The 288,358-nt window shown below is 39.9% G+C and overlaps 1 protein-coding gene across 4 annotated transcripts; it reads right to left on the bottom strand.

Moving 5' to 3' along the window:
* Nucleotides 1–101,974: 101,974 nt before the first annotated feature.
* SMOC2 (SPARC related modular calcium binding 2) lies at nt 101,975–252,584 on the bottom strand. Of its 4 annotated transcripts, none has more exons than XM_076334030.1 (13): nt 251,992–252,584; nt 205,392–205,563; nt 190,442–190,548; nt 189,222–189,321; nt 181,629–181,676; nt 177,162–177,212; nt 176,286–176,360; nt 149,099–149,285; nt 141,941–142,023; nt 110,174–110,276; nt 108,977–109,251; nt 106,413–106,456; nt 101,975–103,614 (listed from the first exon to the last, which is right to left on the bottom strand). In XM_076334030.1, the coding sequence occupies exons 1-13, from the start codon at nt 252,064–252,066 to the stop codon at nt 103,591–103,593; spliced, it is 1,344 nt and encodes a 447-aa protein (XP_076190145.1). In that variant the 5' UTR covers nt 252,067–252,584; the 3' UTR covers nt 101,975–103,590. The 4 variants fall into 4 exon arrangements, with proteins under 4 accessions (XP_076190145.1, XP_076190146.1, XP_076190147.1 ...); XM_076334031.1 differs by having other exon boundaries at nt 106,413–106,453; XM_076334032.1 differs by having other exon boundaries at nt 109,004–109,251.
* Nucleotides 252,585–288,358: the final 35,774 nt, after the last annotated feature.

Below are 288,358 nucleotides of genomic sequence, written 5' to 3'. Positions count from 1 at the left end.
TTAATTCCTATACCACCCTCTTTCAAATAGCTTAAGGTTTAATGCAAAAAACCTGTTCGTCAGCTTATGTTTCCAGCTGTAGTTATTTCTAGCCAGGGTGTGTAGGAAGTCTTATGCCTCCCTTTGCAGGTTGTAAAGTTGTGGGTTTGGCCTCCATGAAATATTCTTAGTGTCATTTCTGCTTTGCCTCGAACTGCCCTCAGCCAGTCCCCTATGCGTTTATCTTGGAAAACACAAAGCTGCGTTTCACACCTCTGAACATCTACAATTACTTCTCTGAAGTCGTAAGTGTGAAGATCATCACCCTGAACTATTTAATATGCTTGCTACTGGAGCTTCTGTTTATGAATCCTTTTTTTTATTGGACCCTTTGTACTTTTTTTCTTGACTTTTCCTCCAGCCTAACTTTGTAGGAGCTGCCTGTGTGGTAGATGCCTTCACAATGTGCAAGGAGGGGGGCTTCTGCCCAATCCTTTACACTGGAATGAAAACAAGTGAAAACATTGAATGAAAATGTCATTGAGATGTATTCAATGAGCAAACTAGTGATTCCAGTAGTCTTGCACCATCACCTGTTTTCAGTTCCCAAGTTCCCCCACTTCAAATTTCAGTCAGACCTCTGTGAGGTTTTGTCTGCTTTCTGCTGCTGTAAACTGGACTTCAAACTAGTGTTCAAATAACCCTGTGAAATTTTGAATTAGTTTTCATGGGTCAAGTTTGTTAGTGAACTTGAGGAAATGAGACAAACTGTCCCCATCAAGTACCAAATTCCCTTTGGAAGCCTAGAGCTTGAAATGGCACAAATGAAAATGCTGTCAGGACAATTTTGCCTTAGCTGCTGAATCTTGACTGCCTTCAGACAATACTAAAGTACCAAGTTCCAAAATAATCTCTCATAAACCATCAGTTAGCCTAAGCTTTGCTTAAAATTCAGCCCCCACATGCACTGAAAAGGCTGAAGGATTTTGAATACATTAGAGCAAATTTCTGCGTTTTAGGCTGAAATCTTCCCCATCCTTCATGTGTCACATTTCATGACTGCTAGAGCTGTTGGTAAGATTGCATTGGTTCAGGATGGTCCCACTTGCAGAGGGAGCAAAACTTCTACCTGTGCTTCCACATAGCCATGGACTGCTGCTCAGCTTGTGTATGTGCAGGCCCCCAGAGAGCCAGGGTGGCTATTCCTGCTGCCAGCCAGGCATCAGTGTGCGGAGATGGCCTCTCTGAGGAGGTGGGAAGCATTAGTTGCCAGCACTACCTCATAGTCCTCTGGCAGGAAGTATACCTAACCCAGGGTCCAGCACCCCCCACCCCAGCTCAGTCCTTCCACTCTCCCTCCCATGGCAGGAGCAGATCAGCTCCAAAAAGACTCCATCATTTCAATCTGGACAGCATACTGCAGCCTTGCCTGCCATGCCTTGCCTTTACGCTCACATTGCTAAACAAATTTTTAAAGCAAGAAAGGGTCAGAATAGTCATCTTTCTTGCTTTCTGATACAACACAGATCATGTCACTTCACAGAACGATTTCTGGATTCAAAATATGTTTATAATTTCTCATATCTGTGAGTCTAGAGATGCAGATGCGCTAAAGGGAAATACCTGCTAAATGTTTTTTGTCAGGAGACAATTAATCCCTTCCACCTACATTTGACCTCAGTAAGTTCCTATTAATATCTTCTTGCTTCCAAACACCCAAAACTCAGTCTGCACTAATGAGGAAGCAGATTAGAAACACTATTTGGCACCTGCATCATGATCAGTCTGTAGCAGAGGTATGTATGTCAGTGTGAAGGTACTGCTCAAAATGCAGTGTAGTTCAGCATACAGTAGAAATGGAAAAGAAGAAAAAGCAATTTTGGATATTTCCTGCAGAAGGAATCCCCTACTATTCGATGCAGTAGAATAGATAACTTTCACTTGGGATAAACACACTCCGATATAAAAGAGTTTACATAACATTTACTCTGAATATTGCAGGGAGAAGCAGGTGGATGAAAGAAAATGTGGGAAACTAGAAAAAGTAGGGGATCTGATGCCTACTGCAAACATGACCACTTCAGCTTTGTGGAAAAGGACCTGGGGGTCCTGGTGGACACCAAGTTGAACATGAGCCAGCAAAGAAAGCTAATGGTATCCTGGGCTGCATCAGGAGGGGTGTTAGCAGGTAGAGGGAGGTGATCCTTCCTTCTACTCAGCAATGGTGAGGCCACATCTGGAGTAGTGGGTTCAGTTCTGGGACCAGTACAAAAGAGACATGGACATACTGGAGAAAGTCCAGCAAAGGGTCACTAAGATGGTAAAGTAGCTGCAGCATCTCTCATATGAGGAAAGGCTGGGAGAGTTGGGACTGTTTAGCCTGGAGAAAAGAAGGCTCAGAGACCTCTCATCAATGAATATAAATATCCTAGAAGAGTGTGAAGATAGAGCCAGACTATTTCCAGTGACGCTCAGTGACAGGACCAGAGGCAATGGGCACAAACTGAAACACAGGAGGCTCCATCTGAACATCAGGAAACACTTTTTTTACCATGAGGGTGACTGAGCACTGGAACAGGTTACCCATAGAGGTTGTGGAGTCTCCATCCTTGGAGTTATTAAAAAATCATCTGGACATGGTCTTGGACAACCAGCTCTAGGTGACCCTGCTTGAGCAGGAGGGTTGTGCCAGATGACCTCCACAGGTCCCTTCCAACTTCAACCATTCTGTGATTCTGTAATTGCTGTCGACAATTAAAGTAAGTTACAGTAAGTTAATACTGTACTCAGAAAGTGTTTTGGCTAAGATGTGACTTCAAGCTCAGGCATTACATTGACATGAAATATCTTTGATTTACTTACTGTATGGAGGGTGATCAAAATAAAAATTGTCCCTCTGGTGATGGAAGAGCAGCCTTTTCTGTCTTTTCTTCATTGTTCATATTACTCTGTACTGTGCCATCAAAACCAGATTTTGCATCTGTTGCTGGAAGTTGACTTGAACATAAATGACATTCCAATAGATCTATCAAAGGAAACAGGCATTGTTATTTCTCTGAAATCTGTTCAATTCTTTCTTTCTGTCCATGCATAACCATAAATCTATTTGGTGTATTGACAGCCAAATGTTTTCTGACCTGTGCCAAATATAGTCAAATAAGTTTTAACTCCTTTGATGCACTACTTTACCAAAACTGAAGCCAGATGTTTCACAGGTGACCTGACAGAATACCATTACTTCCCAATTACCATAAATAAAAGGCAAAGCTGTCACAAAGAGTGTGCAAAGATATATCATTCCAACATTCCTGAAGATTTAACCCTTCCTGACCAGCCACAAATTGAACATCTGAAAGATGTTCCTGGGTTCAGTAATTAGACATAAGGATCTTGACATTATCACTTCTCACTTTTCTCAATATTTAGATGCTTTGAAATGAGGTATTTGGGGGGATTCCAGTCTTTTCAGAAGCTACAGCTGTCTTAGACAGACGGGCAGACAGATCTTCAGCAGCACTTCAGAGCTATGCAGAAGGTACAATTCTGCCTCCTATTAGGCTCAATAAGATAAATAGGTAGACTAGTATGGCCCTTGATACATTAACAATGATCCAGCAGTCTTTTCTAGTACAGCTTTTTCCTGAGTCAGTGTGTTAGTGAATATAACAAAAAATCAAAGGGTTTGCTCTTTGTATTTCTCTCTGTGACATAAGCTAGGATCTACAAGTATTTTTCAAAAAGATGGTTTTAGCTTCAGGCATGGGTCTATTTATTTAATTGCACTGTGTTCGCGGCATACACATTGCTGGTAGTGTAGGTGGTCTCAATGATGGTGGGATAATACATAAAATTAAGCCTAACTACTATAAATGTTTATATATTTTGCAAAAAGCAACTCTTACCCTAGGACAGGGGACAAAACAAATATTTTCCAGAGTTCACTGAATTCATGGATTCATTCTGACTTTCATGGGCTTTTAACTAGACCCAGTGTACCCAAAATGTTGAAGGAACATCACACCCTAAAAGAACCCTTTGGAGTGGTTACACTGAGCCAAATAGATGCAGCGACAGATTCTTTGAAGGATGAGTTCTGTATAAATATTCACAGAATGAAGGCATGGGTAGTAAAATAATGCAATTATGTATCACTGGCAATTCAGTCTAAGCAGTAAACAAACAGGTTGAGAAGGTTTCCAAACAGTATCTGCAGTTAGTGTTTGAGATCCAGATGATACTATTTGCTGACTAGTGTAGCACCAGCTGGTGGAAAGTCATCTACTGACTCAGTTGATGGCAGCTAGAATACCATCTGCAATGGATTTTTCAGCTTAGATTCCCAAGGAAAACAGGTTCATAATTGCTACTTTAGATCCATATGCCCAACATACAGTTCCACCAAGGAAAAGAAAAAAACCCTTCCTTACTCTGAAGGTATTGACGTTCCCAAGGCCAACAACGTGCCCTCCATGTCTATACTTTTCCCACTGGGCACCAGCAGAACTGCATCTATCCTGAGGGCAGAAAGTTAAATAGCACCTATCCCATGACTGTCAAACAAAATTCACATCTACAGTCCTGTTTGTGTACCCTGCTCAAGGGTGTATATGAGAGATGAGGTTAGGCATACCTACGTTCACATCAGACACACCTAAAGGGAGGCAATGTCCTCTTATACACTAGCTGTAAGAATGGCCACCTAAGGTGTTGGTGTCTCAAATCTCCTTTTGTGGAGGAGGAAATTTAAACGACACATCTCCCAGCAACGTAATCCAACCTAGGGTACTGGCTATCTCCTCTGGAATTTGTTCTATTTTGCATATATGTGTCTTTTGGCACGAGGACTTGAACTTCCCTGGCAGACACATCAGATGAGTTTTCTAACACTGAGTTACCACATTGGTAACTTGCTCTTGATCTGGCTGAGTGAATATTTACACATTGTACAGAAAAGTGGAACAGTTTCAGCCAGCTGGATGAGGGTAAGCCATGCCACATACAGCAGTGCCCAACAATTGAGAAGGTAAAAGGTCTGGTTTCAAACCAGAGGAAGGAACAGGACCTTTGCCTTCCCAAGCCCAAACAAGGGCTCTGGGTAGATGGTGATACTGGGGAGAAAGGAGTGATACCACCATTACCTCTTCTGACCAGGAACGGTTTGTCCAGCCTTTCATTTTTGCATTAGGAGAAAGAGCACAGTGGTGAACTCTGAGCAAATGCGGGCATTTAACCTTCGTAGGGAGGGGAAGGGAGGTCTTCAGACTCACATCTGTCCTCAGCTTTTCTTACCATTTTAGGCAGATCCCCACTTACTGTGCTTCCTTTTGGCATTTATTTTTCTGGAGCAGTTTCTGTCCCACCTGCAATTTTTAGGATACCTGGGTGACTAAATGCATTGCCGTGGCCAATAGTGTCAGATATCTAGGAGTTAGGCATATGTTTTGTGACTTCAGCCCCATATTTCACTGTAGTCATCCTTTTTTAATGCTTACTCTGACTGTTGGACAGATCTGTACTTTCATGAATTAATATACCCATTTCCTACACTAAGCTTTTAATAAGTGGCTAAGAATAACTGGGGTTTTAGCAAGACGATACAATAAAGCTACACCATGGAAAAGGTCTGACCCCCATAATCCTCCTTCTGAACTGTAACTTGAGCAGGCACAAAGTGGCGTGCCACTCTGCTCCCCACAAACACATGAGTGTGAATGCAGACGCAACTGTCTTTGAAAAAGCACCTCTGTGGCTCTGAAATGCCAATATCCACTGCCCTCATACTGCATGAAAAATGGCTATTTAGAGCAAATCATTTAGCCACAGGAAAAGGATTCTGCCTGCCTCTGCCTCCATTGAGACCCATTAGGCACAGAAGACAATTCACACTTAGCCAGAAATAATCTGTGACTGGGTTTATCAGTTATCGCTCATGAAATAGGAGACTCCTGTATGGCTTGTTAGCAGTGAAGCAACAAGAATAGTCCAGGTTTATTTGCAACTGTCTGGATATAAAACAAAATAGATGTAACGACAACAACAACCACCACCACCACCACCACCACCACCACCACCTTCCTTTTCAGCCCAAATGCTGTATTAGCTTCACAGACCTCTGTGGCTTTTCAGTCACCAGAGGGGGACAAAGAACCATAGTGCTGAAGACTTGGTTACGTTTTAATTTGCTTAAATCCACAAAACTTTCATTTCACTGTCTTGTCAAATTCTGGCTCACATTCCTGCTCCAAAGCAGTCTATTTCTCTCATCTTTTCCCATTTGGTATATCCTTCTTTTAGCTGCTGTTGCTTACAGAGGTGTATACTAGATTTCAGGGTTGCATAAAGCCAACAAAATTAAATCCTCATGAAGGAATAAGAACTTGAGGTTTCCCCATAGTGTTCCCACTAACACCACACAACATTCCTGTTGATTTTGTCTTTCTAGATGGAAATATTCCTATCCAGCTGGTCATACAACTCACACATGGCTTCCTGCTACAGTCACTGACATTTCATGAAAACTTCAGGTATTGCCAAACAAAGATTTACCTAAGTTTACTGAACACTTTCAGTACAGTTTTGCTTTACCTGACCTTTCTTTTACATTATCTGAATTATTAATCTGGTCTTCTTTCCTTATTTGGCATTTCTGTGCAAAAGAAATTATGTCTAAAACATATCGACCAGTTGGGACCATTGGGCTGTATACTAGCACCATGAGGCAAAGAGTGCATGATGCTCCATTAGTATCTCCTTGTGGAGTTTCAAGGAGTATAAACTGTTATCAGAAAACTCTATTGATCCCGAAGATTATGCAAGAAAAACATTATTCTTCTCATGCAGAAAAATATGAAGTATACATATAAATTTATGGCTTGCAATTGTATAGTCCCTGGGAGCACAGCTTTGATGGAAACTTAGAGCTGCATCCTTCAGCAGCGTGCTCTAATTCCCCACCAGTCAAGGAAAATAAAAACCACTGCATGGCGTGGTGCTTAGCAGTTAAAATTAGCTGCTGCTGCTGCTTCTTCTTCTTCTTCTCTTATCCTGTCCCCCTCCCCCCCTCAATAAACAGGGTTCAGCTTCCCTCTCATTCTCATGCCCTCTTCTTCCAGGTAATGAAGCATATAGACAGGACATATGCTGAGCTTCTAGAAGACACAGGAGATGGCTCTCTCCAACCAAGTTTTGCTTTCCTTCGTGAGCCGAAAAGAACAATAGCAACAACCTGAAATTTCTCCTAGGAAAGGCTAGGGAAGGTGTTTATCCCGTAAAATAAAAGCCTTGTTTCACAAACTTCTTTTCTGTAGATTAAAACTTGTGACTATCTTGTTTGGTATCATGCTCACATCACATGAGGAGAAAGCCTGTCAGGTGTTCTTTTTCTCTGAGTATGTACTTATCAGAAGGAAGGACAGTATCATAATCATGCCACATGCTATCTTCAGACATATATCACCCCTGCTGCATAGTCTGGTATTTAGCATAATGCATCATGAATCATTTGCTATCTCTTTTATTTGTATGTCATTACCTAAAGTACATGTATTAAATTCTCAGTGTTTTTCAGACTCTCAAAGATGCAATTTCATGCCTGACAACTCCATAAAATATATTAGATATTTTCATTTCTTTTAAATTTAAACCAGAAACCTGGCTTCAGTGGATGTTTCAATTGGTTTTTTAAATCTCTTCAAGCTTGTGACATTTGTAACTGCTCAGATGTTAACCCAAACCATTCACCCATTCACCTTGGTAACAGCATACTTTTGGTTTTTATGTACTGGCTGGACATCAAAGACATGTTTTTATTGCAGAGATTTTACTAGCCAAGTCTGGATTCGTAACAGACCCCATTCAGCAACAGCTGAATTGTATAGACAGTTCTTCTTTGGGATAAAAACAGGTGAACTATGATCAATCAAGTCCCAAATTGAAATCTTCCCTCCATCTTTGCCCCCCAGCACCTCCCTACTCAGATTTTGGCTGGGTTGGGATATGTTCTGGAAATAAACACTTTATTTGGTGTGCTGCTTTACTATAGGAAGCCTTAGTCTTCCTGCAGGAAGGCTGACACATACACACATGCACACACTTAACAGTATCTTTCCAGTGAAGACACTCAGGAGCTCCATAGCTACCTTATCCAAAAGGAACCTAGCTAGTGATGGATGCCTTGAACAATTCTTTTTTTTTATGAGAAAAACAGATGTCTTTAGCACCTTGTGTTATATTGTCTTCCCAACCCTGTTCTTACAGAGCTTCTGGAGGTTCATCTATGTAGCTGTGACTTGTCCTACATTTATCCAAACCACCACCTCCTCCTTCATTCCTTCCAGAAAACACCAGCTGGCAAAATAATGCCTTCTCCCTCAGTTTGGTCAAGCCCTCTTTCCCTGCAATCCACACTCACAAGGTCTCTACACACACATGTGTTTCAGTATTTGTGCTACTCATACTACCTTCATAGGACTGAATATATTACCTAGTCTACCTAGCTACTTCCACAAACACTTGTTTTAATACAATTAAGAGCTCTAGATGACCAGACAGACATGAGGCAGGGACTCAGAAACCCTTTTGGCAAAAAATACCTAAACTACATGTTAAGAAACATAAGCAGTGTTCACTGTCATTTTCATATAAGTCATTCATATGCCATTCATATAAGTACCCACTTCTATTGAACAAGTCAGGGTACCAGCTGTTTCAGCAGATGTTATCAACCAGTTTTTATGGTGAAGATTATTTCCACCTTATTTCCAAGAGAAAGAAAAGAACACAGGATGCTGATCAATGACAGTTTAATAGTAATGATATCTTACATTTATATAATGTCTGCCATCCCAGAGCAACTTACAAACGGTATTCATGAAAGAGTTACTCTGCCCATCCTTGAAATGCCTCCATCTCTCAGCTGGAGGTTGGGATCCAAGCAAACAGTTGGCAAAGAGCAGAATGGAGAGCAGCAGGGGAAGGAGAATTTTGGCTGAAAATTCATAGACTTGGGAAACAGTCTCTCTTATGGCAAAAAAAACCCCAACACTGTGGAATCATTAAACTCCCCATAGAACAGAGGACTTTTGTCTTATCAAAAAAACTTTGGTCATACAAAAAGCTTCTTGGGACTTAATTATCTACCACTGAAACATGGAAGACCAAATTCTGCCAGGTTGTGAGAATATGTTGCCAAGGAATATCCATAAACCAAACATAGGCCATGCCTTCCAGGATAAAGTACAAATGAACATTTACTTGAGAAGGTTGGTCTGTTTATGGATCTGCTTTTACTTGCATGTATTGTCAGTGCAGCACACACAATTGTGTACCACACTTCCTTCTACTATGACTATACCAAATTACAAGGTATGCCAACATGCTGCAGTGCCTGCTCTGAAGTCTATGATGGAAGCTGTCATAGAAATACCTCCTCTAGCATTTGGGTCTATCATTTGAAAGACAAAAAGAGAGCTATACTCCCCTGCTACGACAGCTATATTTCATCATTGTTTTGGTGTCTCAAGTCAGCTCTGGGTTATTTGCAGCACAGCAGTGATTTACCAAAGGATTGGGGGAATTTGTTTTGTCACCTTCACTTTTCCCACCAGCAGATTGAAGACAAACAAGTACATGTTTGGTTCACTCAGAGTTATGGGAGGTGCAGACTTATAGTGTGGACATCCAATTTCTTCAGGAGTCAGGCAAACCATTTAGAAGGTGTGCTCTATAACTCCCTTCTCAGTTTCCCACCTCTCAGATGAGTACCTTAACCACTGTTGTACATAATGTTTTCTGAAAGGTTAAAACACACTAATCTGAAGATAAAGCATAGTACACAACCATCTCAATTGCATTATAGTTTAATGAATTTTTACAATAGTGCCAAATAGACACTAGCAAGTGTCCAAATCCAAAGCATTAAACCCCAAGAGGCCTTTAATTTTGTTTCAAACCTGACTTTTTCCCTTCCTTCACCTATTAGTAATTTTCCCAATGCAGAATTTTCCCACTAGCCGTCAGGCTCTGGGAAAGCATTTGAGAAAGAGAAGTGATAAGGGAAGAATGATTTGAGAATAAAATGTCTGCAGCAGAGAGAGAAAAGTAGCTGGTTTAGTGCTTCAGTATGTAAACTAGCTTGGGCTTTGAAGCAAACTCATTAGGGCAGGTTGACAGTCCAAATGACAAGTGAGGGAACTCCTCACAGGAACATTTCTCATGGTTAGAAACAGGGCAGCAGGTTAACCCGTTACTGAAGGATTAACTGTTCATCAGTTATGTGCTGACATGTCTGAAAAACATTTGGCCCCTTTGTCTATGATTCACTTTAATTCTGCCAGCCCTTTGTAACCCTGAAACGCCTAAGGTTTCTGTCCTCTCAGAGCTCTCCTGACATGACAGATGGTTTGAGAAATACTGTGGCACTAAATTGCATTATGGAATTTACTGTGGGCTTTAGTAGAACACCAGCCTGCAAAGTAAACTTTCTCTCAGTTTGTAAAATAGCTCATTTTCACCTGTTATACTCAAATATGCTTGGAGAGATTGATTCTGAAAAAGAGATGCCAGAGTCATCATGAACTAATGCACTTGGTGAGGAATTCAGCCATTTGTACGCTGAATTCTGATACTGAAAAAAGAAAGAATAGATAATTCTCTCTGATCTAAAGTGGTATGAAAATTTAGTGATTAGAGATCCCATTCTTCCTCAGCCATGCCATGAAGATAAAGGCAGATAGGAAAGGGACACTGTGTAGACCGTTTTGGCCAGTTCTGAGTAGCTAATACTAGAGACCATTTTCTCTTCTTGCTCTTTCCTTCTCTAGTTTAATTTATCAGCATACTTGCTTTTTGCTTCTTGTTTTTTGGTGTGGTGGGTTTTTTTGGTTTTTTTGTTTGGGAGAGGTTGTAGACTTCTTTTTAGGTGACGTATGAGATAAAATATAAGAAATATGAATCAAATAATGAACTTTACCAAAAGTTAGTTCCAATAAAGATTACAAAACAGGCAGTATTGTGAAAGCCACAAGCCACCAGTTCTTATTTATGACGAGCTGGAACCTTCATAGATCTGTGTGCTGAAACAGAGCCTGGAGGAGATCAGACCAGAACTCAGACTTATCAAGAAATTTCTCCATTACACTGGCCTTTTTGATCAGGCATCTAGAGTCCCTTTCCCCTATGTCCTGAAAAATTTTCTTGCATTTTGCAGTGTTTAGAAATCCCTGCTATATGACCAGTACTGAGATAGACTGTAAATCTGACCAGCAAGGTGGCCAGTCACCTTGCTCAGAACTGACCACTTTTTATCTAGTTTTGACTGACACTCTTGCAGAAGCTCTCCACCCTGGATATTGTTATCAGACAAATAAAAGTTGTAGTGCAAGACAGGTAGCTGAGACACATCCTGCTGCTGCTTTATGACTGTGAACAAGGTTGCCTGGTAAGTTTACAGTTGCTGGGTATGGGCTGTTGCAGCCAGAGTGTAAATTCAGTTAGTTTTGGGATGTTGTTTCACTGGAAAACTGATTTTCTGCTCTAAGGTTGTAGTGAAAAGAACAGAGGGATTATGTGTTGAAGAAGATGTTCTGTGAGTTATGCAAACATGCAGGGCTGCTGCTATCTAACAGGGTGGCCACTTCAGCAGAGATAACAAACTTTATCTGAACTCAAGCACACTTCCTGATAAAGTGGGCTGTACAGCTGCTAGGTGATGTTTACAACAGATAGATTTAATAAGAAAAAGGAAAGACTTTTTTTTTGTTATTCCTATTTGGGCTGGAAAGCTAAGAATGACTTCAAGCCAAAAGACTCCCAGCTTCTCGGGATATTTAACTCAAACCGTGAATGTGCGCTAGTATTCTCCTCTCATATTCTCTTCAGATTCCCAGTATACTAATTCATCAATTCAGTTAAAATACATGCATGTTCTGATTTCAGTCTTATACCTGCTAGAACATTGACCAGTTTGGTGTTTTTTTAAGGGCAAAATTCAGATTATTTTCCAGAATGCTTAAGCTCATTGCACTATCTAAGACTCTTCTTATAAGGAACCTGAGATACATTTGTTTTAAAATATTTCCTCCTAGAGTTACTGCCTTTCCAAGTGTATTCACTAAAGAAATGGTAATCAAATGTGGTAATCAACACGTTAAAAGATGTTGTACTCATGCATCAGGAACACCTGCTCTTGTTATACCTACCCTTAGCAAAGGCTCCCTTGCTTTCTTGATGACAGGGAGAGGTATTGTAAACTATGCCTATATGAATTTAATGTTAGGACTCAGATTTACAGCTATATCCATCCCCAAAGCTCCTTCATTCAATCTGTATAATGGCAATGACATCCTCCACGGTGATAGAATGCAAGCGGAAGCAGGAAGTTATCTATTGCTCCTGGACAACTTCCAGGTACTAAACAACACCAAATCTGGTCACTGAAAGGGAAGATCTCTTCATTGGTTGCTACAGATTTCAAGTAAACCCCTGGATAGGAAATAGAATATTTATTTCTCTTAAATCTTCATTATCAATAGACTCTTTATTCTTCTTAAAACACTAGCAAATGCAAAACAATGTCATTCTCTTAATGGAGATGACTTTCAATAGGCTAGAGTAGTACAGACTTGAAGAGAGTACTACAAAACTATTTCAGAAACAACGAAGGATATGGAGCCATGGTTGTATGAAAAAAACTGAAACTATGGGGAAGATGATGATAATAAGTACTCATATAAGCAAAATACATATAGGGTTTGTGTTTCATCTTCCAAAAGAATGAGGGAACATTCACCATGATTAGGAGGCAGAAAATACAAAGTTCATGAAAGGGAAATTATTCTCCCTCACTAAGTATATGATCAGACTTCCCAATTCTTTGCAGCTGGAAGCTGAAAGCAAAAGACTAAGATTCAAAATCAGGTTAAATGGGTAAACAGGAACCCTCAGTGATACAATTACTCAGGCTCGCAAGTAATTCCAAAAAAGACAAAAGTCTTTTTTTTTTCTTTTTTTTTTTTTTTTTTCCCCCAGTGCCCAAGCAGCTCTTTAACTATTTGCATTAAGGTAAATTCCTCATGATTTGCATTATGGTACCTCCACCTACTGAGCCTTTTTTATACTTCTGCTTTAGGCAGATGGGACTTGCTGCCAGCAGAAACTGTTCCACCTTTGCTGTGAACTTGAAGGTCCTGGTAGGACTTGGGCTTCCTTTCTTCTTCCTGCTTGGCCATCTTCAAGGGATAAACAACTCATACTCTTTCCTGCTAAGAAATGGTCTTTTCTTTCTACCCCCTCATGTCCACTAGCAGGTGGACCTCCAAGTGAGTAAAAAGGCTGAGGGAGTTGTTTACACACTAGTGCTGTACCTATTATTCTTCCTTCCAGAAAGAGTTCTCCAGTGAGCAGCATATGGTTCTGCTAATGAGTTTTTATTCAATAAGAATTTGAAGCCTCTGGCATTTTTAAGGGGTGGAAATTCCACTGTATTCCTGCAGTACTGAGGCCAGCTATAGACGGAATTTAAAAACTTACATGGTTAGTGCTAAAAAGGAGTTTTTGAGGTGACACTGAACTACCTTTTTTACGTGCAAAATACATAGCTCTTCCAGTTTCATTTATTTTTATAGGTTGTTTTTTGTATTCCTCCTACACACTCTATGCCTTTGAAAAACCTAATGCCACATCTTTTTCTGTCCAGGTCCCAAATTATTCCAGGTATTTCCCATTTCTTCACAGAATATCAGTTTTCTGTATTACACTTGCTCTTCCCCCTCACAAACTCTACACTACACTGGCCATGTGAAGTTGCATAGAATTATCTAGTCTTTTCCCACCCCCACCCCACCTTGGACATGTCCAAAACTTTTTGTTTTCTTCATGACTGGCCCTGAACATGACTGTATACCAGGGAGTTCAATTTTACTTTATATTTCTGGGGCTTTCCAAAAGGTACTTTAAAATACAGTTTGCATCTCAACTCTAGAAATATACATCTACATCTTAGATTTCCTATAAATCAGCTATACATACTTAGGCCAATGTTTATGCTAAGCATTCTCTTTCTGTAGTGTGCTGGTAGGAAGAAAATAAACATAGAGAAGCTATCTTAAAGTGATCTGCAGTAATTTATCAAAGTAGACTTTTCTTGAAGACCTTAGTCATGAAAATTACAAACAGCTTCCGTGTACTAAACAACACCAAATGCTAGCCCTGAAGCTCTAAGGAATCATGGAAACAGTTCTTCAGTGCATTTCCCAGTATTGATCCCTATGAATTTTCATGCTCCCAATTTTGCATAATTCTCAGGTTGAAATGAACTCAGAGCATGCAATATGAAACTTAGCCAAGCATTCTGCTTCCCATAATTCCAGCTCAAAACCATACATCTGCCTGACTTCTCCCAAAGCACTTTTCACAAAAGGCATGTGAGCATTGACCAACCCCGTGCTGGATTCCAAATTTGTAATATGGTTTTGGTTTCTTTGTAAACATCTTACATAGCTTTGGTTTTCTATATTAAAATGTTTTATGCAATCTTCAGCAGAGTCTAAATGGGGAAAAAGCAAAATGAACTCCAGTGTCAATAAGTCCATGGCTACCTTCCTAGTCTTTGGACCCTGAAGTCTCACTGGCTCCACAGCTCAATTCAGATATTAAGGAATAGTTTTTGAGAAATCTGCAGCTGACCTTCCAGGTTTTGCAGCAGACATTGCACATCTCTTCCAGAACAAATGATCTTCTAACACCATCCACATAATTACCTGTCTCACAAGTAGTTCTGCATGGTCCTGTCACTGCAGCACTGAGCCTGCAGCTGCCCAAGTATTCATGCAGAAAACATCCAGAGGAAGGGTACCTTCCTAGTGGACTGTGGGTTAAGGACCTCTTGAAAGAAATCCTGATACTCAGACCATATGGATGTAGAAAGAGCAGAATCACTCTTTAGTTCAGAGATTTATAACTGAAAAGGTCATTAGAGAGGCTATTCCTTTCCTACAGTTTTAGCTAAGCTGCTTAAGAGCTTGCAGCTGTACCTACAAGCATCCTAAAGAGTTGAGAGCTTCCTAGACTACTTTGGCTGTATCTGCTCTTTGCAACGCTTAGAAAAAAGCCATTAATGACGACAATTTTCTTGGACGCATAACAGGAGCATTCAGACTATCAGTTAAGGGGCTCTTCTCAGCCATATTTACCAACACGCCTAAATTTCTGAGAGCAAATCAAAGAGGTTTGCTTGACCTCCTAGTCATTTAAACTGACTTATTTCACTTTGCAATGAAAAGAATGAGGAATAAAGTCTCAGATAAAATTACAACTTGACCTGAGAGGCTGTTTAAGAAGCTACCATATCTCAGCTATTAGATATAGCCTTCCATGAAATGGTAGTGCTGTGCTATGATATATTAGCAGGATCATCAAAGTGAGCTTCAGATCAGGGTTTACATATATGTATTTGTGTGGATACCTTTGCTACTTTCATTTCTGGAAAAGGTGAGTGTAAATACAGAACAGCATGAAACCCATGAACAATTGCAGCTTAAGAATTTTGTGTTGGAATATCCAAGGCTTAACTACAGCTTTAAGAAAATGACTACTAGTGTTTGAAGGGGGAGGAAGAGAGCTAGAGCATGCTGATACAGGAGGACCCTGGAGAACCTGTGATGCCACAGGTGGCATGGTGGAACACAGTCCTCACCCCCTCACTGGACACTTGTGAAGCCTTGAATGCGTTTAGGAGCTGCTGCCTCTCAAGAAGGATGATTTTAGCAATCCTCAACCTATGGGTTGGCTCACAGGTTTTGTTAGAAGGCCACTATCTAATTCTTGTCCTATGCTGTCTTCCTGTGTAAGTGCTGACACATTTTTCAGCTGAGCTTTGCTGCAATTCTCCCTTCTGCAGAATGTACGTTAAACTCTTCAGTGGAAAAGGGATGTTGTGAAGTCTGACTGAAATTTGTCCCAATGTTTTGCTATTGATAAGTGGTGTCACAGGAGTGTGAAGTGGAGCTAGATATGACTCTTACTCACCTCTTCAGAGCTGGAGAGGTGTTTGGGGCTTGATGTCTCTAGCTATCTATTCACTCTTCAGTATTTATTCAAGACAGAGTTAATGACTCAAGGTTTTAAAACAAACTTTAGAAGAGGAAGTTGGAATAAGACAAATAAGCGAATGTATTTAAAATTCCCAGAGTGAAGGTATTAAGGAGAAAAAACTGCTGAGAAGGAAGTCTTTCTCCCAGCTGTGCTTTCTCATGTCAGGTGAATTCACACTCTGGTTTGACTTTAAATGATCGTAAAACATCTTTAACATAAACAATATATTTAACAAAGATAGAAGTGGCCTCATTAGAAGTCCAGTAGTTTCTCACACCTCATCTGCTTTCAGGGAATGACTGGTAACTCTTCGCAGTGGATGTGCTGCAGACACATTCCAACTCTCTGATGTCAGCAGCAGCCGCACCGAGAGCTTCATTGTTGTGCGGCATGGCTAATTTGCCAGAGCCTGTCAGATAAGGAAATAAACTTATTTCAGCAATTATGACTTATTCCCATCTAAAGAAAATCCTCTTGGGCTCTGATGTAAGGATTCTGTGAAAATTTTGTTTCATGATTCCCTTTCCAAAAGTTAGCCTGACTTTTCTTCAGATTTTTTGTGGCACTGACAGTATCCTATGTAACTGAGGAGAATTTAGCCTAGAAGATTTAGCTTTTTTTATCAATTTTCCTCTAAGAAAGTACTACTTCAGCGGCTTGTGCAAAATTGCACACCAAGCTATGTTCTGTTCTCAGGCCAACTTTGCACACACATTGATCCTAAACTTTTTCAGACTTTTCACTATTCAGTTATGTAGCCATAGTACTTTCATATGTAAAAGTACAGTAAATTTTAATGCTTCCTGTCAGACTCCCTGAGATCCAGATTATTCTTCAAAGTGTTTTTGCCGAAGACCTCCCTGCCTGCTGATTGTTCTGAGCTTCCTCCAGACACCATCCTCTCTTCCACTGAAGTCAGAATTAGGCTTCTTGTGACCTTCCTTCAAGTTGTACCTAAATAAGCATCAGTTGACATGGCCCAAACTGATGTTTGACTCCCTGACAACCATTTCCCTCTTTCTGCTGTGTTAGACTTGTGAATATTCATCTATCCTCTGCCTTTGTCTACTGCTCCCTGCTACTTCTATGTTAGCTCCTACTCAAAACCTCTTAGTCTTGAGGGACCAGACTCACCAGAGTCCTTATCTGAAGTTCAAAAACGTTATTTAAGAGTCGAGGTACATTTTGAATTTTGCAGGTGGACTATAGGAACTCCACTACTAGTCCTGACTACCATATCCTTTTTTTTCTTTGCCTCTGCACTGCCACAAATTTAATATTTTCTTGACCCAGAGTCAAGGGACTCAGTAGCAAATCTGAGATTTAGACCCAACTCCTGTATGAACCAAAGCAAATCCCAAAGTTATGTGATGTATGTGTGACCATACCTGTAACCTCTCACTGTTTAATGGAGCTTGGTATTCCTAAATTCATGAGCATAAATAAAAGGTTACTTAAAAAAAGTAATACAAATATTTCCATTTAACCAAATCATCAAACATAACCACTCTTATGTCCATCTTAGTTTCTCTGAGCAGAGAAAGTCTTTACAGGTGAGTTTGGTCAGTGTGAAGCGCGGTGGCTAGCAATCCAGTAATACAGCAGCAATAACTAAAACTGATGTATCTCTTTAAGCATCAAGCACCTCCACCCCACGAACTGGCCCAAGTTAAGACCTTCTCTTGTAAGATGTTAAGATTATTGCACAAAGGGAGAACTTTAGGTTTCTGCTTAGAGAGGTAGGTTGTGCAGACACCCTGATGTGTTTAATCAAGACTCTAAGCAATTTCCAGAGCACTGGGAAAAGCAGCATATTTTGAAGTAAATGATGCTAGAATTTGGGCAGACGTTTTGTAATTAAGACTGCTCATACATGCATAACTGTGAATGTGAACGTCATAAGAGAAAATTAAATTTAAAATGTGCAGGTAGCCAATAAATCTTACTGTGGCTTAATTTTTATGAGAATGCTGCCTTAGGCAAAGCATATGTAGCCTAGAAGGAAGAAGAGTGACATTTTATAAAATATTCTGCCACTTTGCTCTCTCTTCTTAATTATTCAACACTAAAGTACCTACTTTTCCCTGTGATTTTACAACACTGTTGTACCACTTAAAAAAAAAAAACACAAAACAAACCCAAAAACCAACCAAACCAAAAACCAGCAGAATCCTTTCCAGAGTGCTTGCTGCTTCTGACAGGCACCATCCACTGTGATCATCCACTTGAAACTGACAGCGCCAGAGGACTGAGTTTTCATTCTCTGCAGTTGCAGGTAACCTTGTAATTTGAGTTCACCCAATTATTTTGCAGGAATTTTAATTCTGCAGCTTAAAGAGAATTCCAGTTTTTATGAGCTATTTGAATATTACTGCTGGAAAGCTTCTCTGTTGTATTCTGAATTCACCAATATATATAAAGGAGTTTTGTTTGCTACTCAGCTCCTCTGAAACCTTTAGAGGTGTGTCAGCAAACCTGTGCCTTTCATACAAGCTGAGCTGCTGGAAGCCTCATATGTAAGGCTTGTCCTAGTAGATGCTGTGAAGGTTTCCTGTGCTGCACAAATGTCAATTATGGATTTTAACACAAAAGAGGGGTGTTTTGTTCTATTGTATCAGTAAGTATCAGGTGCAAAATATGGCAAAGGCCATCTATTTTACCTAAAAGATGAGCTGGGTGTGGAATTTTGTTTAAAGGAGACTTAACAGTAATTCTGGGACCTGCCATAGTGTGACGTACATGCTTTCATATCCAGAAAGAGGTGACTGCCAGAAAGGCCAGTATCAATGGGGCAGGTGATATACACCAAACAGAACATATAGGAAACAATGCCATGTGAATGTTAAATATGTATGATCCAGCAGGAAGCTATGCCTTCTTGAAGCCCCAGTCATGAAGCCTCAAAAATTTAGCCAGAAATATTGGCATTCCTTTACTTCCTTCTTGACAAAATCAACATAATCACAGATGGTCATTATTCTTTTGCAGAAAAAAAATAAGTTATCTTTGGGAGGAGGCAAAGAGGAAAGAAGTGTCATATCCCTGTGGTGCATTGTGGCAAGTGGTACCAAATGGTGAAAGTTTTCCTTTTTCTGGGGGCTGTGTTAATTAGAGTTAGTAGGAAAAAAGAAGACATTGATTCTCTTTCCAAATACAGTAGTTTTAGGAGGACAAAATCAGCTTTAAAAGATTATATTTAGCTCTTTTGTCTTTTTTTTTTTTCATTTTTGCCATTAAATGCATTAAGAATATATATTTTTTAAATATTTTTACTCTTTCATTTTTTTCTTTATCTCCTTCAAATTCTACTGATTCAGCACTTTCAGTTCTCTTAAATTGACATTGCATCAAAACATGGAGTTCTCATATTTTCTTTCAGTATTTTTTTATTGACCATAAACTGGAGATGTTTCAAAGAATTAGAATGAAAGGAGAAAAAAAAACACACAACTGAAAATAAGTGTAGCTCAGTTCTTTCGGTTATACTTGGTATTTAACAAGCTAAGTTAAAAAGGTGAGAGAACAAACAAAACTCTCAGAACCCGAGATAAAATGTAATTGAGACAGGATCAACTTTCAACGTTTCAGTCAGTTCTAATCCCAGTACAATCGATCCAAGATAAAAACAACCCGAACTCACAGACTTCAACCTGCAGACCATACACGCCCAAGCCATACTTTTCTCAAGGGCCCCAGTTCTTCAGCAGGTATGTTCCAGCAGGTTAAACCCTTAGCTGATCCATTGCTAGCCTTCCAGTAAACATGTTGTGCAAGCAAAAAGATCCAAGAGTAGTTTGATATTGAAGTCAACGTACAGTTTGTCTCAGGCCATAGTATATCTCATTTTATTTTAAAAAGAGAATACAGAGAGGAAAAGCAATGAGTCTGCTGGAGCTGATTCTAGCCCATTTGAACTCAAATTAACAGAAAAGCCTATGTGTGATGAATACTTTTTTTGCTGTGATTGCTTCCCTATGCCTGTTCGTGTGGACAGTCTCAGGGCAGAGGAAAGGGTTAATCTCAGACAATTTATTGTTAGCGAGGTTCTGGCAAAAAATGGGGTGCTTGTACGAGGAACATCCCAAGGTACCCTCTGCCTTGGGACTCGAAATCCTCCTGCCTCACTCACGTTGAGGAGTTGGAAGTGTCAGAAAGAGAAGGAAAGAGGCCCTGGGGTTGGGAATGTATCTGAGGAGTGGCTCCCCTCCCTGAGGAGTGGCTGACCTGAATTTGAAAGATGCTGAGCCCTAGGCTTTTTGAGTCTGAAAATTAGTTTCTTATACCTGTAACCCAAATAAGACCAACCTACCACTGCAGGAGCTGACTTGCCTCTTTCTTTTACTACTGGATTTCTGCTTGGCAAAAGATCTCACCTGCAAGTACTGGAGAGACCATAGAGAGTGGTTGGGATGCTGTAATGCCCAAATCCACTGAGTACAAGAAAGCCCAAATTTACCCTGCTGCAGGGCTCAGCCAGGACAGTCCCTCACTATCTGAGGTTGAACAAACACTTGAAAAGCAGCCCAGCTTCACACAGCAAGATCCTTAGGACACAACGATCAGTGACAACTTCAAGCTGGCATTTTATTTCAGCTGTCACTTCTTTCCTGCTTTCTGTCACTCCATTCCCTACTGGCCAGACTTAAAAATAAACTTTTTTGGCTCTGGAAAAATTAATGACATTCCTGTGGAAAGCAGGTTGGTTGAAAGAAGCACTATCAAGTCCAAGAAATAAACAGGAAAGTATTATTAAGAGAAAAATAATCTTTAAGAGAAACAGATTTAATGATTAACAGCTCTACTTTACCACAGGCAGAATTCCTGCGGTGATATATGGAAACCCGCTGGGACTCTCAATTTTTACTAGATAATCCATCCTGAACGTTAAAATACTGCCTTATCCCCTGCACATCACCTTTTGAACTATTCAGGCATTTTACTAATTGACCTCAAGAATAACTCTGGCCCACATTGTCTGAGGTATATGACTGCCTGGCTCCCAATAATAAAATAAAAATTTGGGTTTGTTGGTTGGTTGGGTTTTTTTTAAGTTTTTGTTTTAAGTTTGTCTTGGAGGCCTTACTTTGGGGAAAAAAAAAAGAAAAAAACCTTGAGATATTGTGCATTGTACTGTGCATTTGCTTGGTCACATAATTAGCACTTATTCACAGTGTGTTCAGTGCACAGGAATCAAAGGAAAAACTAGATATTTTAAATAGCATTAATTGTTATTGATTACAGAAGGTCTTTTATAGTCAAGGAAAAAACATATTTGCTCCCAAACCCATCTTTTAGAATTAAGACTCTTACAATGGGCAGACTCAAACAGCTGTAGCCATGAAAGAACTTTACTCCTCGGTATTTCTTGGCATAGCTCTGTAAGTTTTCCTTAACAGAAGTGAAAAGTGATGAAGCTTCACTTTTAAGTAACTTGAATCAGCACCAAATTAGTCACAGGTGACAGGCTGTGAAATGGTTGTCAATACCTATAAAAGCATTTATTATACCTCCTATTAAAAGAGTAACATCAAGTTCCTGGAATCTGTCAGGGAGAGACAAAATATACCATTCCCTCTCCTCCTAGAAGAGTGTGAATAAAATACTGACAGTTAATTTTATTAGTTAAAGCCAAAGAGTAAAATTAAGGCAGATACGCTCTCCTGTGTATAGCTCTACAGGTGAAGTTATTTACACTCCTAGCACAACCATGGGCCCAACTTGAGCCAGCCACTCTACAGACACAGTAGAAGAGAGTCCCTGCCTCAATGAATTTGAGGAAGAAAAGACAGGAATAGAAAGAATGAAGGATAATCCCAATAATCCTTACTTTTTTCGTTCATAATTCAGGTAGAGAAGAAGTCAGCACTACTGCTCAAATATGCATCCAGTTTTCAGAAATCTCAACCATAACAAAACTAACAGAACTACCACCAAACTTCTTTACTTCTTTACTTACTTCTTTACTTCTTTTTCACTCTTCAAAATACATCTTCCAGGAGGTATGCAAATAAATCGGAACTACATGATGACACCACATCACATGGAACACAGCTGAGGGTTTGTGTGCACCAGAATGGGTCATGGCTGAACAGGACTGGTCAGGCAGTGGGACAGATGCCACGCAGGGTTGGTCAGGACTACTAAGCCACACAACACCATTTTTCTGCAACCTATTATTTCCATCTGTTTTTTATCTTGCAGATGGTAAACAAAACATAATATGAAAAATGTAGGCTGGATGGTGCTATTGCTAAACCTTTGTCACATTTAGACTCCCAGAATTCACATCTTCGCCTGTAGCATTTTGAATGGCTGCCTTCTAAACTCACGTCAAACCACTTCTTGCGACCCTGCTTCCTGTTTGCTTTTTTCTTCTGAACTCCCTGGAGGAATAGACTGCCACTACACAGAAAAACAAAGCAGTAAGCATGACAATTCCAAAGCTGTCATGTACACAGTAGAACAAATGCATGCGGTCAGGATGTGACCTGAAGAGATTTCATAAAGGTGCCAACTGATACTTTTCTCCGATGGTTAGAGCGTGGTAAGTTGCACTGATATCTGACTGTTGGCTGACGTGAAAAATCAAGGATGTTCCTAATGGCCAAGTGTGAGCAAAATTAACAGCTCTCTGTGCAAGTACTCTTTGTAAGTACTACCAAAAAACCCCAAAGAACTCAAGGAATGAATCAATGAGTGATTTGGGCTGACCCTTACTCTTCAAGACTGATCTAGAACTGAGACATTTAGCCTGGAAGCCTGATACTAAGAGAAAAGAGAGGAGAAGAGGATGCTATTTGATTTGCCTCTAATCATACACGGCAAAGGTCAGAGATACAGAGGAGCTTGGTGCTTGTGTAGGAGAGCTCTTACCTGCATGCGTGCCTACAGGGACAAGAAAAGCCTGTCAGACCCAACTGCAGTTAATTTTATCCTGCTTGGGAAAAGATTTGGGAGTGTGGGAAAAGGCAGGGAGGCTACAAAGGGAAGGCATTTTCTCAATTTAATGATGAGTCGTGTCCTTCACCACAATCCCTGCATAGCACCAAGCTGTTTACTGCAGAGCACGTTGATCCTCTGGAGGAACATAACCATTTCACAGGCCGTATTTTAAAATGTTTCTATTAGATGCTGACAGCTCCTGAGCCTTGGCTGTTATTTTGTGGCTTACAGATTTATGTGCATGTGACTGCATGCCTGCATGCCCACCCACCCATCGATGCTTCAACCGAGTTGCTAACCTGTCAAAGAGAAAGCCATCTGATTGCTAATCCTCGTCAACATTTTCCTCTCATTTCTGCTGTGTACTTCTTGTCTATTTCGGGGCGCTGCCTCCTCCTCAGAAGGTGATACAAGCTGTGATCACTGCTGATTTCTTCACAATACAGCAGCCCTCACAGCATCCCCCATCTTTGTTTTTTTGTCCATTCATTCTTCCTCTTCACTGAAAAGAAACGCATTGCAAACTTATGCTGGGCAGCTTCACTTTCTAATTCAAACCAAGTGTTCACATTTTGAGTGTCCCATGTATGGGGTTGCATTTCAATTGCTTGTACAAGGCACTGCAGAGGCAGTAGCCTCACCCTATGGAGCTGTGGCCTTCTCCAGCTTCATCTGTGCTGGCTGAGCAGGCTATGGCCCAAGGCTCCCCCAGCAGTTGCTCACTACCCCTGCCGTGGATTTCTGCTCCCTGTGATCTACCTCGCAAGCTGTTTGCGTGAGTGCTCTCTGGTATGCCTAAGTCCAAAAAAGTCGGCACAACTGTCAGTTTACATCATCTCCTGTTGGCTACAACAGGTTAGGGGATGCTGATGTGACAATATCACTGGAATTTGGGTGGTGGTTTTCAAGGCAGAAGGATGAGTAAAGAAAGGTAGATGAATTAATCAGCTGACATAGTCCTGAGACAGTCCTTGTGCTCTTCAGGAGTAAGAAAGCTCTGTGGTTTAATAGTAATTTTTATTGTTCATTTAAACTGACCTTTCAATGTTTCCTGGACAAAGCTACATTTACACTTGTGTGTAATACCTGCGTGTTCAGTATGGAAAGCCTTCAGCATGCAACTGCAGATGTATGGTTTCTAACAAAACTCCATCAAGCCTCCAACTTTGTTAAACGACATATTTGTACTCTGCCCCCAGCAGCCACATGATATGATATGATATCCTCTTTTCCTTGCTGTGACTCTGTATGCCAGGTAAACCCAAACTGGTGTATCACAGCTTGATCCATAGTCCTGCTTCTAATCCCAGAGCACAAAAGAGGCTATGGGTCAGGGGTTACAGTGTCTAATGTGATAGAGCTGAGGCTAATGTGGAATGTTTCTGCAGAGCATGAGTTTTGATAAGTCTACTTGCCGATCCTAAGGTGTTAGTCTGAGTTTTCACCATGCATGGGAGAAAAATATCAGTGGATTTCTGGGTTGGTGCTTCATTAGCCATCAAAATTTTAGATGTATTAATGTAACGACACCCTGACAGAAGGACATACTGTAAGAGGGAGAGAAAAAAAGTCTTAGAAATCTTAGAAAAAAAAATTAAAGATGCAGTTTCCCATTTCAACTAGATACAGACAAATCCTGTGTCTTACTGACAGTTGTTAGGGAGGAAAATCTTCCTATCTGAAGGGAGTCTCAGTAGAAGCTCATGGAACGAATTGAGGCTAACTACCAAGGCATGAAAATACAGATTTACGTCAATGACAAGGGAGTGTCTTTGATTGTCTACGCCAGTGACCCCTGATTGAATGATTCTTTTAAAGTGTTAAGTGAAAGAGAAACCCTAGTAGGCATACACTGTGACCTGGCCAAAATACAGATCATGTGACAAACTATTGGCTATCTTTTGAAAAGAAAAATTGGACTATGAACAAATTGTTTCTTCCAAACAGGGAACTGAGCTACTAAGTCAAAACAAATGTTCTCAGAGAAACAGGGCGAAATGACTTCATAATCCAAGTCATGAAATTCTGATCCAGACTTGAATCTTCAATTGGCTAGAGCATTCAGATCAGTGATTTTTGTTATGGAGGTGCTAACACATACAAGAGCTCTGTCAACTTGTGCCTTAAAATATTGATATTGAATATGTGATAAGGACTTGATGTATCACCTTTTGACAGAGCTTAAATATTTCATTTGATTTGGCATGTCAGATTCCAAAAAACTGAGGCATGAAGTTCCTTATATGATCCATTTTCCGATCATCATAAGCTTACATTTTACCGTGAGCTATTTCCTTTTTTTCAGGTTGGGACTAGTGACTGGGCATATTGTGATTGAAAAAAGCCAAAGTATTATTCCGCATTACTAAATCTGTTGAACTCTTTAATGTAAACTGACCAACTACATCTCAAAAAGAAAAGACTTTTTGCCTTTCAGTTAGAAGTTCAAAGTATGTAGAGGGATTTTAAATGCCTATACACCCTGTCAAATGCTAAATCAAATGGAATAACCTTATGTATACATACTTTGCAATCCTCAACAGCTTTCTGATCTCTTTCAGGATAAAGCCATAAAGCAAACAAAAGTTGCTTTCTCATCAGAGACACTTTCTAGTTTGAAGAGTTTCAACTCTGAATTCTTTTAAACACCTGTCTCCTTCCCCCTGTAGTTATTTTTACCTTGAAGGTAAAAATCTGCTCGTTGAAATTTTCTGAGCAAACACCAAAATACTAGAGGACTGCATACTATAGTAGAATCTTATAGGATTAGGAAATTGGACAGAAATATAAAATATGTTTGTGTTCCTTTCTATATTCTTTAATTTATATATGCAGAAAAGAGTTAATTAATATATATATTTGTAATCTATTTATTTATATTCTGTATGCAGCACTTCTATATAAAGAAAATACCCACATTTGCCTTCTGGCTCATGAAGAGCTATCATTAGAGCTTACTCCATAAAGCCAACTCATTCCCCAGTTATCTCAACCTAACATTTATTTATATCCTTGATCTACTTCTTGTACCATGTTATAAACTAAATGTCTTTGGGGACTGGTTTTCTGTTTCACTTGTGTTTAGCTCAGGTACAGTGTGGCTTTCACCACACGTGAGGACAGAGTCACTACTAGCAGTCAGTATCAGTAATCACAATTTTGTTAACCGCAATGGAAGGAACAGCTCCTGCAGATGTGTCCATGCATGGGCTAAGGGCGGGTCACTGGTACCCCTGTGTGCTCTAGGAGTACTGCCCTGTGGAGACCTCTGACTATAATAATAAAATCTAAAAAAAATAAAAACTTCTTAAATGAAGTGAAATGTTTTGGTTACTGTACACTGTACTCTTGGGCATCCTTCCCTCAGGCACTGCTGCTTTCTTGCCCTGCTACTGCAGAGGGGCAATGCAGGGACCCCTCTTCCTGCTCAGCAGCAGTCACCTGAGGGTTCATGTGCTTATCCCTATTTTGGTGGCCCTACTACCTCCCTATGTGCTTTGATCATTGTATGGGGTTTCGGGACTTCAGCGTGCACGGAAATCTGCTGTTAGGAGACATTGGTACCTGTACTGGCATGGTCTGCAGGGCTGCAAGTCTGCAGCAGGACTGGGGAAAGAACAGAACATCTCCAGACCGCCGCTTCTTACCTCAGCCACAAGACCACCCTAACACTGTACAATGTATATATTAGCTTAAGCAGTCTGTATTTACTTAAGTGTTATTCATAATATGTTTTCCTGTCCCCAGTGTTTTCTTTGCAGATTTTAATGTTTCAAGACTGTGAATATAAAGAGTGTATAAATATGACACTCAGCCCTGACTACAGAATTATGACCAGTAATTTTATAATATCCTACATCAAATTTTGATTTAATTTGGAGTTAACATGGTGTATCTCACCAACTTTTGGCTGTACAATTGATGAAAGCTGGAGTCTTTCCCACTCTGTGGGAGGTTTTGCTCTTTTGAAGGTCATTTCCACTCATATATCACCTGTGTTAAAATGCAAATGGCTTAAACATAATTCAAGCAGGGAATGTTCTGTGATAGAAAAAGAAAAGCTGTTTCAATGAGCATGAAGCAGCAATTCTGTAAAACTGAAATGAAAGATTTCAACAGCTATGTCTTGTTACAGTATGTCAGCATCATGCAATACCACTACTGTTGACATGTGTTCTTAAATAATAAAGAAATAATATTGGCTTGAAAAATCCACCAGATTCTGAATTAATAACAAAATAAAGAAATTCAGAGACAAATTTTCTGATTTTGAAAAAGGTCCTTTGGGATTTTCAATGATGTTAATTGAATTTCATGAAAAAGATGTTCAAAAAAATAGATTTTTCTCAGGGGAAAAAAAAATCTTAATAATATTTTACTGTCTCATGTATACGTTACTCCAAAAGAAAAATTAAACAGTAAGCAACTGAAAATGCCATCTGCAATACAATCACAATTTGTCACTCTCAGCTTCGTTCATCTTGTAATTATCAAATATCTTTACCCGGGGCAGCCTTAACCCTGTTCATGTCTATTAATTTGATGTACTCTGGCAATGCAAACACTGTTCTTTTTAATTTTTTTAAATTAAATTTGGTGCAGAATCAAAAATCTGCTTTTGCTCAAATGCTGAAAATGTAATTTTTTTTTTCCAAAATGTTCAAAGGGACATTTTTTTTAATGAGTTTGTTCTGTGTTTTTATAGGTCTTTTTTGCTTTAGTCGGCATTGTTGAACTGGTTTATGAACATTTTCATAAAAACTTATTCATAGATTTATTTGATTTACCAGAAAACAAATTATTGATTTTTTTTAATATATCATATGAAATAAATATATCATTAGCTATTTAACAGTCTTTTGGTCACGTAATATATAAGTGAAGGGGAACATTCTTATGAAAAATGAGAGTTTTGAGGAATAATGTCAATATTCTGTATCTTTGGAAAGGGCCCTCTTAGCCCTTTCCACTTCTGCAAAACATAAAACAAAGAAACAAAAAAAGCCCATGGTCTGTAATCCTAATATTTCATACAAAGGTTACCTGTGATATTTCCACCATGTGGGAATGAAAATTCTTTTCTATATGGAATACCTCTGTTTAACTAGAGAAAAGTAAACATACATGAGAAAAGGTGACAGAATTATAAAAGATGGCACAATTTATAAATTTCTACATATAAACATAGCAGAGAAATTAAATCATCCACAGAATTATATTTAATGTGTTAAATGTGAAGACAAATTACATTTGAAAATGTAAGAGAGAGAGGTGTTAAATCTCATTTTGCTGTAATTGCAGTTATCAGGTTGCCATTTAAAGGACAGTGCAGCCTGTAGCAGAAGGATAAGAGGCCAGTGCTTAGCTTCTAGGAGTCATTTTGCATTCATTAAATAAATTGGAAAGACTAAACTGATTTGCATTACATATATAATATTCATAAAATGCACGTCTGTGAAATTCTATTTCTGGCCTCGTAATGATGCATGGGCACACAAGCAAGCAGTCATCAAAGTCATTGTCCGCTGTCTAATCCCATGTAAGAGAATGGTGGAATGGGACCAAGGCACTGCTGTTACGAGTAGCAGGGATGCTGTTCCAGTCATGAGAGCCAAAGGAGGGACACAGGGGAAGTTTTAAGGGAGAAGTGTGTGTGTGGGGAAGTTACTGTTACTGTTATTATTAAGATGAGTTTGATTTTGGGGGATAAGAAAGCAAGACTTCTGGCATACATTTCTCTTTTTGGGCCTGAAACAGAAGCAGTAAACTTCAAACTAGGCAGCACACTAAATCGAAACTGAGCTGTCATTAGCCGTTGGAGGTATCTCAGCCAGGCTTTATTTGTGGGTGGTTTTTATACAAGCAGAATAAAGGAGACATGGAAACATAAACTTCTCTCACAAAGTAGAACACCACCTATCGCAGATGTATCTCATTAGTTACAGGTACTGATAGCTGAAATTAATCAACTAGGATTAAAAATTTGAAATCAATCTTTTACCTAAACCTCAAATCAAATGAGAATGGTGGTCACATTAGAGTAAATCCACTGACTTCAGTGGAACTATGCTGATTAACACAAGTTGACTTCTTGACCCAGGGTTCTTTTTTCTCCCTTTTTTGTTTTTTTTTTTTTTGAGGCATGAAAAAATATGGGCTACATTTCATGTGCATTTCTCTTTGTAAGGGCTATTGAAATGCCTATTCTACAGATTTCAGTAACTTGTAGCAAATTTTTAACTAAGAATCCCTAAAATCATACAGGAAAATTTTCCATTCTCCTGAACCCCACATTGTCATTTATGTCCATCTGACACAAATACAATATCACAAATAGCCACTAAATCAAAATGCTATCTACTTTGTATGTTTATGCTTGCATATGTACAAAGATCACTTAGATGAAGAACAAGTTTCCTTAAAAAAAACCACAAAAAAGTGTGAGTGAAAACATGGCCGTTTCTAAGCAAGTTTGGAGTCATAAAATGTGTGAAATATCCGTGAATGGATGTCTAGTGTTAAACCATCAGCGGCCCCTTTGGGTACAGAGGGCTGCTAACAGCAAAACGCTATGGTTACGGTGAAGGCTTCTTCTGCCTGCCTGCTTAGAGGCACCAGAGATACTGCAGAGCTTTGGCAAGAGAAGCAAGCAAATCAGCAGTGGGGTGGATTCAAGTAGATGTCCCAGCACAGGGGAGAAAACTCAGTCTCGGCCACTTACACTTTTAGGCTGACAGGATAGGATTAACTAGCTGAATTTGAAATATCTAGCCTAAGCTAGTCAACTAGGCTCTCCCTATGACAGGAGACACAAAGAGGCATTTTGTCAGGACTCACCCATGTAAACATAAGAAAGGCTAGATCACCATTGGCAGGTGCCCACGACTCCCTTTCACCTTAGGATTGCAGGGAAGTGTCTTTGACTAGAAGCTTGTGTCTTTGGTCGATGAAAGTTGGGTGAGTTGAGTCCCATCATCCTTCATGTTTGTTATGTATACCCTATTATGTGTCATAAAGACGTGAGAATACTATCGCTGTCTGGAAAGATGCTGAATATTACCTGAAGGATGGCAAACAGTTGGTTAGTGTATTTTCAAAATAAAAAGATAAGTTGCTAATCTGTGTTAAGGTTTTTTTCTTTTCTGAAAATCTGGAGAGTGTTACTCCCAAAATTTACTGCATACTGTTCAGTTCTGCAGAAGGACTCTCTTAAATCAAATACAATGACATTTTAATGGTATGGAATTTTTTTTTAGGGTCTTTTTTCATTTGAGAAGCCCTTCCCATATTGAGTATCTTAGGAAAATGAAGAGGACCAAATTCTACCGTACTTGAAATGATGCAGGCAAAATTCTCATTGAATTCAGCCAGGGCTGAGGACAAGCTGTGAGATCTGGATGAAAGTAACGGTCATTCAAGCAGCTGTTACTGATGAAAGTATTTGCCAACAGTTTCCCAGTGGTTTGGTCTATTTGGTTTTGTATACTGCAAATTGTAACCATCGCAATGAGAAACTTGCTGAGCAAAGAAAAGCAGTGGGATGTCAGCCACCTCACAGGCAGGTACATACAGACTACTGCAGGACTGTTTGCTAGCCATCCAAATGGCACTTATTTCAATGCGAGTAACAGTATTTCAGAAAGATGATCCTAATTTTTCCTTGCAGATTCTTTTGACTCCCCTAGAGATATGGTGATCATTCCTTTTCCCTTGAAATGCCTCTATTCATTAATTTTTATGACTGTTTCCATTCTCAGAGATAAGAAAATTGAAGAGCCATAAACTGTAAGTGTATGAATACCCAAGTGGACTTTTTCAAGCTGAAATATACTGCCCTGTTTACGAAATGAAAGGAACTTGCAGCCTTTCAAACAATTACCAGAGGCCGGCCATTTTCATTAAGCTAAATTCCCAGTCAGAAGATGCAAAGCGTACAAACATACTAAAAAAAAAATCAAAGTGTTCAACTATCCCAAGAGACTAAGCCACTCTTCAGGCTTAAATTTTCATCTAGACTCTTCTGTGAAAGGAGATGCAGATATGGAAGTCACTTCATGTGAGAATTCAGGAACTGGTGTCAGAGCTGAAAAATGCTCAGTTATATTATCAGTTATTAATGGATTTCAGTGAGATTTATAAGAGAAAGTAAGTTAAGAATTTTCTATGTAATACAGCTTTTTAATGTATCCAAGTACAAGATTTCTTCGTGCCTTTAATTATGTGGCATTAGTTACATTATTTAGATTCCATATAGATTAGAAAAAAATTACAGTGTTTTTGTCCTTTTTTTTTTTTTTTTAGTTTAAAGAGTTGAATGGTCTGTGTATAAGGAATTAGAGCTAACAAATCATGACATCTTTTCCAAAAGCAATGTGACAGTTCAATGCTTTTAAAAATAGTGTCATTCTCTTGACATGAATGTTTCTGGTGCTGTAATATCATTCTTTTTCATGTACCGAAGCTCTGAGAACTTTGGCACTTTCAGATCCCCAGAGTTCAATATATTATCTTTTTTTTCTTTTTTTTGTTTCATGTAGTGTGAGTTCACACACTTACTGAGTTTAGCTTTGGGTTTCTGGGCTCATGCAAACCCAAAAACTCAAAGCAATACTCAACCATAATCGTGAGTTTTCCATGGTTTGGAACAAAACAGGAAACTTTCTGTGGAGCTCGGAGAGAGGATTAACTTGACAGTCAGTCTATACTTTGGAAATTCAGCCTGAGTTCATTTCAAGGGTCGCCAAAACTTGGAAAGTCTTTTTGACAAATCTGGGACAAATTGAGGATTATGAAGACAACTCAAAACATACCTGTCTCAAAAAAGGCAAGTAATGCCTCCTGTGTTTCCTTTGTCCCCCAAAAAGCCTCTGACAAACCAGTTGCTACAGAAAGAAGGCAATTTCACATGGCTGTGAACTTTATTAAAAAATTTACACAATTCATTCAGATCAGAAAGGCTAAATTATTCCTACGCTCTTTACAGTTTAACTGTTGCATCTGTCCCACATTCAGCTGAAATACTTCTAATTTAAGCTTACTTACATTAAAGGAAATTCAGGCCTATAATTCAATGTCAATCAAATTGTATAAAATCTGTCTCTCTTAAACAAACGGGTCTTTATTTTTTTCATGTCTGAAGGCACCTACCTACATTTGACCCCATTCAAGTAATTTTACGTTTAAGTTCAGATCTCAAAAAAATTAACCTAAGTTAAAAAAAAACTCAAAAAAGAAATGCCCAGTCTTTCATTATTTACATACTTAATGTTGTTTGATTCAGAAACCACAATATAAATATTTTCTTTTAAAAAAATCTGTAAGTATCAAGATATATATATAAATATTCTACAAAACGATCAGTGTGTTCTCACCAAAAACAGATGCCTTGAAAATATTTGGCTTGTTTTTAAGAAAAACATTTAAATCATTTTTTGAGGTCTAGCCATCCATACATTCAAAGATCAAGTGCTTTCAGAAGAAATACTTCTAAAATATATATTTATACATATTTCATGTGTATATGAAATAGAAAGTCTTTACTTAATATTCAGAAAATCCACTGTGGTGCAGGTGTATAGGACTTTCCAAAAAAGACTTGGGAACGAGACGAATTTACCCAAATGGCCCCTTTTACAGCAAAGTTTATTCTGCTGTTCTCAGCGCCCCAGCAGCACCGCAAATGCCTTCAAGTTCCCAGCTCCTTCCAAGAAACAAAATACCTCCAAACCCGTGGGTCTGGATGTGCCCACAGCCTCAGTGCACTCGCACCGCTGGAGGAGCACGATCCGAGGAGACCACTGGCGGCGCACCCTTTTGACGTGGAGGATGATGCTCGGGCTGCTCACCCGGGCTCACCGCTGCCCCGGGTTGCTGGGCAGGGGGGTCAGCCCGAATTGCAGCTGGTCCTTCCACATCTGGGGGAGAAGCTGGGCTTGTTATACCACTTGGCCAATATAGCAGGTGCCAGAAAGAAAAAAAAATGCCTACAAGTAAGCCTTCTGTTTGGTAATTGTTTATCTGGGTCAGCTGCTCGCTGAGGAGTACAGACTTGAACTTGGCACCTGTCCTCAGAGCAGCATGAGTCTGTCCCATGCAGCTTTGCTTTTTACTGGGATAAAACATAGTTCCAGTATTCCAGTAATATAAGCATATGAGTTGTTTTCTTCCTCTGGCTTAGTTTTCCTTAGTTTCGTAAGTTTTTCATACTTTGGGAGCACTTACTGATCTACACTGGAATGCGGTCTTTTCTTTTTATTATTTAGTACGTTTATTTTCGAGGTAGCCATTTCAGGTCTCTTGTCACTAAGCTACAGCACAACTAACACGGCCTTATCCAGCAACACTCACTGACTGAGTTAGGAGATAAGGGCAAAAATCACAACTAAGTAATTGTAAACAGATGAAGTGGGATCCATCCCTCCTTAATTAGACAGCCTAAAATTTAGGTATCTGGTCTAAACTAGTCCGTCTAAACTCCTTCTCTCATCAGAGAAGAGACTTAGCCTTCTCCAAAGAACAGTTTATTTCACCATAAGTTGGGCAGCTAAACTATGTGGTCATTATAAGGTGCATATGTCTCCCCTTCATTTTTATAGGAAGCCTAAATAACTAACTGAAACTAGATGCCCCTTTTAGGTGAAATGAAGCTCACCGTTGGTATCTGCATCTAACATGAACCTGGCACACTCAAAGTTATTTCACTGAAGGGTTTCTTAATAGCTCTGAAAGGAACAAATACTCTCAGCTGGCTAACAGCAAGCAGCCCCCACTACACAGAGATTTTCAGCATAGTTTTAGTTACGCATCTCCTCAGCTGTTGTGAAATATATGACTATACAACAGAGCAATTATGAAATGGCTTTCATGCACAAATACAAATGTGTAAAGAAGAGATATTAAAAGCAAAGACAAATGAATACATGATGAAGTAATTACAAACAGATCACGCTATAGTGCTGTTTGGAAGGAGTGTTTTTCACTTCATTCTATTGATGTACTGTGGCCCGCAAAGCACTTAAACATGGAAGAAGCTTTCTAACACATACGAAGTTGCAGAAAAGAAACAAATAATTAAAAAAAATTCTTCCACTGCTGTTTCAACTGTGTACAGTGTTCTTTTTCCGTACTTCTCCTAACTTAAATCAAATTACAAAACATAAACAATACATTTTACATAAAAACCTAATGTATATGCAGAATTATTTTTACTCCGGAAGGCAATGTGCCAGTACTTTCAGTGTAAGATTCAGAAGGTTTTTCTTCTAGTTTTGTTGGCAAAAGTAGTATTAGGCATGTACTAGGATTTAACCACATGAAGTTGAAATACTCTTTGGCCCAACTGCACTGAAGTCAATAGAGATTATACTTTGGGCTACTTTATTCTCAAAGTCCTTTCATATTCCAGAGGATAGTTTGCTGCTCAGATCTCCTCTTCCAGAAATCGTAATCATGTTTTGCTATTTCTCTCTCCAACATGATACTAAGTCCTGGATTCCCTTTTCTTAGCATTCAAGGATATGTGAGGCAGGACCCTCTGCAAGCAGCTTTGTCTATGGCTGATTTTTGCCCACTGTGTTTTATAAGACATTGATTTATAAACATTACACAATAATGTACATTTAATTCCAGCTTTTGGGTAGAAGTCAAATGTGAGAGTTTCTGGTCAGAAAACAGGCAGGATGGTTTCCTGGCAACTTAATGCCATTTGACTTTATAGTTAAAGTTCATAATATGTAAAAAGACTCTTCAGCAATCTTAATTACATTCTTAGCAAGGAAAGAAAACAATCTCAAATACTTGGGTTAAATCCTGGAAATGGACAGTTCTAGCGATATGCTATATAATCTCCCAAAAGTGGGTGAACTGTCAAACAGAACAGTGTAAGGAATATTATCATTTATTTGGCCGTGGTCCTTTACCAGAATTTGTGATGTGTTACATGAAGAGCCCAAACCGCACAGCACACACAGTCATTTGTAGAAAACTTTCCATTTCTTCCTGCTCTGAGACTAACATTGCACTGAATTCTCATGGATTTCAGGAGGAAGTGACAGCTGACCACGGGTTTGGCTCAGGGATCAATTCTGTTTTTACATCAGGGGCCATTCTTTTCTAGAGAGCAAGTAAACATTTTCACAGGCATGAATGGAACTGGATGCAAGAATAGCTAGGCCATCACTCAAAACTAAATTACCTTTTAAATGAGATGTGGAAAAAAGAGAATACTATTTTCTTCATTGCTAATATTATAGCGCATTATTGTAGAACTGAAAGGATATATTGCACTAGAGAAAGAGCATCCTGCAGAGAACTTACAATCTAAGTGACAAGAAAGACTAAAGGCAGAAAAACTGTGATTACCTCCCAGTGTCAGCTGCAACGGGACAAGGAATGACGGTCTGTCAAGAATAAACCATTTTATATCATGTGTGACTCAGGTGAAGTTACCACCTCATTCTCTTCAAAAAAATTTGAAAAGGTCTTCTTCCTTCTTGACCCCAACCTTCTCCACCCACCCCCCAAAAGAGAGCTTACTATAATCAGAAACTTGAAATGAAAAAGCAATACCATGAGGGTTTACAGATCTTTAAGGGTTTTGTTAATACCAATCTAGTTAAAACAACAGTTGTCTGAAAATTATGCAGATAGGTGTCTATACTGAAAGGTAAGATGGATAACATTATAAGCAATTAGCTGAATTGTTTTTAAAGTGTTAACTCAATATTTGTATCAGCATTTTGTACTATGTAGATATGCTTGCTTTAGACTTTCCTGACTCTTTTGGCAAGTCTGGTAATTAGGAATCTTCTATGTAAAATCAGTAGCAGTTCTGACATTCCTAATGGCTTGATATTTACTTTTCCAGACTCAGACATGGTCAGAAGATGTACTTCAGTGTGTCCTATTAAATGTTGACCACTCATTTAGCAAATGACAGCAAAGGCAGCTATCAAACATGAATTTTTTATTTCTTTTCTTACAGAAAGTCCAAATACAGCAACCTTTATCTAGAAAATTTTGCATATAAATAGAGGTAATTTTGGCCTTGCATTTCCAATAAGAAGAAAAGAGAACTTTATCCGATACTTGTAAAGTGTGGTATAAAAACATAAAGAATTTGCAAAACGTAATCATCCTATCTTCTTTTTAACCTAAATTCATATTGGAGAAAAAGTATTTCATGGTTGTGTATAAGTGTATATGCTTCAGTCTTAAAAGCTTTTAAACCGGTAGAATAGCTTAATAGCTTGTAAATCCACTTGCTGATTTCAGTCAATTTTGTCAGAACAGTTTGTAGACTACCCAGAGACTAATGCAGTCCTACAGGTTTTATGAAAATGGGTGCCTTCATAAATATTTAAGGAATCATTAATAGAGCCAAGAGAGAGACAGAAGATAGAAAACAAGAATTAAGTAATGATAGTAATCCCCAAGATGGTATATAGGTGTTGAATGGCTTGAATACCATGACAATTACTGGGGTTCATTTGACCTGTCATGTATAGGTTGAAAGCCAAGATGTGGCTTTAATTAGTCACTTCTTTGATGCCGGGATTCTGACTTTACTGATGCCTGTCCCTCAGCATCATACCTTGAGTCTATTGCTTCTTTTTCAAGCCATGTGAGGCTGCTTAAACAGGCATTCTTATTCTCAGCAAAATGGAGAGAAGTCAGTCCAGACCTAACAGCTTTGTAGGCTGTGTTTTGTAGCTGTGAGTATGCTCACTTTATGCTAAGCATAAGGAAATTTTGCCTAACCTGTACTTTCCTTGAAGATATTCCATCTTCTGTGAGCATGGAAGGAGACTGCGTAAAGCTGTAGTGTCACCTGGAAAATTCTCAATAACTGAGGTCAAATTTGCAAGCTTTACAGCTGCTAGGAACCATCAGATTCAAGACATGTCCTTAAAACACTGGGGAAAATGTCCTCTTCTTATACTACAAAGTTTACACAGTTTCCCTCCCCCCTTGTTTGTGTGATTCATACTCAGTTGCTGCCCTTACCAGCTGCCTTTATGGGTGGCATATTCATGAATTGTGTGGGAAACGATCCCACGCAAGCAGAGGATAGACAAGATGACTTAGTACTTTTAGGTTTTTTTCTTCTAGCTGTGCTAGCTGACGTCATTTGTGGTATGACTCTTTGGATTCCAGACTCTATATACAAGAGATAAATGAGTGTACAAAATGTTTAGTGGACAAAACACAAAAACTAACAGCAACCAAAGTCTGCCTCCTTTGGCTCTCTTTGTAGTCCATGAAGAGTGAGAAAGGCTCCTTTGGGGGTTATTTGAAGTAGACAGGTGTCCTCTGGAAGTGCCACTGCCCTCAGGAAGTGAATCTAGGCAAGGTTCCCAAGGCTAACATTAGGCTTCATGAATACCTTCCCCTAATTGTTGTTTTCAGTTCTTTTGATACACAGGAATATTTTAGTCCAAAGAAAACCAGGGCATCTGGCCCTCAAAAAATTGCTGGTTGAAGGACTCTGAGTGGGTGCAGCCTGTATGGCCTGAAGTTAGAGAGTGGCTCTCTGGCAGACGAATGCTGTATATACCATGGAACTTCTGAGAGTAACGTGCAGGAAATATATTCATCATAAACATCTGAAAAAGATGTTGGGTTTTTTTTAATCAGCATTTAAAAAGTTAGCTATTTTCATTCTTTAAAAGAAATAAGAACTGAAACATGCTAATGCAGAGACTGACTTGTTAAATACAGCTTCTGGAGGAGCAGGTGTAAAGGGTCATAATTCAGAAATTTTGAGGCCCGTTGTGACAATGAAAGCCAGTTGCTGGGAATAAGGAGCTTCTACACAAGACTGTGAGAGAGAGGGAACTACAGTCATCCCCAGTCTCATAGGCCGCTTACTGTTTCAGATCAGGAGCATCATATACTGTACAGGCTGGCCAAGCTGCAGCCAGAGAGCATCATCAGTTATAACTTCCTACAAAAGCCAATTGAGTTCAACCAATTGTTTCCTCCAGCTGATGCATGCAGACAAATAGCAACATAATATTTAAGTGCCATTAGCATAAAATGAGACTCTTGGCAGTTCTGAATGAAATTTTTCATCTTTAACTTACTCTTTCACAACCCTGTGTAAGGTAGGTCTGTCCGTTGCTTCAGCAAGCGTGAAACCAGAGACACACAGAGGCACATAGCCTGGTGTTTCTCTCATGCACGCACATGTAAACTGAGCATCACAATATTAAAGCCAATGAAGTAATACATATATAAAATTCCTCTCTCCTGTAGCGGGAGGTTAATTAAGCCTTGCATAAATGCTCCAATTTCAATGTATGTGTGAAACGTGCAAGCTACTTCATAGAGCTGCATCTGCATAGGTAGTTATCTGAGCATATTTACCGTGTGCAGCTTTGTGTTATCTGGGTTGGAAAGCTCAGGAGTATAAGCTGTATTAAACAATAACCATTCTTTCTTCCTTCCATTTGGGAGAGAAGTATTGGTGAAATAGGATGACTCCTAGGAACTTAGCACATCTGAGCTTTTCAGGGCTGGAAATAACAAAAGTAAAAGTCCTCCATACAATAAAAAATAAAATATTATTTTGGAAGAAAAGTGACTAGGTTTTTTTGGGCCGTGTTGGATGAAAGTGTGCTCCTCTTTTTACTTTTATCTAAATCAATCTCTAACACAAATCAGAGCAAGAGGAAGCATGAAAATGTATTTTATTATCTGTATGTATTTTGTCCTGCATTTTGAATGTATTTCTCTGTACTGTGGCTTGCTTGAACAAGTACTTTTCATTGTAAACACTTTCGATTGTTTATACAGACTAAATGTCAGCCAGTGCTAAATGCATTTGCAACACGAAATATACCAAATCAAAATAATGGCAGATGTATCTCAGGCAATATTAAAGGACTTTAAACTGCAGCTGTATCCAAAACAAAAAATCTACATCAAAGATAGAAACACATGGTTAATCTGTCACATCTGTTTAGTTAAGTGATGGCCTTAATTACTTTTAGTCACCCATGACTCTCATGAACAGACTTTACTTTAAATTTAGATTCAGACATTTTTCCATTTCTCTAATTAGGATTTATTCATGTGTAAACAAGCTCAGCATTGGCTTACCCACACACATTTACATTTTTTGACTGTGTGGCCTTGCAGAGAAAATCCTGCATGTTTCATGCATATTCATATAGTTGGCCTCTTTGTCCCACACGTAAACTGCAGCAATAGCTTGTTGACCAGTGATTTTTTTTTTTTTTCCGTAAAAAGGCTTCGAAAGGAATATCCATAACCGAAACCTTGATTTGCAGAACCATCTTTCTGGTAACCAGAGAGCTGTTCTTTCTCACGCATCCCTTCTTCCGAGTATCCGGGATGGAAATATGTCTGGGTTATTTTTTCCCTCCTCCTCTTTTCCACATCATACTGGTAGTGGATGTAGCATGGAGAGATTTCAGCAGGCAAACAAAACTTCTAAATACAATTTCCCATGTGACTGTGGCTGGCCGCTGACATAATAATCAGCATGAACTTCATTAAGGGTTACACGTTTGTGGATATGGTCTTTTATTCAGCCATCTCTGGAATGATTTCTCTTAAGCACAGAATAATGCAGGCTGAGCACATTCCTTCAGGTTTAACCCTTAAATGAACTAGACTAGACACAGAATGATTATTTGGAGGAGTTAATGCTACTGAGAGTCCCTCAAGATAACCTATTCCAGGGCATGAAAAAGAGATTTAAGCATGTTGCCAGAGTTTCTCCCCTTATAGTGTTATCTCAGTGCCCTTTGTTAAGAGGAGGAAAAGGTTTTTCATGAACATCCATGCTTTCTGAGTGTCCCAGAAATGTGATTTAGCAAGTGTTCATGACCACCATTACCAATGCACAGAGGAAAGAATTAAAAAATTTAAGTGGTTGTTCTACAAACTCTCGGCTGTGTCAAGGGCTCTGCAATATTCCATCACAACTGCAAGAGCAGACAGAAGCTCATCCATTCAGGCTGAGGCTACACCTCGTATGACACTCACAGTTATAAGCAAATGTTGTAAGCAAATAAGTTCAGAGTGCTTTATAGCATTTTTCTCATATAGTTTTCTAAAACTCAGATCTTAACCTCTTTATATTTGCTGTAGCATTATCTACATTTATGTGCACATTTTACTATAATGGAGTATACAATATCTCTGTTGTGTAAACTATACCATTACATGCTGTTTTAAGTAAACTAAAAAGTCATAATTAGAATAATTTTCCTGATAAAAAGCTTAAATTTTGTTATTTAAAAAATAATCCTTATTTGGAAAAAACTGCTTTATCCCATGCTAAATAATATCTCCTCCCTTCTGCCTTTGAAATATAATCTTCTCTATGGGCTACCTGTAATTGTAGTTTAGCCACGTGGTATCTGGTTGCTACAGCCAAGCATTATTTGAACACAATTAGAACTGCTCAAAACGAATGCTATCGACAATAACTGCATTATATGCATGTCAAATTGATACAATCAGGTTGAGACAGTTTTCTATATAAACCACAGTTATTTATACCTGGAGTCCCTCCACTGTCACTGGACTTACACAGTATTTACAAAGTTGAAACTGCAATTTAGATTCAGCTACTATCCTATTTTTGAACTATTGCTAGCAAATAATCCTTTCCACACCATTACCGGCTGTTGATGTAGCTCTTAAATTTGACTTAGGTCTTTCAGTCTGTACTAAGCATTTTCAAATCCAGATGTATGCATCCAGCTTGAGCAGACTGTGAATGTTGTTGCTCTCTGAAACTCCAGTGACAGAAGGCAGCCTTAGTTTAGAGATCAGAAAGAATCCAGGTTATAAGAAACTTACACATCCATTTAACATATGGGGGGCATTTTATCCGAGTACAGTCTCTTTAAAGTTTGCTTAAGGAATGGAAATGAAGTGACAATTTACATCTTACTAGCTCTGCTCAAAGTATTACCAAAAGACTTTTTGTAAGAGAAAGGGAGAAGCAAGGACAGCGGTTGTGGTTGTGGTTATCTTAGCATCAGGATCTGTGATGGGAGCACTTAGCGTGGTTAAGTTTTGCAAGATGGCAAAAGCAGTTGAGGAGGGCTTCTAAAAACATAAAATTCAAAAGGTGTTAGAAAGATTTAAAATGGGAGAAGAGAAAGCACTTAATGGGCTGAGAGTCAGTAGAAGAAACATGAGCAGGATCCTACTCAAACATTTCATTTTTTGGCAAGGAAGGGGGCAGAAGCCTTTCGACAGAAGATTTTAAAGTCACTTATAAATTAGCTTAGCCCATATCAAACTATTGTGGCTTGCAAATTAGCATCTTTATATTTGTACTCCACCAGAGTCTTTCTTAAGCCACGTAGAAAAGACCACTCACAAACAGCGAATGCTCAGAATGGACGTTGGACCACAGAAGGAACAGAAGCAAATGCCCTGGTTTTGGCTGTGGGGAAAAGTAAGCCTACATATTGCCAGAAAATCACTTAACAATTATGTGAATAAATTTAAAAAAAAAAAAGCCATTTAGATATATGTCTCCAGACACAGCTAATACTGGCCTCCTATTTCAAAACAAAAGAAAACTCCCTTTCTCCACCCAATGGCTATGACCAAACTCATCTTCTATATTTAAGTGCAAAGATGCCCAGTTTTTGCTAGCAGCTTCCATGTATCCACCCCTGCTATCCAATTGTGACTATATTTTTGGATGAAGATTGTGCCAACACCCACTTTTGAGTGAAGAGGTCAGAGCTATACTTGCTGGGGAATGATTAACAAGCTGCTTTATTTTTCAGTTTCTTCTGCAGATTTACATGCATTTACACAAGACATTTTTACTTATTAGCTCTCAGATGGCTGTTCCTTTCCATGTGTCCTAATAGAGGTATGCGATGATACTTTTAAATTTACTGTGATTTTTCTGTGCATATAACTCTTTTCTCCAGGTTTCTTCTTTCTCTGATGTGACTTTTATACTATGGGGGTTTTATTTGTTTGTTTGTTTTAGGTCAGACGTCCGGCTCCTCCAAATGTGGCTCTGAGCATCTGGCCTTGCTTTTCTACCATTTTTCTCCTGATCAAATCACCATGTGTATAGACCTGAGTGTAGTCTATACAATCAAAAATGTGTTTCATTTTCTGGTGAATCACTGTGGCTGCCAAACACAACCCAAATGCCAGTCTGAGGAACAGTGTCTCCTAACGGGAACAGAGAATGTGCAGAAAAGTTTCCTTAAGGCACCTGCCAGAAACCTGCTGATGCAGCACGCGTAGAAAAATATTTGGCAACAGTCATTTCTTGGGTATTGAGAAATGTTGCCTTTAGAGGTATTTGCTTAATTTCTTTGGTCTGTCCATAAAAAATGTCTCAGTCTTTTCTTTCTACCATGACCAGTTAGTGTACCTACTCAGCTGATTCTTCTGGTCATTTTAATGACTCTTGGACTAAGTTTGCTCATTTATTTTGCCTCTGCTTAAAAACAAAATAATCTTATACAAGGCAGGAGTCACGGACTTCTAGTAACAATTGGGCTAGTAAACACTTTGCTGAAAGCTTCCTTAGTAACTCAAACACACCCTGGCATTTTTAGTTTGGTTTTTTCCCTTCCCCTTTCAGTGAGTGTACCTTTAGATAAAATCATCAGATCAACACATTTTTAGCTCATTAATGGATACTTTCTGCTTAATAACTAACAGTGAAGAGAAAACCAAATGCAAGATGCCACGGAATGCTTCTTTAGGCGAGAACTGGCTATCCTGAATAGGCATGACTTATTAACATAGGTACAGGTTGAGCAGGGGAATGTCTCAGCCCTCATGGCACTACCTGCTCACCTGGCTGGTTAAACACGCTGATAGCATCTGCCAGGCTATATATGTCAGGCAAATAACTTACCTGCTGCAACTTCCAGACAGTAGCTAACAACTAACCTGGGCCAACATCTCCTCTCCCACCTATCCTATCTCAACTCCTTGGCCTTAATGGAACGTAACAAGGGTGGCTGACAGCAGAATGTGTTGATCTGAGTGAAATGTAGGTAGGAACAGCAGCCAAATGATTGCATAATTGGTCATCTCAGTTAATATCTCTCTGCAGATAAATTTAGTTTCACACTGAGATAGAATCTGCTTCTTTGGTCCATGGCAGGATATGGCTGGGATGTGTTTCTAAACTGATGTGACATATTCTGCCATTTAAGGTCACAGATTAGCACAAAGAAAAACACTGAGGAAGGTTCAGAGCAGAATTATCCATCGATCTGAATAAGAATGGCATTCGCAATTACTCATGCTGGGACAAAAGTCACAAGAACCATTAAACCTCACGCTTCAGGACATAATTAAGCAACAGCTGGAGTCAGGAATAATTTTCCTCTATGACAGAGCATTGCACAATTTTGTGTATTAGGGTGGTTTATGTCTACATTTGAGTTGGCTGGCACCAGCTCAGCTGAAGACAGAAGGTCAAATTAGATGGTCCTCTGGTTTGTTCCGTAGCAGTTGTTATGTTTGTACACTGATACAGTCACTGTAACAATCCCAAGCTGTCTCAGGCGTCATGTAGGCGTTAATGGCTGCTTCTTCATTCTCTGTTTTCCATCTGCTTTGGATAACCTGGAAATTAATACCAGTTGAGTCTGTGGTTAAATCTTGTACCAACAAGTGGCAAAATGAGGATATGGAAGTGCAAGAGACCATGCAACAAATAAACATCTTCCACATCAGCCTGTTTACCAGTACTCACTAATTAGCAAACACCCTCTATTAGGAAGACCCTTCTGTAAAAAAAAAAAAAAAAAAAAAAGAAAAAAAGGTTCAATGGCTTTAGCATCACTTCAGTGCCTCATTATGAATAGTTGTATCTCTATGGTTAGCCCTCAGGTGAAGTGCTAGCAGGATTTTCATGAACCACAAAATGGAAATGATGGAAATGACAATTCAGATAAGAATGAGTGAATAACTTAAATATAACAGTTACGGAGGTTCAGTCCTGCACTCTGCTTTTCTCAAAAGAAAACCTTGATGACAATGATTGTTCAGCTAATTCAGTACGTAACTTTGAGTGAGTTAGAAATGCAAATTCAGTGCTAGATAATTTGATTCATACTGATAATGCAAGGAAATCAGGAAAAAGGGTATTCAAACTCCCCCAGATATTTCCAGTCTTGCAAGTGTGCGTGGTTTTAGGATTTATATTGCCACTCTCATTAAGACAAGGGAGGTACAGCCTGTTGAGAACACTACCGGAGTAGGGAAATTTTCAAATTCTGTCCCACCTCAGGCTCATCTATTGAACACTTCTTTTAGCTTAAGCCTGACTTCTCTGTCTAGTCTGTGCGGTAGCAACCAGACTCACTCATTGCCCACTGTAAGCACGAAAAGCCTGAATGAAGTCAGAGGAAAGCTCTGTAATCATCTAGTATAACGGCTGCCTAGACAGTCTTCCGATTTGAAGCTGATAGTTTTAGTCTCTACAGTTGCTTAATCAAGTGTTGCTTGGCTTTCATTCTGCTTTTTAAGGGTAAAATTCAATTCTGTGTAGATTATAGGATATTTCTAATAATTAAAAAATACCTCCAGAACTATTTATTCCTTATATGGAATATTTAAATAGGGGACATCTTTGATTGCTATTTCTGAAGAGGTGAATTTTAGTCTCTAGAAAATGGCCGCAGTTATGCAGAATGTACATCCTGTTATCATAGTAACAGATGTGAAAGAAATCTTACATTATAGAAAGTTATTTACTGAGAAGTTTCTGAGTGACTTGAAGCAATCTTCCTGTGATAGAAGACCAGAACAAACTGAAGCAACATAAATTTAAAGACATTTATGAAGTCTTCTTGTATTTGACTTTCTCTTTTCAGTGGTTGCAGTGAACAGAAATAGAAGCAAAGAAATTCAAGGAAATTGCAAATAACATAGATGGTTAAGTCATAAATTAAGTCACTTTACATTTATATAAGGCACTTTGATCAGAGTATTTCCAGGAAAGCTGTTCTGAAAGTCTGGAAATTAAGACTTTATTTATATGCTATTCTTCACATTTCCAGGTTTATCTTTTTCAGAACTGAATAGTTGATTGCTGGAGGAAAAGCATTAAGAATTTAATTTTAGTTACTTTTAAAATACCCTATAGAGGACATGTAATATGAATTATAAAATTATTTATGCTGTGAACTACAATTTCCAAGCAAGTAATCTGCAAAAGAAGATTGACCAAACATAATAATGTTTAAATGAAAATATTCTCCCCATTTCTTTCTGTGTTTCAGATATAGAGAAAAGGAAAATTAAGAGGAAGAAAACTCAATAGTAAATTTTCTTTTCTTCTCCACACTCCCTCTTCTTTTTTTTACCATTGTGAGTATTCATGTCATCTGTTCTACATTAGATGCACACCTCTTAGTATGTTCTCTAACCAGTTCTTGCGAGAGATAAAGGGAGACTGAAAGGAATTGAGAAACATAAAGGCACTGGGAGGGGCATGAAGTGAAAGATGGACACATCGTAAATCAGAAACGATAAGAGGTTTTGGAGCTGTGGAAGCACAGGCTTAATACATGAGGAGTGCATTCTAACTGAAGTCTTGCTGTTTAATATCCGCACTATCTTCTCCAAAAAGTGGCATGTAGAAAGAACTAAAGGCAAGCTTGTACCCCATTGATTTATTTTATTTTTGCTTCTACTTTGTCATTTACCACGCTGCATAAGCCTCCATACTTTCCATAGTTCTTGATTTTCTCCAAGAATATTGTATTGCCTCCATGTATTTTCTAATTATAAGCTTCTAGTTATAAGGCTAAGTGGCATGTCCTTAAACTGAGTTCTGATGAATAACTAACTGCATTAAGTGATATCAGCTGTTTTTATTTAATCTACCTATCACAGACTTACTTCAGTGTTGAAAGGAGGCTTAAGCAGCTTGTATACAAAAAGCCAGGAGTTTTCAAGAAGGAAGATTAAAAAATTTGTACTGACATATGTTCTCAGGCTTTTTAGAAAACTTCAGAGAAAACAATTTCCTGAAATATTCTGAAATCCAAGTCAGAGAGAGTTATACTAATGCTTGAGTGCCAGTTTCTCAAACTGACCAAGCCCAGCTTATTCCATCCATACTTATTAACTTTAACCACTTGTATCATATTATTGGTTCTAGTTGGAACACTTCGTAATTAACTCAAATAAGCACATACCTTTATAAAATCAGAGATACGTTATACATGCAAATAACTATTCAGGTTTAACTCTTAAGATAAGTAAAATGAAAAAAGTAAACCAGGAGTAACAGAAAATAAATTGTTTAGGTTTTTTTAATCAGTTATCATTATTTTCAATATTATTAATTCTATTGTGTAAAATGGAATAATTATGCCATTTGTACTGAAAATGTAACTTTATTGAGTCCAACACTGAAATAAGTGTCTTGAAAATACTTTGTAACCATGAAGAAGCAGCCCTATAGATATAGAGATGGCATCCTTTTTCTTCCTCCTTTTGCCCTTGCTCAGCAACATATTCCCCATAAGGCTGGCTCTTACCTAAACCTGTACCGAAGCTCAGCTTTGTAACTCTTCCACTCTTAGTCTGGAACTCTTGACCATGGTAACCCACACCAATCACATGCACTGGGAAAGTTCATCTGGCTTTAACACCAGCAAATCTTTCCTTCAAGAGGTGAGATTAGTGCTGTACTGTGGCCAAACAACCGTCTTGAAGGAATTTAGTGAAGAAATTTGAAATATGAATTCCAATGCATCCAAGGCTGTACACATCTACCTTTCTTCTTTTCCTAGGTCGGTCCTTCTTACCTTGCCTCTCCCGTCTTACCTTGCTCTATGGTTTGACTTCTCCTTAGCCCTGTGACCTGTATTTTGCATGTCAGAGAAGGCATCTCATTGCTAAAATCAGATAGCTCTTCTCTTTTGTGCCTTCAAGCCTTCTTGGACTGGTTTGAGTAGACCACTTATGACTGAGAGCTAGAGTATAAACCAGCTGAGATGGTATTCTTCTGCTTCCTGCATACCAACCCCTTCTTGAATTGATCCTTATGATAAAAAAAAATCCCAAACCGAACAAAATAGTCATACAAACATATGGAGCACATGATATTGCTAACATAGAGCAGATTCAGAACTAACCCGATACACATAAACAAGATGTCTTTTGGAACATGCTAAGGAAATAGAAAACTGCTATATGGAAATTATTTATTCATGTGACATTGAACAATAGCCTGTTTGGAGTGGCTAATGGATGTGAGAGTTTGTTAGGGCTCATTCAGACTACAGAAAATCGATCAATAAAAAAATGTAGAGCCTTCACAACAGACGTGATTGAGCTTCCTGTGTCAGGAAGTCAGAGACATGCTTCAGGAGACTTATGCTTGTCCTTGCTTGAACTAACACATGTAAACCACACTAAGAAAATAGCTTAAAATTAATTAATTCTGACTCTGACTGTATGTGCTTCTTTACCAAAAATATAGTGCATATATTGCATATATATGCATAATTTGCATATATGCATATATGCAAAAATATACTTTACTGTATGTAAAGACAGTTCAATGAACTCTAGCCTGTATTTCACAGCTTGCTGTATCTCTGTGGTCATGTCCATGCTGAGCATTTTCCTTAACTGTTTTGTCATTGAAACAGCACTTCTACAGCTGCCATGCTGATAGCCACAGTGGAGACATTGGTATATAAAAGGCAACTGGACTTTCATCATCTCGTCATCTCATCCTACTCAGAACAAGGCTGAATGACATGGCGGGATGGAGGGACAAAGTTCACTGTTTTCATGTCTTTGCCAGTATCCCCACCATTGCTTCTGCAGGGAGTGTTGTATTTCTAAATTGAATAGAGAACTAAAAGCAGGCAAGGATGCTCAGGTATAAGGGCCCTATCATTTGCTGGACCTCTGAACTGGCTGTACATAAACCATTCCTGAACTGGGAGACATATAGCCTCATTACTATGGCATTGTTACCATAAGCCATCCTGCAATCAGGCACTTACACAGCACTGGGGCTGGAGCTTACGTGCGCCCCCATATTTCTAGACTTTGTAGAAGGTTTAGCATACAAATCCAAATTTTGTGGCAGAGTAGCCTGCTTTGGTCTTAATCAGATTCTTGACTCTGAATGCATTTGTTCAAAGAAACTGAGACCTGGACTCATATCTTAATTTTTCTGCAAGACCCATTTCTAATCTTCACAAAAGGGACAGAATAACCCGGGGTTTTGATGGAGAAAAGTAATTATGTCCATTTATTTCTTGGCCTCGGCTCTTAGGGATAGTATGTAAAGTAAGGAGGATGAAAATTGTGCACACATCGATTCTGAGTTGCGGGACAAGAGAAAAAAAAATCAAAATTGTACTCTCTTTTACAACCAACTGGCATAAATTTCACAGTTTCCAAAAGTAATATGTTACTGATGCATAAATATATTGAGAATAGTCTGTGCTCTGTTTATTTCTGGTGGAATGATGAAAACCATTGAGTGAAGGCCAAGTATCAATCTTAGTCAGCCACACTGTGGTGAAATAATTGCAGCTTCATTGATCTAACTCAATCCATCAGTCACGTGTACTGTCCTGGTAATTAAGTATTTAACAACCTTTGTTCTTCTGCCACAAAAGGCTGTGGCAAAGCAAAATTTGAATCAGGCTGCCTTGAAACAGAATAGAAAACTTTTTTTGTGATTATTTGCAAAAATTAATTCCTTATTTTTGCAAAACTCAGTGAAGCAATTATGTATTTCTGTGTAACTGCCAAAAATGCAGCACTTCATTTTCCTCTGTTCAGCGACTCTGTTTTTTCTATGTAGGCATTTATAAGTGAGAATATCTGCATAAGGGCTTTTTGTGTCTGTTGGGTCAATGATTTTAAAAAAATGTAGAGTATGTGGGGTGGGTCAAGATGATTACTGTGACAAGGATATCTATTAGACAGCAATATAGTCTATTCAGAGAAGTGATGGAAACCCCAGCGTTTAAGACTAAAACTAAAATGGACACATGGCCAAAAATATTCAAATGGGAGCAATCCTTCCTTCCAGGTACCTGGGCTAGAAGACACAGAATTTTTTTCATCAGTGATTTTATTTTAAGGAAATATTTCATAAAACTCCATTTGAAAATATTCTTATTGAAAGAGCTACTATAACCTCAGCAGAAAAGTTTTGTTTGTTTTTTTCTTTGACTTTCCTGTCTTTATTTGCTGCCATTTCTATTAGAGAAAACCAAGAAACAAAACCAAATGAAATTGTGAAGATCTGTTTCAAATGCACTCCTATCTCCCGTAGATAGGAGTGCAAGATTTGCTTCCATGTATGAGTCCCATGTGAGCTCAAACCATTTGTTTCTTTGGGCTCCAGGTCAGTGCCTTCATTCAGACAGTTCTAACAGAGTTTGTATACAATGTGTCATCCTTAAAGCTGGTGGCTTGAAAACATGAAGGTGGCTTGATTTTTCAGTTAATGTCACACCATTTTCATAAAACCAGCAATGTCCCCCTTTTTTTTTATTTTGGTAGTCTTTTTTTCTTTTCTTTTTTTTTTTCAAAACTATGAAGTATGTGTTCAAATATCCTTCAGTACCAAAGACCTTTTTCTGTGAAGGAAAAAGAGCTGGATGGCCAAGCCAATTTAAGCAGACTGGAAAGCTGAAAAGAATTGGGAAGAAACTAGACATCAGGTTTCATGAAACAAAGGAGCCAGGAAAAGGCTACAAAAACTAAGGTAACCCTAGAAAGAGCAGGGAAGATGGAAACTGGCTCCTTACTTGAAAAGGTTACAATGATGAGACGGAGATAAACACATCCTGCATTTTAGCTCTTTCATGCTGTAAAAGAGCTGTGATGATATAAATGGCCCATTTCTGGCTATGGGAGGATCCCCTTGCCAAAGAAGCTGTGAGCCAGATGCTAAGAGTGTCTGGACGACAAGCCTGGGGAGGTTAGAGCAAGCATCATCTGGAGGGGCATGAAACCCAGGCATACGCAGCAAATCTCAGGAACGCCAGGGATGAAGCAAGCCCAGGAGGCTGCTGCAGCTCAGCCTGCCTAGGCAGGAGGTCAGGAACCAGAGATCACAGGGAGAATTTAAAGCTATTTTTGATTCCGCTGGCCTGGCCTGCAAGCTCCTTGCAGTACAGTACAGAAAGACACAAGGGGATTTGATGAAGCACAGGGGTGGAGTACTTGCAGGACTGTGTTAGCTAAACAGATTTGTCAAATCCCATTGATTCAGTAGGTTTTTCTCTGGGCTGAGGTAACAAAGCACATTTTAGTAGTGAGATCCAATTTTTCTCTTTTGTTTTTGCTAGGGTCAAACCTGTGCTAATGGTTTGAACAGCAGTGAGTCTCCTTATGCTTCATTTGCTTTGGAAATACCTAAAAGAGATAGTATGCTGTTCCATCAGTGCAGAGGAATCTTGTGTCAGTCACAAATTCACTGATGCTCTAGATATTTCCTACTGGTTGACTCCCATAATATTCAGAAAGAATCTACAGTAACATAAACCTCCTCCAGAATCCATTAAATAAATGAAGGTAAGCAACCCAGGTACTTAGCATGTTTCTTTTTTTTAGCAAAGGGTGGGTAGATAGGTCCTTCAACTCTGATGCTCAAATTCAATGAAATGCACATTTATCTCCATTTCCATTTCATGCAAAGAGAGTTAATTGCTTCATTCCTTTCTCCTGGACCACAGCCAGTGTTTGTTTCCTGGATTGCTGAGTTACAATGTTCTCTTCTGTCTAAAAGCAAGACCAAGGGCAGTAGTTCTAATATAAAGATGCTCTATTCTGTGGGAAAGAAATATGGAAAACACATTTAATTAGGACATTTCTAACTTGCTGTATCTAATATAGTATATGTGGCAATATGGCACAATGTTAGTTCTTAGTTGCTATCTCTATAAAACAGTCACTCTAAATAAATGTTTATAAATTTTTTCTACTTCACCACATCATCATAATCTGTCTACATATTTTATTTATGTATGTTCATAGGTACTTATGTACTCCCATACTTTCAGCAGCTGACCAGTATGTTATCAAATAACTACTTATTTGGGAGAGTTGAATTTATGACACTTTCCACATACCTAATTTTCAGAAAATGCTGAGCATCCAGTGTTTGAGTCTGTAAGGCAATGTAATAAATTCAACACTTAGAATTGCCAGTCACCTCTACAGATCTTAGCCATACATTACCAAAAGAAAGGGTTTTTGTTGGTGGGTTTTTTTTCTGACTGAGTGCAAATAAATAGTGTCAGCTGTAAAAACCCATTCCAGAGTGATTCCAAGGAGGAAATGGACACATTCATTTATGTTTTAAAAATATATGGATGTGAAACCCGATACTTATGAGGGATTTCTTGCAAAAGACTGAAATTTAGAAAATGATTGGAGCATCTCTTACATAGTTAGGAGAGAAGTTTTTTGGAGAGCTGGGATTTTTTTTCAGAATGAACAAATGTAGAAAGAAAAACACTGACATGCTGATTCACATATCCTGTGTATAACTGTCATCGTTTTTTTCCAGATATATTTTCTTGCTGCAGAAATAAAGATCTGGGTTTAAGCTGGCACTTAAACATAAATGCAGACAAGAATTGCACACTATCTCTTTCTCCTGTCTTTGAAACAGGACTTTAAATTGGTCTTAACCTTGTTGTGGCCTCTTTGCTGCAAGAAGTATTTTGGTAAAGTTGTGCATCTTGCTAGGAAGACACAAGACAAAGCTTTCCAGGATTTAAGTGTGAATCCAGAATTCAAGCCCATCTCTTGTGTTTGCCTCTCCGCATCACACTGGAGATTCAATCAGACCCATACATTTATGAGGACATTCAGGCTTTGGTGAGGTGGTCTATTACAGTGTTTTTCTCCTTCTGGGAGAATTTAAAACAAATTAATCCTTTTCCTTCCCTGTCAAATATACCGTATTTTAAAAAAAACTTGGAGCCAAAGTGTATCACCATTTCACATTCTGTTATTTTTTATCTGAACATGATTCATAGCACATCCAGAGTTTTCTATGCCTTAATTCTACATGCATGCTATATAACCAGCCAGCTCTGGGAAACGGCACTCCAGTGATGTTAGCTGGCTAAGTCCTAACAGCTGGTTTAAAACATCAGCTAGGTTATGGCAGCCAAAAATCCCCCAGTAAGTTCCCTTTAAGCAGTTGCTTGCTGTTGTCTGCTGCTCTTTCTGAGCTGGTAGCATGCTGAGATCCAGTAACAAAGGTACACAAAGGCATGGGTGCTGCCAGTGGCAGTGTTTCCGCACAGCCTATGTGCCATTGTACTGCCTCTGCTTCTTCACTGTGCCTCCCATGTTCACTGACCCTGAAGAAATGGCTGTATGGCCTGGTTTGGTCTAAGTGGGACACCAGTAAGTGAGCGACAGGCTTGACAGTAAGGTTGGTTTTGTATCTGCTTAGGAATATCTTTCCACCTACAGCAAGTATGTTCAATCTGTGCCTGTACCTGCTTACATGTGGATCCCATCTCGACAGAAAACTAGCCTCGAAAGCAGCAGGAGGGGTGAGGCCAAGGGAGTGGTTGACTGGGTGGAGAAAAAGGCCACAGCTGAAGAGTCTCTCTGCAATGAAAGACAGCAGGGTCATGATTTGGCCTGCTTTTATTTCACTTGTTCAGTATTTTTGCCAGGCAGGTGAGCTCCCTCAGGCCCACAGACCCCCACAGCCTTTCTGGTGTTGAGGGCTTGATCTCAGACCGAGTCATACTGCTTGTGTTCAGTCCTGGGGTTTAGCCCAAGCATTGCATAGCTACAGAGCTGGCCAAAATGCGTAAAAAGAAATAATTAGCAGTTCAATGCACCTATGAGGATGCTTCTGAGCCCTTGAACAACAGAAGCAAAAAATACCCAAGGTTTGTTCTCCATGTAGTGTATGTGTATCCTGGCAATAACTGTATTACTGTGACTGCTTTGATGGCTGAATGGGGTATTACAACAACTACAAGGTAGCCTTAAAAATCTCTGCATGACTCTGTATTGTGGTAACTATTAAAGAGTTGACAGCATCTGTAGGAACAGACAGGGGCAAAGGTTCCAGCATGCAAAGGGGAAAGTATGCAAATTTGCACTTAATTTGTATATAACTCTTTTCAGGACTATCATAGGCTTTCCACTTTGGATTTAATTTCTGATCCACACATGACATTACTCACACATTAGTGAGTTGCAGACTACAGACGGAATTTCTTCAAGCGGCAATACCAGTGCATTCAGGTAGCTTCCTCTAGACTTTGCATCTAAAGCCAACTTGTCTGCAGTTGCATGTGAATTAAATTAGAGGGACAACATTCATTTCTGTCGCTTTCCTGTCTGGCCACGGTGTTCTTGAGTTCCTCTTTTCAGTAAAATATAGTGTAACCTGAGGGTTGTTTTGGTGCTGTTCTTGCCATGCACTCGCTAGTGACATTTCAGTGTGTCCCTAGATTTAGTTCTCTACTCTGCAACGAAGCTTGTTTCCTTCAACCATTTGCAGCTACTGTTGCCCAGATAGTCTTTTCTAGTGATACCAATGCTTAAAGGACAAGTATGTACTGTGTAGGAAAAAGGGGTTCTATTAAAACGAGGAGGAAGCCACATGATGAAATTGCTCATGCAGCTATCAACAAAGAATCCTCAGAATATTCCACCACCACCTATAAAAATGCCCAGGTCAAAAAGTTAGGGAAAAAATCTAGAGATAAAGACAAATTATTCTCACAATACTCTAAAAAGTTGTGCTAACCCAAGCATCCAATACCTCATAGACACAAACAGAATAAAATCCAAATTTGGATTGGATATGGTGCTTTAACACTACCACTTTCAGAAAGCTCAAAGCAGTTTTGAACAAGATCAGTTTGTAGGAATAATTTTAAGCAGAGAAGTATGAACAATAATTGGGAATTGCTTAAGAATATTTTCACTTGTTAGTCAAGAAGCTGCAATCCCATAATCCGAAAGGAAGGCCACACTGTTTGGAAAAACAGCCTGATTGAGACTGAAAGATTAAAGCACCTGTTTAAAATATATCTAACTATTGGAAAATGAGGTAAATTGGCAGAAATTAAAGTAAACCAGAAATTAAGACTTAAAATTGATTAGGGAAACTAAATACTGTAATGACCAAGTGTAATCCTTGTGGTATTAATCCTTTTCTAGTTGTCAGTGGTAGAATTGTTAATTGTAGTATGAAAAGGGTAGAACTGTTTGGGAAATATGCTATCAGATAAAGCTTGAATAGAACATTAAAATGAGAATTTCAACATTTTTCCACATTCAGTACACAGGGAAAAAACAGAGGCTCTATTCATACTTTACACCTATCATAGAAAAATCATAGAAAAACATCTTGACATGATTTTAAGAGGTTCTCTAGTCCATTTCCTGACCCCCAAAATACCTTCCTCTTTCATGACAGCTCTTTGTCTAATGTGTTTTTACAGACCTCCAGCACTGAAAACTCTGCAGTCTCCTTTGGCAATTTGTCCTAGTGTTCTACTATTCTTGCCCATATAAAGTTATTTCCCATCTAACCTTTCCCAATATCTTTTATTTCTTGCTTCAGATTAAGCCCACTGTTTCTTGTCCAATCCACTGTGGTCACTGAGAACAGATTATTCCTTTCATCCTTGCAAAACTCTTTTACGCACTTGAACACTGTTATTATGCCCACTTCAGTATTCTTTTTGTTAGGCAAGACAAATCCAGTTATTTCATTCTCTCATCATAGGTCATGTTTTCTAGACTTTTGACCATTTTCATCACTCTGATTTGGATTACCTCCAATATTTTCACATCTTTCTTAAAATGCACTGCTCAAAACTGAACTCCAGCTGAGGCTTTAACAGTGCTAAGTGGAGCAGAAGGATTGCTTCATATGTCTTGTCTTGTTTATACATCCCACTGTGATGTTAGCCTTTCCACAACATCAGAACATTTCTGACGTGTTCAATTTTTGATTCACTCAAGCCCCCAGATGAGTTTATAAAAAATGGCCACCATCTTGGTTTTTTGGTGTGGGTTTTTTACCCCATCCTGTATCTGTGTGGTGGATTTTTTTCTTACATTTGTTACTACTGAATTTCATCCAGTCTTTTTTTCAGACCATTTCTTCAGCTTACTAAGATAATTTTTATTTCTCTTCCTACCCTTCTGGCTGCTACTCAACTGTAAATTTAATCAGCATGTTCTCTCTTCCCTCCTGAAGGTCAGTCAGTCACTAAGATATTGAGCACACCTAGATCCAGGGCACCACATGACTGGATATGTCCTGTCACTGACCGTGGACTGTAACAACTGTCTGGAACTGCTATCCATCTGATTTTGCATGCAGTTTATAGTCAACACAAGATATCCCTAGGATCCTCATGAGATGGTCAAAAAACTTAATTAAAAGGAAGATATACAACATCTTCTGTGTATTCTCTGCTCTGTTACTGTGTTAGAGAAAGAAATTAGGCATGATTTGTTCTTGGCAAATCCCTATTAGCTCTTAGTCTGATGAAATAGTTTCCACTTTGACAGAAGATACTAAACAAAAACTACTAAAACTTGACATTTCAACCAGTGAATAAAGGTTAACTTGCATCCAAGATTTTAAAAAGAGCTGGTTAAGTGTCTGTTTAAATTGCAAATATTATTTTCCAGCAAGTTTGGAAAGAGTAGGGAAGTTCCAATAGAACAGAAAAATCCTATTGTTATGCCAATATCCATAAAAGATAAATAGGATGAACCAGTCATAATCCTGGTCTTCCCAAACATTAGTCCAGCTAACAAAACAGCTGATGAAGGAGTCCATTAATAAAGATTGAGAGGTGATAAAATAGAAGTCAATTAATATGGATTTTATGGAAAATTGTATTTTCACAAAAGACTCTGTATTTTAACCATAGTAACATTTTAATTGATAAAAATGCAAGAATTCATACAATATTGCCAAACTTTTGTAAAATGCTTGACATGCTAATATGTTCCGCTTTATTAAAAGAACCAACAACAGCAAAAAAAGAAAACCATAATAGAAAACTAGTTAATTGAGTAGTAACTGAAATGTAATTGTTCACAGGAAGTCATCTCTGAGTGGGTAGGTTTCTGTTGGGGCCCAGAGAGCATGATCTGGCACAAAATTGTTTTCCATTTGTATTGCTTTTCTGGAGAAGCATGTGAAGTCATTTCTGACAAATTTTCAGGTGACAAAATTATAATGGTAGTACTGATAGGAAAGAGGGGATTGCCTATGAGCTGGGTGCAAGGAAACCATAAGAGTTTTTAAAGATACTGCATATAAAATCATGCATTTAAGAGCAAAAAATGTATCTCGGTATTATATAAATGTGTCAAATGTCTCATAAAGTTCGGACTTTGATCAGCTGGAAGCCATGGTGCTGAGCAGATTGTATTGCAAGACTATGCGTAAAGAATAGCATGTTCCATAACTGCATGAATAAGAATATATTGAGCTGAAATAAGGAGGTTTTTATTTCTGTTCAAGGAATTCCTGTATTTGGCACTCTTCTAAAAATATTGTGACTGATTCTGGTCATTACAAGGTTAGTTAAAGCATGGGGAAACATGCCTTGTTCTTAGAGTCTCAGGAATTTCTGATATTTATTTTTGCAAAGAGATAGTTAAGAAATCACTTGACTGGAGAAAACTATTTTTAAAAAATCCCTACTGTCATACAGTGGGGATTGTAAGATTATTATTCTTTGAACAACTTTATCATGTTTCAGTGATTGCAAATGGCAGAAGGAAAAATGAACATGTGTAAGTATATAAAATGTAAATATGTAAATAGTGTGTCTGCATACTAAGGGGAAACTGGCCAAACTTTTCATAAGTTTACAAAACTGGAAGAAAGTGGACAAAATGAAAAACTCTACATTTATATTCCCTAAACTTTTGTATTTTGCTATATAATGTGTAATAAGAAAGGCCTGAATTTCAGTCTCTGCAAAATGGAAATAACCTTTTATTTTCCCTATTTTTTCTCCATATTGCCTCCCCTTTTTTCAATGAGTTCTGCTACAGATTCTTACCCACTTTCTGATATTCTCTTTTACTTTTTACAGAAATTAATTAACACAGATCTTTTGGTTTGTTTCCAGTTGCTCAGATGTGCCTGTAGAGAAGGGGAAGAAAGCTGGCCAAGACACAAGCTCACTGTATGTATAATTTGTACGTCACTAATACATGTCTTGCACAATCTCACACAGGGTAAGCAATCAATCTGAAGTTGATTTTTGAGGCCCCTCAGAAATTAACTCCATACCTACCTGTGAAAAAAGAACTATAGGGATGAATAGTGATGGTATTTTTGCTCAACCTGTTAGCTCTTCCAGACAAGAATGGACAATACCACCACCTCTGGTGAAACCACAATTAGTGCAGCCCTTTTGTTTAAATACACCACAATAAGTCATGTAGAGAAGTACATTCTCTGGAAACAAAAATGAACTTGCAGGTTTTTCTAACCTTTTGCAGACATAAACATTAGTCACTTTCTGAGATTTTCCTGTAATCTGTCCTAATGATATGTGTACAGTATGTTTTCATCCTTAAGAATATGAACTAAACTTGCATAGAGGGTTTTTTAAACTGCCAGTATTGGAACAAAACCACATTGATATACTGTGAGTGTTCTCTCTTTTGAATTCTGCTTCAATGCTCTATTTGTGAGAGGCATATTTTTATGAACACTTACAACTTGCATAGGATTTCGGTTGTTCGTTGTGACTTTTTCCTTTCGATAATTTAGAAGGATATCTGTTGTCAAATTTTACAGCTTCCATCTCATCAGTTTTCTTATAAGACATGATACACCCAAAAATACTTCTCTCATTTACGGAGAGCTTTAAAACCAATAGATTAAAAACACTTGTTCTCTTAGAATTCCCAAAGGCTGCTGAGTTGGCTATAGCTCTGGGAACAGGAGATATCATTGACTGATTAATCCAAAAGACCAATGATGCATTTTCACAGCAGAGATAATCCATTTCTGTGAATCATGAAAGAGGTATTAGGTTTTGTTTTCAAAGACAGCTACAAAGGAGATGAAAGGAAAATGCAGGGTTGGGCTGACTGACAAGTTGACAGTATTTCCTATGCTGTTTGAATAGCAACTCATAGCTGTAATGTTAATCTTGGGAGATGCCTCTAGTAATATGCTCACAGTAGAGATGACAACAGAGTGCCAAATACATACCTTAAGTTAGGTGAAGCCTGCTGAAGCTAGTCCTTTATGGTGTCTATTCTTAACAGTTGATCATCCATTCAAAAACTGAAATCCATCAGCACAGAAGCCCTAGAACAGACAAGAAGATTTGATGGGAAATCTCTTCATTTTCACCACATCCAGGAGATAAAATTCACCACAAAGTAATAGAAAATGCTAAAAAATCTGGTGGTCTAGGCTTTGGTACATCTGAGCTGTTCCAAATATTTTGAATGAAAGTGAATGAGCACGCACCCAGGTCATTTAAATGTGCTTTTACATTCTGGTATGCCATGTTGGTTATTCCCAAAAGATGCTTGACTGTTTTAGCAGATGAGAGGTCACATGATATGTTTGCTGTTTGGGGAAATAGTGCATCTTTAATACATGCCTATCCTGGGAGATCTGATATACACTGTATTAGATTTTTTAAAAAAGTTATTGCTAGTAGGTTATGACTTAGGTTGAAAAGTTAAATGTTAGGAAGCCAGGAAAAAGTAGATTTACACATATCTGTGGAACTTAATTCCCTTCACTTGTGCATGTGAGGCACATAAACATATTGCCATGTAATTAAAACCAATATGTAATATGCACATCTGCAGCAATACTGCTAACTTGACCATCTGCTTTTGGTGCTTAGGGTCATACTTCCATATTATGCCATATGGATCTATCACTTGCAGCTGTTGCTGGCCTGTGGCACTCTTTAGCACTCACCATTTAATTTAGCACTTTTGGATTCTCATACTCTTGCTGCTGCTGCTGCCTTAAAGCTTTGTAAAACACAATTCTGTTACTGTGTTGTGTTCTCTGGCAGTGGTCAGAAAAAAATTAGCATTGGGAGTTTAAGCTTGGTCTCATACATAACAACAACAACCAAGTTAACAAATGCGAGTGGTAGGAGGGACACAGAGCACTTCTATCTCAGAGATGACTATCTTAACCTGGTCAGAAAGGCTCCCCCAAGTCCAGTGTCCATCAGATTCCAAACCTGACTAATGTCAGACAGCAGGTCACCCAGCTGTACAATAGGTTTATAACCAACACCCACCTCTTTAAGACCTTCCACTTTTCAAAGAAACATTTTCTTTTTTTAAGAGAACTGTTAGTTTATTCTGGGGAAACAGAAGGGTACCAAGCAGCCCTTTCCTATTTTGTTGAGCTGTCCCCAGGACAAGAGAAACAACTTACAAAAAGAACAGAGACAGAAGGTAGGTGGCAGATGCCTGCCACTGCTACTGCCATCCCCTCCTTCTTCTCTAGCTATTGCAAGCAGAACATTTTAATTTCTGCTGTTTACTTAGTTTACATGGTACTCCAGTTTGGTTTGTCCACTTCAGATTGCATATTGTTATTCATATCTCTCCCCTCCCCTCCCCTCCCCTCCCCTCCTCTCCTCTCCTCTCCTTTCCATTTCTGTTTCTACAGAAGCAGATCTCTACTATCCTCTCTCATAAACAACAATAAAATAAGACAAAGGTTTGCCTTATGAATAAAGAAAACATTTGCCTTTAGCTGTATGTCACCCTCTTTATTTCTGAAAGATTTTTTGTAAACCAGAGCAAACAATGAACAGATCTTACAAAAAGTCCTTTCACGCCTACCCAGAGGGCTAGACAGCTAGAACAAATTTGTCAGCATGGTATTGTGAAGTGCATTCCTGGAAGCTGCTGGGCCCCTAATCCTACCATTTAAAAGTACCAAACTGCAGGGCTGAAAGACTTGAATTAGTTTAAAGTTGCAAGGTTTTAAATTGCTACAAATGAAAGTCCAACAACTGAAGACAAAAAGAATCATCCAACACTCCTTCTGTTTACACCCTTCCTTCTGTTTACACCCTTCCTTCTGTTTACACCCTTCCTCATGCCTGTCTATGGTTCTTATCCACTACAATCTCCATATCTGTTAAAAAGGTTTTCTGAAAATGTCTGTGCTGAATGACTTTCTACTGTAGCAATATATTGAAAGGTATTTCTGATTTGAGCTAATTGTATACATGCACATTTTCTGGAATGAACTTAAATATTAGCTATCAAAATATTCCTGTTAAATTTTTTGTTTCCCAGATGCCTTTTTTATACAAGACAGATTTTATTTTATTTTTTACAAATGGTTACACTTTTCAATATCTTCTCTCCTCAAAAGCATAAAAGCTTAGAACTACTGGATCAAATTTAGTTTGCAAATAAAAAATGATTCTTTAGTCAAAGAAAACAGGGATGGGAGAGGTAGGGTCAGTATGAAAAGCTGAAGAGGGGGTAGAGGGGAAGGGAGGATGCAAGTTTGAGATCATCCCTGATTATTTTCCTTTCCTTGCATTTGAGTGCTTTGAGATTTTGGCTGGGAAAGAAGTGCTGAAATGCCGTGACCAAAACTGAAATTGTGGTATTTTTGGACAGAGTGGAAACAGGAAGGATTAATAACCTTACAAAACAGCCCTTTTCTCTTGAGACTTCCAGCTTAATTTTGTAGTTCCAAGTCACTATATTCTTTTCAGCTTGAAGATATACAAGACTATCAAAAGAGTATTTCATATTGCAAGATAAAGCAATGCAGTTTTGCATAAGAACAATGCAAATGTGTGTGTTCTTATGTGCCAGGGAGATGTGGCTGTTGTATGGCAAAGCTCTGAGAGGTTACACCTCAGCTCTAATTTGAGAGCAGATGCCTACAGAGAAATATTCAGGGCTTCAAAAAGATGACCAATTTTCACGCGGTCCTCAATGAACTACCACAAGAAGATGAACTCTGCAGAAATTTTGCATACTCAAGGTTGGGAGAGGTTTGGGACTTCTTTCTCTGGAGCAATACTTATTTGACCCAATTGCTTATTTTAATCCCTGGGTCATGCCCATACCATGCAGCACTCAGTGGTTGGAAGCCATCAAGAACTGTGTGAAAAAGAATGAATTTCAAGGACACACACATAAAAGTTTTCCTGAGCACATACTTTCCTAAGATATGTTGAAATCCCCAGCTGAGATTCTAGTTTTCATACACTTCTTTTACTCTTCTGGTCTCAATTTCTTGATTAGCTTTGTCCTTATAGCACTAGAGGGAATAACTCAGCTGCTGTGTTATCAGCCATTTCGCCCAGACCCCCATCTGGTTTGACACAGACTGGCTTGATATGTTTTGACACATCTAGATGAACAGAGATTTGAAGATCCTCCTTTTCCCTGGACACGCAAAACCTTTGTGGCTACATGTGTATTAAAAAGCTAAAAACAGCTAGGGCCCATTCTCTGGCCCTGAGACCAAGTAGGTTAGACTAGCCGCTCCTATACTTCCAAAAACAAGTTGGCCACATCCAGCCTGATTAGTGCTAATGGTTGCTGGCCTGTGCTTGCTCCTGACTGTGCCTAGTTATGTCCCAGGAACTGTCCTAACAATTTCACAGCACAGATGGTCAAGGTTCAGAGCTTGTACCTATCCTTGCCTATGCCTGTTTGATCTACCCTGTGTGTTCCTTCTTAAGAGCAGAAAGTACATTAGATGGAAATCAAAATGTCATCAACCCTAAATGATGGCATCTGCTACCTGGATGTAGTCATGTGATTTAAGGAACTTTGGGGCAGCCAAATAAAAATTTAAATATATTTGGAGATAATGTTAGGGGGTTTAATTGTTTGTTGCTTTGGTTTTTTAGCTATCTGGGAAGATCAGAGGAAAAAAAATTATCCCCACATATTGTTTAGTTCCTCTGGAAACAAAATGCTTTTGCTTCTGGGCATGCTTAGTGAAAGCCAAAGATACAAGCTGCAAGAAAACTGAAGCACTGCTAACAGAATAGGTGTGCTCTCCCTTCCTTATATAGAATCATAGAATCATAGAATCATTGAGGTTGGAAAAGACCTCTAAGATCATCGAGTCCAACCGTCAACCGAACACCACCATGTCCACTAAACCATGTCCCTAAATGCCTCATCTACTCGTCTTTTAAATACCTCCAGGGATGGGGACTCCACCACTTCCCTGGGCAGCCTGTTCCAATGTTTAACCACTCTTTCAGTAAAGAAATTTTTCCTTACATCCAATCTAAACCTCCCCTGGCGCAACTTGAGGCCATTTCCTCTCGTCCTATCACCTGTTACTTGGGAGAAGAGACCGACACCCACCTCGCTACAACCTCCTTTCAGGTAGTTGTAGAGAGCGATGAGGTCTCCCCTCAGCCTCCTTTTCTGCAGGCTAAACAACCCCAGTTCCCTCAGCTGCTCCTCATAAGACTTGTTCTCCAGACCCCTCACCAGCCTCGTTGCCCTTCTCTGGACACGCTCCAGCACCTCAATGTCCTTCTTGTAGTGAGGGGCCCAAAACTGAACACAGTATTCGAGGTGCGGCCTCACCAGTGCCGAGTACAGGGGCACAATCACTTCCCTACTCCTGCTGGCCACACTATTTCTGATACAGGCCAGGGTGCCATTGGCCTTCTTGGCTGCCTGGGCACACTGCCGGCTCATGTTCAGCCGGCTGTCAACCAACACCCCCAGGTCCTTCTCTGCTGGGCAGCTTTCCAGCCACTCTTCCCCAAGCCTGTAGCGCTGCATGGGGTTGTTGTGGCCCAAGTGCAGGACCCGGCACTTGGCCTTGTTGAACCTCATACAATTGGCCTGGGCCCATCGATCCAGCCTGTCCAGGTCCCTCTGCAGAGCCTTCCTACCCTCGAGCAGATCAACACTCCCGCCCAACTTGGTGTCATCTGCAAACTTACTGAGGGTGCACTCGATCCCCTCATCCAGATCATCGTTAAAGATATTAAACAAGACCGGCCCCAGTACTGAGCCCTGGGGAACACCGCTCGTGACCGGCCACCAACTGGATTGAACTCCATTCACCACAACTCTCTGGGCCCGGCCGTCCAGCCAGTTTTTGACCCAGCGCAGAGTCCACCTGTCTAAGCCGTGAGCCGCCAGCTTCTCTAGGAGAATGCTGTGGGAGACGGTGTCAAAGGCCTTGCTGAAGTCCAGGTAGACCACATCCACAGCCTTTCCCTCATCCACTAGGCGGGTGACCTGGTCATAGAAGGAGATCAGGTTGGTCAAGCAGGACCTGCCCTTCATGAATCCGTGCTGGCGAGGCCTGATCCCCTGGTTGTCCCGCTTTGCCTTGTGAGCGCCCTCAAGATGAACCGCTCCATAATCTTCCCCGGCACCGAGGTCAGGCTGACAGGCCTGTAGTTCCCCAGATCCTCCTTCTGGCCCTTCTTGTGGATGGGCGTCACATTGGCAAGCCTCCAGTCGTCCGGGACCTCCCCCGTTAACCAGGACTGCTGATAAATGATGGAAAGCGGCTTGGCGAGCACTTCTGCCAGCTCCCTCAGCACTCTCGGGTGGATCCCATCCGGCCCCATAGACTTGTGAGCATCCAGGTGGCGTAGCAGGTCATTGACTGCTTCCTCTTGGATTACGGGGGGTTCATCCTGCTCGCCGTCCCCGTCTTCCAGCTCGGGGGGCCGAGTACCCTGAGGATAACTGGTCTGCCCGTTAAAGACTGAGGCAAAGAAGGCATTGAGTACCTCAGCCTTTTCCTCATCCTCGGTGACAATGTTCCGCCCTGCATCCAATAAAGGATGGAGATTCTCCTTGGCTCTCTTCTTGTCATTAATATATTTGTAAAAACTTTTTTTGTTGTCTTTAACGACAGCGGCCAGATTGCGTTCTAGCTGGGCTTTTGCCTTTCTCATTTCTTCTCTGCACGACCTAACGAGATCCCTGTACTCTTCTTGAGTCGCCTGCCCCTTCTTCCACAAGCGGTAAACTCTCCTTTTTTTCCTGAGTCCCAGCAAGAGCTCCCCGTTCAGCCAGGCCAGTCGTCTTCCCCACCCGTTCTTCTTACGGCGTACAGGGACAGCCTGCTCCTGCGCCTTTAAGACTTCCTTCTTGAAGATCGTCCAGCCTTCCTGGACCCCTTTGCCTTTCAGGACCGTCTCCCAAGGGACTCTCTCAACCAACGTCCTGAACAGGCCAAAGTCTGCCCTCCGGAAGTCTATGGTTGCGGTTTTGCTGCCCCCCCTCCTTACTTCACCAAGAAGTGAGAATTCTATCATTTTCATGGTCGCTAAGCCCAAGACGGCCTCCGACCACCACATCTCCCACCAGTCCTTCTCTGTTTGTAAACAGCAGGTTGAGCGAGGCACCTCCCCTGGTAAGCTCCCTTACCAGCTGTGTCAGGAAGTTGTCTTCCACACACTCCAGGAACCTCCTAGACTGCTTCTTCTCTGCCGTGTTGTATTTCCAGCAGACGTCCGGGAAGTTGAAGTCCCCCACGAGAACAAGGGCTAGCGATTGAGAGACTTCTGCCAGCCGCTTATAGAACGCTTCATCCGCCCCTTCATCCTGGTTGGGTGGTCTATAACAGACTCCCAGCAGGATATCTGCCTCGTTGGCCTTCCCCCTCATCCTTACCCATAGACACTCAACTGTACCATCATCACAATCGTTGAGCTCTATACAATCAAAACACTCCCTAACATACAGGGCCACCCCCCCGCCTCTCCTTCCTCGCCTGTCCCTTCTGAAGAGTCTGTAGCCATCCATTGCAGCACTCCAGTCATGAGAGTCACCCCACCATGTTTCTGTGATGGCGACTAAGTCATATCTCTCCCGCTGCACAATGGCTTCCAGCTCCTCCTGCTTGCCGCCCATGCTGCGTGCATTGGTGTATATGCACTTGAGCTGGGCTGTCGATTTCGCCCCTGGCATTGGCACACCACCCCTCGGCTCATCTCTAGCGAGCCTGGTTTTATCCCCTTCCCCCTTCGAACCTAGTTTAAAGCCCTCTCAATGAGCCCTGCCAATTCATGAGCCATGATCCTTTTTCCCTTGTGAGACAGCTGGACTCCGTCTGTCACCAGCAGGCCCGGTGCCATGTAAACCTCCCCGTGATCAAAAAAGCCAAAATTCCTCCGATGGCACCAGCCCCTGAGCCACGCGTTGATCAGGTGTGTTTTCCTGCTCCTTTCGGTATCCTTCCCTGCCACTGTAGGGATAGAGGAGAACACTACCTGTGCTCCCGATCCTTGAGCCAGTCGCCCCAGTGCCCTGAAGTCCCTTTTGATCACTGCAGGACTTCTCTCTGCAACCTCATCACTGCCAGCCTGTATAACCAGCAGCGGGTAGTAATCAGAAGGCCGTACCAAACCAGGGAGCTTCCTAGTGATGTCTCTGACCCGGGCCCCAGGGAGGCAGCAGACTTCCCTGTGGGACGGGTCCGGTCGGCATATCGGGCCCTCTGTTCCCCTCAGAAGGGAATCACCTATGACAATTACCCTCCTTTTTTTCTGAGCAGCGGCAGTCATAATGCGTGGGGCTGACTGCCTCACCCTAGGCGACCCCCCGGATGGACCTTCGTCTACATCCTCGTTTGCCTCGCCCTCAAGTTCCAGGGTCCCATATCTGTTGTGTAAATATAGCCCCAGTTAAGGAGATTTGGGTTCATCTTTCCTTGTTCTGTGATCAAGAACAGCGATATTTTTTAACTAAGGCTTGTCATGCGCTAGCAGAGTGCCTTTATCCCAGGTTGCTGAAGCTATTCCACGTATATACAACACTGAGATGTTTTGTTTAGGTCAGGGTGACTATGAGCGACTGTGTTCTGGTTGTTAGGATAGGCTCTGCTGTTAGGAAGGCCCAGTTTGGAGTCCCTGTTCCAGTTGGATATTTGAAATTTTAAAACGGTTATTTTTACAACTGTAAGCCCTTTAAAAATGGATTACTAGTAATCCTTTAATGCAAAAAGTTTGCATTTGCATGAAATTACTTTTCTGGATTGAAACATTTCTCTTATCCCGATTTCATCTGAAGATAAAACCTGCAGTAAAAGCCCTCCTGCTTTCTGTCTTAGAGACCATTTCTCTTCACTTGCCTGGTCACACAACATCCCTGAAGCCATTGGAGCACTTGCTCATGTGAGAACCAATTTGGGTTTACTGTGGCAGGTAAGCAAGAGTTGTGCTGGGCCCAGGCTAAAGGGACCCAGGTGCCAAGTTATCCACATGGTGTGCAATTTGGCAGGTGGCCCCAACTCATTCCTTGTACCAGGATTCCTGTCTGCTACTCTACATCACTGAAGTAAACACATATGTAGCTGTCTTTAATGCAGTGCAGCAGTGGTAGACACAGGTAGTCAACAGCATGAGGCAACAGCCCTCTGCAGACCACTCCCAGTGCAGGGACCATAGTTTGGGAACCACTGAACTAGCCAATGGTTACAAAGGGCTCTGAAGAGGTAATTGCTATGTCAGTGCTAAGTATTATTATTATTTTGCTAGCTAGCAAAACCCAAAAGATAATGATATGATACACAATACATCATACTATACCGGAAGACATACCCGTCCTTGGTTTTGGTTACAGTTTTGTGGAATCAGAAATGGAGGGGAGCCATATCTCTCACTGCCCATAAAATGAGAACAGCAGAAAGAGGGTTCAGTTGTAATACACCACTGGTAAAGAAACACACAGGAAAATGTCAGGGGAAAGAATGCTTGTGAACAGTACCTGACCAAGATTTGGATCCTACTGACCCTGGCTTGTCCTCCAACAACACGGGACCTGCGGCATGCCCCACTCCCTCACATGCAGAAGCATTTGCAGAGAAAAGCCATGCTTGGGGAAACACGGAATCTCTGTCTCCTCACATGGCTGCTCCTCACCCTGGAGACAGTGACCTTCACATTTACCAGCATATAGTGGTGAAGACATTTTTGCCAATTAAGTTAATAACTGTTGGATTTCTCTTTGTTGCATATAATTTCCATTCCGGGAGGATTCCTGCACTGCTAGGCTTCATACCTCAACCCTCCCCTGAACTATGTGAAACATGAATGGCCTACAATCCTCACTTTGCAGAAAAGGAATTGCACCACAGAAACGAAGCCCAGATTTTCGAACTGGATTAGTCATCTCATTCTTTGCTGGATTCCAGTGGGTGTTAGGTGCTTACATATCTCTGAAACTTGAGTGATGGGCTGGGGATCACACAGAAATCTTCTGGGATCCCTTGGAATAGTTCACAGCTTTCCTAAATCCACGTTGAACAGTCTAAGCAGTGAAATATGTTTACTGTTCCCAGCTTCTGATCTTTGAAATTCATATTAGTAAGCTTTTATTTGCAAGCAATATGGCCAAGGAACTCACTGGTTTTGAAGGTTGACAGCAACGATTTTACTGTAATCACAGAGCTGCATGCCCCAATGCTATAAGGAATACATAAAAAAAGGTATGACCTGTGATGAAATTATTAGTGTTGGCTCTGCGGTGGATATACAGGGCAATATCAGAAATGCTGGTTAAATGTTGTTGGCATAGTGCCCCCCTCCCTTAAGCACCAACCTCTAATAATGTATCACAAGACATCAAGTCAGCATACAGATGTCTGATAATCAGTTATTTTGTGGGTTGTGTATGGCCTTGCTGAAAGTGGGTCCAATCCCACACAGGCAATACTAATCCTCACAAATACAGTCAGAATCTATTTGCAGATAAGGGCAGGAGCAGTCAATACCAGTTCAGGTTTTTATGGTTATTTAAGTACCCAACAAAGAATCTGTAATCCCAGTCCTGCAATTACCCTCACATGAATGGAATCCAGTAAGAATGCCTCATTCTTAAAGGATACTTTCCAGCAGTGCATCCTGAGTGGCTTTACAACGGGAGACACATATCTTCACCTTTTTTTACAAGCTGGGAAACCAATGTACACAGAGATGCAATAGTACAAAATGAAAAGCCAGTAGTCCAGACCGGAGTAAATCCCAGGCAACCTGAGCCTGATGTGCTCTTCTCCAGTGCATTGGGGGAGATTTGAAGAGCCATGCAGGAGTGGAGTCATGGCTGCTGCCTTCGAATCAACCATAAAACCCATTGTACTCATAATAATTTCATTGTGTACATCATATGGGCTCATTTATGTCACCAGGAACTGCTTTTCAATCAGCAGCTGTGAATGTATTTTACCTATTTTTTTCAAAATCTGCCTATGGAAGAAAACAACATTTACAGTTACAGAGACACCAAAGGTGGAGAGACCTGAGTTATGCCTTCCCTTACTCTTAGGCCCTGATTCTTCCCACATGTGAATAAGCTCATACATGAGGAGTCACAAGCACTTTATTAGGGTGTTTCATACTTCAAGCTAAGTCAGTGTATAAATGAGGAATATTATTCTTATAATTCTGCTTACAACAGCATTCAAGTATTTCTGAAGTGACTCAGAAAGTTAGGGGTACAAGATCTACTGGAATTTGGAAGCTGTACTCATCAAGGCTTTTCTGCCATTTGTGTGTAAAAAAGCCACCCATGATTGAGTACAAGCTGAAAGAGCATGAATCATCTGTTGGAATTATGTTGTTTTGGGTGAGCAGAGTAGATATGGTTTGTTTTGTCAAAGAGGTACCAAATAGTGACTTCTGAAAACCACATTCCCCTCCCCCGCCCCACCCCAATGTTATTAGGATTTCTTCCAATTGTCATTGTAATGTCTGAATGCTCAGTCTGGCTAAAAAAATCCATTTAGTCTTGGCTAGGGTTTTCAATGGGAGCTGGGTGGCTCAGACTCCAGGGAAAATCTAAGCTCTTATTAAAGTACTTAAACTGTAATCTTTTCTAGGACTTGGAAGCATTAGCTCTGACCCATTTCCCATGAAACTGGGATGAAGAGTCAGCTTTGTCTCGCACTTTTGCAGTGCCATCTAGTCATCCCAGGTCTCTTCTCTGCCCAGTACTGCAGATACAATTTTTTGGTGATGGGCATCCTTCCACATCTGGCTGCATCTGTATTAGCTACATGGGTCAACACATCCCACTCACAGCTCTCTGTTCACTCACCCCACTTCTCCTCCCGCCCTTCCCATACCACATACCCCCAGCTGGAGGTAGGTTACTGCTACATCTAATCTGTTCCTCTGAGCTGTTTCAAAAAGGAGTGACCTTTTCAAGGAAGAAGACCAGTTCTGGTTTAGGAGATCTATATAGCTGTTCTTTGCCAGTCCCTGACTGAAACAAGGCACAGGGCATTTACAGCCATGGTGTCAGCACAACTGTGAAGTAATGGACTGGAGGCAGCAATTTTTTGGCCTGCACAAAATCAGCTGCAGGTCACCTTTCCCTTGATACTTCACTAGCCTTGTTGTCTGTGTATCTCATATGTATATAGTTTACATATATGTAGTTTACATACATATATGTATGTGTATCATATATATATGATATATATGTTTGTGTATATATACACACACATATAAAAAAAAAGTATATTATTGTTTTTTCAGTACACCAGTCAGGAAAGTTAGCCACAACAGAATTGTCTTTGCTTGATGAAAGGAAACCAAAATAAATTAAAAGGGCTCAAAGTTGCCAGGCAGAATGGAAAATCTTTTCAGAAGACAACACAAGCGTAAGCCCCCAAATAAAAGGGTGTATTGCCAGGAAAAATTACCTTTGAGCCAATGTAACAATGACAACAACATGCATAAACCAGTAAGAAAACAAATATAGAGAGTGAAAGAAAGGCTCTAAAGACTCAGAAAGAATAAGGGTACAAACAGAACTGACCAGCTAACTGCTGTTTTTTAAACCTCTGAGCTGAATAATTTAAAGGTAAAACTGCTAATAAACAGTAGATGTTTTAGCATCAGTTCATTAACCTCTCTTTCCACACACTCTTACAAAAGATACAGAACTGAACCTGACTCCCTAAATAACATGAATATCATCAGCTGCAGGGAGTATCTTAGGAAGATACAGGTAAAGAACAAAGCTGTGGTCAGATTCTCTATCTTCTCTGTAGGCTGGAGGTAGCTAGTGCATGGGACTTCACAACAGAGTCACCTTGCAGTGAGCTTTGGAAGAAGGGTAGCCAATGTTCAAAGCTCACGCCTGAAGGGGTCCATTACAAAAGGAGGGAAGTTCCTACAAGTCCCACTGGGCTCATACCCAGCTGGACACTGCAGACATCTCTCTACAGGCATCTGAGCTTCAGTCCCAGTGGGCACTGAGGAACTGATCTGGTAGCAGGAAAAAAAGTGGCAATGTTGGCAAAGAAATTAAGAGCACCTCTTATCATGGTGTCCTCCCTTCTCCTCACAGACAGGCTGCAGAGAATTTGCTAAGCATCTTTATTGGCATGCTAACCTGACCAGCATGTTCAGGTCTGCAACATCCTTTATGCTCTGGAGGGTGTGTTTAAGCCTCTCCCTGCATAGACTATGAGTCTGGCCAAGATGATGCTGACCTACCCCGGTATATTCTTTTGGGTTTTTTTTTTTTTTTTTTTGGTGCTATGAAGCCTGCCCTGAGGGGCCACACAGAGGCTCAAAAGGGGTGCAGAAATACTGAGGGAATCTCCTGGAGGACAGAGAGACTCAAGGGGAAAATGTATTCCTCAGGCACCAGCCAGAGCCAGTCAGGCCCAGCAGCTGGTGTCTATCCCCATGGACCCCTGAGCTCCAGCAATGACTCTTCCAGAATTTCTGGCTTCTTCCATGCTAAATCAAATGCCAGCTCCCAAAGAAAATGAGGAAAAAGACAGCTGTTGAAACTCCCCCACAGGGGAGAATACAAGGTTTGGCATTCAACTTTAGTCTGAAGAATTGTATCCTTATCTGAAACTCTTCTGAAGGGTCTAACCCTTTTGTGTCTGTACAGATGGTCTGGAAACCTCATCATCTGTTTTTCCATGAAAGCCTCAGGGATTCTTGCTTCTCTCAGGCCTTCATATAACATGATGTTTCCTCACAAAACTGTACCCTTGCATGTGTCGAATGCCTCCAAACCTCAATAGCTACTATTGGTTTGGGGCAAAATTCTTAGGGATGAGGATAGAAAACCTCCAGTTTTCAACCTGAATTATCTCTCCACCAAATCCAAACTTCCCACAGACTTCAGCCTTTTGCTAAGCACAACTTGCCTGCATCAATGCCCAGTTCATCCAGATTATTGTTATTTTCTGTTTGCTTTTTTCCCAGGCTGGTTTAGATTCTCCCCTTCTCTTAACCATACAAACAGACTCTTTTTTCTTCGTGTTTTGGTTGGCAAGTGGTGTGGAAATCTAACACACCCAGCCGCTTCTGAGCAAGCCTCCAGGATAGGTTGTCATTGCCACTGGTATTTAACTGTCAGTGACAAGTACTATGGCGATACCTGAGGGACAGTAAATACTTAATTTGACATAAAACTTTACTCCAGGAAGGTGCGTGACATTCTGGCCCCTGTTAAATGCCTGTGCTTCTGCCCTGGTAGATGAAGGCACTGCAGAATTCTGTATTTTCCTTGGAGTCACATTTAGGAAGAATGTCTGGCTCATAGGCTGATCCAGGCTTGTTTTCCATAGTTAACTTCATGTCATTTGGAATATATTATTCAAAAGAATCACTAGTCTGAGAGAAAGAGAGCCTGAGAATGATTAAATACTTTAAATAAAAGAAGGCAAATAATGTGAGAAACTACCACTAGCTTAAATTTTACTATCCATTACATTTCATGTTGGATGATTTAATTAATGAACTTGTTTGCAGCTAGTTCCATACAGAAAACGTCATGCGTTTCATTATTTATTTGCTCATTGGTGTGGTTTCTTTGTTTTGATTTTTTGTTTTGTTTAATTTTCTTCTGTACCCCCAGCCCACTGAAGGCGAAGCATGATGTTCAAAAGACTGTTTATATTAAAAAACAACAACAAAGCAACAGACCAAAACCACAATCCTGTGCTCATCTATAGCTAACAGTTAATAGTAGATAAACAAGGTCTAATAAAATAAAAGCCTACATGGCCGCTTGCCCAAAACATAGAATAAGTCAGATTTGGAGGTTTGGAAAAGCTGGGGTGTTTATTCTCCCGAGCACACCTCTGGAGCTAATATAGTCCCTAAGGAAGGGAAGTCACAGACCATGTTTTGTAAAGAAGGTCGTCCCACAGGATTCCTGAATCAGCCAGGAAAAAGCAGAAGTGATTATCAAGCATACAAAAGAGCAGCTATATATTTCTGTTAAATGACTTTGTATTTACTCTTGTTAAAAAATATTTTCAGAAGCAGCTAAGTGATGTCTTAATTACAAATAGGTAATCTGTTAAAATAAATTAAAGGTGAAATATATGAAGACTGAAATCTCCAGGCCAATCTAATCTCTTCAGTCCATTTTTTTGCAGAATACATTATATTTTGAGAAGAAGCCTGGGAGTTGGTCTACATAAAGTCTGAATACTGATTTAACTAAATCTGTCTAGAGTTTGTATCAGAAAAGTGAATCAAATAGATATTGTGTAATAACCTATTTTTGAATAATTTCCATTAGAAATACTGTTCTGAAATAAAAGCCCCTTTATTCCACAATCATTTGGATGCTGTTGAAGTGGAGGGTTCTGGTCGCATTCCTCAGTGCCAAAAAGCACTTAAAAACCTTACTTTGTAATGTGCAAGAGATGTGAATCAAGAGAAGTGGTTTATTGCAGAAGATCCAAGACAGATTGCAAACATCATTCTTTATTTGCTTGTTAACAGTTAATTGTCTATAAAAGTATCAAAATAATGAAAAATGTGGTATATTTTAATAGCTGTGGCTACATGGAATTGATATTGAGATGCAAACTTACACTTCTCAGTCTTTAATACTAAGCCTAAACTCCTTCACTTCTGACATGAAATTATGATAAGAAAGACACAGAGATGCACATCCATAACAGGGAACAGCTTAAACTGTCTCCACCAACATAATTAAACTGATTCTGAATCTGTGCATGAGGATGGTTGCTGCTGTGTAGGAAATATGTGGTCTATTCTCACTGCTCCTGACTTGCTCTTGATACTTCCGCTGACTTGTTCTTCAACTTTGGACTTCGTATCTCAGTCTTCCTGTTTCATAAGAATATACTTAACTGTATGAAATGGTTTAAAATTGCTATAGGAAAGATATTGCATTAGGACAAGGTAGTCCATATTATAAAATCTTCTCTTAATAATAGCCTAGGCAAATGTCCTGAGAGTGCTATCATTTTTTCTTATTATTACACAGGGGTGTTGGGAGGGAGCAAAGTGTTTCTTAGCCCTGCTTATCTCAGCATTTCTGTTTCAGTGCTACCTTGAAACAAAACAAAGGTGGCTGTGAGCCCGGGGATAAACAAAGCCAGACACAGACCATGGACAGTAGGTCAAGTTGTGTCAAAGACCTGATAATAATAAATGCAGGAGAGAAGGAAGAGGATTTAACCTGGTCTAAAATACTTTACAATCTAACGCTAGGCATATATATGTTTGTCTCTGCAATGTGAACCACTGGGACCCATGATCACGTCACCTCTATCCACAGTTTCCTGTTATTGATGTATTTACGAGGTTGGTTTCTGAATGATACAAATGACCATAGAAATTAGAGAGGAAAGAAGGAAAAGGACATGCCCTGTCCTTCCCCATCAGATGATCTTTCCACTATCATTTTATGGAGGTATTGTCTTTCTGTTAATTCACTTATTTTTTCATGTATAGATGTCAAGGAATAGATTTTTGCAGACAACAACATGCTGAATTCATTGAAAAGTGATGCTGTGTAATGCAGAGCCTGTATTTAAAACTGGAAGCCCTAAGCAGTATATGAGGGAGAAAAACCTTGCGTGTAGGTTTTGGAACAAAGGTACACTCAGTCTGCCCTTGTGCCCCAAGACTTCATTTGTCTTCAAAGTCGTAAAAAATAACAGTCAAAAAGACCACTGCCATCTTTTGCAGTGGCACCAAAACTATTCAGGGAAATGCAGTGAAATAATATAATTGTAGTAAAAGATTGGAATATATTGTGCTGGAAAACTACCAGGTGAAGCCAGGAAGGGAAAATCTGAGAGGAAGAGAGAGGCATATCTTATGCCTTATTCAGTGTATCATGATAAAAAGCAATATTCAGAGACCAATATTGTTAATCTAAGATTATTAATCTCTAAGAAGAGATACCACTTATGGAAATAAGAGGGAAGTAAATGTGTTTTGGACAAACAACACTAATTTTGATTCTTGAAATCAATAGCAAAATTCTCATTGTCTTCCATGGGCTTGCATTTCATCCAAAGCACTCTTCCAAGTCTGCTAATGTGCAAAGCATTTAGGCATGTAAAGAATGCTGAATTAGCAGCCTGTCTTTTAGCATTACAAAACTTATAGTCTTGCTGAAAGTAGAAGGCAGGTAAGATGAGAGGAAATGGCAAGTAATTTGAGGGGAGGGACTAGTTAGAGGCAAATAAGAAAAGAAGGCAAAGTGGAAGAGGAATATTTAGTTATGATTTATGACAATACCATAAGTAAATATGATGACGAAAATGTGGCTGGCAATACACAAAGTCTTCACTGAGAACAGAAATGTCATGTTTGTGTTCAAGTGAGCTATTAATGAAAGTGTTAGAAGTCAGCAGCTGCAGTATCCAGTGTTCATTGTTTAAAACCAGTTTATTCATGGTGCTTCTTTCATTATGCCAGATTAGAAAAATGCCAAAGTGACATTTCTCAGATGGCCCTGGCAGAAGCAAGCTTTGCCACATAAGCAGTCATCCAGGCTCCAGATTAGAAGGTGAGGAGGGTGGTGGAAATTGTTGTGAGCCACATAAAAAATTGTGGCAATGTCTACCAGTTTTAAAAGTGGAGTGCACTTGACACATAAATTGTCATCTGCAGGCATCAAAATCTTGGCAGTCAGATCTTTTCTGAGACCTTTATCTTCATATGCTTCTTTAACAGCTTATAAATACTAGCCTGTACACGTGACCCTCTGTGGAGGGCAGGCTTGGGGATGAGGAGGAGTGAAATGAATGCACCTGAGTAATTCACAATAATCTTTGGGATCAGAGAGCTGGCTGTGATGGAGATGCCACAGTTCCCAAACTAAGGGGGAATTCTGCCTCTCACTGCCTTTCAACCATAGTCAAGTTGGCTAAAAAAGACAGACCTATTTTGTGTAAAGCCACAGTGCTGGCACAGTTTCTTTAATTCTGGATGAAATTTTCCCAGGAAATTTCACTGATGTGGGCAAGTTCCCAAAACACAAATGCCACACATTAAAATACACTCCGAAAAGTTAAGATTGGGCAAAGGAAGGGCAAATAAAGATGAGATACTCCCATTTGTCCTAAATGTATCCAAGGGTGGCTTTTGGGTTTGTTTTGTTTTGTTTGGGGGTGTGGTTTGTTTTTTGGGGTTTTTGTTTTGTTTTGGTTTTTTTTTTTGGGGGGGGGGGCACGGAACGCAATATTTTATCTGTCCAGAAAAGACCAACTACCATTCAAATGACAAGTAAAAAGACCCTAATTATAGCAGCTGTTGGGATGAACTAAGAACTTCTGTCTTTCCTGAATTTTTTCCATCGTTACTACTGATGGTTCAGCTCCTCTGATAGGAGCTCTGTAACAGATATAATGCCAGGTTACACTATGTGCAACATTATCTCAGTATGCTCAAAGGAAACAAGAATAGAAAAGATGTTAAAGCTCCAGTCCCAGCTGGTGCTGTATATACACTAGCACTCCAATGGTAGCACAATGATAGGAAAGAGAAAGAATTATTGACATAAAAAGCCCTTCGTCTATATAAACCCTTGGAGACTTCTGCAATGATGACATTTTAGATGTGGTTCTGGAGACAGTCAGCAATGCCAGTTCTGGAACCGGACCATATACCAATAGGCAGTAAATTGTAGAAGCTGGAGACTGGGAGTGGAGTCAGGTATGTTTGTCTGGGGGGGGGGGGGAAGAAAAAATCTCAGGAGCCCCCAAAAGTTAAACTCTAACAGTCTGAAAGATTAAAGAAAAAAGAAAAAGATTCATAGAATGGTAGAAAAAGAGGCTAAAAGGGAACATGATGTTTGCTCCATCCCCTCGCCCAGATGAGAATCACTCATACCTGATTCTTGTCTACAACATGTACAGTCTGCTCTTTAAGACCCTAAGCACCAGCCTCTCCTGCAATTTTTAGCACTTCACTGTCCCTACTACTGGAGAGGTTTTTGTGGTGTCAAACCTGAATCTTTCCTGCCACAGTTCAAACTCATCATTTCTGTTCCTTTCTTTGGTGGAAGACAAAAACAATGCTTTCCTCCACAGCAACATTTTAAGTGTATGAACAACATTACAGTGTCTCCACTCAGTTTTTTTTAGTGTCACTGACACTACATATACACAATTCTATCAACCTTGTAGGCAATTTACAATCTAATCACTTTCATTTAAATGAGCTATAAGTAATTTTAGGTGCCACACTGATAAGGTATGCCAGGTTTTTTTCTGATGGTTTTGCATTCACATTTTCCGTATTGAAAAATATTACAGGAATAACAAACTCCCTCTCCTTGTAGTTTGAAAGACCCAAACAAACAAAAGAGAGAAATGACTAACTGATTATTCACAAAAAAAAAAAAAAAAACAGTTCAGCTGACTCATTAAGTACTGTTGAGATGTTGAAATCCAGGGAAAAGTCTTTAAAAGCCTTTTACATCATTTAATTGTTTCAAGTGGGCTTCAGATAGTGACTTCCCAGGTCTCTCATGCGCAAGCCTGGACAGCTGTAGCCCCGTTGCCTCCAAGCCTGCCTGTGTTGCAATGGGCAGCCTGGTCGCTGCCAGGCACAGCAGATGGAGGTGTCCTTCCATGCCACTTTGACAGTTCAAGCTAGAAATGCCCAGGGTAGCAGCACAAAATTTTGAACTTTGCAGCTGAGCAGAGTCTCTGGGCCATGGGAAAACAATGCTCCCACTGTGGTAGTTAAAGCGTCTGGGTCTCATACGCTACTCTGGTACCATATGAATTACCAAAATCTCCATTTCAGGCCTTTAAGAATCTATTTTTCAAAACCTGCTTTCTCCCCCAGGGTCCATATGTACCAGCACAGCAGAGCAAGTATGTGTGTGGCTTTTTACACTATTTTGTGGTTCTGTTTCAAACATCCTCATTCCCAGGTCTTTACAGGCTGCTTTTGCCATGAATTTTCTGTTTCCTTTAGAAACAAACATTGAAAAACCCAGGATGGAAGGAACCTCAAAAGATCATCTGGTCCAACCTTTAACAACATTTCCTATTCCTCCCTTTACCATTTATCAGTATTTACCTGCCATTTTGCAAGTTGTCAAATGATTACGCAAATCCTAAAAACTCCCAAAACAAATTCTGAAGGCTTTGTGGCATTTTAAACAGGTAGTGGGAAATTTGTGGTAATATGACTATCTACCACTGTGAAAAAGGCAGTGGCAATTTCAACTTTCCTGATTGCTGCAGAAATACTGTCCAAAAAGCTTTCAAGTCCTCCAGCTCCTGGTCCCATTAACCCAGTTGGCAGTCTGTTAACACAGCAGTCAGTTGAAGAACAGCTTCTGGCAAGTTCCAGTGCCTTTGCTACAGTACAGTAATTGTGCTTACCACCTCTCAAAAATACTTGGCTTTATAAACAACTGCTTCACTAAATGCCTATAATTCCTTTATCTGAGTTTGGGCAGAAATGCATCTTTGCACATAAACTATGTCGTCTCACATGACAGGTCAGAGGCCTACATCATAAAGGAGAGGGCTTCATTTGGAAAAACTCTTTCCTACTGTACCGTGCCCTGGCCAGGGTCACCTTGCAATGAAGTGGTCAAGAGGAAGCTCCTCTGTTAATCTCCCCAGCCCCTATTCCTGTCCAAGCTTCCACCAGACCTCCTGCAGGCAATTGATAATTGCTGTTGCTGTTGCTTGATTTCCTTGGTTAGACTCTTCCAATGAAGCACACAACAGAGGTGACTGTGTCTTTACTTGACACCTAAGGAAAACCAGTGCTAGGAGATCTTCTGTGTTAATTTAGGGTTTTATGACCTGATACCCTAGTCAGGACCATATCTGAACACATCCTAAGTTCAGCCTAAAGCCCAAACATGAGCCAATAGGTGCACAAGAATTTACCTGGATTTAGTTGAACTGAGGTAACTGTCCCTACAGACTTGCTACCAAGATAAGATATTTCATAATATTTGTTATTTGTTATCTGTTTCTGATGCAGGGAAGGCCTGAGGCTGAATGGAAACCAAGTTTAAACTGGAGCAGGACAGGAGATCCACAGACTGTGAGACAATAAAACACCAAAAGGCCATTTTGGTGGCCAGTCTGACTGGGCTTACAAATTTTCAACAGCAAAATTGTATCTTGTGGAAAAGCCACCCAGGATTCATCTGAATACTACAAAAATAGAGAATATTCTACTTCCTTGGGTTGTACTGGGGCTGATCATTCTCTCTATTAAAACGTGTGTCTTATTTCTCCATGTCAGCGTCCTAAGGAGCTGTGACCTTAGTCCTCCATGTCCTTGCCCAACCCCTGGGACTCCCCCCATGCTGCCCACAGCCCAGGACCCCGTCTCAGCCCCCAGGGCCATCAGCCCCTGCCCCAGCAATGCTGCAGCAGGGCCGGTCTCCAGTTCCCCTCAGCCCTGCCCTGCCCGGACATGGGTCCTGCAGATCTGGGCCCACCCTCAGGCTCACATCCTGGCCTGGCCTCGGCCTGTCCCCGTCCTCAGGGAGGTGTCCAATGCCCCGGGCTGGCGCTGCCCTGGTGCCCCCAGCTGCCCTGCTCCTGTCTGGGGGTGGGACAGGCCCCGGCTGCCAGGCCCTGCCCCAACAGACCCCCATGGGGAGCTCCCCTGGCCCTGCAGGGCCCTGACACTGGCAGATTCAAGAGAGTAGTACTGGGCATTTTTTCCCCAGGAAGATACCCCAGGCTAGTTAAATTGCTTGTCTGTCTTCTGTTTGATTATCTAAGCATACTGTACTGTTTGTTTTTCTCCTTGGAAGGTAATTTTATGAGCATTCAGTTCAAACTCTTTTCTGCACCTTCTCTGGTTCTGAAAAGCCTTTTCAAAGCTGTCAATACCCAAGCACGCCCCTGCTTTCCTACAAACTGTATCCATACCAGAAACAGAGGTAATATTACCTCTCTGTTCGTCTTCACAGGTAAGAAACCAAAGTTATTTTTGGAAATGGCTTCACCCAGAGGCTCATATTTGCCTGTTAGACCAATGTAATAAATGCCCACGCTGAAGTTCATGTATGCTTGAGTAATGTGGTTTGAAAACCACGTATTGTTACTTAAAAAGGTACATTTTGCTGTGGGGACAAGGTCCAGACCTCCATTTTCAAGTCTCTTTTATTCTGATGATGCCTTTATTAACTTTAATAGCAATGGCCTGAGGCTCCTAGACCTGGCAAACACGACCAGCTTTTCATTTTCACAAAAATGAGCTGAGATCATTCACTGACTTTTCCATTGTTTATCAGCCCTAGTAAATATTTGTGGGTGTCCCTATTCATAAAGTATTTCATATTTGCAAAGGAGTCTTTCCAAAAAAAGAGAGGGGAAAAAAATGGGGGGAAATATCTGGAATGCCAGCAGTAGCAGCAGCCAGTGCAGTGAATGCAAGGCAACTGTAAAGTTCTCTGTGGTGGGTCCATTGCCTCTTCCTGTCCCGTTCACATTGTCTTTTCTGTATCAAGGACAACATTGCCAATTAAAACAAAGCCTTTACCTTTCAGCTCTATTTGCAAACAGGGTTGACTGAAGTTTACTTCTGGAACAGTTTAAAGTAGCCAAGAAACAGACAGACAATCCCAACTGTAGTAGATACTGTTTAAAGGCTCAGAGCTACTTTTTTTGGTCATGACCTTCCCGTCATGTAAAGGAGAGCTGAGCTGTTTCAAGAACATGCTCTTGTTTAGTATGGAGATTCCTGAATATGCCATTCATAGTATTCCAGTCTCTGATGGAGATTTGAAAGCACTGCCACTGCCTTTGCTGGGAGAGTGTCCAAAGAGTCCTTCAAGGCTGTGCTCATTTCTAGGGCCTTTTAGCTACAAAAGTGTTATGCTGTAGGTGGAAAGAGCCAAAGAAGTGTTACTCAAAGCTTTGATGTTCACGTTGGGCCAAAAATCCATAGTAAACCTGAATATTGTTATTGGGAAGTGTCATCTTGATGTATTATTTTTGACGTATCATTTGCTTTCACCATTACTGCCAGATTATGTCTCCCAGAGCATAAAGTGGTATACATCCTACAGCATCCATCCCTCGTGCTGCAGCCCTCAACCTCAGAGAAGACCAAGGTACCTGAACCACAACACCTATGTGGCAACAACTCCAAATCTCATCTTGCTGGATTTTTTTTTTTAATAGAAAGTTCATTTTTCTTTGCAAAACAGATGCTTTTGTTTCATCTGCTCCAGATCACTTTTTTTTTTTTCCAAAAATAGTTCAAACAGAACATCTTCAGCTAGTCTGCACACTTTGCAAAAACCATTATGTTTATGTTTATTTTTTTCTGGCAAGTACAGCTAAACTTTGGGTAAAATTTTCCCCATCCCCTTTTGTCTGTGAAAATTTATGTGCCATTTCTTTTAATTTTGATTTTTTTTTTTTTTTTAAGTTCTGCATTCTTACCTATAAGATGGCTCCAATGGGGGGGCCTCACAAGAGGTTATAAAACTAAATTAGTTATACCAGTCATTTTAAATCTTGGGTAGTTAAATTATTACTACCAAAATTTGTTTTAATTCATTTTAATAAAAATTAATCCCTCTTATGGAAACCAAAACCGTTAAACCAAAACCAAACAGAATGTGCTAGAAAGACCTTTCAAGAGGCAATAATAGAAACCATTATTATTTTTTGCCTCTTAATCTTCTGTTGCTCAACAAAGCCCCCACGACGTGCTGTCCAGCACTGGTCCACACTGTAAGTATTAGCACACCGCTGCTACCAGCTGCTTGGTAGTTCAAGCAGTTTAGGTTTATGCGACAGATTGAAAGGTCTTACATTCTTCCTTCTCATATTATTCAAGGTGAATTCAGTATATTTTTACTAGGTGGAAGTGCTGTTTTCAGCTTGTTTTTTCTGAACAAAAAAAAAAAAGTAGGAGATCCATGTGGAAAAAAAAAAAGTACTCAAAGGATATTGCAAGTGTCAATCCCAGTGCACTCAGAATTAATTATTATCATGTCTTGACCATGGGAACAAACCACGTCCTTCTGAGCATACATGCACAATTACATGGTTTTACATGACAACACACATGTTGCTTCTTGGAAATCTGGTTTTATCCACTGCACAGACAGCAGGGCAGAAGAGAACTTATTAAAAATATATATGTATATGTAAATGATTTTTTTTTATATAATATATAAATATTTATATTTTAAAGCACTGCTCTGGGACTCAGGAGAATTGGGTTCTCTTTCTGGCACTCCCACAAATGTCCTGTTCAGCAAGGCTATAATAATGCCAGCGTTTGAGGATGTCAGAGTAACAGGTTGCATACCAACCTCAACCACAGTATTTCCTGTTTTTCTGCAATCTGTACATGGTACTAACGCTTGGCATTTTTGCATGATTTTAGGGAAGGTGGGAAGGGGAGAGGGATATTGGGAGACAGAATTTTGGCAATAGGTGTGCAAGCTCAAATTCAGGAAGGTAAAAATGAGAAGCCCCAAGTCCCACTGTGGGTCAGAATGGGAATAAAACACATGCATCTGAGTCATCCTATCCCTTTTCTATTTATGAAACAAATCTAAGTCTCACCTCTAGCTGCATACTCTGTCTACTTGGGAATATAAATTATTGTCACAGCTTATGTTGGCTTAATATATTTTGTTTGCTCATGATGAAACGAGTCCTTTTAAAGAAGCCTAGGTAATATTGCTCTTGTTCATTATGTTCTCCTCCAATCTCTTTCCCAAGATGATAATATTTGTAATAGAACAGTTGTCATTCTGAGTTTTTCATTACTTCCCTTGAGATAGCTGTCAATGCAAACAGCCAAAATCATGTAGCAGAAACTGCATTGCTGTTCTCCAAGAGATCCCAAATTACCAGCATGTGGTTCTCATTTGGAAAGACTGAGAAGGAGCAGTGTTCTCATAATAGCTCCAAACAAAAAACATTGACTTGAAACTGAAGAGTACAGTGAGAGGTGATGTCCTCAGGAATACTTTTTTTCATTTTTAAGCCCAAAGTGGTACAAAAAGATGCATTCATTTGCCAGCCTCAGTACCTGCCAAGATACAGAGAGAGGACTCCTATATGACCTCAATTAATGGAAGAAGCACAACTGAAAATGGGAGCATTTGCATCCGTGCATCATGGTGTCAGATTGAATCCATATTCTGATTGAAAGTGAAGTGTATTTAAAGGTTGATAAATTCTAAAGCATTATTGAAGTTTAATATTTTCCAGGCTGCTGCCCCACACAGCAACATTAAAACCATACTCATCTACTTGTCTTACGTACAGCCATGAAGCCACTTACAACCTTCCCTGGTGTCTAAACATGATGATAAAATCATAATAAATTTTACCATTCCAATACAATTGCTTCTTTCTGTTTGACTTTATTGGTTATATGTAAAACATCAGCCATGATTCTGAAACCTCTACAATGCTACTGTTGAGTATAAATGTAAATTCTCTCTGCTACAGAATATCATACGTACAAGTTTTATGTGCCTAATCCTTTTCTAGAATAACAAATATACGTGGTCTGAGTCAAAAGGATTTTATTGACCAGCTTCAACATCTGAAAGATTCAGGTCCCAGACCAAACTTGTCTTTGGTTTCCTCCTAAGTTATAGGACTCAGAAAGCAGAAATGATCTGACAGTGTAAGTAGGCAGAGAAGTTTATATCACAGATAGCTTACTCTTAATAGAAAAAAATCAGTAGCTGTGAAGTCTATTAAGGAAGTTTGGCTAAATAGGAGGAAGTGTAGATCAGAAGAGAAATCATGGGAATTAGGTCTAGGACATACTACTGTCTTAAGCTTATGGCACTGGAATGTGTGAAAGAGATGGTCTTGCTGGACATGATATTATGACTTCCTAATAGCAAAAGACAGAATCATGGAGATATTTGAGGAGTAACAGGAAAGATTTATAACATGTGGCAAACAGTTCGGCTTCTTATGAAAAAAAAGGACTCCTGTCCTGAGGTAGAAGTAGAAGCAAGCCATACTATTTTTTAAAAGAGCCAAATTTTCTGCTTTAAAAAATTTGGAAACTCAAAAAAGTCTAACTTTTGTAAAGAAAGTTTGTTTTTCTGAGTAGGTGTCTCCTTCTGCATTGAAATTAATTTCAGTTTTAATAAAGTATTCTAATAAAAAAAATTTAAAAAGCTCTGCCTTGAATGACTTAATAATTTTTTTTTCCTTTCTCCATGAAATTTCCCTCAATTGACCCAAATAAGGATAAGAGAGTTTTAAAAAAAATCTAAATTTTTTCCTATATAAGAAAATTTTTTCCCATGCTGCTTATCTTCTTCCATCTTTTTATTTTAATTTGGATACTTTGTAGTTCTTTGATTATTCTGAAAAGGGAAAACTTTCAGCTTGTACAGAGATCAGAGTTTGAAGTGTCCATGTTGTTATTTTTATTAGCAATAATGTTGATTACCCAACTGATTATTCCCTTTTGGCACTAGTATAGATTATTTCCCAGGGCCATAGCTTGAGATGGGGAGTCAGAGAAAATCATATATGCTCTATGACAGCAGGCGGGAAACCTATTTTTCTTGTGTGGAGTTCCTAAAAGCAGGGACAAAAAATAGTTCCCAAAGCTTTCCTGAATGTGCTGAGGCAGGGTGCAGATTCAAGGACATCCCATGCAACTGAGATTGTTTAGTCAACCACCCGGAGTCTAACTCGCAGACATCAGACTTGTAGAGGTTTATGGGGAGTTAGGCACAGACGAGGGAAGCAAGACAGGTGGTGCAAATTAGAGCAGATCTGCAGGTACTCTGCCTACTCTGTGGTTGAATTAACTAAAACAAAGCTCTAAACACTACAGAACAACCGTGCAAAAGATAAATGACTTTGAATATGAGAAAGTCCAGAATTTCACCCTTTAGATGGATTCAGTACAGTATTTCTTGGTCATTCAGGTCATTTTGCTGTTCAGGACTGTTATAAACTATGACGAACATGCTAATAAAACAGGTTTTTATTATTGAATTTTCTCTCAGCGTGTCAATGCAATGTACAGTCATGACTTTATTATGTTTCTGACGCTCCATGAGACAGTATAAATGCAGTTATCCCGATGGCATAGAAGGATGGGCACAGAAGGCACCTTCAGACTAATAGGCAGGTATTCAGAGGAGAAATCTGGGCAGAAGGAGGAAGAACTACACATAACTAATTACAGTAATGATAAAAAAACAACCCTCCACATAGGTTCCACTGGGAGGTAGAATAGGATGGGGTGGGAGTGGCAGCAGGGATTTCTGCCAGATGTGGAAAGCAGCGAGAAGACAATGCTGGCTCACTGCAGGATGCCTGTTTTCCTCCTACCAGTTTTGAATGACTGCCAGGGAAAGAGTATACTCAAGAACATCTCTCCCTCGAGTGCCTGTGTTCCTGACAAGTATGAAGTATAGACAGGAGGGTTTGGCTATACCTTCAAAATGTGAAGCAGAACTAGTCAAAAAGCTTGAATGTAATCTTTCTGCTAGTAAAGGGGATTTTGTCCAACAATTATCATGAAAAATTGTCTAGTTACTTTGTTTTGAGGTTTCCAGCAGAAAGACAAAACACCAAATTAGGTTTCAAGGACTCCAAGAGTAAAACTTTTTTTTTCTTTTTTTTATTTTCTTGCCCAGTAAAACGTCTGAGGTATTTTTTCCCCACCTTTTACTTTAGTTTTTTCTCCAGTGTGAGTCCTCCTTTCTTTTGTTCTAATAGTTAAAACAGCAAAAGGGAAAATAATTCCATTTCCAGTCAGGAAGACTTTTTACATCACCTCCACTCCCCAAAACCTTCAGATTAGAAAATAATCCTCCATTTTATTATTTGTAATATTTCAAGCGGAGAAAAACAACTCCCTAAGACGGCAATGCTCTGACTAGAACAAGAGGAGCCAGATTGTCTGACTCTCCCTAATATGCAGAGAGCCCTCACAGGCTACAGGTGCTGTTGTGCCATTGCCTTGAAGGAGGGACTAGGAAAGCGACTGCAGCCTTTTCCCTCTTTCACACTCCTGCCACCCATGGTGCAGAGTTAAGTTAGGCATCTTCAAAGAGAAAAGGTTCAGACAGAGGGACCATAAATCTATCTGGAATTGTTCTCGTGGTGGTAGATTGTTAGCCTACTGGCACGTCACTGTGTTTGGCTTTGTTTAACACCTTGGCATTCTACAAAAAAAATAAATCAGGCCTTTAATTTAGATGCTAACTTTATGCCTTCAAGTTTCAATATTTTCATCCAAGACGTTTAAAACGTACCCATTATTTTTGCAGATCACATCATCAGATAGTACTAATAACAATACCGCCTAATTGGCTTTTCTTTTGGTTAGAGCATATTTCTCTAGTCCTAATGATTATAATAAAATATAATATGTGTCGATTGTTACACAAGAAAAGAATTAAAGAACCTTAACACTACAATGGAGTTTTGTTCCTGCTTAGGTATGAAATTACTTATTCTGACACAAGTTTGTGGAGTTGGAGTTCAATGTCATCCCAGTTAAGCTAAACCTGCCATAACTTCAGCAGAGCAGTGTTTGCAAGTGACTGGCTTTTCTCCTTTGAGAGCAAACATGGAACAATGCTTCTCTCATACTCAAAGTCTGGATTCGACTCCCTACGGATCTGGTTTCTGTGGTTGTTGTATCAAGCCTGAGTCTGACTGTAGTGAAAAATGCCAGGTTCTGTGCTACATGTGAATCATAGGTCTCAGATTAGACTGGATCTCTGTTCCTCATATAAGTATATTGTATCTCCATAACAACGTAACAATTCTTGGCAGATTAGTAATAAAAAATCCACACTGTACATGAATCCCTCTCTAAATGTGTCCTGGGAGAAGACCTGGTAGTTAAGAGCAAACACACAACAGGAAGGGATTACCATCAGTATAATACCAACGCAGCTGGCACCTTTTCTTTGAGAAAATGCTATGCTCCTCACAGCACAAATGCAAACAAGCTTCTGAGCAGTTAATTTATTGTATTTCAAAAAAATTGTCTTAGCAGATTACAAACAGAACAGCAACAGAAGAATTAGGGCAACTGTTCAACACAAGGTATGGAAAGAAAGTATGGAGATCTTGGAAAGAATAATTTTGTTCATTATACTTCTGTCCCAGCAGAAGAAAGCTAGCGTGGAATTTCTTGAAGCTTATTTTGGCTGGGAAAGAATAATTGTACTGTGTTCTCCATAGGCTGATTATGGTTTCAAATTAATTTTCATGTGTGTACTGCTCCCTAAGCAAATCTATTTACAGGAATTAAGCAAACCACATATAAAATCTATTAATTAGAATTTGTCCAGGAATGAAGGTGATATTTTCTAGCTCCACTTAATTATTGAAATGTAATAAACACAGGCAGGTGGGGAGGAAGTTAAAGTGGACAAAAGAAAGCCAGGCTTCCATTTCATGGTGTCAGACTTATTCTTTGGGCAAATTCCATGCCTACTTATTCTTTGTTTCTGCACAGAATGTATCTATTCTTTTCACTGAATTCTGCTGAGGTGCTACAGGGCTTAATTTGTTTTAAAATACATTCCAATTTTCTGATGGTATTGCAGAATGGCATGTATTAATTTTGGTTTGGAAGTGCATATAAATACATACTCTCAGCTTACATGCACTTAACTGCTGTAAGACTGAGAAAAATTTGGGAATGAGGTGGACCCACCTCTTGGCAGGCTCCAGTTACATTGTGCCAGTTAATGTCATGTCTGAATTTGGTCCACTGTATGCAGACACCTTCAGTATACTTGGCTAATTATATTACAAAATCATAAGAACAGCACCTTGTGTGTAATGCAGAACAGACCCACCCTTTCCATCTTGGGGGACACTGAGCCAAAGCCAACAAAAAAAAAAAAATTTGTTTGAGGTCTGACCAGACCCACTTAACACAGATAAACAGGTCTCGCTATGATTTACACCTGGTTCTCCCTTTCCTCTCGGTCAAGCTTGTTGCCCTTCTACTCTTAAACCTGGCAGCTTTGTGGAATAAACTGTCCTTAGTGCTCAATGATGGAATGAATCTTGGAAAAGGGAAGGAGAGACAAAAGCATGATTTACTTGTAGCAAGAAAACCTTCATTAGGGAACTCAAGCACTAAAGTAGGTTTATTCCAAGGTGTTATAAAATACTCAGCTTTGGAGCCCAAATTGACATGTCCTTGTCCAGGTGACAGATCTCATGCCATTATCGACTTGAAATTGCTACTTCTGCCTAGCCTCCTTTCTTCTCTAGCAAAGTATGTTCTCAGATAGTCCTTACTGAAGGGACAAACATAAAGTGCAGATGTTGTGATTTAAGAGAAATGACTAGTTGCTATGGAAAGGCTTCTCTCTCCACTGGAACGGGTGTGTTGCTAGAAGGGATACCAGGCATAGGATCTATTCTTAGCAGTCATGAAGGGTTGAGATTTCTTCTTCACAAATTGAATTAGATACAGAAGAGTGGTCAGGCACTCCAATTAAAACTAAAGCAAACCTAGCTCAGTAGGAGGTAAATAACGGTAAGGCTCAGCTGAATAGCTGAGTTCTGCTGCCTTCCAGTAGGTAGAAGACAATGGAGCACTTCAAGTGAAAAGTTTCTCATGTCACTGGCTCAGTACCTTTAACCAAAACTGTAGTGGCATTGGGTGAATGTTTTTTAGAACTTAGCTGAGCAGATTCCTTTCACTCTGGTTTGACAAACATCTTGTCAGCTACTAGGAAAGGTAACTGTGGCAGTGATGTTCTGGAAATGCTACTATAGTCTAAATGCTCATTGGTTTTTCAGGTCTGGGGGACGGTAGGAAAACGGTCATTTCCACTAGCCTAACAAGATGTGAGAAGACAGTGTTATCTAGAACTATTTACAGATTAATGTACCAGAAGTAAACATGGAAGCTGCTTGTGAGGTGCTGTAGCTGCAGCACAAAAATGCCGCATCCAGCCAACTCCCTGATGAGTTCATTTCATAATTAACACAGGCAGGATTAGAAGCTAGATCTCACTCCCACTGAAAGCAGTGATCATTTTCTCTATTGAGCAAGACAATTAGCACAAGATTAAGGCACTTAGTGCACAAGATGAAACTCAGTTCTCCACAGGGCCAGGTGAAAGAGCTATGTTTAAGTCCTCATTAAACCCTTATGGATTCTCATGAGATCAAAGTTGTTCATTTACCTCCTGTCAGTCCTGAAATCCTTAAGCCTCAGACAGAGAATCATTCTGACTCTCCTGGGTGTAACACAGCATAAATTTGTACATGTGAACAAAAGACTTGGCTCCATGAAAGTTAGGAAAGTTAGGTATCTCGTGCTCCTCTCATAATTTTTCACAGTATGACAGTAACAACATAATGCTGCTGAGGTGGCTAAAGCCTCTCCAAGGAAGCCCTGTGCCACGACTCCACTACTGCCATGGGAGGGGAACGGGGTATTCCATCAAACGGCTCGATATAAGGATGTCCCTTCAGGTGATGTATATAGAAAGTACACATCTAGAACACACTCATCTTTGGAGTTTTAACACTGAATAAACACATACTAGTGAGAGTTTCTCTATTTTTAAGGGTAAAAAAGAGAAACACAAAGGCTCCAAAATAACCGTGCAATAAGTTTGTAGATGTTGCATTGAACAAAGCCAGGAAGGAATGTTTTACTAACCTAACCTGATCATTGTATGTCGGATGACGGGGAAGAAAAAGGGAAGAACAGAAAAGAAATTGTTTAATTTTTCTTTTTTAGCTGAAAAGTAAGACATTGTATGTTAATATTGGTTAGGAAAAATATGTAGCCACTTGAACAGTATATGATTGCTCCTAGCCAAAGACCAATAATAAAGTTTTTCTTTAGAACAACATATTTCTTCCAGAGTTGCTACGTAATCATTACAAACACCTCTGCAATTCTGATGTTTTAAAATAATAAGATCCTAAGCAGCTTGAACACAGACTGAAAGAAGAAGTTCTGAAGAACTGCTGTGTTACTGTCCCCCTACAGCATGAATAACAGTAAGCTTGGATATAGTGCACAAGCCAGCTCTCATTTATTAGTCCTGTTTGGGAAATTATACTTAATATTAATAAATGAAACAATATTCTAAACCTCAACAGATTTCTGGTTTCATTTTAGACAATAAAAATCCTTTGTGAGCTAGTGATAGTGTATTTTATAGACACTGGGATAGCAGCGGGGGGACAGATGTTTCATCTGGAGGAAAGCTTTGACAGATGCTATTATCAGCACTCTCTGGCTAGCTGAGCTTTGATATTTTGCTATAAAATCAATCAGTGAATGCAAATTATGCTTTGGGACAAAGAATTCATATTTGTGGTGCTAGGCATCACAAGAAGAGACCCAATTTTTTTAAAGAGTACTCAATCATGCCTTTTGTAGAAATGGTTAGAAAACCTGAGCATCACAGCATGTCTTTCGTTAGCTGTTTTAAAGTGTCTAAGTTTGAAACTTTTTGTTCCTTGCTATGAATTGTTAGCCAGGTCTCCTAAGCAAATGTGATGTGTTTATGTGTATTCCTAATAAATTTTAAACTCCTCAGACAATTTCAGGACAAAGGAGTCAGGATCTTCATGATATTGTTTCCACAAGTCTCTTTAAAGTTGTATCTTATTAGACACCAGGAAATTCAATCACACATGTCAAACCATGAGAAATCAGGCCCTATCCACTGCTCATAGAAATACTCATTTTTTAATAAGCCTCCTTCCAGTACTTACCTGGTTCTATGTCTATTTATATAATTAGCTTCATGAAACTTGTTTAAACTTCTCCATCAAATGTCAGGACCTCTTTCCATTCCTGGGAAATGCATAAACAAGCACATGTAAGATGTGGGGTGAGATTCCCAACTAGACACACATGGGTGAGTCCAGATGTAGGATCTCGACTGTTTAAATCTGAAAGCCCTTCCCAGAATGTCTCACTTAGCAAGTGCTTCAGTAAATTTCTGTTTGGTTTGCCGAGTGGCAGTGATGGGTAGCTCTCAGTAGGGTCCAGGGCAACTTTGACTGCTTACGGACAGGGAGCAGGGGAACAAGCAAATCTTCTTTGGCCAGCTCTATCTCTGTCGGTCAGTGGGTCCTAGGCCTGTCTCTCTAAGTTTTCATCCCAACACGGTAACATCTCATTGTGCAAGGGCAGATAAAATGAGAAGCAAACCTGAGATTCACAATATCGGTCGAAACAAGAATGGCTAGTATTTGTTTTTCCCACTTCTAGCTTTCAGCTAACAAGAAAAAAAGTGCCATTGGGCTTTGGTAACAACCAAATGGCACAATATTGTGCAAACTTTTAATCTTTATTCACTTTAAAGAGAGGATGAAACAAACATGAAATCTAAAGTAGCATGCCTGAAACTAAACATTGGAGCCAGTATTTCCCTCTGGAAAACAAACATCAGTAAAGTTTGGCAGATCCAAGTCCTACAAGTTAATCTCACCTCTAATTAAAAGTTATGTTGAAGAGTTCATTTTAAATGAGTGGCATTAAAGGTATTTTACCTTTCTTCCTCTGTATTACACGTCTGTTTTGAAATTCACAAGCTGTGAAAGCCAAGAACAACAACATAATCCACAGTCTGACTTCCTGCCACAGGGATCTACATAGACCGTTGCTCAGTCACTACTGCTCCAGGCTCAGCATTCTGACAGAGTCAGTGGATATCTTTAGGGATACACCAACCTTGATTTAAGAAGTGAAATTCTGTCCCCACAGAAGCATATGGAAAGTCTTCCCCACATCCTGCCTATATAATTACTACCTAAACGTTTGGCTATGACAAATTTTAGCAAATATGAAGAAATACAGAGGAACCTGGTGATATTTGCTTTGCACATCTCTGTGTTTGGGATCTGCAGTGATGTTATCTGATGAAGTGATTGGTCTCTAGAGCTCTGAGTAATTCTTCATTTTGTTACATGTGACCAGAGATAGATTCAAAATTACATTCAAACACACTGTAATCTAGGCAATCAGCAGTGCTGCTACAGATACCAAAACACAAACCAGCAAATTTACCAGGCCATAGTATCAGTTGATTTGCAAACTGGGAGAAATCAGATTTTCCAATAGACCTCATGACAGAACTGATTCTTTTCCAAGGTGCAAGAATACGCATTAGCGGATGAAAACGAGTTGTAGTGGATTCATGAGTAATATTATCCATACTACCAGTATTCTCTGTCTACAGTGGTAGTCTCAAACTGTGAACTGTATCTGCTCACGGTCCATGGACTGTTTCTAAGAAATCCATGAAACATAGTCAAGAAATATTTATTGTCGGTACTTTGTATTGACTCAACAGAGAAAGCACCTCCTTTGAAAAAAATTAAAAGATTTACAAACCGAAAAAGGTTAGGAACTACTGTTTTAGGAGTCTGTTGTCCTGTTCCCTGCAATAGCAAATTAATAGGACAGTTGACCCCTGAAAGAGAAGACAAGCTGAGACAAATGGAAAAGAAATTGATGTAGATCTAACAAAGAAACTTCAAAAAAACCCACATAAAACTATTATGAAAAAATAACATTTGTCCTAAGAATGTTACAATGAAATTAAATTTCATTCACTGTTTTTCCATCAAGAATGGTACTGCCTGAATCCATATTTGAGTTACCAATCTGGTGAAGTATATAGAATTGCTTACTATAAAGTCACAAATGTATAACATGCTTTCACACCTGCTGGCGCAAGGACATTAGACTCCAATCTAGTGAATCCCATGTGTAGTGTTGGAAGTGTCAGAAGTGTCCCATGTTTGGTGGCCCTAGTGACCACAGTAGGTGGGAGTTTCTGTATGTTTGGAAATGTAGATTATAGCCTTAAATTAGGAGGACAATAGATTAGCACTGAGGGTGTCAGTCCAAAGAAAATGCATTTTCACTGCAATGCCTCTGCTTTGCTTATCTTTTTCCATGTGTTGCTTACACTCATAATTCGGTTTGAAACAATCTTTAGTGTTTTGCACAACATCTCAGGTTTCACCCCAGTTCGTGACCTGGAAAGTTACCTAGAACTTGCTGCTATACATCTTGTATTTTAGTTGTCCCCAGACCACAAGAGGAAAATATAACCAAACACAAATCTCCCATGTGATATATGTGCTTGTCAGGCAGGCAAACAAACAAAACTTGCTTCAAGTCAGCTGAGACATAAGTTAACGATCCTTCATTTTTATTTTCTGGAAATATTTTTTTCTGTCTTCTGGTGGCCAACACTCTGTCAAACCTGACCAGAACTTGTGCATAGCTTTTTGGAGGCAAGTTTGCTATTCACCACAAACTTTACCACAACTCTACACAGTCAAAAAGCTTTATGGTAAGCCTTCAGTCTCTCTACTTCTGTTGAGAATTTCAGTATGAAACTGTTTTCAGGGAAACTAACTAAATTAAAGCTGAAAACCATTATAAAACAACCCATACCAATATTTTTTTTCTTCGAATCAGTGCCCAAGGCTTTCTAGAACACATGCAACCCAGTTTGTGATGCAAACTGCAGATTTGCCATGCTCCTGGAAACAGATGTTTGTATAGCCTGGGCTGCCAACCTTCTTCTGTTACTGGAAACAGGTTCTCAGAAGATTTGTACAAGGATGGTGAAACTCACCTAGGATATAAGCACTGCATATAAATTCTGTAGCTCTATTCAGCAGGACAGATTTTATCCCCTATTAGAAACAGTGGATAAACCTAATTTGCTGATTGACCCTTAAATTTTAGATTATGCACTTGCTCCTAACTCAACTTTCTTATGGTCCCTCACTCTAAAACTTTCAATTTGCTGACTTTTCACAATACATGGATTAACATTTTTTCTTTCTGATGATGGCCTAAATCATTACATCAGTACAGATGTCTGGATTACACATTAGATACTTTGATCCTAGCTTCAGCCATGAGAAAAAATAAAATTAAACTTAAAAAAATATATCTGGTCCATAAAACTAGCATTGCCTTGTTCTTGAAATCCCTATCTTGGATTCACGTACTCCTCATTACTCAGAAAGTCAGCCAATAAGCACAGATACATTCCTTTGTATCTGGGGCCAACTATGCCCTTGTCTGAGGTCTTAGTGTGAATTAAAGTTGAACTAATGGTTGCCCTAACTTAGTGCTGGCAAGCGACCATTTCTCCTCGTTGCTCATGGAAGCCAGTCCTTGCGCACTTCTGCAATACAGAGTAGGCCCCACCTGTTTCATCTGTTTGTTCATGCCCATACTTATTAAGCCTGATGGAAAGGCTGCTCTGAGCCTGGCACCGTTTGTAGGGATGGCTCATGCTGGGGCTTGTCCAGAGTCTCGCTCAATGTCTGAGCCCATAAAGCCATGATCTGAAGCAACAGCGCTGGAGCCCTGCATTGAAATGGACCCAAGCACTACATTTAAACCTGGCACCTAATCAGATGTGTATTCAGCCCATCTAGCAGCACCCTCCTGACAGGTTTTTAAGGCAAAGAGCATAAGGAGGAACTCCACAGCGAATGGAGTATCACAGAGTAACAAACTTGCTGCACTGTAGGCTGAGGTGGAAAGGGAAATGGTAGCAGCGCTTTGCAAACAAGTTAGCTCACAGCTTGCACCCATTGCACCGTCAGCCCCTGATTCCAGGGAACTGGGCATACTTGGATTTCAGAGCACCTTAACTCACTACCTGTGAGAGCATTTGTATGTTGACTCTCACAGGAATGAGATGTGATAAAGTGATGCTTCCATTCCACTCTCAGATCTGGCTTACTGTTTAAATCCATACCGTGCTCATTGTAGTCCCAGGCTCTGGTCTTGAACACTGGCTTAATGTTCCCAGGGAACTAGAGAACAGCTGGTCTGCACAGCATTTTAGAGAAAGGTAGGGATCTTTATGTGGGAACAGAAATCTGCCTGCGTGTTAGGTTGTCTGAATAAACATAGGTTTTGTTATTAACCACAGCACTCAGTGTTTATTGGAGGCAATTCGCAAAGGATATTAGACAGAGGGCATTATCTTTATAGGCAGAAACATCTGTATGCATTTTCCTGTAGCAAATGTATCATGCTTCACTATCTGTTAAAGGTTGTTCTTAAAAAACTGAGTGGAAAGTTCACCAAAAGGCAAGCTTAAGAATAGCACAAGAAGGCATTTTACAAGTTTCCACATGTATTTTTGCCTTTGCACTTCCACCTGGATCATTTGTATTCCACTCCTTGCTATCTTCGAAACAAAGGCTGTCAGCCACATCCAATTATCTCATAGTTTTGTGATATACTACAACCACATGGGGGTTAGGTTGAAAATAGTCAACTCCTTTATATTTATGGCAGACACTCAAGCAATGGGAAACTCTTTTGTGAAATCCCGCATGACAGTACCACGTAATAGATCAGCACAGGCTGAATTTTGCCCATGGAAATGTGTGTAGAAGATGATAAACTTTAATAAACTTTGTGATACAATGAATTCCCTGGCAGAATTTAATTTTGCTTTTCCTAAAATAGATGGATTTTTTTGTTTTCATTGTTTCTTATTTAAAAAGTAGCAGTTGTTAGAATTATGATGGAAGCTAAATATAATCTAAATGCATGAAGAGAAAAATGTGAAAATACCATCAGCAAAGCATTGTCACCGATATACTGATGCTGCATGATCTGTCCTGTTAGGTCTCTCTCAACTGTGTTTTCTATTGTCCAGAAGAAGATTGGGAACACTATTCAATATAGACAGCAATTGGTACAAGTGTGGTGTTTCATGGTGTGAAAGTCTGTTTCAAGCCCACAAGAAAAAAAAACCAAGATAAAATAATAAAATAAAACATACACTAGCAGTTCCAATCAACCAAGGCTGCTAAAGTACCCACTACTGGCTTCTCCCCTGTGACAAGGCCTATATACTAACAATACAAACTAAAGCAAGACCTGTAAGGGGAAATATCTCTGAAACACTGTTTCATTTCTATTGCTCAGGCCATAATGACCAATTTCTTAAGCAAAATATGTCCATCAAAAGTGATGTTGAAAATTAGAAGGAAAAAAAAAAGGGGGGGGGCAGGATATGTGATGACTGAGTCTCTATGCTCCAATATTCATTTATGTGTTTAGCTTCTAGTTAAAAGCAATGCTCAGTGCTTCTGACTAAATAGCCGTGGCATTTGCACTATATCTTCACAGAGACGCCTGGCTCATGCTGGTGCCTTGATCCCTGTTTTTCCCTGTGAAGAGGACGCTGAGCCCTGGGAAGCTGCATGTCATAGATTTCAGGAGATAACGAACCTTTCTTTCTATTTTAAAAAGGTAAAATGGAGCAGAGGCTCCAGAGTTTAAAACAATCTTTCTTTCACACATACACCCCCCCGCGTGCACTGCAAGCAACCAGTAAATCTGTGCCAGTTGTCATTTTCTTGCATTTTATAGCTGTACTGCCTCACTTAATGTGAAAACCCTCCAGGCAGAAATTGTCCCGAGAACCACAATATGGACTGGCTACGCTGCTTACTGCCAGGACATGGGTTCTGGACAGTTAAAAGTCTCTGGGCCTTAAGCAGTGCAGCAGGCACGGGTTGTAAGACAGGTTGGCTGGGCACCCTCAGGGTCAGCCTCCTCCTCTTCACCTGGTCCCTCTCCCCCATCCTCCTCCAAGCTGTGCATGGGCATGTAGCTGACTCTCTCCCTCTCTCCCAGCTGTGCCCAGGTGAACCCCCTTCCCAGCCTCTCCTGAGAGCTGTCCCAGCCTATGTCAGTTTGCTACTTGCATTAGGACAGCATGTGATGAACTTGTTCCTTTACCTTCTCTACTGCACCACTGAAAATCTGAAGCGTGAGGCATTTCTTGTCATTAGCTATTTTCCAAGTCATTTTCTGGATGACTATTCAAGGTTAATGAAGTCAAACTTCTTGTCATCAGGTCATCACAACATTTGTTACCTTGAAAATAGTCCTAGTCTAAACCTGTGATATTTTCCCTAGGCTCCAAAGTTTTCTTGAACATATTTCTTGCAGTCTGTTTCTCTGCCTTTTTCTCTCTCATACACAGATACAAACCTTTAGATTAAAGATTAAAGATTTTGAGAAGTATTAAAACAATTAGTTTTTAGCCACCCCAAGAGTGAACATAAAGGCAACCACAAAAAAAGACAATGAGAAGCCAGCACTCTCTTGTAATCCTTTGCCGTCAATGTGTTGATTAAAGAAAATGTTAAACTCTAGGGTATCAGCCAAGCCTGTAGAAAATCTATTGGTACAACGAATGAAATAAAAAACTAAAAAAAAAAAAAAAATCCAATTACACTTTGCTTGCATCTTTACTGAATAAGAAATACAAAAGGAAGTTTATCTTTGTTGTGGTTCAGATTTCCTCATCCTGCTCAAATCTGCTCTTAATTTAGAAATATGCTGGTTTCTGCTTTCACATTTTCATTAAATGATGCTTAGACTTCCTGGATCTAAAGGAAGCCTTGGGATTGGCCATGAAAACAAATGTCTCTTGGAACAAAGCACTGGAGCCACTGGGATACAGAGGACCAAATTCAGGCATTATGCATGGACAGGGAAGCAACCCAAGGACAGGCTGGACCTTTTGTATAGGTCAGAAAGTGATGACCTATATCACATCACTAGAAAGTGATGTTGTGCCCAGGAAGAGGAAATTTGGGGTCTCCTTTTCATCTGTGTCCCTTCTGTTCTTTTTCTCTTCTGGGTCCCTCAGACTTTTCCTCCTGACTGAAGTCTTACGGGCAGTTCTGTTTCTTTCTGTCTTTACCATTTCTATCCTTGCTTTGTTTCCATTCCTCTTTCCTCTGTCATTCCTCCCCTTTTACCCTCTCCATTTTTACCTGTTATCTCTCCTTCCTTACTTGTTCTGTCTCTCTGTCTGTTCCTCTTTCACTCCCACATGTGGCTTTAGCACAGAGCCCTGGCCACCCTCCTCAGTTGCCCTGTGGTCTCTCCATGATCCTCCTTTCATTCATCTCCTCTCTCTGTTCCTCTGCTTCATTTTTTCTTCTCTCTCTCTTTTTTTAATAGTCTTTTTTTTAAACTGCATATTCTTTTTTTTCCACTTCACTGTCTCATCCTTCATATATTTTGTCTTGCAAAATATTTCTTGAAACCTGTATAAAGCAGCAACAATACAATTCAGGCTCCTGGGATAACAGCAAGAGATTGGTTAGAGAACAAGCTTCCTCCCTCAATGCTGAGCGTTCAACACAAAGAAATAAATACACTGCAGACTGGGAGAAGCACATCTCCCATCTGCAGAGCATTAAAGATCTGATGTGTGCAGACACTGCTCCATCATATGGTGCTGAGCAGAAAGAAGAATTGTTAGGTGGGAGTTAACTGAGCACATGCATCTGTTGAGGGATCACAGTATTTCTCAAATACTCCTTAGCTGAGACTCGCATTGACTCCCACTCGGTTGAAGTATGACGTTCTGTCACTCTGAGTACGGATTTGATGGATTAAAAAGCAAGAGGTTAGAGTTTGTCATTGATGATACAGGGCAGGAATTTTCAGTCAATCACAGCCCACCAGGGAAAAAAATCTGAGTAAAAAAATATCCTGTAATTCACAGTGTCTGTCGTCATGGTTTTTCTTGTGTTCTTTGTTCTGGGTCTTGGTCCCACTGGCATCCCAGCTGGGGTCTCAGAAGACTGAACCCAAGCTGTGGGTTCAGGAAGACTGCCTGGGGAGCTACATGCCAACAGAGCTAGAGCTGCTCCTCAGGTAGTGGTCAAAGTGGGGTTTGGCATGCATCAGCTTTTGAGTGAAATGACTGGTAAAAGATAGAGGTACGCCAGGATATTATTTTAGGTTTGAGGGTGTTTGCATTCCATCCCATGGCAGGCTTGTTTTGCAAGCTGGAAAAGTGCCCTATATATTTCTGCAGGTCACTAATTCACACTGCTTCAACTGTGCTGCATAGATACAAACCAGTATAAATACCCTTACCCATATTGCAGTTTTCTTCATGTTCTGTGTGCATACAGTGTTAAATCCATCAGTTCATCAGCCTCCAGTCCTGTTAGATGAAAATGTAGCATTTCTTTGCCTCATACAGGGATAGCAAGGTACTCAAAGACTGTAAAATGAGACTCAGATGAAGCATGACAAATTAATGTTCGTAAACCTGACTTCTTTCAAACAAATATGATTTTTTTAAAAAAAGTTGGGGGAAGAGCAAGAATGCTGCTACCTGTCACAATACCCAATTTTGGGATAAAATTAGTGTCAAAATGCCCCTTTTCAGTGTTGACACTTCATGCTTCTTAGATAAAGGAAAAGAAGTTTCAACATAAAAATAACCACTAAACCAAAAAATACTTTTAAAAGTGAAATTTCATGGAAACCCTCAATCACATGAAATCAGTCAGTCATGGTTTAGTGAAAACAATGTTTCTCAATGGAACTTCATTCACCACTTTTTTTTTTTCTTTTTTTTTTTTTCCTGAGTACTTAGAACAGATATAGGCATCTTCATGGATGTTCTTCAGGTACTGAGTGGGCTTTATAAATCTTTATAAACTTTTGTTTGTGGTGTAATACAAAATTGCAGCCTTCCATCTATAATCTCATAGACTGTGCTAATCTTTTATAAGTTTTTTTCTTCATAAATTACCCATTTAGCCAAGAATGGATTCCATGCCTGTGCAAAGAATAATTCTGTATTTGATAAGAAGCAAGCAATCCTATGCACTGAATTGATGTGAAGAGTAAAGAGTGTCTCTAGGGAAAGGATGCCTCAGATGACTGTATTTTATGGAAAAGATTGTTCACATGCACAGAATGGACTCTCATTTCACTATCTTCCCTTCCAAAAGGCTTTGTATTCCAGCAGTGACATTAGTCAGAGGACAAAGTATATGACGAAATAGGGAAGGTGAACGTAGGAAAGGCAAAATATTGCATATATTTCTATTGCTAACCTAGATAGAAAACAGACAGACTTCTCTCCCTGTCACCCCTTCATTGGATGTTCTAGAGAAATGTGTTCTTCTGAATGATTTCCACATGAGCTTTTGTTTAAAGAAAAAAATAACATGTATTATTTATGCTTTTTAAACAAAGGGCATATCTTCACTTACAAAACTTGAATTGAAACAATTAAATGGGACAAAGTACAGTTTGTATCAGTAATTTACTATAATTATTCTAATGTTTCAGACATCAATAAACTTAGTTGGTTGCTATTTAATGTCAAAGTAATTACTCCAAAATGACATCAATTTGCCATCCTAAAGAAAACAAAAGTAATAAAACTTTCACTTTCTGCACTAAAGACTCTTTCACACTAGTTTCTACAACCTAGTTACATAATACGTTAGTGTAAATATTTAAAAGAGACAACTAAATTCCTTGCCAGGGAAGATTTCTTAACTTCTATTAATCCATCTTTTATTACTACTGTAAAAGAAAAATATTAATTAAGTCTGTCAGATCTTGGACACACTTAAACGTCTTTAGTGATGCAGTCTATATTTTTGTTTCTCCTTCCAGCTTTCTAGGAATGCCTGCTTTCTCCATTGGCTTATGGCACTTACGAAGGACACAAGCCTGGTCCAAATGAGAAAAGTACAGTGTATTCCTTGACTTATATGCGGTGAGTATTTAGTTTAAGTCTTCTCCCTTACGTTTATATGAACTGATGGGGTTTTTTCTCTCTTATTATCTGAAATGACATTAGCAAGAAAAATTGTCATTCCGAGCAATCATCTAGGTCCCAGTTCTGCAAAATGAGTATCTGAAAGCTAGGCATTTTGTTAGACTGGGAGAAGACTGAGAATTAAGTGATTTTGGTAAAACTGGAAGTATGATGTTGGCCTATTTCTAGGGCTGGGAACAAGATGAGAAAGTTATCCAAAGTGTTGACAAAACATGGAACATTTCTCACTGTGTGGCCTGTTGACTAATGGACGTTGCAACAGGCTGGACAAATCATTGAACACATACACATTTTTAGAACTTAATAGTCTTCTACTTACAACTTTATAAAAGCTCTAAATAAATCTGTTCAGCAATAGCTGGAACTAGAACAAATATTGGTCAATGAGAAGCAGAATATAAGTTGTGCTTTCAATAAGAACAGAATTAAAATTGAAACTAAATTGTTGCACATGGAATAGGATAAAAACTAGAACTAATTAATTACTGTGCAACTAAATAAACACTGGTACTGTGTGAGCCTAAGGGTCTATCTACATGGATTCCTTTTTGGTGTCAAGGCTGTGCTTGTTTATAACTAGAAGGGCCAAGATTTATCCGAGTTTAACTATCCTGTGGATATATGGGAGATACAGGAACCCAAGGTGAATTCAGCAGGCTTTCAAGCATGTTCCAGTTAGGGATCTGGACTCTAACTGGAACTATGAGAACTCAGTACTGCTTATAGCCAAGTGGTGAAATGGCTGGAAATTGAAATGAACCATAAATGTGATGACACGGAAATACATACAAAGATGAAATACCTCATGTTTCAGACATTGTAGAGTCATTAAATGACTCTATGTTGTAGAAGTCTTTGGATACCTAATAGAACGCTTATAGCATTTATTTGTGTTTTGATAAGCGTTTAAGGCTACTCATTACATAATCAAGTGGCTAGTCCAAATTTGCCTCCCCACACAGCCTCCCACTTTAAATGGGCTGCCATTTCAAACCATGGACATGGCAAAATATTTGATTGCCTACATTTATATTGTCTCCGATGGCCACAGTGATGGAATTAGATGCTTCTTACAAAATGTTGCTATTAACCATATGTCAGGGTTTAACTCCAGCCGGCAACTAAGCACCACACAGCCGCTTGCTCACTCCCCCCATAATGGGATGGGGGAGAGAATCGGAAGGGTAAAAGTGAGAAAACTCATGGGTTGAGATAAAGACAGTTTAATAGGAAAAGCAAAAGCTGCGCACGCAAGCAAAGCAAAACAAGGAATTCATTCACTACTTCCCATCGGCAGGCAGGTGTTCAGCCATCTCCAGGAAAGCAGGGCTCCATCACGCATAACGGTTACTTGGGAAGACAAACGCCATCACTCCAAACATCCCCCCCTTCCTTCTTCTTCCCCCAGCTTTACATGCTGAGCATGATGTCATATGGTATGGGATATCTCTTTGGTCATTTGGGGTCAGCTGTCCCAGCTGTGTCCCCTCCCAGCTTCTTGTGCACCCCCAGCCTACTCGCTGGAGGGGTGGTGTGAGAAGCAGAAAAGGCCTTGGCTCTGTGTAAGCACTGCTCAGCAGTAACGAAAACATCAGTGTGTTGTCAACACTGTTTCCAGCACAAATCCAAAACACAGCCCCATACCAGCTACTATGAAGAAATTAACTCTATCCCAGCTAAAACCAGCACACCATACGTGCTCACTTAACCAGGTGCTGAGTATTCACAGGGTTTGCCTCTCTCTCCTCATTGTTTCCAGTCAGGTTGAAAGTTGCCCAGTAGCTCACACTCACACCAAGGGGAAAAAGCGTGATGTCTAGCTATGCCACATTGCACTTTGCTGAGTAGAGGCAAGAGACCAAGCTGAAGCTATACAGAGACAGTAGCAACAAAGGACCTGGCCTCAAAATCACTGTTTTGAGAAAGCAATGGTATGAATAAGGCATGAACGACCTTAGGAGAGAATTCAACAAAGGGGCAAGGGAAGAAAAGAAGATGGACACAATGTGAGGTCATGAGGTTTCTTATAAACTCAACGCAGTGCTGAAGTCACCACTGTGTGTACCTGCTTCCAAACATGGCTATCTGTGTTTCAGAAGAAAAACCACCATCATAGTTTGATAACATACTGATTTTTAATCTATAAAGAAGATTAAATTCAAAGTTTAACAGTATAAAAGAATAACAAATACTTTTTAAAACAAAAATACAAGATAACACACAGTTGCATCTTGGTTCCTCCTGCTGCCAAAGCTTAGAGTACACAATTTCTGGGGTACAATTCCACTGCATACAGTGTTTCCTATTACTTCAGCATATGTTGAAATTGAAATGAAACATTTTTATTTGCAAAAAAGCTTTTCCAGGTACAAGCTCAAGCCAGGGTGCTATTATGATTAGCTAGTCACATGTCAGATCCCACACGTTATTTAAACAAACCAGAATGAAATCACTGCTTGTTGCAACATTCCTGCCTTTTCATGTCAGCTCCTAGATGCCAGCAGTCCATCTACCACTGCATCGATCAACCCAGCTGCTTGTAACTCACAGTTGTTAAGAGCTGAACCTTTTTTACTTGGGTCCCCTGCTCTAAATTCACATCCGCAAGTTCTTATTCCCCTCAGGCACACATACGAAAAAGCACTGGGGGGGAGAAATGACAGAGAAGGTATGAAAACTTGTGAGAACTTCTTTCAGACAACAAGGAAAAAGCCTCAGGCAGGGGCGATGTGAGTAGCCCCTCCTGATGGCAACTGTTCGTAATTTCTTCAGCTTTACCTCTAGTGGACCCTGAGGCAAACCAAAGAGTTGATGGGGGCAGCCAGGTGTAGGGGAAGAAAAAGTTGAACAATCTGTTTAGCCTTCCCTGTCTCTTTATAGTTAGATTTACAATTCTGACCCATATAAACTCTGCTCCTGCTTTGCACTGACCACAGAAACATGCTTTTAAGTCCAGGCTGAACCAGACTGGAGTGACATTACCTTACTCCTTGTTGGTTTGTTGTATTAATAACCCAAGCGAAAACAAACAGGGGAAAAATCCTACCAAAACTTATAATGGAAGGCACCTCAAAAATGGATAAAAGGATACATTTTTCTACAAGTATCCCAACCGTAGAATAACTGTTTTGAATCCATTAGTGGTTGCATTCTCATTGCATGATCTTTGGAAAGCATAATAATAACAATAAAACCAAAATGAAATAAAATATTGCCACCGACGAAAAATCTGTTCAGTTAAAAACTGCAAAACCAAGTAAACAGCAATTTACACACTTCCCTCAGTCCTGCAAACCTGAAACATCCAACACTGCTTGGACAAAATTGAGAATACAGTAGACTTTTCAGCATAATTCTACTTAAATGACAGTATTGATTAAGAAAAACAAAGTATACTATTGAAACCAAAATACATAGAATCAGGTTTCTATGCTACTGTTTGCCAAAAAGCTATTTTTTAAAAAATGGTTTAAATGCAAACTTTTACATCTTCAACACGTTTTACATATTTCAGACAACAAAGGAATACACATACATTGTATGTGATAATTTTTCAAAACTAGCCATTACATTTTCACAGATTAAAAAAAAAGTCTGTTTAAATATTTCATTTCTACAAAGTGAATTTACATTTTTTAGTACAAAGTGCAAATACTACAGTTGTTTTTATTGCCTTTTGGTGAGGAAATCTCCCACGTGTCAGAGATCTGCCTTGGATCAGTAAGCTGTTCACCCTTGCTTCTTAGAAACTTGCTGAAAGAAAGAAAGTTGGAAAAAATTGCATTATTAATGATGTTTTCAAGTAATCAAGTATAAACATTTATCTCTATTTTTCAGCAGTGTCCACATGCCACTATCAAACAATTGTTCTGCACAAATATATATGGGGAATAAAAAAAATCCCTGCCCTATAGTCCTTCATGGCATCTATGAACAAGGGTATGAGCAACATCTTTACTATTTCTTATCTATGGTCTCTTTAAAGCTATACCTGTCAAACACACAGTTTTAGCAACTGCCTGGGCAAGTCCCTGGTGCAATATACCTTTCTATGTCATGTGATGTATAAGGAATGGGCTGCTGGCCAAAGTCTTATGAACAATCTATAGTTTCCTTGTAAACTCTTTGCTAGGCTGCAAAAGACCCTCTGGGTCTCACTGACAGCGTGTGTGCATGTATGTGTATATTTGTTGGACAGGGTGGAGCTGCGCAAGGGAAATATACCTGGCCGCTACCCCAGTTCTGTCAGATCCATCATGTATTTGACCTCTTTTAGAGCAACCGCAGCTGAGACTCAGTTAGCATATTAGTATATGTATCTATATCTGCTTTGTTTCAGTAAGCTTGTATGTGCGTGTACACGTACAGATGTGCCCATATGTAAAAATAAATGCAGGAATACATGCCTAAGCACACATAAACATATATATAACTGAACTGCCACAATAAACTAGTAGAAAATGAGCTCTTGAGTGCCCATCTCCTGAGTGGTGCAAATCTGATCACTCCTTCTTAGGTGGGTGGTTTCCTTTAAGCGGCTCCTACCCAGCCCAGTTGCTTTTCAATAGCTTCCTTTCAAGTGAAAACTGTTGTGATGAAAGCCACCTTCTGCATTTGCAGCCTTGTATTGTTCGAATATGAAACTGCCCACAGATGGTTTGCTGAGCCAGCCTTAATTCCAGGCTATCATTTGTCAGCAACAGCTTTTAAAATAATTGGTGCTGAGTCAGCAAAATTATTGGACAAAATTTAAAAACATAGACGCTCTAGGACACTTTTATTACAGATTCTGCAAGTCAGGATCAGATTACAAGAAAGGGGAGAGGGCTTGTCATGCTTCAAGTGTAATGCACGTGTGCCAGTAATTGCCATTATATGATTAAAATAACCCCTTTGAATGTTTTTGAGTTCCGACAGGATAATTGTTTTCAGGCTGCCTTATTTAAAGCATAAGTGATTTGTGGGGGGAACTTGAAAAGTTAAGACCACAAACATTTGTTTAAACAAACAGAAACTTATCACATCCCTCTAGCTGTGAGAATATTTTATATTCCATCAAAGGTATGTAGGAAGTCTCTGGTAGAACCCACAACCAATGTTGAGCTTGCCTTAGGAAGTGTGAACCCAGCATCAAACAAATCAGAGATAAAGTAAGTAACAAACTGACTAGCAACAATGAGAGGAAGATTTCTCTTGGCTTGTGGGGAGGTTCACCCTGGGTTCAGTTTTTAACAAATTAATCTAGCTTTCTGGTAGATGGGAAGACATTCACCACAACTATGGTTTTGGGATATTGTTAGCCAAATTCCTATTTTCCCAGCTGCAGGGTTACCTGAGCTGTTCTTATAATATGTTTGTAGGAATATTTTTAAAAACAATTCATCATTTACTGATGCTTTTGTGGAAGTTAATCATTTAATTCCTCTAGCTAATACGAAAGTGAGGCAAGAATGGTATGAAGATGATTCTTTTACTAGACCATTCAAATAACTGGCAGACTCACAAGTCCTTCTTCAGACCCATGCAAAAGTGCCGGGAAGTTGTGCCCATGTTGTCCAGAAAAGTGAATCTTTAGGATTAATAATTATAAAAATAGACACAGACAAATGAGAAGCCCTTTCTTAACCTTTTTCCTGAGCTTCCATTTGAATCCCTCCTTTTCAATTTGTACCTTTCTTTGATTTAAAAATTCTGCTTTTGTGCCTTTTGTAGCTCTGAATGCCTTGAGTAGCCAAAACGCCATGAATGACACACACCGGTGTTACTCAGAAAAACAAAATCAAGTCTTTGCAGAAAATTGATGCAAAACCAAATCATGGATTATGTTGTCAGGGCACCTGACATTTTATTTGCTACAATCATTCTGCAGACCTAACCAATTTTAGTTTTAACATACATTAGCAGACTGATGCAAATCCTAGTTCTCCAGCATCATTTTTCTCAGCCAGCAAAGCCATTTGAAAGTGACAGCTCTTTTCTCTACGCTAAGATTTTAAAAGGTGTTTTAAACCACCACACAATAATTCAGTGGGGTTTGTGAAATGCATAGGTTTTCATAGGACATGGGAAATGCATGGCTTTTTCAAAAAGAGTAATTTCAATCAAAGTTTGTGTCTATAGTATGACTCACAGGAAAATTAACGGAATTCAGTTAAAGCAAAAGGTAAATGAAGATAAAGCAGTGCCCATTTAAAAGTGTATGGGAATGCCAACATTCAGGAATGCAGAAGACTCATACGAGGGCTCAGTTACACTCATCTAATTATCACTAACCTAGATGCTAATTACACTTTACTAGGAACATCCACATGCAGGCATAATCCACTTTACATTTTTGCACATTTACTCTGCACCTGTAGTTGACTAATTCAGCTTTCATTAGATAGAACTTAAATCAAAATCTGTTAATCAGGATGCTGCTCTACATTTTCCCGGCAAGTCTCCAGAATGGCTGATGAATGTAGTTTGAAGCTGCAATGATAGCTGCTAAAACCCCAAGAAGTTCAGCTGGGCAAGACAGAAATGGAGATTTTGCTCTCCTCAGTACTCACCTGCCTGCTGGATGAAGTGCTCTCAGTGTTGGTTTTAGGGGCTGCTAAAGGACGGAAAAGAAAACATTATGAATATAGTTTGCAAGTTATATATACCATCCTGAAGAACTGAAGCCCTCATTCTGGTATTTTTTAGAGCAAGGTAACTGCACAGCTTTCAATAAATGAGATACAATATTTCAGATCTTTCATTGAAATGTCCACTTTTTTCTTTCCTCAATACAGGTGTTGCTTCTATCATGTTGTATGAAAGTTGGATGACAACATTTCTTGCCAGTTAATACGTGACATTTGCTTAGGATAGATTGCATCTAGTCAGCGTTGAGCATTTCAAACTTATTAAATCTTTAGTAGCAAATACAGCCTGTTATCCTCGGTGGGAAAGAAGCACGGACAAGCATACTGTCTGGAAAGCATTCACTTTGCTTAAACACATTGCGCAGGAACAGCTCTACCAGCCAAAGACATTGTTCACATTTAATCTATAAAACAACAAGTTTATCGCTGGTTTTTTAAGTTTCTTAGTGGAAAAGTCCAAGACAGTGCTCTAAATGAGGGAAAAAAAAAAGCTACATGGGTCTGCTGGCCCATTCAACTTCACGAGCAAACTTGGGAGGCTAGGGAGGAACTCACCCTCTCGGTTTTCCATGTCAGTTTGTTAGTCAATCAAGCTGCACTGGGGCAAAGGGGAATGAAACTGGACCTTGAAAAATACTGCAGAAACTACCATTCCCTTGAGAAAGTATATTTTGCAGCTTTCTGGCTCTTACATTGCTTCAAATGATTCTCACAAGACACCTGGGACTCACACAGAATGATACAGAGCAGCCTCCTTATCTCAGCTTTCACACCTCAGGTGACAGGGTCTCACCCATTCCTAGAAATATAATTCTAGCTTTACTAGCGTGGCGACTGATTTTTTTTGTGCAAGTGAAAGGATTATCAGAAAGGAAATTTTAATTATCAAGCAGGAGAAACAAAACAGAATGCTGATATTCCAAAAAAAGCAATTTTTATTGTCTTGTCTTTAAAAATATATATTTCTAGGAAAGCAACCAAATGATTTGGTTTAGAATTTTTTTCCAACTGGATGCCATTTGTTTTTCAATGCAAAAGTTCTGAGGTATTTTTTGCTTCCAAAAATTAATGTTCTCATTATTGACTACATTTATTTTTTAGAAGCTCTATTAAAAATCTCCAGTTATGGTGAACATAATTTTTTCTTTAGCTAAATCTGTGTGTGATCTTCATACAATTTCATGCCTCTTACAACTTTCTTTTCTGAAACAGGCAGCTTACATGAAGCAGGAGAATCCTAATCTTTGGTTTTTTCACTGAAATGGGCACAGGAAAAACTGGGGTTTGGTTTGAGTCTTGCTATAGCTTCCCTTTATGTCCTGGAGCATTGGACCCAAATTTCATCTACAATAAGACCAAGGAGTGCCAGCTGCAGCAGGACAGAAGTGTCTGGATGTTAACATATGGAGTGACTATAATGGTCTCCACTTTAAGACACTAGTCTGCCAAACAGTGAAAATGAAAAAGGTGTTATATTTCAGTTTCCACATTCATAGCACAAAGATAACAACAGTCATCCTCCTTCATATACAGTTTCTTCACCTCTCTCACCTAAGTGAAAATTGCAAGGTATTATTATTAGGTCCACAAAAACCAGAAAAAAAATCCTGCATTTGATATATTTGTTTCAAGAGATCTGTTTCTGTGAGACATAGACAAATTACTTTATTAGTACAATGTAGAGCTATTCCTTCTTTCTGCAGTATTCACTTTCTAGGCTTGAATACAACCAATTTTGTGGAAACCATTTTATTTCTGACTGCATTTCCCACTTGATTTGCTTTTCATTTCCTATGACACCTTTGTTTTACTGCCTTGGCTTCATTTTAAGGTCCCAGGCAAACAAAATAATTTGCCTGTATTTCATGTTCTACGACTTCTTACAGTATGGGGAACTACTGGTGTTGTTTACAATTTTTTAAAAAAATTCTTCTTCAGTTTTGGGAATTGTGTGATTGAACTCTGCAGGGACCATTACACACTGTAGTTAGTTGTTCCCCTTTCTACCAGTTTGGCAGCAAGGTAAGGTGGCTGTGTACCAGCAGTTGTTCCACCTGTTTGGCACATGACCACGTTCCTCACTGTATCTCTAAACCACATTTGAGAAATGAGGAGTCATTAGAAAGCTCAACAATGCACTTCCTTCCCAGCAGGAATTCAGAAAGCACCGGTGTGATACACTCATTCAGGACATAGTACTGTAATAACATTAAACTGACTTTTTGATGACTGTTAATGTTATCGTACCCTCTTAGGTTTCCTACTGTAATACATTTAATGGTCAGAATCAAGGGGAAGTTTCTGATTCTGTTGGAGCAAAGTGATGATTTGCCTACACAGAAGCAGCTTTCCTGCCATCTGCCCTAAGCAACAGCTGCATTAGCTACAGACAGGTGTATTCTTTTTTTTTGTATACTTCTGGCATATACAAATATCAGACCGTCAGCTTTGAAGAATCTAGTGAACAAGGTAGAAAAGGTTCTTACTATGGCGTTTCTTTGTTTCTGCTTTACCTTCTTCTTTTGTTACTCCCAAGCAGCCCATTAATTCTTGAACGGATAAGGACTTATCGTTGTTCACATCACAGTATTCCACAAACTTCTTCACACATTTTTTTGGTTTTGATTTCTTTCTGAGGAATCTCTTGAATGGCTTGATTTCTTTCTTGCCAATGTCACCACTGGAATTTTTATCTAGCTGTTTGAAATACCAATGGACCACTCTCTCTTCCAGAGTATGATTTGGATCAGGCTCTGAAACCCTGAAACAGAAAACAAGAGTTTAATCTTAATTCTGATACATAAACCTCAGTTTATACCTTTATTTCAGAATAGTTAAATCACTGTCAGATGCTTTGTTACATAAACCTCTCTGCTTTTGGCCACTAGCTTCTTGTAGTGAATCCCTCTTTTTTCACTTTGGCCAACTGTATCCTAAAGTTTACACTGAGGGCTGGAATCTGCTCCTAGTTAACTCTCTGAAACTGTGTTGGGGTCAGCACCATAGTCAGAAAACAGTGCTTTCCTCTTTCATTTCCTGAAACAGAGAAAAGTGAAGAGAGAAATAAAAGAGAAAAAGACAGTTTCATAGATGGCAGACACATTAAAATGCGTAATATAGCCAGCTGAAGTAGGTCAACAGTCAGCATCGCCGAATACCTAGGCTCCAATTGCAACCCATGACAGATGTTCTTAGAGAGAAAACAGCTAAACGTATTGAACTACAGTGTAAGTTATAACAATAAATGCCACCTCCTCTTCAGATGGTAAGCACCTGACTTGCAGACACCCAAAGTTTGACAGCACTTATGCATTTTTAATTCTGCCTGTGACTGTTGATAGCACTGGTTTGCTTTACAAGCAACTAGGCAAAATATGAATCAGGAAGGTACCACACATTCATCAAGTAAAGCCTGAGAGGAGAACAAAGACCGAGACACAATTGGACCAGCAGCTACAAATAAACTCTGAGCTGTGCTGCTGCTGCTGCAAATTCAGCTGTCAAGTGCACCTCTGTTCAGTGGACATGGTCCACAGTGGTAACTCTGAAGTAAACTCTCCTAGATAGGTTCTTGGAAATTTACCCTTTGTGAAGGTAGAAGAATTAGTTCTCAAAGCCCTCAACAATTCATTCACCACTGCCAGAATCCTTTTAAAGACACACAAAAAGGATCTGAAACCCACCGGCTAGAAGACAACGATGGATCAGAGACCGCATGCACCATATCCGTGGACAATGCATCCAAAACACTAGTCAGGAACTCATTCTTCTTGGCCCCAGGACAACCTAGAAAACCAGATTTTTTTCTCTTCTTGTTTCCTCTTTTTACAACATTTAAATTCCAACAATAGTTCAAACTTAGAGATAGATGTGACTCTCTGCACACCAATTCCCATAAATTGCAGACAAGTTCATAACATAATTCAAAGACAAGCATCTAAATTCAGGTACATATCTGTAACATAGAGCAGGAATAGAAAAACATCCTTTTGAACTCAAGCAAGTGGGAATCTGGTTTGCATACCATACCTTGGGTCCCTTTCTTTCAATTTTGGCCATTGTTTTTCCTTCAAGAAATTTTTTCCATGGGCGTCACATTTTGAAAAGAACAGCTTTGAAACAACAGAAGTTTGTACACGACACAGACCGTTTGAAACACAGACTAGAAGCCCACAGCACAACACTTCTTTCAGATTTCCACTTTTGCTCCTCTGAACTACCATTGGCTTTCTCAACACACATTGTCTCAGTGCATTGGTTTTCCTCTCTGTAAAATAACAGTCAGCTCCTTTCCTCTTTCACTTTTCTCTTGGACAGAGTTTAACTCCCACTATACGGCACCTAGCCCAATCGGATGCTGTTAGTTGGTACATTGGTTCATACTGTGGGATCCTATGATGATGCTAGACCATCCTCATAATTACATTTCCTGTGCCACAAAGTTCTTCTCTGAAAGAAACTGACAGAACATTTCAGACACATAATACGTCAGATAAATATATACTGAAAGATCCACTCTTAGAGCAGTGCAGCTGGAGCAGATAAATTCATCTGACAAGTGCATGGATGTTGACACATGGAGGTTTGCTTATACAGTACACCTGCTTCCTCTCCTCTTCCCTAGAGCCCTGAGCCAAACACCAGGTCTTCCCCTAGCCCTGTAATAGCTGAGTTAAACTCTAGGATAATCCACAAGCAGTGACATAGAGATGACAAGCTTGAAGCTGGAGCCCGTGGCAGGACTTTCACAGGCAATTCTCTGTGTTGGAGGCCCGCTTACCCATGGTTCTGTTCTGAAGTGAAAAAGGGAAATGCTTTGAAGTGTTGTGGAAAAGGAAGATTAGTCAATCAGTAGGGATTCGTTATTTCATTACACTTCTCAGCGACCTCTGGAGCAGGCAGTAGGATTATCTGAGCCTGAAAAGCCTCATCTTGCCCAGCAAATTATTTTTTAATACATCTTATGTTGATCCAAGGAAATGAACCTGTGTTATATTAGCCCTTAGCTGTGTTGCAGTAAGAATAGCTCAGCTATTATGTACAGCAGCAGTACCCACTACATATTATTGTCTAACACATTCATGCAGTTATGAGTTCCCTGTCTCTTATGTGTTTGCCTTCGGCACCAGGGACATTTTATTCCAGTAACTGTAAAAGGCGTATAACAGGAATTCATTGAAGCAAGTTTCACTGCACTAAAAGTACACATCTGAAACCAGATGTCACTCTCCTAGATATGTTCCTTTTCCCTTAGCCTTTAACCATTTTTTTTCCCTGTTACAACTGGGAAAAAAGAAAAAGAAAAAAAAAAACCCAACCCAACAGCTATGACTACAATCCTAAGTTTGAGTTCAGTGAGACAAGCACTTGAGCTTTCTCTGTAAGGCACAGAAATTAGAAGGGTGGCAAGAGATTAATAGGGAGGGACAGAAGACTATACCAACAGTTTCCTGGCAGCATTCAGTGCATAATTCAAAAGTATATTCTCTAGAGCAAAGAGCTTGCTGGTAAGTAAGGCTCAGACGCTGCGACCGTGTAAGTGAATTGTGCATTGTGATTTAAATGAAGCCACGTAACTTTGCAAGTCACAAAAGCACTTTTTCCCAGAGATGAGCAGGCAGAGCCCAAGCAGTTCCCATGCAGAAGGCACACCCAGCTGCGTTAGCATGGCAACCTGCCTGAATCAAGCAACTAAGTCTCTGAGCAACCTACTGAGCTCAGCACTACATCTTGCTAGCAAGGATACTTGGCCTGTGCACCAGAGCTGGTTCTCTTCAAAGGACAGGCAAAAAGAGGTCTGTCCAAGGGTCTCCATGTAGACCTATTTCAAATGATAAAAGCTTTATCCATTTCGTGCTGGGGTTGTGTTACTGTCATCACGCAGAAGCCTGAATGCTGCTCCAAACATGAGTTGTGAATTGATACGGGGCACGTGGAAAATGCAGACGATAATACCTCACCGTATAACAATGCAGCACAATATGGAGACAAGATAATTTGAGTTTTTTTCTTTCTCTGTCCTTTTTTGGATAGATAATAATGTTAACAGCCAATTTGATTTAGGAGTTCCACCTGAATTTTTCATGTTAGTTATGAGTGTATTCCTGAAACATCTGGAAGAAACAAAAATGTATGCTTTAGGTAGTTTCCACTGCCATCCAGGGAGCTGCTGAGTGTACATATGCTACAGATGTAGAGATCAAAATCATGACTTAGCTTGCTATTTATGAGATACAGCTAGGTGGGGGAAAGTATCAACTTCTAAATTCACAAGAAATCACGGGGAAAAAATTCCATAGTTTAAAGCCTGTCTCTGACAATTTTTCCTAAGATTAAGAAAGGTTTCTAAATGTGCATTGCATAAAGTTGCAATAGTAGCTGACAGCAATAGAAATCGTCTCATAGAAGAGAAATTTTGCTGTTAAAACAAACACAATTGGTTGCTGTGAAACATTCTAAACTATAACTCTACTACTTAACGTAAAATGACACCCTACAAAATCCTCACCAGTTAAATACAGAGAAAATATTCAGTTTCTCCCAATTATAATTTTTGCTGATGTGTGGGCAATCACACAGCAATTTACCTCACAGTGAAATCTCTGTTCTTTGCAGGTGTTATTAACTCAGAATAATTCTCTGGAGGCTTCACGCTGAGCTTTAATTTTCAACAAACTTGCAGATGAAATGGCAAGACTGGGGGAGCTTTAGCTTGATTGTAATGAATAATGCACTCTTAGTGGACTAAATACAGAAAGGGAAAGACTAGTCTCTTATGGGAGCCTTATGCTTCTCACTATGGCTTATGTGCTTCAGTTTCTTCTTGTGCAGCTCCTTGTCCTGTGTGGATTTGACAGCTTACATAAATAATAATTTGTTATTAAAGGGTTGAAGTTGAAACCACATGGAGTTAACCTACAGGTTCAGAGATGTAACATAGAGTTGAGTGTTTGCTTTAAGGATAGTTTTACCCAGATTAAACCTTAGACCAACAAATACATACCACAAACGACGGGAATATACAAACATCTCATTTCAGCTATAATATAAAGGTAATCAAAGAATCGTCATTATACATTGTATATCTCATAGGTACACATGTCTCTCTCTATCTACCTTTAGTAGTGAGGATGGATTTTTGGAGTTAAATCTGTGGGGCAGTTGTCTATACACCTTCTAAAATATGCACCCAAGTGCCTTGGAGCTCCCTGCTTGGTTGATAATAATCTATTACTGTCAATCTTGGAAGATTATCTTTTACAGCACATCTGAAGTCATGGCTAGAAAGGTATTTTGTTCATTTCTGTAAAAATGTGAATACAATAGGTAAGATTAATCACTTTAAAAGGGAGTTTACATTAATCTTCCTGCAAGAGAGGAGACTGTCTTGAGTCAGTCACTCAAGTAATTAAAGGCATGACAACGTTCAATTAGCAAATCTAAAGCTTCTTTTTTATTCCCTATTTGTTACTATGAATATCAGGCTTAGCAGTGCACTCAAATACAATGAGCACTGAAATATCTCTGAAGATTATAAATAAGTTTTGATCTGCCAAAAATCAGAATGATCAGAACTATTCATGTTTCTTTTGCAGCTTTGGCTTCACTGAAATATATATACAAGAGAAAAGAATTTAACAAGGTTTGTTGATGCTACTGGTTACGCTGGGAGAGCAGACAATAAAAGGAAAATATTTTTTCTTGGACTCTTATTCTATACACATATATATGTACAGTTCATGAGTTTATTTCTGTTGATCCATATAAATCACAAGTTTGTGTTTGTCTAGATATGCTGAGGGCCCTTCTCATTTTTGGAGGACTTCCTGAGCCCCATTCCAGCAAAAAAGCCCTTCAAAAGATGAGCCTGGGAACTGAAATTTGTAACTCTGCTGGAGACTAAAAATCATGGCCTCAACAGAGTCAGTGGTTTTATGGCTCATTGCAGTTTTTCCTTCACTGCACCTCCTGGTAACCTCTCACAAACAATAATTATCTACCTCTCAGTCTCTATCTAAGAGGGGTTGAGGACATTATCATCTCTCCTTGTTAACATCCCTCAGGTATTACCCTTTTTTTCTTTTCTTTTCTTTTTTCTCTCAAATATTCTTACCAATTAAAAGAATTAAGTTAAACTCAGAGCCAAATTCTCTTTTATCTGTGCTTACCCACATTTCAGAAATAATAAAGTAGAATAGAACAGATGTTTGCTGGAGGTGAGCTACAGATCCATTGCTTTGTAGCCCCAGATCTCTTATGTCTTACAGGGAAGAAGTATTATTTCTGGAGAGGGCAGGAAGCAGATTCCAGTTCTCCACATATATTTATTTTTGTTACTATTATAAAATGATCTTTCTGTTTTAATTTCAGGGGGGGGGGAAACAAAAGAATTAACAAAGGATGCTCTTTCAAGGCCCTACCCTTCAATCCCAGGCATTCATATCATACCAAAGTGCATTGAGTGGGATTTGTTGAACTTGAGCCTGCTGAAACGAGGTGTCTCACCCATAACAGTTATTTAAGCTCAGTATAAAGGAACCCATTCAGAAGGCATTCATCCCAACTACCTTGGACTTTTTTCTTAGAATAGGATAGGAACTCCCTTAAAATGTATCTCTTCTTCCCCGTTAACTACTGAGGAAGTCCAGACAGCTAACTTACTTACACTCCCAGGTGGTGTAAAACTGCTTGTGAAGAATTCTATATGTATCTGTTTTGTAAGTTCATTTAGGCTCAAACTACTCTGTTATTCTTTGGGTAAATGTGGTGGAAAGAAGGGATAATGTTCATAGCAGAAACACATATGATCCTATAAACAGTTTTCACAGGCAACTGAGTGACAAAGTTAGGCTAGGGCATTTGTTGATAGGAAAAGCAGTTCATTACATTTATTTCATTTCTTGTAATATTATTGTTAAACAAGAAAAGGAGAATCAGAACACCACAGCATAACACAAGCAATGTGAAATGACTAGCTTTTGATTACCACTTTTTAGTTTGGTTTTTCCTCCATGAGAGTTTGAAAGGGTTTTGAGAAGCAAATTTCTTGCTGCTAACAGTTCAGAGATGTCACTGTGAGAACAGGCAGGGATGAACCAGATAGAACACTAATCCTCTCAGATGCCATCCAAAACACAAAGCAGAACTTAAGAAGGTCTGTGGACCTTATTTGCCTTTTTTAAACATTCTCTTGTGGACTCTTACTTTTCTAGTTTTGGCTAGGAACAGGAAAAAGGTCTGAAAACTCAGATGATAAAGAGGCCTTGCTCCTTTGCTGCCTAAGTGGACACAAGGCAGCTGATGTTTTTATTAGGTAGTCACTGCCTACATAATATCTGCCCCAGTTTTGGAGGCCAAAGACATTTCAGTATGTTGAGAAGAATCTGAAATTCTGAGCATTTAGGTTCAGCCTGTGCCAATGCAAACTCCTAACCTTCAGAGGCTTGTCACCCTACGTTTAACATGACCTGCAATGTGGGTCCAGCTCCAGTGTAAGAAACACAACGTATCTGTCTGAAATGTTGGCGCTGTGACACAAGTCTGTCAGCCCACTGATTAGGACACAGAGAGAAGAGTTTCAGGATTAGAAAGGGGCCCAAAAAAAGTTCAGAAGAGAAAAGCAACTGGATCCTATTTTCAGAAGGTTATACTTCTGCTTTACATACCATATTTCATGACTGCCTCTCTGAGATACACAGCTGGTACTGACTGCAGTAACACTTTCAGCAATAGCTTATTAAATTGAAATATTTTGGAATCCAGTTTTGTATAGTATGGCAGGCGTCTGAATCTCCACATTATCACTCTGAGAGTCTTAACAATTAGCAACCAATATTACTTAGGGAGTCAAAATGCAGTCCTTTTTAGTAGACATTTATTACTTCCAATTCACTTGTATTTTCATCACGCTGCTATGTTTCCTCTCAGGAGATGGGTATGAAATAACCATATTTAATTACCTCTATTTAAATATCCATTAAAAAGGAAAAGCTATTACAAAAAATGTATGTTGTTGCAATTATGGAAGTGACCTCAGAAATAAGGTGCATAATTCTGGTCTCCAGCTGGAAAAATTGAACTATGGGGACTTGCTTAGTAGGGATGTTTTTTACATTAGTTAATTAATCTAAGCAGCCTGCTCCTTGGAAACATGCATGAAAAACAGTCTTTTCTACAAACTGATGTTGATTTTAACCTTTCTGGATATCTCTTACTGAGATTTTTACCATTGGAGGCATCAGCTGAAAATCACAAAAACATCCACTCTCAACTAAAGCCACAAAAAAGCTCCCTATTCAGATACTAAGAACCAATGGTCATTAAAGCAAAAAGATGAAGGCAATTCAAAGCTGAGTTAGAAACTGTCAGCCCAGCAGCACACATTTATGTGAGAGCTGTTTTCAAAAAGTCCCTGCCCACAGAGTGGTACCAGGTTTTCAAAGAGAAGAAGAGAACCCTCATGCCAGTCTGTGGTTCTTTTACACTGTCATAACACGGGATGGATGGAGATGTAAGGCCAGCACTCCTCAGAGATGCCTTTCAGTCCCTCAAATGGTATTACATACATGGTGGATTTTTTCAAATGCACCCTTGAAACACTGCACTTTTTTATTTTAAATCCAAATGTAGATCGTACAGAGCAACTCTGACCTGTGCAACTCTGCACAAATGGGGAGTCCCACAGATGCAGTGACTTGGTGTCTCTCTATCCTGGAAATGAAAGCAATTACAAAGCTAAGTCACTGCTACAATGATCTTTATCAATGATCTGGATGAGGGGATTGAGTGCACCCTCAGTAAGTTTGCAGATGACACCAAGTTGGGCGGGAGTGTTGATCTGCTCGAGGGTAGGAAGGTTCTGCAGAAGGACCTGGACAGGCTGGATCGATGGGCCCAGGCCAACTGTATGAGGTTCAGCAAGGCCAAGTGCCGGGTCCTGCACTTGGGCCACAACAACCCCATGCAGCGCTACAGGCTTGGGGAAGAGTGGCTGGAAAGCTGCCCAGCAGAGAAGGACCTGGGGGTGCTGGTTGACAGCCGGCTGAACATGAGCCAGCAGTGTGCCCAGGCGGCCAAGAAGGCCAATGGCATCCTGGCCTGTATCAGAAATAGTGTGGCCAGTAGGAGTAGGGAAGTGATTGTGCCCCTGTACTCGGCACTGGTGAGGCTGCACCTCGAATACTGTGTTCAGTTTTGGGCCCCTCACTACAAGAAGGACGTCGAGGTGCTGGAGTGTGTCCAGAGAAGGGCAACGAGGCTGGTGAGGGGTCTGGAGAACAAGTCTTATGAGGAGCGGCTGAGGGAACTGGGGTTGTTTAGCCTGGAGAAAAGGAGGCTGAGGGGAGACCTCATCGTGCTCTACAACTACCTGAAAGGAGGTTGTAGTGAGGTGGGTGTCAGTCTCTTCTCCCAAGTAACAAGCAATAGGACAAGAGGAAATGGTTTCAAGTTGCGCCAGGGGAGGTTTAGATTGGCCATGAGGAAAAATTTCTTTACTGAAAAGGTTGTCAAGCATTGGACCAGGCTGCCCAGGGCAGTGGTTGAGTCACCATCCCTGGAAGTATTTAAAAGACGTGTAGATGAGGCACTTAGGGACATGGTTTAGTGGGCATGGTGGTGTTGGGTTGACGGTTGGACTCAATGATCTTAGAGGTCTTTTCCAACCTTAATGATTCTATGATTCTATGATTCTACAAGGGCACAAAGCAGATTGTTGGATAGTGTAGGACGATATAGAAAAGGAGATGGGGAAGGGAGGAGCAGAAAGAAGGCAGAAGATCTTGCTATATTGCAAGCAGTCAGGTGAAGTATCAGAATCTTTAGCCATGCTTTATTTTGCTTATACAGACACCTACAAGTACTGAATTTTAATTAGGAGACAAATTTTCATCAATGTTATCTGATTATTTTTTGTCCCTCCCTCCCATAACTGGCAAATGAAAGACTTAGAAATTGGATTTCCAACACAGAGGGAAGCTGGGAATAAGGGGAGGCAGGCATGGCTATTTCTTGGAACATTAACTATATACTGAATTTTAACTCAGAATGAGTTTTTACAGCAGTGATTAAAAGAGGTTTATAAAATGGAAATTCTGGAAGTAACTGAAGTGAAACAAGAATCAGCAAGAACCACTAAAGCATTACTTGAACACTATGGAATGAACCAGTCCTTGGAAACCTGGCATCACAAAAATCTATCACTCTCTTTATGTAGTATTTAATTTGGGATTGGCAGTTGTGTTACCTTCCTGGACACTTTCATTAAACATAACATTAAACATGACAGATTTCCTCTGCAAATACCATTTCAAATCTCACCGGCTCATCCTTTGCTAAATAAAAAAGCTGTAAAATGACTAATACAAAAGCATAAATACAGCCTTACAATTGCTCAGCATGAAACATTTACAAGGTATGATATTATGCAAGAATGAAACGCCCTTAGTTCCTGCTGAAAGAAGTGGGCATACTATGACAGGCTGAAGGCTCAGACCTTAGTAATTAGACACTATTCATTTAATTTAAAAATGAAGGTCCACTCCTAATTCACCATTACCCAGTGCACTTCTCCAGGGTTGACAGAGAGAGATGTCTGCAGCTACAGCAGGTTTCCAAACCAACTTTCTTTGCAAAGTGACCTCTATTTGGAATGGATCTTCCAAGCCAAATATAATACTGTGTACCTCATTAAACCACACTAAACTAATGTTCAAGTAATGATGAGCTTGACTTCATCCCACAAAAAGCAGGGCAATTCAGAGTTAATCATGCCACCCTCAATTTGCAATTTACGGTAAGCACTGAGGAAATGAACACATAGCGCTTGGTAGCAAAGATCCTGCAATGACAGAAGCACAATTAAAGATGGAGATGAATGTAATTATGGTTCTAAAGTGTCTGCCAGGAAGGATGCAATGCAGCTGACTTCATGTAAAATAGTTTACAGCATGTGGTTTGATTACCAAGTGCCTTGGGTTGTTTTACAGCATGGAGATCCAATGATAGCACTCCATTATGGATTATGAGCACGGTTTCCTCACTGGACCACTACATTGTATACTAGTTTCATTGTGTACAGTATGGGCTGTTTCCCTTGTGTGCTGCACGTCCTGAAGTTGGTCGGGAACCCAGCTAGGAATATCCTGCAGCCATGCCAAGGCCTGGATTTCCTTGTATTTGTTCAGAAGCCCAACCTGTCAACTTCAGCAGAGGTTGTGGGGTTTAATGCTAATCACGTTGCCCAGAGTCAGTCACTTGGTATTAACAGGTAATATCTGGTAGGGCTGAGGAGAGAGGCTGTTGAAAAGTGAAAACCATCTCAGGCTTACTGACCATGGGACTTGAGAGGAAACAGATATCATACCCCTCCAGCAGTCAGGCTTGGTCTGCAAAAAAACATGACCCCATTTTATACACAGGCTGACGTGACATGGACTGCTGCAAGACTGAGCATGTGTACACAATTATAGGAGTGTGTGTGTCCTATTTCTGGAGCAGGCCATGAAATCTCATTTGTTGATAACACAGCAACAGCAACACATGAAGGGGGTTCTCATGCATCTTGCTGTCTGCTGTTGCGTAAATGGAGAGAGATGGAAACAAGACATTACATTATATCTTTGTGCCCTGGGCATTGCAGGGGGTAGGGGAAAATACAATCTGAATGTACAACAGTAGCATCCCAAATGCTCATACACAGCAAAACTGAGTACCTCTTGTGCATGTATAATAACCTGATTTCCAGCCATGCGTTTTGCAACAGTCAGTGCTTGCCTGTTGGTGAATGGAACCGAAATAATGACTCTGATTATAATTCATACACCCCACATTTCCATTCTAACTCTCCTGTGAATAATTCTTTGGTATAAATATGTATACTGTAATGTTGATTTAGTAAACAGTGGTTATTTTCCATCTCAAGTGAATGAATGTAAAGCACTCTTATTCAGAATTAGACGTCCATGCTCCATACTTGGAGATACCCAACACTGCAAATTCCAACAGCCACAGACATTCAGTCCTCGAACTTTATATGACTAGAGTAAACTAAGCCCTCTGCAGATGGCTATAAAAGGGTTCACATGCTAGATTGTCAAAAATCAATAGGTGGTCTACTGCTGGTTAAAATCAGAAGGCAAAAGAGAAGGTAATGAGAAAAAAGATCCTTAAACCTTTAAAAATGCCTGGGATTAGATTAAGAAATTCAATATGTGGGTGTGGATTACAAGGACAAGACAAACAGTTAAAACCCATCCATTTCTGTCAACTGATATAAGCACATTCACAGAGGGTTTTGCACCAGGGTTCAACTATGTGTGCCATCACAAAGACCAAAGCTTAAGCCAGAACAATTTATTTGTGGGAAGCAGAAGGACATGAATATATGGTAAGGGTAGCGGAAGGAGGAGATAAGCATGGAAATTAGAGAGAACCAGACAGAAAGCCAAGGGAGAGAAGAGAGGCATGGAAACCAGTGGGGAAAAAAGCTGCTTGAAGTTTCAAACGAACTCACACGGACAGCCTGTGCTCTGACACAGACACCTCCGACAGCACCGACACTGAAAGAATATTAATCTTCTTCCCCCATTCTCCTCCAAACAAAACTGTAGTTCACTGAGATAACTCTGGCGTTCACATAACTAGGCTTCTGGTGGTTTTGTTTTCTCTGCTTCTGCCAAAGCCATGTGGATAACATGGCTGAATCTCTTCGCATCTTTAGCTGCATTTGCAGAGACAGAGGGTTTTTATATCTTCCTATTGCTTCTGGCGCACTCGGTATGCGACCACGAAGTAGCTCTCTCTCTAGGCCTGGCCAGGAAACAATTCCGTCAGTGGAAAGTGTCAGGATTGGGTAATTTAGATTTTACTCTGGTGCAGAATGAGCTTTTTTTTTCCTTTTTTGTTTTTTTAAGAACAAAACACCCATCCCATCTTGGCCAAAGAGCTTGGTGATGAGGGCACGCAGCTGAGATGGGGGAGACTGAGGTTCAACTCCCTGATCCAAACCAGACAGAGCAGGGAGTTGAAACCTGGCTTGCTGTTATCCCAGCGGAGTACCCTAATCTCTGACACTAGAGAGTCAGGTTCAATTCCCTGCTCTGTCTGGTTTGGATCAGGGAGTTGAACCTAGGTCCTTTCCTCTTCAGCTGAGTGCTCTAATCATCGAGCTATTGTGTGTCCACAGAAGGGTTCCTTTTGTTGTGAGCAAACTCTTCAGAACAAAGAGAGTGTCAGAAACCACTTCTATTGCTACATTAAAACATTTTCTTCAGAAAAATAACAATAGCGTCAGACTGGACAGCATGTTCTTTAACTTAGGGGTTAATCCTGCATGGTGTAGAGAAATGCAACAAACATCTTCCAAAAAGCCTGGCAAGTAGGTCAAGAGAGTGCTCTCACTAGATCAAATGAATTCATCAGCTTAAAGAAAAGCATGGACTTCAGTGCTTTGCTGGATGAAGGCCACTGCACTTTGCACACTGAAGAGTCGAATTCTCAGTAAAGAAGTTTCTTGCCTTGCATGTTTTGGACTCAAGGCTTTCTGCCTTACCAAACAACAGAGTTGTGGGAACTGATGCTTAAGCAGCACTTTATCATTCTGCCATACTATAAGCCACTGTTTAAATTTTTTTTCAGCAGTGCATATACACAAGAGAAGCCTGTTGTTTGATATAGGAACTCGTTAAGTCTGTTGGATTTTATTTTCTAACTTTAAATCCATTCTATTTAAAATTGAGTATTTAACTTGTCTATTTTTCAAGATAAATGTTTCACTTAGGAGACATAAAGAGAGTAGACAATACAACTTCCAGTGGGATAAAGATGAATTCAGAGCACAGTGGAAAAAATAGGGGAGCTGGAGGGAATCAAACATTCAGACATCATGGGAAAGAGCAAAAAAAAAGGAAAGATCTTTCATGGGGCAACAAAAAGCATAGGGTAGTTCAGTGGTTCTATGTCAATTTGATGGTTATATTTCCATTCACAACACAGAGTACAAGCTTCATTTCAGTCGCCTTTTTTCTTTTCATGAAAAAGGTTTCATTCAATTGTCTACATTTTAAATGGAAAGGGAACTCGGGGTTCTTACACAGTACCTTCAAAAACATCACCAAACTTTATGCTTAATGACATGACTTAGTAAAGCACCTAGGATTGTCTGTAATATTAAGTGTATCTTGGGTTGTTCTGATGCCTGTGATCTGCTGCAGCAGAATCAATATGATCTATAAATTTCATGGATGTATAAAGATAGAAACATCTATCAAGAGAAGGGGAGAAGATGGGAGTTCCAAATTCAAGCTTTACAATAATTTTTTAGTGACCTTTAGTTTTTCTGTCTTCTGTTTTTTCTTCATGAAAAGGATCGCTTTTCATCTCTCAAGTATTTGAGAGATTCCACTAACGCTGCTGATGTGTTTTGAAATGGTTACCAGGAAACACTGCAAAAGAATATAACTGCCTAGCTATCAAAGCACGTTTTAAGAATAAATTGCTCTTCTTTTATGACAGGCATTTATCTGTAGTCTCTACTGAAAATATAATGAGTATAGAATGTCCTCACTTTATCTGTCCTGTGTTACAGCGTTCTGCTTTATCTGTAAACAGAGATAAATCACAAAGAAGGCAACTGGGGGGTAGAGGCGTTGGGGAATGAATCTTTTGCTGTTGAAGAAAGGAGTTCAAATTTTGGTTTGGTTCAAGCAAATTAACCCAATTAATGCCTACTTGTCTCCAAATTACAAATGTTACTAAGGGAAAGTGCTAAAGCTAAACAACTGAGAGAGAAAACAAATCTCTGAGGCGAAACTTGACTTGAGCCTATGCACAGGGTACGAATCCTTACTTTAATAGAAAATACATTTGTAAATAAATACTTCAAAAAAATAAACGTATTCCTCAGTATTAGGACTGACAACGGGCCCATTTGAGAGTGCCATCTGAGATATAAGGCATACAAGGTACCCTTCTCTTTGTGCACAGTTGAACAATTTCTGAAATTCATTGTAGGAGGGAAAACTTCAGCATGAAGACATTCACTGTACCCCACAGTGAGCATACTTTCTGTATATCAGCCATATCTTCCTGAATTAAGACAATGGCATAACATTACAGTTAGTGTAAGATCCAGTGGGTCTAATGTGGGGGTTTTTTCACCCTCCCTCCAGAAGGCCAGGTTTGATTTGGATCAAGGGGTCCAGGTTTAATAGACTCATTCAGGTAATAGTTTTATGATAAGAAATGCATGCCTCTCCTCCCACATAAACCAGAGTTTTCTGACCTGCTTCCCAGGGCGACTTTCCTTGAGCAGATTGTAAAGAATCAGGGCAGTGTGTATCTGTTCACATTCCTCCTTCCCCCCCAGCCTTCCACACGAAGCGACTATCAGGTGAAGCCTGCCCGCAAGATACCCCACAGCCAGATATGAACGAGAGCTAGCAACAACAAAGCATTCACCCGAACACTTAGCTAGGTCTCCAAGCTTAAAGCTGAAGCAGCTGAGGAATTTGACAAAACAAGGTTTCACTGTAGAATAAACCATACAGTTTTTACTCTCCCAGAAGAGTCCTGCTTTCCCAAATAACCCTAGTTTCACCAAGCCACCTGTCTATGTCAGGGAAATTAATGAACTTCAAAAGTAAAAACAACTCACGATGAACAGTGAGCCCTGTTTTTCTAAACATCGGAAATGCCAGCACCACAGCAGCGTGCCTTCTCTTTTACCGAGCCATACAGGGAGCTGTAAAGCCTGATTCCTGGACCTTACATGTCCAGCCACTGCACTGCACATTAATCTCTTCCCTTGATTCAGTTGCCAAGTTTGCAATAAGGTTGTGTGATGCATCCCTTGAACCATGAGCTTGGCTCCAAGAGAACTGTGCACCCTATTAATACAGGGGTCAAAATAAGAAGAAATTAAGAAATCCTTAAGAAATCAATTTTTTATAGGAACTTCAAATGAGTGATTTTTTGTAATCCCTATTGGATTAAACTTTTCCTATTGACAAACACATCTAGTGAACAAAATGCTACATATAAATCCTGCACATCTCATAGAATTAATGAAATGGGCTTGTAAACATGTGAGACACAGATGTTGTGGCTCTGTTTGCCTTATTTTTTTTAATCAAGAAGCAAGAACAAGGGAAAAAGAAACACAGCAGACAAAGGATGAAATCAGCGTTGTGTCAAAGAAAGTGGACAGTCAAACCAGAGAACATGATTTTAAACAGCTCATAACAGATTGGCATTTTAGTGTTTGCAAAAAAATAAACTTAGCTCAGCCTGCAATAGGAAAGCATTGGAGTTTCATGAAAAAAATAGTAAAAATTAAAGTAATTCAGGAAACAAAATCTTTTTTTTAATGAGAGACCAGTTTCCTTCGATTCAGTAGGAACCAGACTAAGTTCAGTCAGAGAAACATACTTCCTTTCAAAATCTGACATCGGGATTGTATATCTAATATTAATTATTTTTATCCATGACTTTGGTTCAAATCGATACGGCAAAGTCAATGACATCTAGAGCATGAACTCTCTGTAGGTGCTGTTTATAGAGTTTAGATAATCCCAACCTCTACAGCCCAGCTGGTGTTCTAATTATGCTGAAGTATGCTTTGCACAAGCAGACAGGAAAACTTGGATTCCACTAAACGATTAAGGAGGAAGAGAGAATATTTACCAAAAGTTCTTAATTAACTAAGTGTCCTGGCTTACCAGGGGAAAAAAACTCATACTGTATACAGAAAGTAGTCCTTTGATATATATATACAGCATAAGATGCATCAATCATATTCTTTCAGAAGCAATCTTCCTGCTTTTCTAAGAGAAAAGATGTTGAGACACAGTTGTAAGGGCTGGAAAGTTAAATTTTCTCTCATGCTTAAGTAGACTCCAATTTGTTAATAGGTCTGCATGAGAAATCTGAAAGATAAGTATGCAGAGCAGATACAAAGGGGTGAAAAATGTGGCTATTTCTAGTGCTGTACATGTTAACCTACCACTCAGTAGCTTTAAGATGCATGGAAATCATTGATAAATGGAGAGTGTGGATATGCTCAAGGAGTCACATCGTATGTGCAGTGAACCCGACAACGCCTGAGGCTGTTGAGCTCACCAACACAGCATAGAGTAACTCTTCTCCCCCGGAGGAATGTGTCACACAATAACCTCTAGGCAAACAATGCAGGCACATACATGTGCCTACAGGAAAGGTGGGCTGGCCAGAGCAGTTCGTCCCACTTCTGGTAGGGGAATAGTTCAAAACCCCTGCTAGGTCTCACTGACAGGAAAAGATACAAAGGTCTCATTCATCACATCTCACCCCCAGCCCAGACTCATGCCTGAGCAAGCTGGCCTCTGCCACATGTGGAAGGAGTTGATTGTCCCAACTCACCTCCGCACAGGGGTGTACACAGCTGGTGTCACCCCAACCTCACCTCCCGCAGTCCCTCCAGAGTCTGGCGTCTGAGCTGCCTCGCTCCAGAGCAGGAGAGCAGAAGCAGAGGAACGAACCTCCGCTCACATGTTTGGAGAGCAGAAGACATGACATCTACGCTCCAGGTCCCAGCATCACTCTCCAGAAAAAGTTAGTATTTGTGAGAGATACCCAGATTGTAACACTGACACTTCTTGAAACCTTCTAACAACCCTTGCTACTGAACCTCACTTATTTCTTCCCGTCTGTGATATAAAAAGCAATAAAAAATACTAATGAAAATATCAGAGTTCTCTACTTTATACTGAGCTCTTTGTAGGGATCGGTAGGTATACTGTCCTGGTTATCATTTGTACCACTTTAAGCCCTAACAGAACTGGTTACAGTGAGATTATTTTCAACTCAAAGCAATGAATCAGAAGCAGAATTTGAACCATAGTTTTACAGATTAAATAAAATAAAAATCTTCTTTAGAGCTGCCAAGCATACCAATAAACTATTATTTACTAAGTCAATTACAAAGCTACTTTCAAGCAGTCATCTATATAATTATCTGGATGATATCAACCGATGTTAAAGGAAGTCTTGACATAATTATGTATTTACTTATTTTTCTTATTCTTAATAAAATGACACAACAAATTTTAAAATTCTGATAGCAAAACCACTGTTTTCTTAGACTTGAATAGTACAGTCAACTTGAGTGAGGCTAAGGAAAATTGTAATTTGTTTCTCTAAAGCATGTCACAACAGTTCATTACAAACAGCAGAAATAGGATACAGCTCACAGAATGGGTTCGGTTCAATTCAATACATGAGAAAACTCTTTATTGAGCTGGCTTCCGTATATTCATAAGTAGAACCTGCTTAAAACCCCTTCATAGGAGGGTGAGTTGAGAGGCATAAGAGGATCTCTGTGTGTACACATGTGCATGTTAGTATAAACACAGATTTAAATTTAGGGCTATGTAAGCTATCATACAAAAGCTTTTAATCTGCATAAATCAGAAACATGTTATTCCTGCGTGGTGAAATTACAACAGCACATCACCCCAAACAAACACCAGTAGAAACTATACCCCAATGCACCCTCACAAACCCTGTACAAGCACATGTTATTTGGGGAAAAAAGAATCCCAAAACTCTCTTGCATAAATATTTTAGAGAGTTTTAAAACATTTTATTAAGAACATTTTTTGTATCCTTCTAGCTCTTTCTTTGATACTGTGAATTCAGCTATACAGATCTCAGAGGGAGATGAAAATTCTACCTAATAAAATACTTCTCTAAATAACCTAAAATTGACTTTCTGTATTCAAAACCTAATGGATCAAGTACCAGATATATTGAAAAATTTCCAAGGGTGGAAATATGTGCTACATATCTTAGTGGAAAACCAGGAATCTTCTCTTTTCAGTGGTTCAGAGGTCTTGTTTCATGACCATTTAAATATTACTTCTCTGAACTGAAATTAAGGGGATGGAAATCTCCAGCATACATGAAGGAGTAACTCTTTTTAGTCACTGGTGATTATTTAGATGCACACATATACACATACATACACACACAACTAACGGAGCTTTTTATGATGCCTTCCTGCTTGAAATGTTGAAAATGACAGACACATAGGAATAACGGCAAGTGAGACTGCAGAACTGAATGCCGAATGCAATTTATGTCTTAAATCCAAAATGCAGTATATTCTTTTCACCACCAGATATATAGTAGATATAATACAGCTAACTACATAGTTGAATATGCCAGTCAATAGATATGCCTAGATTTTGCTTTTCTCTTCAGAGACCCAGCTAAATTTTTCAAACTCCAAGTTTATTTTCTGTGAACAAATCTGCCCAGCTCTAGTAAGCATTTTTTGTTATAACTGTGGATGGCTACAAAACCTAGGAACGCTTTGCTTATCGGTACTTTTCCCCATTATAAAGTTCACAGCACAGAAGGGTCTGTAGTGATGAATAAGTCATAAAAAATGCTGATGACTATTCACTCTGATTCTTAAATGAATTTGATTCAATAACCTCTGCTTTGCATTTAACTGTGTTCCAAAGCTAATTTCAAGCTGGATCACTACCAGCAAATCTGGATTATGTACTCAAAGAACCCAAAATTCAGACTCGTAAGGATGGATTCTGTAACTGTCCAGTAAGGGAATAGGAGTAGTACGCTGGGACTGAAAAATCCTGACTTTCCACAGTTTCTGAGTGCCTGCATCTCCTTTAGCAATCAGAGATTACATAGCACATAGAATATCAAGGGTTATGGAACCAACCTAAACTTTTGTCCTACAAACACTTATGCCTGGGCTTAACTTTACAACCACATGTGAAGGTTCCTTTGATTTTAATGGAACTAATCACAAGAAGAATGTGGGTAAGTGTTTGCAGGATCAGGGTTCAGCAGGTCATGAATTGTATTTTAGGAGTATTTACAATGAATTGCTTGTGGATGACTTACAGAGCAAGAGGCTTTACCAGAAGACATTTCTAGATAGCAAACAAATTCAAGAACTTCACAAGCATAAAGGGCAAAATTTGTGAATAATTTGTTTCCCAAAATTATTCATGGATTTTTGCCATATGCTAACATCAGGAATCTATGAACAGTAGCACTCCTGCTGAGTTACAGAGAAGCAAATTTCTGAATCTTGTGAAGCATTCTGGATCCTTTGAAAGAATTCCCAGATGTTTGTATGGAGTAATTTCATTTCCTCCTCGAGGGCTCTCAGTTGTGGAGGCCTACAAGTTGTATTGAACCCCAGGAATAACATGATGTATTTGAAAACCATTGAGATAGTCTTGTATACGCTGTCATCTTTGTGAACAACAATATTTGTTCTACATCTCTTCACTGAGCCCAGAGAAATGCATTCTCTGCTGTCTAAATACCTGATGCAAAAAGGGACCTGGAGGAAAGCCAGCTGGCTTAAGCTCAGCCAGTGTGAAACAGAGGTGACACATGTTGGCAGACTGAAGCACTTTGAGGAATTGGCAGGAACTTTCACTGCCTCTTCAGTTGATGGCATCTGTCCACCCATTGTCCAAGTGGCTTTACAATCAGCTAGACTGCAAATTTTCCAGGCATCATCTTGTTATTCTGTGTTTGCACAATGCCCAGAACACTGGGATCCCAGACTATACAACTATAAACTATTGTGATACAAACAATTAACTATACTAAGCACGAAGACTTCCCAAGCTCATCTCTTGTCCCAGGTTCTCCATATTAATAGTAGCAGGTATGCCGTCCTCTATCTGTGGCTGCGCCAAGGTTGCAGCACTTCCTTACCAAGACATAGCATGTATAGTCAATCATGTCTTTGATCCTGCATGAGTAGGAGGGCATAACCTGGCATTACCTTTGACCCTCAGCTGGAAACTCTGCTTAATACTGATATTTTACTTCCTAAAATAAAACCAACCTCAGTGAGATCATGCAACACTGATTTTGCCTCTTACACTGGTGATGAGTTCCACTGGTCTTCTCAGGTAAGCCATGCTAGTATCTAGAAAACGTGAGCATTGAATATACTCTCTGATTGTCAGAGACGACCTTTTTCTCAAAAGTAAGTGAACAGAAAGATTAATGCAGCAGCCTAAAATCAAAGTATTTTCTTCAGAAAAATATACCTACTGATGTGAGATCAGACTATCAACAATTTTGACTACGTCTTGTTCATTTTCCTGGACAAGTGAGCTAAACTCATTGCTTGACACTTTCAGTCATTACTCATCAGCCAAAACTGATGTTATTTCTGTATTATACATTAACTTACTCAAAATGTTAGGAAGTGGGAAGTGTTGCACTGGCTTAATGTTTCACGAGCCCTAATCTCATAACTCTGCCTGGATTTCAAAAAGTCACTGATTGATACAAAACACAAAATTACTAGGGTGGTTTATTATCAGTACAGGGTATTTTCAAAGTTGCTGGGAAATGAAAATCCCACTGAACTGACTGGAAACTAAGTGCTCATTTTATTTGAAAACTGGAACACTTCTCCAGGTGACTAAATGCAAAGAATAAATGCCAAACCATTGTTGTTCCCTCTTCAAAATACAGCTGCAGATACACATTCATTCAGAAATGAAAATATTTATTTTTCCCTGTCCACAGATTAAATATGAGAGCTGTTTTTGACAGGTAATCAAGGAGAACTTGTATGCAAGTATGAAAACACAACAAAGCAAGATATCCATTTTGCAGGGAACAGCTTTACAAATCAATGGCATGTTTTTATTCAGTTTTTACTCTATCAGATGGAAAAGGAGAAGCCCCATACCATGCGTCTTAGAGGAAATAGTATCTTATTATGCGACTCCCACTCACTGTCATGATAAGGTTCAGGTGTCATTCTTCATTGTGATTACAGCCTTGGCAGACTAAAAAGTTTTTGCCTTTTCCGTCCAGTCATATGAGTTTTTCCTGCCATCTTTCAGATTGTGAGATGATAATGATTGCAGGCATTCTGGCAGAAAACACTGAGTTTATTCTACATCAATCTTCCCCTCTTCTTGTGTTGTTTTTTCTACTCCTCACCCAAGAACTGCAATCCAGTTGCCCCAAGTTATTATGAGATACCTCTCCCACGTCTTCACTGTACCAGAAATTATTTCAAGATTTTTTAAATGTATTTCTTGAAGCTTAGTAGCTTTAGGAATACAGCGTCAAAGTTCGTTCAATGAGGGCAAATATTTTAATCCTTTTTAGGTTCCAATGTGATCAAAGTTTCACACTGCTTTTGCTAGGATTTTATCCTGGGCACAGAGAGTACCTCAGTATCTATAGTCATGTAATTACAAGCAGCTGTTTTAAAAGGGTCTGAAGTATTTTCACTGCGAACTTCAGACTTCTTTTAAAAGACAGTAAGTATCCTGATATTCTTAATACTTACATAGATTTTCCGCAGAGCCCTTGCTAAAAGAAACAAAGCTGTTTAACATGCACCGTTTTGCACTTTCTTTCGGATTTCTTGATTAGGCTAATCTCTGCATCAAAACATTTCACATAAATTTACTTCCTTCTTCATCTTTTTGGTATTAGAAAAAAAGAATAAAGATAAAAGGAGAGTAAATATAATGTTCAGTAGAAAAGAAGGGCTCTCAGCTCTCAATTCTAGAGCATCTCTCTTTATCCCCAGGGAGGGCTCAATGCTACGTGCTTTTGAGCAGCTGAACGCTGACCAACAGAAATCTCTTGAATTACAGAGTATTAGTCCATGCACAGAGGCTGGGGCTTGTCGTCAGTAAGCAGGGCTGAGCAGTCTACATGGAGTGATAGCTTAAGGAGAATGAAATTTAAGATTTCACTAGACTAAACCGGTTTCAGGGAGCCATTAGTCATTCCTCTCCCCCTCCCCCTGACCCAATATCCACAGTGTAGGTAATATTCCAAATACTTATCTTAAGTGAGACAAAGGAGTATCTGAAAAAATGCCATTTTTCAAATAGATGCTTTCATGCCCTATTAGTATTGTCAGACTTACTTCCCTGTTAAAAGCAATTCAGAGTGGAACAGTGCAAGAAAAAATGTTGCTGTGTGACCCAGTCTTAGCTGAATACCATTGACCACAGCAGAGACAAAGCCAGGCTGTATCTCACTGTTTGTGGAATACCACAGCTGTTCATTTTCGTGATCTGTTCAGGTAAGGTGTCAATGACGTCATTTAACTTGAGCTATCAAAATATATTCAACTACTGATGTTAGTCATACTTGCTTCCTCTACAGTCAATGGAGACAGGCACTTCCAGAAAGAGATTCAATCTAAAACAGATACCAATGGGACACACAGACATAATTCTAGCATAATGATCTGAACTCACTGAATATTTATGTATCAAAATCTCTCTTCTACCTTTAGATATTACAAAAATGACCATTTGCTTGAATGGGTAAGAATGAATGCCTTGTGGATTTTTTCCCCCCTCTTTGGTGTGATGACTACAAGCCTATGATAGATTTTCCTACTCTGCCGAGTGTGGTTTGACTAGTAATGCACTCTGAGTTTCATCCAGGAGGGCTGTGTATTACATCTTCTTGTTACAGGCTAATCTGCCATGGCATTACAAAGTCTGTCCAAACTTTCACTGTCTTGCAAGACCACATTTGCTTTTAGGTAGGAAGTTCACTGTTTTGATCATTGTTGATGGGTGTGCTCCTTGCTATAAGCAGTTCAGAGATATCCAAGCAAAATTACACCATGTGGAGGTAGGGAACTGCTAAACATAAGCACAGATTTATAGAGCGGTTAGAAACTTTTCAGTAAAAGACCAAAAAAAATATTAAACCTCTCTAAATCAGCTCCATGAGTTAATACACATGATAATGAGATTGTTATCCATGATGCTGCTCTGTTTTTTAAAAGAAAAAGAAAAACAAATCTGTTCAACCAAAGCTTTTTCATTGCTGGATTTAGAGTACCATATGTATTAAATTATGGATTAAATGTAGATATAGATAAAAAGATATAGATAAATATAAAGATAAATATAGATAAATTAAAGGTAGGAATTAAAATATCTTTCTGAAATGTCTTTTTTCAGCTTTACTGAAGTTTTATGGCAGAACAGCTTTCACAGTTTATTACTTCTCACTGAGGGGAAAACAAATATTTTTTATGCATGTGTATTTTTATATATATATTTATGTATGTATATATACATTCACTCCAAAATAATCATTTCCCTAGTAAAGATGGAAGAAAAGGGTCCATCTTTATCAGAATCAATGGCAAAATCACCAAGTGCAGGGGGCAGCATTTGTCTACATATTTACATCATCAATGAGTAAACCAACACAGCTTCATGAGGGTCAGTAGAACTTTTCTGATGTCCACTCGGACTTAGAAAAGGCATTTCTGGGGGAAAGCATTCTCTCACTTAATCATTCTTTGGCCCAGAAGGCAAAAAACACAATCAGAAACGCATTCGGAGAGTGCTGGTGCAGAGACAGCGACTGTACAGCTGCTGGGCGACAACCTCCCAGGAAGCCAGCCAGACACAGGAGAACGTTCTCCCTTTCTGGGCATGTGTCCCCTGGGGGTGTCCCACTGCTCCCACTGAGAGCAGGACCCCATGGCACAGAGCAGCACAGCAGGCAAGGCTGCTCTACTTAACAAGGGATTTGGCTGGAAAGGGAAGACAGCAACAAGTGAGGTGAGAAACAGAATTTATGTTCTTTGGCATAGCCTCCAGCATTTTTTTTAATGCTGAGAAGCAAATGAAGTCAGTGTTTATTAGTCCTAATATAGCCCTTTAAAATAAACATTAAATTATAGGTTAATATTAAATAGAGCAATGAATGAAATGCTATTGCTGAGCCAGTAGCATCACCTTTAATTAGCCAGCTTTTCTCTTTTGCTAGCTGTGACACAGCTGTGTCTTTCACTGGCACTTGACTAGTAGCTCAAATGCTTTCACTGTAATTTTTTTAGACAAATTCACATATAACTGGAAGTTACAGCAGCTCTTAGGTTATGTGCTTGAGCATTTTTTTTGTTTCAGATATTAATATTTCTGCTTTAGGTTGGGGGGAAGATATTGTTTTGTTAAGAAATGACTACAAATTGAGGCAAAAATAAAGCAATACGAAGAACTGTGGCCAGACCATTAGTAATTAAAGACAGGATGGGGAGATGGACAGAAGAGGGTGTGCAGGAAATAAATGTAATCTGCAGAGCCTTGAAAAATAACTTGCAGGCCTTCCTTCCTCTGGAGCAAAACTGCCCGCTGGGAGACTACGATATAATCATGTAGCCAGACAATAGGGTAATAATATTGAAGCTACTGAAGCCAAAGGCCCAAGCAAACTGTTGTAGGTTAAAGAGACAGAGTCCTCTTCGGAGGTTCAGCTGCTGAAGCCATAGTAGTGGCCTCAGGACTTACGGCTGCAGACCTCCCTCTTCATACGGAGTTTTGACCAGTAGACCTACGTAGTTGTGAGAGGTACTGCCTTAGCCCAACATCCTCCCCAGGCCACCACTACTCAGTACTCAAATAAGCTTTTGTGTTACAGTGTGAGAACTCTGACTGAGCCAGTGCTTGCGGTACCAGCCTGTCTGCTGCGTGCACCCCTCTTCCCATTCACCAAGCGCGCTGGCGTTGCATTAACCTTACTGCACTGCAGACATGCAGATCTCCTCTTTGACAACCACATCTTCGCCCGGTCAGCATCCCCCACCGCCTCTGTCTCAGGCTGCCAGCACAGGATAATTGTAGTGGACATAACGTGGAAAGGACCCTTCACTGAGCTGTCACTAACCTATATGAGGCCTACGGTATTGGAAAGGCATCCAGCTGCTCAGGACAGCAGAGGGCTGCAAAGTCAGGCTTCCTACTGCAGCCCCATACATTAGAGGAGATAGCTACTGCTTTGGAAGGGGAAGCAGCCATTCCTCAGCCTCCCCCAGCACTACAGGGCTGATGAGGAGCAAGCCTGGCCCTCCAGCACCCCTCTGCACCTCGCTGTTGAGCCTCACCTCTCCTGTCCTCCCTGCAGGCCCTGCCAGGCTCCAGGCAGGCCCCCTCCTTCATCCTTGCCATGCAGCTATTCAGTTCTGCCATCGCTGCCATAAGGGTTCACACCGGCTTTGCACCAACATTTCCTGGTCATAGTTCAAACACTTAACTAGGCAGGTCTGCTCCATACAGAGCCCTTTTTCCAAGTATCTCTTGGTAAATAAATCAGTACAATACACTTAACTAGGCAGGTCTGCTCCATACAGAGCCCTTTTTCCAAGTATCTCTTGGTAAATAAATCAGTACAATACACTTAACTAGGCAGGTCTGCTCCATACAGAGCCCTTTTTCCAAGTATCTCTTGGTAAATAAATCAGGACAATAGTTACAGGCTCATTCAAAACAGCCAGCAACTTCCAATGGTTGGTTGACACCTCGGAACTTTAAGATTCAATAGCAGAAACGGATATTTTAAATATTAGCTCATGCAGCCAAAAAGCTGGTTACATCATAAAAATATAATCCTTTTAAATCACAGCTCAGTGGAGAAAGTTACATGCCAATTGACCTAACAATTCGAAGCTCATGCGAAGGCAGGCATATGTATATAATCTGCATTATGATCAGAAATACTCAATTACTTAACTGATACCTTTAAAAACAAGCAAAGTTTTAGTCATTCAAACATTTAAGAATGTGTAGTAAGGTAAGATTATTTTCTACTTGGTGCCAATACTGGACTACACAGAGAAAATGAAGAAGCAAGATGAGGTAGATCAGTGGTGGTACCTCAGCATTTTAGCTGAGAAATAGTCTGGCACCTTATGAAATCTGATGTGCTCATGGTCAAAAGCGGAGCAACTGTAAAAGTATAATGGAACATACCTCAAAAGGAAAAGCAGTTAAGCCTCTATCACTTTCTTTTTTTTAAAGATGCCTTTGAAGTAAGACTCTTTATATGATGGCTGTTTGGCTGCGGGTGTTGCATCATCATGGTTTGAGCGTTTCTGATTATTTCTCTTTAACTTTGGAAAAAGAAGATGCACTGCCAACAGCCAAAAGCAAACTGTACTTTTCCACACATAATTCGCCCATAACTTAAATCATGAGTTTTACTCCACAAAATATAAACTGTTCAGGGTCAATGCTGGATTATTCCATCAGAAACACAATAAATAAAGCCATTACAATAGGAAGAAAATTGGGCAGTTAGAATACTTTTGTTTCTCTTAAGTAACACAAATGTGAATGAAACAAATGAGTTAAACAGCTCTCATGCACAATTTTCAAGAAAAAATATTAACTGCTTGAATGCCAAGGTTAAACTAAGCTTATGAAGATCCACAGGACAAAACAATAGCTGAGAACAGAGTCACTAGTAGGCTGTGAAATCAGAAAACAACCTGTAGTTCAACACAACCATATTTAAGGAAGAGTTTTAAGGGATTTTTTTTGTTATTAAGTAAGCTGATTGACTATACAAGGGACATGCATCAAGACATTTCAATTAAGTAATATTTTAACATTCTTAGCTTGACTTAAACTGTAGACCATCACAGTACCAACACAGTGATCAGCAGAGCTTAGGCCCTGGATGGAAAGCACTGGTTTTTGGTTTTGGGTTGCGGGGAGGAGGGAGCAGTGGTCTACACTCTTGTCCAAACTGAGAATTCGAAATCTGCCTCATAGAGGCTGAGCAAAGATGCCAGTTTTTCTAATTTGGATCCTTCTTGTATCACTGAATAAACCCTAGACATTAAAAATGGAAACCTTTCGGATGCTTATTAACTCAGTGCTATCAAAACCCCAAAATACTCATCTTTTTGGATAAATGCTCTAGGATCAAAAATTGTAATGAGAAGCATCTGAAGTGAGGCTTTTCAGAGAGCTGCAGGATTGCCAGGAAGGACAAAAATAAGAGTGAAATGCTGATCTTATTTCACAAGTAGAAATCTACAGTAACTTCAATGCAATTGATGCATTCTACTGGATTCCAGCTGGGTTAATTGAGATCAGCATCTCAGGAAAAGGAAATATTCAGCAGTGAAGAGCTCTGTTATTTTGAAAAAATAGAAAAGGGAGACTTTCAGGACCTTTAGTAGATGGACTTACTGAATCTGAACATTCACCCAAGTCAGTAGATTTTGTTACTGTTACAGTTTACAAGGCACTGTCATTTCCATACTACAGTTTCCCCTCCCAAATTGTCCTTTTGTATGAGAGGAAGCATCACAACTATAGGAACTTCATAAAACATACTGTGTTAAAGAAAAGGAGAAACTTAAACAAACCAAAATGAAATGAAAACAAAATTAATGGTCTGACTTAAAGCCACAAAAACATAGAAACCCAGTAAAGTCTCAAAATCCAGCTTGACATTGTGTCCCTCTCTCAAGCTTGTGTGCCTTTTACTCATTTAGATTTCTCTTTTTTTTTTTCCCCCCTGCACAAAAGATAAGGGTACTTCTAATTAAAGAATGTTGTGTGAGCAAAATTACATTTCCCATAATACTTTTCAAATTTTTCCACTTACTTTTCAAATTTCAGGTCTTGTAATGAAAATTATATCACAGGAAAAACAGACAAATTCCCAGGTTAAGTAAGAATAGCTGAGTGGTCTGGCACTGTCTCAATATGCTATCATGTCTTGCTCTCTTACATATCCAAGTTCCTTTCTTCCAGGTTGCTTAGACCAGAGACAAGACTAGCTTTATGAACAGGTAGCTTATCCATTGTCTAAGGCACTGGTCTCCAAAGTGGGGTGCATGTACCCCAGGGGGGACACAAGACAATCAATTGGAATGCAGGAAGAAAATATTTTTGTACTATTAATAAATAAAATAAAATTTAAAATTAAAATTGTGTTTATTTCATCTTTATTTCATCATTTTTCAATTTCTATATTTGGGTATGTTTTAAAATGTACTTAATATATTAGTACAGTAGTACATCTATATAATTTATAAATAAATATACATCTATTGAGGGTACGTGCTGAAAAATATTTTACTGATTATTAAAAACTAGTAGATACACATAATGCTTGAAAATACCTTCACCCATAGACCCACCCTTAAAAAATGCAGTTCCAGGAACTGTTATTTCTTCAGCTTGGCTGAATTTGACCTATTACCACTCATGATTTTAGGAAAATACAGGGGCACCTACACCTCATTCCATCGTACTACAGGTTTAGCTTAACTAGCCTTCATGCTATACCCTTTTAAATGCTCTTGACCAGATTGTGTAGAAAACTGAATTTCTGTTTAACACACCAGTTATCCAAAAGTCTGAAATAAGACATTCGACTCTTTACAGAACATGTCGGTTCATCACAGGGCTTCCATTTTACTGTATAACACAGAGGAGAACAGAAGGTCAAAATAGGAACGTTTGAAAACTCTGACCGTGAGAAAAGTAAAAAATCCTTCTGTTTCCCCAGTATGTGACATTCTCTAGACTCCTTTTTGGGTTCATTTTCATTATCTCGGAATAACTAGTTTCTGAGAGGGATCAAAACCACAAGTAACCTCAGAAAAATGCTTTGGCTTTAAAAAAAGGCCTAGAAATCTAATGGGAAGAATTATTATTATATAACTTCCAGCCCAATCTAACAGATACAGGTGGCTTGGATCGTTCTTACAAACATTAGATTAGCCTTCAATTTCAGATGCTTTATATTAAGTTACCCTTAAGATGTGAGGATATATTCTTAGCTCAGTTTAAATCAGTGGGAATTTTGGCATAGACTCCAAGGGGCCCTTACCTTCTACAATTTTGCCTTAACAAGATATCAGTGTTTGCCAAAAACTGCATCTTGATTTATTTGCAAATTATTGCTAAAAATATTTGGCTCAACATGTAATGGGTTCAAATTTTCAGGTGGTATAAATCAGCGTAGCTTCAGAACTATGCCAATTTAATCCACCTGAGGATGTACTAGTGGCTTTTATCCTATGTAAGATCATCCATGGTAGTAAAGTAATTGTTTTCAAATCATCCTGGTTTTACATGTCAGGGAGTCACAGTGGTTTCACCCAGGGCTACTGCATTTTTGTGGGTATAAGCTGCAAATCAAGCAAACACATCCTTTCAAAAATGTATTATTCCTTGAAAGTAAGTACACAACCTACATTTTTTATGCAGTCCTGGCACCACTCGGCAATCAGATGCTGTATTTAAATTTAGACAACACAAATGCAAACATGCCTTTGCAACACTGCTTACAATAGGGAAACTTTGAGTAACAGCGGTTCATTTCTACTAAAAAGTTGATTAGTATTAGCCATTTGTGCAATTTTACATGTTACTTGTTAACAACTAGCCACACCTGTGCAAGATCCTATTTCAACCTCCTTTTTCCAAAAAACTGTCTAAAGCAAACTCAATTAATTTTTACTTCATGTAGTGTTTGTATGATAAGAGAGAAATTTGCCAGTTGAGGACTTGGGCATTTAATAGCAAAGAGAAAGCCTTAAGAGACAGAAAGAAAAATAAACACCTTAACACAACTGCAACTGTGAAGTAACCTCTTCCCCCTGTTACTTCTATAGGCATGCACTTATTCCATGCTGCTGCAGAGTAGAAGAGGGAGGTTTTTCTAGCTAACCCATAAGCATTTAAGAAATGTTAGGAAATTTTGGTATTTGCCTTATTTTAAAATAATATAAAGTATTTGGAAGTCAAAGATTAAGCAACGTAAGATATGGGAGAGCAAATCCATGTCATACATAATAATTTATGACAATTATGAGCTCACATTGCTGCAGTGGTTTGTTGGACTAAAGCTCACATAATGCAAAATACCATAAAGTAGAAAAAGAAAATCAAAAGACCATTGCCTAACCTAGTGAAAATGAATTTATCAGGTAGGATTTTACAGCATGGAAAGTGCTTATTAATTGTTTCACTGGAAAAGTATCTTGACTTTGGATAAATCTTTATTACTGTACTGTATAAAAGCACTACCAGTTTGGATAAGAAATAGATGTGTGAAAGCTTAAAACCCTTCACCTCCCCATCCTCCCTTTAAGATTCCAGCTAGCAAATGCTTCTTCAAAATTTTTAGGAAAAGGTAGGAGTGACCAGCAAGTGATATCTTTTAGTGCAAAACTTGTTTCTTCCGCTTCTGCTCTGCTATACTCTCTTCTGAGGGCAAGTTCTTTTCACTCAGAAAAAACACACATGAAATCAAGTAATTATCCAAGTCTGTAACTATGCAAGTGCTGTTTGAATAAATTGTTGAAGATGGCCAACTTTCCACTGGTTTCCATGGAGTAAGGATTGTAAAATATCTTAGAACATTTTGGGTTGGAAGGGACCTCTAAAGGTCATCTAGTCCAACCCCCTACCGTGGGCAAGGACATCTTCAACTAGATCAGGTTGCTCAGAGCCCCGGCCAACCTGACCTTGAATGTTTCCAGGGATGGGGCATCCACCACCTCTCTGGGCAACCTGTGCCAGTGTTTCACCACCCTCATTGTAAAAAATTTCTTCCTTATATCTAGTCTGAATCTTTCAGTTTAAAACCGTTACCCCCTTGTCCTATTGCTACAGGCCCTACTAAAAAGTCTGTCTCCATCTTTCTTATAAGCCCCCTTTAAGTATTGAAAGGCCGCAATAAGGTCCAAAATATTTCCCAAATTATCCCTGAAATACCTGCTAACTTCCCTGAAGTTACAACAGCAGTAACTAACTTCAGTAAGCAAGTACTGACTGACGAAATGATGGATAAACATCATCAATCTGACTGTCAACAGATGTGTATTTGCCACTACGTTTCACATATCTGAGGATTTATGTGGCACATATGGTTCTTGCTGAACTCTGTGAGCAGCTAAACAGCAAAACTGCAAGTCAGGCATGCTCCATCCCATTTTTGTGAAGGAAGAGAAATGGAGGCAATTTCGTAAGAGCTGTGAAATTCATGCTCCAAGGTGAATTTTTAGCATAAATCAGCTTTTCATCTCTTAATATACATACATGTTCAGTTTCTTAAGTGATAAGCCATAACGCAGAGTGAGTACCTCACTCATTCGACCCTGTCTCCCACTGTCTCTTTCATAAAGTAATCAAGATCTACCTAAAAAACTAACCAGATTTTCTGCCCCATTACTAGAAGGCTGTTGCCTCGCTGCTTTAATAGTTGGAAACCACTTTACAGCTCTCGGGTGAAATTCATTCAGGATAGTTCATATCTGTTTTTCTTGTGCCAAAATTGTCACAGAGGAAACCAGTTTCTCTTCCTCATGGTCTCAGAGGAATAATATCGCCTCTGGACTTCATCGTGTTTGTCTAAATGAAGCAAATGCTAGCTGCCTTCTCTTGGAAAGTGGCTGCTTTCCCTGATACATTAGTGCTAGCTAACTTCTCCTGTGTATCCATTTTCCTGAACACAGATGACCAGAATTGTACCCACGATTATAGATAAAATCCAGAAAAAAATAATAGTGCTATCTAAAATGGCATGAACGTTTCCTTGTCTGCCTTGTCTGTCCTGTTTCTGTTTGTCCCATCATACCTAGCTAGATATGGTTTTGGGTCACACTTGCCATTTTTACAGCCACAGTAATTGGACAGCTTACAATTAATCCTATGATTGACTTCTTTCTATGTAGAACACAACATATAATTGTATATGGTATAATAACATATCATTCATATTTCTTCTTTTTTTTATTATACCTTGTAATTAAATTTGTTTAATGGCAGAGATTATCAATGTGTGCTTCATGCAATATGCATTTCAACACTGATGGGTATCTTTAGTTCAGAATTATTGTCTAGATGTTTCTCTGGGTGGCCAAACTGAAATGTTTTTCATGACACAAAAAATCTGCCCACATTATTTGCTTGTTTCTCGTTCTTTACAACAGCTGACAGTGATTCATAATTCCCTCATAACGTGCAATATCACTAAACCTGCTACACCTCAAGTTATTCAAACATATTAAAAGGCCATTTCAAAAATGAAGCAAGTCTACTGACTTCTGTGTAGCTCAACTATCCAGAGATAAGATCTCTCATGTGCTTATAAAAAGTGTGAACAAATGAAAAATCTAATAAACACCAAGGTTTGTTCCTACAACAGAGAAGAATAAAATAATATTATTCTGAGGTAAACTGACAAGGGTAGTCTTGGAAAAAAGTAAGTAGATGACACATTTTTTAGACTGATTTTAAGATAGAGGCCCATTTCCCATGGATTTTGCTAGAACAAGAATTATGAATTATGGGCCAAGTTATTCTGGACATATTTGCTGACTTCTCTGGTATGACAACAGCAAGGAATAATTCCAGTAAGTAAATGTGACTGCCTTTAAACTACTGAGAAAATGAGCCTTACTTTCTCTGACAACATCCAAAGACCTATATTTACATACATTGTTCCAAAGTCAAAGACTTCAGTCAGTGGCAAATCAATATAGTGATATCGAAATGATACATTGTTTTGATATAGGGTAAGAAATTGCTTTCTAATTTATTGCAGTGAATAAACAAAGCATTGGAATGCATGAAACCAAATTTATCTATTTCACTGACCTTGAAGCTGTCGTCCTTTGTACAAATCCTTTGTTTTGGTTGGGTGAGCTCTGGCACCGTTATCACACTTAGGTTGTTCATACCTAAAGAACAAACAGGGAGAGAATAAAACCAGCCAAGGTTAATTGGATTTAGAATTAATTTATTTCCAATTTTGTAGCCCAAATTAAACTTGTACCTTCTTTTATTCAGGGAATAAGCTGGTTTTTCATTCAGAAGGGGCAATGTAAATTCATGTGCCTATTTTCCACTTACCTCAAAGAAGCCAGCACATCTTTATTCTCCTGGGGTTGACACCAAACTAAAAGATCATTATTTATTCCAAAGCCCATTCTACAGGGAAGAAAACTGAGGAAGGAGAAAACTCTGGGGAATTGCTATAAAGTAACACATAATAAAAAATAATTTTGAAAACACCAAAAAAACACCAAAGCAAAACCAAAGTCAGGCTTTCCTCCCACCTACCAAATCAGAAAGTCATAAACAATATGACAAATTCTGACATCTGACACATTATTAATGTTCGGAAACACCAGAGAAGCAATTTCAAAATCACAGCGAGGCAGGTACTGTAGTTAGTTACTACTGCAGCTCTAAAGCCATGTGCTACTGTATCCTCTCCAAAAAAAAAAGTTAGTTTACATAAGAAGGGCTAACCATGAACAGCTAGCGTTTTGAACAAGAGCGAAGGACTGATAGGGTTTCCAGAAGGAAGGGAATTATGCTGGAACAGCTTGAAATGGATTGTGAAAAAGACTGAATCTCCATCTGCTACTTGAGTATTCTGGTTCCTCTATGCTTTCTGAGTTTACTTAAAGTCACTTTTAATCCAGCTGGTAACAAGAAACTCTGTGCTATTTGTACTTCCAACAAACTTTGACTTATGCAACACCACTAGCAATATATTTTATGCAAGACTGGGAGGCATGGGGGCATCTGCTGCTGAATCTCTCCTTTTGTCTTATGTCCCACTATCGATGCATGGTGGTTTTTCACTCAGCTTGACAGAATCTCTTTCTGAGAAATTTTACTTTCTCATTCTCCTAAAGTAGCTTGAAGCTGCAGAATTTAGTGCGTAGCATTTCAGAGAAAGTTTCAATGACTTGTGTCCACCTACATGTGTGTGCACATACATACCTGTTCACGGAATCTAGGTTCTTTCATATTTTATATAACTGCTCATCTTTCTTCGAAATTCTCCTATTCTAAGTTCCCCAAAACGACATTTACTGAGCGGCATACTAAAATGTCTGATTAAAATATACTAATCCAAATTTCTGGAACAAAATATTCTTTTTAAAAGCATTAAATGGTGGCTATGTCCTGGGTCCAGGCCAGACTGCCCCTAAGAACAATACCTAAGTATTCTGATCTTAATTATCAGGCAGAATGAAAAATATCAATATTATTTTTCCTTTGAGTGCTTAATTTATTTCCACATCATCTGATGAAACTGCCCACTGGCCCATCAAATTTTGGCTGCTGCAAGAAGGTACAGTGTTGTTTCATGGACATGGGAGAGCTAGAGGCACTTTTTTTCCCTAAAGAACGGCAGGAATAGAAGCTGCTTTGATAGCATGGGTTGGATTCAGATACCTGATGGGTGACCACTTCAATCAGCCAAGAAAAGAGTGAAAGGGAAATCTGTGAGCAATACTCACTAATGCAGTATTTGGCAACCAGCCCGGTCCCCAATTAATCTGATACCTGACTCTGCATTCCCCTCGTCCTCTTCCGTTATTGTTACTGCTCTGTGCCTACACTTTCTTTTTTGGCCTCTACTCTTCTACCCTTTTGGCTTATATTTTTGTTAAATACACATGTAGTTCATCATATACAAACTAAATCTATTAAAGGCCAATAGGTGTTAAAATGCTGCAATGTGAAAAGTCTACGTTTAACTCTTTAAAGCAACTGAAGAAAGAAAATCATTAGAAATTTACCATACAGGAACAGCCATGCTAAGAACTGATAAGAAAAACACACTTGCCTCAGTTTTCATGGGGAAAGAGGAGGAAAGGGATAGCATGTCAGAATGGAGCACTGTCAGGTTAAAAATAATGTAGTCAAAAGACATCCCAAGTTACTCTTTTGAATTTTAAAGGGGAAAGAATCCCTACCAGTGAATGTATACCTAGAGTCGGCAAGGGCTTATGAAAGCTGCTTTATACCTCTGAGCAGTCTGCTGGGAAGCACTGAGATTTACTGAGGTCTACAAAGCAGTAGAGGATGGAGGCTTTCACAGGGATTCTACAGTGTGGGCAGCTTCATGAAGCAGCTGATTTATGTCCTTGTTTAAGTTTAGAGAATCTTGTGCAAGTGGATTGGGGATTACTTTGCCCATGATCCTAGTTGTTAAAAAGTCGCACGTGAGAACACAGACTTATGGCCCTGCTGAGCAAAAAGGCTGAGGGTCACGCTGTGATGTGCAAGAGGCATTGGGAGCCAGCTGGTGAGGACCACACTGACAGACTTTTGGGGGAATGGTTGTTTGTACGCTTTAAATGCATTACCTCCTCTTAGTCAAATGGATGTTTCCTCTAGGCGTTCATAAAAGCCAGCTTTATACCACAACTTCGCCTATTTCTTGTGAGTTTTACTGTCTTAAATGTCCTAGAGTGGTTCTTCGTTCACATATCTTTATTTTAACTCTAGAATGAGATTTTTTTTTCTGGAATACCTTCACTGACAAATGTTTTACCTTTTTTTCAGATGACAGGACATTAGAAGATGAATGAGTATTCATAACTTCCCTTCATTTTGGGAGTCTAGTTTAATGTGACTACTATTTATTGTGGTATTCAGAGCCTGATGATATGACAAATTTCATCCTCATGGATGTATTCAAAACAAACAACATGCAAAATGCTAAGCTGTTCTGGCAACAGCTTCCCAGATCTGTCTATCCTTTCACTGTTGTCCCCTAGTGATTCAATCCAGATTTGCAGAACGGAGATTCCAGGATGCAATGCATCCATCTTGCTAGCAGGAGTACTAATGCTATCAGTTCCTGCAGTAGAATTTTAACAGCTACTCTTCTAATTTATATTTTGCAGTGGAAAGCTGGAAGATAGCATACACCATTTTGCATGAGCCCCTGGTTCTTTAAACTAGGAAAGACTCATATGTTCACTCTTTCCAATCTGTAAGAAAGAATTACAAAAAGACAACTGCATATTTCTCATCATATTCTGATCCCCCTTTACTTCCCTCTGCTTGAGAAAAAAAGCTTAATTTTATTAATATAGAAAAAAAAATTAAAATCAAGAAATAATTAATGGGATTCCAGCCCACCTAAATCTTTCCCAGAAATGAGGTCTAGACACTTCTCTTAAACTCCAGGCAGTAATCCCACCTGCTTGTTTACCAGGACTGTAGATTCCTAAATACACCAGTCATTCTTTTTTTAGTATGAAACTCCTAAAATTGAGTACTCTACTTACCCATCTGTGCTCAGAAATGTCCTCTCCAGGGATATTACTAAATATTACTTCCTCAGAGCTCCACTGAGAACTGCCCGTAAGTCCAGCAAAGCCGAACAAATTAGAAACGGTCAAGACCACAGCAGTTGATCTTTTGAGTATCAGTCATCAGGCAGAGCACTCATTGAGCAAAAGGAAGATTTGTGTCTAAACCATATGCATGAAACGATTGAAGCCAATTTGCCAGCCTTCCAACTTTGGAGACATGCAGCACAGTGAAAGACCTCCCTGCCACCTCTTCTCCCACAGCTGAGTGAGTGTGTAGTTGCCAAACACAGGAGGCCAGCAGACCAAACAGGAAAAAAAGAAGACAGAGGCTGATTCTAGATCCATAGGTGATTCATCGAGGGGTTGGGAAGATGTAGAATTCCAGTCTGTATGACAGTAGAAGCCAAAATCACACACACTGCATGCACACTGTACATATGAGTAGGAAAGTGAGCTGCTTGATTTTCAAGGATCACCACCTCCAGTTTCATGAACGGTTTATCCCGATGTGCAGGATGTGGGAGGAAGCCTGCACAGGTGAACCTAACAAAATCCACACTTAAAAAGGAAGCATATAAAGAGTGGAAACAGGGTCAGGTGATACAGGAGGAATATACAGACACTGTCCAAGTGTGCAGGGATAGGGTTAGGAAAGCCAAAGCCCCCTGGATCTAAATCTGGTAAGGGGCATGAAGGGCAACAAGAAAGACTTCTTACACGCCTATCAGCAGCAAAAAGAAGACTGGGAAAATATGGGCCTGCTGCTGGGTGGGACAGGGGACCCAGGACATAGAGAAGGCAGAAGTACTCGATGCCTTCTTCTCCTTGGTCTTTACTTGTAAGACCAGTCTTCAGGAATCCCAGGTCCCTGAGACCAGTAATAAAGTCTAGAGCAAGGAAGACTTACCCTTGGTGGAGAAGGATCAGGTCAGGGATTGTTTGAACAAACTGGACCTGACAAATCCATGGGACCTGATGGGATGCACCCACAAGTGCTGAGGGAGCTGGCTGATGTCATTGTGAAGCTACTCTCAATTATATTTGAAAGGTCGTAGTGACTGGGGGAGGTTCCTGGGGACTGGAAGAAAGCAAATGTCACTTCTGTCTTCAAGAAGGGCAAGGAGAAGCCGAATAACAAGCCAGTCAGCAAATCCTCCTAGAAGCTATTTCAAAACATGTGAAGATCAAGGAGGTGACTGAGAGTAGTCAGCATGGATTTATGAAGAGGAAATCATGCTTGGCCAACCCTGCAGCCTTCTATGATGAGATGACTTGCTCGGTGCATAGCAGATATTGTCTATCTTAATTTTAGCAAAGCTTTTGACACTGTCTCTGACTACATTCTCATAGACAAACTGATGAAGTATGTGCTAGATAAACGAACAGTGAGGTGTGTTGAAAACTGGCTGAACTGCCAGTCTCAAAGAGCTGGGATCAGCAGTACAAATTTCAGCTGGAAGCCAGTCACCAGTGGAGTGCCCCAGAGTCCAATACTAGAGCCATTATTGTTTCACCTCTTCATTAATGACCAGGATACTGGGACAGAGAACAACTTTAGCGTGTTTGCAGATGATACAAAATTGGGAGGAGTGGCTGATACACCAAAGGGTTGTGCTGCCATTCAGAGGGACCTCAACAGGCTGGAGAAATGGGCTGGCAGGAATCTCATGAAGTTCAAAAAAAGGCAAAAGCAAAATTCCCACACCTGGGGAAGATTAACCCCCTGCACCAGCACGGGATGGGGGCCAACCAGCTGGAAAGCAACTTTGAGGCAAGGGCCTGGGATTTCTGAGGGACACTAAGCTAAGTATGAGGCAGCAATGTGCCCTTGCAGCAAGGAAGGCCAACAGCCTCCAGGGCTGCATTAGGAAGAGTATTGTCAGCAGGTCAAGGGAGGTCATCCTTCCCCTCTCATTCACACTGGTGAGACATATCTGGAGTGCTGGGTCCATCTCTGGGCTCCCCAAACAAGAGGGACATGGACATACTGGAATGGGTCTAGCAAAGGGCCATGAATATGATTAAGGGACTGGAGCATTTGACATAATAAGGAAAGGGTGAGAGAACTGGGACTGTTCAGCCTGGGGAAGAGAAGGCTCAGGGAGGATCTTATTGATGTCTATAAATATCCAAAGGGCAGGAAATAAAGAAAACAGAGTCAGACTCTGACTCTGTTTCCAGTCCAGTGACAGGAAAAGAGGCAATGGGCACAAAATGAAATACTGGAAGTTTCATTTAAATGTAAGAAAAAACTTTTGTTTTTTAACTGTGATGGTGATCAAACACTAGAACAGGCTGCCCAGAGACACTGTGGACTCTCCAATCGTGGAGATATTCTAAGGCCAACTGGACACAGTCCTGAGCAATCTACCCTAGCAGACCTTGCTTTGAGTAGAGAGGTTGGACTAGAGAATCTCCAGAGGTCCCTGCCAATCTCAACTATTCTGTGATTCTATAATAAAATGGTACTCGTAAGGACGAACTACAAAACAATCAGCAGAAGCCCCATTGCTTGATGAGCACAAGAAGATGATTTGGGCTCAAATTAGAGAATAGGAACTAAGGCTCCATAAAATGATTTGAACTTTAATTCAAAGAAGGATTAGCACTAAAAACAAGAAACAGTGAACAAACCTAGGGGTGGAGAACAGACGAAGAGCAGAAAAGGGAGCCTCTGGAATCTCTAGAGGACATCTCTAGGTCCTCACACAATATGTGTACTGATCCTACAGTTTCAGGACCAAATTTGGACTATTTTGTTTTAACAGTTTATGGATCTCAACTTACCAGAAACAGCAGATCAACAGTAACTTTAAGTCATGCTCACTTCAGCTGGTACTGTAATTGGCATGGTCTAGACTATCGTATAAACAGCTATCAGTAAATCAGCACTTGAAGAATATGTGAAAAACACTCCCCAAGAATATAATACTTTACAGCAAGTGGCTTATAATGTTTTTTTTTTCACAAACCTTATGCAAATTATAAAAAATTATTTTTGCTTAAGCTTGAAAAGATTTATGATTGCATCAAGATACCCATACTGCCTGCCAGCTTTATATGAGCTTCTATAGCATTCCTACAAGGGCCAAACCTCAATAACCAGCCTAAATAACACCCTTTGGAACCTGATACTTGCCTTGCCTACATACGCTCTATGTGGCCCACAACACTTTACCATGTATCCGGCTCAGCTGAGAAGACTGAACTCCAAGCTTCTATTAATAACACACTAAAATGATATTTCCTCTCTATGGGTTCCCAAGCAGTTGTTCCATCAAATCCAGTCATATGAAATAGCTGAGGAGGTTGCTGGAAAAATAACCGAACATTTCTGAGATTGGACGTGGTTTCTGTCATAGACCATCTTACTTGGTTCTTCTATATTCAGGCTAAGGAGTGTGAGGTTTCCTTTGGGCTTATTCATTATCTGCTCCAAGTCTTGGCTTTCCAGCACAAAATAGAAGTAAAAAAGAGGACTAGGGGAGCAAACTGCCTGTGACATTGCAGTGGAAGAGTCTGTGGCCATCCAGCCCTAACTTTTGATGTCTCTTAGAAATATTCACCTCATAGTGGAAGAAACCTACATGACATAATTCCACCAGCCATAGAAATCTACATGCTAGTACATGCACACTAAGGCATCTTCTCACTACAACTTTTGAGCACTGAACGTGTATTCCCTTACCTGGTTGATGTACCAGGGATGGGACGTCCCGTATCCACCAGAACACACCAGCAGTAGCCTGTGGAAGGATGGCACTGCACTGGTTTGTAGAGGCCGCCCTGGGCACACTCTGGAATGAACACATTGTCTTTCTGGGGCTGTTTAGCTTCCTCCAGGGCTGACTGAAGTTCTTGATCACATGATGATGCTTTTGGGAGGAAAAGAAAAAATACTGAAAAAGCTATACGGAAAGGGTCGACTAGATTTATCAAACAGTTTTTATATCTTTCTTTGACTGCATATAAGGATTGTATTTGAAGAGGCTTGCTACAGCTCAAATACCAGCTACATTGGTTTATGCTGTATACTGTTAGGAACTTCAGTTTCCTTTTCATGCAGCTGCTTCATAATACAGTCCTAATAACATCTTGACGCTCCCTTTCCTATACTAGATATAATCTAGGGATAACCAAATACTTTCTCTGCCACCTTAAAAAATCCTCACCCACTCCACAGTCCCTAAACTACTGATTCTTTTCAGAGGAAACAGTAAAAATCCAACTTTTTAGGATTCCTTATATGAATTATTCATCTAGATATTCATTTATATGTTTATATTCCGCACTTTCTTTCCAGTTTTGGAACAACCTCTTAATACAGTGAAAATTCTTCCACCTTCTTTTCTGGTGATTCTGGTATTGGCAATGTATCATTTGCTCTGGAGACCAAAGACCGACAAGAAAAAGTAATACATTTTTATCTCTGCATTAACAATATGTCCCATATTTCTTCGGGATATGAGAAAAGCTTACATGTCTACACATTCCTAGCCTTTATGTGAAACTATGAACCGGGAGCCAAAGAGCAGAAACCCCAGGGCCTGAGAATGCCAGTCAGTTCACACCAATCAGTAAGAAAACACCTCTGCTGAGGATTTTTGATCACTACTAAACTGGTATATGTGGCACTGCAGAGATAATAAATGAGACAGATTATTTACTCAAGCCATTATTTCTCCAGGAACTTTAAAGTCAGTCTCCTATCATGTGAAATTTAGATGGTCAATAAAACAGCTTCTGTATAACTCCCAAACTAATCCACTGAAAAAAAATTAAGTATTTGAAAGACAAAAATGTTAAGCACTCTACAAACACACAAATTACTGATGGGAAAATTTCAAATTACTAGAATTTCAATCAATAAAAGATTCTCTTCAGTTAAAGAAAAGTCGTTTTAATGTTACAAAAAAAAATCTGTGGGTAAGATTTGCTCTTCTTTCAAGTCAGTTAAAGACCAGTGACACACTGATTCTCTGAATCTCTAGCAGGATTTACTTCTTGATTTTTCACAGTTCAGCCCACAGAAGAACAAGTTGAATCCTGACTGGATTTTCTAGTGCATTTGTAACAAGTTTCAGCTTCAGTCTAATCTCATTTACTCTTATCCACAGGGTTCAGAAAATGCTTTGCAAATTGTAGGCAAAAACTGACAGAAAGTCGCTAGTTATGTCCAGAATGCTACTGCTCCTTGCCAGCTTCTTGCAAATGCAGATGACCAAAATCAGTAAGACTTCTGTTGCAGGGGAAAAAGTGTCAGGAAGTTAAACACCTTCATACTTTAAACGGCACACAAGTCCATCTATACAATGGCCTGGTTTCCAATACAGTGTGTTTTGTTCCAATCCATGTAAAAGGTTTAAAAAACAAGCATATCACTTGCTAACTTGATTACAAGGCACAGATGGAGTGTTTTTTTCAGTTCTTTGGTTGATATTTTTTTTTTTTTTGCCTCTTTTGTTTCATACGGTATTTGAGCAGGACAGCTAGATAAATTGATTGATTTTGCATGCTTTTGTCTTGGTCTACCACTGACATAATCAGAGATTGAATAGCTCTCAAAGCACCAGTGTTTATATAATAAACTGTACTTGGAGAATCAGTGTAGTGAGGACAGAAAGGCTCCTTAAAAAAAAGGAAATAGCTAATTATTTGCATGTTAAAACCTTCACAGAAATAGCTATGGTTTCACAAATTAGAAATCTGTCACCAACATCCTTTTAAATCTTTCCCTCAGTGAATCTGGATTATGTTGATTATCAAGTTACAAGGTACAACAACCCTGGAAAACACATCATTTAGCTTAGTTGTTCACTTTTTCTTTTTGTATATAATCAAGCAAAAAAGAGCAAACGGGGTGAAGCAGCTGCAGTGAGAGGGAGGAAATCATTACTCCTCTTTAAACTCCACTAAATTCTTTTCTCTTTCATACTGATAAACCTTGGGACCATTCCATTAGCTACTGTGACCTTCTGTCATTTTACATCCTTGTAACTAGCAACACAATCTGGCAGATGTGCAGGTATTATTATCTCTTGCAAACCCAGAGGAGCGACATATTTTCACGCTCTCAGCTTTGTTTAGAAAATATATTGGCGTATAGAAACTACATAGTCAGGTCATCCAGATAGACAAAATGTAACAGCATGGAGAGGGTGTAAAGGAGAATTCCCAATGCAGAAGCAGATACGGACTGTTTCAGCTGTGAGCATAAGCTACACCACCTAATTTCTGGGAAGCTCTAGTTTCCACTGGTTGACACAACCAGTGAAGGACTGTACTGCTGACTCAAAACCACTGGAGTCATGGGCCAGTGCAGTCACCTGCATTGTGGTGATTTAGGAGCAGATGTTACAGACCTAGATAAATGGTCTTTACTCTACTGAATGACTTGCTGAGGCAAGATTTCCTACAAGCTACTGCTCAAGCTAGAAATTTGTCTCTTTTGCACTAGGTTTGTTCTGGTCCTTTTTCTCCCTTATGTCTGGTTTTAAGTCTCAGAGGTACAGAACAGCAGTATTATGGGAGAGATGTCAAAGGAGGGTTGCAAATGTGGCTATGGCTTTAGGAGGGACAGTCAGAAGACTGGTGGAACTTAACATTGCAAGTGAGACTGGAAACAGGACAGCCAGTGACAGTAATCAAAGAAAGGTTTAAAGATAAAAAGGAATGTTCTTAATGGCAGAAGTCTATGAAAAACAGACAAAAAAGCAGGATTCATACCAAACGCCAAGGTAAAATTCCTGTAACTGGGAGGACTCTAGTGAGGAAAAGTCTGCCTTTGAAAAGCAGCATCAGCACAGGCATTCAAGACAAAAAAAATATATAAAAGAAACTATGGTATTTTCAGGAAGGACTTTCCCCTTCTTGGAACCTTTAATTTCTTACTCTTCCCCTACAGATGGGAAATTGGAACAAGAAGAGGAATTTATCATTAGTCCTAAATTAGTTGTCAGATAAAATGTAGATTATTTTTGACAAATTGGAAAAAATATAAATCAGTGTGATGGACACTACATCTGTCAGTTCTCTATGTGCCAAATGACTGAGCCTTATTACAAATCTGCTGAACCCAGTTCATTCATTTTATTCACCAAAAGTGCAGAATAGTTTATTATTTTCCTCCTTTACACAATGGCTAATGAGCTGTAGGTCAGCTATTAGGCAATCTGCTTAGTGACTGCCCAAGAGAGTCACTTCTGCAGAGTCCAATGCTTTTGTATGCTTTTGACATGACCATTTGTGCCACCATTACTACTTCCGTTTGTTTCCCCCACTAGAACACCGTTCCTACATAAAGTAAAGGAAAACTTCCCTAAAGTGCTTACCTATAATCCTGCCTGCTTTTCCCAGAACCAGAATATCAGTCCTCTGTGTAATTTCCTCTCTGAGGGAACCATTCATTCCCTTTCAAACTTTTCTTTCAATTATTTACAACAGGAGTACTGGAAAGATACAATTGTAGTCCTGTGCTGACTAAGAGCTCTTATCACAGAGCTACCATACTGCTGCAAATAATTGCCTTTGTAATGTCAGAAGAGTCATGGTCAACAAACGTTCATTTGCCAGGAGAACCAGTGATAAATGTCATTAACTTAGAAAATGCCTGACAGTTTGTCCAAACAATCTAACAACTATGACCTGGAACCATAACAGATGGATGCCAGAAGTTCATAAAGTGAACAGTACGGAAAAGGATCTATGCCATAATAAAAGTAGGATAAATACCTTAATCATTAAAATGCATCAAACTTTCTATGGAATGTGTTACTATAATAACATTCCTTCTGGGAAGAGAAAAGCACTGACACTCCAGCTTCTTTTCAGAGAATATGCTTACACTATTGTTATTTCACTCAGTTCCTTCAGTTTTGTCTTGCCGGAAAAAAGGGATGCTTTTCCAACCATCTTAGTTCAATAAAGTAGTTAGACATGGCTGAAAAATCCTTTCCACATGGTCTACCATGTTAGCCAGCCACACTGTAGCTCAGTTGGGATCCTTAATTTCAGGCTGATAAACCTTCCTGCAGTTTCCACCCAAAACTATATTTTACTCCAGGTTCATAAGCATTAATGATTTAACACACAAATTTCAATCATGTAAGGAAATACACCTTTTTGCCCAGTTTTACACCACGAGATTTTGTACCACCCAATGACCACCCACTTAGTCTGAAAAAGAAATTTTTGAATGATGAAGTAAAACTAAGAATGACTTTAAAAACATGCTTTAAATGTAATGTATGTTGCTCTTCCTATGTCATATTCCTATTCCATTTCATCCCTTTTTACTTTAAATGTTAGTTACTAAATATACTTTTCCTGTTCTGGTTCAAGATGCCTTCATAGTCCATTACAACCAACCAGCTGAAATGCTGCATCTTCTGTCAATGAGAAAGATACTCCAGCTAATGACAAACTCTGTGGATAAGTTTCATATTTTGTATAAAATCTTCAGTCAGTTCTTGTTGCCAATTATCCCTAAGGAAACAGTCTGGCTTTCAATGAATCAAGTTAATTTACATGAACAGAAAAAAAACTCAATAGTAGTAGGATATAACACCATAAATCCTTATTTATGAAAGACTCCATTTATTCATCTCTGATGGGTTACTTAAATTGTTAATTAATGTTTACTAGGGGATGTCCTAGAGGAGAAAAGAGGTGGCTTTTCTGGAAAAGTCATCCTGAACAAACTATGTAACCGTGCATTTGTCTGTAGCACATCTAAAACACCGAGCGATCTATTATGTAAGTTATGATAATCATCTTGTTAGTCTTGTAACAGGAGATGTTTTAGCCCCTTGTTTCAGAAATTCTGGCAGTTGTTGTGCTGTGTCTTATCACAGCTTCTCCCAACATGTGGAATTTCATGATTACAAATAATTTTCATTTTTTTTTGCTTAAATGTAAATCACTGTATTTATGTCTAAATTTCAGTGTGTTCTGCAGAAACAACTTGCCAAATCTGCAGAAAATTACAAAGGTGTCTGTATGCTACTTTAACATTTCCTGCCACTATACAAACATTTCCTTCCAATTTCCTTAACCCCACAATGTGTATATGATAAACAGAATCCATTCCAAGAAATTCTGGTTTTAGCTGGTTCCTTCTCCCTCCTTTTCTCATTACCATAATGGGCCATGAAAGGACAATTTAGACAGCCTGGTTTACAGAGTAAAGGGATCTTTTATTGGGGCTTGAAGCTCAATGTCCTCTATAGAAAGCAGGTAACAAGAAACCTGGGAACAAAAAATACTCTGAAAAGTGATACGCATGCTCCGGAGGAGTGCAGTATAACATTAGAGACAGTTAATATTGCAGTTCTCCCATGTTTCTGAGAGGATATACAGTCAGAATATATTCACGTCCAAATTTCAGTATACCGAGACTTAAATTGTATGACAATTTCTGCTAATCAAAATGCTAGGCAAATCATCTGTCTGACCTAGTTAATTAAGTCTAACTTAGGCACCCCTTTAGAACACTTCAAATACTGATTTGCACAAGTTTTGTGCTAGTTCATTTCAAAGTCATAACAATTAGGATGGATAAATAGTCATCCTATTGACACCCATGCAACCCTCCAACAAATTCATATCTCACAGGGATAAGAATTTGATCCATTTCCTTAGGATGAACCTTCCTTGAACCAGTGAAGTTAATAGGCCCCGAGGAAACTGATTACAATGTGTTTTTTATATTTTCCACTAGTTTTCATAGTCTTCAAGTTTCATTGAATGCATTTCCACTTACACTACACCAAATTGTATTTCCACATATGACAAAAATGTTCACTTTAGAAAGGCAGTGGGAAGTGGGATAATTTCTATTCAAGCTATGCTCTCCCTGCAGAGGAATTTACATTGACTGGATGGCAAAATGATCCATTACAGCAGTGGCCCTGTTGTTCCTAACTCCAGAAAACATGCATCTTGAAGGTAAACCAGCAGGTTCTTTACCTGTAGCTGACCAATTTAATCATCCAGAATCCATCATGTCTGTTCCTGCTATAAACACAGCTAATACAAATGACAAAAATTCCCTAAATGATTTCATTCTAGTGAAGGAGAGGTGTAGACTACATGGCTTCGTATTCTTTCAGGGTCTCCAGCTTTCGTTTAGACTTTCTCTAGCATGACAGACTCCTTCTCTGAAGAGGTAGATGAGGTGGTATAACACGGTTTAAGAAGCCAACTTCATACCCTTTATGTACACAAAGTTATTTCCTCATCCCTCATGGCCAGGGTATGGCCATCTCACACCAATCTTTCTTAAGAAGACCTGTTCTTACAAGAATTTGTCTGCCTGCCCTTTCTTGACGGTTTCAAAAAATCTCAACTCTAGCATAAGTGAAGTGCAGCTCAATGCTACAAACAAATGTAGGAATTAATTTGCTCGTGCTATTAGCTTCTTATAAAGACTATTCATTAACCTCAACCAAATGAAGAGTATTTATGTGGCACAACCTTCCCCCAGTAGAAATCCATGGAAAAATACCCACTAAATTCAATGGACAATACATCAGGCCTCAGCTGAATATATTCACATGCACGTATGTTTCCAGTTAAGCCTAATATCTGCTCATGGACCAAGTACTGATTGTAAGGAATAGGTAACATTAATAAACACTCAACCTTGGTCCCAACATCTAGATGGCAACCAAAACCTAAGACTAAATTACAGTATTAATACTCATCTGGCGCCACATGTTTTGTTTTACATTAGGTTCAGATATGCATCAGCATGAGGGTTCTCAAGGTCTGGAGAAAGCTGGCAACATTCCTACCCATATTTTTTCTTGTTTGTGAAAACTTGTGGGAATCAAATATTTCAGGCCCCTTGTGTTCATTTGCAGAATGCTCTCAATGTACAGCTGATCACTATTTTGCAGTTTTGGAGCTTGGGGAGATGATTGTGGCTAAACACAAGGCTCATGGCTTCAACACAGCCCTAAAGATTAATTTATGTACTTTACTCCACTGAACAAAGCAGGATAAATCACAGACAGATGCTCTCATTTATCTGTGTGGTTTCATATGCAAAGACACTGCAACACACAAGGAGGGTCATCTGGAGATGCACTGAGCCCATTGAAACAAAGATCCGAAACACAGAGACCACCAGCCCCCATTTAGTTTTACCTGAAAAGAACATGATCACAGCCAATCTAATCTACCTGTACACACCAGGATTTTCTCAACTTTTACCCTGGGTTTGAGTAGCCAAGTAGCACTATGTCAAATCAAGACTTCTGTAATACACAAATTCTGGTTCTACCAATAGGTGAAAGTTTGGGGGCCCATAAGACAAAGATCTCAGATGAAAATAGGATGACTTGCTCTTTAACCAAAATCCAAAACCACTTGTCTACTGGAATTTTTAAGAGAGTTTCTGGTTTAGGGAAGCTTTTGCGCATACCTCTGCAATTCTTTATTTTTCTTAGAATTTGAAATACTAGGAGTACTGTGAGAAGGACCGTAACCACAACACTGTCAAAGAAAAAGAACTGTTTTGCCGCAAAAGCCTGCTATTTTAGTATTTTGTTTGCTTGTTTGTTTGCTTGTTTGTTTAATTTTTAGCCCAACTTCTTGCTTAAAGAGATGAGAAATATTATGTAAGTATTCAAATTTCTCCTCTCACAGAATTATTCATTTATCATCCTTTTTCTCCTTCACTGAGTTCTCACACTGCCATTGTACAGATTATAAGGGGTCAAACAAGCTACCTTTCTTTAAACAAAATATAATTCTATATTTTGCCATTCTTATTTAGATTGAATAAAACAGTAGTGTGAGATCTATCCACTGACTTGATGAAAACTCACAGAGAAGCTAGTCTTCATTTACAAGTGTGACAGAATCTGGCTCTAAATGTTTAAGTATTAGCATTTACTCCTGCTGTAGATAAATGACAGAGAAACATGAAGTTAGTATACATTAGATTATAAATCTGAGTTATTTCAAAGATGCATTTGGCATTAGAGCCAAAATGTATATCCTCAACATCCTGAGTCAAACATTTATTATACCGTCTATGAAATATGAGAGAGCAGTGAACCAAGAGTAGCACATTTTTGTTAAAACTTTAACAGCAGCACGTGAAAGTGATAGCAAGCCTTTGCAAAGTGGATTGCATTAGCCAGACTTGATCCAAGGACCGTTTACACCCTACCCTCTACAACAGACCTTTGAATGCAACCTTAACACAAATCAAAAATCCTTTTAAGTCAGCTGGCCAATCACATGGTATCAGGCTTCACAAGGAGAGTGAAAAATCTTCTGGTCTTCTGAGGAGATGAGGTCCCTCATCCCCTTTTGCTCAATGAGTTGAGGACATTCACTCAACTACAAGGCTGGAGAGAGGATGGATTGTCATTTCCAGGTGCTCTTGCTTGACTTTGTTAACTTGGCTCCCCTAAAATGAGAGAGGATACTGTGCAAAAGACTGCCTTATCCTGCAAGGATACATCTGAAAGCAGTTATTTGCCAAATGGGATGAAAACTGTTTTTCCTACATAAGAGGAAACATCGGTTCCTATTATTGCTAGGTATGGCTGCCTCATCCTGCCAAAGCAGAGCAGCACCATAGCGTTCGAACTGCAAAACCAACCAAACAAAAAAGCCACCACCCAAAATTACAGCAAATGAAAATCACTGACTTTTCCCGAACACAGTGGCTAGCTGGCCAGTTTGCTATAGCAATCTAAAGGCTCATTCATTAAACAAAATTGCGCAAAGCTACCATTCTTGCTTTATGAGTATATTGACCAGCAAATGTTAGTCTTCTGCCAGTGGAAAAATCTCTCATTTTTAAAGAAATATTTGAAGTGAAAATAAAGCTGGTTCACTTTTTCCACGGAGCTGTGAAAATGAAAGTCTTTGCCAGGTGAGCTGAGGGTAAGTATTTGTTTGAATAGCTCTACTAAAAATTACAAAACAAAATGTGCAAACTGGAGTGCCTAAATTCATATTTTAGCACTTAAATAAGCCAGCCAACTTACAGGAATGTTTACCAACCCAGCGCTTCCCCTCAATGAAACAGGAGTTGTTTCTGTTCACCATTTGGGAAACTGAGATACTTACATCAGTGCCTGGATATGACTTTAGATACTAGACCTTAGGCACCCAAGTAATTTTAATTTCAGAGGTGTACAGTGGCATCTCTGGCTGCAGTTTGTGCCACGTTCCTGCCATTGATCCACACTGCTAATGCTGTTGGCACCGTGCAGTGTTTTCCAGCCTTATTGCTTAACTCCTGCCTAAGGTGGTTGCACTCCACCTACACTTTATTTTCTAAGTATCATCTCATTTCCAGCCACCTTACAGACAGAAACCTGACTACTGTTGCAGAAGCCAGCAGGAGCCAGGAGGACTTCTGGCTGTTTTATGGGAATGTGATCCAAGGTGCACACTTTAAAAATATGCGGATATATTCAAAAAATAAGAGAATATTATTTTGCATTTAGGTAGGTCTCCTTTACATGTCTCAGAGTATCTTACAAAATGGTCAATATAATATGCACCTCTGTCTAGGTCATAGCAGACTGGATGGGCATTACAGAACGGTAAGGATTTGGCCCTCTGACACTGAGCAGGAATACAGAGATTAAACAGGCTGTTGAAACAGAAATTCTCCTTTCTTTCTCAGTGTTTCAGGGAGTATTACTTTGACAGCCATAATGCAAAAGTTTAAGCTACCATCATTCCCACTGCCTCTTCTGTGAAGCAGAACGATTCCACCCCCAGGGCTTTCAGGTATGTACCCTTCAAACCTACTTGATTTAAAAAATCCCAACATTTAAAAATTGTACTAATGCTGAGAATACAGTTGCACCCTTAAAAGCTAATTAATGACAGATGAATCAAAAACTGGCCACTTTTATACTGACTTGCTCTTCTTCATCTTGTCAAAGAGAAGGCAAGAAGCAGGTGGAAAATGAGCATGCATATTATTGCTCATGTCTCTAATTACAAGAACTGTGTTGTGCAATGAAAAGTCTTTTAACAGAGCAAAAAGAAAATTCTGTAAAGTGCTATCATCTGTTGAGTCACACTGCTCCCGGAATGCACTGACTCTTTTCTTCAGTATGAGATTCGACAAATGACATGAACATGAAGCCTGGTCAAAAGGTAACTGCACTGTTTTAACCCTGCACAAATCCAAAGGCTCATCTTAGATTACAGGTCTTTCCCCCCCAGCACATTATATCCAAAACGCACTATTTATACAGCACGTAGGAAGCCAGTATTCGTAACAGGAGAGGTACAGGATTCAGATAGAAGACTGTTTACTGATTTCGGCCAAGTTTTGTGTGCAATAAAGAGGATGAGCCAAAGAAGAGTAAAAGCCAATAAGAATATTCTAATACTATTTCTGTCAGCTCCAACAACTTTTTAATACAGTTTTATGTAGCTCTTCCTTTCTTTTTTCTTTTCTCATATGGCCATGGTTAAACAGCTCAACTTGTGCTTTGGTTTCAAGAGCAAAGCCAAATCTTTGGCTTGGCTTTACCTTCAAACTTTGGAGAAAAACAAGGGCAATCTGAATTAAAAATAAAAATGCTAATTCCACCCCACTTTCATCTCTGTTTTCAAAAAGAAATAGTTCTCTGAAGTGTAGATAATGCTAAATATGGTGTGACAGGGAAACATCCCTATGCTTTTGAAGAATGGAAGACCCCCTATCATATTGAAAATCCCAGGCCACAAGTTCTGCTCCTGTAAACTGGAACCATTCCACTGTACACAGTAGGGATCACCAACAGAAAAGTCGGTCCCTAGCATATCCAGAACAATTTTAAAGGCTTCTTAGATGATGTATAGTAGCAAAGTCAAAGACTTTTTGAACCAGTAAAATTAGAGAGTTTTAAAGTGTGACTAATGATCCTTAATCCTTTACAACCCATGGTTACTTTACGTGCTCAGAAGATTACTAGTTTTAAGTGTTTAATGTACCACACAAATGACCTGTATCAATGGAATAAGCCTTGCATAAATATTTTCCAACAATCCATTGTGTGTGAGAGTAAAGAACAGGTTTTAGAAAGTGTTATTTTTCAAAGTGTTTTCTTAGCTTGTTTCCCACAAATATTTTCAACCCTTTCAGACCTGCTCCCATCCTGTCTCCCCACACACATATGCACATCTACCTCAGGCCTCATTTATTTCGAAGCTCTCTACGTCCAACAGAGAAAATCCAAAGGACTGTTTTTGGCAGAACTGTTCAAATAAAACAGATTCTAAATATTTAACTTTTCCAGATAACGAGCATCACAGGAAACAGCAATGTTGGCATTCAGTCACCTAATAAGGAAACGTTTTTATTATCGCTTATGGGAAGACAGTTCTGTTATTCTTTCTACATATTATACATCGTATGCTTTGTTTTCTTTTTAATTTGGGAAGATTAAAGGTTGTTTGATGGCTTGAAAATAACGCAAAAGGAAGCTCAGTGCATGATGCTTCCAGGAGGTTGTGAAGCTGTTGCAACCGGAGCTGTTGCTGATTAAATCTGTCTATTGTTTTAAAACATTCTGGGCCAAACTAATCAACCACTGGCATAACTAATGAAGTCCACAAGGGTCTTTAGTGGGACTTGTTTTCATCAATCAGGAGGAACAAACACAGGCTAAAGAAGAGTGGAAAAGCCTGTGCATTTACAAACCTGCTTACCTTGGGTCACACTTGTGAATAACTACAGTACAGTCCCATAGCAAGTACCATTGAATACCAGAAATTTTGCCTCATGCATGTAGGCTCATTTAGATAAAGATAACATGGAGGTGAAGACACAGGCTCTCCCTTGCACCAAAGTCATGGGCATCCTCTTTTTGCTTGTGTTCTACATATATATTTATTGCAATCAGGCAATGGCAGGTACAGGTTGCAGAAAGAAGGGGAGGAATGTTTGAAGTTGTCAGTTGCAAGGAAAGAGTGAAAATCCAATGTCATGATTTACATGACTGAAACAAAGAAACCAACAAACAAAACAAAAGGCAGGAAGTCTAGATGTAAAATTGAAACCAAGAGAAAGGTTTAGTCTGTGCTTTTTCATTTAGAGAAATGCAACTATTTCAACTGGTCAGTACAACATCTTTTTCTTCACTTCCACCTCCTATACTATATAAGTCTGTAAAGCTCCTTATTGTATTCAGTAGTCCTGTACTAGACACTAGTTCAACCATCTGTCTGCTGAAACTTTTGCTTCTGCTTGCATCGATCTGTCCAGACTGCAGCAGCCCTCCCAGAAGCGGAGCCAGGGTGAGTCCTGGAGTTCCTGGCTAGCTGCCCTGAATGTAAGCAATGAAACCATGCTGTCTCCCTGCACTAGCTGACGTCAGATGCTTTCGCATACAATACTTCCTAGGCTGCTTAAGTCTCCCCAATGACATCGTGAGGAAGAAAAATTGGCACAGAATATAGGCCAAGACTCTGAGCACTGGTCATTCAGACTAACAGTGTTGATGTTATGACACTTGCATTGAGTTTTATTTGAAAAATACAAATGAACTTCCACAAAAAACTCACAGCCTTGACTATGGAAACATTCTTACTTAGAAAAGCACTGGATTAATGCCGAAAATATTCTCCACTAGCTTTAGGATCAAACACCTAGTTGCTCCTGCAGTTTGATATCCTTCAGGATCCTGAAGTATGGATACCACAACTGGACAAGATACCCCTGAAATTGTCTCTGAAATCCTACATAGATAGGTAATGACGCCTTTCCATGCTTACTCAATCTAGGAATCAAACTCTCTCCTATCCATTGCACTGTTCAACTGGTTGCTCCTAAGAACTCTCAGCTAGGTTTTGGAGTCACCGCATTTTCAGAATACAGCCTGCAAATTCATAGCATGATCTACAGCCTTTATTCCTTGGTTATTCTCCTCATAAGGCTTCCAGTTTACGCCTTTGACTGCAATAGTCAAAAAGAGAAGGTGGAAGAATAGAGAGATGAAAAATCAGTGTTAGAAGAAAAGCCGAAACCAGCAGCATATGAGATTGAAGACTGATACCTAGGCAAAAATCGAGAAATACGCAGTGAAGAGCAGCCATTGACAGACCAGAAAGCAGACTGCAAAGAAAGGACTGGAAACAGAACAGGGAATTCTGTGTGTGCAACCAACAGTAAGAATGATTAATTATGCTAGAGATAACACAGACTATGATAAAATTGCATAAGGCTCCAATAAAAGCAGGTATGAAAAAAGGTGAATTAAGCTTAAAGATAGTATTCTGACCCACAAACTTCCTTATTCAATTATACAGGGGACAAAAAGATCAGAAGCAAGTTGTTTTTCCTCTAGCCTTGCTGTGGACAGGGGATGCTCCATATAAAAGTCACACAGGCTCATTTTGACAAGTGTATTGAAAATGTAACTGCACCCTGACATCCTTGAGGCTAGCACTATGTGACAGTTATGTGACATTATATTCTCAGACATGCATGAAGGTATTAATGAATATTCAGTGCTTCTGAATATGAATGTGCTTCAATGTGCAAAACACATCACCTCATCTGGAGAGAATGAAGTTGTACAGGTTCACTCTTTCAGCTGGCAATACAAGTGGAGTAGCTGAGCCCTTGTGCTCACAGCACATCCATTAACGTCACGAGGAATTCCAGCTATGCAATAGCAGCAGGATTAGGGTGGACTGTCCTATTATCACTGATCCAGCAGACTGATATACCACATACTAGCTACTTAAAGAAATGAGTGTGCACTGTGTTTCCAAGAGAGGCAATAACACCATCATCAGTCCTGTACCACTAATGTCCCCATTTAGAGGAAAATTAAAAGAAAACTAAAAAAACCCCTGCAGGTCTGATTCTCTTCTCTCCTCATAAGGCTTCCTCTGATTCTCTTCTCTCCTCATAAGGCTTCCAGTGACATTACACTTCTAACTGCAGTGGAGCCACTCCTATTTACACTGCTCTGAGTAAAATGAGGCTTCATGCCTGCTGAAACTAAACCACCTCCTCCTACAGTCATTTGCTATTATTATATTGGACTGTTTAGTTAAAGGGATGAACTACAGGATGTGTGACTACATTAGAAGTCACTGTTTCATACTTGGGATGTTGGTAGGGAAAGGGGGAGAAGTGACCTTTCAAACCACTGACGTTTATACTGATATTTTTGGCCTCGCTGCTTCACTGTTGTATCAACTCAAAGGAACTAAAAATCATGTCCTAAAAATGATCTTACATCACTTTTTAAACCTGATTAGAAACTGCAAGAACACTAAAATTATAAGTCACTTAAGCTAGGCGGGATGTAGCCTTTATTCAGCCAAACAGGAGAGCAATGAGAATAATGATTCTCTCATTACCTTCAGGCAGTAAGGGCTATTGAGATTATGGCTTTAGCTACATGGTGGGAGTTTTGGGAAAGTCAGAGAGGAAACATCCAAGAACAGAAGTTACTTACACTTCTGCTCCCGAAACTAATTAGGTAAGTAAACCAACAGAAAGGGTCCTTACCTCCTTGCCAGCCAGAATAACTGGGCACAGTGCTGTTGTGAAAGAAGGGTGAACTGCACCACAACAGAGTGTAATGGTCATGAACCTCTGCGACTAATCACACTCCTGCCTCTGTTAAGAGTCTCCATTGTAACGGAGTCTGTGGATGAATTCCGTAAATGACGAGTAAACATAATCAGACAGGATCAACCCTTGTCAGCCCTTACACTGATGGGAGTTTGCCTCAATACAGACCTGAAAATTTGGCCTAATGACTGAGGGGGACACTCAACCCTTCCTACGATTTGAACCTGAACAGATCATGTAATCCTGAACTATTTTCTACTTTCTTGCCAAAACTGTATCTCAGCTTTGGGGGCACAAGAGGCATTAATTTTACTTTATACTCTGCTTCCAGACCAAACACCAACCAGCTTGTTGTCCTGATCTAACCGGGTGCACTGGAAAACAATTCAAGGGCATCACAGGTCACCCACATTTGAGGAATTTATGTATTTATAATGCATTCTAGTAAAAAAAAACCTGTATCTAAGCAGTCATCCAAATAGAGGACAATAAAAGTCCTTTCATTTTGATAAGTTGTCTTTACTCACTGAAGGACAATAAAAGTGCTAAGTTTAAATAACATTAAGATCTCACTGGAAAACAATGGAACAAGGTAACCCGCTGTTTAAGTGGTGATAATATAAATTTTTTCATAGCTTGTTATGACTGCAATAGGGTTGGTTGAAAAATTTCATTGTGACTGTCTTTGGTGGAAAACCAGTCTTTGGTGGAAAAATCTTTTCGTCTTTAAATGAAAAGATGTTTTTCATTCAAAGTGTTTGTTTTTCATAAAAAATGTGATTTTTAATGAGAACAAAACAAAAACAAAAACCCACAACAAGTTGTTCCTTTGTGTTGGACTTCCCAGAGAACCACAAAATCCAAGGTGCCTACAAGTTTTCTGAGGTATCTCTGATTTTTTAAAAAGGGGAGACCATTATATCCTGCATGTATAGTCAGCCTAAGGACCCCGGCCCCTGAAAAAGAAGGGACTAATGACGTTTCAGAATTACAGCTTCCACAAGGCATTACAATGACCAATCAAGATTTTGAGTTTTGAGCCAAAACTATTCAGCTTTTTGAAGGCTTTTTTAGTTGTTTGAATCTTCATCTTGAAAAAACAATTTTTTAACTGAAAATGCATATCTTTTCAAAAAAAGTTCCCTAAGAAGTCATTTTTTTCCATAGAAGGCTGCATTTTCAACCAGTTTGGTATATTAAGCTTTGCCCCCTCTTTTCTCTTGTGTTTTGTAATGCACCAAGAGAATTTAAGATCTGAAATTTAATTTACAGCCTTAATCTTATTTAAACATAGTTTTATTTGTGGTTGAATGTAGATACTTGGCCTGCTGTTCTTAAACTAAAACAGGTATTAAAAATAGCTTAATGAAAACCAGTGGTCTGTCTCTTCAACCACTGCTTCTTCTCCAGTAACATAGAAATCTAGTGCATTATGGCAACAATAGTTAATGTTATTTCTAGGCAGTGCAGAGTGCAGGGAAAACATCGTATCTCGCATTTATCTGGAACAGTCTGCTAAGAGAGAGGACAGAGCATGATGGACAGGGTGGAGTGAAGCAGAAAGCAAGCCAGTAATAATACAATACTTGGGGTATATACAGCATCTTGCAGATGAAAAGATCTCAAAGTGGTTTCATGTACTCTAGCAATGTAATTTGACTAGAACAAGTTCCCTTGTGCCAATTATGACCCTTTGTGTGGCTTTCCATGGAAAGGAGACTCTACACCGGTCCCAAACAGAAAAGCCAGTGTATTGCATTAAGGGCAGGCTAGGGAATGGATCCATGGATGACAGCATTAACCCGACCTTAACAGTCCATAGAAGCAGATGCTGCAGTAAAGGCTTGGACTGATGCAGTAGCCGCATTGCAGACATGTGGCCAACGCACAGGTTTGGGGGTGAATTCCACTCCTCCCACAGAAGTCCCTGTAGGAGTTGAATTTCTCTTGCTTTTGTACTAAATGGAAAATGCTAACGTTATTGATGAAGCCTCAGAAAGTTCCTGCATCGCATGGCAATTTTTTCAAGAATTAAGGAAGAAGCCAATAATTTATTAGAAAATAATTATGCAATGCATGAACTGTAGCACGAGCTGTCAATCTTTTCAGGAAGTTTGTTCAGAGATACATGGTTTGGCAAACAAGAAAGTTGGAAGTCATATGTACTAAATCATTCCATTAAAAATCCCTCCAAATTTAAACCACTGTGACTGCCCATAACCTGATCTACCAGGGAACATCTAGAACTGTATGCAGACTGTCAGAAATGTATGTGTCAGGAAACTGAGGTAAAACCTTGACTCCAGCCACCAGGGCTGATTCATGTTACATGGCTACCGGTCCTTCCATGGTCTGTATTTCCATTAACAGCAGTCAGAGTTTTTTGTGCAGAACGTGGCCAGATCAAGCAGTAGAATTCCATAGTTCACATAAGATATTAACAGGGGAATATTTTGCCATAACTGTTTTTGGCTTTTTTTGAAACACTTCTTAGTTATTGGAAAGGTGGAGAGTTGGTCATTTGACTTATCCTCATGGAAGACAAGAGAAAATTGCTTTCCTCAGAACAGTCTAGTCTGTCTTATAAAACCAGAATAATTTTACCAGAACAGCTCACTGGATAACTTTGATTAAAATTAACAGCAAAACTTAAAATTTTGGTTTTCTTAACGTTAGCATTTTTGAGAGTTTTTATCAGCTCACAGATGAAGACATAAGGAGTTCTTAACCTTGCAAAATGTAGGAGACAGTTTGGTGGATATCCTTGGAGTGATGGAATAACTTTCTTCATCATCTATATTCCAAACAGGGTTTCTTCTTGTTCAAGAGCATAACCACCATTTTACTGAAGTTTTGAAAATATGAGCCTCAGAGCTCTCTGACATTGCAGGTATTTCTTTCATTTTGTAATATATTTTTTTACTGGCTTGACCTCAAGAGTAGTATTGGATTCTTAATATTTCAGAAAAAAGCAGGACTATTGTTTAGATGCCAGTTTGCAAACTTAGATGCCTAATTCTATATGCTCGCACTTGACCTGGGCCTCTTGCCCAAGAAAGTTCATCAGAATCAAGAAAAATTTTGCCTTTACTGTATTGATAAAGATATGCAAAGGTTACCGTCTATGTTCATTGCTTTTAGGGTTGTTGGCTGAGGGGGGCGCAGGGTAGGGAAGGCATCTCTGCATGGAACATGGACATTTTCTCCTAACTATCAGGTCATTGGGATGATGATGGAAGGCCTGGCAGCTCTTACTGTCGACCCTGCTGGACTTCTAATTGCCTGCAAAATTTGGAAGACCTATCTTCTATATACCACCCAGCAATCATAGTATAGCCATAGCCAGATCCAGATCCAGACTGTTTTGACTGAAAGATTTATCTATTATTTCCCAGAAAGATTATGTCTTTAGGTATGATCCAGTCCAATATGTTTCTGTGCATTAACATGATTTACGTGATTTTTTTGCATCTGTCATTAAAATATAGACTGTTAGCCTGACATCCCTCTTAGGATTTATGAAGCTTATTGATGCTTTTATGATTATGCAATCTGATGTCTGGTAAACTGTGGAAAGCTGCGGGTAGGTGGGGGAGTGCATGTCTAAAAACTAAAGGAGAACTTCAAGCAGAACTGTTGTGTCATTTACTTGCTGCAGAACGTAATGTGATATAATTAAAAATGGTCGGGAAAGATTACTATCTTTTGGCATCAAATTTTAACACATGCAGTAAAATAGAAATTATCAACCTTGCATAAAACAGATCTTCCCCCCCTCCCCCCCCAAACACACACACACAGTGGGGGTCCAATAAAACCCTGGAACATCCTGAGCATAAAGAACATCAATTGGATGTAAAACAGAACTCTATTTTTTTAATGGTTTAGGATGGGAGGATCTTCTCCTGTAGTGGGAGGAAAAAACTGGAAATGTCAGTGCTTGATCTTTATAAAGGTTTTGAACTAATATGTAAAATCAAAATGAAGATAAATGAAAATGCTTGTGAAAAGGATTATTAAAGATAGGACAGTACTACAATAAGCATGATCCAGCAGTCTGTAAATTAAGAATGTATCATAATATACAAACACAGTGGGGGGGTCTGGCAAGTTTTATCTTCTTGGAAGAGGCTGAAAGAAATGAAAGAAAACTGTAATTTTCCTTTACCAATTTAGGACAGGCGAGGCAAGGCGAGGCGAGGCAAGGCAAGGAAAGAGGACCAAAGAGTATGAAGAGTAATTTTCTTCACAGGTGAAGAGGGTGAAGATTACTGTTCTCTCTTTGTGTAATAGCTAAATCAAGACTAGGATAACATTAAAAATTGCTACTGAAAAGTAAGACAAAGTTCTCCATTAGGAACTAACTCAACCATTTACTGATTGGCCCTAATGGTAAACAATCAGTAGTTTCAAAGCCACCAGTTTTTCAGCTGCCAAGGAGTATCTTGAAACCAGTATTCTAAAAGTATATTATTCTGAAACTATTCTGTTTCTTGACAGAAAAATAATAAAAAATGGAAGAGAAGAAAAGAGAACTACCTCCTACTCTTCAAAATACTTAAAAATAAAACAGTAGGGAATATAACAAAATGTGACAGTGCCTCACACATCTCCCACCCCAATAGTCTTTTAACAACGCTATTTTTATAGAAAAATACAAATCACAAATTATAGTTCATTCCAAATAATTGAGTTCATTCAGGAACTCTAAAGGGAACATTTAGTGAGTTAGCAACCACAGCCATTCCAAAGAGTCTGAGGAGGCCATAAGACTGTCGGCCTGGAAGCTTCCTCACAATGCTTTTCTCTTTATCTTCCACGCACAACTTGCTGAGATAACAGGTCAAACAACAAATATTCTACCAGCTGATGTCTTCCAGCACCCACAAATTCTACAAGGCCCAAAAGCCAGATCTGTGGCCATCACAAAACGTTCAGACTTCAGCTGCCGATGTCATGAAAAAATGCTAGTGCCTTTTCTTGTGTAGGGAATTGACCTGCAGATGAGCCCCAGCTACAAAGTTCGCAGTAATAATATATTAATTTGAACTTGTCCAAAATTTGGCAGAGACTGCCTATCTGTAATGGACTGAGCACCCATTGACAGAATCCATGTGTGGACTTAAAAGCCGACTGATATGTCTGAAGAGTTATTTAAAATCAATAGTTCTGCCTTCTACTTTCATTTCATGGCTTGAATTGAGGTTCTCAGGGCTCAGTTCAATGCCATTTCAGGTAGTCTGGACTATCAAACCTACATGCCAGAACATCACAAATTTCCAGTAGGCTGTCATATCTCCTAGCCCATGCAGATATCAGATACCCAAGGCCATATGACGGCATGAGATGCCTTTATTTCAGCAACTTATTCCCGTGCTCTTGGTTTCCCCAGCTACAGCTAATGGCTGTATTTCCAACACAAGTCTGGGAATGCAAATCCCATCTTCTGGTGTGGCTGATACCTCACCAATTGTTGGAAGGAAACACTGTCTTTAGGGCTGAAATGAGGTAATAACAGGGAAAAAACCCACTGGTTTTCCTATGTAATTCAGGGGTTTGAAATTAATGAACCACTCCTACTCAGGCTATTTTGCTATGCGAATCTACTTTATATATTCATTTAAACTCAATTTCTGAGTGTCCAATATAGGCACAATGCATTCAGAGTGAGTAGGACTCTTCGGACATACATGCATATTCTGCTTTAAAGTCCTCATGTGCCCCTCCTTTAATGCTGAATACAAGCAAATTTGAGAACAGAAGATTGGCCAGGGTTCTTCAGGCCAACACATGACTTACTAGGAATCCCTGCTGAAAAATGGAGGCAACAAGCTTTTAAAACACTTTCTTCCCCCTCTTCCCTGTGTTCTTTTCTCAGTTTGTTATGATATCCATTTTGATTTCCTTCTGTTATAACCGGTTTCATATCTTAAATCTTCACATTGCAAAATAAGCCTAATTCAAAATAGTTCTAGAAAACTTCTAATTAATTTGTAATGAATATGTAACTGGGAACATGCAACTGGATCTTATTTTTTTCTTGCTAGCTGACACATCTTTAACTGCACATAATTTATCTTCAGTCAATATTAAAAGCAACATCTGGAAAATGTAACAATTAATGAGAATAAATACAAAGTCACTGAGCTGTTACTCATTTTCCTGTCTGTAAGTTACTCATTTTCCTATGCTTAGAGAGGAATGGCTATTAGAATTGATGTGATTGGGCAGACACACAAACTGTTACATTTATTTCCTTTGAAAGAAAATGCTACTTTTGTTTTGTCATTCAGGCTTTTTTAACTTCAGGGCTGAGTTTTGCCAGGATAGGCAGAGCAGGAGGACATTAGCCAGGTTCAGTTTGGAATGAACGTGAGCACTGGAGTACGGAACAAGGTTTGTCTTGGTCCTTTGTAAGAAGGTGACTTTCAGGGAATGATCAGTGCACAGGGATCCCACTGGAACAATTGCCTCTGAGAAACAAAACAAAGCAATCTAACAAAACAGAAACCTCACTCACAACCAACATAGTTTCCATGTGAGAAAAACTCATATGTACAAATGCTTTAAAGCAGTCAGAAGACAAGGCAATAAAAACTGCATTCAAATTTTAGAATGTCACTCTGTCACATTAGTCAGTCTCACTGGCAGACTTTGCCAATAGATTCGGACTATACGGACAGATAAATGCAAGCAGCTATTTGGTATAGATACAGACACATAACTGCTAGTTATATTATCACTTTAAATTCCCTATTTTAGTCTATTAAGAATGTACTCACAGTAGACGTTATACTAACTGTTTTCATTTGCATTTGCAGCCAGTCTATACTACATTACTGTATGTGCACTTCAGTGTTCTCCCAGATGGCGTTTTGAGAATGAAACTCCTGTTAGATCGAGCCCTCTCGGGCTAATTGATAAAATCTTGTAACAGATTTTTAAAGCCTTGAAACTGATGGTCTGTAGTAAAATGGCAGCAATAAAACACTACTCTGTTGTGTCAGAAAATTAAATAAAAAGCTACGTGTTCCTTTCATGTGTGCATAGCCAAAGCCAAAAATGAAATTGAAGATGATTCTACATTACCAGAATATCCAGGTACAGTGGCTGAAATCTGGTCACTCTTGAAGTCACTAAAGCCATAGTTTGAGGAGACAATGAATTCTGATTTAGGATTCTTCGTTCTGGATGAAAAATGTCATAATCACATGATCCACTACTTTTTGCGTAGATGTGTTAAGAATTTTGACAGCCCGACCCTACCTCAGCAGGCTTTATGTCAGAACAGGGTTTCCTCTGGGCCGACCCTATTTTATGCTGGATCATGTATGGCTTGTCCTCTAGCACCTGCTTAAAGCATATAAGCATAAAGCTGGCAGAAAGCATGAAGCTGGCACAAGCACTACATCACGTGCCTGTGCCTGATCCAGATGAAATGTGAATTACTGGGTGAACTAGTAGCATGTAGTCAGAGTATGAATGGTTGTTCAACCGCTGTCTGGGAGTTCTGCCATTGACTGCCAGGGGCCCTAAATTTCTACCCAGTCATTTCATGCGTTTAAAATTTAACACATGAATCAAAGTCAAGTTCAGTAAAGTACAAAGTAATGCGACAATTTCTTCCTGTCTTCTATTCTGCCGGTCATACCGGATTGTCAATAAAGCACCTATTTTTCAATCACTTTACAATGCTTATTAAATAAACTACACAACCGATCAATGAACATATAAATCATTAGTGCTAATAATGACATACTACTCAATCTTTAAGGAAACAGAATACAAAAGTATTAATAATAAGAGAATAGAACTGAATAGTAAATACATGAAACTGTACCGTCTCTTAGCCAATGATACATTATTTAAACCTGGCTCTTTTAACTTGAACTATATTCCCACCAGAATCTCTAAAGACCTTATGTAAGGTCTTTAAACCTTAAATGGAATATACTTACATATGTGCTCTAAAGCACATATGTAAGTATATTCCAGATTATAGATGACTTTTTGCACCCTGCGTTTGCAAAATTAATGAAATTTTATGCTGAGTATTATTTATTCTCATTTGTGTGGTGTACAGATTGTACTTAGAAATTACTCAGTACTTTAAGAATTTTTTTGAACATTAACAATATTATCAGTTAAACTCACCCTATTTATTTTTCATGGAAGTGCTCCCGCAACAAACTATTAGAAAAATTTGGCTCTTAAATTCAAGGTAACAAAATGAATCTTATGCTTCACTGACCATTGTGAAAAAGATTAAACTGCCCTTCCTTTGCCTATACTCAAACTCAAAAAAGGGCATACATCCTCTGAAAAATGTCACTTGGTTCCCAAGAATCCCACAGGGATATAAACTGCTGGTAGAGCAGATGTAGCAAGGAGAACCTAAGAGATCTACAGTCCAGCATGAGCTCTCCTCAGGTAACTGCATTTTCCCTGTTAGGTGATGGGAAAGTATCTGCACTGTCACGTAGTGTTCTCCACCCACACCAAGGCTGCACCTAGCCCCTGAAGCTACAGCAACTGGTAACTGCTGAGGGCATAGTCCAAAATATCCAGTTTCTTCAAGGCAAAGTCCTCTGGTCTTTACAAAATACAAAAGCTCTAAAAGAATACTACCTGGATTTTCAACTGATACTGGGGTGGGCTAAAGTTCATCTAAAGCATAGATACCTTCATATAGGTTAGACATCTAAACTAGTCACTGCACTCAGTGAGGTCCAGTTATCTCGCTAGCTGGCCAAGTGCAGGTGTCAGCTTTACGATGAGGTGGGCTGCTCTCTAGGCTCCACTGACCTTATTGACTGCATCTCCACAAGCTATGGCAGGAGTTTACACACTGAGTTCACATACAGACAGCAGCGTGTAGGCTGCTACATTTTGATGTCTTAATCAGAACCCATATAGTCCCACGCCCAGTGTTTTCACCGCATTTCTGTTTATTTTTGATAGCTGTTGCTATAATTCTTACTTTTGTCAGTCATCTGATGTGGCAAACCCACAATATTTTCTGTGAAATGGAGGAAGAAATGAGGAGTGCGGGGGTAAAAAGAAATCCAGAAGAAAAAAAAAAATCGTAAAATACCTGCAAAGGCACCAAGGCATATGTATAAAACATAGTCTCAGCAAACACTATGTTATTTTAGGAACCAGATGCATGCTTTTCCTTTAATTCTGGAAAGAAAAAGTCTTTTAAAAATTTTTGAAAATCATCTTCAACATACAAAATGACCTAAAATGGAGATGTTTCTACCCAAATCCACCACTCTGAACAGAGCTATTGTTACATGACCCGATGTTGATGGGGTTTTTGCCAGCAGTAACATTTTGTCATCAAAAGCTAATAGGTTAAATACCACTCTACAAATGCCTTTAGTGAGCAGCAAAGGCCTATTTCTCTGAACCAACAAAAAGAATATGCACTAGAAGTCACTATAGAGCATGGATATGTAATCCAGTAATTTCACGCCCTACATCTGTAAGTCTCCCAAATGGCATTACTCTGTGCTAAATTAATTTAGGCTGATTTAATCAAATGAAAGCAGTGGATAACTAATATAAACTAGAATTTCCTGAGCCATTATTTTTGATCTTCCAAACCTAAAAGCTCATGCTGATTTTACTGGCTAATTGTAACTGGCAGGTCATTTGCAGAGTAGCAAAAGCAAACCACTTCAGGATGAGTACAATAAATTTAACGTATTCATTTGTGATCCTTAACTCACAAAAACATTCTCCTAAGGAGATTAATTTCTCAGATCAAGACAAGTTTCTTTATGACCATGACTTGTTGACTATGACATATTAGAATATATATTCAGGTAAAAACTAGCAAAAAAAAAGCAATACAGACTAAAATAGTCAGCTTTTAAGTAGGATATTTGGAGTTTGCCTGAAATTTTTAGCATTATTATATTTCATTAGTTATTTTCTATAGGCAGGGCTAGGTCATAGTGTTATTTGCACCTGAAGAATTTCTTTGAAAGCCCTTGGGTTACTATAGAAACAACAAAGGAAAATTTAGCCCATTATCAATAAATTGGGTTTCAGCTTTTGTTTTATAAACACAGTTCATATGCAGACATAAATTCTCCTCATTTTATTCAGAAAAATACATTTCAATAAGCTTTCTGGTGTTTGTATGACCAAGTCTGAAGCAGAGTTTGCTAAGCAAACTGAGTAAAGAAGACATCTGTATTTATCCCTTATATTGAAGCCTGGGTGTCCAAAGGTGGTTAGTTTACAATCCAGTGGATTCAGTCACGAGGTCCTTCCTATTCCATACACGTAGCAGCCCAGAGGTCATTCTCTGTGGATGTTCCCAAAAGCCTTGGCACCACTCTGACAGGTAATAAGGGGAAAATCTAACCTAGTTTTTTCAAGAGCTTAAAAGACCTGTTCACTGAATATCAGTGAGGCTCAGCCATCAAAACAACTTATAAATATACAGTCACTGACACATGATATATTTTTGGAGTCTGGAAGAGAGATACTGCCTAGCACAACTGGTGAAGACACTGTTTTTAGCACCTAGATTCATCTTGATTGGTTATGTCATATTATACATACAAGAGAAGTTAGAGCAGAGAGCGCAGTGGTCCCTTCTGGCGCATCACGTATGCCTACAAATTAAAGCAAAGCTGGCTACATAGTGTCTGCTGACTTACTTCTGCTAATCCAGGTATGGCATCACAGACTGTGGCATGTGCTAGCCCTCCAGAGATCCCCTGTGCACAGTACAGTTGTGAGCAAGTCCTGTTGTTAGCAAATCCAACACAATCATGCTTTTGATGCTAATGTACCATGGGCTAGCACTCACAAGACAGGTAGACTACGCTTCTGGTTTCTCTTCCTTTGTAAATATATCTTTAGATGGACAGGAGGTTACAAATTCCCAGTAATAAACCCACCTTTTCTTTGGTGTTTTTCTAATTTTTTTCTGTATGTGTTGAAGCTTTGGCTTCCAGCAGCTGCACTGCAAACTCAAGAATTCTTGCTTTAGATCTAGTCTCTAGCACTGTAAAAATTAAATAAACACTCCTAAAACTGACATATTTCTCTACAGACATTTTACATGACAGAAATCCTACAGGAATTCTGTTCTTGCTGACATTGACTAAACAAATGACAGAATAAATCTCCAGCATGGAAAGTGTTTGCTTCAAGCCCTTGTCTACACTCTGTTTCAGGTCCTTTCCTTAAGTGCCTACTGGAGCATCAAGGAGAGGAAAAAGTATCAATAATTATTGCTTTGATGTTAAAAAGAGCTTATATAAAGGAATCTGTAAACCTCTTAGTAAGGATATGTCTGTCTTTCTTATGGTGATTGCTTGTCTTTTCAAATCCTTTTGGGCCTCAATTCAGTAAAATACTTAAGCACAGTACTTAATATAAAGCACAACCTCAATTTCCACTGGATCTTAACTGTGCTTTTGGGTGATTTACTGAGTCATAGTCTGTATCATTAATGTTTCCTTTCAAATTAAACATTTTTCCAGAGAAAAAGAAACCAGGAAACTCAGGAAGATTCTCTAAAGATTATTCCACTGAAAGGAAGGAACAGTGAGGAAGGCATCAAAACTTATAGTCCACCAAAGCACTGAAGGTATCTGAATATTTTAGAGGCTTCAGTCTTAGGACATTCGCCTGACATTCCTAGTCCAGGTTTACAAAGCTCAATTCTGAAGAGTGGTGAAAAAAAGTAAAGCCAAAATTCAATAATTTTAAAAAAGGTACCATAATTAATTCACACTAAATTGGTGATCAGTCTGTAAGTAGCAGATGAGTGATGTAGCAAAATACAGGTGACACTGTCTTTCCAATCTCCTGCTAACTGACAGCTGGTTTCTGATGGGAGCTTGCTTCTTTTCAGGTTTGCCTCCTAAGATTTACCACCAAACACATGTAACCCACACTGTCATTTTCCAAGCACCTTCTTGCTACACGTTACCCCCCCCAAAAAAAAAATACAAGTAGATAACAAAGAGGCAGAGAACTGAAGAGGATGCAAAAAATAAATCTCAGATACACTCACAGATGCAAACAGACATGAGCCAGAGACTTTAGTGGAGTAATGTCAATTTACACCTAGTAAAGCCTGGCCAAAAGTATTTCCATATAGAAGGAATGTATGACGCATGAGCGTACAAAATCATCACAATGCAAATCATTAAGTCGCAATCGTATGATGAGAGTGGAAGCATAACGGTTATTAAAATGGCTTTCACTTAAATGGCTTCAGTTTTAACAAGGCTTAATGCATGTCTTCACAGGAGCTTTGCAAAGTAAGGACAACACAAGTTCTTACCTGAGCTTTTATTGGTTTTGTTTTGTCTACTCTTTACTTGCTCAGTCCACAATGTAGGATAACGAGAAGCTATATCTAGAAAAAAACCAACAGAACAATGTTTGTAAATGTTACATTTTTTTAAAAAGTTACTAGCAGCTGAATAATAAGTGGCTAGTTTTAAAGATACATGGATCTAAAAAAGAAAAGGGCACACTGGTTTCTATTAGGACAGTTAAAATCTTGATTATCATGCAAAGGCATGAATAGTTCCTTCCTTATCCCATTCATACAAAAGGTTGAAATAATACTTGTAGACTAAGATTATGTTTAATTGGAATAAAAATCTCCTAGTGTGGACCCAAAATATGTAATAACTTCAGTTCAGATTCTGTGTGATGTGCAGTGAGTGGTAAGGCAGCCACAATATAGGACTATTGTTGCATGTAGGCCTTCAGCCTACATTTACAGAGCACTGAATTTCCGCAGAGGCAAATAAGCCTGACAAAACATCAACCTTAACATTAGTAGGCAATATGCTGAGGACAGAATTTATGCTTTAACTTCCTTATTTGGCCATACAGTTTTAATGTGCACTCTGGCTCAAGTTTAAAACCTGTCTCTGCCCTGAGAGTTGACAATTAAAATTGCCGATGTTGGACTCCACAGCTACAGCGTCACCTCAAAACTGTCACACGAAATTCGTTGTTTGTAAGTAAAGACTCTATTGTGTTTGCTGTCTTTGTCTGGAAAAAGGTACAGATGCTTTCAATTTCTTGCAATTTCTTGCAACTGCTCCAGCAGTTGCCCTAACTCTAAGGTAGCATTTGACGTTGTGGTATACAGTCCATACTGCATAATTCAATACTGCACTATTACATTCCTGTTGATGCTCACCTTCTTCATCACCTTGAGGCTGAGTCTCCAGCGCGGGAGCTGAGGCATCATCTGAATTCAGAATGGAAAAGATTTGCAAGGAGACTACAATTATGAGAGTAAGCTAAATAAGTGTACATACGTGATTGATACTAATGATTTGCACATAGCCCCGGCCGGTAAACAAACAAGAATTTAAACATTATTTACAGGTACTACACAGCACAGATACATTACATCTACAGCCTATGGATTATAAATGGATGGCTTTTGAGGTTATGGCTGATGAAATGATTGCAGAGTCTTAGATGAGGCATGAAGTGATCAGGTCGCTCCCTGGACAGTAATTCTTCATTTTTAATGCTGCACATCGATACCTATAGATTATAACTGATCAAATCAGCATTTCTAAAGAAGTAATTAGATAAATGTATAGAAAGGGTAAGACCTGTGAAAGCAAAAGCAGTCTGGGGCGAGTGAGTGGCTGCAGACATGTTGACACCTTAAAATGAAAGGAAAGATTCTTTTGGCACAGCAGGATCTATTTAACAGTCAAACTGATTTTATAAGCAAGATTCACAGATTAAAGAACCAGAATACTGTTTGCATAATTCTTATCCGCTGGTCAGACATCTCCATCCATCCACTACCAACCATTACTGAAATAAAAGAGGGAGGAAAATCTACAGAAATGATAAGAGGATGTGGGTAATTTTAGGTTCAGGAAAACACTGAAAGTAGTGCTGGAAAAGAAAAATTCAATATGAAAATTTACTTAAGTTAGCATTATGTGAGAAAGAGCGGTACCCAAAGGCCTATCTTTACCTCATTACATTTTCATTATTTAAAATTATTTCAGATATTGGGTAAATATGACTTAGTAGGCCTTGCTAGTACATATTTTCCAGTCAGTCATTGCTGTTTCCTGTAGCATGAGCTAACTCCAAGACCATGATGTCCTGCAGTAAACGGCATCTTCCATGCAAGGATTTTATTAGCATTTATTGCAGTTTCACAACTGGATCTCAGACCAACATAGTTTCCAGATTGTTTTCCTGGCATTTTCATAGAAGCTAGAACCGAAGGTAACTAAGAAGCTTCCTCTTGCATGTAGCTCTACCGGGGTAACAGCGAGCAGCAGCTTTAAAGGCTAACACACTACCTGTGTCCAGTTCTTCTTGCTACTGCAATTCAGAACAGCCTCCTCCTGTTCTCTTTGGTGTCACCATCACAGGGTTTTTTTTAAATCTGTATTGTCTTTATGCAAATCATGCAGAGGATTTGGAGGCACTCTGACGGTCCCGTCTGGAGGCCACAGCCTAGTTCACAGCAAATACAGATACCAAGCAAATACTGATAGCAGGAAAACCAAATTTGCAGCCATGGAACACCAACCTCCATGCTTTTCACAAAACCAAAGCAGCAGCAAGAGAAACTTATTTTCACTGCAAAATGTTTTAACCAAAGTGTAAGGAGACTTCTTTTAAGAATGCTCATTCTTCATGTCCACGCAATGACAGGATACTTTGCTCCAATGCCATAACAGACTGTCACTTCTCATTAGTTTTGCTGGCATTTTTGTGGTGTCCTCTGGGTGGTGGAATAAGACCATTGATTAATTTCAGAGAAGCCATCAAGTATCGTAGCGTACTGAGAATGAAGACATACATTTAGATCATCAATCAGTATGTGATTCAGAAAACCCAGAATTTCAGAGGGTAGCTTACAATAGGTAAATATTACCAGGAGCCGAGGCAGAAACTCGGTTTTGGTTTTAAATGACATTTTTCTAAACATCTTTTGGTACACAATTTCAGTTTGTGACACATTTGATCTTATGTTATTACCTGAAATTCAGATATAATGCTGCAACTTTAGCGATTATCAGCCCAATCAAAATTAGCCTCTTGAACTTTGTTCAAGCAGCGTTTAAAAGTTTACCTTTTTTTTTTAAAAAAAAAAAAACTAAACAGATGTTTAATGGTTGAGTCAGAAAACTGGCCTCAGGTCCCCCTGACCCAAAAGAAAGAAAGAGGTTTGCTTTTGGTCATCAATGAACCAAACATTTGCTACAGGATATCTGTATAATCTAAAAGGTATTAACCTCACTCCAGAACTGGAGGAGCTACAACAGCTCCTGAACTACCCTTAATCTGCAGGAAGACACCCGCATTAATTTTGTGTTTGCACTCTGTCAGGTACATCATCTTTTCATAAAAACCTTTTGTGTTAAGAATGAAGAGGCATGTGGCATTTCATTGTTCAAAACAATATTCAATAGAGTCACAACTGTAGAGCAGTTCATCTTCATGTTAATTAGATATCTTATAGGTTAAATTCATGAGTCTTCCTGGCTGGCGCATGCATACCAGTGCATATGTGCATACATTTAAAGAGAAACCATTCTGTTTTCTATCAGAGTCCAGTCACCAAGAACATAGTCCTGCAGTCAGCTAAGAATCAGAAAAAAAGGGATGCGATCCCATCTCTGACACCTGTGCTTTTCAGATAGTCTGAGTATTTTCCTTGAATAGAGGAGGGAACTGGGGGACCAGGGAAGATATGTTAGGAATTATCTTTTAAGCTTTATTCCTGTTTGATTTAGTGTGCAAATTTGCAAACAGAGCTCCTGACCTCCAAAGTCTGCAGCTGGTAATTTTCTTTCAGTATTGGAATACCCAGAGAAAACGAGCTGCACAACTGCAACAGATACGGCCCACCAGGTCATCTTCTCCTGCAAGTCTGTGTGGAACATCTTGGAAGAGACTGTCTCAGGCTAAGTCTGTGCTGTCTCTTGAGTAGAGTCCTCAAGCCCACACTTGAAGGTCTGGAGCATGTCCTCTGCAGCAGTGAGAATGTGGTGAACCTGCCTAAGCTTGCTGGGTTACAATACGGGCAGGTACCCCCATCCAGGCACCCCTGGTTATTCCATAGGAACATGCAGAGGAAAGATGAGCAGGGCATTTTATGGTTATTTTGAAAACTACTGCTGTGCCCTTTCAAGCTGAGCTACAAAATATTTTTACTACACTGACTGTGAAGCCGAAGCACAGCTTTTTAACTCAGACAGCTGATCCTGTTCACTACTCTGTGATGGTCTCTAAACAGGTTGTGATGTCTCTGACAACATTACTTTATTTAAATAATACAGCAGTGACTGGCTTGAAGAAGGATGGTGAGAGGAAGTTAGTAGCATCTGAGAAGAGCCAGGGACCACCTGGGAACCAGGTCAGCGGGCCCTTCGCGCTGCAGGCTTGTGCTGGAGAATAAAAACAGGGTGTGAGTAAAATGCAACGATGTCACTTTAGACATGAACATATGTGATGCAAAGGGAGACTTGATAAATTGTGTTCATTTAAGCTCCTTGTTCTATGAGTGTTCATTCAGGGTTCAGCAGCTCAGCCGCTACAGTCACAAACAAAAAGAAAGGATTCCAGACAAGTTTTATATACGGGATAGTTCATTGAGTTCAAAGCTGAAAGTGAAAGTCCTGACCTAAAGCAAATGGGTAACTCAAGGTTAGTGGAACCCACAATTTGTCTGGAAATACATGAAGGAACAATTTTCCAGTACATTGTAATTATTAGCCTTTAAGGAAGTTCTGATTTTCTTAACCTAACAGCGCAATAGTTTATTTAAATGTTGGGTATACTACAACGCTGCAAAAGTTCCTGTAAAAAAAAAAATTCAATTATATTTACAGTGGACCAAACAGTCATTAACATTAGCACGAATATGAGTAACTTCTTTAAAATTAAGTTATGCCACTGTAACTGACAGCAACATTTAGTATGTTATTTTCAGCTGAGTTTAAAATTCTTTTAAGTGTTTGGAGAGTGTAAGCTTTAATTTTGTTTAAAGCATAGATATCTCCCTCATTTAAATCTATCAGCTATGTTGGAGTTGCATCAGATTTTGTCCTGCCAACGATATACACCATGATCTATCTCTAACAACAACAATCATCTGGCCATGAATGTAAGCCATCAGATGAATTAATCACAATATAGAGTGAAGTACTGGGTCCAAGATGACTCAAGCACTGACTGCTATGGAAATAAAGTGAGGACTCCAGCTCCCGAGCTTTTGGGACTGCAGAATGCTGTCTTTATCAAACAGACAGAATAATCTGTCCTCCAGGGCAAGCAAACAGTATGGGAAAATGTTTCAGAGTATAGCTATGAGAAGAAAAGTTATTTTCTAAACAGCACAGAATACCAAAGTCTGTAGGGCTGAGACTGGAAAAATATAATGTCTATGCATATATAGACAAATACATGCATACTTACATTTACATTTATACTCGTAAGTTTACTAAATATCTACAATGCAGACATAAAATGAATAGCATGTATGCATGTATACGTATTATATATGCATATATAACACATGATGAATACATATTGATAATTTAAACCTATGGAAAATCACAGTGGTGTATCCCACAGCTATTTTAGCTTCCATTTAAAGGCTAACTGAGATATTTACCTGTTTTTCCCGCACCTTCTCGTTGTGGCAGCTTCTCACTCACTGAACCTGCAATTGGAAAAAGGAATTAATCAGAAAAATATTATTTTCACTTTTAATATGTTTTCTAAGAAACACAGTTCAGCTTTAATGATTCTTTTTTGTTTATTAAAGCAATAAATATCAGCAAATTCTTCCCTTGCAAACCAAAGATTTTAGCTTTGCCTGACTTCTGCACTCGTGTACCATCAATTTATTGTCAGGCGCTACTTCTTGGCCACTGCAGGACCTGAGAAAGAGATAACATTAAATAGTGCATGGACACAAGTGCAAGAACATGTTCACGTGCTGCAGGGTCAACGTCTCCCTTCCCCACTGACCAGCGAGGACAGGTCCTGCAGTAAGATGCATCGCCCCAGCATTAATTCCTCGCTGTTCCTTGTGCAGGGCAGCACCCTTCCTGCACACAGAGTCTTGCCCACGCACCTCAGCTGCTCTGTGGGGCTTCTTCAGCCTCTAGCCCCATCCTGGCTCAGATTAAAAACTGCCTCTTTCTGCTTTAAATACCTCATAACAAGGCCCTCCAAAAACCCTATGCTGGTGTGGAAAAGTGTGCGTGTTGGGGGAGGCAGGGACAGTGTCTTATTCTGAGTTTGAGCCTGAGCTGGTTGCAGGAGATGTCCTCAGAGCTGTGGCCCTTAGGAAAGGAGACAGCAGTGGTGGGAATGGAGTTAAGAAGTTTGGAGGAGATGATTTTTAACAGCTTATGCTACCAGCCTGGACTCCAACCCAACCCAGCATCCAGTCTTGATTTCAAGTCATCAAGAAATGGAGAATCTACTGGTTTTCTTACTAGTTTTCACAGGAGGTAGCTGTCCTCAGGGTTTAAAATACAAATACTTCCTTATTTCTTGCTTATGCCTCATTATTACAACCATTTGTATGATTCTAACTCCTAGCCACTTCTTATTGACATATCTATCTCTGCTGTGTTAAAAAACACCTTTACAAGTGGTATTTTTCTCTCTGAAGAGCCACACGGAGTGATCAAAAATTAAAAAGCATGTCTATCAATTCTTACCACATCGTCTCTTCTCACATACTCCTGTTTTATGAAAAAAACCCCCATATCTGGCAGATGCTCAGAAATGTGTGAAATAATTTGGTTGCCTTAATCTTCTTAATTTATTTCCCTCTAGAATAACTAAATTAACTGGCTTTAAAACAAACAAACAAACAAAAAAACCCCAAACCTTGCAGCACAATAAATCTGTTCTAAAAGGACAATTTAAGTAAGAGAACCCTCTTATCACAGGCCTTGTTTACCACGCTGAACTGGTGGTTACTTCAGCATGAAGTTTAGCCACAGGAGTCTGCCAGAGGGAAGACAGCTAACATCACAAATCTGGCATGCTGAATTTAAAGCCTCCATAAAAGAATACATGACAATGCAGCCAAGCTGGTATTACCTTCTGAAGGATTCAGCTTTTAATACAGCTTTTATACATCCATATAAAAAATATTCTAGTTCAGACTTGTTTCCTTTTTTGGTGGTAGTGTATTTTTATTATATTATGTTTGAATCACCAGAAAGTCAATATACTTAGTGATGCTTCAGTATTAATTCAGACAGGAAAAATAAAGCCATTATCATTGTAGTAATTATTTCCAAGGGTGTTTGGGATAGCTTGCTCTAAATAGACTGCAATACTAATCCGTGTTGTTCACTCTGAAGAGGCGGCAGATTATTGCATTTCTGCTAGCTGAAGCCAGAAGATCTGAGCTTTTTGGTGCTTGGCTTGAATTTGATAAGAGGCTCAGCTTGAACTCAAATAAGATGTTCCAGTTTTAGGAAGTAATGCATACAAAATTACAGGTCTTTCTAATTGCACTAAATATCAGTGATCCAATCTTTCCTCAAATTTCATCCAGTTACAATTAACTCTGTAGTTTCTCAATTTAATTTTGATGCACAGGAGTATAATTATAATTCTCTTGCAAATACAGAGATCTTGGGTCTGATTCTCATCCACACTAAAGCATTTTACACCAATTTGTGAGTGGAAATGAGGTCTCAGCATGGGGAATGTTTATGATGAACTGCCACTGATAGCCCCTTTGCACTAAAAAGAGTGTTAAGTAAAGCCGCAGTTTGACACCAGTGTTGTCTCTCTGTGTACATTCAGAACCACTATTATAAATTGAACTTAAAATTCAGTTTATACCTAAGTAATTTAACACATTAGTGAAATTTATATAATATTCCACATCTTAAACAAAAAGCAGAAAAATCTTTCCAGATTTCATTAACACCAAGATGCCTTCACATTACTCCATCTGTACATGAAATGGTGAGAAATATTGACTATATGATATTCATGTACAGTCAGGGAGAACTGAATTCTTTTTTCGATGCTTTGCTTTTTTTTACCCTAAATTTTGATGGAAAATTGATGGATGGAGGAAGACAGTGGCATTTACAAAGGCTAACTTTATCATAGTGAATCTAATTTCACTATGAAATTAGATGAATGCTAGGAAAATTAGGTTCACTGGGCTAACATTAATTTTTTAATAGTCTTAGGAAGCTAACAAAATATTCACAGAATTTCCTACAAAGGAAAATCTGCACCCTTCACATAGTTTCACCTGAAATTTTTAATTTATGCAGCAGAAACTTTTCTTGTTTTCTCCAAGTTGGAGGTGAGGAGGGGTTATTGAGCTTGTATCAGTTTTTTCTACCATTTCCTGAATATATCTGAGGTAGAAGTACTTCTAGCTTAAATGGTGATAGGTAGTTGCATGTGCAAGTTTCTAGGAAATTGTATCTTCAATACTCACGACAAATGCTCACATTTTCAGCTGGGCAAGAAACAGAAATAGCAACTTATAACTTATCTAAAAGTTAGGCAATACAATCAGTTTCCAAGTTTTCAGTGCACTGTAAACAACTAAAACACCACATAAATATATTTATGGAAGGGGAGAGGGCAAGGAGGGATATTAGATTCAGCAGCATTATTTTAACAATAATAATTTAGTACCATTCTAGCTTGTACATTTCCTTAGCCATCTATATATTTATGATTCTGATGAATTAAAAAAAAATTAGATTGCAGAAATATTTATGCCTTAGTTTATTGTAAAACCCACAATTCTGCCCAGTTTCAGTCTAACAACTTCTGAGGCACAATAAATCTTCCAGGGAATTTGATGCAAGTTTTGTGGTTTGTGATTTTAGCATACCCATTTTCTATAGTTCTATTATCCAGTTTAGATAATGATTCCTGATCTCCTGCTAAAGAATATTTGATATATAATCACTGAATGCAGGTATCAAGAAACAGGACAGTAAACTTCCCATGCTGTTCTGTATTTCACATATGTGTGTGTCTGACTGTATTTATAGGGAAAGTACTATGTATTGGGACAGAACTACTAGATAATTCAAGGATGGATATTTTTCCCAGCTAACAAAAGCAATAAAGTGTAAACTAAAATAGTTCATTGCCTTCCCAAATATATTCATTTTCATCATATTATCTGATGATAATACTATACAGACAGGAAGAGTTCTGAATTTTAAAAAGTTCTTGTGTTTTGATCTTAAGAGATGATCATGGCATCTTAATTGTAAGGTAGCAAAACTACTTCACAGAATAATAAAACATGTGTCCATACCTCTGCAATCTCACTGGCAGAAGCCCAGAAGAGTTAATATGGCATAAAAACCCTACAATAGGTGAACACTGTATTTTCCAATGATAATTTAACACCTGCTTCTCAATTTCTGCCCCATTTCCCAGGACTCCAGGCCTGTGGAATTTCTGCAGTTCCCTGCAGTGCTGATAACAGAGATGGGGAGTTGTAAAAATGTCTTTCTTATGTCTGGTGTTCTTTAGTGAAAGTTTTGGGGGACATTCATCATTTTTAAGAAGCTTTCTTTTTAATGCTGTCATGGGAATATGTTTGATTTACTCTCCTTCTCACCACTGCTCCTGCAACAGTGGAGACTATTTCCATGGAGTGGAATGGCATTCTGAGATTTATCATGTGTGTTTTAGCAGTACCAAGTGTTGGTGTGGGAATAACTGGAAAGGATGGAAGAAGAGCCTCTTTCAGGTAAAGATGTAGTAATTGAAGTGAAGGTTTTACATAAATCAGTTGGAGAGTCCTGCATTTTTTAATGCTGCTTATAACCTTCATCCTTCCACACCTTGTGTCTCTAGCAAATAAGACGGCTTCAATAAGAGCAACCAGAACAACACAATGAGCACAAAATTGCTCATACAGCTATTGTAGACACATAAAAAATATACACGTGACACTTTTCTGTCGCAGGACCTGAGATAACTTTAGGAAGCATCATGGTATGCAGCTTACCAATATTAACAGTTAGATAAACTTAGAAGTTGGTTGCTTGACCTATCTAATATTGTGACAATGTAAAGTAAATGTGAAGCACAGATAGGGAATGGAATTGAGAAACCAAACTCCTAACTGCCCATCCTAAATTCTGTTCCATATTTCCTCTATTAAAATCCAAGTTCTTCCAGGCTGCCATGCTCTTCTTTCCTATTTCTGGATATTCACCAGAGTCAAAGGTGGTTCTACTGGGAGAAAATGAAAGGCAAGAAATTATCCCATAATTTAGGAACAGCACAGTTGATTAGACATGTATTCAAACCTTATCTGAAGTTACTGAAGAACTAACCTAGAATTGAAAAGAAACACTGAATATTTTCATTAGAAAGAGAAATTTTCACACATTCCACAGTATCACATTTCCTATGAGAAAATCATTAAAAAAGCATGTTCACAATTGACTCTACCTTCCATCTTGATTGTCTGTGCACGTTCTGCTCTAAAGGGAAAAGGTGGCAGGAGTGATCCTGGGATAAAAAAGTCTGGCACATGCGAACTGAGAAATTTGCATAAATGTCTTTGAAATAGCTATAGCATCATGCCTGCACAATACACAGAAGCAAGTGAAATACATAAACATGCTGATGACAGGATGCCGCTGCTACAGGAGATCTGCCTGCAATATCAAAAAATAGCAAGGCAATGCCTGCAACGAGGTTAGCAAGCACACAATGTATTCGACTGACTAAGGACAATAGTGTTGGAAGAAATGGCATCCCTGAAATACTAGGTAAGACAGGGGTCCATCTACTGAACTTCAATATACCCACTAATATTTTGATCGTAATTCCTGTGCATAGGAGTACTAAAGAAAGAGTATAAAAAAGAATCAATGTTGATCTGGAAAACATCAACAGTCCTGGAGGAAAAAAAGCTCTGTTATCCTAAACAGACGGCAATTTTGAACATATACTGGGAAATGGGAGAGGGGTGTAATTGTGCTTCAGGCTTTCATTCTGCAATATAAGAGCAAAGTTTTACCTTATTATAACACATAACTTTCTGAGAAAATCTGTAGCTGCCTTCTCTGTTGAATGAGAAGGTTTCTCCAGAGCTCTTAAAACTGAGCCCTTAGCCACTACTACTGCAAAATCCCCTAACACTTCAAATCTATTTCCAAACTCTGCTGTCGCTGGACTTCTTTCCTGAGGGACAAAGGAGAAGTGGTGAGCAGTAACACATGAGAGCACTGATACAAGCAGGGGAGGAAATGTGCAGAGATAATCCCAAAGGGTCTCATAACAGTTGGAAAATTACCCACGATCTTCCATGGAGCAAAATCAGACTCTGCATACTCACCTGGGCCCTGGAGCAGTCTATTTATCTCTGAGCTACTAAATTAAAATCGAGTGCTACTCTCACCTTCTCTTTAACATTTCTGTAAAACTAACTTCCCTTCCCACCCCTCCAAAAATGAGCTGAAGCAATCTGGCAGTTTATCTGCTAGGCACATGAATATACCTTTGAGAGGAACTAGGGTTTGGTTCCTGTAGAGATAGAATAATTCTCATATTAATCTATTGATTAACGTGGAACTACACTGCAGCTTCTCCTTGATAATACTGAATACACATAGAAAAAGTGGAAGTACAGTAACTAAGTCAGCAACATTTTGAGCCAAACATGATGCTATATGTTGTGACACACCTGCCAAACAATTACTTGTTGAACTTTCAGCATCACCATAACCCCTTTTTCACCGATGTCAGTGAAAGAGAGGAAGCTACAAATTGATATTGCAGAGAAAGCAATGAAGGCATGCTTTCAGGGAAGCCCTGGCTCTGGACATGCAAAAGCACCTCTATTCAAGAATACATTGAAGCACATAAATGCTATCCTAACCATGTGTCTTCTGAAGATGTGATACAGTTATAAACAATAATTACATTAAAATGAATGCACATTTTTCTCTATTTTAAGGCTTCTGAACATTATTATTAAAAATATTATTCTTCACCATTGACTGTCATTCCACAGTGACTTTTCAGACTGGATCAAAAGGATTAGTCTGAAGAGTACTTTCTGGCTAAAGTTCACCTACAGGCAAGATGCATGGAAGATTCTCTAAATCATTTAAACAAGACAGACCTTAAAAGTGGAATTAACTTTTTATAATCTTTGTTGAAACTTTCTCAGTGTTCTCTTCCTTCCTCCATCTATTTATTAAAAACACCAATATTGTGCTTGAACAATTGAAGTAGATCAGACCAGATGAATTCCCTCAAAGGCTCTAATCCACTTTTTTTCAGCTTCATTTACGTTACAGGGTTAGCTTTCTAAAGCTATTTCTTCCGCTCTCTGGCAGAGAATGGTGGTGCAGCACAAACAAAAATGCAATACGTAGAGCTCAAGTATTTCTGTGCAATTCTGTCAGCCTCAGGGAAGGTGAAAAGCAATTCTGGTAACTGTTCATACACTGGGGATTTATATTTATTATCAATGTCAATGAAATAGGGTCAGAAGCAAATTCCTAAAAAACAAGGAAACTGTTAATTGTCCTAATGAAAGACAAAGGGCAGTACACATGGCAATGAGTTTGATTTGCCAATTAATTTACACAGACAATGATTCCATTATGTTCTTAATGCTTTGTTTCATTTTTATTTCTCCTCTGGATTTGGTCATTCATGGCATTTGCTGTGGGAGTTCTTTCATTGGGCTATGTTACAAATCAGGACATTCACACTCAATTTTTTTTTTTTTGGGGGGGGTGTCTATACTCTTAAACTATTGAAAAGGCAAAGCCCTCTGAAATTTTTTGCAATGAGTTTATGTGCAAGAGAGTTTCAACATAAAGAAAGGACTACCTCAGCAAGTCAGTTGTATGGTTTCATATATTGACACGCAAATATCACACAAATAACCCACACAGAAAACTCCTTCAATAGCTAGATTATAGTACAAATAAAGTAGATGGTTCATAGAATCACAGGAAGGTTTAGGGTGGCAGTGACCTCAGAACTCATGCAGGGCTAGCTTAAAAGCTAGACCAACTTTCTCAGAGCCTCATCCAGTTGAGTTTTGCAAATCCCCAAGGATGGGGAGTCCACAGCTCCCACCAGTACCTGTTTCTGGGCTGAACCACTCTTCCAGTGAAGAATTTTTTTCCTTAAATCTAATCAGACACCACAGATAAACTCTACTGTTCATGAGACAATGTCATAACCTGGCCAGCCAAACAAATCTTACCTGGGCACCGGGGAGTTTTGTGGGCCACAGCAGTACCACTGATAGGACGACCGTTGGGAGTGACACACCAGCAGTATCCAGTGTAACTATGGCACTGAACCTGTCAGAAATAACATGAACCACATGCAGTTTGTCAGACATATGTCTGTTATCCCACAGCTTTCATGACACGTGAGTACAAAAGACTAGTCCAGCAAACTACATTGGCAAAAGCTAGAACAATAAACCGTGATGGACCTAATCTCAGTCCTACATATGATTCTTTAGCATAAAGAAGAGTTTATTTTCAGCTAAGTGTGGTAGGTGCTTCAGAATCCAATGGGGGAGAAAACTGTTGAAATATGTAGTTGTTTACTCCCTATTTCAGAACAGTGAGGTGCAGGTGTTATGAAAACCTCACAATGAAGTTCCTCAAGGGACACATAAACTGTTCCTGAAACAAGCAATCTCAAGTTTTTTTTCCACATAGAGAACATATTGTTCCACCCACTGAAGGAGCCGGACAGAGTGCTTCTGCCAGCATTATTCATATCCCAAGCTGTCAGAAAGGAAACTCTTGGAATTCCTCTTAGAAATCAATTGCATTGTATTTCCTGAGGGCAAATATCACTTCCCTCACCGTGCTCAAAACGAGAACGATTGTCTTCTGCACAACTCTGCAACTGAAATGCAGTATAGAGGCGGCAGAAGGTGATCTTGGTTGGGATATATATCACAAGATAAGCTTCTAACCGTAGGTCCCTTCTGAATTCCATGATCTAACCTAAGTAAATTAGTCTCAGACCATACACTTGTGCAGAAATTCAGCTGAGAATAGGGAAGAATCCTGTATGATTCATTCTTTAGCACTAAGATATGGACTCCGATCACAAGATTTCTGGTTGGGATCAGAACAGATCAGAAATTCCAAGCATTTTACCATCTGATGAGTATTCAGGGGGCTACAAGAATGACTCAGCTGCCTCAACCTAGAAGAACAGGGAGTGTATCACATGAGCAATGGTAATGTTTGGCTCTTTTGCTGGCCAACTCTGAAAAAAAGAACAAGGACTCGGCACAAAACATGAATTTTCCATCCATTTTTTAACATCAGAGTTAGCACAAATTACATTTCATTTTGAAATTACATTTCCCTTCATTACATTTGTCTCTTCATCCCCTGCAAACACATATATTCTGACTTTCAGGTCATGCAAAATACTGAATGAAAAATTTTCAACCTGACTATACGTGCCATCGTCATTGCATTCTGGGATAAACACTTGTTGAAATTCCTTGCGAGCTTGTTCCTGGGTGTACTTCCTCTCAGCCACACATCTGGAAACATCTAGAGAAAGGGAGAAGACAAGTCAGTTGGATGATGCAATATAAAGAAAAGATAGGTGATAACCTAAATTAAGAAAAAGGAAGAAGGTGCTGAGACCCACATAAAGAGAACCAGAATTTAATCAGGGAAAATGTGCAATCACTTGCATTTTTTTAGGAAACAAAAACAATGGAAGATGACAACTTCTGGGCAATATTGTCCTAATTCACCTCATTCACCTGCATGATAGTAACATTTTTTGCTGAGTATCATAAGTGAATCACTAGTATAATCATGTTCTTCCTCCAACCTTTGACTGCCTAACCTGTGAGTCCTTTGGTTCTCCCAAATGTGCTCATGCTGCCAAGCAGAGTAAACAAAACTGAAATTTTGCCACCTCAAAGACAAGAGGCCACAAAGGGAAGCACAGAGGGGAAGGACAGAACTGGGAGATGAGATGGAGAGATGCCTGGAGAGACAACCTTGCTGCTCCAACCGCAAGGAGCAGCTTCCTCTATCAATTTAACATGGCAATAGCTGCCGCTTTGTGCCCCACAATATTCTTTCAGTGCTGGTGGCAGCACTAGCTTTCTAGTGCTTCAGGAAAGGCAAAGCAGGCAGCAGTAGTATAGCTGCCTTGTATGTCCTACTGTGAGTTTACACGCCATTTACTTCAGTTAGACAGCGATCTCAGTTGTGACTATAGATGTGCCCACCAGGCTGGTAAAAAAAATAAAATGAAATATACTGTACAGCAGAGAGGCTTGTTAGGGATGTGATTCAATAATAATTTTGGACATGCTTAATTCATATTATATATCTGTATATATATTGTATATATACTGTAACAGTTTATGATTTAGATGTGGCACAAGTCAAAGCCTACCACATGGTCCTTTTTTGTCCACTGTGTGGTTTCTTGCACCATCTCTTGCGTTACTTGGTACTGGTCTCCATCCAAGACAAGGCAGCAAACTATACAGTTTTAATTCAGTAGAGTTTCTATGGTTATATTGCCTAATACATATACTACATTTCAATTAGGCAGCCAAATGGTGAGAAAAGACATATACCATATACTTTATTTTGCTTAAAGCTGCTACAAATTTTAGTGTGTTGCTGATGCAGAATCAATACTTCAGGATCTACTTGAGCTAAGCAATTTCAGGACAAATGAGAATACCAGGCAAGTTTTAGGTAGTATTAATGATTTCAAGATGTGACTGTAACATCTGAATTAGAATGATCTCAAGCATACAAGCAGAGAAATTTGCTGCTTCTGATCCCTGCTTTGTTTAAAGACTGTTTGACAGTAACTAGCTAGTTCCTTTCTAGGGCTAAAACTGTCCAGCAATTACCTGTGAGACAGGGGTGTTGTGGTGATTCATTAATGTTTGTGCAGTTCTTGGAAAGCACAGGGACGGGCTTTCGCATCCATGCAGGTTGCACATTGAACAGAATCTGAACAGTGAGGCAACAACACTTTCACTTCCCCATTTGATACCAGCATATCTTGACAGGGTTTTGGCATCTAACAATCCCCAGGAGCATACAGGTGAGCCAGCTAAGTTCCCAGTCCCCCAAGCACCCTCTCTGTGCCAGTATCATCCAGATATACATGGCCAGAACCAGCATGGAAGCTTGGTTCAACTGCAGAAGTCTTTTGTACAGGATGAATCCTTCACTGGTCATCTCCGCCGAGCTTTGGACAACTCACCTGGCAGCATTAGCATAAAAAATTCCCTTCAAGTCCTAGGCAATCTGGTGTGGAAGTGTAGCATAATGAGGACAGAAACTGGTCCTCAGCATCTGCATCCTGAAAACAAAATTGGGGCCCCTTAATTCTAATCTTCCTATTGATTTCCCTTCTGGTCTTGGATTTGTGTGCACTACTTCTGTGCATTAGTTTACTCTTCTCACAGGAGCATTATGAGAGTTCATGTTGGTAAAATGCCCAAAATACAAATTGTTTCACTTTGTAAAACTATGTTTCAGTCTTAACTTCTCAATTGTATTATGCTGTTTCAGGAGGGATATTCACAGAGATGCAATGTTACCTAAAATGGACAGAAAAGTTCAACCATCCAGAAATGTGAGAAAAATAATAAGAAACTGAATTAAATTGTACTCTGGTACTTTAATAACTTGTTTCATCAAGGGAAAATGATAGCCAATGTACCGTGCAGCTCAGGTAAAGTCTGTTAATGTATGCACTGCCAAAGTTTTTTGGAAAAAAAAAGAAACATTTTAAGCAAGCTTTAGTGTCGTAAGCCTTCTTCTGAGCATGGTTTGGTTATACAGTACTTAATAACATGTGGTTTTAATGTAGCCAGTATTTTAACTGAAAATAAATCACTCCTTTGTTGGACCTCTGTCCTCGTTTTTCTAGAATGACATGTGGTTTAAATGTCTAAAAGGAAAAGTGATATAAATTCCATCACATACGGTCTCTGGTATAGTACCAGCAGGGTTGTAAATTATCTCCAATATTTGAATTATCATAAAAACATGCCAAGGAGAAAGAGAAGTTCTCCAAAACTGTCCACCACTTGTTCCTAAACAGCCTGATGCTCTAAAGGCCTCCTATTTGTGGATGATCTAATATGCTTTAAAAGCAATGATGACCAAATTTAGTGGAATATAAAATTCATATTTGAAGCCTTATTTTGTATTATATAACCATGGAAATATTTTAAAGCTGTTGGGCATTACTGTGGTTCAGTATACCCAAAATAAACCCATGAGGAAGATCTCTTATCAAGTTGAGCACCTGAAACTGTGTATGGTCAAAACATTATTCCTAGTTCTGGTTTTTTATTTCACCAAGGTATTACCACAGGGGAATAACTATGACACAGAGATGTGGTCCAAACATGATAGAAGAAATGTAATAGGGTGCTCAAGATAAAAAGAAGACATATAAAAACACTCTTCCTCAGAATAGTAATGAACATTAGATTATTAATTCAGAGGAGCTAAAATCCTTCCAAATAAAACATCACTGGAGCCAAAAGAAGTTATAGTATCTTTTATAACAAATTTGTAAGATTACACCATCTGAGCATCTACCTCTGTGTCCTGATTGCAATACCTTCTAAATCTACTGTATGATTTCAAACAAATTTTCCAAAGGAAAAGAAGAATTCAAGATATTTAAGTGCTAGACACTTACGTAAAATAACAGCTGAAAAAGGATGAGAAAATTAATTCTTGCCATGATTGGGAGAAAGGCTGAAACATGAGCTCACATCAAAGTATCAGACAAGAGATAGATGTAGGGAGACTCTGCAGCTCCTAGTGGGCAAAAGTCAGCGATGGGTGAGATCCAAATCCATAGGAAAATGAACCTTCCACATGGCCATTTTTTGTGCTCACTCAGTGAAGCCAGATCTGGGACTCAGTGTGCAAAGTCCTGTGAGTGCACTCAGACAATTCTTGTCTATGTGCCCCTCTGTGCACCTTGCACAAGTGTAACTAATGAAGATGACTCACATGAATCTCAAATTAGTAGGATGAGTCTAGGCTTAAGTGGCTTGCCAGAAGGAGGTTTATAGGAACATTGACATCTAAGGGGATACCAGTGAAGTCTCTCACATACAGATTCAACTTTCCTCTTTATCTAGAACAGAAATAATTCAGATCAGGAGGGACCCTGATTATTTTGAAATGAAGACTGAGAATGAGAGGTGGTGAGACTTATCGGGTACCTCTGTGCTGATTAATCAGCCCACAGCTTTGATTTTGATCATGATGGACCCTGACCAAAGCAGGCCAAACTCTTTTGGGGTGAACAGCATTACGCTGGTGACAAACAACCTGAGAGCAGAGGGGACTCCAAGTCTGCAAGGTGTTGGAAGGATGAAAAGCATTGTGTAACGCTGTGCATCACTGGAACAAGTTAACCTTGTTTCATTGGATTTCTAGCTCTAAAAAAAAAAATCTTTTTTTTTTTAAATCTGTTTTTGTTTAAACTTTTGGAACCATCTAGTGGAAAAATAAGGGGCTTGAAACTGTTACTGGTTTCTGACTAGAATTCCTACTATACTTTATTTCTTTCCCTAGCTAAGTATTAATAAGGGAGCCAGCAGGCTGAAGCCGGAACGTGGTATATGACCTGGTGGAAAGACCGTTTGGTTCTAAGACCTGTAAACAGCTGGCTGAAATGAGGCCTTATTTGCCTATACTCAGATAACTGGAAAAAATAATTTTGCAGATATGTATGCCCAGCTGTAATTTTGAATTATGCGACTGACTGACTCAGTGAGACTTTATCCGCGCAACTCCAGGTAAATGGGCTTTTACATCCCAGAAGCTTGCTGGGAAAAAAATTCTTCTGGCATAGAAACTGAGCATGAAGATGCATGAGTTTACCTTCAGTTAGCTCACTTGGACTGCATTAGTTGTCAAACTGGGTTTGTAAAGAGCTCAATGCATTTTAGCACAGTACGTTGGCCAGTGTGTTGATTGTACCACTGTGACTTAGCACCAGGACTGCAAAAGCAGCTAGAGGTTTAAGAAGACAAATACATCTTGGGTGTCTAACTGAAGTCAAAAATGGGTGCATGGGACTGGACAGAAATACACAGAACTGAGGAGATTACAGAGTTGTGGCTGTTTGGGCAGGTCTTCCTGAATTGCTCTGGTGACAATTGTGGCTTCCAGAGGTGACCAGTGTCTGGAAGGCACAGGTGAAATATAAAGCCATCTTAATTCTGTGCTAAGCTTCTATACGCAACAGGGAAGACTTTCACCTATGAAGTGAAGTGGCGCCGGTATACCGCTGCAGGATCCAGAACCAGGTTCTGTCACGCGTGACAGCTGGGAGCACAGGACTCCCTGCGATAGCACTGAAGTCAATAGGAAATTGCAGTACCAAAGGAAATTCTGGAAACAGAATTAGCCTCACAAACAGCACAGGACTGACTTGGAACTAATCTCATTTTGTGCCTTATTTCCAACAGTACAGCACCGACAACACTGAGCTTCGGAAAAAAAAAGAAAACATCCATCAACTTCAACTCTGCTGGCTAATCCTTGAATAATATATCACACAGAGAGAAGTTTATTACTGCAAAGTAGAAGTTTATCTTTAAAACAATGACACAAACTCATCAAGGGTGTAAACACCATCCCTAAAGTGACATTTAATACAATTGAATTTACAGCAACTTTGGGGCTCCACAGGGAGATCTAACCCAGATTCTCTCATGGAAAAGTACACAGCTTGCCAAAAGAATAGATAAATCTCCTGCAAAGATTTTGATTAAGTTCATCCGGTATTTCTTGGTTTGCTATATATTTCAGTAAGAATAAAAGTACCTTTCTCAGTCCCAATACACTGAGCAGACTTTGCTTTCAAAGAGATTACTGTAGGTGACACGGGTTTGTTATGTATTTATGCATAAACTACACTTCACAGTTTATTTAGTTATTTTATTATAGATGGAATATCCTGCTGAACAGATCAGAAACATTTACCACTTTGTTAAAACTACTTATAAAGTGGTTAAACTTAATCATTTGAAGAAAAAGTTCCCTTGAGGGCTTTCCACAGATACTTAGCTGTTCTTACATGAAAGAGAAAGCTTTTCTAAAGTCACATAGATGTGAACAAGCAGACCTAGTATAGACATACATAACCCAAATATATCTCATTGCTTCTCTGTAGGTTTCCCTTATTGCTCCTCCATTATGCCAGAATACCTATATACACTTACTTGCCCTTAAATTTAGAAATATACAGTTGAACAAGCTGTTTAAAGTTAGCTATCCACTTGAGCACTATACTGAATTGTCCTAACAGTGAACCAGAATTTTTTCTTCTTCTATGTTTCTTGCCCACTGCTATACCCTTTTGCTAGCTGGTAGTGATATGATAAAAGTCAAATGGTCCTAATTTGTAGTTAATTTAGCAGAAAAATGTTTTATTCAGAGCACAAGACACTATTTGGTTTATATGGCATAAACTACTCATAACATGAAAATTTTCTATGATGTTTGACCTAGGTCAACGTATATTCCAAAGAACTGATCATGTCTACAAACAAAGCATATAAATAGCTGTAACCTTTAGTGATAGGAGACACATAGCAAGCTATATGTGCTCAAAGTTTCAATTTCAAAGATGCAGAGATTATTAGCCTCTTGGGTTGGAAAGGATGTCAGCACAGACATTTAGCCTGACACAGCCATAAAATAAGGCTTGCTGCTTCGTGACAAGGACTGGCCAACTCTCTCACTATTTGTTTTTATTGCTGCATTCTGGATTCAAACAAAACAGCAGAGCAATCTTAGCCTAAACTCTGCCCTATTGGCATCTAACAGAGGCAGGCAGTGTGGGGTTTCTTTGTCGTTTTCTTTTTTTTTTTGTTTTTTCACATTTTGCAACCACCCAGCAATTTAGATAGCTAAGCTTTAAGATAAAATAAGGAATGCTGTGCTGGATTCTTTCTTGGCACAATAATATTTCTCTCAATTTGCTAACAGTCACATTTGGAGAGATACAGTCTGACTAGAACTGAATCAAACATTTGCAAGAAAAACTAAAGCTACAGCTTTCTGATTTTTTACATACCAAAGGCCAGACTAGGCTTTCCGAGCAGAACAGAGATTTGATGAATAGTTTGGAGAAGTCTAATATGGGCCAATTTATAATTCTTACACTGAAAATCTGAGAAAGCTTGCAACTATTTGTGGTTCCTAGTCTTCAGTGCAGTATTATTGCTTTAGCACTAGTAGTTTCTATTTCACTTACTTTAAGATGTTCATTTTATATTAAACCTGAAACTTAAATTGAAAATACATGAACAGAAATGAAAACTCCACAAAACGAAAAAAAATTACTTTCATACAATTGCAGTAGTGCATATTTGATTCTAAAAAGATACCTTTTTTTTGTGCCTAAGAATGCTCTTATATGCCTTGTTTCTGTGCAGTCTGGCTGCGGCAAATTCTGCTTGGAGAAATATTATCAAGAAAAATCGAGTATTTTAAAAAGAAATCAATTCCACCTCCAGCAAATTGTGGATAATATTTCAGTGTTACTTGTCCTGCATTCCATGTACCAGTAGACACTTTTAAAAGAGCAAAGTATATTCCACAGAAAAATATTCCAAATGTACTTAAAACTTTATCCACTCCCATTAAATACCTATCAGAAAGTATAATCGGAAGCCAACTCCTCTTGCTTTCAGAGACTACATAAATTATAACTTCTGTATGTAGATATATTTTATTCACCAAGATGTTGAATATTTTGTTTCTTAAATTAACACTTTTACTACAGTGGCTTGATACATAACAGCTTGACACATAACATAAATGAAGACTCAAAAACAAAATGAGGCTGGGGCTGAACAGTGTATGTATCAGGATTGCCAGCATTACAGTCTGGAAACTTGCAGTCATCCTACAGATTAAACGCAGTGTCTACAGTGAGAAAATATGTCTGAAAAAGGAGGAGACAGCTCCTAGCAAAAAGTATTTTAAGATAAAAATCTGCCTTATAATCAGTTTTTTCCCTGAAAATTTATTTAAAAAAAAAACCAAGCCGATACCACTTCTCAATACATTCTTATTTCAATATATTTTTCCCAAATAATAAAAAAACCCTGCATCCCTCTTTCTTTTTTTTTTTTTCATTTTTCTCTTTCCTCATAAAATATGAGGAAATAAGAAAAGGGAGAGGAGAAAAGGGAGAGGTGGTGAGGACAAGTGAAAACTGTTCTGCTTTCAATCTGCAGACTGTGCAAGCCCTCAGTGTGTGTTCAGGTTTATTTTATAGACTGACACCTTGGTCCAGCCCCACTTTCACTCACTTCAGTTAGGAAAAGAACCAAACCTGCTCACTATGTCTTTCTCTCTCCAAAGGAAACACCTCGGGAGCACGTTCTGCCTCCCAAACGCAGCCCACAGGACTGCCTTCCAGGCAGCAGGTGGACAGGCCAAGCCAATGTCCCTGCCCACATGCTGACCTAAGGGACGTGCTCAGGCACTGCGAGCACACATTATGCTCACACCCAGCTCGCAGGCAAACCTGACCTTGAGGGCAGCCTCCGTGGGAATACAGGACAAGGTGTGCACTCAGAAACCATGTCCAGCATTTACAACCCAGTTCTTTAGCTAAAAGGCAACAGTAATGTTTCCCCAAAGGATGCTTAGATTCATGAATTATGGGACCAAGATTAATTTACGAGCCCAAAAAACCTACTGCCCAGCAACGTCCTCCTTTCTCTTCACAAAGGAAAAATCATATCAGCATGTTTATCCAAGGACAGAAAGGTACCTTAATTCATATAATTTCAAATTATTGAAGCATGTCTTTAATTCATTCATTAACTCATTGTAGTAATAGTTCAAATGAGTGAAACTTTTCACTATTGCTGAAAGCCCCATTTTAATGAAACAAATGCTGGGTGTTTCTCTCTTTAAGGAACATAAATAGCAAACAGTAAAATACCTCTTTATGGGAAATTCCACTCATATTTTTATGTGCTTCAGTTCTTTATGTGAATTTTGAGAATGAAGATAGTACCTTTTGTTATGTCTATGATAGCCCATAAAAGAATGGCATTTTTAAACAGCCAGGCTCTTTAAGATACCATAAATGAATTAAGCTAAACATGAGCTATCTAGGGTTTCCCATGGAGAAAGGGGATCTACATAGTTATAGAATAACAATGACACTACTGCGTGTGATGGCTAGCCCTGGTGTGCTCACGAAGCAGCAAGGCCCTGCTGGGACCACCTCTGCAAATACTGAATACATACTCTGAGTGCCAGCAAGACTAAACGCCAAGCCACTCACAAATTAAATATCACTCTGTGTAAAGCTCCTTACATTGCCATTTTGAGTACGGACCACTCAGAGATGTGTCCCAAGTCCAGTTTAACAGTTCATTGTAAACCCAGGTTGCTGCTACATGATGACAGCGAAGTAAAGAAATGTGATGTGAGTTTGCAGCTGCAGTTTTACAGTGATCAACAATTTGTATCAAACCTCGAGCCATTAGAGAAGTCTTATTTTAGTGAAGTATTGGTAGAGAAGTCAAGAAATCCGAGCACCTCAGCTGGGACGTTTCAAGAACTCTATGTTAGGGCAGAGGTACGCTGGCAGGACTGTATATGTGAATTTGTTTTTCCATTGATCACAATGTCAGAATACCAAATATTATTACTGAGCCACTTGCTTAATACATTCCGAATATTAGTCTCCAATGCCCCAGTTATGGGCCTGGTACATTCACTTAAAAACAAACTAAGAAAGGGAACAAGTATTCTTAATGTTACTTAAGGAACAAGAAGAGAAAAAGAAGAAAAAAAGAAAAAAAAAAAGGTATTTTTGAGTGCATCATCCTGCAATGCTTGCAGACCACTTTCAGGGAAAACTTTAGTTAAACCCACAGGGGCTCCTCTTAGCTAACTCTAAGAGGGACATCTCCACAGCAGATAGAGGCTTTGTTGTTCAGGTGAAACATTCCCAGTAGCCACAGACATCCAAAATTCAGTCACAGGCATTGCAGATGCTCTTCAGCTTTCTCCTGACAAGTTGCCTAAATCTCAGCAAATACTCATATAAAGAGCTTAAATGCTTAAATAAAGTTCAAACTACGCCAGATGAACTACAGTGCCACCTGTTCCAATTCACCCTTACACCATTAGCAAAACTGCAAACTGAGCTGCTGCTGGCCACTAGACACTGTTCGCTTGACGGTCCGTTAGAAAGAAAATCTGTGGTACCTCCACTAGACACTCCTGTTACAGATACTGCTCGCTTTGAACAAGATGCAATCAGCTAGCAGACTTTCTACACTTGAGATCTGAAGTTGCTGAGACGGGAGACAAAAAGCTGTCCAATGAGAATGGAGTTATTCAAAGTTTCTGAACTCTGAAAAACTCCATTGATCCTGTAGGAAAAACCTCCACTAACCTAGCTAGGACTACAGCTTGTTGTCACGTCAAAAAAGGCATGGTTTCATTGAAAAAACCCTTCAATCCCACTTGCCTCCACCCCGCATCATGATTTCAGGTTTAGAAGTTAATACATGTTATTTATTGTCACAGAAAACTACTTGAAAAGCCTAACATTATTTGAAAACTGCTGCAGGAAAAATATGAGTTTACATTTTCAAAGTTCAAGAGAAAAAAATTGTTCAGTAGTGGGGAATAAATAGGGTAGCAAAACTGATAGATAATTTCTATTGATTTTAGCATAGGGGAAACTGATAGGAGTTTGCAGAAATGAGTTGAAGCATTCTCTCTTTTTTTTTTTATTTATAATGCAAAATTTTCATGACAATAGAAAATTTGAATATTCTTTGTACAATGCCATTCTACAGTGATAAGACTAAATTGTACAGAGTAACTGTGAACACTTATAGGAGAAAAAAAAAACAACAAACCACACTTCTTCATATGGGAGGTACAAGACGCTCCATGAAAAAAACAAAACAATTCATTTCAGGTAGTCTCATCTGTCACGGTTCGTGACAAGACATTCAGCCTTACATTTGTAAGATAAAGAAGATCTTCACTCAGAAATGCCTCAATGCCTCTCCCATTTCTGCTGGGGAAGATGCTTTTAGCTGATGTCTTGTGCATTTCAGTTTCCATACAAGCACAACCTTTTGGAGTAACCTATACCATGTTCCAAATCATGTAAAATCCCCATTAAATGTAAAACAGCAGCTACCGGCCCTACAGAAGACTGCAGTGCTGGGCAACACTCCCTGATCATAATGAGCAGCTGCATAGTTCAGGGATATAAATTAAAGGGATTTTTTTCCTTTTTAGAACCAGGCTTTTCACTCTTTTTTTTTTTTTTTTTTTTTTTTTTGTAGACGTGGTACTTCTGCATGGTTGGTCCTATTTTCAAGACTAAGAAACTTCAACTTGTACTTGTCACGTGCACTGACAAAGAGCATCAAAGGCTCAGTTCTGTAAGTTACAAAGCCTTCCCATGTGACATCCAGAGCTCTCCAGTCCCATCCTCACCAGCTGTAGTGGAGGGAACAAGGCTGAGTGCTAAAGGACTCGTGTCCAAGTTTGTATCAGTCATGGCATGTATCAGGGCAGTCCTGTAAGAGTAGTTAGGTTCAGTTCTCAGGTTGAACGGCCTTAAACCCCTAAAAGAAGGTGGCTCTGTGCATGCTGCCTACTGGGAACAGTCCCTGGCCCATCTAACCTCCGAGCCATGCAGATACAGTCCTCGGGAAAGCGCTAGCTGGCCCGTGCTCAAAGTGCAACAGGGAGCACTCTACCAGCCTACCTGTGTAGGCAGTCATACTGTGTCCTGGCACTGCTTAATTAATCAGTGTAGACATAGCCTCTGTGTCTTTCTGACCAGCTTGAAAGCAATCATATTGCTTTTCCACTTCTTGTATGTTTTGTTTCTTTGGCTATGCTGGGCCAGATTTACTGTGAAGCATTTGTGTGTGCATGTAGTGGATCCCCGTCACAGGTGATACTTTAACAGTCCCCCTAACACAAATAAAATTTCTCAGCTGTCAACGTACATTTATTTATTAGATTCATAATATTATTGCACAGTAAACGTCTGTGTCAAGCAAGTGGCAAATCTCCAGAACTTCAGAGTTTAGATTTTGTTTGGAAAAGTATCCAAAAAAATGTGGATGTTCATCTACAGTGTACACAGATTATTTGAGATTTTTGAAACTGCAAAAGCAGGCTGGAAATTTTACAAGATTGTAAATTCTTATAGCATTTCCAAGCTTAGCAATGGATTCCAGCACTGCCTGGAAGTGGACTGCAAAGTTATAAAACTTTGTAAGGTCGTCAAAAAAGCCCACTATCAGAACAGCCTATTTTGATGCTTATTTTGTCAAAGGTGAGTTGTTTTTCAGAACTGAGAGGAAGGTTCAGGGTTCATTCATTTTTGGGTTTGTTTAAGCTGTTTCAGTCTCTGCTACAGCCATCAGGAACTAGAAGGACAGGAGTGTGAGGAAAGAAAAATGTACAAATTCTGCCACTGTTTTCTGTCATTTTAGCTTCAAGATCCAGGCCCTAAAAATGGTTTCTTTTGCAATGCTAAAGAATCACCTGAGCTGACCACTGTTGCTGTGAACGAACCTTGAATTAAGAAAGGAAAGCAAGTATATTTAAAGTAAACTATCCCTTTTTAATTTTAACATTTAAATGATCAAAAGAAAATAGAGCCAACAAATGTTGAGAATAGGTGAAGAGGAGAAACGATAGTCAATCCAAATTTGGCTTTCTCAAGAAAAAAGACACAGAGAAAGCAGCCATAGGTCTGGTGGTGGTTCAAACTCCCTTATGGATGTAAAAAGAAATCACAGTTCTGAATATATAAACAAGAAATGAGGGATTCAAAATTATTCCAAAAGGTTGTCAACATAAAGTGTCAAGGTGTTTAGATTTCTAGTGAATAGACTGAACCGAACAAAAAACTGGTCACCATGTTTTCAACTAATTAAAATGGTACCTGGAAGTATTTAATTTTCAGACAAGATTTTTATGAGGTGAACAGAAATTTTTACCTGAGAAGAAGACAGGAGGAGACAGACACAGACTTAAGACTGCCTTTTCTGATCAATGATGGATGAATATCAGACACAGATTTAAAGTTGTGAATCCTATACCAGGAATCATCTCTTTTCTCCCTTCATAACTTCCACAGGCAAACATTCACTTTTTCCTGCATTAGCAACCTCAAAACTTGCTTCAAAACCAATGTTTTAAGGGTGGAGGAGGCGGGGCGGGGTGTCTGGTTTTTTAGGGGCACAGATGAACACTTCCAAAAGGATTTGCTTTCATTCCAACACGGAATGAAAACAAATTCTGAAACCTTGAAAGTTGCCCTGAAACAGAACTATCACTTTTTGGTTAGCCCTACTAAAACAACCCTCTGCTCTTTGGTCAAGCATCACCTGTAACAACAAATTTCACCACTCAAAAGCAACTGTCTTAAAAGAGGTCTTAATCTGAGGACTTCCTTAGCTCTTTCAGAAGAATGTTTGATGGGACTATCAAAAGTAGCTCTAGCAATGCTAAACCTGAAACTGCAGCTAGGCCAACGAATCATTTTTTTCTTCTCTAAAACTTGTTTTTACAGCTTGAAATATTTCTCATGATTGCAGCCATGAGTAGGAATAAAGACATTGGTCACTTCAAAATTTAAGACTGCTTTGATTGAATAAGAAAGACTATGAAAATGTAAAATTAAAAAAGCACTGGTCTCTTACTGATATTGACCAAGTATATTATTGGCAATCATGTCCCTATTGCTAATCAAAGGAAAAAATATTTAAACATTAGAGTGATGTTTGCATTCATTTAATTGAAAGATTAAAAGCATCTGATTGATGAGGGCATGATGTGTACTTGCTATTAGCAATACTTAAGCTGCCTAAGGTGTCTAATTCCAAGTCTACAGTTGTACTGACACACTACTCATTAATAAGTAAACAGCAAATGAGCACTTCTCCAAACAGTAGTTGTTGACTGCAGAAAAATTTGCCAGCATTGCTGGGGACACCTTTGGTAGGGCAATTCAATGCATCTTTATGGAAAACATTTCTTGCAGATGACATTGTCAATATGGTAAGACGAACAAACAATAAAGAAAAACATTCTGCAAAACTAATTTCCATTAAAGTGTATAATGCTGTAATGTATAAAATGAACAAATACAAAGTGTACAATAATTCTCTCTGTCGTTCATGAGTGTAACAAAAGCTTTGGCTCATGTAGCTTCATTATGTTATTCTTGTTCGCAAAAGTAAATAGATCCATCAGTTAATACAATGGCTTATTATGAAAGGACTGAAGAATGAGCATAGTGTTTCATCTAGGCAGAAGATGAGACAGAATGTCTCTTTGAAGCAGTCTTGACGCTTCAGAGGTTTGCTGGAGCTAATGGAGAGAGATGATGTGGAAAATTGCCTCCTAGAGGCTGAATCAGTGTGGTCCCTGGGGTTTTCTTCCCCCCCACCCCTCTCTTTTGGACAGAGAGAAAGGGAAAGTAAATCTTTATGACAACTGCTATTCTTACATTTTAAAAAGAAGATCATTGTGTTGGGAATCACCCTACACTTCAGTAAAGAATTACGTCACATGGCAACTGTGTTCTCTAGCAGCAAGCTACTCTAAAAGTGAAAAGATTTAATTGTGAATACTTTATAAGTATTGGAACTGAAGTGCTAGGGTTGCATGTCGCACAGTTTCTCTAAACAGCGATCAGAAGTAAAAGAGCGGATGATGTAGGTAGGAATGGCCTAAGGCTCTAAGCATTACAAACCATTTCACTGAATTTCAGAATTACACTATTTGAGGGTTTACACAACTTTCAGTTATGTAAAAAAAAACCAAACTACAATTTCTACATACTTATGTCGGTGGATTACATTTTAAAACAAATCAAAACAACAGTAACCAGTCAGATCTTTGCCTTTTTTTTTTTTCCTTATCTTTTCCCCTCTGACTAAATGACTGCAGTTAGGAAAGGCAAGACTGAATTTGACCGTCTCTAACTCAAAATACCAAACTGCAGTAGACAAGAAACCTCAGGAGATAACAAACTTGAGAGTTACTCTGAGCCTGCCAATGATAATAGTCCTTCAGAACAAGGACCTAACCTTACAATTTCCTTAATAGTGACTTATTACAGTGTAAATGGGTGGGAGAGTCATATTTTTGCTGATGGATAAAGATTAATCCATCTTTAGGTAGCCTATTTTTATAGAATTAACAGGATGGATTTCAACCTACTTGTTTTTAGACAACTCTTCAAGTACAGCACTCCTGGTTTTCAATACACAGACATTTTCAAAAACTATTTAAAGTCTATTATTTTTCATTATGGTCAAGAGAAACATCGATTTGCTCACCTTTGCAGTTGCCCCGGTAGGCTATTTCCAGCTGAGGGTCTTTGCATTTTGCTCGTTGAAATTCACACCGGGACAGAAAAGTTCTTCCATCAGATGCACAGAGTGACTTCTGAGGGGAACCTGCACAGTCCAGGCTGCATTCTCTGTCTTTGTCTTGGTCCACTCTCAAAAACTAGAAAAAACAAATTAATGCTGTAGGAATGCTATTCCCATATGAAAATTGCTCTGTGACCCCCTTCCCCAGGGAACACATGCAAATATTACCCAAAACTGAAAAGAAGGCTCTGTCTTTTTAGCCTATTCAAATAACAGTTGATTCATCATATCTGGGGTTATTCAGCTGCTGCTTTGAAATGGTAGTGATTGCAACATTTCTGTAACATACACTAAATCCACTATCGCAATTAGGAAATCCCTGAATCTCCTTCAACCATTATGAACCTGAGAACAGCAGCTTGGAGTCTTTAGAGCAAAACCGGTGATGGCAGAAACATTCTTCACAACAAAAATGAGACAGCAATGGAAACTTGTCTATTTTATTAGCTATGCACTAACTAGCCTACAATAACAAGCTGAAAAGTCTGCTCTAAGATCCAAATAGGATTTTTAACATCTATACTCATCTAAAATTGTAACCATAGCATGTCCAATAGCCTCAGTGCAAGAGGCCTGAAGAGAAAATGAGCAAGGTAGGAGAACCTTATGAAGCACCTTATGAAACACAACAGATCATTTATTCTTGCAATGCCCATATTCAAAATCTAAAGATTCCTCAACAAAACAGAAATTTCAGATATATTTTATAGAAATATTTGTATTTGTGCATATGCTTGCCTATAAAAATACATGCCAAGATTGAAGAGGGAAATGTTATAGCTTGCAGTTTTTCCAGTGAGACCATTCTTATAACATGCACGATGGAGTCTTAGCTGCCATTCCAAAGTGCCCACCATGGGCGAGCAGAAAAGACAAAACCTGAACCAGGCTGTGTGTTGTGTGCAAAAGAATCTTGAGTCAAATATTTTTTTTAATTTGTTACAAACCAACAAAAACTTCTGACTGCTGTTTTGAGCATGTTCTGAGCCCTGGCATGGGTTGCCCATGGCTGCAATCCCTCAGAGGTGTCCCTGCCCTAGCATGGGTTGCTTATGGGCCACGGTCCCTGGGGGCTGTCCTTGCGCCAGTGTGGGTCACCTGTGGGCTACAGTATTTTTTTTTCTGGACTGGCACAGGGCAGTTCATGTCCTTCTCTCACACTGGAGAGCCCTGCAAGGCCCCCGCTACTCAAACCCTGTCAGTTCTGCTCATTGCACCACACATTCTCCCTTTATCAGAAATTCAATCTCATCTCCTCCAGAATACAGTGCGTGGGTATAGTCTGACAAAAGTAATTAAGGTTGTTCCCATTATGCATTTCAACAGACGCTCCCCTTTCTAGTTCTGCCACGAAGCCACACTGAACCTGGTCTAACTGTTCATCCCTTCACCCCCAAGACTGCAGGCACAGCTGATGAGTTTGGCATCGTTCTTGGCACTGTGAAAAGCAGGAGCTGCTCACCCTGAAACACACTGCCAAAAAACTAATCGGTTCTGATGCCGCTGCATGCCAGCCAAAACCAAAGATAGTACTTTATCTTCTGAGCTCCTGAAAAGCGGGGCCTAGGGAGGAAGTGAACTCAGTCCTCAGACAAATTGCTCTATCATTTTGCTGTTTCTGAATAAGCACAAAATTAAGCAAGGCATATAGCTACCAGGAGATAATCATTCTCCTAAGCATTAGGAGGCACCTGAGAAAAGGTCTTCATCCGGCTGAAGCACTGGTTTCATTGATGCTACTTCATCCTCATAAACCTCAGGTACAGAAAATTTTGAACTTCAGATTAGAAACTGAGACTACTGGGAGGAAAATTTCAAGCAAAAAAAGAGGACAAAGAGTAGCATTTGAGCAGGAAAGAGTAGTAGAAGCTAAAAAATTCAGAAAACATTTGCTACATATAGTTTCCCTGCATTTTATTACACAAAAAAAAAATTATAAAGAGAGTCATAAATCTCCATAACCTTCATAGTTAAACTGTGGTCTATTTGCATTTCCTATCACTTAATGTGAGGAAATACAGATGCCTTTCTGGAGATTATGCCTGAAAATGGAGAGACAATCTTAAAAGTATCACTTTAAAATAATAGTCATGGGGTTGGATTTTGACCAGAATTTTTATGTTTTAGTGGCACAGTAACATAAAAAGGAAAGCTTCCTTTTCCCGATGTTTTTGAGCAATTTTTCATTTTTAACAATAATTAGCTTCAGAAGCAAATTACTCACAAATTACACACAAACCCCAAACCTTTATTCCTGGAATTTAGCTATAGAGCTCCAGAAGTGGGGAAGAGATGTTCTTCCCCCCCCCCCCCCCCCCCCTTCAGTGCTATTTTGCAGATCCTTTTTGCTGACAGAAATTAATAATTAGCGGAGCTGAGTGGGAAGGGAGAAAAACTGAAGTCATCTCCCTTTGCCTGCAAAATGAGCAAAAATGAAGACAGGCTTCCATGACCCTGAGCAATCTCCAAATTATGTTGGTCTCCAGGGCCTGACCAGGTGCCCTGATGAGCTGTAGCATGGGGGGGGCCGGTGAGGTCCTCCAAGCCTCCCTTTCTTGCCTGGGAGGCATCTGCAGGGCTCCAGGTTTAGGAGCTAGGACCATGAAAAAGACTTTTCAAGGAAAAATGGACCACATGGGGCCTCTGGCAGAAAAATTGGACCCAGTCCCCTGCTCTGCCTCAGACTTCCCCTGGAGATTTGGTGATGGCAAGTCAAGTGATCTCTCTTTTCCTATTTTGTAAAGTAAGGATCTGAGTACAGCCTTTCTGTGTGTATAAGACTACCCCTCTGTAATGGCTAGGCACTTTGCCACCCTTAATTTATCCTCAGCAACATCCCTGTTGAGCAGAGAATTATTTTTCAAAAGCACAGGAAGGCTTCGTGACCCACAGAAAATCATGTGGTAGATCAGGGAACTGAACCCAGGCATCAGAAAAAAATCACACGGAGCAACAATCTAGCCTCTGTCCCATTTTTCTCCCAGACTTTCCTCATCTTTTCTGTTTTGAGTTGTTGCAGGAGTTAAGATGGGTATGCCTGATCACAGTGGACAAACCACAGTAACACAGTGGACAGAAAATCCCCTTAATCGTCTGATGAACAAAATCCACTCCCTTGAGAGCATGATAGTTCACAGATAAAGCTATATTTTAAAGGGCATTTATCCAAAGAGTTTTATTTAAGTATTTTATTATTTCAAAGCCTTAGAGGGGATTAGGGTAAATTATGGGTTCAAGGATATTCAAGCAACCTGGAAAAGCAGAGGATGAAGACATACCCGGGAGACAAAACCACTTGAATAGCTTGTTGGTTAGCCAAACCTCACTGGAGAATTTGGGTTGTACATTTAAACAATTTCCACCAAGCTAGCGTAACTGAGGGATTTAAGAGCAGGAAGGACAAAAAGGCAAGCAACTGCGAGAAAAGATAGCATACAAGAGAGACTAGCAAATGTACTTATAAAAAAAAGATAGAAAGTATGTGATTGACATGTGGAAAATACTCCATTGTCATCTTTACTACAGCAGCGTAAGATGATACAAGTCCAAACCTGCATTGCTTACTCACATGTAGCCAAAGGAATTGATAAATATGTCAAAACTAATAAAAATACTGAAATAAGCAAGGGCTATGGGATTTCTCATGGGATTTGATATTTGTTTAAACAGGAACAAGCAGAGTCAGTGACAAAAACTGGGATCATACCGATGCACATCTTAGAGCTGTAGTTTCCTGTGAAAATATTCCTTTTGATTAAAATAGGACAGTTTAGAGAGAGAGAAAGATGGTTCTAGATGGACCAGAAGGTGACTCACCCTGAATACAGGCTCATCTATTTCTGTCTTTAAGTTCATTTAACAAACAAACCTGTTATTGTACAAACATGTGATTCACTGAAAGACAAGCTTACAGCATTTTTGTTGAACGCTGGTAGCAACTGAGATGAAGCCAGCAATAGTTGACCAACCTGAGGTGGAACTATTTTGAACAACCAGCAAAAACTGGACAATTACGGTTAAACCCTATTAAAAAGCAAACCACTTCTGACAGGGAGGTATTCCTGTCTCTAATAATGCAGAAACCAGCCTAGTCAAGTTTCAGAAAATTGTTTTCAACTACAAATTTGAGTTTATGTTACAGATTAACAGGTATGACACCTCAACTGGAGTTGCTTTAACTTATCTTCTGCTTTACATTTTAATATAATAAAAAAATTTTACAGCCTTCAATTTATTTCAGCCTTTCCAAAGCATTATATTTTACAACAACCAACTTCCAAGGTGCCTACTATTCTATACTAGGCACTGCTTTAAATTCCCACGTAGTATTTCTGAGAATAAAGAATGATAATGAGACTATATCAGAAATAATCTTGACTATTAAGTTTACCTCAGTTAATAAAACCAAAAGTCACTATAAACTACAGGTACCCACTTGACAAATATAAGCGTTGATAAAATATTATTTACTGTCATGTGTTTCACGCATCACGGAATTCCAGTATTTTCCTTCACTGTCTCACACACCAAAGGCTCTTAATGCTGGTTGAAATGTGCCCCCCTGTAGCATCAGCAGTCCCAATGATCTTTCGTCCCTCTGTTACTGGAGTTTGGTAACACTAGAATTGTCAGAGTATGAAGTAGTAGATACCTGAAACCTTGCTTATACTGGGGAAAATTATTTCTACTCTTGTTTTCTGCTCTGTTTTCTGCTCTGCTTTATCTTTCAGCTTTGTTCTTGTCACTGGTCCCACATCTGGGCTGTGGACAGTCAGGATGCTTATTTCCTCAACCACAAGCAACATGTTGCAGTCCATGAGAAAGTTTTTCCAATACCTCAAGAGTAGGCATTCGATGGTTTCTTTACTGTGCTATTAAACCATTTATCAAGATAACATGTCCATAAACTTGTTCACTGCGGGCATAACACATATCTTCTCTTTACCTTACACTATCCACTCATGCAGAGATTCAGTGGCATTCCCTCTGGTCTACATCCTGCCTCCACATCACCACTAGGGCAGAAAAGGTCTTCAGATGAAACTGAGTCACGTGCACATTAGTACATTTCCAATGCACAAATCTGTGATCCCACCGTCTACAGCACAGAGCAACTCTCTTTCCACCGAAGCAGATCACAGAGTATCATGGGAGAAAAATGGTGCATGGCCAGAGAGTCAACAACTGGATACAACTACAAGCCAAACTGCCAGTGCAAGAAAGCAGAAGAGTCGAGACCAGTGTTACAGTCATGGGGAGCGCAGACATCTCTCTCCATTGGAGGAAAAGCTGACAACAGATGAGGCGTAAAGATTAGTTATTGAATCTGGCTCACAGCCTTTTAAACAGTAACGGGAAACGCTCTACTCTACATTTCACAATATAGTGCACAGCTGTGGGTTGTCTTTGGTCAGAGGACATTGTCTGATTAATCTGAACAAAGCAGGGGAGTGTTCCCCAACTTCTTTTTTTTATTTTTTTTTTTTTATTTGGGCCAGCTTAACTTTAAGAAAGTTTACTTGCAGTCTTGTAGAGACATCCTTAACACAAACAGGCTGCACACAAAGCATAACTCATAACTATGCTAAATCTATTTTTACTTTGCCCTAATGTAAGTTTTCCTACTACAGCTGAAGACCCAGAAACTGCTTCTTTTCTGTCTGTGGAGAGAAACTCCATTCTCTCCTATGAGATCAGGTTGGAGTCTGTGTACTGGGAAAAAGACAGACCTTCAAGTTCATGGATTTGGATTGTCCATCAGAGGTTTTCAACCTTTCTTCAATTTATAGACCCCTTCAATTTCCACTGGACTTATACACCCTTCACTGACACTAGGTATTTAAACATACTGACAACAGGTTTTTATTCTGTTAATTTTTGTGGACCCCTTATAACTGATCTACAGATCTTCCCTCTGACCAAGTGAAAACTACTGCTTCAGAACCTAAAATGAAGTTCAAGCCTGCTTGCAAAACAGGAGAATAACACCTCATCTTGGGGGGCTGAAGGCCAAAAAGGCCTGAAAAATGAGCAGAAGAGAAAAGATGGATGCTCGACATCACTGTTTTGCTTGGAAAAGTCTAGCACAGACTATAGCTTTGAAAGGCAATTTCTTTATCCTGCATCTGGTTACTGTAAGATGTTGAATAGAATGGTCTGACTTCCCTGCTGCTGGCATGGGAGGTCTGCGAACAAACCATGGAGCAGCACGCTCTAAAGTGGCTCTGTGCTGTTGAAAAATGTGCTGATTTACAGTGATTTATGTAGCCATGCTGTTTCTGTCTGATAGCTGCCTGAAGGGCAGATGTGGAAATCTCTGAGCTACGAATATTTTGTTCCCTCTGGGCTTGTCTACAATGGGAAAATGAGTTAGACAATAGTAATACGTGTGTGTGTGTGTATGTATATATGTACGTGTGTGTATATACACACACACATGTCTCTATATATATCCACACATGCAGGCTATAATATGTAAAGTCATATTCCCATGTACATTTCAGACAAAGGCAATGTTGTTTAAATATCAACATGCTACAGTCTGCCTTAGAGAGCACTCTAACCAGCTAGTCTGTCTCAGTTAATCTGCTTTATTAAAACACCATTCATTTTTTCAATATTTATTTCATCACTTTTCTGCCAAGGAATGAAGCAGAAGGTACATGTACAGAACAAACCCTACTCTCATCCCAATGCCAACGAAAAGCATTCAACCCTAGCGCTGAAATGTATGGAAAACCTAAGTCCCCCTTATCCGTATTATTGAGTTATTTAGGACAGTACCAGAAGATACCTTCAAAATGACAACTCTGTATAACTGCTGTATTTAACCTATCTTTAACAGATTAGGTCACCTTGTGCTGTCCCACTGAAGCAAAACAGTCCTTCATGATTGTTCCAGGGCAAGCCCAGAGCTGCCTGCTTCAAATTATGACCTCCTTCTTTGTCCAGATATACAGGACATCACCATTAAGGTTAAGCTTGCATGGAAGAATTTACACAGAAAACCATCACACACAGGACTAATCAGATATTACTCTGGTGAGCTAGAATGTGCCCATTCCTGCTATTATAGTGGGCAAGGCTGTTTGCACTTACAACAAAGAACTTTACCAAAACATTTCTGTGTCTCTTCTCAATGGTAAAGGTGTAAATCAGAATCTTTCCATTATATTCCACTACCAGACAAGTGAGCAGACTACTGACTTCAATGTGGTTATTTCAGACATCTAAAAATGAACATTTGTTCTTGAAAGTTCATTTACCGCTGTTCACACAAAAAATTAGTACTCCAGCCACAATATTGCAGCACTCTACAGGGCAGCAAGCCATGACCATGATTTCATAATGTGGAGCTAGTTGCGTAGACTACAGAAACTAGAAATTGGCACCTTTAGGATAAGATTCACCTGACTTGGGATAAGATGGATCACATCCTAGAAACGTCCCTTCCACTTTATGAACTGGAAAGTCTGATCAGCTAGTTCTCCTGTAAATGGTTGAAGTCCTATGACATTAACCCAGCCTACAGTGTCAAAGAAAAACAAAGGGGACGAAATAGTCAAATCCTAGGTTCCAGATGACTAAAATAGAGGTGGGCTCTAGTTTCAAAAAGAACTTTATTAAAGGTCTCCAGTAGGTGTCTGTGCATCTGCAGGGGGACACAGGAGAGAGAATTGTCTCTAATGCCTGGTGAGACATTGTTTTATTGAAAAGGACCTTGCTAAACCTCTGAACACAGACACCCACCCCCTGCTTTGCCTCATTATATTTCATGGAACTCTTAATGTGTAACTTATGACATCAGACTTCTTTCCATGTAAACTTTAGCAAGGACAGTTGAAAGAAACAGCTAGAGCATGCAATTTCACTAAGTGGGAAGGTGGGGTTTGGGTTTGTTGGGGGTTTTGTTGGGTTTTGTTGTTGTGGTGGTGGTGGTTGGGTTTTTTGAATCACTCTTGGGTCAGTACCCAACATCAGCTCCAAATCACCTATCAATTAGGACAGTGTTGTGCCTTACTCCCTCAGTGCCTGGAGTGCAGTGGAGCTCTTGGAGACTCACTGACAAAACTACAGTATTATCTTGTTACAACCAGCACAGAAAATTGACTATTAAACAGTGTTGTGCTTTTGATTGATATGTTTTGCTTTGGCATGTTATTTTTTAAATGTTTATTGCTTTAACAGGTATTTTTTTAAGTGAGGTCTACTTTGCTGTATTGATGGAGGGACGGTGGGGCTGAATGTCAGCACATCCATCACTTCTTTTTACTGCTGCTTCACAGATGACTAAAAAAGGCAAAACATCTCAGTTGTGCAACCATGTAAACTGGGAAGGACTGAGCTAAAATTGAAGCAAACTGAGTGACACACGTTCTTTCCTGCATTGAAGAAAGAATGGACATCAATTTATTACACATGCAATCCCAAGTTTCATCATTACCATATCACAAAAAAAGTTCCTCCCAACAGCTCACCAACTTAAAGTGACTTCCAGTGATTTGGTGGCTCGACAGTATTTCAGTATTTCTAATCTACTATGAAGGAATTATTTTAGGGGCTGGGGAGGCAGGGAACCACAACCAATTTAGAGAAGCGTTGGGAGGTGAGGAGGGAATGGACCCTGTAAGGGGTTCAAAAGTGCCAGCTGAGCAGATTTTTCTTCTATTTATTATAGTTTTGATCAAAAATGAACTGAATTGCTTTAGTCTCTGGAGGCATAGGGTAAGTTACAGCAAAAGAGCATTCTGTGGTGTTTAAGCATTCTGAGTATAGTATACCAGGAAATCTGATTAAACACTAAAAGAACAAGGGGTCCAAATCTTCTCTTTTTTCTCTCAATTTGGCTTTGTCTTGAAAAGAAATGTCAAGGTAGTGCAATCATACCTCTTGAAGGGCTATTCTCTTGAACAGCTTAATTCTAGGATCTGGTTCCATCCCTACTAAGGTAAATACACAGACTTCAATAGGAGCAGGTTTGGGCTCCTATTGAGTACCACTCCGCCCTGGTGAACTACCCTTTCAGAAGGACCTTTCACTGATTCATTTGAATGCTCCTACAATATAGTCTTTGGAAGCACAAAGCACTCACTCCAAATGAGTCATGCCAGAAGCTGCAAAGTCTAAACATCAGAAACAATGTATGAACAATTTGTTGGCATTGACCCTATATAGCTAAAAATGAACTAATGGTCTTAATTTTCAAGACACAACAAACAGTCAGTGACACTGAAACACCCATTATCTGACTACTCATTCACTTCCAAGATATGGAGTCCTCCATATTTCATGAAACCACTCATTTTTGCAAACTGAGCCTAGTGTATTCACTATAGATGAGAACAGCCCACACATTTAATACTGTAGATGTTTAGCAGAAATAAAAGTGCACCACAGCAAGGACAAATAGACTGCAAGTTTCTTTTTTCTTCCAAAAAATAGTTTACTTGGTTTTTCAGGGATCAAAAAAATCTTCCTGTGATTTTTATTCTACCTATTTTGAACGCCAGTTTAACATAAACAGCTGGTTCCTTTCATTTTGCACCATCAAAAAAAGTTAAATGGTATCCAAACTTAGGGTATCAGCTTGCTGTACATGTTGCCTGAAAATTGAACTGTAGATTGGGATGGAAAGCATGACAGTCTTAAGTACAGTACTGAAAGCAGCACTGTTAAAAATGTGGTAAAAAAAAAAAAGACAACTCTTATCAGGAAGGTGGTGTCCTTTGTATGTATGTACAACTGCTAATTAGAGAGATCTCAGCCTTTTTATTTCTTCAGTAAATATATTTTTCTTTTTCTGTGTCCAGTGGCATTACTTCTTTGGTTTCAGAGTATTACCAGCAAAGTATAGGGGTTCAACAGAGTCAAAAAACACCTACAGATAAATAGACCTTGGGCTACCAGAGACAAAACAATCTACCATAAATTTATACTGAAACTCAAATTGAAAGGGTTTCTAATCTGAAGGTATTCGGCAATCTACTAGTTTCTAGATGTGTCATGCGTCCAGTGTTCTGCATTTTTCCCAAGTCACTGGTAACTTTATGCCCTTCATTCTTGTGGTATTGTTATTCATAATCTTTTCTTTGGCGGGTTGCTGTCATTTATAGTGTTTCTTCTCAGTTGCCAGAAGTCACACAGAGAGAAAATAAACAGAGAAACAGTGGGATGCATTGTCTATGTACTGAATTATCCTCTAGTTTACTTAAGCTTTTCATGAGTACTGACCCAACTTTCAGAATATAAGTGGGCTAGCACAACCATCCTGTTAGCCAGTTTCCTCACACACAGCTAATCTGCCTGGTCGGTGTCTTTAACAACCATAGTTACAATTTGGGAAAATAGACACATTTTACTTTTTAATCTTGTTCAAAGGCTGCTCACATGAAAAATATTTTGGCTTCTAAAATGTTGAAAAGCTATTTTAAAATGCAAATAAAATCTAAGCCAGATCAACATTTCTATATTTGAGGGTTTTATTTTAGGATTAAAGAATATCAACACACACCCTTAAAGCATCTGAGGTAGCTTAAAACAATAAACTAAGAGCAATGACCTATAACTCAAAATAAGAAGCATTTGGTTGAACCTCTGTCACAAAGGCCAGAAACCTCCTCATCCACTGGTGGATAGGACATGCAAAACCCTGAAAATGAGCTTCTAGATGGTCTCAAACATTCGTCTCTAGGGCAAGGTATTGCCATCCTCGTTGTTCCCTGGAATCACAAAAGGGAGACCCTTTCCAGCTCACTTCTGCTCTCTTCCCACCACACGCCCAAGCAGCCAGCAGCTTTGCATACCAGTCCAGCAGCAATTACACTGGAGGATGTCAAAAAGACAACTTCATAAGAAGCTGTTACCTCAGTGAAAAGGAAATCATTTATTAAAGGAATAGGGGGACCCCCTCAAAAGCTAAAGTGAAACAGTACTGTATGTTGTGTTACAGACTTGTAGGGAACAATCTCCCTTTGTGGGGGGACAGAAAGGCTCAGCTAAACAGGGCTTTTCTATATCTGAGTTTCTATGCAACTCTAATGCCTATCATGATCAGCAGGCAACTGGCCACTCTCCATATGGCGGGTTGCCTTCTCTTCCCGGGGAACTAAAGAACACGGAGGGCATCTCAAATGACGAAGACACAGTATGAGACAATATCACAACAGAGCATTTCTTTTTGTAATTTAAATCAAGTAAGCAACTGATTCACGCAGGGCAGAAACTCGATAAGGCATCAAAGGTCTAATCCCCAACCCATAAAGCCAACTTGCTGACAATAACTGCAGAGCTCTAACTCTCTTACATTTATCACTGCCATCAGCTTCTTCAGAACAAAGTATTTTGGAAGGAAGGCAGGCAGCTGAGTCTGGGAGGCAGATTTTGCTCTTGTTAAACTGTTGATCTTAAAACAACATGTTGCTAGGTTTAAATACTGTCATCTTTAAAAGGAGAAATCATGCTAAAAGCAAACAGTTAAATAGTACACATTTGGAATATACAAGGGTTTAACAAGCCAGTCTAATGAGAAAAAAACACTTTCCATAGGGACACAAGAACCTGGCTGCAGTTTTCTCAAACCACTGGCAGTTCTACTTCCTCCCAGCTTTGGGGTTTTATGGAACTCTTGTATGTTTGTTTGTATGTTGGGCAAAAACATTTTTCCTTTAATTTAAACCATTGTTTTCCAAGGAAAAATGTCATTAGGAAGCCATTTATTTCTAATTATTATGAGGACTTTTGCTAAAGAAAAACCCTTGAATATGAAAAACAAAATTTTGTATGTATCTAGAAGTGGGTGGGAGGGGTCAACAAACCATGATCCAAACCAGGCAATTTACCAGAATAAAAAAGAATTTTTCCAAGTTCTGTATCACATTTTAAGTGGTCTCTGCTTGCTTTGTAGCAGAACACATTTTCCTTGCTGTTCTTTGCCTTCTACACACCAGTTGGCCAGTAGCTTTTAAAACTGTCCTAAAAGATTACCCAGCAATACCAGAGAATGTTAAAGAATCATCATACTAGCAGTTCAACCCATTAGTCCCCTTCCACCGTGGACCCTCACGTGTGAGATTTCTCGATAGCAAAAGGCATTGTTAGGGATGAGAAACCTGACAGAGGAGAATTTGCAGAGTTTCCATTTGAGTTCAGTGAGCAAAGACCCCACCATAGTAGGCGCTGTACCAAAAAAATCCCCAAAGAAGCTGTAATGACAGTCACGCATACTGCATTGTGGATGAAGAATCAACAATAGAAGAGACTACTGCACTCCAGAAGTAAAAAAAAAAACAATGCTGTTTCTAAACACAGTGGAGCTGAGAATAGACAGAAGATTATATCAGTTGATTAAGATCCTGTGATAAAAATCACCTATATCACAGATTTTTTTAAGATTTTTTTTTAAATGGGATGCAATCAGAACCAACTCTTACACACTTAATGAAGCCTAGGCACTCTGTATTAGTGATAAGAAAACTCTTCCAAGTACTTTGAAAATACAACAGAGAAAAAATCCAGTGCTCTAAAGAACAGGTATTTCATTTTAATCAGTCTTTCTCGCACCCCCCAAAGTGGAAGAATTGAGGTCCAGCAAGTTCCAGCTCTTACCAAGAACTTATCTAAACATCATATTTCTACAACCCAAGAGCAAAGATTTCTGGAGTCCAAAGTCTCTGATGCAGTATTTTGTATTTGTGGCTTCTAGTCATACTAGAAAAGTCAGAGAATCTTATCCTCTCAGATTATTTTTGTTGGAAGCATATAATTACTCCATGTTACAGGTATTGTTTATATGCAGTGGAACTGACCAACAAAATATGGACAGGGGTGGCAGCTATGAAATATTTTCCTATTTCACTGTGGAAAATAGCTCCCTGATACAGTTTTGCACAGATTATAGCATTTGGAAGAATATTTAACAGAGCCCATCCCCTTCTGTCATGGTTTAACCTCAGCTGACAACTGAGCACCACCTAGCCGCTCGCTCACTGCCCTCCCCCCCGGTGGGATGGGGGAGAGAATTGGAAGAGTAGAAGTGAGAAAACTCGTGGGTTGAGATAAAAACAGTTTAATAATTGAAATAAAATAAAGTCATAATAATAATAGTAATAATAAGAAGAAGAATATACAAAGCAAGCGATGCACAATGCAATTGCTCACCACCTGCCGACCGATGCCCAGCCAGTCCCCAAGCAGCAGTTGCCGCCCCCCAGCCAGCTTTCCCCAGTTTATATACTGAGCATGATGTCACATGGTATGGAATGTCCCTTTGGCCAGTTTGGGTCAGCTGTCCTGGCTGTGCCCCCTCCCAGCCCCCCGTGCACCTCCAGCCTTCTCAGTCGGTAGAGCATGGGAAACTGAAAAGTCCTTGACTAGTGTAAGCATTACCTAGCAACAACTAAAACATCGGTGCGTTATCAACTTTGTTCTCATCCTAAATCCAAAACACAGCACTGTACCAGCTACTAGGAAGAAAATTTACTCTGTCCCAGCCAAAACCAGGACACCTTCTAACAGACATACCCATCCCACCAATTCCACATTCTCTTCCTCCCCTGTGTACAAGTTGTTGTCTTTCTTGGAGTCTGGGACCTGGCTCTTGCAAATCATATTTTGTCTTTTGGTGCTTGTGAGCTCAAGCAGAGCAACCGTAGCCACAGCTTTGTTTCTCTGTTGTGTGCAGTGGCCTGGAAAGCCAACAGTGAGATGGCTAATTTTGACCAAATTTCATTGGCATGGGAGGAAGAAAAGAAATAGTGAAGCCATTTTTTAAAAAGCTTAATCTTTGCTCCCTGCCCTCTGCCTCACAGAGAGGAGGAAGGGTAGATGCCACAGCAGTTGCTAAGGCATTCTCACCTCCCCTTGTGGAAAAGGAGCATTAGGTGGCTGGCCTAAGGGTAATTGCTCATTTGCTTCCCTTCCCTCTAGGGAGAGGTTGGCCAAGCACCTAAGCAGAATTATAAGCTGCCCACCACAGGCTACTGATGCTCTCTGTGGACAGTGTTTGACCACATTAAAAAGCATTCTGGATAAATAAGATAAATGTCAATCTAAATGTATTCAGCCATGAATATGGCTTGGACTAGATCAACAAGGGTATTTTTCAGGCTCCTTGGCAAATGTAACTCACTGTTTAACTGTTCAGAAACAGAAGAGTGAATGTTTTATGTGAATTCAGTGTGCCCATATTTACTGTTGGAAAGGTCATCTTCTAGCTAAGATGCAGACCTCCCTAAAGAATTTGTCCACCATCAGATCTAGCACAGACTGTCTTTGATACATCGACTAAGTTATTCTTCTGTCATTGCACAGTCTACCACTTGACCTTTTGGATGTCATCCACTAGGCTGATATCCCTAGCCATATCTTATAAGCACGTAACGGCCAGGCCTTCCTGGTTTATTAAAATTCTCTGAGGTCCATCACTACTGCAGTCTACACCACAGCTCCAGCCACAACTTAGTCATTAGTTGACTCTGACACATTTGCCATAGGTTTGCTGTCACTGGCGTGGACTCAGGCTCCCAGGTAAGGGAGTATGTTCAGCGGTGAAGCTGTCTGACAGAAAGAGGTGCCAAAGTACCACAGATTGCTGATACAAATGACTCCAATGACTTTGTGGCATTTCCCCATTATTGAGACAGTCCATAGAAAATGGACACACCTTTAAGTACTTCTTTTGGATTCACACATTTTAGAAAGTTAAAAATCTAAGTCCTCTGTAGCTGCATTTGATACCTAAATATACATTCTCCTCACAACTTGCCTCTGAAGAAGAGAAATTCCACTACCATCAGTTTACAGCCAGTGAATTTAGTCACAGAGATGTGGCGGCTTGTCCAAAGTCACAAAGGAAGTCTGTGGCAATGCTGGGAATTAAACCCAAGACTCCAGAAACTCATTCCCGTTTTTTAACCACATGCATCATCCTTCCAAATGTTCTTTCCTACAAAAAGATTTAGTCATGGCTGAAAAAGGCCCGGCTCATTAACAAAGTAAGGACACAGTAAGAGAAACTGTATGAATCCTTCAAAACTGGCATAAGGATTTTCTAGTTAAAAACATTTGAAAATGTTTTATAAACTAAATTACGACCTTCTTTGTTTCCATTAAAAACATCTTTGCTGAAGGTCATTTTTAATGGGATCTAGGATGATGTTCCAAGGGAAAAGCATGGGATGAGCTGTTTTGGCTCTGCACACCATTAATTCTCTCAAGTTTTGAAAAACAGTGTGGTACCGATTGGTTTTTTAGCTCTTTCAGGGCAAGTCCTGAATTCAAGGTCTCACACAATTCTCCACTTCTGAGCCTAGAGGAATAGAGGAGAGCAATAACACAGTTTGTAAGAGGTACATACCTGCAATGTTCCTTCCTTAAAAGGACCAGGTCTCCCTAAAAATCAAGGCAATATTTGGACTCAGGACTCTGCCCTTTCTACCTACAATGAACTGACTAAATCACAGACAAGCCATTTTATCTCTTGGTGCTTCTTTAGTCCTCACCCAAAAAATCGAACTATTATTACTTGTCTTTTTAAAGCATTTCATAAACCATGAATGAAAAATGCAATATAAGAGCAAAACATTAAGTAAGTGCCAAAGCCACAAGATGAGGCTCTGAATGAGGCCACAGACTTGACTTTCACTTTAGTTCTCTTGGTCTTATTTATTGCTGAGCATGGATTCCTTGGATTTTCTATGCCAGATTAGCATAGTGTTTTATTTAGTTATGGGGGTTTTAGCTTTAGGACACCTCAGTTTTCAGATACTTCTTTGATGTAGCTGTCAGACACGTAGAAACAATGTTTCACTGTTAATATAGCCATCAAAACACAAAATAGGTGTGATACATTAATGTTTCTATAGCAAACTGTTACTGTTAAGGCAGAGGTATATTTTTCAAGGTTTTTCTAAACATTGTTGCTTACCACTAATTTGTCTGAAGTCTGTACCATAGTGCTTCTCAACGGCAATATTTCAATCAAATTACAAGTTTACCTGAGAAAAATAGCAAATACTCCAGCCAAGAAGGATATGTCCCTTAGCATGGCTTCCCTACCCAAATACTTTAATCTTTTCTTCTCCCAGTTGGAAAAGCAGAGAGGATTAGCACAACAAGGAGCCGATACCGTGATTTATCTGCTGCATACTATGTTTTTAATATCACAACATCTATCAGATAATCAAAATAAATGACAGTGGAAAGCCTTGAACATAGAGTATGCAAGATGAATGTCTGTTAGCCGCTCTAAGAGGAATGCAGCTGTAAATTGGCTAAACTCTTTGCCCTCCTTGCACTAAAAGTTTTATTAAGGAAACTGGACTCTGCCTGAAGTTGAGAATGTTTTGTTTCTGTAAAATATTGTTGAACCACAAGAGGATCCAAGCTAACTAAATATGGAGCAAGAGATGTTTTTGTATACCAGCCCAAAATATTCTGTTACTGATTCATTGGTAACTTATGACTGGTTTGGATATAATCTTAACCAACCATCATTGGTTTTGGGAGATGAAATGACATGAGTCAACTGAAATTAATATGATAAAGAACAGCTCACTCTTACTGTTTAAGTAAGTCCAGTCAAAGTTTTGCTTCTTGCAACAGTGTTCCAGTCCTAAACTTTGAGAAAAGGCAAATACAAAGAGGCATAGCAAGCTCCATTTATCATACGATTCCTTTCTCCTGAGTTAAAAAACATAACAGCCTTGTACAGATGGAAACATAGTATCATGTTTTCACATGTACAGAATACCCAAAGAAACAATAGACAAATGCAGTATTTTTCCAATGGTAGCTGTATTCCATACACAGCTTCATAAAGTGTTGCTGCCCGTTACCATTCTTCTTTCTTCTTCCTATTTCTAAGCCTAAAAATTTTGTTCATCAAGAGATACTCCAAGCTCTTTCAGCAAGGCTGACATAACCCTGCACAAGAATCCAATTAAGATCTTGTTCTTTGGCTATAGTAAAGTCACACCCAGAAAATATTAAAACTTAAACTCTGGAAGTGACAGAGAATGATTTAAAATAGAGAAAAATGCTATGAATAAATTTAACCAGTGAATTTTAAGACTATATCTAACAATCCCTGCAGAAGTAGTACAGACAAATGTGAGGTTTTAAGCTGAATCTTGAACTCCAGATAAAGGAGCGGGTGACCTGGTGCCGCCAATAGAAAGGAGATAGATTCCAGGAGTTATCTACTGTTAAGCATACATAAAATTCCAGTAGAGAAAGTGAGTGATAAATCTGCGGGAAACATGGTTCTCAGCAATGAACAGTCTTCTAATATAAACCTTTAAGCCCTAACTTGGACTGCCTTAGTTATCGGTGTGAGAGAATACACACCATTACCTAACCACTGTAAAAGTGCCTAGCTTTAAAGTTTTAGGGTTGTATGAGTTTCCCCAATCACCCTGTAGGTGGCCTTTTACCTTTGAGTTTTCCCCAGTTCTGCTCTCCTTTTGTTTATGTGTAATATGTAAGCTGAATGCTTTTTAAATAAAGTTGTGTTCTGGCACAGCATAAACAGATATCAGTTTGAATTTGATTCACCTCTGATGAATCATATACGTTGTATCATGGATATCACAAAAACTAGAGCCAAAACAGACTTGCTTTTTCTATGGTATCTGTTTAAGCTGCTCTGAATAGACTGAAAGAACAACTGATAACTGCTACAAAATTCACCTGTGTTCTAAAAAGGCTTTAACTGGTCATGTATTTTACGTACACGAAAAGAAGATCCACGCAGTTCCTTAAAGGATTCACACCATCTGCAAGCTTTGAAATACTGCCGTTCTCAAGGGGAGGCAGTCTACGATGGCTCATCCTTGCCTGCCTCAAAGTTACAAACTTGAATGGCAACTTAAAAGGAGGTGTCAGGATTTGTATGTTCCTTAGCCAAGACCCAATACTTTGCTGAAGATTGGCTTGTAGATCTAATCTTCTTGCACACTCTTTTATTACTGGCCCGGAGCTATCTGAAGGACCAGTTTCTTCTATCTGATAAAGTATGCAACATGATGTTTCATGGGCCTCACTGTTTTCTCTCTTGCTCCCTTAGTGGATTATATTTTCACGTTAAGTATTACTGAACTGGTAACTGCACGGATCTTACCCTTGATTCACCCTGGTTTATATTGTTCTTGGCTAGAAGAGGTAAGAATGAACAACCCCCAATGAGAAGTCCGACCATCTTCCTCCAGGGGAATTGCAGCTGTGCAGAGACCACATATCATCTTTGTAAAATAAAAATCTGTAAGGCAGTTTCTCCTTGCTGGCATAATATGGTACAAGTCAGACCACTTTCACTAGGACAGATAAATCAAGCCCCTTCCTTTGATGAAACAGAAAAATAGCAATTGCATCCAAATAAAGAGACAAGTAAAGGAATGGTAATTTATTTTCATCCAGTGTAAATCTGAAAACACACAAAGATTAGATTCAGCAAGCCTGGAAAACTACACAGGAACACTCAACAAAAGGATTTTGCAGCAACGCTTCCAGGAGTTCCTGCTTCTGGCCAGGACAAAAAATACCACAAGAACAGCCACAGTTTAATCCGGAACTGGATATGCATGCAAGAATAATGAAGATGGAGAGAGGGGGAATGACAGATACAAAAACAGAACACTTTTGCAAGCTCTGTCCAACCTAAAGAAAAGCTTGGGTTTCTTTACAGCTCACATTCAGTTGAAACCTTTATGTAATTCAATAGGGAAAGCTGGAGTGGAAATCAACACTTGATCCAGCTCTAATATTCTCTTTACCTCAAACACTTGTATAATGTTGGTTCCTAATTGCTGATGAGTGATAGCCTTAAAAGTTGAGAGACAAACGGCACAATGACAAACCCAGTGCCCTGACAGGGTGCAGCAGGACATGGCTACAGAAAGGGTGAGGAGAAGGCACTGGTGGTAGTAGAGCCTGGAAGAAACCAGTGAGGTGGGGGAAGACAGCAAGGAGGATACAGCAATGGCACTGAGGCCTACTTTAAAAGGTCTCACATGGCCATTGTAGAGAGCTGCCATTCCAACTCCTTTATATTTTGTGTTTGCTAGCATATCTGCATGATGCTCATGCACATGCAAAGACTTGCAGACAGATTCTTCCCAAAGCTGATGCAAAAAATACATGTCATTTCTATATTATTAGCACACAAAGACATCATATGGAAAGCACAGACCCTTCCTTACACATCATCTACTGGCACCAGTTGCATTGACTTTAGCAAAGCTACTCCTGATTTACATCTGTATAAAAATAAGTCCAATATGTTCAAGGAAATACTCTGCACAGCTGGGACAGTTTAGACACATGAAATAGATGTTTGTAACACCATGTGATTAAAGAAAAACCCAAACCACAGAGTTTAGATCTGAATCCAAATCCTCCTCAAGCTTGGTGTGTTTTAGATCCAAGATTTTGATTCAGACCCTTGTCTATATAAATTGTAGCAATTCACAATTTGCTGTGATTTTAACTAATATATCATACTGAATATATCAGCACCTAGTTTGGATTTTACAGGCTTTGTGGTAACTGGTAAATTAAGTTGTGGAACATGAACAGTAATGATTACCGGTCTAGAACAAAAAAGAAACATGGAAAATAAACACGTTAACAGGCAAGTGCCAGCTTGATGTTCCATTGAAATTATAATTTCCATTGTCCATGACTCAGATGTGAACATTAATTTGCTATATCAGCAAATATGTGATAATTAGAAGAACTCACTCCAGAGTTAAGCAACAGGGCCACCTATGAGAGAACCCAACAATTTCCAGCATCAAAAAATTGTTATGGCTTCAAAACCAGTTTTTGCTTAAAGTTAGAACTCTATTTCTATGACATTTATCCATCAAACTCAGCTGTTTCCTTGCTCAAATATTTGTGGGAGGGATTGAACTCTGTTAATGTCATTAACAGCAGCAATCTCATTTCCTTCCATAGGACAAGTCATTGATCACTTACACATTAGAAAGCAGAACTTATCTATTCTGAAAACATTTGAAATGCAAACAAACTTTACAGAAAGTATTAAACAAGCAAAATACCTTCCTCATTCAAGAGGTCTGCCTTAACTTCCAGCAAAAGCAAAGATCCAATAACTTGAAGCTGAAGTTAGAAAAATTCAAAACACAAATAAGATTCAGCTTTTAAAAAGAAAGGTAGTTTATCAGATGGATTTACATACTCATTAGTATGAACGAGAACAGGAGTGACCCATCTAATAATATGTACATACTTATTACTTCCTTCCCTAATAGCCTAATATTTTTCTGAATTTGAAAATGTGCATTTTTAAAATGTATATACTGAAACTGGTTGTATAAGAAGTAATTAACCCAGTAATAAAATGAACTCATCTTCCCACTCCTGAGAATCAGCATCCAAACCAAAATATGTCAACTATGCAGTTAGTTGTGGGAAAGAGGTTTCTTTCCTAGAGTCTAGGCCGGGAATCCCAAGTTTGAGAAAGTGTTTTCCCATTAAGTTAAAGGTCTACTGACTCCAGCCACAGATGTTTTCTCTCAGAGGTGGTATATGCTGCCAACCAACTTGACAATTCAGAAATATCGGGAATATGCTAAATAAGCCTTCACTTCCCCTTTCACTCTGAGCTATGATGATCCAGTCATTTGAAGAGTTTTCATAGTACTGTAGTCAGACAGCTTCAGATCCTCTTCTTCAGCAAGCAGTACTGAAGAACAAAAACGCTAAATTCAAGATCTATGCTGGATGTTAGTACTTACAGTTACTAGGTGACTGCCTTTTCCTCAACGCAACATTTTCACAACTAATCAGTACTTCAGCTTTTCCCAATGTAAGAATATCCTGCCCACTTGCTCTCACCCAGCCGCTTACACCATGTCCATAAATTTCCCTGGGGCAGCAAAAGGAACAGGTGTCTGGGTGTAAGACGGCAACCTCCGAAGCAGATCTCAGATCCCTAACCGCATGCCAGCCAGTAAAACAGCATCACTTACACGGACATGAGCTGATTTTGTCAGCCCCAGCTGGACGATCTTATGTGACAAAACTATGTATTTTAATCAAAACCAAGTAGTGCTATGCCTCTTACCGTCATCTGAGCACTAAACATGAAAAGGGTGAACAGAAATATGGTTTCTTGACTCTCCACATCAACAGGGACACCATTCATTAGAAGAAAACTACCAAAGCTGTACTTGTTTCCAAACATCCATAAATTAACTCCAATGCCTCAGAGTGATCCACACTGCAACACCTGTCACATCCAGATGTTTTTGTTTGCTTTTGTAGCAGTGAAATCAATGCTTTCACAAGTTGGGAAGACTGTTTTGGTGTTTTTGTTTAAATAGGGGATTTTGATACATCAGTCTGTTTATGTGTATATCTGCATACTTACCTACCTCTTCCAAATTAGCTTACCTGTGAAATCAGAAGTTTGTTGTTTTGTTGGGTTGGGTTTTTTTATACAAACCATACGCCCTGCTACAGCCACCTTTTTGAGTACCTCACCAAAAAACCCTGAGCCTGGAAAGATTTGGGGATTGAACTATTTCAGTTAAAGGGTATCTGAGTCAAGGTCACATTGTCAAGGAAGTTCATGGGAAATTTGCTTTACTACTACTCATCCTTTGATTCTTATATTAAATACAAGAAAAGCATACAAAGTCAGATTTATAGAAAAATTAGATTATTTTGGTGACTTAGATATGCTCTTGTTCAGTTCCAGTAAAGAACAGATTGTTTACTATGGGAGCACGGAGGGCAGTTATTTTTTTACCCAGAGAGTAAGTTCAGTAAACTGAATTAATTTTCAGTATCTTTCTTCAAATGGGTAGTTAGAAAGTAGGAAGTAACTTTATTTCCATTAGGCAGGAGTGGGAAAATTCACCTATATTTGATTCATAGCTGCAAGTAACACTTGGAGCTTGATTAAAAACTTCAAGTCAATACTGAAATAAGTGGGAAAATGTCAACTGTTTCCAAGAAGACCAGGTCACCCTTTTTCAGCCCAGCTGTATCTTAAGAGAATACACACAGATAAAATACGGGCTTCTGGAAGTAGTTGATTTTGATTTTTCTGACCTCTGGCTGCTTGGAATTTTCTTTCTACATTTAAAGGTGATAAGCATTCGTTATGAAAACCCAAGCAAGCACGTCTGCAGTGATTCTTCACTCTGGCACAGACAGGAGACTCTTAACTGCTTTCGTGTGAATAAAGCTACAGTGATGAATTCACACACTAACAGTAACTGACTGAGCAAAAATTTCTACGGCCTTTTATTGTGGCTCAGAGGATCAGGGAACTGGAGTCCCAGGTATGTCTGTGACTCATGGATGCAAATCACAATTTTTCCAAAACTGTCAGTGTGCCATCTGCAAAAACACAACAGTGAAGTGGAATAGTCCATCTGTGTTAGCCTGTGTGGAGAAGAGCCTTATACGCTGCAGCTACCTTTTAGACTCAGAAGACCCATCTCTATCTAAATGTCAGTAATCTTTTTGGTTATTTGTCAAGTGAAATAATTTAATACACTTGGAAAACATTTTTCAAAAAAACTGATTATTTTCAATTTTTCTGTTAATTCTGGGTTTTGGACTCTGCACCAAGCTGTTGTAAACTACATCAGCATATGCAGCTATTGCTTTTTCTTGCAAGTTACATAATTCAGATCAGTGTTACTGAAAATAACCCTCTAGATCTGAGCATTTTACTCGAGTAAGTCGACAACCTTCCCTATACTGTCCTATTGTCACAATAGGAATATAACTACCTACCAGATAAAGTTAGAGAGATTTGCAGCTTGTGTTTTAAACTCATTTGACTCGATAAAGTGTAAATCATTAGCTAGATTGATCAGTATGTTCATGGAACACATTCATTGGGATAAACAAAAGATAAACAAACATCCCTTTTTCAGGACTGGTAACTCAAGGACATTTCTTTCCAGGATCAGGAGTTGAAAGTTTCCAGGTGAGATCAGTGTCCATGATTATTTTGCCCAACCAATGGCTACTTGTTATACTTAATAGGGAAAAGCATTAGCAACACACACTGCACCTGTGGAAAACCTGACCCGAACACAACGAATTATGCATCATTTCATTTCAAGATTTAAACCTTTTCTGAATGGAGATTCAGCACAGACAGGCATCCCCATGTACTTTTGGTTGCTCTTCTAATAACTCATATGAAAATCCTCTTTGCCTTTATTTTGCAATTTGTTATTGCTAAAAGCCAGGCATCACCTGGGATTTTTATGAACTGTAAGCCTACCCAGGGAAGCTGTAAATTACTTAAACTATATTATCACATTTCAGTTGGTGTGTTTTAGTGCAGGTAATAGAATTTGTGCTGAAAGCGCTCCGCTTCAGGAATTTTCCTAGCAGCCTAAGAGACTAAGAAACAATTTACTACTTTATCCCATGATTTGTCCTTTTTAGATTCTATTAATAGAAAAGCTCCATGGTCACAATCTTAGTGTTTTTCTGAACTAGTGAACTCAATCCAGTTTACAGGAGTCAGTAAAGTGCTGCTAACAATAGTGCCTTTCTTCTCAAACAGGTAAGATCTTCATGCTTTCAGGAGCCAGTTGGATGTGGATCTCCTCTGTTATTAACAGACAAGAAAACTGAAGAGGCTGATGAACTTTTGCAAGGACCCATTTGTAATACAACCTTCAGTAGCATTTATTCTCCCAATCCTAAAATGAGCACAGACCAGAAAGTGCTATTTGTCTTTCCTGAAGACAACTGTCTTTCAGGAAAGGCACACGTTTCATCCTCAGACACCTTTGAATATTGTACATTTTTCCTACGGTCAAAGTCTCTATTCAATATAGGATCTTCTAGGGTGTTTTTTTATTATTTTTAGTTTCATCCTTGTAGCTGTACAGTTTGACTACTAGCTGAATAATACGGGCACATCAAGAATCACTGAGGAATGCTGCCTATCTCACAGAAGACAAAATAAATAGCAGATGTCACTAAGCCATCACTGTGATCCCATCTGCAAATACTATAGGTCCAACTCTTCCAAGTTGCAGCTGTGCAGCCACTTCCATTTAAAGATTCACTGCTATAACAGGGAATAATTTTCCTCATGTTATCTAATGTACATATACAGCAGCTTTTATCACAACAGTACAATAAAAGGTGGGGGGCTTGAGGGGCGTAGAGGGGCTGGCATTCGGCAGAATTCCCCAGAGTTCCCTTTTGGGAGATGTGCTGCAAATTCACTGATACAGGACACCTCAGTGTTCAACAAGGACTATGTAACTTAAATACACAGCAGTAGCTTAAGCTAAGAATATTGGCACTGCGTCCACAGCAATTTTGGGTGAACTCACAGAAACACACACAGGGGATATAATGGCTTGAGCTGTAACTATTCCTTTTTCCATTGTTTCTATTATGTGGTTTAGGGAACATCTTTTAAACATTCTTCACATGCTCCCCTTCCCGCCATCCCCAGAAAGGGGGGTGACATTTAGTCCTCCAACCATGAGGTTGTGGAATGAATCCCACACAGCACTAGTGCAGGAAAATTCCATCTTCTGAGAGCAACCACGAAGCTCTGAGCGCCAAGGTTATGTTATGGCATGCAAGCTGACATCAAGTCCATCCTAAAGTTCAGCTCCATGGTCTTTTTCACCTCACCACCATATAAGATTTTCCTGGTGGTTGCTCAAATTGAGTGACACAATTACTGGCCTAACAAATCCTCTCCTCCACTCCATCATTTCCCCTGAGGGAGGACTACGTGGGCAGTAAAGCTTTATCCTCAGATTATCTAAACCACAAAGGTGAGGTTGAACAATTTCAATTTCCTCTGGACAAAGAGGTGGAGAAATTCTCAGTTGTTCCTGCCAGATAGCCACAGGCTTCTGCTGCTTCTAGGCCAAAACAGCTTGACAGAGGCACTTAGTTTGGAAGTCCCTGAAAAGATGGGCTGTTTCTCAACTCTTCTTTCTAACTAATTCACATGTCTCCTCCACATCTCACAAGCAGGATTTCAACAGCTTCCTCCAACAGGTTAAACTAGACCAACCAACACAGCTGACCAGCATCCTTGACACCGCTGCTGCCATACAGGCGTACACAGACCACCTCACAACAGCACTTCCAGGAGTTTCAGACGAGTTCACAACCTCACACTTGAGAAAGTCTTACCTCACACACATGCAGAGATCTTTGCCCTGAAGACGTTAGCTGTGAACAGGACAGGGCATGGAGGTCGCTGCAATGGTTCTGCAGAGGAAGCTGCTCCCCTCCGAAACCTCACTGCATGGGAGGCCTTCCCTTTAGGTAGCAGAAAGCAAGAAGAGCTCAGGTTGTAGTCACATGCTCAGATAGCTACTCAATGCTTGTACAGTAGTAGCAGCAAAGAAGGGACTGAGGCCACCAAAACTGACATTCTCCTCGGGGAGACAAAAGGCCTGAAAGACTCTGGATGGCGTCACGAGAAGAAAGAGTTTAATTCCCAAACAGGGTATCAATCTATATTTTCAAGGCTCCTGTGGGATAGAAACATTATACTTTTTTGACCCTCCCAATTCCCTCCCTGTTGCCACCTTGAGCTGATGAGTTAAACTGTTTCCTGAATTACAGTTTGCTAGTGTTGTACAACAGATCATAGACAGCACCTACAGAAGGCATACAAGGTACAGGAGGAACAAAAGACTACTCCTATTCAGAGCTGCAGTACCCAGGTTGCTTCCAGCTCTGGAGAGTAGAGGGAGGGCACGTGCTCCTTTCCTATTAGGCAAAAAATTACTTTAAAATCACCTTGAAAAGAGCCACCACCTTAAGAACAGCCTTCACCAGGTAAGATTTCTCCACTAGATTTTGTTTCTAAGCCTGAACACAGTCCAAACCAGAACATATCAAATATTGCCTTGATTATTTAGATAACATGCACCTCCCGCTCATGTTGGCACCAAAAGAAGCTGTTCCCTTAGCAGATACAAGCTGCCAGTCACAGAGAAACAACCCATTGAAAGGCTACCTGAGAAATCCCAATCTGTCTGTCACCAGCAGCACTGTGCAAAACAGCAGCTGAGAGCCAATACCCCACACAGTATTTAGGCAAATATGCATTGATAGCCTAGCTGCTTCCCTACAGTTCAGCTCTACCAACAGCTCATCCAGACCTCCCCCAGGCTAATATATCAGACTCCCTGGCACCTGGCACCACCAGCTATAAAAAGGCCAGGGAGAGGGCTAGTTAGTTGCACAGCTGCAGCACATCTCTATGAAATGGAACTGGTGCAAATGGGAAATAGGTTTTATTCCTCCCTTCCCCCATTAAATCCATATCATCACTCCATTTGATATGCTACCCAAAAGTGTGTGTTGATAAAAAGATATAGCTCTAACTACATTATGTTAAAAAACAAGATTGTTGCAATGAGGTGACAAAATCTGCACTACTTAAAGAGAATCTCAGTGAGGAACTGGATGAATCACTCAAGGTTAATACATTTATTGTGAAGGCAGATAGGACTAACTGATGCAAGTTTGTCCCCACATATACTCTTACAAAGTAGCTTCTGTGTAAAACCTTTAATCATTTCATGAGCTAATGCCTATCCGTGGCTAATGCCATGATAAGACAGTTACGATGAGGTATGTGTCTCCTACAACTCAGGAGTGTTTGCACAATACTCAGCTGTGCAGCACAGAAACAGTCACAAAGCATAATGTCTGTCCCCAAGAAAGACATCAAAGGAGGTCAAACAAGCCTTCTGCACCAAAAAAAAAAATCAGTTAGCAATTAAAATTTCCAAGAAAACTGCAAGATTTCTTCCTATCGTTTTATTCATTCAAGTTGATCAAAGAGATTAACTATGAATGGAAAATCTTCTACAAATCCTGAAACTGAGTTTGATTTAGTGTCCGCCCTTATGGCCAGATATGACAGTAACACAAATTACTTTGCAAATGCTTTCAGTGTAAAGGTTTCTCCTAAAGTCCAGAAAAAATTCCTGATATGGTAAAGTAAGAATGCAAAAGTAAAAATATCATTTCTGTTAGAGCAAGAAATGAGAAATGAATACTTGTTTCTTTTTTTCTTTCTCCAGTGAGGAGGAAGTGTCCTTCAAAGTTTTCTTCTTGTCTCAGAAAAGCTGATGCTGGCAAGCACCTTTTGTTTCATAACTGCAAATACAAGGCATGAAATTTGATCTTTCATCAACATGAGATCAGTTCTTGTGGTCCCACAGCTACTTCTGACCAGACCTTGCAAGATAATAGAAACTGATTTCACTAAGGCATTTCTGGGCTGAATATTTGAAGGCAAGTCACATGTCTGTTAGTCACCTGCAACTTGCTTCTTCAGTTTAGTCTTCTGAAATTTGAAAACATTGAAAAATGTATCTGATGATTACAAGCGTAGTAATCTATGGCATCCCTGCACTGCCTGGTGGAGAACTGTACTGCCACGTAAGTGTTGATGTAGGTGGGTATGTTTACTCAATATGGCCCTGAAGCCATAGCAGCTTGGGCACTGTGCCATGATAACACAGTTACGCTGAGCTATGTGGTCTCCTACAACTCAGGAGTGTTTGCACAATACTCAGCTGTGCAGCGCAGAAACAGTCACAAAGCATCCATCCTGCTTCCTTCACCCGTGTACACGTACACAGGCCTGCACACAGACAGACATGGACATAGTCCCCTCTGCAGCTTCTGTCTCTGGCAGCCTACCCATGCTTTCACAAGGTTTACTTGCACTTTTCAGTTTATATGGTGCGGAAAGCAGGGAAAGCAATGTGGAAAGCAATTTATTCATTTCCTGTTATAGCTTGCTCCAGGTCACACCCAAGGAGATTGTGCATGGGGGAACTTTATCTGCATGCTGGCTATCGTGTCAGATATATTAACATGAGTGGTCAACAGTCTAGTAACTGCTGTCTTACAAAAATATTCAATATGATGTGGGAACGTACAAAGACTAGTGCTCTCTAGACATACTGTGTGATGAGCTGTAAGACTGCTGGACACACATTGCTTCCACAGTCTGTCTGAGACAGTGCTCTATGCAGATGGTTGCATTTTGCTACAGTTCCTTATACCCACATCATAGGGATTCATTTCCCCAGGTTCTCCCTTCAGTCTGTTTTCATGACTTAGAGGATGATGGGATCCTTAGGTTTGGTATTGTGCTTATCTTCTTGTTTGTGATTCTCCTTCTCCGAGGGAAAAGCCTTCACTCATGAATAACAATGGAACTTCAGCATAACATATGTGATTAAATCAGAGGTTTATTTTCTCTATTGCCTGTGTATTTCATAGCAATTTAAAGCTATACAATCTGTATTATACAAAGTACAACACTACACAATGCCAGCTAGAATGAAGAGGCGGTTTACTGGGGTTCTTACCCTGCCACCAACTAACACAGTTTCTGTCCTGTAAAACTGGAAACAACAGCTTGGCCTCTGCTTGCCTTAAGTTGGTTTCTGTCACCTTTTCCAGATCAAAAATCTGGCTGCTAGGATTTTTTGTTGGAAGAATTACTTCGCAGATTATACAGCTATTTTTTAGGGCACCTTCTGGATTGTAGCACTCAAACGCTATGTTGGATTGCTGTGTATGAGTCCCGAGAGTATGCCCCTCAAAAGGTTTGGCTGCCTGGGCTCAGGGTCAACGGAGAGATAGCACAGCTGGTGTCCCTGGGTAGAGGCTCCCAGGCAGCGCTGGGGGGTGACAACCCAGATGGGGCTGGCCCCTGCCTGTGGGAGCTGCTTTTTAGCCAAACTTTTGCTCTTGGCCTCTGCCTGATCCACTGCTCCTGCCACGTTGCAGCTTCACCATGGGCTCCGCACATCCAGACCCAGACCCCAACCTATGGGTGACTTCCCAGCTTGACATCAGCCCATCCCCACGGAGGTGCCCAATGCCCAGGGTTGGGGCTGCCCTGGTCCCCCCTGGCTGCCCTGCTCCTGGCTGGGGGGTGGGACGGGCTCTGGCTGCCGACGGGAAGCCCCTGTTTCTCCCACTCCATGGTCCTCACAGCACCTGACACTAATGTAGGCTGCTTGCCATTTACATTAAATTTTTTGCTATATTAAGAGGGTTTTGGCAGTTGTAATGGTTCACATAGAAAGGAATTGGTCCCCCGAGAGGGATGTGTAATGATTTGCTTTGGACTGAGGAAGGGGAATTCATCTTTAATTGAATAATATGAGAAAAAAGCCTTATATGTGCTAATTTGTTGGATTCAAATGTATTTAGACTGGATTATAGGGATGTTTTCACATTGGGTAATTAGGGTAATTAGAGATGACAGTTGTAAGACTGGGCTATTTTGACACTGAAGATTTTGATATGGGTAAGGTCACTGTGACACTAAGATCATGCAAGTGATAAAAATGTAAGGGAATTGTTGCTTACCCAATGAAACAAGCAACCTGAAAAGTAATTTTCTATATAACACCAAAGATATCTTTAAAAAATACATAAATGCAATAGCTTGGGATTTTTCAAAGGCATGTTTGAAGAATGGATCTTTGGAGACATCCCCCAAATCACATCTTTAAACTTCTATAGATGATCTTATCTGCCATGCAAAGAAGATTGTGAGTATGAAACAGATAAAAATAACCTGTGAGAATTAAATAAACAATTTTATTCAATAAGAGTTTGTCTTTGATGATTGTTATATGAGAATATTTTTTTTTTCTTCCCTATTTCTGCAGGAGTAAATCTGCAGCTGTCTGTGACCATTGTAATATGCCTGGTCAGAAACAAAGTTAGCAAAAGTAACAAACAACTTGACCTGTCTTATCTCAGTCTCTTGTCATGCTAAATAATGATTCAAAATTGAAATGTCAGTTTTGCCCATACTTCAGATGTGCTTGAGAGATTTTCCTGTATTGACACCATCTCAATTAAACAGTATTTATTATGCCTTCAAATGTTTCATGAATAGAGCCCGGTTTTATAGACTATTTCAAGGCTGAAAAATATTCTGTAAAATCTGCAAAATCCTTGGACATTTTTGCCACTCTGTATTGAAGGCTATGGATTTATGAACAGAGGGCTTGATACACTGGTTTTTAAATGAGCCACATCTTTGATACCACCAAATCTTTTATCAGAAATGTATAGTCTCATATTAAAAATGAGAGGAACTCTCAAAAGGAGAAAGGGTAATTGCAAAAGAAGGCAACACTGAGTACTGCTATATTGTCTTCAATATTGAAATAAGATGGCGTTATCGCTAGCAAGGAGCTAAGTCAGAGAATTTGAAAAGTTTGCAAATTTTGCAGAATATCTTTCAGGTTAGAAAAGGTTCACAGAAGTGGACTCAGTTAAAACTGTATTAGCTCCTGTTTAGCTATGCTTACTGATACACCACAAAACTGTACACATAACTATAGTAACTGGTAGTTGCATCCATGTTACACTATACATGAAATACTACAGCTGCTTGAAGTTCTTTCTGATTAAAAACCCCTTCTACTCAAAAACTGCTAGATTTCCTGCACTTTTATTTTCTGTCAGCTCTTTTAGGAGACAAAAGTCCTTTGCATTACTACACATTTCTAGAGAACAATATAATGACTACTTCTCCATCTCTAAGAACACCAGCACTATAAACGCAGGATTTCAATAAAATCCACAAAGTTTATAGAGAACTTTCAAAGAGAAGAGCTGTTTGTTAAAAAATGCAACATTTCATAGGCAAATTGCCTTTTACAAAAACTTACAAAAAATTTGCCCAAATTTCTCCATTCCTTCCCTCTTTATGCTAATACAGTTTTTAATCACTTGTAGCTTTGCTTACACAATTCTTATCATGAAAGAAAACATCTAGCCATTCTGCTAATCAGATTGGCTAGCAGAGGTTTCACTTGTTTTGTTATTGATAACAATTATTTTTAAATCTCAGATAACAAAAAGCCGTCTATCCATAAAAGAAGGAAATCAGTTAAAAACAAAAAAAAAAAAACCCAAACAAAGGAGTCAGTACGTGCATGTACATGACTTGGGCAAGAGGAGAGCATTTTCTCTAGACTGCCTGGAGCTAGATGGCTATCTCGTATATGATATTGATTAAAACATTCTTCTCTTGTGCTTTTCTCTTTTGATCCTTCGAATATATATGCACCTATCTTTGGATATATGTGACTCTTCTCTCCCTATTTTTTCAGCCCGTCTTATAGCTGGTATTTTTTTTGGCCTTTCACAAATGCTCATTTAGTAGGTGAGGGAACCATCCTTTTCACTGACTCAGTTTCCACTGGCTCCTAAAGAACTAGGCTTTACAGAGATGATGGTAAATAAACAGGAACAACTGGGCAACTGTAACTGTGCCTCACGTGTGAGCTTGTTCTTAGTCTCAGCCATCAATCAGAAAAGCAGCAGTGATTTACCAGTCACCTAGGAATAAATCAGAAATATTTGGCGATTTTTTTTTTTAACTAAACCTGTCTCCTCTGGTTCTGAGAGGCATTGTAGGCACACTGCCACCAATTTGGCCATTACCAGAGCTTCAGGACTAGCTCCCAAGCCCTAATATACACTTTCTAGGAAGAAGGGGTCCCCAGACAAATTCCCAAATGACCTACTATATACAGTGGAACTGCACTTCTCCACTGGACAGATCCACCACCCTCCACAGGGTAAGTGAAGTGTCCATAAGGAAGCTAACTGTCGCTGATAAGTTATCCCTAGGGTAACAAAGTACTGGGTATGTATTTTATTAGGTGATGAGCAGAAGAAGGATAACATCTGGATTCACAGCCCATCAGGCTAAATCTCCCAAGTGTTCGATTCAAGTTACAGTGTATTTGAACAACACCATAACAGTTAAATGGATTCCCATGGCACAGATCCTAATGCAATTTGGAAAATGAAATAGCAATAGTTCAATGGTGTTCACCTTTGACATGAAAAGCGTGATGAAGAAGAACGTCTATCTGAGAGATAGCATATAGTCAACAGCTGTTTGAGAAAGCAAAACAGTGAGCAGCAGAGATCTCTGGGCTAGAAAAAGCTTAAAACCTTGATCAATGTGCTGCAACAATAATGCAAGCGACCATACACTGAAAGACCAACCCTTCATTTCATAGCACCATTCACAACTTCAAGTTAATGGAGATGAGGGAGTGCTGGCCACATTAACTGAAAATAACAGCATTAACTAGTTCCATGCATCATACAGTCACTAAGACAGGGGTTGGCTGTTGAAAATACAAACTCCCACATTGCATGCTTTCATATGAAATCTGCAGAAGGAGTTTTAACACAATGCACAAACACTTTTGGACAACAAGGCAGATTCTCAGCTAAGGTAGCAGCAGGTAAGCAGCCAGAGCCTCACCTTACATATCGCAATCAAGCTCAGGCAGGATTCCAGACCATGAGGGGACAGCAGGACTGATGGAGAAGTGTGAGCTTGGAAAACAATGTGCTTCATGAAACCAATGCACACTGAATGTGCTTGCCGATATAATGCAGTCAGAATGAGTAACAGGTACCTTAGCACTCCCAGTTCCATGAGTTTTCTTAACGGTTGTGTTGATGAACAATACACATTCGTGGCCTTAGCTCTAATTTATCACAGTTGTATATGCAGGTAGACGATGTGACTCGGATGTAATACGAAACCTTTAGAGATTGCCTTATAGCTTGCTTGTAAGAAAAGAACTTTATTAAAATGATTCCATTTTATTTATAGCCCATTTTATTTTGGAACAAACATACCATTTCTGGGGAAGAAAAAAAAAAATAGTGAGACCTGAACTTTTTTCTTCCTGCACTTTTGAGATGAGTACAGCTTCCCATTCTGCTGACCTTGATTACTGCCTCTTCCAGTTTCTGCTCAATTCTATTTCACCTGACCCAATGCCTCTACCACTTCCAGGTATCTTTCAGCCAATCTTTGGCTCCCAGAACAGGTTTTGGAGCCTTCATACATCATGTCATTTAAGAATGGCTGTGTCTCAGAAAAGATTCTCCCCTTACTGCCAGGATCAAAACTATGATTTTCACCAAAAAAGAAAATGGATCGACAGTCTTATAATAATGGTTTTGGTAGATGTGGGATTTAGCTCCAACTTATCACCCTCCTATCAAGACAGTGAGCTATATTTGCCAAGCAGAGTGAAGGGTAGACAGTATTTTAACAAGTTTTATTTCACAAATTAGTGGCTGTTTCAGTGGAACTTTAAGTTCTGTAGTCATACGCATTTGACAACAATATGTAAGAAGCACGAATATGATGACAAGGTTGATTCAAGAAAGTAAATACTACTCGGTAGCAACAGACAGCAGGGTGAAGTGATTTTGTGCCATTCCTCTGTACAGTATATGCCCAGTGGTATCCTTCTGTTGATCACCTTCCACCTATATGTACAAAAAGCTGACAACATGTTTCTGGTTTATTTGAGGGACATGGATATGAACAGTCTGACCACCCAGACACGTACAGACTGACAGAGATTTTATCACCTCTCTGAGGCTTCACATCCAAACATGCTCATTGACAGTATCAGTTTCAGATATTGCAATCATCTCCAAGCTCCTCTGCATGCTCCTGCCATTATAGGGAAGACCCATAGTCAAGTTCATTCTCCTTCATTCCTTTCAGGAGAGCAAATAAAGTTTCCCTTATTCCAGAGTCAAGAGGACAGACACATGTCCAACTTTGTCTTGCTCAAACTCCCACTGTACTCAGGAGGATGTAGTGCAGAAGGTTGGACACATCCATTATAAAGAGTATGGAATATTTGAACTGCCATCATACAAACCCTCTGGCACCCATGTACAGCTGCACCTGCAGCTCCTCTACCCATGACCCACATGACACGATCAGAGAGCTCCAAACCTACTGCTGTTGAGTGCCTGTCTCAGGCACTTCTGCTCTCCAAGTCACATGAGGGTGTACAAAAGCAAACTGATATTCCAGAGGGCCAGGACAGAAGCTGCAATTGTGACCTTCCCCTTTATTGGGAAGGACTACAGCATGGTGAGGCAGAATCATTTCTGATCTCTCAAAACAGTGTACTAGGGAGGCAAACCATCTCACTTCCCCTCACGCACACTTCTCCACTATTTGAACTGCCTTGCAGACACCTGGCACACATCCCACCACTTTTCAAACAATGCAGGACACAGAATGTGTGGATGTGACACATGCAGCCCTCAGGCCATTTTACAGTCACAAAGAACTGATATGAAATTAAGTAATCAGCTCCAATTATACTTTGTTAACGACTTCTAGATGTCACTCCACTAAACAGTAGTGTTCTAGCAAAAACAGAAACAATAAAAAATAATCACAAAGGTTTAAAAGTTGTTGACCTATATTCAAACAAGAAACATCAGGTATGAGAAATAGAAAGCATCTATTTCTGCCTCTCAGACACACACGCACACCTGCTTTGCTGTTGCTGACAGCAGATAGCTGCAGGGCTCTTCCTGAGACACATCCTGCATACCACAAAATAGCTGTAGAATATGAACTGTGACCCCCTTCAGCTTTGATAAACTTGTCATTTCTCTCAAGCTTTTCCATCCATCATGCACACTCTTTCTAATGTTTAACTCATTTATAAGAAGATCCCTTGAGGAAATTTCATTGCATCTCTGACACTGGTTTAATTGCTGTCAGGTGGAAATAGTGAGTTTTTACATGTGATTAGTCCTATTTGTAACCACCTAATTTCATTGAACACTTCTGGTTTCTTCTTGTATTAAATAAGTGTGATTTCCTGACATGGTTGTAAAATGAATCTCACTTTGGAGTTTCCTCACCCCCGGGTGTGCGGAGAAGACTCAGGATAGCAGTTTTAAAGAAATAATTTACTTTTGTGTCAAGGAGAGAAACTGTGTAACTTTTTGATTGCTCCTGTCATAATAAGCAATTCAAGCAGTAAAAGCTCTCTCTATTCTCTCATCGTTCAGGATGATAGTCAAGAGAGCTACTAAAATAAAACCAGCTATTGCCTGAGGCAGTTCCTGAAATGGACCTGATCTGAGATTTGAAGGGAGATGGTGTTCTTTTCAGTCTTTAGATAACACAAGTTTATCAACTACCAAACACAGCTGCCCTGCAGCATCTCCAACACAGTCAAAACCCAAGAACTTAGAAATCTTGTCAAATGAAAACTAACACTAAACTCCTATGCATCATCCCCTTTCTTAGAACAAAACACACAAACAAAAAAATTTCATATCAAAGTTGCCAGATCAAACTGCATAAACTTCAGGGAAAAAAAAAAAAAAATCTGAAATTCTGGTTATTAACACCAAGGGAACTTTAGGCTTCTATGGGGGTTTTCCAATCATTGTTAGAAAACAAAAGGAAGAAAACCATTGCATGGGAATGTATAAAGTCCACCCCTGTGTACACATATATGACTGATATGGGTAGTCTTAAGATAGGAGATGGCAATCTAGGGAATTTATTGCAGCTGATGGATAACATTTTGAAGCCCCAGGTAGCCTATAGGAAGAAGATCTGTGCTCCTTGATAATGCTTGACACCTCGTTGAGGTTGTCAAGAGAGCCTTTGGGCCAGGTTTCCCAGAGGGTTCTTGGTGCTGCTGCTATAGAAAAAGAGAGTACATTCAAGAGGTGGTGAATGCAGCAGCAAGAACAGCTCTCTGGTCTGCATCCACAGGGTGGAATTATCTTGCATTCAGACCCATCTTCTTTTCTCCCTCAAGAAAAGGTAGGGAAGGGCAGTGGTTAGAGAAGCTCCCAGCTCCATGCTGAGCTACATGCAATAATAGGAAGAGGCATTCAAACATTCCCTTTATTCTTTGCAGGAAAGACCAGGCCGCATTGGTTCAGGGCTGGTTTCCCTTTAGGGGAGAAAGAGTTTTGCGCCATGAAAGGAAACACATACCACAGCCTGAGAACCCCAGCTTTAGGGCAATGATAAGGTTGAAACACTAAGGTCTCACAAGTCAGGAAACACCAAGCAGATGATACTTGGCCCTCTGCACTATGCAGATCCCCTTTGGCCAGCAGCTTGACAAGACCAGGGAACAGTCCCTTTTGCTCATCTCTTCCTGTAGTGCTGAACTGCTTGCTCCAATTCTTTACAAAAGGTAGACTGGGTTCAAAAAAAACCCCAGGAAAGTCAATACAAAGTAGCCAGTTTGGATACTATGCAGAGGATGTAAAGAACCAGACTGTGGCCACCACTATCTGATTAACTCCACTATTTGTATACCCTCCATTATTTGTGTTCAGCCTTGTCTTAAGCAGGTGTAATTCGAGATTTATTTATTATTGAACTTGATAACGATGGTAGACCAAGAAGACCAACCAAGAATGAGGCTCTTCTGCCCAAAACATGGTACAAAAGCAAAGAGCTTACAGTCTGTAAATAGGCAAGGCATGCAAACACTGGGGAAGAAGATATACTAAGGCAGGAAGGTCAACTGTATGGGGAAGGAGAAGGTTCGAGAAAAATCTTCAGCGGCCAGAGACAGCCCAGTCAAAACCACGAGTCACAAAGGATGTCAGCTTTGAGCTCCTCTGGGCTCGCTCCTACAAGCAGGGTTTCTGCTAGCTCTTTTCTTTAGTTTTACCTCAATGCCACACGTATTGTGAATCTGTGATTATCTCACCAGTTACTCTATCAAACCAGCAGTGCTGTGCTTCAGTGGTTTGTCACCAGCTACCCAGATGCATAAAGCAATCTCTATCAGCAATATTCAAGCCATTTCATCTTGGTGTCAGATCTGGCTTTGCCATCTTGTAGGAAATACTCGGACTACCTCATTGCCTTGCATCTCTCCTGGTCTTGTGTCTAGTGAACGTATAACACTGACATTTCAGAAGACCAGCACTGTATACCCATTTTGCAATGGAGAAAATTACTGCACTAGGTGCAGACAAATAGACATTTGAGCTCTGCTTTTTGCCATTTTTCCTTCAGAAAGAAATCAATTATCGGTGCATGAATATTGCCTTGTAATTTTATTGTGAACTAATGAAAGTCCATCACCAAGCAATGACAGAACTTTTGCTCTGGGAGTCATTCAGCACCTGGAAAGGGGAAACTTAAACAGAAGAGCAATTTACCAAATGAACACTTCTTTCAAAAAATCTTGCCCTTTCTCTCAGAAATGTAATTTATGGAACCTTTCAAGGAGGAAACAAGATGGGAAGATAAAACCTTCTGTAGAAAGTTCAGATTTGCAACTAAATCCACTTAGGCGGAAATCCATCAAAAATCTGACATGCTTGAAAACTGCCTTCCCAGGAGGACGCAATCTGAAACACAATCCCATTAAATACAGTGTGGAAAATAAGTTGTCCACTTTGTTTTTTCTTGCTCACCAGAATTTATGTAATAAATGCTGCAAAAAGAAACAGTATGGATACATGCAATGAAATGAACAGGCCATACGCTTTCTGCAGGCTGTCCCACAGTCAAGAGCAACTCATGTGTTAGGCCATATTTCCCCTCTTGTCCACACCAGCCCGCTCTGAGCTCTCACCAGTGCCAATGATTAATGAGTGTCAAGGCAAGCCATGTCATTAAGGACACTTCCTTTTTACAGAACTGTATTCCACCTTTCAATAGTTTCTGTTGAGATTTTTCCCATTTGAGGGCCTATCTGATGGACAACTGAGTGGCAAGTGCTGAAAAACGAAGGTCGCCAGTTTTCCCCCTCCTCCCCTCCAGACCTACCCATCTGGGTAGAGAAACAAGGGATTCCCCTACTTCCAGCCCTTCCCAGAGGGAAGAGAGCAGGCCGTGCTGCTCTCGCGCTCCCTCCGGTGGTGGATCCCTAAAGTGTCATAGAAGAAGACAGGTGACCTCCCTGCCCCTGGGGATGCTGTGCAAGTATTTGCAACGAAATGGACAGGAGGAGAAATGGAGAAAAATCGGTACAGAACTCCTCTCTGCTTTTTATCTTACGTCTCTAAAGTCTTTGATGGCTGCCTTCCAAAAGTAAGCCATCCTACAGACCAGAGACAATTTACTAAACAAATAAACATATGGTCAAGGCAGAGTCTTTAGTTTCTTTCTTGCCAGTCTTTTCCATTTCTGTACCCTCTTGTGGGGACAAAGGTGTCTTTAGAATTTGTGCTATCCTATGCTACAACGTAGCATACTTGGGACCAGGTTTCACTTATTTGATATCATTTATTTGATTGAAATTTTGACTTTAAAAAGTGACATTTGCTACATTGATTTTTCACTCTAACAGGCACATCAGTCCACATGATGGCTACTCTCTGGCCTTGAACAGTGCTATACAGCACTCTTGGCATAAAAAGGTGGCGCACAGCTACTGCAGCACTTGACAAATATAACCTTACAGAGCCTGGGTCAGCTTCACTGGCACCCCTTAGGCTGCACTAAGTGTCATCAATGTGGGTGTCATCAATGTGGATGCTAAAGTGAATGAGAACTGATTAAAACATTGTGATTAAATGCATCAAATAATTCTTCACCTACACAGATGGACATGAGGACAAATACATTAACTGAGGCAACTGAACCAGAGCCAGTTTGGAAGCCGTGTTCAACGTGTCCTTATGATACCTGCCTCTGATAGTAACTCTCCTTTTAAGACCATTAGGTTCACCTCGTGGTCCCAAATAGGAATCCAGTGTGTTTGGATGCCTATAGAAAGTCAGGATGAAGGCAAGCACACTGCAGCCAGCAGAGCACTCATGTATCAGCCTCACTGAGAAGAGATTCTCACATTTTAATATCACTGCCTTTCTGATATGCTGCCAATGCCATATTTCCACCTTGTATTCTCCAAAAAGGGGTCCCAGACCCCAAGCTCTACCATTAGCAGAAAGATGCCACTGTAAAGAGCAGTACCCAGCAGAGAAAAAGGTTTGGGAATCAATTCTCTAGATTGCATGATCTAGATCCCAGGCAGATCACACACTTTGTGCTCTGTGATACTTTAGGACACGTGGTCTGGTTTAACAGCATTTCTGTTCATGTAGTCATGTCATGGTTAAAATATGGTTAAATGGTTTGTGTGTCCACCAAAATGTCACCCTCCCTTCTCTCCCACCTTCAAAGTAGCAATGAGACTCAATGGCAGACTTTTACTCAGACTAAATTCCACCACTCCTCCACTTTACCCCAGATAAGAGCGGGAGAAAGATAATGAAACTGAGTCATTGCCTTCCCTCCCTGACATCCACCCATGCCCGCAATCTGCAGGTTTTCTCTGTACTGCAGCTTGTTATATGGCTCATAGTGAGTCCATCCTGATTACCATTAAAATGATTCTTTATTTGACATTACTTTCATTTAAAAAAATGTACAGACCTCTCCTGAGCATTTACCTGCTTATTCACTGCCAGTATCTTGCTTTAATACTGAACAAAGGTCAGAATATTGATAAATGTATGAGAAATCTAGCCTGAACAAAAGACTGTGAGCACTTTATGGCAGCAATTGTATCCTAAAAATCTGTAAAATACCACATGAGCCATGACATAAATAAAGAAAGAGCATTCCAGAGCAATGGAATTTTTCTTTGTTTTCATGTAAGTACTCTAGGTGCTCTAGGACAGAGAGTCAAAGATTTATAGCATATGTATGACAGCTAATTTGTATACAGTTTAAAAATGAACACCTAAAAGACAGGAAAGTATACTATTACATCCTCAGAACAAATTTAAGGTAACACAAAAGAAAAAAAGATCTTTACTCAGTGACTCAGAAGATGACAGAACAAGCAGCCTAAAGTAATTGAAGAAAAAAATCTAGGTTTTGGATAGGTATGAGGCAAAGATCCTTGAGCGAGTTTTCTAGCGGCATACTGAGCAAGCCAGGGAGAGAGCTGGAAAGGATCGCCTTCAGGAAATGTTTTCTCTTTCCGTCCCGACAAGAATTCTAGGACATATTCTCTATTAGCCTGGGTTTTCAGCAGCTGATGAAATACTTAGTGGTCATTTTTAAAAGCTAATAAATTAGGGGAAAAAAATTCACTGAAGGGCAGTTACTAACTCATCAAGGCAATTTCTTCTGCAAGGACTGGCTAAAACTTCAGTCTGGGGGACTGACTCCACAAAAACTTACTTCACGGGTTCTGTGGTAAGACGTGACACTACATTAACTTTGCTTCTCTGAAGACCATTCATAATTTGGTAAAGTCATGTTAAGAAACCCTCTGATACTAAGTGTTACCACACCAATCTAAATACCAGTCCATATGCTTTTGGGTAGCTTTCACCTACCCATAACCAAAGTTTGTATCCTTGTATCACATGCACGCCATTGCACTACACCAATGGCTGTAATTCAGACCAATTCCCTATGTAGATGGGGCAACTAGGCAAAGATCAAAAAAGTGCAGGAAAAACTGCAGTTATTTATGCTATACCTGCTCTTCTCTGCTCAGTTCTTTCCCTGAAGAGAATTACTAGGTATTGCTTATGGCCAATTTCTTGCTACATCTTAAGTTCTCTCTCCTTTTCCTTTGGCACAAATTATATCAGCATATTGTAAACTGTAAGTTTTCTCCTGAAGCATTTCCTCTTTTCAGGCTCACAGCCAGCATTGCACTGGAAAGTGTATTATCTACCACTGTAGATAAATATGAAGGCAGTGATTATCAATTAATAACCAGAAGTGTATAGAGAAATGTCAACAGAAGTATATCCCATGAGAATACATGGGGCCATTGAAACTAAAATGGTTGGCATCACCAGAATTTTATTGCAGAAGACAGTAGAGGGGCAGAGGAGGGGAGGGCAGTATTCACACAGTCAAAAACTATTTTGACTATAATCTTTCTGAAGAAAGCATTCCAACTTTTCACTGTGAAATGACCTTCATTGCGAATCTTCCATCTGAACTTTCTAAAAATCTACCTCAAAACACAATATTGAATCAACCAGAAAATAAGAAGCATTTGGGTTTTGATCCTAAAGAAAATACAAAATATTTGGAAATCCCTGAGTCCTTTGCAAAATGTAACCTCCATTCACTCTGCAGCTTCCCCAAGAACGTATGAATTTGTCCAGATAAGAAATGCCACTCCTGAACCAAACTCAGACCTTCATTTGCCGTTCAAAAATAGGTCTTTGATCCCCAGTCTTTCTTACTCAGTTTTTAATTTTTAGGCGCCTCTGCACTTCCTGGTCTCGGGCCTGACAGGAAATGGAAGTACCAAAATACCGTGAAAATGGCTGCGCCTGTGGTGAGGCTGGTCTGGCCGAAGAAATGGAAACACTAGCAAAGTCCTGAGCGAGCCAGACCTTGAAAAGATTCGTAGCCCGATTTCCAAACCAACATGGTTCAGATAGGTTTTGGATAGCAGCTAAACCTTTGCAGGCTTCTCAAAATGAACCAAACCCCGAGGTTTGCCAACTGTCAAGGAATACACACGGCTGTTCCTCGAGGTATTCAGTGGGCAATAGGGGATGGACAAAAGCATCACAACTGGCCAAAATGTGCATGATCAACTTCTTTTTGTTTCCCCTATCCTGCTCTTCCCTCCCCACCCACATTTACTTCTACTCTTCGCTTCTAGTTTTAAAATCTTATGGGTGTGCAGTCAACCTGCCATCTCCCTTATGTCTTTCACATTATAAGGTACAGTTTATGTTGGCTGCATGCAGAAAAACTACTTCTAATCCCTAATCAAAAGTTTTGCTGACTCTTTCAATAATAACCCTCACAGGTTTTGGTTTTGTTTCTTTAGAGAGAAGTGTCTTGAGAGTTTATTGCAAGGAAGCATTGTTGAAAGTGTTTTATTTTCAGAGCTGAAGTACCCTTGGTTGTACCAGTGCCCAATTGCAGTAACAATGCCGTTAGGATCTGAGGCCACTTACAGTTCTATTTATGGTCTTGGTTTTTGAGCCACAATTAGAGTAACTTTTCCAAATGTTTGGGTTTGCAGGTGCCATCCAAATGGGTCCTTAACTTGGAAAGCTTTGCTTGTGTTTAGCTTCCCTTTACTGAACTACCTTAGTGGTCCATCTCATATTGGTGAGTGTTGTGGAAGCTATCCAGTGCATTAAATGCTATTGAATAGTCACAAAGCATGTGCCAAGGGAAAAAAAGAAAACCACTGTTCCCTGAAATATTCAACCTCTGATGAAAGGAACTTTAAACAGGCAGAGGTGTTCATTTCAAGAAGCGATTTCAAGCAAACTTTCTTCCTTTGTAAGATCTAAGATCAATATTGTATTGAGAAGGACACATGGTTCAGCAAGGCTTTGAAAGAATAAAATTATATAGTTTGTGGTATGTTATAAGTCATCAAGATTTTAAAATAAGAAACATTTGTGTCCTATTGTTTGCACAAGTACATGCACACACACGACACCGCAACTGAGATAAAAGCTAAGCTGATGGTTCCAAAAATACAGCATAAACAATGCCAAAGTAAGTGTGGTGGTAAGTGCAGTGATCATAAACTTACTTATTCGAGGAACAAAATGAGCTTTCTTCAAAACACTGTGTTTCAAAATAAAAGTACCTATATCCTCAAGATATGACTATTCCCCTAATACAATATGCCAATAAGGCTCAGCTATTATTGGTTTCATACATCCAGAAAGAATGGGTGCATCTCACAGAGCAGAATAAAAATGCAGTGTTGCAAAAATGTTCCAACAACATGTTACAAGAATTGCAGACTGTTACCTGCCTTTCCATAAACAAGGTAAAAGGACAAGGCTACTTAAGATATTTTCTGGAATGTAAGAATGTTTTACATTAGCATTTGACAAAAGGGAAGGAAAAACCAGGAGCTGCCAAATTGGCTACAGTCCCTTCAGATCTCATGGTTTCTTATGAGACAGCTCTCAGCCTACCTTCCCAGAATGAAAGCCATTGTTCTGTTGCCAATGTTTGTTTATTTGAAATAACAATAAATATAATACTAAATAATGCTTTCCTCCCCCATGCATCCCTGTGGTTCAGTTAGCAATTCGGAGCTGGAATATTATGTTTCCCCTCAGTTTGTCTATTATTGCAATATGCTCCTACTCAGGAGACAAGAGTCCAGGAGCAACTTTAGCAAAGAGTATTTTTTGACAAGAAGCCAAGGTTGGTACAAACTCAAAGTAGCTTTGGGCTATCTCTAACCCAGTGAACCCAGAAGAACTTTGAAACTCTTGGACCCTGGTGCACATCCTGGCTCCCCAGTAAAGATTCAGGTGTGCATCAGCCCACCCCTCATGTTCCTCCTCTACCCTGGCACACAGACAGGGACCCAAGTGAGTTTTGGCTGGTTCCACAGTTTGGGCAGAGAGGGACATGTTACAACACTCATGCATTCACTTTAGGTGTAGCCATGAGGACAGGGGACCAGACTCTAGACTGCCTGATGCATCTCAAGTACCTGCTGACTACTCTGATGCATCCGCCTGCCAGAAATTGTCCTGATGGCTATTACCAAGGCTGTAGGAAGCCATATGCTCATCAATCCCTGCAGACCTGCAGTCACATAAGACTGTTAGGCAATCAGAAATCTCTTGCAGGTGTTATTTGTGTGAAAACTCTGTAATTTCTTGCTATTGGACTAATGCAAAGCTTCCAATATCTGAAAATCACGTATCACCTGAACTATAGACATAGGTGGTTGTTGTGGGTTTTCCTGCTCAAGGGAAATCTAATGCAAAAATATTATTTCTAATTAAACGGGGATACAGCTCTGTAAACTACTGGAAGTCTTCTCTGAAAGTAATACTTGCTCTGCTTCTGAAGCTAGCAAGGACATAAAGTTAAAACAGCCCAGAAATCTGTTTAGACAGATGAAAAACATAAAGACAGATGCTGATACCCCCCTCCCTGCCCAGCCATCATCCAGTTCGTGGCTTAGAACCCAGAGCTGTTCAAAACTCAGGCAAAGAAAAAAACCTCTGATCCATGCAGTCATCTTTTGAAAAATTACCTTAACTTTAGAGTTGCTTTTGCTAGGGGGAAATAATTTTATTATTACGAGGTTGCTAAGGTTCATCTTATGGCAGATTTACCACTGCGGTTACGGAGATTGTGCCCCTGATATTACCACCACCTGGCAAGCTCCATATACCCATGACAGTGTGATACCATCAGGGATGTGCACACTCTCCCCTTAATCATCCCGCAGTTTTCATGAAACTCAGGTCCACAGTGAAACATGCTCTGTCCCCATGGCCTCTGGTTATTTTTGAAAATGTTGGTCTGTCTTTGTTATTCTTCCAACCACAAATAAAAAGAAAATCTTCATCTGGTATGTAGAAAAGAATGGTAGTTCTCTGTCATCACACGATGGCACAGCAGGTGAAAAAATATTTTCTTGGTCTTTCCACACAGCCTGGGTTTGGTTTTCCTTATAATTATGCAGATACCATGATATGCAGATATCCATGAATATTTGAGAAAGGTACATGTGGGAAAGGGTTATACAGTCTGTGAGCTATAAGCAAAATGACTGCAGGAGTAAAGAATGTTTTAGTGCTGTGGTATTTGTTGCTGTAATAGCATTGCTTTTTTGTTTTTGTTTAAATAGGGAAGTACAGAAATAGTAGAAATAAACCTGCCTCATTAAAAGTTTAGTCTTGTGGGAAGATGTAAAAAGTATGTGTGCATGAGTCTGTGTGTGTGTGTTGTTTTCTTCCTATGGGTGTCTGACTGTTCATTATCCATTTTATGGAAGGATTTCTAATGTAGGCTAATATTCATATGGGCTAGCCCTCTCTGTAAGAACAGCACAGGCAGCAGAAAAACTAGCAAGGGCTCACTACCTGCAGTCCCTACTAACAAGGCTAGCTACCCCTGCAAAAATGTTCAAGTTTAATTCAGTCTGAAAGCTTAGTCTCCAAAGCCATTACCTTTTTGGTAGCAGAGAGCCGGGAGTCCACCAGGATTGACTTTTGTGGTCATGGTTCATAAAGATGCACACTACTATAAGGTAGAGAAACGAACAATACACACTCTGGATGGGTGAAAGAGGGAACAGAGGGACTTCAGACATCTCTCAGCTAACAGCGAAGTCAAATATCTCTGCATAAGTCTATGACATTTAATTTTTAAAGAGTTTGCCCAAGTGCCCTTGGCCAGATTTTTCTTCCCTTTTGTGAACCAGGCAACCACTCACTGAATGACGGTTACATTCAGCACTGATTTATATACATCTGTTAAAAGGCTTTGGCATCATTTGAGTCATTTATCATTTAAAGATGATATAACAGCCACAATCACTCCTACTTTACATTTGGACCAATTAAGTTTTGGTAGCATTTCCAGTTTACTTCTATGCTAATATTTAGAACTTTTTTATGTACAGAAGAAAGAATATAACATGTAATCGCTTGTAAATTCTGTTTACACATTTGTGAAAGTGAACTTGGAATTAAATTGCAATGTTAACCTGTTAACTAGAATAGTATGTATCACCTGACAGTCTAAGGGTGCTTCAAATGAGGTTCTTAAAAAGTAAAAGATGGGAATCACTTGACTTTATCTGTCCCACACTTTCAAATGCCACACACTATAAAATTCATGGAGCAAACTCATTCCTTTAAGGTTTTCAATTAGCAGCTTCTAATCTACAAATCATTTCCAAAAAAACTAGACGAGAAGGCAAAACTTTTTCTGAAGAATTTCAGGTATGAACAGCTCAGCCATCCCCCACTGCCGTTTCTCCTTGAGCTGTCCCTATCCTACTCAAAAAGAAAAGAAAAAAAGAAAAGAAAGAAAAAGAAAAAAAACAACTCTCAGTGTTTTACAGAAATTTTCTGAAAGACTGAGACAAAAATAGGGTCTATTTCACTTTGCAACTGCCTGTAACTTTAGCATAATAAACTCTAAAGGGCACAGCCCTCACCGAAACACTTAAAAACAGCTTGAAAGGGGTACTCGCTGCCCGTTATGTTTACTCAAGCACTTGTTTAAAAACACATTTAAGGAAAATGTTTTTATTTCTACAGATTGCATTAATTATAGCTTTGCAAACACTGCGAGCTCTACAAGAAGACTGAACCGAGCTATTAGCTGCAAACCTCAGGTCTTGGCTAGAGAAGTCCTTATGGCTTATTTAGCAAGCCTAATGAATTGGCTCACCCATCTCTACGCAGAGTTCCATGTTTAGCATCATGGAGCCTGGAATAGCCAAAGAGGCTTGTTTCACGTCGCTTCGTAATTAAAAATAAAGTAAAATCGGTCAACCCAAGACGGTCCAAAAGCAGACCTCACTGCAGCATTATTCCTCTTCGGGAAAATAAAAGCATTAACAGGGACATTAACATCGGCCCGAAGCTCTGCGGAGACCCACGGTAAACTTCCACTTAGCTGCCACGGGCCGTGCTCTCCCCTGGAAAAAGGCGAAGGGGCGGCGGTGCCGGCTGCTCACCGCGCCGCGCCCCGCGCTGCCGGACACGCCGCGGCGGAGCTCCCCACCTCGGCTGGGAGCTCCATCCTCCGCCCAAAGCGGGGAGCAGCCCTTTGCCCGGCAGCTGAGGGGCGTGGGGCGCTCACACGCCGCCCGGGGGGAGCGCATCAGCCCGCTCAGGTGCGCCCCGGGGGACCGACCCGCCGGGCGCCCGGCGCCCAGCGGCGGGGCGGCCTTACCGTGAGGGCGGAGAGCTTCTGGGCCGGCACGGCGGGGAGCAGCTCCGGCAGCAGCAGCAGCAGCGGCACCCACATCCTGAGGCGGCGGCAGCGGCGGCGGGCACGCAGCGGCTCCGGGAAGCGGAGGAGGGGGACTCTCCTTGGGATGTCGCTCCCCCACCCGACGCCTGCTTTGGCTCCTTTTCAGTCGCTCCCGCTGGGAGGTCCCAGCTTAGGTCCTCTATTTTCTTTTTCCCCACCCCACCCCTTGAAATTTGGGGACGGGAGTATAGCAGAGAGGCGGCAGTTTCTCCCTCTTTCTGTCCCTCCCTCGCTCCTGGAGAGTCAGCCCCGGCTCGGAGATGCTCCCCAGCCTCTCCTCTCCCGGCGCCCTGCCGCCGCGCAGGCACTGCCGGGGGGATCCGCCGGACCCCGCCGCCTCCCCCGGGGCGCCGCGCCTCCCTCCGCCTCGGACGGGCTGCTGCCTAGCCCTGGGGGTCTCTTTCTTTCCCCTCCAGCCTCGTCTCCCCCGTGGCGGGGGAAGCGGGAGGAAAAGATTGGGAGGGGAAGGGAGGACCCTCCCACACCGCCCCTCGGGTGTCCGCCGCCGGCGGGGGGGGCCGCGGAAAGGCACTGCCGCGGCTGCGGAGGCTGGCGGTGTGCGACCTCACCGAGCCGCTCTTCCCTTTTTCCTCTTATCCTCCCCCCTCCCCAGCCCGGCCTCCGCTTTCTCCTCCCAGACCCACAGATCCTCGCCGATTAACCCTCCCCGGTGCTCCCGGGGGGACGCCGGCTCGCTCCCCCCGCCGGGCTCATTTTCCCCCCGCCTCCTGCTGAATCAACATCTACAAACACCGACAGCCCCTGGCGGGGGGCGTGAAAGGCGCCCCGACCCCCGGCCCGGTGCACTCCGACCCCCCCCCCCCGGTGCGCCCCGACCCTGGCCCCGCCGCCCGCCCGGTGCGCCGCGCCGCCCGCCCCGCCGCCCGCCGGGCACCGCACGGGGCCGAGGCGGCCAGGTTTCTGGCGGGGGCAAAAGCCGGGCAGCAGCGCCCTGTGGGACGGGGGGCGGCAGCCGGGCGTCGGTAGAGTCTGCCAGGCCCTCTGGCACGGCGGGGAGCGGGCACTCTTTGCCCGGGGGGGAGTCCCCCGGGGAGATGCAGGTCGCTGCAGGGCTGCCGCTACGCGTGCAGTAAATGCCAGGTGAAACCTTCCTTCCGACAGTTTTGCGCTTTTCTCGCTTATCTTTTAGGACCCAAATAGAGGTATTTTATTATTTCCTTACTGTGAATCGCCAGAGGATCTCCTCCCCCCCCCCCCCCCCCCCCCCCCCCCCCGGCCTGAAAGAAAGCCTTTTACTGCAATTTTGTCAATGGAGGAGTCCCCCGCTCCTCCCCCGAGACCCGCGGCTGGCTGCCCGCCTGCAGAGATCCCCACGGTTCAGTGGTGCTACCAGGGAGTCTGAAGCTATCAGGGCTTGCTTTATTCTTAGGGTGTGCGCATTTGTGGGAGAGGACCCGAGCGTGAAAGGGCTTTAGGGAGGCTGCGAAGTGGCACGCTCCCAGCACACAAGTGACAGTTTCCCCAGGCGTCCGGATCTGACCTTGCAGGCTTGTCACACCCTGGCAGTCACACCCTGCCTCAGCCAGCGCTCGGGATGGAGTGCGCTCTCCGGAGCAGCAGCTGCATGCACGGTGAACCACGGCAGAGAGAAGTGGATATTAATTACAGACAGACTTGGGTGCCCTATTTGAGACACCTACTGCTGACTTTTCCAGACCCTATGGTGTTCAAGGCATGCAGCCAACAAACTAGTCACGGCTTCTCCAGGTCTCAGCTGAGCCCCCAGAGTCACAAGAATTTGGAAAGCCCCCTTTTCAAAAAGTTTGGTTTTAAACAACTCGATTATCGACACAAAGTATGTGAATGCATGTGTATGTGCATGGCCCGTAATATTTCCTGGGCTTTTTAAATGGGAAAAAGAAAAGAAAAGAAAGCTATCACATGGCGTGATAGCTCTGACATGGCCAAGGTCAGAGCATGTTTGGGACCCTTCATTGCACCACGCAGACCTCCATTGGTCTCCAACTAGCAGCGTCTCACACAGAGAGAGCAGGTTGCCATTTGCTGCAGTAGGCAGCGCAGGACATTTTGCCAGCTTCACAGCCCCTTCCTCTCAGCTGGGAGGTGGCGAAACGGCAATGTTGATGTCTCTGTCAGAGCCAGGAGGAGCTTTTGTTCTTGTGACTGTGACTCCAGCCTCCTTCATACGTTAAAGTTATTCTCCGCATGTACCCATCAAACCTCTCATTCCCATTGCCTTGTCAATGTAGTCAGTCTCACCTCTCCAGAATCATCTTCCCAGTCCTCTTCCTTCTCTGCCAGTTCATCCCAGCCTGTCTCCCAGTTCGGGTCCAGGCCCCTTTCATCACCAAGCAGCCCTACAGCCTCATGCCTGCTTTCCCTTCTGCCACACTCTTTGTAGCTTGCCAAGCCCACAGCCCCTTTCACCTTCAGCTCAGTGCCCTCGGGTGCACCGCCGGCGTGCAGCTGGGCAAAGGCGATTCACGGCAGGCAGTCCCGTTGCTCTCGGTTGATCTGTCAGGACCTACTAAACGGCACAGCAGTCTGGATTTGACATTGCAGGAAAAAATCCATGCTCAGAATAGATGAGAAATGTATCTAATAAAAACAAGCTGCAGGTTTTTGAGGGTTTATAACTTAGTCAAATTTGAGTGGATTTCCACTGAGTTGGCAATAGCCAAAAAGCCAAAACTCTGCAAAAAGAGAAGTCTAGAGTCCAGAAACTGGTGGCATTATTGCCAAAATATACACCATTATTTTGTCTACTGTCATTTCCCCAGCTTTTTTTCTCAAAAGAGACTTGACTATGTCGCTTAAAATTTCTTCTTCCCTTTCTTTGCCCCCCATCCCAGAAGATAATTCAGCCTAAAGTAAATATTTTTAAAGGAAAATGTGAGACCAAGTGATAAAAAACTGGCGAGGTTTAAGCAACAGAAAACAGTGTTTTATAATGTAAAAGACAGAGTGATTTTAACAGGCAGAGCTTCCAGCCACCACCGTGGTGGTAAGAAACCTACCTGCCTCCAAGAACTTCCAGTCTGATTAGATAAGGGATATAAAAAGGGAAAGAAATATTTTTCCTCATTATAGCTGGGGAAGGGCTATGAGGGAGTCACATCAGTACTACTTACAGGTGTTGATCTCCTATTTAAAAATGAAACAGATTTCCAGAAGGACTCATGTGTCCATTCACAACAATACATTGTGAGTGTCCCCTCTGCATAGATGCCACTGAAGGAAAATTTTGGTTTACATTACTTGCTGTAGTTTGTCAGTGGTGGGTTTATCCTGAGAGCAGCCCTCAGCCCCCACGGCCAGATACGTTTTGGGTCATGTGACCGGTCAATTTTGACCCAGCTGCCACCTCACACCAGGGCCATGTCCAGACTTGATCTGTGCTACATTAGGAATTGTACCCAAGTTTCCTGAGCTCCTGCACTTCTGCTCTCATTATGAGACCCTCTTCCTTTCTCCTCTTCCCCCAGGTCTTTCTAGAACTGTTACAGAAAGCAACTCATGTTGCTTAGGTGAGTGAGCCTCACGGAGCAATCCTGTATAGTCTGACAGCAGCGGATCCAAATACACAGGAAATACTCGGCAGAATTTACTAGAGCATGAATGCTTTCTTTTCATGCTTTTAATTAGGTCAGAAAAAGCAGAAGGGAATTATCTCTCTGCTATAGAATTGTGCAGGCTGCTTTAAAATCCTGTGGACGGTTGACCATCCTGCATTAAATTCAACAGGATTGTTCCAATAAGGATCTTGGAAATTCTAACTGAGAGAAAGGAAGAATTATCTGGCTCTTAACTATCAAGGCTACAGAACGTAAATCCTCTTAGGTTTCAATGCAGTACTGTAACAACAGCGATGGACCGCTAGATCCAATCCGTGTTACTTGGCTGGGGTATGTAAGTGTTCGGAAGTCTGCTTCTCATAGCAGGATCAGGTGTTGCTTGGCAAAGGATAATGCAACTCATAGAAAGAGATTCTTTTTCTCCTGTGGATTCCTGGCACCCTCTTTTAAAGAATTGCCCTGCACTCTTACCTGCTTTTCAAGTTTGCTGTTTCTCAAGCAGCAAATGCATTCTGCAGCCTCGTTTGAGGTATATGAAATGCTTGATTCATTTTCAAAGTTTGAAAAAATAATGGGAAATAATATTAAAAGTCAAGCAAGCAGTTCCTGTAATACCTAGAGAATATACAGGCACTTACAGACATGCAAACAAGTACAGAACAGTTATTTGTATGCTGTGTGGCTAGGGCCTACCTTCCTCCCTTATGTTTCTACGTTACTGAGCAACGTGAAGTCCTGGTCAGCGACAGAGACTGATTGGGCCTGTAGCAAATAATAACAAAACAGAAATAATTAATTTTTTTTACTTGTAAAGCATTATCACTTAGTTTCTTATAAACAAAGATACTAAATCAAAACCAACTGACATCAGTGGCAAGTCTCCCATGGCTTTCATATGAATATGAATGAAAAGCTCACAAACAGCGATCCGAGACTCCAGCCCTACCGTACTTGTGGTATCGTTAAACTGTATTCACAGGTTTTTGTACCTGATATGGGTGATATCCCATATATGTCATACGTTTGGTTTAAAGGAATAATAAAACCCTCTGCTGTCTTACTTCATGTTTGCTGTGAGTAGCAGGAAAGATAGAGTCCAAGAGATAAATAGACTTAATAAAAAAATAAAAATGACTCATTCATTTAATTATTTTTTTAAAGTAGAAAATGGTCTTTGTAAACTTCTTTAACACGCAGTTTGTTTTAACACAGCTATGAGCAAGCAGCTGATGACTGAACTGTGCTCTGTGCCACATGAAATGTGGGGTGGAATTTTTAAAAGTGTTTATGGGAACCAGGGGCCGAGATCCTGGGTTTTTGAGAGCTACATAGGTGAGCCAAACACTCATCCCAAAACAACAATTGCCACGCATTATTTTATTCATTATTATTTTATTTATTATTTATTCATTGATTATGAAAAATAAAGTTATCAAACTGGCCTTTTAGAAAGAGGACACAATGTAGAGGTAAAGTCAAAATTGTGGAGGAACAGGCCCGTGTGTGGCTGGTTGTCCTTGGGAAACACAGATAGCTTTGAAAAGCGTCATCCATCAGTTAGACTTTCCAGTTTCAGCATGTTGCATTTTTCATGATTAGAACTTACTGTGTGGACTTTTATCACACTTTAGTGAGAAGTCAGTATGAGGAAGAGGACTTAATCCTTCAGGGCAACAACAACGACAAAAAACCCTGCTCTGAGTCTTGTGGGATGAGAGCAGAGCAGCACTAGTCCCTTTCCCGTCTGTCAGAGATGCACTTCTGCCACGCACTCCCCACCTGACGCCAGCACGCTCTTTAGATTTCTCAGAAGGAGGTTGCCTGTTGCAACGCAGAGAGAGGCATCGCTGCTGACTCACTCACTCGCCTTGCATTAAATCACCCTCCTGGATCGCCACAGCTCTGTGGCCAGAGGCACTCCTCTTTCGCCCAAGTGTAGAACTTGGGACGGTGTGGTTGGGAGCAGGAGCAAACCCAGAAAAAAAGGCTGGCTCCTGAGCTAAAGGAGCACGTGGGATGGCATGAAGGATGTGAGCGCTGGTAGAGGTAAGAAAGAAAAGGACAAAAAAAATAGCCTTTCGGAAATGTTGCTGACAAACTCAGTCTGCTGCCTAATCCTCTGGAAACAACCACGGGATTCTGCACGATTTTTGGAGCCTTGGAAACAAACCATAGTGTGGAGAATGTCAGTGGGAGGAGCTCTGTCTGGGCAGGGATAAACTCATCCCCAATGCTTGTAACTAGATTTGCACCAACCGTGAAAATCATGTAGGAAAACAGCTATTACATGAAGTGAAATACTGGTGGTAAAATGCTTTTCTGAGAGCCAGTGAAGTAGCTGAAGTGACATAGGACGCAGTAGAAAATAAGAACACAAAATAACACCAGAAGGTGTAAGTCATAAAATAGCTTCAAAATCATTGGGCACAAAAGTAGAATGTGCTTATCTATTATTATTATTATTATTATTATTATTATTATTATTATTATTATTATTGTTATTATTGTTATTATTGTTATTATTATTATTCCCTTTCCTTGGCCAGACTTATTTTGCTATCACTACCTGTTTGCTGTATGGCTCATCATCTTCCGGAAGTTCTTTATACTTGCAAATAAAAGAAGGAGCAAACAGTTTGAATGTGAAGATGTAGGAAATCTTCTTACTGGGAAGGTCCTGGGCAGCTGTCAGAGATATGCTACTTCAGCATTCCATATGCATTGCCTCTCAGAAGAGTAGGAAGAGGTCTGTTGTGGAGTTAAATGGAAATGCTTTCACAGGAAAAGTGTGGTATTCTACCAGTGGAAATTTCATGCAGTCCTAAATGTGGAATAAAAAGCTAGGTAAAGTGCATGAATATTTCTTATTTCCAGTTCCCAGCATTGACATTTGTATTGTGTACCAGCTTGCTATTTCAGATTTGTAAACCCATAGTAACCCAAAAACCATTACATTCTCATGCCTCTTCCTCAGCCCTGTGTAAAGCGAGCTCCGTGGTCCCAAGCCAGCTGCCTGTGGGCACAAGGTGTTTGCGAAGCCTTCACCACACCGAGCAATCTCAGCCCAGATGCCAAAGCCTAAACGGGCCCAGTGCCAGAGCCACACCGTCGCCACCGACAGAGATCAACCCAGGACAGGATGGAGGCGAAGCTGCCTGAGCTTGCAGGGCAGCCACCCTTGTCCCTTCCCGCACCATTCCTGCCTCGTACGTAAACGGAGGGCTTCAGTCTCCAGGGCTGTTACTGTGGCATCTTGCACAGAGATTAATGCCTTTTAAGAAATTCGGAAGTAGAAAGCAAACAGGCATAGGCTAGTTGTTCCTCACCCCTTCTCCCCTTCCTTCCTACCCCCTCCTCATAATGGGCACACAGGGAAGAAAAGTGTATTTTCTCCTTTCTGCCCTCAATGACTGTCCAAGGAAAGCCAGAACAAATCTTCTGTGCTAGGTGGGAAAACATAACTCATGACTACAAACCTGCCACATCTGCAGGGGGGAAATACTGGAAGTGTGAGCAAGAGGATGAGGAGGACCCTGCAATTGGGAGAGAGCAGGAATGACTGCCCAACAGGCCTTGTGGGGGGTGCAGGTCTGCAGCAGATGCCCTCAGACAGGTTTTGGTTGCCTCTGAGGGTAGGCAGAGGAGCAGGCACTTCTGGTGGGAAAGTGGCATTATCAGCATGCTGTGGTCTGTGCAAATATTGCTATGCTTGACCTAGCCAAAGTCTGCTTTACAATGCATAGCAGTGGCTTTTAGTCCACTGAGAGGCATCTTTTCTCACCAACCTCCCTTCAGAAGAGGAAAAAATTGACAAATAATGCAAGAAGCTCACTTAAACCTTCGAGAAAAAAATACCACAGTTTGAGGGAAATGCCCTTTCCTCTTCATGTTTATGATTTTCATTAGCTGGTTTTGCGTACAGGTACATTCTCATAGACATGGTGGCAGCAGTGAAACAGCAGGTTATCATGGCAGCGGACATGGCTGCAGTTCTGCTTTTAATTGGTTCTCTCCTTTTGGATTTTTTCAGTAGTTCAGAGGCTGTGATTTTCATGGGCTTCCCATTGCCTTACCAAAAGCCACTGGTTGCACCTCCTACAACCAGGTTTTTTTTTACTTTTGCTGACTACTAAGCTAATTAACAGTCATACATTTTGGAGAACATGTTGATAAGTGCCAAGGTTTCTTCAAAACCCTTAAAAAATCCTGTAGCGTAATGTCAAGAACTCATTTGGGCATGTGTTGCCTTACCACTTTAGAGAAAAGACAATATTATTTTTTTGTTTTAAAGTGAGGCAAAAAGCAGCAAGTTTTATGGGTTTTGGCAGACTGGTCTTTGTTGCTAGCATTTCCCCTTAGGCTGAGTTAGTGGTGAGCTGCTGGCTCTGTGTGTCTCTGAGGCACACCGAGGTACAGTGTAAAGAGGGTGGCAAAGAGACAAATTTATAGCAAGAAGTAAGTGGAAAGACATCACGAACAATTGAATAAGGACCTGTCTGCTTAAACAAACAACCTGCCAAGGCTTTTTCAGTGGAGGGCTGACATAAGACAAAAAGTTCATTTCTCAGAGCTGAAGAAAACCTTTCTTTCTCATTGTGGTTTTAAATCTCTGACAGGCTTCATAAACATTAATCCATAAGGTGTTTAAAATTTTGTGCCTCAGCAAAGATTTGTGCAGGTTCTGTGGTTTGTATTTATTTCTATGGAGTGACTATGGCATGAGAAGAAAGATTCTGGCTTTTGAAGTGTAAACACTGGCCCACTTGAGAGACAGAGATATGAATTACACTAAATATTTAGTAAATGATTGGTTTCCACTGGGAGAACAAAGTATTTTGCATTGGAAGAGATACAGAAAAAAGTAGGGGGAAAAAATCCAGTAGTTTCATAACTATTTTTCTAAGAAAGAATGTGAAACACTATCTGTAACTGGCACCTTGTAACCCTTAGTTCATTTGGCCTTTTCCTGAGCTCACAACAAGAGCTGATCAGAAATGCTTCAGTGAAATACGGTTTTGCATGGGCTTGTGTCAGAAAACAGTAGCTTTTAAAAAGCTGTGCTTTTCACAGAGGCACATCACTGCAACAAAATCCTTGTTGGGAAAGATTTCTTGGGCCCCAACAAACGCTTCTGCTGAAAATCAGACAAAGCTCTGCCCCTGAGGCTAGCGAAAAGGCTGGTGTTTGAGATGTCCGGAGGTACAGGAGACCCTGCTTCGAGCTCCTGTGTTGCCTGACTGACGCCCAGCTCTCCCACCTCCCATCCTAACCACCAGTTCATCGAACTGTCCTGGAGCAGCTCTGACAGATGAGCAGAGAGGAACGGAGCGATCTTTTGGCAGCCAGCAGGGCCAGGGCTGGGGAAATGTTTCACTAGAAGAAGGACTCAGATTTGATGCAGCTGATTTGGGCAGAGCAGGGACATGCACCTTTGTCTCCTGCATGCCAGGTGAGCGTCCCAAGCAGCTGGCTAATGTGGAGTCCCTGCTTGGTTTCTCAGGAGAAGCTTTTGCTGGTATTCTGTCTCAGCAAAATAAATACCTTGCAGCTCTGTTGGCAAAAACCACTCAGGTTGCCAGGATGTGTTATTTCATCCTTAGAACCAGTGCGCTGTCGGGAGTTGCACCACCCCTCAGGGGTTTATTGATATAAAAATTCCAGCATAGCTATACTTGCAAGCTCTTCCTAGTGTACACTATGCCTGTGAAAAAGAGTATTTGAGAACATTTGGCATTAACAGATTTTTTTTTTTTGCACATTTTTACAGAAACATGGAACAAACAGTAAAAATAAGTTAGGCTAACAAATTCAGTGCCTAAGCAAATATTATAGGGTGCTTTGTTAGACTGGGGCTGATATTGGAGTTAGGGAAGAAAAACAAACAACAGTGTTACTTTTCTTTGAGATTTGTCTGTGGCCAGCCCTAGTAGCTGCAACTAGAATCTAAATGTCATCTCAAAAAAAAAAAAAAACAAACCATGTGCTGTCCTTAATTCCTGTAAATCATATTGACTTCAGTTGCATTCCTCTGGTGTAACTGAGAGCAGAATTTGGCCAAAAAGTATTAGTACTGCTCTTTTGCCCACAGGTTTTACATATTTCATGTGGAGATGTCTAACTAAATATCAGATAGCTGATCATTTGCCACCTTGGCAGTCAGCACAGATCACCAAGGCCAGACTTGATGTTGTTGATCTCAGTACTACAAATCAGAGGGAAAATGTGCAGCGATAATCCAAAGAGAGCCCCAGAGGGCAGGTCTGGCTTTCCAGGTGTCGTTACAACAGGTCTGGACTATACAAATGTCCCCTGGCAGCATGGGAAGCTTGCCTTCAGTGGAGTGCCTGAGAAACCATGTTTGCCCCATGGTTCGGTACATCAGTGCCTAATCCACACCACTGGGATGGCTCCAGACAGCAAACTTGTGCTCACAGTGCCCAGGAATATCAGCTGTCCTTGAGCCACCGTTTGTGCCCCAGCCATTACGAAACTTTTCCTGTTTCCCTCCTACGCAGCTCTGAGCTATTGCTTTTTCTCGACTGTGCCTTCCTCTGGTTGGGAGGCAGGACTTGGCTTTTCTCTCCGAGATGCCTCACTGCTGCAGGTGCCATTACAAATATTTTATTAGTTCATTTTCAGAAACCCGGAGAGCGAAAGAATCTGATGTAGAACTGAACATTGCTTTGCACAACTGCTCTGGAAGGTATGTCCAGCTTGGCACTGAGCTTAGTCATCCCAGTTGGCAGGAGAGCAGAAAGTCCTTTCTCTCTCAAAGATGAAATCTGTGTGTCTGCCAACTCCCTGTAATTACAAGCCCCAAAGAGTGTCTACTCCAGTGTAACTAGAGATCTACGGGCTTTGGCATTTCATGTATCAATTACCACTTAGTGCTACATCACCAGGCCAAGATGGGAATTTCCTTTGTGGGGATTCCTCTTTTATTAATAAAATACGAATCGCATTCATTCTCCAACATCAATCTCAGCTGGCTAATTTCATTTCTGTCCCCCAATACAGAGCTCCAGTTGAATGCTCCCAGGGAGTATCCCTTCTCTCTTGCCTGTCTCTTTGCCTGTGTTTAATTCTGCATCAGTATAGAGAGTCATCCTTTTTTCTCTCTGTGCAGTTAATTCCCACTCCAAAACACTCTTTCTGAACAGCCTCTTAAGGTCACTGTGGGTTGAACCACAGTCCAGGCTCCTGGGCTTTGCCATGCCTGCCCATGACTACCAGCACCTCAAAGTCACACCTGACCATATAGTCACACCCATAGCATGTGGCAGTGAGATTTCAGGGGGCTCCTGACTCCTGACCAGCTGCAGTCAGGAGTTAGGAGGCATATCACTGGCTGCAGGCTGAACCTGTATCAATACAAAATTTTCAAAACCTGCTGAGAAGCTGTTAAACACAGATGGCTAGCCAGTGCTGAATGCTGTCCTGTCTGCACCATACAACAGGTGGCAATCAAAACAGCTTTAAACTGGAGTGTCAGTGACATAGATGTACAGGTTGTGCCTGAAAATTGATTCACCAGGTATTATGGGAGAACTCTGACTTTCATGGGCCCTTATGGAAGAGCCCTCAGAGGCTCAGAGGCTCATACAATGCAGATAATTACTGCCCTTCATGCATTCACCTTTCTCCATTCCTGCCACTATCAGGTATGGATCCACTGCTGGAAGACAAGTCTTTTCCTGCCTGTGACTGAAATGTTATCACAGGAGATTAAGAGAGAGGAAGATTATGAAGAACATTTTGCCAGGAGCCTTCTGGTCCCCAGGAGGAATGGGTGAATCTTGGGGAGGGGTTCAGCCTCACTAGGGGCTTACACGATACTATCCGAGCAGTGACTGCTGCAGACACTGGGAATATGTTTAATTTTTTACTTCGTGGGTGGAAACACTGTGGAATAAAGAATTTCTGGAAGGTGAAGGAAAAAGCAATACAGCAGCTGTTACAAAACGATCTGGCTGCCCAAATCCCTGCATACACAGGGGCATTTGCTCAGCTCCTGTTCTTTAACTTTTCTCTCAAGATGAAGCTAAAGGAGAGCAAAGTGAAAAAAAACAATATAAGAGGAAAGCTGAGAGTGAGCAGAGGTTCTTTCCCCAAATATCGCCAATGGTAAGATACCGAATCTGTTCGGTGAGCAGCAGACTTTGCCTCTGGCCTCAGTTCTGCAGCTGAAACACCCCATGTCTGGTAAGCTGTGAGCTCCGGCCACAGCTTTCCCTGCTGTTGGTACAGGCAGCATGGGTCTCACCTCTTTAGTGTCTCTGGTGTCAGGTGATGCAGTCGATCTCCCACCGCAGCTCTTCTGTGCCTCCATTTGAGCCTCTCTCCAGAACCTGGGTAGTGACATTCACAGGGCATTTAGGACCACAATCTCTCCAAGCCTCTAGTGCTCTGTCAGCTTGGGCTGGAGTTAGCCAGCATGGATCAGAGAGATTGAAAGGGCTGAGAAATACAGTGATATTATATAAATCTTGTTTCCTTATGAACAACTTCAAAAAATTGTATTCAAATAAGACAAAAGTATGGAGAAACAGCCTTCATGTGTTTGCCACTTGCCAGTTAGAAACCTCTATGTGCAGTGATTTATAGTTTATTGCTAACCGCACTTTCATTGAAACTTGAATTTATTTCACACCAGAAGGTTTTTGCAGATTTTGAAAACATTTGCTTTTGGTCTGATGGGACTTCTGAATCTTTTGGGGGGTTGTTGGCTTTGGTTTTTGTTCCTTTGGTTTAGAATTGCAAGCTCTATCCCTCCCTTTAACCTCCCTCACCACTTGTTCTCATTATTTATGAAAATATGAATATTATTTTCCATGCTTATAAACAATTTTTCTTTTTATGAACCATAATCAGAAGGGATTTCTCTGGCCTTTGAGGATTCAGCCTAGGTGGGTTTTGGGTCTCTGTTTATACTGGAGCCTGAGGTCCTCAGCTAATTTTGAACAGTTGAAAATTAGAAGGAAAGTGCAGCTAAAGTTTCAGTTGGTTTGTTTTTTGAAGCAATCACAGATAGGCTCAAAAGCCTAGTAAGGCAATTCTTTTACTTCTTTTGACTATTCAAAGAAGGCAAACTTTTACTTACCTTGTTCACTCATAGCTTCAATGTCTATCCATAAGATTACCTATGTGGATTTGTCCCCAAAAAGAAAAGCTTCAGAAAGCTTATGTTAACATCTGAGAATATAGCAGAAAATAGAGTTGTAAGCATTTATATTATTTTATTTGGACTGTGCACTGCAAATCAAGGTAATTTGTGCCTTGATGGGGTTTTGTTAGGATATGGCTATATGTCAAAACGGTAACATTTGCCTTAATGCAATTATCTTTTGACTATTAAGCCCCTGCTTCCAAAACCCCTGAGCCAATGCCACAAGATAATAATTTTTACTATGAAAACAGGGGTATTTTTTAAAGGTTGAAGATAAACACTGAATATAACATGAAAGAAGCTTTCTTTCAGGAAAGGTTAATCAACACTAGTTTCATCACTGGAATAAGTATTTTCTTGCTACTACTTTAACACAGAAAACCATTTAGTTTTTTACACTAATTGTAGCCCAGTCAGTCACTCATGATAATCCATGACAGAGCTTCTGCTAGCAAGAGCTGGCAAAAATAACAATTATTCTTAGAAGTTTAAACACATATTTTCTATAAAATATATCTCATCTTCAGTGATAAAACTGACAAACATGACTGTTTTGAAATGACCTTTTTTTTTTTTGTTTCAAACCAAGAATCCCCCAGGAAATTTCAGTGGAGTTGAAAAATTCCCAGCAAAATGTTTGATTTGGTCAAAAAGCCTCTTCAAGATTAGATTAAAGTATTTCAAGCAGTTCTACTGTAGACTCTAAATTGTGTCTTTAATCCAATAAAAACTCCATTTAATGAAAGCCATCTGCAAGTCATATCATTGTTACTCCTCACCCTGTTCTTATTGCTGCTTGAAGCATCTTTGTATTGGCAGTTTCTGTCAGTGGCCACACAGGCCAGAAGCAGCCTAGTAGTTAAAACATCGGTCCAGCAATTAGGACTTTCTGCTTCTTGCTGCCTCTCGCATTGGCTCGTGCTGCATGGCTGAGCCAGTCGTGATCACTGTGCGGCTCATTTTGCCCATCTGATAAGAGGATACCGTATCTGGCTGCCAGGTGTGTTGTAGGGACACAGCACTTAATGTTTGCAAAGAGCTGCTGTGGTACTTGAATAGAAATCCTGCAGAAGGGCAAAGTTTCACAATGGAGTTGCAGCAGAGACTTATATAACCATACTTGATGCTTCTCCAGCCTAAAAAGTTTTACTCAGGCTGCAGTGAAATGAAATGCTGGCTAAACTAATTTAAGAAATCCCAGAGTCTTTGTTCTCATCCCTGTGCTACGTCTCACAGCCCACTTGCGCTAGGATCTGTTGATGGGACCACACTGTACTTATCAGTACATTGACCCAAATGAGAAATGATGTTGGTGAGGGGAGACTTATTTTTAACTAGATAAGTTTCCTGATCTGCTTTCAGCATCTTCCAGAAAAATTCAGAGTAGAACAACTGACAGGGCAGTGAATTGCAGTACGCAGGCAGGGACAGGCAGATGGGACGGGCAGGAGTACTTAAACTGATGTCACCAGCAAACCACTTCACTGAACTGCACCTCAGAGAGGCCATCTCTCCGTGCTCGGTGCTTCACACTAGTACCTCCCTGCACACTAAAAAAATGCCACATTGCAAAATATGCATGAAAGATGGGAGAAAAGAATCATAGTGATTCCCTCTGCGGAGCTGGGGACCCAGAGGCACTGAAAGTAAATGACTCACCAAAAGTGGATTGGACAGCGTAAAAGAGCAAATCTGAGTGCAAGTTGCCTGCATCTTGATTAGAAAGCCCATTCTTCTTCCCATCCTGCAGTATGCATTTCAGATAAGTTTCCAACTATTTTCACTCTTTCCACATCTAGAGCATAGCTTTGGCTCCATTCTGATTGAAATTTCCAGTGACTGAGGTGCTGCAGGGGCCCTAGAGAAGACTGGGGAACAAGCTGTAATTTTACAGAGATCGGGTAGTCAGGTATGGCTCAGGAGCATGAAACTAAAACAGGGCAGTTTGCTTGGAAAATAATTTATTTTTGTGTGCACTTAAAGTCCCACAAAGAAAAGAAGGAGTCTTTGAAACCATTATCTCCATATATGTTGCCATTGTTACAAAATGCTCACATTAAAAACGAACTATGAGAACAGTCAAGAGTAGACTCCTGGTGAGAATGTCATTATTGTGTCGGTCTTGTGAAGGGAGCTTCAGCTGTGTCCCTGAGGGTCTCTCTGGAATAGTGAGGATCTGGGCTGTATGCCTGTCTGTCACAGTACTTTTTAAAGATACTCCTCCAAACATTTAGAAAAGTTTTTCATGTTGCTGGAGATCTGAAGGAATGGATCTTATCTTTCGATTTCCCGTGTTTCAATTTTTCTGAAGGTTATTTTTGAATATGTATTTTTTAAATTTTCTTTAAATTCAGATAGATGTCCACATTTCTGAAGAGGTGACTCTAGGGTCACTTACGTGTGTTTTAGTGGTTATGCATAATTGTCTACTTCTCAGCAGCATTTTCTGAGAGTTTTTGAAACAGAGAAGGGCTCGTATGGCAGCAGCATAAGGCAATTCTCCTCTTTTTCCTTATCCCATCCCCCAAGGGAAAAAAAAAACCCAAACAACAAAAATCCTCAAAGAGACAAATGCCAAATTCTTCATCATCACTACAATATGCTGTTGACCAGGAGGTATATTCTTCTTGGGAAGGGGAGTGCTTTCCCCTGACATCAAAATGACAGCTCTAATTACCCAATGCATTTGTGATTTGCTTTGGAACTTATTTTGACACATGCAGAGCCAGAAATTGGAATAGCTTAAGGGAGAAAGGAAACCTGTCACAGATGTGAGTGGCAGAGCAAGAACAAAAGATTGTGAGTTTCCTCTTTGCCACCACATACCTCTGGGTTGCCATCTTTTTTCATTGCAAACTAGGAAAGAAAAATTCCTGAAAGCGAAGCTTTGTCTTATCAAGTGTGATAACATCTGACAAACTGTACAGACCTTCCCCTCTCCCTTCCCCTCTCCTTTGCAAAGGTTGGGGCTAGGCCAACGACAGAGTAGCAGGTCATTGACCTATTAGCCTCTGCGATCATTTTACCCCAGGCCCTGACTGATGTCTGCAGACAGGTCCATTGGGAAAGAGAGGCAATAAGGTCACCACCTCCCCATTTCCTTTTCACCGCTATCTCTGCAGCAGCAGCTTCTCCAGGCTTGACTTCCCCATGAGTAATTGATGTGTTGAAAGTTAAGCATGCGCTTAAGTGCTTTGTTGGAGTGGGGCCAGCATGTTCAGCACCTGGCAAGGTCTAGTCCCGGGCAAAGGAGGGGCTGGCTCAGCGCAGCTGCCTGTATCTCCCCATGAAGCTGCTGAGAAGGTGGCCTTGAAAACCAGCAGTTACCTCAGGCTTCTCCCTACCAGCCCAGCCCAGGGAGCTGTATACTACCCATGCAAAATCTGCAGAAATCCGAACTCTCTTAAAATATAACATGATAGCTGATTTTCTCTCTGATTTCCTAAGGAAATGAGACATTTGTCATGATCTGCATATGTCTGGTTGTGTCTCACTACTGCTCCTGCCCCATCTCCTTTGAATCTATTGATCAATTTGATAGAGGAATAGCAATCTCCGAGAAAATTAAGATCCTCCAAATTTCACTAAAGTAGGTGGCCAGAAATAGATGTTAAGACAGAGAAAGCCAAGAGATCCTCCAGCTGCTGAAATACCAGAATCATTTTCAATGATAATGACGTATTATTGGGGAGCTAGGCAGTATTAGCCTTCGTGCTTCCAAAAGAACTTCTAGGTCCTGTGTGCCTTTAATCTGACTGCATCATATATTGACCTGACTCTTAGAGCTGGGACTTCTGGGAAAGAAAACTAAGAAAAAGGTACCTCCTCAATTCCCCAAGGCTCCAAATAAACCTGAAAGGTACCACTGGTATTAATAAGCAAAGCAAAACAAAGGGGGAAAAAAGGATATAAATTCTTCCCACTTGACCAGCCCTCAGCAATACTGTGCAGACCAGAGTAGTTCTTTGCGCTATGCTAATTGAACAGCTTTTCTGAGTTTGAGTAAGGATTATATACATATTTTGTGTTAAGGAAACAAACCAACTAAAAGATTCCTTTAAGAACTTATTTAAAAAATTGAACATACCCTAAGCGCTTTGTTCAAGTGTTCTTCTAGCAGGCTGAAGAACACCAAAGAGAGTAACAGAAAGATTGAAGTTACTTTTACTGTAAAGCAGACTTGAAAATAGCTTCGCTGATCTTTTAATTATGGAAATTGCTATGCAATACAAACGCCTTGATGCTCCTGAAAAAAAGCAGTATTTTAAACCTCTTTGAACAGCTCAAATGCAAACTCAAAGTCTGAGTTACTAAAAATTGACAGTCAAGTACTTATATTGTTCTTGTATTGGGCCTTGTTAGAGAGAAGATACTCAGGATGGTTTTGCCCACCTTACAACTTAGGCTTTCCATGGAAGTACAGTAACCGTTAATACTGCAAAAGGTAAACGAAGTGTCTCAAAGAAGCTGTGGCAATTTCAAGAGATGGAGTAGTGAGATTTGATGCCTCTGCTGTCTCACATGGAGCAGTACATTAACAGCCACCCTTCCTGTAACAGCCACCAGCAGCGTCACCCTGTTTAGAGACATTTATGTGAAAGGCGAAGTGCAAGGCTTTGAAGGCCCTGGAAGACTCCAGGTGCTCCTGCAGACACCAAGTGCAGTCCAAGAGCCAGCACTGTGCTTCAGCAACATCTGTGTAACATTATCTGAACCAAACAATGGGGATTCACTCGACCACTTGGCCTGTGGAGCAAAAAGACAGGAGCAAAAGGCTCCTGTCAAACTTTCCTAAGGTTTACTGAGTGCAAAGCATGCTTGAAATAAACTGTAACCTGTAGCTGTTGATTTTACCTTTAATTGCGGATGTACTGAAATGAGCAGCTACTTCTCTTTCTCTTGGAAGGGAGGTAGAAGTGGAAGCAAACAAAATAGTGTTTTCTTTTAACGTAAAATTTTAAATTCCTCAACTGTGTAGATAAGCCAGGTTCAGCCTCTGGTTTCATGGCTAGGAGCCAAGGGAGCCAGAGCTCTAAGGTAGATAGGGACTTGATCTAAAATCCACTGAAGTCAATGGCAGCACTTTCACTATCCGTGGTGAATTTTAGATCGGGTTGCATAGCTATAAATGTGAAGATTCGCTTGAAGACAAAATATGAAAATTCATGTGAAGTTAGTAAGCGCAAAAGGAGAAGGTGAAAGTAAATGACATTATCATTACCTCATGAAGTATTAACAGGAATTTGTATTTTTTAAAGCAATGCTTTTTTTCTAATTTTTCCCTCTGTATTGTGCCGCTCTGCAGAGCACACATGGCACACTGCTGCGATTATGTGTCTTAAGCCTCTGGTACCACTCACTGACTGATAAAGAGGTCAGGGGGGGAGTCTGGGTGATGATAGTGGAGAGAAATGTTCCAGAAGAAGTCTTACAAAGGGCTGTGAACTGTGGAAATTCACTCTCTCACTGTCACCAGCTATTAGCAGGGCCATTAATAACACAACATCCAATGTATAGGTGCATTAGCTGTTGTCATGCTCTAGTAATGGACCTTCTACGGGAAGGAGTGATGGGTGTCTTTATACTAAAGGATAGCGATAGCCCTGTGCTAACTTCCCTCTTCCCTTCACTCTGACTTGCAGAGGGAAAAGAGATAGATCATACACACTTTTCTGAAGCAATCATTCCTGAGAGGTTTTTTTAACTCTTTTATGAAACAGTCTTCTATGTTGTTTGTGCAAGTGCTGTACCCAGTGATTTTAACACTGCTGCTTTCAGTGTTAACATACTAAATGTTCTCCATTTAGCAATTTGTAAATGTTCGCTGTTGGGTTACTCTGGTTTGAAACTGAGTCATCTGATACCATTTCTATTCTCAACTGGGCGATTTGTGTCGCTGAAGAAATTGTATAATTTACACTTGGGCACACACTGGACACTCCTCAACATGATGGTCATATTTCAGCCTAAGACTTGCAAATGGGCCAATTTCAAGTTTCACAGCAGAACACCCACTTTTGAAATTTTAAATCTTAAATTGTGTGAACTGGCAACACTACAAGAGTCTTATATGTTGACTTGGATAGAAAATTGCTATCAAATTCAAGTGAACTTTTAAAATATATTTTTCTTCATTATTTATTTTGGTTCATAATTCAACGTATATCCAGTTCACAGATGATAGTCCATTCTCTAAGCAAAGCAGGCATTTTTTTATTATCATTATAATTCTTTCTTTTGATGGCTTTTAAAAGGTTCTGATGAGAAGTATGTTTTCCTTATAAGAGAAAATTGTCATTTGGCCTCTAGAAAGAAAAAGAAATAAGCAAATTGGAATGAGGCAATGATAAAATGCAAATTTGTGGCTAAAATCCAGAGATGTTTGGCATGTTTCTTTGTATGTCTAGTGAACTCAGCAGAAAACCAATCAGTCTTTAAAATACCTATGGCATTCCTATTTCTGTCCTACAGATTCCAGTGCTGATAACCTGAGTTGAAATATGAAGCTCCAATGAAATCTGTGAGGATAAATTACATTTCTGTGAGCAACTAAAATGAGATTTTGTTCTTTGTGGGCATATACAAATTCATGAATCTATTTAAAATTCCAGATGATCAGAACTGAAAAAATAATCCAAGAATCTTCTATAACTGCAAGGAAATATATATGCTTATGCCATTGTCTATTTCCCTTCGACATTTCAATCTTTCCTTAAACATTGAAGTGACTACATTTCACTGGCATGAATGCCCAGAGAAAAGGAATTAGTGAAGTTGGTTGAATATTCTCCCATGAGACTATTACAAAAAATGCATGTACAACAATTCTTGCAGGAAATGCTTTCCTGTTTATCAAAACCCAGATAACAGAAATGATATCATATGATGCCACAAACCTGTCACAACCAGGCTCAAATTTTGCAGATAAGCAATTTATGGAATAAAATTTTGAAGAAAGTATATTCAGGGAAAGTATCAGTGTGAAAACTTTGGTATTTCTGTGGGTTGTCTGAGAATTGGAGATGATGTCCACAGCAGTAAATACTTTATATCTTGAATTGTTAGCAAGGGTCTAAAAACACAGAGCGACAGAGGAAACACTTAACAGGAATTTTTTCAGAGCCTTTCCATGATGCGTGCACATGTATGCCTGGAGCACATATGCAAACCTTATTGTCACTGTAGTTTCAATCTATCATAAACACTGGGAATATCATGTTTGGCCATGGCAGAGGCATGGGCTTGGTGCACACTCTTTACCTCTCCCTGCAGCACTCATCACAAAGCACCATGGCAAGACAAGGCAGCAGATAGACTTTGTATGACTAAAAGCAGAGAAAGCCTTATGGCACAGCATGTACAACAAAAAAAGCTTTTGTGGCTCTTAGAGAGGACTAGGATTTGATGAATAAGGGGGAGCTAAACACTTCCTGTCATATTTTCATTAGATGAGTCTTATTTGAACTTCTTTTCTTGACCACGAACCTCAGAAGAATCCTTCCATGTGTTGTTTAAAATGGATCCAAATAAGCCAGACAAAGATATAGGTCTGGTGACCTGATGGGTATAGAAAAAAGAGACAGTGTTGCATCTGGAAGGAGGTGTCTCCTGACAGGAAGTCAATGGAAAGATGGTACATGTATGTGCTAGTGCCTGCTCTTTTTGGAGCTCATTGGGCTCTCTAGCACCTCTCCATTATGGAAAGGCACAGAGAAGAATGTGCTGAGATTGCAATTTTATTTCCTCTGAATTTTAGCTCAAGCAGGTAATACTGATGACAGTGTCGTTTTTCTTGGGAAAGTTAGCATGGCAGGCTCTGTTCATTCCTTCTTTTAGAGAAGAAGCCATTACAGAACCACAACTGTCTCACTCCACTTGATCTAGATCTTCTCTTCTTAGCTGCTGTGCCATACGTTGTTGAAAAGCCATAGGTTAAATACTTAACCGTAATAGTGCTCAAGTGACTGCTGGATGAAGGCTAGAAAGAGACTATATAACTGGATTAATACTTTATAGACAAAACCAAGCTCCATATTTTGATTCATCATATGATTCTCCTACCTAATAAGAAAGGAGAGAGTTCTGTTGTCCTCCAAGCTAGAGGAAAGAAGACATATATTTTCCCTCCTATCCAGGAAGAGAAGTAGGCAGTGTCTTTCCATGTGCTCTCTTTAACCTTTGCTGTTCACCTTTTGGTCCCTAAGCTTATTATAAAAGCTCAATTCCTCTTATGAAATCACTGTCTGATGTCTTCTGTTTGTCTGGGCCTGTGTCATGTCAGGTCCCTTGACACTGACTCTCAGGCTGGATGGGGTGAAATCAAATCACAGCTTTCTAAAGCTACTGGCTCAGACTCTCTGGCTTGTATAGCTGTCATTAAATAACCGTTCTTTGTGAAGTTGCTAGTCCGGTACCAGTGGCTGGGGAAAATCAAAACAAAATAACAGCAAGTCCTGTGGATGTGGAATGACATCATGTGTGTTTGCTGTCATGCTGGGCATGTTGAGTGGCAGTTTGTTTCCCTTTGAGTGCCTTCTTTGGCAGTCATGATGTGCTGATGTGCTATTGGAAACGGTCGTTCAAGAGAAGTCTGTGGGGATGGTATTAATAAGTGATTCAGCAAGACTCAGATATTTACAGAATTGGGCCTGGTTAAGGAGAGCTTGTGTTTAAGGAGAGGAGAAAAATGAGAAAAGCACATGAAGTTTATGGAAAAGACATGAACATGACCAGATGAAAGAAAATAAGCTGAGAAGAGAGGAAGTACAGGACAGAAACCAGAAGAAGAAAGGAGAAAGATGGGATGGCACCAAACATACCAAGAGCATGAGGATTGACATAGAAACAGTAGACCTTGCTATCACTGAGTTAGTCAGAAGAAAGCAGCGTACCCATACTCTATAGTAAAGATGTCAGAAGGAGAATTCAGCAAAACGCTCTGTTTCAAGTTGTTTGTGAGACATTCATCTTACTCAGGGAACTGGACCCTGAATGTAGGCCTTGACATAAAACAGCACAACCAATTATCAAAAACATTATTTTAAGCTAAACTCATGTTAACTATATGCTCTTCTCTCCCAGTAATTAAGTACACAGTTGTTAAACCCTAGAAAATATCCAACAATCCAAAACTTTCCAGTTTACCTCAGCTCACCTTTAAATCATTTTTTTTTTACAACATCAATAAGGAAAAGACATCATCTGATATTAGCTGTGTGTCACATATCTTGTTTTTCACAGCTTATGAATAATTGCCTGTCATCTGCCAGCTTACCTCAGTTATGGTCTGGACACCTACAGAGTTGATAGATTGTCCTGTTGGCAGCCCATGTGGCATGAAAGTACCTCTCGTCAGGCTTGACTGAGGAGATCTGCATTTATCAGTCTGCAGCTCTTTAACCTGCTAACACCCATTCTTAACAGGATAATTTTGCACTTGAAGTAACTGGGTGAAAATAGATGAAGTTTCTAAACTAAAGTAGAGCAAATTTGGTAGGCCACCATGAGGTCACATTCTTTCCTTAGAGTGCTTTGATCCTACTACAACATCTTTGAACTCACTGTTTTTTCTCCTCTGCAAAGGTGTAAAGCAGAATCAGAATTTCTCTGTTTTTTCTCTGTAACATAACCTATGAACCTAGGAATTAGAAATGGAAGAGACTTTCTGGATCACAGCATAGCTGAGGTGGGGAGGGGACCTCTAGATGTTTCTTGTTCAGCCCCCCTACTCAAAGCAGGGTCAAGAGCAGCTCACTCAGGGCCTTGAATCTGTATCCTTTCCTTGCAACTGCAAAATCAACAGCCCGATCCTTTGAGCTTCACCCGTGCAAGGAACCTTTGTAGATGCATAATTACCCACCCTTTTCAGTAGAAAGTACTCCTATCAGTGGGTCATTGCAGAACTCAGCTTTGAGTCCACTGCTGGGAGAAGGTCTGACAGATACCAAACTACATCCCGACCTGCCCCTCTTTCTTTGCAGAAGGTCAGCAGGGATATTCTTTTACCTGTCATTCTTAGTAGGGGCATTTCAGCATGGAAATGCCTCCTACCTACTCACCAGTAGGAGGTCTGTCTACCTGTGAATTTAATTTCCTCCATTGGTCTGCCAGTATCCTAGCCTGTTGATTTTTTGGGCAGGATGCATGGCTCATCTGTTTGCCCAGGCCCTTGCCTGAGGACGTGGTGGCGACCATGTCTAGTTTATCCTGGAGGGGACTCTAAGCTGAGCTGACACAGATCAACAAGCCATCTGTTTTATTTGCAAATTTCTAATGGTAGCCAGAGGCTGTCTGGAGACATTTAATAAATAAAAAAGTAAATAAAAAGCCACTACATTTCATTTGAACTTAATTGGCATAGGAAGAACTCACAAGGGAGTTATGTAAGGTTTTATGGGGGGTTATTTTGACAGAGCCATCATTTGTTAAAAGACAGAAAAAAAGAAAAAAAAACCCTTGCCAGAACTTTGTTTCTCATTCACGCTGCTCTTCTACATTACAAATCAGCAAATGATGAAATCCAGCCATGAAGAAATACAAGGATTCATTGGCTCTGAGTATAAATTTGTATTTCTTACTTGTCACTCTCATTTTTCCAACTTTCAACGTCTGCAATTACTTCAGAACACATTTAAATTGGAAGAGTAGAGGAGAGGATATTTAGGATGCAGAGGGAAAGGAATAGGGAGAAAAGATTAAAAAGTTTAAGATGAGTGAACAAGGAAATTTGAGGTGTTGGAGAGGTATGGATGTTTTCCCATGGGCTTGTTTCTGTTTTAGTATGCTCTGTACTTATATATTGGTGTTCCCTAATCTCCTGTGCCCCACTTGTCTTAAATCGTGTGAAATGAATATATCAGTTATCTAAAATTGCTGCTAATTAGGGAAATAACATTGAGCAGTTTCAGTACAGCAGACCTTTTCGAGATGGGAGTCTTCAGCTGAAGCAAGATGAGGGCTCTATCACTGTGTGCTAAAAAAGATGATCCTGGGAAAGACTGCAATTTGCCATACAAATGTTCTGTTTCCTTTTTGAATAAAAGATGATATCCACATAAGATTGATATTACATGTTTATACTTATATCTGTATTTATAACATGGCTGTCTTTTTCTTTTATTTCTCTGCCACTATCAAACCCTACTTTTTCTCAAATGCAAAAATAAAAATTACTTTTTCCCTGGCAATTGCTGGGGCCCTTGAGGTGATGCCTTTTCCTTGGACTGCAGTGACACCTAGCGCTCATATCCTTAAAGCAAGAGCAGCCTGTGCTTTTGACTTGTCAGGTTTTGAGTATTTTCTCATTATTACGCAATGCCAAATAACAGTGCCAAGATCGTTAATGTAGTCACACCACTGTATTTATAGTGGTTTGGATCTGCGGGGGGGTGGGGGAGTCCCTTTAATGTGAACACTTCTATGATAGCCTCTGTCGAGGCAGTGCCGGGCTAAGGGGGACCAGGGGCAACAGCGGCTTTGTGACACAGCCAGCATGTTCCCACGTCTCAGCTGAACGTAAAAGCATCATTTGGGTTCCTGGCTTAGGGAGGCTTTTCAAACAGCATTGCCCAGGTCTAGCCTTCCAAATGGCTACGTTTAAAGCCCTGAATGCAGGGCCTATAATGTCCAATATGGTTCAAAGACTGCCACACCTGAAGGAGTATCCAATCTTTAATAACATGAAATTAAGTATTTGGAGTATCTCTAATTCAGTTTATCATATAGTTTACAAAGTAGTAGCTCCAGTGGGATTCACTGTGTGCTTGGTGATGACTTTGCTGCCACTGTATATGTCAGACACTGGCCAGTCAAAAGGAGCCTCACAAAAAGCAGGACACCACTAATCAGCTGGTCTCCTCTATCTTGCATCTCTGTAATGCACAAGTGCTGCTCAGCAACTACAGCCCTCAGTGCAGTGAGACTAATGTTTGTACTGCTCCAGCCCAGAGCGTACATTTCTGCAGTTTCCCTTCTGTCTGTTTCTGCAGTCTCTGCAGTGCTGCCACGCAGTGCTGTGCAAGCCACCGGGAATCTGCCCAGAGCAGGCAAAAAACAGCAGTGTCTTTACTCTTCTTCCAAAAACCGCCACAAACAGAATCAGGAGTCCCCCCACAGCTTGACACCTTCATTTCCTGGGATTAACAGCTGGCTGGTATCCTAAAGATGGGTAAGGCAGGAGAACTGTAACCTGTATGCAAAATCATACAGCCACAGAGATCCCATAGCAAGCATCTTTTTCTGCCAGAGCTGGAAAGTTGTTCTGCAGGGTGCTGTCTTGTCCCTATGGGACTGCAGGCATTTACCTCACCAAGCTCTGCCTCTTTCATAGAATAGTTTATAGAATAGTTTGGGTTGGAAGAGACCTTTAAAGGTTTCCCTTTCATAGAAACAAAATCTCAGTGTAATATGTTATCTCCAATGGTTAGGTGCCATTTCCTCTGATTCTGTTGTTTGGAATGACAAGCACTTCCTTCCCACAAAACTCCTCCTAAAGAATTGGTGCAACTGGTAGCTTATTTAATTAGTAATTTTTGATAATACGGTAGTATATAGAAATTGGGTATTGTCCCTTCAAATGAATTGTGAACCTAGTATCTGCTCTGCATTACCTGCCCAAACTTCACAGGAGCAACCATGCTTGCCTGTTGCCAGACATTGTTTGTAAAACTCACCTGTGCTCAGACCATTTGTTCACACCCCTAACACTGTGAGAAGAGCACACACTAACCCACATCCAAAACAGGGCTCAGCCCTTCAGGAGGGTTTTTTTTTTGCCCCACACTCTTTGACCACTGGCTGCATAAAGCTGTTCTGGGTTTGTAACTACCTTCTCCTCTCAGACAGCTTGAGATGGTGTCATTTGCCAGTGTTGGGACTTGAGAAGGACCGGGGGGCGGGGGGGGGGGGGGCGGCTGTTGGCCCATCATGGTTATTCTGGAGTGTCAGGGGAGCCCTGGAGCCCATCCACCACTGCCATGATCCTCCTGACCCTGACTGTGGGACCTCCCACTCCAGCTGCCTGTTCCCCCACCACGCATTTGTGGAGATGTATCTCAATTCAGACAGAAATCCCCACCACTCTGTCCCACCACTTTTCATCCTTGCAGCAAAGGGAAAATTGAACACGACTGTGTAAAGCACACAGATACCCCAAGTCTTTCGCCTTCAACTGATAAACCACCTTGACACATCCGTGAGACCACTCCTTCTCATGCAGGAAGACCAACACATATGTTCACAGATGTTTGACACTGTTTCAGGTGTCGAGAGTTTCAAAACAAATTTGAAAGCCTTTTTATTATTATGATACTTTTAAAAATCTGTTTCTTTTTAACAGCCTCAAAGCTCAGGCTAGGATCTGGAAGCCAAGCTGCATTCCCCTGAGCCTGGGACTCCCTTTCCTAAACGTTTGGCAGGGCACTCACTGCTCTCGTATTAACCAGCGCTGCTCAGTGTCTGGTTGCCTCCATGCCTCTCCAGTCAACAGTGAGGGTTGCACAGGTGTGATAAGGCACAACTTCTAAACATGGAGCAGCACCAATTGCTTCACTAAAGTCACACAAACTACATCAAAATGGTGGTACTGGGAAGCCTTGGACCTCCTGAACAGGGTCTCCAAGCCACATCAGCAGGAAACTTTTCTTCCAGCCATCACTGCCCCCTGAGCATTGCAGTGTCTGCCAGGGCCAGGGGACACTGCCATGTACATGGGAGACGTCTCCAGCCTGGTCAGTCAGCGGACCACAACCCAGAGACCTGCATCGAATATCCTAGCTGGAAGTGTTAACAGCTATGTGATCTGAGAGCAGCAGAAAGGTCCTGTTCCCTTTCTCTTTCCGTGTTGCTCATGAAGATATGGATGTTTTAAAACTTCATTCTGCTAACCAAAGGAAGCAAAAATGATACTAAGCCAGGTGGCTATGACAGGCCTCATAGAAATTGCCTTTTTCAGAAAACCCCAGCTCCTTTCTGAAAGGGATTTCAGCTTTCCTTCTCAACAATAGTGATGCTTTTAATTCCAGTGGTTGTGAAGAAAAGCTAAAAATATATTTTAAGTGTACCATACAGAATCAGAAGCTAGAAGGCAAAAGAGAGAAATACCCTTTTAAAAGGAAGCACACAACCTTTAAAACAATCTCTTCCTTTTTGAAGCCCCAATAATGAGTTACACGAATTTATGCCTTGTGTGCTTGGACTTGGCAATTGCTATTAGATACCTGTGAGAAGGAGATCTGATAAGAAATATGTTTCCCTTCTCGTTTTATTGCTATAAAGCACAACATTACTTTGTAACCACTACTTTGTTGTTTGCCATCTCCTCCAAATTAGAAACAGTAGTTCCACAAAATGTTGTTATGGAAAATAAGAGATGGACAGGTTTACTGCTTGACTTGCTTGGGTTCTGCTTTCCTCTGCGGCATAAAATATTTTTGTTTCCCAAGGGCTAATTGCTTATCTTTTCTGTGCCAATCTCCCTAGCCATAAACCAGGGATAATAATGCACCCATGCTGTGAAGATAATTACATGTAACAATATTTACAGAGCTCCATCAAATCTTCCTTGAGCACCACAGATGTTCAAATTTCTGTAAAATACATTGAACATTTTCATACATTTGGCAGCATTTCTTTAGATTGTCACGCTTTGGCCTCAAAGGGCTTCATTTGAGCTGTGGCGAGGACTTGTCATACAGAACATCTGGAGATGAAACAACATCCATGATGTTCTTTCTCAGCTCTTGGCTGAATGGGCTGTACAAATGGCAGGCTCCACCTATGGGGTGAGAGCCACCAGCCGCCAAGGGTACAAGTCGGACTTGGAGAAAACTGGTTTCACCCCTAGAAAACCGCTGGTTTAGGTACTTTAGGTACTACTTACACGATTTATAAAGCACTGCATTTTCTGACATCTAATGCTACATGATAATCAGCTGCGGCCACGATTTTTCCTTGCATGTACCCTCCAGTATGAGATTGAAAAATCAGACCCATCATGGCTGATATTTTACATTTTCCATTGCTACAACAGAATCAGTCATTCTTGGTGATAATAATAGCACAGAAGAGTCCCCTCAGTTCTTTTGGCACAGGAAATCCTACCCACATGTTGCACTGCAATGCATAAGACAATGGGAGAATATATCCAAAAGCCTCTCCAACATTTCTTTTTGCAGAGTACCCAAACGTGTGAGTAGCTATGCTGTCTGTTCACAGCTGCCTTGGAGAAGAAAAGAAAACATTTGAAAAAAAAGGTATGTTAAATACTTAGTGAGGTTAGTAAAAATAGTACAATCTGTGATTGCTACACTTGACAAAACTACAAAGGGAAAATGTACTACTTCTTTCTTTTTTCCTGGTAAGGCTATTTAAAGCTGCCTGATTGTTTATCAAGATGTATCTAACAAGCCTTTTCATAGTCATGTGATTCCTTTGCCATGGAACTACATTTATCGCGCCGCTTTTTGTATTTTGCATTTTTAACATTTTGTATGGATTACCCTTGCGCTAAATAAATAAAGAAAGAAAGAAGCATTTGTTCACTTTGGGAGGTACCATCTGGTTTGAGTTTAGTCAGGAGGAGGAGGACCAGTCTCCAGTGCAATGGTGCAGAAGGAGCCAAAACACCAGGTCGGGTGAGGCCTGTCCATGCAAAGCAACCCCACCGGCCCCGTCAGCCTCACCGAAACCACAGCTCACACCTGGGCGAGGGACATGCAGGGCTCTGCATCCCCGCTCCCGCTAGCCTGGCTCTGAGAAGCAGTTAATAATTTTTGCCCTCTGGTGTCCTTTTTGAAACATTGCAGCAAGCGATTTAAGAACACAGGAATGTCTCTTAAAAGCATCCACAACTATGCCTGGTTATTTTGCTACTGCTAGAGCACAGCGAAGGCAAGGATTTACTGAGATCAAAATGCCAGCAGCTTATCAAAGGATCTGGAAGCTACACTAAAGGCGTCTGCCTCTGCCTTTTTGAAAGTAATGCAGATCCCTGAGACACAAATGAGTATTGTCTTGGTAGAGTAGAAACAAGAGTCATATCCACTAGATTCAATAACTATCGCCTGACTGAAAGCTTGGGCTAGCCATTTTAATGGGCTCATTTCCCCAGTGTGCATGTGCCCTCATTACTGTCAGTGTTGGTGGGAGCTGTATATGCACAGCACAGCTGAAAAATCTTTTAGTTTTCTGTGTTTTGTCTAACTTAAGAAAGATATTTTTCTGCAAGTATTTAATAGGAAATTCTGTTCTTGTTACTGAATTCAATAGGGCTGACTTTTTAAAAAACAGTCAAAGACTCTGGAGAGCATATATTTCTCCATGTGTTTACAAGAACTCCTACAACTCTCCTGTTTAGTTTAGGGAACGCTTTTGGTTTCATCCCTGTCAAATTCTATGAACATTTTCTATATTCAGTCAGTACCATCGTTCTTTAAAACTCAGATAAAATGGAAACCGCATTGCCTAAATATTCCATCCATCTCTGCTAATAAATTGATTTATTAATACCATAAAATCTCTCAACTGATAAGCTTAGTTATAGCACCAACAAAATGAAACCCACCTGGGAAAACTGAAAAGATATAATATCAGAGCTATTTTTAAAACTAGTTTGAAAATATTAATACCACAGTCCTTCTGGGTAGAGACTATGTAGTGTGGTTCATCCTATCTGTGCATGTGTGGGATTGCAGAACACATTTAAACAGTCATGTGGGGCTAGGAGAGTCTTCCCAGGCCTTCGATTCCAGCTGGGAGTCCCAAGTGACATCTTCAACTGCATAAAATTAAGTTACCGAGCCGGCTCCAGCACAAGCTCCAGCACAATCCAACCCCTTGCCAAACACTATTCAGTGATGTCCAGGGACGTGTATGTCCTGGGGTGAGTTATCACAGCAGAGATTTTGTGTGTCTAAGGCAGGGAACAAGCCCTTCCTCTCAGAATACGCTGCCTGTAAGGTCCTCATGCCCCTTGTTAGCTAGAAGTGCGGGCATGCATGACAAGCAGACTTAGAATCATAGAATCATAGAATCATAGAATCATTAAGGTTGGAAAAGACCTCTAAGATCATCGAGTCCAACCGTCAACCCAACACCACCATGCCCGCTAAACCATGTCCCTAAGCGCCTCAACTTGCAGAGGTTGTAGAGACTAAGTGCCCCTAAAATAGAATGAAGCACAGATGAACTGCAATGTCTGCCAACACACATGCAGCTGGAAGTACACTAAATGTTTTCAAAGAAGGTTTACCAAGGGTGGCTTTGCAGCAGTGCAAAAACTGCCCGTTTCTAAGGAAGGGTTCTTGAGGTAATATGTTCCAGCTGATCCTTCAGCTGAGTTTACTTGTCTTTGACAGTCTTTTTGCTCCCTGCATATGTGTATGTATATCACACAGGCTGAACTGTGTGACTCCCCCGATCTGGTATGCAGCTGGGAGCCATCATTGACCATCTGCTGAAGCCTGAAGGATGTTTCACCTGTTCCTTTCTGCCTCCCAAAATGGCAGAAAACTAGGCAAGAACATTTCTAATGGTAAGCTGAAAATATCTTAGTGGATGCAGGTGAAAAAGTGACTCTGTGCTGCTGTAGGACAGGTCCATACTGCTTGAGAAGTTGAGAATAAGCGTATGAATGATAAGATTTGCTCTAAGTGATGTGTTCTTGAAGGTAAGTTGCAGCAAAAGGCACACAGGAAGATGAAAAAACAAAGATGTAGAGAGGGTGTAGCCTTTACAGATAGATACAGCTTGGACCTCTGGACTCCTGACAGCAAAATACCCAGAGATCTGCCCTCCTATACATGTGGGGCCTGATTGCTTTCCCTTTCACCCCAGCAGCTTAAACCCACTCACTTCAGAATCGCTTATTCCTAGTGGGACGAAGACAGGGCGAGCCCAGTGCTGGCAGAGAGCACAGTTTGACACAATTCATCCCCATCTTCATCTGCACCTGCAGCATCTCAAGTAGGAACACAGTTGCTGTAGTGCCAGTGGAGACTAAAAGTTGATTCAATCCATCTAAAATCAGACTCAACCTTTGCCACTCAGGGGGATTTATTGCTTTCCAGTAACTATAGAGAGGGTTTAGGATGCTGCCTGAAATGCATATTAGTCAGATAATCTTTAAGTGGGATGAAACTGGAACTCCTGTGTGGAACTGCCCAACACCTCTCGGCATGCCAGACAAGGAGCAGCTGAAAAATTGTGCTCAGACACATCTGTGTATAAAATGTAGGCTGGCACTCATAATGTCATAAAGATTTAAGTGGCCTTTAAATTAAGTTTCTGCGGGAAGTCTGTAAACTTAGGTTCAGGGAAGAGAAGCTGCTAGAAACGGGAATTTCTTTTTTTTCCTGAATCTTTCTGCAGAGAACACACATAATTATGTTGTGCTATATTAACCAGCACATATACACTACTTTATATGCCATTAGCTTTCCAATGCCTTCCCAACAGTGCCTTAGCCTCCTGCCAATGTTTCCCGTCAGGCCACCAGAAGACCCTGCTTCCCAGGTTGGCACATTTCTCCTCAGACCAATGCCAAGAATTTTGAGCTGGGTTGCAATTACCAGAAGAGCTGCTGTGAGCCATTCAGCCTGCAAGTAATTCTGAAGTGAAGAAACCGTTTTAAAAGTGACAGGCTAAAAATAAAATTTTAGTAAAACCAAGATCGTTCTTTTGGGCTTGTGTAGGGAGACCAGTATTAGCAAGTATTTTATTGTACTGAATGCTGTTCTGGAGAATCAACACTACATACTCTAGCTTTGCAAAAGGTTTGTAAAAATTATTACCATTTTCAGCTGTTTCCATCTGGAGAGGCCCAGATGGAGGCTCATAAAGAGCCCTCATATTCCAGAAGTGCTGAGTATGAGGGAAAGATGAGATCTAACTGTGAAGTTCAAGCGAGCCATACATAGTTTCAAGAAGCCCCAGGGCTCAGAGCCCGTTTAGACAGAAGAGTTCTTGGACGTGTCTTGAAGCAGAGTTTGGGTGTCTAGAGACCTTTAAGACAAAAATGGAGTCATTTCACCTCTGGGGTTAGGCAGCACCTGAGCTGTGGTTTACAGGATTAAAAATGTTACTTTTGTATACAATTCTTGCTTAAACTCAAATCAAGATATTAAATCCTTCTTCATGTCCAGTAAGTCACATACAGTTTCATCTAAAAGCAAACATAACTTTCGTGCAGTTAATGGAATTTCTCACCAGGATATAAAAATCCAAGTGATTTTTTTTTCTTCACAGAAACGTTGTATCATATTTACCAGTAAACAAAATTGTAAGATTTCAGCTCATTCTGCTGAGCTCAAATACAGCAGGTCACCCATTTGCTTAGCCTTGGTGCGGAAAACCTAGGATTAATATCATGAGGAGTGTGCAGTAATTGATCAGTATTGCTCAGCTGACAAGCTATGATTCACAACTTTTTTTTTTTAAATGTGGCCCATTCTCCCATAACATAACCCTCCAATAGCTTATTATTAAATAAGTGATAAATAAATTGTTTTATTTTTGAATGAGACTTCTTCAGAGGGTAAAACAGTCTCAGGGAAGAATGGGTACCCCCAGAAGGTAATACACCAAGACAGAGGTCTAACAACAGAGTAATGAACTTTCCGCTGGAAGCACTTATCTTTCTCTGTTAGGAAAATACCTAGACCACTAGCCTAACTTAGATATCTAACTTTTAGGTACCTGAACCTAGGTAACCTCAATGCTACTTTGTATCATTCTGTAAATGCACACAGAAAATGTAATACACATTTTTCTGTATTACATGAGCTATGTAAGCACAATTGTGATAGATATTATTAGTACTAAGAACTAGAACAGATTTTTTTTACAGCTGCCTACAAAGAATTGTCAGCTCACCTTTACTGAAAAAATATTCCCAAATGTTTTTGGGTTTCTGAGGATTTCTCTTTCATAGCTTTGAAACTGGGCGTCTTCGCAGCTGCTTCAATCTCCATCAGTCAAGGAGACCCGGGAATACAGCTACCCTTCTCATTCCCAGCACCTGATTCTGATACAGATATTTGTACATAATTATATTTTGGCTGTACCTTTGGCAGAGTCACAGCAGTGTTTCTGTCGGCTTCACAGTTTTCCCTGAGTGGGCTTGTTGTGAAAATTCTTTGGGTCTCAGCTCCACTGAGGAAATCTAAGAGGCAGAATAGATAGGGAAGCAGTGGGCAGAGGCTCCTCCTCATGCAAGGCTATTTTGCCCATACGAAATGATGCGCATGGAACACACTGCATTACCACTAGCTTCCGGGAAACTCTAGTAGGTTCATCGACGCAGCTTATGAGTCCATACGTGCAAGAGCAAGTGTGCTGGGAAGATACAGGGGCATGAGCAGAAAGCACGCTTCCCAGGGAACCGCCCCAGTGGACGGGGAAATATTGAGCTAAGGAAGCAGGCTGTCTGATGGCAGGATAGCATTGCCGACATGCCTACCTATTTCAGACATTTTGAAGAAGACATTTAGAAGACATTTTTCATCTGAAGTAAGACCAATGGGAGAGGACACATGTAAGCAGTAGTTAAACACTTCTGCCCAATATATAACGTTTCGTGTTACTGCCATGCGGTTTTCAGTTCCATCTATAGAATATATATTTTACAGTTAACTCCTCAGTTCAGTCTCAGGCAGTTTAAATTCCATGACAAAATATTGGACCTTTTTCTTTTTTGTAATTTTGCCATATTGGGCAAAATTTCTCTCCAAAGTATCTTTATGTATCTTTTTGATGATGTTAGCTGGTCTGATTTTAAGAGCTATTCCATGCTATCACCATCTACTGATACCCATAGAAAATAAATGCTCTGTAATTTTGAAAATGAGGCCACTGCCTCTATTCATACATGGCCAGCATCGTCCAGACAACTTAGGAACAAAAATGAACCTCTAAGAGTTGTCCTGATTTTGCCGGAAGACCAAGGATTTACATCTACACCTGTGTGTGGATTTGCATACTTTTGGTTGCTGAGGATCGTTATGGAGAGCACTGGACATAAGTCTTGTTAATACAAAAGTGCTTTTGTTTGTGAAGGTTAGTTTCTTTAGCACATTTTTGTTCAAAGTTGGCAAAATTCCTCCTGTGCAAAATGATTTCACTAGAATTATGTCATATCCAAACCCAGTTTTTAGTCCTTCAAAATACATTTCAATGTATATGCTAAGAGCTCCTGCCTGAATGTTTTCCAAGAAGAAAAGGGTTTTTTCACTGGATAGAAAATTTTATGTAAAATGTTCCCGTTTTTTCCAAAATTATGTTTTGGTATTTCAGGTTTCAATAAAACCCAGCAACTGTACTGCACGAATATACATTCTTTGAATTTCACTTGCAGGAACAGCAATTTCCTGACCATTTCTATTTTGAAGCATCATTGAACTGATCTTAATGGGTCATTATGACCTGTTGTACATGATTTCAGTAATGCACTGACTAAAAGGTGAAATATGTTTTACTTTAAATAACATTAACCCCACCTCCTTTGATTCCTCATAGCTTATTGACTTTAGATAGTCGTCACTGAAATGCCTGTTTCATTCAACTGCACAGTCAAGATGATTCCCAAGCCACTGTTGAAGGGAAAAAAGTATTCAGCAACAGTGAAAGTAAAGATGCATTATGTAAAGAAGAAAGGGTTTCTTCTTCTTCACCGCTACCTTCCATTCATGACCTTAGGTTTATATTCAACTGTGGGACCTAGACTGTGAAGCGAGGACTAAGGAACAGAGGAGTACTGAAGCATAATGTCCAGGCACTAGCTGGGTGAATAACAGATTGAATTCTTAATTTCTCCCAACTCCTTGGGTGTATTTAGTTTTCTTTACAGTAAGCTGACTATTGAGGAATAAGATGGAAAACAGATTTTCTATATAGCAGGGGGATACTCAGAGGTGCTTCATTAGATTTCAATTCTGGAAGAAACTTCTAATTGAATTCTGCAAATGTTTTAGCATGTATGTCTGTGGTATAATTAACATCATTTATGTCCATAAGTACATGTTCTGTCAGAACCTTTGATCTCTGCATTTTTGAACATAGTATGGGGTTTTTCATTATAACAGTGTTTCTCATTGTCATGTTATCCCTTTTCCCCTCCAAAAAATGCCACTCAACAATTTTGCTGCCCCGTTTATGCAGGATATGGTACTCAATATGTCTTTGGAATATTTACAAATAGTAACAACTAAGCCTCAAAAATAGATAATCAGTATTTTCTCCATATTGCAAGGAGTCATAGCTGGTGAAAATTTTTCTTTTGATCCCAGAGCTGTAATATGCTTTTACTGAATCATACACAACTAACACGTTTTTAAAATAATTTAGGGGGGGGGGTTAATATAAGCAAGTCTTCAGGTAATTACACCAGTCTGATTGCTGTGACGTACTTCACACAGGTTGTAAATGATTACACGTCCACAATAAATAAGGCCTAAAAAACACTGCCCAACAAGAAGTCTGAGGACTATGTCCAGCCTGTCCTGATGTTTCAGTCCCGCCTTTCCTTCTCCCTTGGAGTCCAGGCAGAGCAGTTCTCTGATAAACAAACATTGCTCTGGTAGCCCAGATCCGCTTCTTACCAGCCATCAGAAAGTTGGTGAGAGATAGCAAGGGGCACAGGAACCAATGAAGAGTATACAGTGGCAACTCCTTTCATCAGGTTCCAGCTGCAGCAGCCAACATGTACGACAGAAGCCAAATGCACCAAGGCTCACATAAAAACAGCTCCTATCATTAAACACTGGGTCATTTGCTAAGAGAGCTTCACTGCTGAACCACATCACAACTGTCTTTTTGGAACCCTAAAAATAATACACGAGAATTATTTCAAAACCCAGGAGAATTCAGTGCTAAAGTGTTTGCATAACTACTTTTCTGGTGGAAAGACATAAATAACACAGTGTCAGAAAATGGAGTATCTGCCAAAATTAGGGTCAAATTCTAATTTCATGTTCATTGCCAAAAAGCTAGGCTCACTTAAACTACAACTATTTTTACCTGTACGCACTATTAATCAGAATATCTTTCCAGACAATGGAAAGTACCTCTCCCATTCATAAAGCTGTGAAGTACTTATCCCAGGAGTAGAAGTAAAAGTAGAAGAAGAAGTAAAAGATGGCTGTATCCTTGATGTTCTGGATCTTATCTGAAAAAAAACCCCAAACATAAGTATGCAACTGAGTGGGCAGGAAAAAAGCTGTTAAATACTCAGAAAATATATATTTTTAACAGTGGCTAAAATTGTCAACTCTATTTGAAAAATAATCAATGTATACCATTGCTAGCAAGCCGTTTCTTGAGAGCAAAGGTATAAATTCATTGTTTTTCAAATAATGAATGAGTTTCTTGCTAAAACAACCAGACAGAATGCAGTAAACCTTAAATGATTGCAACTGGATTTTAGGTCTAAAGTTCCCTTTACAGAAACATGTCCGGTTTTGCCCCCAGCCTAAAAGGCTGTAAGTTCTAGCATATCTAGAAGATACGTTTGCCTTGCTGTGCCTGCTCTACTCTGGGTGAAGGAGAGCCCTGAGCTGGGAAAGCCATCTGG

The sequence above is a fragment of the Aptenodytes patagonicus genome, chromosome 3 (genome assembly GCF_965638725.1).
Source record: "Aptenodytes patagonicus chromosome 3, bAptPat1.pri.cur, whole genome shotgun sequence".
NCBI classification, from domain to species: Eukaryota; Metazoa; Chordata; class Aves; order Sphenisciformes; family Spheniscidae; genus Aptenodytes; species Aptenodytes patagonicus.
The sequence above is the reverse complement of the archived record's forward strand: the minus strand, read 5'-3'. Positions and strand labels throughout refer to the sequence as shown.

Bases quoted from the DNA above. Each gene is read 5' to 3' on its own strand.
- SMOC2 (XM_076334030.1), bottom strand. From the start codon at position 252,066: ATGTGGGTGCCGCTGCTGCTGCTGCTGCCGGAGCTGCTCCCCGCCGTG. The intron at 142,024-149,098 runs GTAAGGGAATAC...TTTGTTCTTTAG, and splicing joins ATCCCTGGTACATCAACCAG to GTATGAACAACCTAAGTGTG. The intron at 109,252-110,173 runs GTGGGTTTCAGA...TTTCTGTTTCAG, and splicing joins CCATCGTTGTCTTCTAGCCG to GGTTTCAGAGCCTGATCCAA.